Source organism: Ciconia boyciana, chromosome 17 (assembly GCF_034638445.1).
Source record: "Ciconia boyciana chromosome 17, ASM3463844v1, whole genome shotgun sequence".
NCBI lineage: Eukaryota > Metazoa > Chordata > Aves > Ciconiiformes > Ciconiidae > Ciconia > Ciconia boyciana.
In genome coordinates, this window is record NC_132950.1 from 684,532 (window position 1) to 966,372 (window position 281,841).

At 52.1% G+C, this 281,841-nt stretch overlaps 10 protein-coding genes across 16 annotated transcripts; 3 read left to right on the forward strand and 7 right to left on the reverse strand.

The window, feature by feature from the left end:
- Positions 1 to 26,855: 26,855 nt before the first annotated feature.
- Positions 26,856 to 29,809, reverse strand: SUPT4H1 (SPT4 homolog, DSIF elongation factor subunit). Its single transcript, XM_072882042.1, has 5 exons — positions 29,648 to 29,809; positions 29,200 to 29,306; positions 29,027 to 29,082; positions 28,773 to 28,826; positions 26,856 to 27,273 (listed from the first exon to the last, which is right to left on the reverse strand). Exons 1-5 carry the CDS (start codon positions 29,714 to 29,716, stop codon positions 27,206 to 27,208), a joined length of 354 nt encoding a protein of 117 aa, XP_072738143.1. The 5' UTR covers positions 29,717 to 29,809; the 3' UTR covers positions 26,856 to 27,205.
- Positions 29,810 to 33,110: 3,301 nt separating this feature from the next.
- Positions 33,111 to 92,626, reverse strand: RNF43 (ring finger protein 43). Of its 2 annotated transcripts, none has more exons than XM_072882040.1 (10): positions 91,863 to 92,626; positions 90,431 to 91,493; positions 49,457 to 49,579; positions 45,037 to 45,111; positions 43,587 to 43,718; positions 42,963 to 43,064; positions 42,144 to 42,299; positions 41,396 to 41,498; positions 39,419 to 40,948; positions 33,111 to 33,245 (listed from the first exon to the last, which is right to left on the reverse strand). In XM_072882040.1, the coding sequence occupies exons 2-10, from the start codon at positions 90,665 to 90,667 to the stop codon at positions 33,202 to 33,204; spliced, it is 2,502 nt and encodes an 833-aa protein (XP_072738141.1). In that variant the 5' UTR covers positions 90,668 to 91,493; positions 91,863 to 92,626; the 3' UTR covers positions 33,111 to 33,201. The 2 variants fall into 2 exon arrangements, with proteins under 2 accessions (XP_072738141.1, XP_072738142.1); XM_072882041.1 differs by having other exon boundaries at positions 90,431 to 91,537.
- Positions 92,627 to 95,652: 3,026 nt separating this feature from the next.
- HSF5 (heat shock transcription factor 5) lies at positions 95,653 to 122,572 on the reverse strand. Its single transcript, XM_072882501.1, has 6 exons — positions 121,972 to 122,572; positions 118,804 to 119,175; positions 110,855 to 110,952; positions 105,357 to 105,881; positions 100,136 to 100,298; positions 95,653 to 95,774 (listed from the first exon to the last, which is right to left on the reverse strand). Exons 1-6 carry the CDS (start codon positions 122,570 to 122,572, stop codon positions 95,707 to 95,709), a joined length of 1,827 nt encoding a protein of 608 aa, XP_072738602.1. The 3' UTR covers positions 95,653 to 95,706.
- Positions 122,573 to 129,532: 6,960 nt separating this feature from the next.
- Positions 129,533 to 188,029, reverse strand: MTMR4 (myotubularin related protein 4). Of its 4 annotated transcripts, XM_072882054.1 has the most exons (20): positions 187,936 to 188,029; positions 166,565 to 166,638; positions 155,957 to 156,046; positions 153,313 to 153,429; positions 152,548 to 152,630; positions 152,146 to 152,312; positions 150,624 to 150,720; positions 143,993 to 144,106; positions 137,950 to 138,146; positions 137,562 to 137,690; positions 137,141 to 137,252; positions 136,521 to 136,716; positions 135,844 to 136,029; positions 134,904 to 135,074; positions 134,627 to 134,781; positions 133,889 to 134,259; positions 133,014 to 133,306; positions 132,519 to 132,629; positions 132,116 to 132,204; positions 129,533 to 131,770 (listed from the first exon to the last, which is right to left on the reverse strand). In XM_072882054.1, exons 2-20 carry the CDS (start codon positions 166,565 to 166,567, stop codon positions 131,593 to 131,595), a joined length of 2,859 nt encoding a protein of 952 aa, XP_072738155.1. In that variant the 5' UTR covers positions 166,568 to 166,638; positions 187,936 to 188,029; the 3' UTR covers positions 129,533 to 131,592. The 4 variants fall into 4 exon arrangements, with proteins under 4 accessions (XP_072738155.1, XP_072738151.1, XP_072738152.1 ...); XM_072882050.1 differs by having other exon boundaries at positions 133,014 to 134,259; positions 187,936 to 188,028; XM_072882051.1 differs by lacking the exons at positions 166,565 to 166,638; positions 187,936 to 188,029 and adding an exon at positions 154,971 to 155,227 and having other exon boundaries at positions 133,014 to 134,259; positions 155,957 to 156,015.
- A 331-nt stretch (positions 188,030 to 188,360) lies between these two features.
- LOC140660984 (caspase-1-like) lies at positions 188,361 to 193,910 on the forward strand. The gene is made up of 11 exons (XM_072882510.1): positions 188,361 to 188,750; positions 189,024 to 189,177; positions 189,621 to 189,675; positions 190,163 to 190,435; positions 190,765 to 190,901; positions 191,155 to 191,331; positions 191,533 to 191,767; positions 191,897 to 192,049; positions 192,640 to 192,749; positions 193,089 to 193,194; positions 193,461 to 193,910. The coding sequence occupies exons 3-10, from the start codon at positions 189,669 to 189,671 to the stop codon at positions 193,179 to 193,181; spliced, it is 1,185 nt and encodes a 394-aa protein (XP_072738611.1). The 5' UTR covers positions 188,361 to 188,750; positions 189,024 to 189,177; positions 189,621 to 189,668; the 3' UTR covers positions 193,182 to 193,194; positions 193,461 to 193,910.
- Positions 193,911 to 194,405: 495 nt separating this feature from the next.
- ABHD11 (abhydrolase domain containing 11) lies at positions 194,406 to 197,173 on the reverse strand. 2 transcript variants are annotated; one of them, XM_072882478.1, is made up of 6 exons: positions 197,052 to 197,173; positions 196,567 to 196,702; positions 196,294 to 196,467; positions 195,689 to 195,859; positions 195,238 to 195,419; positions 194,406 to 194,935 (listed from the first exon to the last, which is right to left on the reverse strand). In XM_072882478.1, the coding sequence occupies exons 1-6, from the start codon at positions 197,141 to 197,143 to the stop codon at positions 194,797 to 194,799; spliced, it is 894 nt and encodes a 297-aa protein (XP_072738579.1). In that variant the 5' UTR covers positions 197,144 to 197,173; the 3' UTR covers positions 194,406 to 194,796. The 2 variants fall into 2 exon arrangements, with proteins under 2 accessions (XP_072738579.1, XP_072738578.1); XM_072882477.1 differs by having other exon boundaries at positions 196,294 to 196,471; positions 196,567 to 197,173.
- A 1,717-nt stretch (positions 197,174 to 198,890) lies between these two features.
- On the reverse strand, positions 198,891 to 199,535 carry CLDN3 (claudin 3). Its single transcript, XM_072882048.1, has one exon. The coding sequence runs from the start codon at positions 199,533 to 199,535 to the stop codon at positions 198,891 to 198,893; it is 645 nt and encodes a 214-aa protein (XP_072738149.1).
- A 7,272-nt stretch (positions 199,536 to 206,807) lies between these two features.
- LOC140660822 (claudin-4-like) lies at positions 206,808 to 207,437 on the forward strand. The gene has a single exon (XM_072882056.1). It carries the CDS (start codon positions 206,808 to 206,810, stop codon positions 207,435 to 207,437), a length of 630 nt encoding a protein of 209 aa, XP_072738157.1.
- A 3,083-nt stretch (positions 207,438 to 210,520) lies between these two features.
- On the forward strand, positions 210,521 to 211,165 carry LOC140660834 (claudin-4-like). Its single transcript, XM_072882096.1, has one exon. It carries the CDS (start codon positions 210,521 to 210,523, stop codon positions 211,163 to 211,165), a length of 645 nt encoding a protein of 214 aa, XP_072738197.1.
- Positions 211,166 to 211,761: 596 nt separating this feature from the next.
- On the reverse strand, positions 211,762 to 214,662 carry METTL27 (methyltransferase like 27). Of its 2 annotated transcripts, XR_012045486.1 has the most exons (6): positions 214,542 to 214,662; positions 214,333 to 214,461; positions 214,107 to 214,242; positions 213,941 to 214,033; positions 212,626 to 213,297; positions 211,762 to 212,516 (listed from the first exon to the last, which is right to left on the reverse strand). XR_012045486.1 is itself a non-coding variant. In XM_072882026.1 (5 exons), the coding sequence occupies exons 1-5, from the start codon at positions 214,647 to 214,649 to the stop codon at positions 213,059 to 213,061; spliced, it is 705 nt and encodes a 234-aa protein (XP_072738127.1). In that variant the 5' UTR covers positions 214,650 to 214,662; the 3' UTR covers positions 211,762 to 213,058. The 2 variants fall into 2 exon arrangements, 1 of the variants encoding a protein (XP_072738127.1); XM_072882026.1 differs by having other exon boundaries at positions 211,762 to 213,297.
- Between the last annotated feature and the right edge of the window lie 67,179 nt (positions 214,663 to 281,841).

Here is a 281,841-nt window from a genome sequence, read left to right on the forward strand (position 1 = left end):
GCCAGACGAGGAGGAGGAATTTAGCAGGTGGTCCCACGAGCGGGACGTCTCAGGTGGCCTTTGGAAACAGGCGGTCTCATGACTGATTTTAAAACATATACAATTTCAAGATGTCCCTGCGGTGACTTCCCCGTCTCCAGTAGATATGGGTCCAGCTGCCAGGTTTGCTTCACAAAAGCCATCTCTGAAAACCACCCCCCCCCTTTGCAGACACTTTGCAGACCTATTTCCTAGGTGAAACTACATCAGCTCTCCTGCTATCTTGGATATATTAAACCCACCACTTCTCCTTCGTTTGAAATCATTGTCACCGAGCCTCCACCATGTCAAAGCCCTTTAGCTGTTCGTTCCAGCTGACTTTGGTAATTAGTTTCCTTAACTTCTCAGTTGTCGCCACTTGGAAATGAAACGTGTCATTGCCAATCTATTTTCTCCTCTTCCATCAGTTTCAAGGGAACTGGCTCCCTCACAGAACTAAGTTATTTTCCATAGGCTGCTCTTCTGCAGTGCCCTCGCTGCATGTCAAAAGCAAGACAAAAATAGCATCACCTCCTGTTCGGTCAGTGAGCGAGAGCAAACCCCATCCACTGCTGCTGCCGGCACAGCGAGCACGCCTCGCACCACAGCAAGCATCATCCCAGCAGGGGTAAAAGGGCTATTTTTGTTAAAGGTACGGGAGAAGTAAGAGACGTGCCTGGGATGCAGTTGTGGCTATTCTGCCACTCCTTTGATAGGCAGTCTGTGTCCCACAGCACTTGTTCTGCTTCCTTCATTTTGTGCCAGGTTCCCGGTTTCAGACACAAACATCTCTGTTCTTCCGTTGACTTCATGGCGCTTCCCCACCAGCTCCTCGCCCTGTGCATTGCCAACTCCCGTTTCCATGAGTCAGCATTTTCTCCCACTGCCTGTCCCTCTTCCAGCCTACTACTTGCCCTTATTTATGCGATTTCCTCATTTATTTGATTGTTATCACCCCATGTAACAAATTCACGGAAGAAAAAATCCATCTGACGCTATTAACTTCAAAGATACTACCTCCAGCATGGGAAGTGCTGGAGCCACAAATTGCAAGATATTAAGAGAATATTCAAGGGAACATTCACTATATATTTGCTCTTTCTTACGCTTCCCCAGGCATCCTCTCCTGCACACCCTCTGACCACTGCCAGCTCTTCATATGCTCCTCACAGTGTGTTTAAAATGAGATATGCAGCTAAAATTGGAGTCTCACAAATTCGGGTCCTCTCTATCTTTAAAGCCTCTTATGAAAGCACCATCATCGTTCCCAGGAAAACAAACCCAGCTACTCCAGGAGGAGAAAAATCAGCTCGGTAGCCCTGACCGCCCTGGCTCGGCTGTCCTTTGATGAGCTCAGCTTCTCCAGTCTCCCCAACCAGGGAGAAATTAATGTTCCTGCAAAACTGAGACAAGGAGGAATGTGAGTGGAAAATAAACTCTCAGGGCAGAGGCAGAGCATCGGCACTCCAAAATCCAAGGCTGCAGCCGGGTCCAGCGTGCAATGTGGCACGATTTCTCACCTTTAAGAGCAAATCCAAAACACAAGAGGTTTTGCAAGCAGATGAGAGAAAATTACACCAAAATACTGCACCTCTGCTGGAAAGGCAGCTCTGAACCGCTCCTGACATACTGCGCACGCGTTTCTTCACTTTCACAATCAGACATAAAACAGGGCCGTCAGTTGAGAGGGACAGAGGACTTGGAGAAACCCTTTCCTTTCCCCCAAGGCCAGCCTGTCCCCGTGCCGCAGAGCCCAGCACAGAGACCCGCAGTAAGGAGTCCTCCCAGGGATGGACCCAGGGGGAACTCTTGCAGGGGAAAGATCCTGCTCAGGGTGCAGGTGCTCATCTGGCTGAACAACTGCTGGTATCATCAGTCCTCAATTTGCTCCTCGCCCTGCTCTCCAGTGTGGTACAGAGACCTGTAAGCCATACTCCTTCCAGCTGGCCGTTACCTGCCTAAAGCAGAAGCATGACAAGGCATGTGTGGCCCCGGACGGGCTTTCCACAGCTGTCACACCCAACCTCTCTCCATGTGAAACACAAATCATTTTGCAAACCCAGGATGTATGCAGCCAGAAACTGCAGCTGATGATTGCTGGGATATGATCCATCTTGGTTACCAGATAACCCGCAGCACGGGCTTGTGCAAAGCAAGCTCCTCAAGTACAACAACATCATCACCTTCCTGCCCTTGGGTCACTCTGTGACCCCCTGGGCACCCCTGTGTCCCTTGTAGGGTCTTTTCCCACCTACACACCTTGTGAGAAAGATGTCTGCGTTTCATGGGACAAGAAACACCTACAAAGCCTGTTCTACCAACTACCATCTTAACACTGATGTACAAGCTTCTCACTTGTCTCTTATCAGCTTTCAGAAAGATTTGGCCTAGCCCCACTCTGGTAAAGCAGGACTGTGCTCCATCCCCACCACAGTCAGGGGACACTAACAGCATCTCTGTTTCCTTGCACAGCTTGGAAATGTATGAAAGCCAGGCTATATACCATAAAACCTAGTTTGGTTGTAAAATTCAGGTGCCTGATGAGGAGCCAAGACAGCCAAGCTACCTTTTTCCCCCATTGCAGATTTTTCTGGGTGCTGCTGAGCAAGTCATTGCATCTGCAGAGAAGTAAGCTCAAGCAACAGTGTTTCCACTAGAAAAAAGCAAAACATAGAAGAAGTGGGAAGTAAATGTGTTAACATCTTCATTGCAAACACAGAAAGACTTCGCAACCTCTGCTTCTTGCATGCCCATGCACATTGCCAATCATTTGAGCTAAAACACGGGTAGTGGCTTCCTATAGAAATTTTTGGGGCCTTTTGTTGTTTAGCTCCAAGCAAAGGTCAGCCTGCAGCTCCCAGCACTGCAGGCTCAGGCCCAGTCAACCCCAAGGTCTTTGTGGAGCATCTGGACTCTTTTTGGATGCCACGTGTCAGATAATTCTATTTTGTAAGCGTGCAAAAAAAAAAAACCCTGGGGAAGAATGATAAAATTTAGCTCTTTCCAGGTTTGGTATTTTGGTGGCTGGAGCGGGGACGATTGTTCTCTGATATCTCATCTTTCTTGTAACAGAAACTCTAATCCAAAGAAACACTCCCTAGAAAGGCGTGAGACTTTGGTACTGACGAATGCGCTTGGCAACAAAGCGCCTGTTCACAGCGCGTGGCTCCGGGCTGTGTCAGGGCTTCACCCTGGCAAGGCACTGAGCTGCAGTCCAGTAGATGCCCCATCCATACAGAAGTGCCACTGCCCTATAACAGGATCATAGCTTGAAAAGCTACTAGCAGGTCTCCTTCCCACCTCAGAGCCTCAGCAACAGTATTTGTGGTCTCACATGTTTGCTTTTATTGAGCAGAGAGATGGATTACCTACCATGTTCCTACCACACCTACCATCACCTACCATGCTCTTCCACCTTGGAAGATACATCAGGGAGCTGGAGTGGCAGATTTTGTATGCACAGCTCGGTTTTTGCCCAGATGTCTGCTCCACAGTTCTCCCCAACCTGTTCCTGTTTTCCAAATTACTTGCAGTTTCCCAGGGGCCAAGAGCACCTTTTCTGCTTGGGTCACATTGGCTTAAAACCTGTTCTAGTTGCCCAGGCTCTAGCATGTTGGGAATGGCATTCCTTGCCCTTCTCAGTAAAGCAAGAACTCATTTGGGGCAATTATAGGATTTTGTCCTGGACTGAGAAGCCCCAAATCTCCAATGGCTTTAACAAATAGCTAAGAGATGGAGGGGGAAAAAATCATCCCCTTGCACCACTCACAAAAGCCAGAGGTGCTGTTCAGTGGCCAATATGGAAATGTGAACGGCAAGAGCAGCAGAAGACTAACAAACTGATGCCCAAAAGGGTATTTTCCTAGAACTGCTAAGCAGATGGCTGGGATGCAGAAAGCCTGCACTCAGCAGGAGGAGGGCAACAAGGCTGCCAACTGCATGTGCCATTTCTCTTCATGTTATTCCAGCAGGAAGGAAGACTACAGCCATAGGACATCCAAAGCAAGGAAGCAAAGATGTTGGTGAGTCCCCCCTGCCAAAAATTTACAGAGGGTGAAATGAGAAAGACGCTGAAGCGAAAGATCATAGTGCAGTAATGGCCAACACCAACGTGGTGTGACAGCCCTGTCCCAAAACCAGTTTGTCATCACCAGTCCAGAGGAGCCAAGGACACAGTGAAGATGCAATGGCTGGTGTCCCTTGTCCTCCATGTCCCACAGAAGTGACCTAGCCAAGCCATTTGGACATGTCTTTGTACAGAGAGTATGAATTTACTTAGAAAGATAGTTAAAATGAAAATTACCTTCTCCTTCATACAGTCTCACTTTGCCTTTTCTTCCATTTATTCCTACAAACAAAGTCGCACTGGTTCTTCATGGCAGGCAGCTATCTGAGGTTGGCCGTACATTCATAGTGCTTGCAGAAAACATTGCAAGTCATTTGCATGAGGCTGAGCATTGCCAAGACAAGAAAAATTAACTTACTCAGATTTTGAGCAAGATGGAGTATGGCCTTTTTCTAACTGGGATTGCAGGAAATGGTGTCTGTAAGAGCAAGAACGGGCTTCATTGCCCAGGAAGACCTTCTCACCCTACTGCCATCTTTTATTCTGCTGACCTGCCCTTTCTTGTCAAGGGTACAGCTCTACGCACCCTCAGACATTAAATGAATAGTTTTCCGTCTTTGCCAATGGAAAATTTGAAGCTCTTGAAATGCCACAAATTCCTGCAAAAGGCACTGAGCTTATTGTTAAATGCAGCTTGGCCTGAACACTTGACATGGAGGACCTTTACCAGCATTTTATAATTCCTATTGTCTCTGTGCTTTATGTTATTAAGCCTCACTGGGAGCAATAGGTTCTTTTGTGGATATTTGAATTCCTTCTGACTGGGGGGCTCCTTGGTTTAAGCATTTTCAGTCGGGTTTTATGGATTTATTGAATATTCTCAGCTCCATATGTCCTCAAGGGAAGCTGAGGCTTGGCTTTTAAGAAATTCATGAAGATCCAAAGCAACCTCTTGAGATTGAGAAGTAGTCATGACAGCCAACTCCGAGCACCCTAGCTGTGCTCCTTCCTTGTGTGGTTCATGGCATGCCACAACAGCTGCTGAGCTCATCCCTTCTGTAAGTGCAGCTGGGGAGGCTGGGGGGACGAGTAATCCTGGAAAGGAAGGATGCAGGGAATATGCAGAAAGTGAATTACTTTGGTCCTCTCGCCTCCTCCAATTTAGGGCACCAGGAGAGAGCCCTTCACTTCAGCAACCTGCTCCCAAACCGTCCCGAGTTTCCAGGGCCAAAGCAGATCCCACTGGAGCAGCATCCCATAAGAGATGCAGACAACGGAACTCTTGTGGGAAGTGCTCTAAAATCCATCTAACAGCATTATGGGAACTTTCCAATTTCCAGCCAGACTGTATCTGTGCCACTTTAACCCCATTCTCCCTACACAGACAACATTTTTCTCCTTCTCTGATATTCATTATTCTGATTGGGATCCTACACCTGCAGTGCCTAACGATTCTCAGCAGGAAAGTAATTTCTTATCTCCTGTGTCCACACAGAAATTTTGGAAAGCAAGACCAGAACGATTTCAAAGGCCCGGGATCAAGAATACGTTCATGAGAGCAAGCCCCCAAGTAGCATTAGTAACATGGTGGGACACACGTCTGTGCCATTACTCTGCAGAGGAGCTAGGAAACCCTGCAGTGCATTGCAGGATGCAAAGACGCACAGCGAACGGATGGGAAGACATGGGCATGAGTCACAAGGGAAATTCTCACCAGACCTATGGAGAACATTCTTCTCCACAAGAGTGCTGCAGCTTCGGGACAGGGTTAGAGAGGTGGTGGGATGCCAGCCCTTGGAGATATTCAACACTCGCCTGGACAGGTGCTGATCAGCCTCTTCCAGCTCTGGAGACAGCCCTGCTCGGGGCAAGGGCTGGACAGGAGGCTCCAGGTGTGTCCCCCAACCCAGCTCCCTAACTCCAGAGATCCCTTGCCAGTTCCCAGATGGGAGAAGGTCAACAGCTCTCCACCTTCAGCACTCAGGAGGGACGTGAGCAAGAAAGCTGAGGTTAACTTGACCTATGGATAGTCTTAACATTTGCCCACAGACTGTCCCTGAGGCAATGGCAGAGCAATAGTAGTGGAGGCTGGGACATACAGCAAGAGCTTTATCATAAAATCAACGTCTTTAATCAACTCTGTCAGCGATGAGCCCTCAGGAGGCTCTTCCCCGCACCAGGAGATTACTCCCTGGAGGCAGCTGTCCTGTTTGCGTAATGCAGCTCTGACATCCCAAGGACAAATGTCCTAAAGGAAGCCCAGCTCCGGCAGCAGGACACACGGCGTCCGTAGCGCTTGTCCCAGCCTGGCCAGGAAGAGCCATGCTTTTGGAGGGGAGCTATGTAAGCATTCCCTTGTCCCCAGCTGTAACACAGCACTTTGCTACCTAGGAGGTGGATTTGAGGATATGGCTTCCACAGCCCAGCAGCACCAGCACTTGCTCTGCCGGGGACAACAGTGCTGAGCTCTCTCCTGGGTCTGAACTGGAAGCCTTTCACATCACTAAAGCCACTTCCCTTCAGGAAGAAATGCTGGATTTTTTTCTTTTCCCCCAGGAAAAGACAAGTTAACCTTTCAACATCAATGTCAAGAATGGTACCGCCACGGTACCACCAGTACCACCACAGTAACATCACGGTACTACTGTGGCACCACCACAATACAGCGGAGTACCACCAGGTACCACATTGCTCTGATACCATCACAGCACCATCAGTACCATCACGTACCACCATGGTACTGCCCCGGTACACTGGTACTATGACGATACTACCATGGTGCTGCCACAACCCCATGGGAGTGGGAAGGGAAATATTAGTCACCCATCAAGCCAGGAGCCTCCAGGATCACGGGGAAACACTCAAAGCTGCCCAAGGACCAAGGGAAACTGGATGGCAGGTGCTCAGCAGTCACCGTCATAGAAACCAAGCAGGGTCCTTGCCCCCTCCACCACCACCCATGTGCACAGCTGGTGCATGGGGGACCCACTGCAGGGATCAGCTAGAGCTGGGTGCACAGCCCCCACCCCACAGGATGCTGTTTGGCTGCTGGAGCACCAACAAACACCCCTTTGAACCAGCCACCTGCCCCCCTGCCACTCCCAGCCTTCCCACCCCGGCTCCCCCACCAAGACACAGTGCCTACCCCCTCCCTTGCCAGCCAGCTCTCCCAAAGGGAGACAAGACAGTAGGTTTGGCACAACCGATTTGACTCTCGGGTTGGATAGAAAAGAGGGGTGGGAGCAGAAATCCTTCCCATTCTGCTCCCCCATTTTTTGGCTGGGGTGCTTCTGGAATGGCCAGAGACTGTGGTCATAGGCAGACCAAGGACTGCATGGTTCAATGTGGCCTTTCCCTAAGCATCATGATAAACAGCCCTTCCAAAAAGACCCGTAAGAAACTGTGCTTGAGCAAAACAATTTTCTCTCTTGGTGGGTTCCCAGCAGCGCCGTTTCTCCTGCAGGCCGGTCCAGCCTGCTCTCCAGCCGGGCTCAGCAGCACAGCACAGGCTTGGCTCAAAAACCTCCTGCTAAACCCCGATCAGCTCTGCTCAGCTCTTCTCCCCCGTGCTCAAGAAGAACAGGCCAAGAGCTGATTTCTCTCCTATTTTAAAAGCACCATGGAGCTACCCCAGACCCCAGGGGATCCCAGGAAGATGGCTGATTTACCCATTGGAAAGGAGGGCAAGCTGTCCTAAGCAGGACGAGCTGATGAATGGCCTGGATCGAGGAGGTGAGACTCTGAGGGAGCCTTTTGGACTGTTTTTGGAGAGATGCTGCAAGGGCCCGGGCATTGCATTGCCCCGAGGTGCCCCGGTGCTGTCTGCAGGGACAGGTTCCCCCAGGCCCTCCCGGGCTACCCTGAGCAGAGAGGGGATGCTCTAGAAGGGGGTGGCAGGGAATCATGTCCCTGCCGCTACCTGCAGAGCCATTGATGCTGCCGGAGCGAGGAGACGGCGCAGGGACGGCTCAGCCTTTGCTGGTGCAGGGGCTGTGTCCGCACCGGGTGGGCTCTGCCCAGCGCCGGCCCCATCAGGGCTCCGGTGAGACCCCGCGCCCGCTCCAGCGCAAGCCAGGGGAGAGGCAGCTGGAAATCCCTGCGGAAGGGCCGCGGAGGCAGCAGCTCCTTCTCTCGCATGCCGGTGCGTGGCAGCGGCTCTGGCAGCTCCCAGCCCCACGGGGAAGGTTTTGTGGGTGGCTCATCCCCAGCCAAGCGCAGCTGTTTCCCGTGCCCGTCTCGTACCAAGGCAACATCCTCCCGACGCCCCGACGCCTCTCCCCCAAAATGCGCTCCGCCGCACCCTGCCCGCCAGCAAACGCACCCCAGCAGCCGCCTTACCTGGGGGGGTCTGTCTGTCCGGTCGCGCCTGAGCCCGTCCATCGCTCGCAGCGGCCTAACGAGCTCCGGTGCCGAGCGAACCCGCTGCGGGTCGGGCGGGGGGCCGCGGAGCGTCCCCGGGGGCTCTTCCTGGGGCTGGGGTGCTCCGGCCCCCTCCGGCCCCGCGGACGGCTGGCAGCTCGCCCCGTCCCTGTCACCCCCCACGCCTTTACGCGTGTCCAGGTCCGGGCAGGCCGAGGCCGCGGAGACGGCATCGCCCGCTGCCGGGGCACCGCTCTGCCCCGCTGCCGGCTGCGGCGGGTCCGCGCCGGGCACCCCCCGCTCCGGCTCCTGCATGGCTGGGGCAGGGCGCTGGGCTCACCCGCTGTCGGCGAGGGCTCCCCGTGGCGCCGGGAGCCGGCACGGAAAACCCGAAGGCATCAGAGCCGCGGCGGCGGGAGCAGCCCGGGCCGCGCTCCCTCCCGGCGGGGACGGAGGCGGCGGCAGCAGCAGCATCCCTGCGCCGGGGGAGGCTCCATCCCCGCCTGGATCCGCCGGCTCGGCGGGCGGGCGGCTGCCGCCCCCCCCCCCCCGCACACCGTACAAAGGCTGCTGCCCGCAGCCCTCAGCCCCCCGCCGCCCCCGGCCCCATGCCCGCCGCCCGCCCGGACCGGGATGACGTAGCGGAGGGGCCGGGGGAGCCGCCAGCCCCTCACCGTGGCTTCGGGCAGCCCCCGGCGCAGACGCTGCCGAGTCATCAATATTAAGCCGGGCCGTGCACCCCGGGGGGGCCGCGCCGCGCCCCGGGCCGCCAATAGCGGCGGCTCCGCCGGTTTCCATGGCAACGGTGCGGGAACGGGGTTTGCTGCCTATTGATGAGGCCGGGGGGGGGGAGGCGGCCGGGCTGCCCCCCACAGCCCCCGCATCGCCCCAGCCCGCCGCACGCCGGGGTCGGGGTCCCTCAGAGCCCCGCGCCCCGCCCGGATGGGGCTCTGGCTCTGGGGACAGCACCGGCCCGCAGCACCCCGCGCCGGGGGAAGCAAGTCCGCTCCCGGGAAAGGCAGCGGGCTTCTCCCCTTCCCTCCCGCTCCGAGGGCCGCCGGGCAGACGAAGGGGCAGCTCGGCTCTGCCCCGGGGATGCTCGCACGCCTTCCCCCTGGGCGAGCCAAACCGCGGCCCCCCACGCCACGGCCCGGCGTGCTGGAAAACGTAGGCTGGGCCCTGCCTGCAGCGTGCCCAGGGTAGGGGCTGCGGTGGGCAAGAGGCAGAGGGTGGTGTGGGGGTGATGTGATCCAGGGAGACAGGATCCCGGCAGCATAATGCTATAGCAAAGCAGGGCACTGCCATCTCTGAGCGCACACATGCACAGAGCAGGCAGACGCGTGCTCCGTCTCTCTCTGCCTAGCTGCATCTTTAATGAAGATCACCTCATTCATCAGGCCGCACAGTGTTAGCAATGCTCAGGGGAAAGCCACCGGGCCACCCTAGGGGACATGTGTCTGTCCTTGTTCCCCAGCCCTGTTCAAAGCTTGACCCACTGCAGAGCAAGGTTTGATGATCCCAAAACCGAGAGGGGTGGCACAGACCTCATACCACTGCCAAGCAGCTGGGGACAGACCCTGCCTCCCCACGTCCTTGTGTGTGGCAACAACTCTCAGTCCCACTGCTGGTGCCTCCCTACTGCAGGGTGGGGACAGCATTTGGCATTTCACAGCGTCTTGCTCCCTTTGTGGTCATGGTTCTGGCACCAGGAGAGCCTGCTCCAGGCGAGGCACTGCACAGGGGGCCTTTGGTGTCTCTTTTGGACACCTCTTTGTGAGCACCTCCTTTGCAAGCTTCATCAGCACATCCAGATGTGTACTGTGCAGATATGTCAGCTCTTGAAACAGATACCATTGGCTACGTGTCATCTCTGCCTGAGCAGAGAGCGTGCAGGCAAATCACCACTTCATTATTCCTCACCGCTGACTGCAAAGGGCGTAGATGACCCACTTAGATGGAGTCCTGTGCTGTGGGGAGTTACCACCAGGTCTAAGTCTCACATCTCGCAGCATGCAGGAGCCTGCCATCCCACCCAAATCCCAGATCTGAGCTGTCCATTTTTAAGGAGCACATGTGGGGGGAAGCACCGAACTGGTGATGAGCAGCAAATGCAGCCAACAGACCAGAGGGAAGATTCCAGACAACTGATCCCACCTACCTGCATTTTCTGGTACTTGTGTACTTTCAAAACACCAGCTTCAGTGACCCCTTCCCCTCCAGGAACAGCTCAGGATGAGTCCCACCACCTCCCGCTGCTGGGATCGCCCCCTGTCCCTGACCGTGACTGTTTCCCCCCAGGAGACATCAGGCAGGATCTCCAGGTGCTGCACAAGCATGGAACAAGGCCCAGACACTGCACAGCTCGCTGACAAGACAGAACAAGCGGGTTTAATTAGCAGGAGGCAAGAGCCAGCAGTGGGAAGGGAAATGCACCACTGATAAGATCGCGTGGTTGCGAGCAGCGCGCACGTCGCTTACAGCGCAGCCTCCTTGGAAACCCTGCTCTGACACGTCTTGTTTTGCACTTCCACTGCCATGTGCTGCTCAGTCTCTGCTCATCTCATCTGGGACATGCTGCCACCATGGCCCCCTGGGCAGCTTTCTGCTTCTGCCGCTCACTGGTGCCAGACCCACATGGCTCCACAGCACTCCCAGGACCTGCTACCCTGGAGAAAGAGGGGCCAGGGACAACCACCTGGGCCAACCCAGGCTCAGTTTTGGATCTCCTGCAGCCTTCGCTGAAGGCACCGGTTAGGTGAGGTGAAGGCCCTGGATGGGATGTCCACACACACACCCCCACCAACCCTGGGGAGAGGATGTCTCCTGGGGCCCTGAGCTTGGGAAGCTGGAGATGATCTTTCACACCTTGCCAGCCTACACCTATTTAGCCAGCTGGATAAGTCATGGCTACCAGCCATCCTTAGAAAGGAGAGAAGAGAAATTCATCTGGGCTACTAAACACTCAGTGGCTCAGGAGCTCCCTGAGCTGCAAGTCAATGAATTCTTCATGAGAGCTGTGGGGATGGGGTGCTACAGGCATCCCTGATCCTCCAAGCCACCCAGGGATCTGCTGTGGGGCTGTGCTGCCTGTAGAGGAGATGGGCCAAAGCACTTCCTAGGAAGATCCTTGAAGCTTTCCCAGGACAGGGGAAACCACAGGCTCAGGAAAAAGAGGTGATGATATACAGCAACCAATGAAAAATGGGTGATACTGGAGAGCTCAAGATCAACATCTCAAGTCTGGGGAGATGAAAAAGGATCCCAGAAGAGACCTCCAGCAGCACCCACTGCTCTCCAAAGGCATCCAAGGAGCCAGGTCTGTGCCTGGTGGTGCAGGGACAGGGGTACAGTGCATGGTCCCCCAGGGCCTCCTGCCCTCTTCTGTTAGGGAGCAGCAAGGATTGGGCTGTTCCACAGTGGGCAACAAATGAGAAGCCAAATGTGACCCCAGCACACACAGGGGCCTCAAAAACCAGTTAGCCATCCCACAGCTTTTGAGCAGGACACTGATAACAGTGTCCCTTGGCAACCCCCGACAAGATAAGATGAACCAGGACCAGGGACCCCAGCCAGAAGCAAGACGAGGCAGAGCCATGACTACAGCCAAGGCTACAGCATACGTGTGGGGTCCATTCAGGATGCAGGGCCAGAGACAAGCTACCTGCAACGTGGATCAAGGGTCCATCCAGAATACATGGTTGGAGACAAGCTTCTTAAGATACAGATCCAGGGGCCATCTAGGAGACAAGACCAAACAGGGGCTTACCTACATCAAAGCTCAAACAAGGACTGAAGACCCAGGACTGAGCTTAAATAATGCTCTTGGCCCAGGGGCAGCAGGTCCACAGGGTGGGACCCCAGGCGAGGCTGCTCAGGGCAATTAAGAGCAATTAGTGCCTGCTGGGTCCTTTTGAGCTCCTCCTCTGGCTCTGGGGATGGCATTTGGCAGGGACCAGGAGGGTTCATGGGAGCTCCACTGCGGTCTCGGCTGGGGAAGGAAGCATGAGGATGAGCACCCGGGGACTTGCTTCCTTCCTCATGTGGGGATGGTGACATGTATCAGCGCTCACGGGCATCTCCAGATTGAGGTGCCAACGCATTTCCACCTTCTTTCCGTCAGATCCCTGGGGATGGCCCCAGCAAGATGGCCCCTCTTGCCTCTGTGCACGAGCTCATGCTGGTGACTGCAGGAACGTGCAGTGACACGAGTGGGCACCTGGTCTCCCAGCAGAGTCCTTCAGCTCCCGCTTCCCACTCCATGCAGCCACCCTGTGGCCAGGGGCTTGCTCTGACGCCTCCTTGCGCAGCTCCAAGGAGGAGATGCGAGTGGCCATGTTGCCCGCACTCGCTCTTCCCCCCTGATCCTGCCACCCCGAGCAGCACACAGCCGCTGGCGGGACTGTGCCATGGAGCAGCACGGGGACCGAACCCCGGTTAAAAATAACCTAGCAGAAAAGGGGATGTGATGGGCTGGCCCTGCCGGGGGTCATGGTGCAGCCCCAGACGTGGTGGCCCGGCACAGCGTGGCATGGAAATACCATTACATGCACTGGGACTGGTGCAGGAGAAACTGGCTCTTACCCCAGACACCGGCAGGGCCTGGCTGAGTGGCTGTCGGTGCCTATAGCCCTCCCCAGAGCTGCCCCAACAGCGCTGGGACAGGCACCCGCACCCTCCGCAGCACCCGGAGGGGCCTCAGCCCTGTCCCCTGCCCAGCTCCGGGCATTTCTGGGTCTGCAAAGCAGCAGGGGCCGGGGACCGTGCAGCCTGCCCGCTTCTGCGGCACCAAACAGGGGCCAAGGGTGAATGAGCCGGGGTCCTTCGGAGACCAGGAGCTCACCCCGCCACGGAGAGGACACGTTTCCTTGTGGAAACCTGCTAACATGCGTTCAGCATGGAGGGAGGGCACTAAAAAATGGAGCTGTATTTTTTAAAAAAAGAAAAAAGTAGCAGTTTCTGTTTTGCTGCTCTCAGCAAGAAACATGTTTCCAAACGTCTCTCCCGGCAGTGAACGCTGAGTGGCTGTAATATTCGTAACCACAAAAGTCCTCGATCAAAAACATTCGGTATTTATCCTTCCTAATTGAATATTCATTATTAGGAGGTAAACTTTCAAAACTTTTGCATGTTAAAAACATGGACTTGCTTTTCCTTTCCAGCACGCAGCAAAATGAAAGCTGCTCAGGGCGGTCTGCACTGGCTGCTTGGAGGGTTTTTTTAGCCCTTTTTCATTTTTACTGTTTAAAAACTTGCCTCCTTGTGACCATGACGACAGTTTTGATTTGATTTTTTTTTCCTTCCGCATCCCCTTTGAACAGTCACAAAACCAGGGAACGTGGGAAAGCTGGGACAGCGAAAAGAAGCAAAACACCCCAGTCCTTTCTGTCCAGCCTTGGGAGCGATCAAAGTGAAAGAAAAATACCCCAAACTCAATAAAATCCCCCCCAAACACTCCTGAGACCAGCACAAGAAGTTCTACAAAATGTGGAAACTTTCCATTAACATTTGGTCTCAAAAAAGGAAAAAAAATGTGTATTTTTAATATATTTTTTCTACTATTTTTAGATGCCCTCTCCCACAGGCAGGAGATGGGGAGACAAAGCCAAGGGTGAAGATGCCTGGGGGGGTTCAGGAGCTGATGTTTGGGGAACAGGGACCCTCTTCCTGCGTCCCTGGAAGCCTGGTTGGTTTTAGACCCCCCCCAGGAAGGACGGGCCAGGGGCGCGTGGCTGGAGGGAGACCGGGACCACAGGAAGGCCTCTTCGCTCCACATGGCCTTGTGACCATGGCCGGGGCTGCCGCAGGACGTGGCAGCTTTGCTGGTGAGCCTTGGGGGACTGAAGGTGAGAGCCCCATGTCGATGGGGTGAGATTTGTCAGCTCCTCTTGAGCTATTTCCACCACCCCCACCCATGGTCCCACCAAGGCACCCCAGGGCTTTGAACATGGTCTCCAGCAGCGTGCAAGCTCGTGGTGCCACCCACTGTAGGATAACCCTGCTGCCCGTGGCCCTGGGCACTACAAGTGCCTCTTCCCCGGTCTTGCATTTCCCAGGAATAGAATTAAAAAGTCCACAAGTCAATGCCGAAAGAGTTTTATTTATCAGCCCCTCGCCTCGCTGCACCCAGCAATCATTCGGCAGCACAAAGCCATCCAGGAGCCCCCGTCCACCTCCCGTGCCTCTCTCATTGCATGTGGCCGCCACCACCCAGCTCCTCCCAGGGCTTCGCCATGTGGAAAATAAAGATGGAGGGAAAAAAAATGGGAATTGGAGGCTTTGCTACCTACCTGGCCTCCCAGCGTGGTGCTCACTGCGACCCGACGGGCCCCTCCGCCATGCGTGTGGGGCACCGGGCCATGCGACCCCTCTTCCCCACGTGGCCGGTGCCCAGGCGCCAGAGGGACAGCAGGGACGAGCAGAGCATCCGCAGCCCAGGGAGGGTGGTGGTGCCCATGGGGCGAACGTCCGAGTGTGGGCACCCTCCTGTGAGCCGGGCACAGCCCGTCCTCCGCTCTCGGACCGCACGCAACTCGTGACGGGCACATGGGTCGTGGCGGTGCTCTCTTCTCCGTAGCCCACAGTACACTCATCCATAAAGTAGGAAACACTACACCCTGCAGTGCTGTTTAGTAGTGCTTTCTACTTTATGGGTGACTGCACTGTCTCTCAGTCGGTGTCCGGCGGTTGCTCTCCTCCGGCGAAGTGCTCGCTTCTGCCCGTGCGGGGCCACCTCCTGCACCCCACGTGGCCCGGCCATGGGGCCACCTTTGGCGTCAGCATGGCCAGGGATGCAAATTGCAGGGCTGGTCTTGCCCCGGGGACAGAAAGCCTCTGCCAGCATCACCTCCCGCCTCGGGGAGCCATGCTGGGCATGGGGGACATCCTCGTCCCCACAGGGGAGATCCTGCCTTGTGCTCCCTCGTCTCCCCTAAAACCCCATCCTGGGCACAGGGGACAGCCTCACCTTGTCCCCAAAGCAGGGAAGCCACCTAATATCCCATCCTGGTCATAGGGGACAGCTTTGACTTGTCCCCAAAGGAGGGACCCCACCTCAGACCCCATCCTGGTCATAGGAGTAAGCTTTCACTTTTTCCCCAAGGGGGGACTCCACGTAATACTCCACCCTGGTCATAGAAGACCACTTTGACTTGTCCCCAAAGCAGGGGACCCCACCTCAGACCCCATCCTGGTCACAGAGAACCCAATTGCCTTGTCCCTGCTGGTGGGGACCCCACCTCAAACACCATCATCCCCTCTCAGCCTTCATCCTGGGCACAGAGGGTGTGTTTGCTTTGCCCCCGTGGGGACACCCCCACCTCACACCCTATGCCATTCACAGAGGACCCCCTTGCCTTGTCCCCACGGGGGAGATCCCACCTTGAACTCCATCATTGCCCTTCAAACCCCATCCCAGTCTCAGAGGACCCCCTTGCCTGGATCCCAAGGGTGAGATCCCACCTCAAACTCCATCATTGTCCCTCAAATCCCACCTGCATCACAGAGGCCCCCCCTTGCCATGTCCCCACGAGGAGGCCCTGCCTCAATGGCACCCTGGTCACAGAGGACTCCTTTGCCTTGTCCCAGTGATGGGGAGCCCATGGCGAACTCCATCCACGTGACAGGGACTCCTTGCATTGCCTTGTCCCCATGGTGGAGACCTCACCTAAATGCCACTCTGGTCACAGAGGACTCTTTCGCCTTGTCCCCATGGTGGGGATCCTATGGCAAACCCCATCCTCATCACCCTTGAAATGTCCCCATGGGGGACCCCACCTCATCCCCCCATCCTTTACCGAAGACCCCCTTGCCCCGTCCCCCTGCCCCTGAGGCCACGGGAGCTCCGTGGCCTGGGGCTCCCCACCTCGCCCCATCTGCCAGCCCTTTCAATGCCCCCATTGCCCTTCAGGACATGTGGTGGGGGTCACCTGGAGGTCCCCGCACCTGAGGCCATGCAAACCCCAGCCGCAACAGCCTCACCTCACCTACTCCGACAGCCTCCGCATCCACCCGGTCCCGTCCCCACTGCCACTGAAAACCCCCTGGATGGCACTTCTGCTTCGGGCACTTCCTGCCTCCGCCCGCCCACCAGTGCGACGCCTCCTCTCGTCCCCCACCCCCCCGGGATGGGGGGGCACCCCCTTACCTGCCATCGGCCCCCGCACCCACTGCCCCCCTCGTGGCGGGATCGGGGCCGCAGCTGCCAGCACCCCAGGAGACCCCATGCTGCTCCTCGAGCGCCACGTGGGCACCTCAGATGGGTCCCCCCATTACCGGATCGGGGTGTGGGTGGCCCACGCTGGGTGCCGATGGCCCATGCCAGGTGCCGGTGACCCACGCCGGGTGCCAGTTGTGCATGCCAGATGCTGGTGGCCCACGCCGGGTGCCAGTGGTGCATGCGGGTGCCGGTGCGGTGGGGTGCTGCATGGGGTGATGGTGGTGGCTGGGGAGCAATGGGCCCCTGCGGGGAGCGGGGCCGCTTTTTAACCCCATCCTGACCACGTGGCCCCAACCACAGGAAGAGCCGTAGCTGCCGAGGAGATAACGGTGCACGGTCCCACCCAGCACCACCCCGCAGCCCGACCGCAGCTGGCCCAGCCGTGGGGCGAGGGGCGGCCACCGCCGAGCGCCGGAAGCACCGGGGGCCGTTGCAGAGCAGCCAGTTACGCTCTCCTGGGCTTCGCTGCTGAGAGCGACAAACATGTTTTTGCAAAAAAAAAAAAGAAAGAAAGAAAAAAAAAGGCTGTTTGCACAGGGTGACAGTAACCGAATCCCCCCCCCCCATCTCCAAGACTGCGTGGGGGCTGGGATGGCTGCACGGCTCCGCCATGTCCCCTCGCCCCATCCTGGTGTTGGGACCTGCACAGGAGCGCGACGTTCCTGACCATGGAGAGAGGTTATGGAGGGGCTGGCAGCCCATGGCGGGGGTCTGCAGGATTCAGGGTGCTGCCTGGTGGTAGGGGTGAAGCAGACGGGGATGCGGGTGCCAGCAGGCTGCGAGCCCTAAACCTGCTTTTTAGGAAACGTGTTGCCCAAGAGACCTCCTGGAACCTCTCACCCGCTCCGTGCTCTGCAACACCAGACTTCCCCCAGCCCTGGGCAGCTGTGATGGCTGACAAGGACATGAGGCCACCAGGAAGAAAACTGAAAGCCGCGTTTGCAGGGTTTGCATGCCTGGGTCGCAATGGCCGTCACTCCCTGATGGCACTGGGGCTGGAGCAGCCGCGGGACGTGGAGCAGGGGGAGTTTGCACAGCCAGCACCGTATTGCATGCCAGAAGGATGCCCTGCCCCAGTGCCAGGTGAAGCTGCCCATTAAACTAGATTAAAAGCTACAAGCTAAATCCCCAAAAGTGACTGTAAATGGGACCGCATCAGTCCGTGCAATGGTTTTCATGCGGCTCTGCAAAAGGCTCTTTTTTAGGCCAATGCGATTCACTCTCTACGTTGATAATGTGGACAGAGTAAAAAAAAAAACACGTTACTGGTGAGGTTTGCAGAAGGCAGGGGAAGAGCAAAGTCAAAAATAACTGAGCAGTGGCACACTCAGAAGTGATTTGACTTGAGCAGCACGTGCGCTGACAACGGCAGGTAGAAGGGTCTTTGGCGGAGAGGGAATTGGTCAGGAAACTCTTTCCAAACTGAGGTTGAACTGCTCAAAGAGTTTCACTGGAAAAAAACACAGAAATGGCTGGAGCGAGCCTGTCCACCTGCACAGCCAGCCCCGTCCCTGAGCCTCCAGCCCTGGCTCCCACCCTTTGCTGGCCCTGTGCCTGTCTCCATCCCTGGTGGTCACTGGGCTGGGGGACATCATGCTCCCCGTGCCGGTGAGCAATTCGACAGGGAAATCTAAGCAGCCATTGGTGATGTCTCCACAGGGCCCGTTCGGCAGCCGACGCAGCTCTGACCCGGGAAGGCATCCCTCTGCCTCACCAGAGGCATGTGGCGAGCAGCTCCCCACCGGCAGCAGAGGCCACCATGCGCACAGCTGGTCCCACGTGGAGCTGGGCTAGGTGCCTCCTGAGCTCCCTGAATTAGCCCTCCTGGGGACACCTGAAGTGTGTGAACACCATTCTGGGTGTGTGAACAGGTTGTTCCCAACCCAGAGACCCCCCTGGAGACGGCGCTGTCAGCCACCTTGGTGCCATGGGACGGTCCCCAGCAGTGGTGGGTGCCATCATGGGGAGTCAAAGTTGCACAGCGTACAGGCACCCATGCTCTTACAGCAGAGCCAAGGAGCCTTTTTGGGGCAGCCAGAGGGAGCTTTGGTCCCAGAGGCGCTGCTGAGGGACTTTCCCCTGTGCTCCGGGGTTGAGGCCACATTTCTTGCAGTGTGCCTCGCTCCGACAACAAGCTGGCCCCTGCTAAATACAGAGGGCTGGGAGGCAGGGGGTGAAGGTGAGAAGCCAGGCCCTCGTGAGAAAAGGTTCATCTAAGGCTAACCATGTTGCAAAGCAAGATGAAGATGTGTTTCCTAAAGGGGGTAGCTGGGAGAGACTGTGCCGGCGGGCAAGATGTCAGGGGGCGGGCGAAGCACATGGCCGGTGCCAGGGAATGCTGCGGGGACCACAGTGGGGAAGGAGCTGTGCCCTCCCAAAACGGGGCTCTCCAGCAGAGCACTGCCCACCGCCTGCCCGTGCTGCTGCCGGCACCCAGCCGAGTGCCGGTGTGCGAGGAGCCGTGTGGGAGGGCCGCGGGCGCCTTCCCGGCAGGGAAGTGGGGGGAGGCGACGCTTCCTCTTTCCCCAGCTGAGCACGGATGGGGGGCACATGACATTTTGGGTGTCCCGAGCTGCTTTTCTTCTGCCAGCAGCAGCCACTCGCTGCCTGCGCTGCCTCTCAGAAAGGAGGAAAGCAGCAGATCTGGTTCCTCGGGCTCAGACGAGGAGGTCTGAACGTCTCCAACTGATGATGAACTTACCACACATCCCCTGGCCATTGGTTAATTTTACTGACCAGCCAACGAGGCTGAGGGAATTTCTACCCCAGCCCTCGGCCCCGGGATCGCTGGTCCTGCTCTGCTCAGCACGCCCAGCTAAAATAGCTCCCAAAGGGCTGAGAGCACAGCGGCTTTTTGGTGTTGGGGGAGGCTGAAACAGCTGCTTTTCTCCCCCCCCCAGGGACCTCGTGAGAGCGTCCGGTCCCCAGCGCTCCCGAGGCTCCTCTCTGCACCCTGCCCACTTGCTTGGCATCACCCAGGGGCTTGCTGATGGACCCCAGGGTGCTGGGTGCTGCTGCTCCCTGGGGTGCAGCTCCCTGGACCCGCTGCAGCTCCCTAACCCAAACCGTCTCCCACCGTGGCACCAGTTCCCCGGCTCTGCCCTCCTCTGCCCTTGTCTTGAGGCACCCAGATGTGGGTCAGACACTGGCAGCATCCCCATGCACCCAGGGGTGCCACCCAGTTTTTGGTCTGTATTGAGCACCAAGGGTGCATCGCCGCCACCACCCCCCAGGTCCCAGGCTCCCCACTGCCCCGTGGGACACGGGCTGTTGCTTTTCCAGTAACTCTCCCAGTATCGGTGAGCACAGGGGAACGGGAGCTGGGGGCTCGGGGGGCAGCAGCGCCGCTGGTCCCGGCCCACAGGCAGGGGGAAGGGCCCTTGTTGGGCTGCGCAGCCCGGGTGCTGCGAAAGCGCTGATATTTCTTATCATGCCTTGCAGCAACTTCCCCTCCTCGCCTGCGGTCACGGCGCTCGCTGCACGCAGGGGAAGTGGCGGCCAGGACGGCTGCTTCAGCCCCGCGCTGTGTTTAAAGGAGACGAACTCCTGCCGGCGCCCTGGCCTGTGGACCCAGCTCTGTGCCGGGGGCAGGCAGCTGCCTGCTGCCCAGCCATGCCCACATGGCTCCCGTCCATCCAGCACCTCATGGGCCTGAGAGCTGTGCTGGAGGATGAGGAGGAAAGGCGTGGTCTCACCCACAGCCTCCCTGAGCCCCCTCCACTGCCCTGGGGCCAGTGGGAAAGGGGGTCTGCTAGCCACTGGGTCCACAGCCCCAGTGGCATGGCCAGCCAGTAGCATCTCCTGGCCATCATTCTGCCAGACCCCAACAGAACCATAGTGCCTCAGTTGTGTCCCTGTTAACACTGAAGCCTAATGACTGTGTTCCCAACACAAGCCACCATATCCCCTCTGAGAACGGGGACAGAGGCACAGGGATGGGCACAGCTCGCTCTGCCTTGCAGCGCAAGGGGTGGCCTCAAAAAAGACCCCTGGGACAGAGGGCTCTGACCTGGCGATGCTCCTGGAGAGCGCACCAGGAGCTGCTGCACCAAGGAGGGCTGCTGCTGCACCAAAAAAAATCAGGGGGGCCAAAACCAGCTCCTGAGAGCTCTTTGGATGGGCAGAGCATTGTTTGCCCACCACCCTGCCAGGCACAAGGAAGAACTGCAGCACCTGTGGCATGGCCGAGCATCCACCCAAAAGAGAGGGGCTGCCGTGCCCGCAGGGCTGGGCTCAGGCTGAGACCCATCTGGCTGAGCCACGTTTCACCACTGCGCAGCAGGATGCCGGCGCTGGGCAGGATGCTGGGGTGGGCTCCCCATGTGCTCCCAGCCTGACCCCGCTGCCCGCACCCTGCCTGTCCCCCTGGGAAGTGCCACTGCCGGCGGGGCCGGGGTTGGAGTGAGGCCGTTAAAAGTGAGTCAACTAGAAACTGCCGGGTGAAACAGGCGGCAGGCGGGAGGCAAATGAGAGCGCGAAGGGAAACCTCAAAAAGCCGAAGTGACGCGCTGGGGCGGGTGCGGGGGGACACACGGGTTAACGCGGGCGCCTCGCTTTGCCCATATATAGACAAATCGTGGCCCGTCTGCGCCAATGACGGGCGCGGGACCGTTGGGCTGGCGCCAGCGGGGCACAAAGTGCCCCGTCATTTTCCATGTCACCTGCTGCAACCGGCCTCGCAGGTGGGGGAAGGGGAGGCCACGGGTCTGGGGGCCCCGGCGCCCCCAGAGAGGCCCCCCCGGCACCCGGCGCCGCACTGCAGTGGCACAGATGGCCGCCTCCTGTTTTCCCCTTTCCTGCTTTAATCCAAGGGTTGCACAACCTCCCGGGGTGCTCTGCGCCAGGGTGGGCCTGCTTGGGCTAGAGGATGCTCCGGGACAGAGCCCAGCAGTGATACAGGGAAGGAGGGATGAGGGCTGCCCCGCCGGGCTGTGGACCTCCCAGGGCAGGATAGGCTCAGGAGATGCGGGGCTGAGCTTTGTGGTGATAATCCCTCCTTTCCCAGCAGTCCCTGGCCCCTCCAGGACAAGGCACGGGAAGAACTGAGCATCTCCGAGGTCTAGAGACCCTGAGGAGGGGGGACAGGCACCCAGGGCTGCCAGGAAGCATCTCCCCAAACCTGGCATTCATGGCACCTTTCCAGACTGGCTGGGCCAGGTGATGCTGGGAGAGCGGTATCAAAGCCCTTAGCCTGGCCAAGGGGCCAGATCCTGCGGCCACCAGGGCGTGCTGACACCCTGCCCTGTACCATGCACCTGGGCTGTTTGGGGACCCACCAGAGAAGGTGCAACGTCCTTGCCCAGCGTGTGTGCCAGGGCTCTGTTTGGGCATTCAACGGCTCTTCTGCAACTGCCTGTGCAGGAGGACTGTTCCCTCGGGGGGGAAAAAGCCCCTTCCAGCCCAGCGCCTGCTTTGGGCAGAGCCTGGGTGATGCACATCTGGCCAGGAGGAGGAAGGACAAGTGCCACCTGGGATGCAGCAGGAGGTCTGGGAGAGCTGGGGACTGGGTAGATACCGTCAGGTTCTCAAATCCCTCCTGTGACTTCAGCTGTGGTCTTGCTTTGCCATTTGCCCTAAGGAAACGTGCCCTCAGCACCCCCAGCAACCTCCACCATCACAGTAGGATCCCACTCTACCCCACCAACCCTTGGCATCTCCCCTTCCCGTGATGCAGAGCTACAGAGGCAGACCAGGGAGGTCAGAAGTCTCAGCCAAGAGGAGGTTTGGGACCCTTCAACCAGCTTCTTGTGTCCTCCTGGTCACCAAAACCCCAACTCTGTCAGCAGACCAGTGGGTTTAGAGATGTCCACCATGAAGCATCTTAGGGCCTCTTTGCAGACAGCACTGAGCTTGCAAGGGGTGGCAGTAGCATCTTCACAGATGCCCTTTGCAGGCCTGCTTCAGGAACCGATGGCCCACCAGCCTGTCTCTCCTTCACAAAGCAGAGCCTCCTCCTTCCACTGCAATTCCTGAGGAGCAAACACCCAGAGGACCATACATCAGAGCTCCCCATTTTCCCTGCAGATCCCCTCAGCAGGGAACACGTCCCAGTTCCTCACCCACCCACCTCCATCGCCAGTGCACCAGGAACCCCTTGGGATGGCACATGTGGCAGCCATGCCTCGTTTTTGCCACGCTTTGAAAGCTTTCGTAGCTGCCTGCACTTCCAAAACCTGTGCCTGTCCCCTCTGCAGCCCGTCCAAACGGCTGCTGCTGAAAGCTGGCCGTGGGCCCCCTCCTCTCCCCACCACATCAGACACACTCAGGTGCCTGGGTGGCTTCTGCCCATGGGCCCTGACACAGAGGTGATGGGCAGGATGGGCCACCTGTTAACAGCATGCACCACAGCTTTGCCGTCCTCGCTCCAGCAGTGTTTCACCCCGGCCCTGGGCAGGCAGCACGGGCACCAGGAGGACAACCTAGGTCATCTTCCCCTGCACCTCCACCCTGCCAAGGTCCCCTCAGCCAGTTTCCAAGGAAAACAGTTTTAAGCTGGGGTTTGTTTTGTTCCCCCCCACCCCCCCAGCACCTACTGCCAAGGGTCTCTGCACCCCTGCGGTAACCAGCCCCGCCGGGAACACAGGGACAGCTGAGAGGCACCTGGAAAAGTCCGAGTCCACACGCTGGAAGGCAGCGAGGCAGCAAGCGAAAGTGGATTTAGGGCGGAGCAGGCCTGGTGCTGCCGCAGCCAGCCCCGGGCAGCACCTCTGCCTGCTGGCCTTCGCACCAGCACAGAGGTGACAATGGGGGAGGATGCCACGGTGTGCGCAGAGCAGCCATGGGAGCAAAACTGGTGGGGTTCACCCCGCCTCAGCCATAGTCCCCCTTGGCCAGAGCCCAACGCACTCTAACACACGTCTCCCTTCATCTGAAGCCCAGCTTGCCCAAGCTACAAGACAAAGGCCAACGTGAGCCGCTTTCATCCCCGGGCGGTGGGGAGCGGTGTGCGTGGGCAGGTCCCCATCCCCAGGGCGGCACGTGGAGGGGCCTCTGTGCAAGTGGGGATGGCTTGGCCGGGCATTTCCCAGCACCGCCGGCAGCTGCTTCACGTAGAAACACCGTGTGCTCTGCGGTTTTGGAAAGTCACTTTTCTCACCCAGAGGGAGAGCCAGGGTATCAGTTCTCAAAACCCGCACGAAGAAATCCACTGGCTCGTGCTTCCTGCCTGTGCTGCCAGGGGCTGCCCCAGCTCCCCCCGCTGCCCGAGAGCTGCCAGGCTGCTTTGGATGCCAAACCTGCAGGATTTTCAGGCCTGGCTGAGAAATTTTAGCGTCATTTGGTGCAGGGGGAGGAGCCATCTTAAATTGACTCAGATCTACAGCTCCCTGCCCGGTTGACGCTTTCTCTCCCGATTACAGCCCGGGCTGCCGGTGCACATTTTTCCTCCAATTTCTTCAACGTGAGAGCTCCCTGCCCTACTTTTCTCAGCAAATAAAGCTCTGCATCCGTTTGCTTTTTGCTGCTACAAAACCCTGGCAGCTCCAGGGCTGGAGTCTAACTGAAATGCTCATTTCAGGTGCTTTGCAGAGGTCCAGCGCTCAATTCCGGCAGCCTGGGAGCAATGAATCACTTGGGCAGCGTGGGCTGGGAGATGCGGTGCACGTGTGGGCGAGCGAGCAAGCTCGCAGGGAAGAGGCTCACCGAGCCAGCCCAATTAGAGGCACCAGGTTCTTGAAAGCACTGCGAGCTGCTGCAGACAGAGGAGGTGCAGCTCTCTGAAGACCACCAGCATTCAGCCCGTTTGCCTCGCTGTTCTGGCTCTATTGCTCTTGCACTGCAGCCCCCATCAGTCTTAACTCTATATAACCTGGAGCAGTTGCACTTCCTCACACAGGGTGAGGTCCCTGTGGGGTTTACAAGCCCCCTCATCTTCCCCAAGAGGCACAGTGACAACGCACTCTGCTCCCTGGAGACAATTTCCCAAGCAAAGTTCCCAGCCCTGGGCAGTGACTGTGTTACTGCAAGACTGCAGCTACCCAGGAAGGGAGACGTGAACCACCGTGCCTGCAGACCCACACCCAGACCCTAGCCAAACAAGCCCACCCTGCCCGGGGTCCTGTGCAGAGCCCTCTTGTCACCTCCTCTGCACTGTGGGGCAGGGGACAAGCTGGCCTGGGTCTGGGGAAGGGGTCCTGATGTGCCTCCAGCATTGGAGCAGCTCCAGCATGGCCATCCCCATCCCTGGAGCCAGGGAAGGGGGACACAACCTGGGAAGCTAGTAGGGAGTGAAAGGCGCTGTGAAATACAGCAGAAAATGGGAGATGTGCCTCAGGTCTCTCTTGCTCAGGTCTATCTCCAGCAGCTTCACCCCAGCCCATCGCCAGGCTCCAGCCCCGCTCCACAAAGCCGTGCTGCCACCCCGTGGCACTCGAAGGGTGAGGCTTCGAGGGCTGGGCATGCCAGGGTGGTTGATCTCTACCATCCCCAACATCCTTCCAACCTGGTTGGAGCCAAAACCCCGCTCCCCAGACCCATCTCCCGCCAGCTGGAAAAAGAGCCGCCCATCTCATCCTCCTTGACCACTTTCATTCTGAACCTTGTCAGCTCTCATCAACCTCACACGGCTGCCCAGACAGTGCTGGCTGCAGCTTTCCTCGACCATTCTGCAGGGGATGAACGTGCGGCAGGGGATCCCAGCTCACCCTGTGCCTGTCACAGCATGGCCAGTCTGAAATTGCCCTCCAGGGCCCAGAGGTCCATGCCCAAAATGTCTAAACCTGAGCATCTTGCGGAGTCATGCCCTGGGCCACCGGGACAGTCGCACCTCTCTCCCACAGACCTGACCTGCTGGGCACTTCCAAGGTACATCTGCCCCGTCTCTGCAACCAAGCAAGCCTGGAGGATAATTATCAGGTAACTCAAGTGCTTTGGACATTCACCAGGGATGTGTGAAAATCCTGGTCAACTCCCTCCTCTGCTCGAGAACATGAACCTGCTGCTCCATCTTCCCAAGAGGAGGGGCTCTAACCACCAGGCCAGGGCCTGACGCACTCTCAGCTCTTCCCGCAAAAGGCGATCTGCACCTGGAGGCGTCTGCTGGAGCCCAGAGCCCACCACCAACTTGACTTGGTCCTGGTCTGCACTGAGCAAATACTCTTGACTTCAGCATCATGTCTGCAAGTCCCTAAGGGAAACGTGGTTTTAAGACATCTTTCTCCACAGTGTTTTGTCTCAACTAACGCTGTGGCCCCCACACAGCCCCCCTGTGCTCACAGCAGTCTTCTCCGGCCACACATCTGCTCCGAAACCCCACAGGAAGCCATGCTCTGGCTGACCTGTAGCACCTGGGACTCTTTCTCGGGGCCAGCTCTACAAACCAGAGCAGGACAGAGAGCAGGTCGCCTCCGCACTCCTGACAGTGTCACTCCCCAACAGCGATGCATTCCCTTTGCTGCAGCTGCTTTCATCCCAAATCAAATGCAGTTTTCAGGCTGTATTGGTTTTCCACTATTTGTTTACAAAAACCAAAAATTGAGCTTTCCAGCTACAGAATTATCTCAGGAAAAAAAAAAAAAAAGCTTATTTCACAATGCTACTGATCTAGGACTCTGCCCTTGGACAAGCCACCTTTGTGATCAGTGGCTGCTGCTGAACTGGAACAAAAATTAAGCAAGAGCCATGAGCTAAGGAGACCAAATCTCCAAAGGAGCCCATGCAATGCAGACACTATCCAAGCTGGCACTGGGAACAGCCACACCTCTACAAATATGAGGCTGGATGGGTGTTTGCACCCCTGCTTGTCCGTCCCTCCCCTCTGCAAGGCCCAGGGCTGCCTCCCAACCACTCCAGCAATGGGCTCATCTTGCTCTGCCTGCCCTGAAGGCCAGCAACGGCCACTTGAAGGTCCTTCAAGCCTGCTTCCTTGTCCCTTGTAGAGGACCCTGCAGGCCCAGGGCACCACGACCTCCAGATAACTACCTCTACATGAAATACTTAACATCATCTTACCTATTCCATCCAGCCATGAGCTGTAAGGCACAAATTGCTAGTCTGCTTGTTCCTACAGTGAAGGATGCCCCAATTCAGCCAGGATCTCCCTCTCGAGGCAGGAATGTGGTCCATGGCACAAGAAGTGATGGCAATCGTAGGCTCTGAACAGTCCGGCAGGCAGGGGGCTGAGCGCCAAACCCCTCACCACACCATCCGCTCCCTGCAGCAGGTGAAACTAGTGACGGAGTATACAGATGGACTCAACTCTGACGAGGCAGTATGTTTTATTGAAATATTTACACAGCTATATCCCAGCTCTCCTCTTTTCCACACCAACTGTAAAAAAGCTTGTGCATCACCACTGAACACCACTTTCCCAGACCTACTCACACACCCCCCTTGTCAAGGCTCAAAAAAATGTCTATGGTCTGTGTGGGCAGAGCGTGATATTGGAGTCCAGAGGTACTGAGCGAGAGGAGCCGAGCCAGCAAGCTCCCTCTGAGTCCAGGCTCGCTTTCCCACATGTTAAAGCTAAAAGGTTTCGGAGCAGTGCCCCGCGTGCCTGCTGCCTCTCTGAACGCAGCACCAGGGAATCCTCCAGGCAGCACAAGAGCCCCTTAGGTTTTTATAGCTGTGTCTCGGGACTTGTAAGCCACGCCACGGCTCTTCAGCTCTCGGACGATCCCTGCAGCAAGGAGACAAACACGTTTCAGTACTCTCTAGGGATGAGGAGCCCTGAAAAAATCTGGTTGCTCTGTCATGTAGCCTTCATTGCAGAGATCAAGAACTGGACAATCATCTTCTTGATTTCTTCCAATAGAGCTGTTCAGAGTGTTCCCTCTTCTAGTTTAAATGCCTAGATAGAGCTCCCAAACATCAACTCTTGTTTTGCCTTGGGAAAGAACCAGGTAGAGATTTTATTTAAATTATTTCCTACCTGAAAATGTCTGAATGTTATGACTGTACTGAACAGGTCAAGCTCTTAAGGGTACTTCTTAAATCTTTCAGTCACTTCTGTGACCTGCCTGCATGTCCCACCTTCTCAGTAACCCCTGAAGAACAGGGATAGCAGAAGAGCACCACGGGGTTCAGCACAGCTCTCATCAGCGCCACGCACCAAGGGACAGCCAAATGACAGCTTGCAAGGCCCACGAGTGCAGCCTGCTGGCTACCACACTCCCCAGTCCTCTCGCTCCTCCCCATGATGCAAGGATGGGGCGAGCAAGGCCAAAGGCAGCATCTCCCACCCATACTCCCTCCACCTGCTGCCCTGTGCACCCTGCCTGCAGCTGCATCGAGCTCACGCCATCATCTGCTGCACTCCGGTTATTTCGGATGTGCCCAAAGCTGTGCCAGCAGGTCTTGGCTTCAAGCCTCGTGATGTTCCAGCTCCTTCCCAATGCAGATGGTGGAACTCAGGTCAGAAATAAGGAGCCTGGGATTCCAGACAAAAGCACAGCTTTCACCCTGGGGATACGGGGTTGCAGGACTCCTGGGAAGGGGCACAGGTTAGGAGTCTGCTCTGGGGCTACGTACAGGGCAGGGGCTCTCAGCCAGACGGATGATGCAGGTTCTGCATTACAGAGATAAGGCCAACCATCTAAACCCTCCATTCCATTTATAAATGCACAAAACCCACCTTAACATAAGCCCTCAGTGCAGTATGATGATGGAAAGGGGTATCTGCTCACCAAGATTGCCATAACAGGACTCCATCCTGCAAAACTCTTTTATATGGACAAACCTCTGTTTCCCTGTAGCTGATTGGTTTGAAATGCGCCCTCTTTCTGGAGTCACCCTTTAATCACAGTTTATCCCTCTGACAGCCTGCCTGGTATCACAGGTTTTAGTCAGCAGCACCTTCAATATCAACTTCTGGCCCACATAGTGCTGAATGCCTGCAGGTAGAAATCCTGTCTGCAGAACCGAAACCACCCTCCCGTTCAGCATCTCCTTCTTGCAGTCACCTCACTAATCCCTTCACCCACACGACATGTGCTCTGTTCACAATACACAGTGTTCACTGAACCCCCCAATCCTGATTTCATCACACAGGTACAGTGCAATGCACCGCCCAGTTTGCCACCTCAGAGATGGCTACAGCCCCAACACCTAATGTGCAGAATAATCCCTCAGCTGCCATCCATGCAGGAGCCTCCCCTTAACACAAGCTGGCAGCGTTACCTTGGGGCAGGCGGCCGGTCACAGACACTGCGTAGACACCCGGCTTGAAGTTACCTGGGGGAAAGAAAACACCAAGTTACCCTGCACAGCAGCAGCCCGGCGGGCAAGCATCCCTGCCAGCCTCCACTGATGCCCCCTCACCGGGAGCAGAAAGCCCCTCCGCAGCCCGAACTGCAACTTCCACCACCCCAGGGAAGGGTTTGCTAGAGAAAAGGGATCTTCGGCTCTCAAACCAGCTGGGAAAAAAAACTCACTGATTCGCTGCCACTTGGAGACCCAGCTGTCCTCAGGGCTCATCATCGCGATGATCCTGCGGGAGGGATGGGAGTGAGGTTTCCCGGCCAGGTGACACCGCAGTGCCACCACGGCGTCCCCACGCACCCCGGGGAACGCGGCCGGCCCGGGCCCGGGCCCCGGCCCCACTCACCCGTCGAAGGAGGAGCTGGTGCAGTCGTAGACCATCTCCCGGTTGCCCTTCATCTGCAGGTAGGCATCGCAGTTGTCGCAGCCGTCGTACTCGAACTGGTCGATGGTCTGGGGGGGACGGAGGCGTCAGCGCGGGGCCGGAGGTGGGGGGGGGGGCAGCCGGGACCGGGGCGGCCGCAGGGGCTGGGGGAGGGAGGGGAGAGCCGGGCAAGGCCGGCGGGAGCCCGGGAGGCCTGCGCCGGGGGAAGGGCAGGAGCCCCGGGACGGCGGGGAAGGCCCGTCCGGGCGGGGAAGCGCCCAGAGGCCGAGGCAGGCCCGAGCCGGGCGGTAGGCGCGGGGGGGAGAGGGGCCCGGGCCGCGGCAGGGAGGCCCGGGCCGGGCGGGGGAAGGCCCGGGCCGCGGCAGGGAGGCCCGGGCCGGGCGGGGAGCGGGGCCGGGGCCGGTCGCACCTTGACGAGGGAGCAGAGCAGGCAGGCGCGGAGGTGCCGCAGGTCCTTGGGCACGGTCTCCAGCGCCATTCCGCCGCCGCCGCCGCCCGCGCTTCCGCCGCGCAGGCGCAGAGAGGGGCCGGGCCGGGCCTGGCGGCGGCGGCGGCGGCGGCGGCGGCTGGGCTCTGCCCGGGGGCCCGCAGGGTGCGCCCGGGGGAGGCGGCCGGGAGCCGGCGGGGGCGGGCAGCGCCGCCCGGGCGGGCCCCGTGGCTCCAGTCACGGGCAGAGCCGGCCCACGGGCCCGGGCCGGCCGCCGGGCCGCGGCCCCCTCACCGTCCCAGCCATTTCTTTCCTTTGGCGGCGCAGCCCCGATGGCTCGGTAGAATGAACAAAATCAGGCGAGCAGACCGGGTACGTGGATAAATATATTAGTAAATAAATATATTTCTGAGCACATCAGCATATTCACACATCTTTGTTTCTATCGGACATTAAATACACAGTTTTGCATATATATAAAACGTATTCTTCCTTTTTTGGGGGTCATAATTTATTCCCAAGCCCCAAGAGCCAGGACAGACTCAGCAAAAAAAACCAAACAAAACAAAAACCACCAACAACAAAAAAACCCCTATATTCACATTTCAAACGGATCTGAACATCATGAACGGGAGAGCAGAGGCTCTGTGCAGGCAGGGAGGAGGCCCAGCCAGCCCGGCCCACGGTACCGTCTGAGGGGTGGGAGGTCGGTGGTCCCCGGGGAAGGGCTGTGGCTTCGGTTTCGAACAGAGGGAGTTCAGGATGCTCTGGCTTCCATCAGTTTTCAGCTGGGAGTTTGGACGCAAGGAAGGAAAATGAGCTCTGCTTCATTGCAGTGATGCTGGAGGAGTTCGGTGACGGAGCCCAAGGGTACTGAGCACTGAAAAGCATCGCCCAGAAGCGAGAGGTGCAGGAACTGAGAGGAGCTGCTTCCCATTTTCTCAAATATTGCTTCTTCCCTTCCAGGCAGCCAAGGATGGTAGTCCATCTATTGAAGAGGATCTTAAAAACCACCTTCCCGGAGAGTTCCTCCCTCTCCTCCCACCTGAGTACCCACCGAGGCAGACCTGCACACTCATTCAGCTCAGCAAGCCCCGGGGAGAGGGCCCAGCATCTAGGATGGCCGTTTTCTAGATAAAAAGGAGCAGCAGCATAACATCAGGAAAGGAAAACACTTTAAAGCAGGCATTGCCCTGCACAGCCTGGTAATACTGCAGTAGGGAGTGGAAAGGGTGCGTTAGTGCTGACCACTTTCTCCAAGAAGCTTGGGGCTTGCCGCAGATTCAGAGCCCTCCTTTTTTTTAAGGATAAGGAGGGAAAGAGAGGAGGACTTTTAGACTACAAACTAGATGCTCGTTGCTTTGAGGCAGTGAAATGCATCCCTGGAGGCTCTCAGCCTTCTTGACTCCTACAGAAACCAGCGGGAGCACCCGGCGTCATGACCCTCCCCTCTGCAAAGTCATTTGAGCCCTCCAGGATGGTCAAGGATGTAGGGAGCTGGCTGAGACAAGCCATGGACCATGTGCACAAGAAGTTGAATGGGGGAATCTAGACCTGCTCCCGTTTTTTTTTCCTCTAGTTTAAGACTGACTTCCCTGCAAGGGAGAAAACATCTGCTTGCTCTGTAGCACAAGCAAGAAGAGCCTGGAAAGGTTAAAATATAATTCTGCTGGGTTCTTTGATGAAAGAAATTCAGCTCTTCTTTAGACTGAAAGGTCCTGCAGTGGCTCAGTCACAGGAGACACGAAATGAACACTAGCAAGGGAATAATGTTTTGTTTAAAACAGTGCTATTGGCTGACTTTTAATACCATCACTTGAATGTCAGTGGCTGATTAGCAGCTGGGACAAAGATGCCTTTTTCAAAGATTAAGGGCGGCAAACCCCATAAAAAGCTTTCCTCATTAACGAAGGAAGGCAGAGGCAGGATTATTCTGAACTGGGACTACATAACCAATGCGCTCTGTTGAACTGGAGGAGAAGCTGCTGCTTCAAAGGAAGACACAGAAAGCTTACTGAGCACTGAGCAGATGGGGGAAGTCTGTCCCTACACCAGGTTTCAAATTGTCAGGAGTTACCTTCGGCTCTAGTGTTGTATCCTCACCAATGCTTCATTAGCATTAACTCTGGAAACACTTGGTGCTATATAAATGTGCGCTTCACGTGAGAATCTGGCTAATTCTTTGGCCTCAATGATCATTTAGGGCAATGAACTCAAAAGTCTAATTCCCTACTGTATGAAAACTGTTTGGGTTCTATATGTTTTGAATTTGGCAGGTTTTATTTTACTTGAATGTCCCCAAATTATGGGATGCAGGAAAAAAGAGCTAGTGACATTCCAAAAAAACCCCCACAAATGAGAGGGGGAAAAAAAGTGATAAACCGAGAGCCTAGCAATTTCTCAAGTTTTCTCTCTCCATCATCAAAATGTTAGAAAAGGCAGAAGGGTATTTTGAAAAATTCCTTCACAGGATCATTTCAGGTGTCTCAGGCTGGGTAATGGATGGGGCTCTGCTCTGCATTTATTATGGATGCTTTTGCTGGGAATTTTTGCTGTGTCTTGGGGCAATGAGGGAGGAAGGAGAGAAGCAGGAGCCACATGAACTCAAGGATTTTCCATGACTGCTGTGATGGGGGCATCTCAGGTTTGAAATATGCTCAACAAATGAGTTGCTCTTAACAGGGCTGGCCATCACACCTATTTTGAGGGTAGGTGGATGAGTTAGAAGATGAGTGAGAGACTTGTTCACATTGCCAGATGAGAGGGTGGATTCTTTGCAATGGAAAGAGTCTGACCCAGCTCCTTCCCAGAAATGCTGACGTCCCTGTGTCTTCACCTCTCCTGCTGTGGCAAAATGCAGCAAATGGCCAAGATGGCGTCAGCTGAGGGACAATGAAGTGATCAAAAGTGGTGAGAGCTGTTGGTTTCCAATGAAGTCAGAAGAAGCACCTTGCAGGGCAGACCTGTGAGTGGTGAGATGGAGAAGAGCTTGTTCCTGTGTCTGAAATAAGAGTGGAAAAGTTAAATGAAGAAGTCTGGCTTTTGGCCTAAGTGACGAAATGAAGCCAGGAGCTACCAGGCCACAGAAAGTCATTCCTGCAGCTTTTGGTCTCGAAGGCTTGTTTATTTTTGAAGTGTTTAGCAAAACCTTCTGTGGCATGAAGATGCCAAAATAGCAGCTTGCACTCACTCTGCGAGCTCTCCAGCCGGTGACTCCCAAGACTGGTCTCAGAGCGAGCCAGCCCACGCAGACAGATGCCACAGGATAAAGATGGGCTGCCTGTGCCTTCAAAGGAGAAAGGGACCTGGAGAACAGCTCTGTGTTTGTGTGACCATCGCAATGTGGGAACATGTGAGGAGACCACAAGTGTCACATTGCTTATTTGCAGTCTGCATCTTGGCGTGGGCCGTGCAGGTCAGGGCTGGCTATTACACGTTGCCTGTGCAGAGAGCAAGATGTGAGCTCCTCCTCGGCTGGTACGCTGAACATCTTTGTCCGCTCCAGCTCTCCAGTAAGCAAACAGGTCAGTGTTTTACTAAACTGAGTGTTCATGGACATCCTGGACCTCCTCTTCAGATCCTGCATTCAAAGAAAAGGAAAAAGAAAAGTGTCAGCTACAACTAGCTGCACATTCCCGGACTCTGCAGCTGCTGGGGCCTTGACCCTGCAATACAGAGAACAGATGCTGCAGTGAAAGACACTAAGTTTCTCCCAGTATTTTGGAGGGACTTTTCTGGCCACCTCCCCAGTCAGTTTATTCCTCTAAGTTAAAGCACAGTAAAACATAAAGATAAGATGTCAAGCTACTCTTTAAATATTTCAGAAGATACAGGCTAAGGGCATGGTACACCCCCTGATTCACATCGCTACTAGATGTTTGCTTTTGAGGCTTTTTGATGTTTGCTCTTTGAGGAAAATCTGTACAGCCGTTTTAAAAATTATTAGCAACAGAACATAACACCAATTCATATTCACACTGTGCCACGGCAGCACCGTCCAGGGACAGGGGACAACAACAACAGAAACTCCAGACAACAAAAGCAGACTGCAAGTGATGTGTGCGTGCAAGAAAGGGATGGCACATGCATTTCACGGTGTTCAAGACGTTGCACAAATTGCTTCTGAGTCCCAAACAAACCAAACCCAACAAATGGTGGTTGGCCACAAATGCCAATCCCTCATGCCCAGCCAGCAAGGACTGCAGCTCATGCTCTTCACCAGCCCCTTCTGCCTGGTGAATTATTGACAGGCAAGTGCTGAGTAGTTTACTTTGAAACGTTCAACGTAAGGGCTGCCTAGAAATGGTGCACACTGAGTTACTGCTTCAGATAGTCCCTTTCTCGCTAAGTGACTGCGTGTTGACACACACATCACAGTCCCTTTCCCAGATGTCTCTCAAGTCTGCCCAGAGCTCTCACGCAGGGTCAGCATAGCCCAGTAAAGGCATACATGCATTATTTTTCACATTTCCCTTTTCCTGAATGTTCCTGAGATAAAAAGGAAACAAATGGCCATACAGATATTCATAGAAAGCAATTCAAAACAACTTTTCAAAACAGTCACAGCAAATTCTTGTTTGTTATAAATCACCAGCGGTAGGAACAGGACCTCTGAAAATTAAATATATGGGAAGAAAACAAACAAATGAGATTCTGCTTTGAAAATGTAGCTAATTGACATGGGAAAAATTAATGCACAGAGACAGCGTTACACATATATATAGGTGTGCAGGCATGGCCAAAGTACCAGAAGACAGAGTTTGAGCATATCTGGTATTTGTGATTTGTGTCACCAGTACATTGAATAAGCCATTGCCAACTGCTTCTCATGTACACCAGCTTATGTGCAATGCAAAAGAGACTGTACAGCTTTGATCACTCTGTGATCAGTCAGATGCCCTGAGTCTCAAATAGCATTATTAAAATATTTTCTGAAAACTATGCCTGTGTGAGTGTCCCCTGTTATACAAACAGAAAGGAAGGTTAAAAAGTCTTGAATTGGGAGAGGTGGTAGAGCCTCAGCTGCTGAACTGGCCATCGAGACCCACACAAGGCAAAGACCTGAAGGAGCACACCTTGGTGACACAACAGAAATCTTGTTCTTTGGGTATTAGGTTTTAACGGTGGTCTTTTTCTGCCCTCTAATCCCTTTCCCTCTCTCTAGTAAAGATCAAAGACATGACATGAAAGGGAATGGCTAAGAGGATGAGCAGGAGATGGAGGAGAGGGGGAGGATGCTGACAGCATGCTGCAGGAGGTGAGATTTCCCAGAGAGAGAAATCAAGAGATTTCATCAGCCTGTGCTGGGAGTAATCTGGCTGTTCTGGGATGAGATCCATGCATGCTGGGGTTGTTTAGGAAGCCATCTAGCTGTAATTCATTGCTAGTTGTCTGACTTCTCTTAAAAGGATCCATTCAGCATTGCTTGAGGATTGATTCTTCAGTGAAACAACTCCCAGGTATAGTCTCCCAGGCAAGAGCGGCAGGGATGTATCTTTATGCAAACCCCACCAAGAAAAGCTGGTGGAGGTGCTCAAGGAAGCAGCATAAACTCCAAGATCATGCAAGCATCTTTGGGATCATCTGCAGCGCCTTGGCGATGGCTGTGGGCAGCGTTATTCCCTGTGATGCCAGTGCATGGCACTGCCTGCACAAGTGGAGTCTCTCCAGGGGCTGTGGACCAAGATTCAGCCTCCCCTTGCAGCTGGGCGAGGTAAGCCCACACCTGGAGGGTGCTGCATCCCACAGGAGCACCGTCAGCTTCTGGAAACCCTGGTTTAGGGACTTCCTGAGCCAGAGAGTGTATTTGCATCTCTGCATTTGATAGCTCTTGATCTAGGCTCTCTCACCCATTTTACTTCTGGCACCTACATCCTCTGGGCAATGAGCACCAGTTTTGCTACACAGCGTGTGTTACCTTATTGGGTGTTTTAAAGCTTCTGGTTCCCATTTGATGCCACCACTTATTTTGTTATAAGCACCAGTGAGTGTCTCTTATCTGCCTTCTCCCCTGCTCTCCTGATTTCATATCCTCTCTTTCATATCTGCTAATCATCTTTTTCCCACATGAAAGTCTCTATATTCTTTCTGTTTTCTCAGAAAAACTTCATTGTTGTGATTGTACTCGATACCTTTCTGCACTTTTCCCAAGTCTGCTATATTCTTTTTTGAGAAGCGGTGATCAGTGGCAGATGCTAGCTGTGAAAGCACCACAGACTTACACAGCTGCATAATGGCACTTTCTGCTTGTCCCACATTTGTTGCCAGCTAGCTCCTAATAATAATTCGATTTTTACTTAGAAGCGGTTCTGCTCGTGTGTGGCATTTTGTGCTACTTACATGGGATTTCATCCACCACTCTATTGCGTGATAACTCAGCAATGGGAGATCCTTCTGTAATGCTTTGTGATCAGTTTTAAAGCTGACAATCCTGAAGGATTTTGTCTTTTATAAACTTTGCTGTCTCCTTATCCAGGATATTTATGAGCTTCCTGAAAGGTGCAGACAGTTGGAGAACTCTACTTTCCTCCTTCTCCAAGTAACTCCTCCATTAAGACTGATCTGCACTTTGTCTCCTATTTTTTAGCAAGTTATTTACCTATGAGAGCACCTTCCCTTTTATCCTTTGAGAGCTTCATTCCCCTAAAAGATCTGTGAGGCGTTATCTCTCTCTACAAAAGTTGTGTTGCCTCCTCCCCTGGTTTTCACATTTAGCCATGTGCCTACAAGTCAGACCCTGTATTTGAATTTTTAACAATTTGCTTGGCAGGAAAGTCAGGCTCATCGTTCTGTGGCTTCAGCTATTTCAAGCTGATATTGCCCTCAGCTCTTTCTTCTGGCTCTGGGCATGGGTAACAGATTGCAGTCCACGTTCATGATTTAGCAGTTTTGTGCTTGAGCCCCTGCACGATGTGCAGGGGAGTGATCTGTAGCCCTGGCAATTTGTTACTATCCACTTTATTGATGCATTTCAGAAACACTCAAACTGGTGATTTGATTTATGAGGGATCCTGTATCCCATGCTCTGAACGGAGATGTGGCAGGGTGAGAACCTCCTCAAGCACTTCCACTCTGATCACTAATGCAATAAATTCAGTTTGCTCTTCTGCTATGCAGTTACAGCCCTTGAACATCCCTCTTAGACCTGCATTACTCCCTGGACTTGCAGAGCCTCTGGCAGCCTTCTTCCTTCTGTCGGAGTTGAAAATGTTTCCATTAATAGCCTCTCTCTTTTTCACAAGTTGTTCATAGAAATCTTTCCTGGCCTGCCTCACTGTGGCTCTGCACTTAGCTTTGCATCCAACTCTTCTGATTTCTTTCTCTAGCCACACCTTCGCTTTGGAAGAACGGCTTCTTGCTTCTAATTGCCCTCTCTGCTCTGCTGCTTGGCCAGCCCTTTTCTGGGGCTTTAAATGATCCCTGTGCCCAAAAGCATCTTATTCTTTTGACTGCTTCTTTTAGTATTATTTGAAGAAGATTCTCATGTATGTGTAGGCTCCTCTTTTGCAGGCTGTGCTAATGCAGTGTATTATAACCCTAATACCATACTCTTCCTACTTAGGCACAATTGGGGGTTTTTGTGTTACTTGACATTGGACTTTACACTCTCCTTAAGGCATAGTGTCCCTCCCATGCCACCAGAAGAGACACACTCTTCTCCTCTCTGTAATTTCACCTGGGAATTACAGGGTCCCACTGTTTGGTTTTTTTAAACTGGGTTTCTGAAAAGTTTATGTCAAAACTTTGATTTAAAGCTGGGCTTTCTAATTCATCCACTTATATTTTTAGCCTTACAGCATTTATCTAGAGGCATATATGCATTCCTCCTTGATCTCCTTGTCTATTTTTTGTGTCCTTCTCACATGGGACTGTCTATTGAGATTGTTCTTTGCTCTTTTTACTTGTTCTCTATTGAGTTATGTCCAGTCCCTTTCTAAGATAAAGAACCAATGTGATTATAACTCAGAGGTTGTGTTACGTCAACCAGTGTGTTTTCAGCTTGATGGCTTTTCTGCATAAGCCCTGCATGAGCTCCCTTCAGCTGTCCTCAGTTCCTAATAAAGTTAAATCCTTCCTTTCTATGTATTTTCTCAGTCTTACAAGGAGATTCTGACTCTCTGGCTGGTCCTGAAAGCATCCACAGAAGCTACTGCAGTCAAATAGACATAGAGTCACACTGCTTTCAAACACATTGGTCCTTCTAGCTCCTCGTAAAGGGAGGTAAGAGGGAATGAAGGCTGTGCGTGCTTGGCAAAGCACGCTGGCACTGGCTCTGGGTGGGTGTCAGAGAGCCTTCCCCCGTCACGCCATCAGGAGGTGGGCACAGATCTGGGCTGCTGGGGTGGTCTACAGAGAGAGAGAGGCATTGCAGCACGGACCCTTGCAATGCCCTGGATGCTGCAGCACCCAGTGCCCCACGTTAGGTGCACAGACTCCTGCTCTGGTGGCTTGGGGAGTCCTCCCAGTTTCTTTTTGAAATGGGAGCTCAAAGCAACTCCTGAGCAGCCTGCCCTCATGCCAGGAGGGCTCTCTCCATGTGGAGGTCCCCTGCTGTGATCCTGGGAGGGCTGTGTCCTGGCGATATCGCTGCCCATCGCCTCCAGCTCAGGGGACATCAGCACTCAGAGCTACCTGCAAACCAGAGAGACATCTCTGCCCTGCTGCCTCCTTATCTCTCGAAACGGCAGCATCCCTCCGGGCCCTTTGAAGAACCTCCTGTATCACCTATCTGCAGTGTCAGGCACTTCTGTGCCTGGGAAAAAAATCTGTTCCTGGGAGTCTGGGAGCCCAGAGTGCCACAGGCAGCCAGCACCGTGCCCCGTCCAGCCTCTCCCCCTTCCCTGCTCCCTCCTCGGCAGGCGCTCCACCACCAGGAGCCTGGGTGTGGTGTAGGGCTGGATAGACGAGCATGGGGAGGAAGTTATTATCTCCGTGGCACAATGGGCACGGTGAGTCACAAGTTTAAGGCCAGCATTTTAACAGAAATTAGGCAGCTAGATCTGTATTTGGTACCTAAATCAAAACGATTTGCCTGAGGACATGCAATGAGTCAGTGGCAGTGCGAGGAAGGGAGCCAGGCTCTGCTCGGAGCCAGCACCTGCCCATGCTGACTCGCAGGTTGCTGTATTCAGAGGAGCCTGAGAGAGCAAGACCTGGGAGCTAAACTCAGTTAGGTTCTTTCAAACAGCCTCGTCTCAAACGCATTTTCCCTCTCTCGGCAAGAGATGTAGGCAAAGGGCCAAACTTTAATTACGTCTGATTTCCAAAAGACACTAAAAAGCAACTCCCACGCAACAGAGGCAGGTGAGAAATGAGGGATGCACAAATCCATAAACTCATTTAGTCTGTTCTCCTACTACCACCGGCCATGCACACTTCCTTCCTTATTGATTCCACTTAGCTGGGGTTGGCTAAAACAGCTAGAGCCCGATAAGCCTTAATGATAATGACTCTGCCACTAAGACATCCAGACTGATGTAAGGACACTGAGAAATGCAGTCCCACCCTTCCTTTGGGAGATATTCCAGCTGCTACAGATGTTTACTTAAAAATAGCCACCTTATTTCTCATTTGTATTATTTTAGGATGAGACTGCAGGGTTCGGTGCACTCGTTAACAGACTTGCTAATCCTTCAGGCCATCATCTCCAGACAGGTGAGCTCTCTCAGTGGCCCTGCAGGAAAGCCCACCTTCAGCAAACCACCCTCATTCACCTGCTTGCTGTGAGAAGAGGCAAACACCAGACTCACTTACCCTGACTACCCTGCTGAGACGGGCAGTGAAGGTGAAGACTCAGACTGTGTCTGGGGGTGCCCGTCCCTGAGAAATCGGCAGGAACCATGCGGTTTCCCTCCCGTCCTGACAACCCCTCCTCCTGCTTTTTCAGCTCTGAGCTGGACTGCGGCACTAAACACTTCCAGAGCGGCCGAGAGCCCGAGCCGCAGGGCGGGGGAGCGCTTGGGATCAGGGGCTGGACTTCAGGCGAGCAGCGGTCGCCAGCGGGATGGCCGTGAGGAACGTGAGCGTCGCAGGCTTTGGGCAAGGCTGAGTCCTCAGGCAGGAGAGAGGGGTCAGGCTCCAGGGGACACTTTCTTTTCCTTCGGTGATGACGGCTCTGTAAGCTGTGTCTCGGGGGCAGCGGGACGGGGGATGTGCCAGCTGCTCCCAATTGTCTGTTGGCATCTACACTGAAGTCCAACCTGTTTGGAGAAGCAGAGGGGGCATGAGGGGGCTCCCGGCCTTGCTGGGGACAGGCTGGCTGTCCTGCTGGAGCTGCCTCCTGTAGCACAGTGCTGCTTTCCAGAGGCTGCTGACAGTGATGGCTTTTCTCAGTCCTCTTTTGTGTCCGAGCGCTGTGGAAGCCAACCTTGGCCCCAGAGTACCGGGATTTGCGCTGCCCAGGCCCCTGCCCAGCCCGCCCGGGTGGACACTCCGCATCTCTTCTGTAGTGATGGTGCTGGTGGTGGTGGTAGTGGACGTGGCTGAGCACCTGGGGCTTGGCCGGAGCAGCACCCCCAGGCACCATCAGGTCCAAGGACCTGGGCCGCGTCTCCCTCGGCGGCCGCGACTGCTCCTGGCCGTTGTCTGTGGTGGGTCCCTCTGAGCTGCAGTACACGAAGGGGTCGTAGTCGCTGCTGAGGGAGCTGCGGAACGTGGAGCAGCTGCCGTGGATGCCCTGCAGACTGACGTCCGTGCAGTTCAACATGGAGTCACTGGAGGAACCGTGGCAGGGCCCCGAGCTGGAGTCGCTGCCCGGCCCGTCCGCCAAGTACCCGCTGTGCTCCGTGAGATAGCTCTCCCCAGAGCCGCTGCTGTTGTGCTGGTGCCCGTGGCCGACCCCCCGGCGCAGGGTGGGTGCACGGTGCTGCTTCTGCACCAGGGCTGCCTTGAGCCCCAGGCAGGGGGCCTGGGCCTGGAGAGAACAAGTCCTGTGGGGTGGCAGCGTCTGCCCGCACGCCGAGGGGTTGGGATGCTGCTGGCTCAGCAAGCCCGGGGCCAGGGGGGACGGGTGGCCGCAGGCGAGCAGAGAGGTGGCTGGCCTGTAGGGCATGTAGTGGATGGTGCCAAAATCCAGCTGGGAGAGCTCTGGAGAGTGGAAGAAGGGGTTGCCATGGGCTGGCTCTGGGGGAAAGCTCCTGAGGTTCCTCTGAGGATATGCGTGTGGGAGGTGGTAAAGGGCATGTCCCGGGTGCTGGCGGAAAAGGTGGAGTCGCCGTCCGGGCTCCATGTCCCGAGGGGCCAGCCTGGAGCCAGCAGCCGTGGCCTGGTCCGCCGAGTCTCTGGCTGTGGAGAGAGAAGGGAGCATCCAGCATATGTCCCACAGCCCAGCTGCAGTAGCCCCAGCACTGGCGAGCCTCCACTGCACTCCCACTACGGTCCCACGTCCCACCCATGCCCTGCAAGTCCTCACTGCCACCACCAAACCGCCCCTGCTGCCCCAACCCTCAGATCCCACCTCCCTTCCCCGCAGGTCCCAGGGCTGGAAACCCCTCCTCTTGGTGCAGGTCCCAGCCCAAGCCCAGCACCTCACTGTACACTGCGGGGCTCACAGGCACAGGGACAGGGACACCTCTCCTTGCACACACCGCCCTGTACACCCATGTGCACAGAGACACATGCTCCTGCTGATGCACCAACTGTATGCATCGCCCAAGGGTACATGGACCTTCTGGGCACAATCCCTGCACCCAACCCCGTCCCTGGCCAGGAAATGCTGCGTCTGAGCCCTACCAAGAATATTGAACATGCAAAGCGGACACGTGTGGTGTTGCTGCAGCCAGGGGTCAACACACTCCCGGTGAAACTCATGGGAGCATGAGATGATCCGCAGTTCCTAGAGAGAGGTGGAGAGAAGGAGTGTGAGCAAAGAGAACCATGTCCCAAGACCTGGATGGCTCCTTCTTGATGGAAAGATGTCTAATGGCGAGCAATCTGCAGCCCAGCTTTGCATGGAGGAGCCTGTGCAGCTCTGGTTCAGCTGCTGTACAGCTCTGGTTCTGGTTCAGCTGCTGCGCAGCTCTGGTTCAGCTCTGGTTCAGTTCTGGAGCAGCCTGGCAGCTCTGGTTCTGCTTGCTGCGTCCAGCTCTCGGGTGTGAACGTCCAGAGAGGTGCTAGCCCTTGGGAATGGTGGGGGTTCAGGCTGAGTGCTTTGGAGAAGCAAACCCCACTTTTGCCCCATTGTTTCAACATGGATGTATTATGGACATTTTACCCTACTGCGACAGCTGGAGAGCCGTCTTCAGGGAATCTGAATCTGCAGGCAAGTGACTTCAGCAGGGGCAGGGCTTTTTTGGCCAAGGGGCAGGCAGACTTCCATCGATGCCGGTCCTTTCCCAGCCCTCAGGAGCTGCTGAAGGAAACATCCCAAGGGCCTCCCACCCCTGCCTGCTCAGCTGCTCAGCTCCCACTGCAGCTCCCACCTGACTGTGGCCAGGAAGCTCAGAGCCACGGCTAACCAGCAGCCATGCCCACAGCCTACCTGGCCCTCGCTGAACTCCTCCAGGCAAATCGCACAGACCGGGGCTGAGCTGCAGCTGCTGGCTGAGTCCCACCGTGACGCCGGCCGGCACCTTGCCTGGTACTTGCGCGTGGCCAGCTGCCCGATGGCCTGCATGGTCTGCTGCTGCACGGAGTCCTGCCAGGGAGAAAGGGGCTTTAAGGAGAGGCTCAGCCTTACATTGCCATACTTTTCATTGCCCTTCCATTTTCAAAATGGGATTATCAGGAATTTGAGGGCGGTACTCATTTCCAGAGGTGACTTTTTGTCTAATGTGACTTAGCCAGAGTAGGCTTTGTCACCAGCAGGAGAGATCTGGCACTGGACATTCAAAATCACTCAGCAGTGCTGAATTTTTGAGCCCCAAAGGCTTGTCTTGGTATAGGACAAATGGGGTATTCTCAAACCTGGAAATACATCTGACTCTGCAAGATGATTATTTAATTTGTTAGTTTCTATTAAAAATACTAAATCTTCTACTCTCTACCAATACAGACAATACTGTTAAAATCAAGAGCTTGTGGGCCAGCTCTGCAGCTTTGCGTGCTGGGGCAAGCTCTGAAAGGTGCTGGGACTGCAGGCTGCAGTGCTGGTGGGGCAGCAGGAGGAGAGCATGGCCACCGCACGAGGGATGCTGCCAGCCCATCTCAGGATCATTCCGCTCATCCCTGGGCCGCTCCTGCCTCATGTGGCCACATCTTCAGTTCACACAGAGGCGCATTTCCCCTCCCAAACCGTGTCTGTTCCTGCCCTTCATGCATTTCTGTTTGCTTAGACACATCTGCTCCATGAGATTCCTACCTGAGTCCTGTTCAGCTGGCACTTTGTGCGGACAACAAAAATCAAAATGATGACGACCACAGTGCTGACCACCGTGAGAAGAATCCACACGTCGTAGTCTGGCTGTTGGATAAAACAGGAAAGAAATTACTCTTGTGTGGCAGGGGTGGGATTTAGAAGCTAGGCAGGGGAATCGTGATCTCTTCCTGACCATCAGCCTTTGAATACACGATCCTTGGCCAAGCTCTACCTCTTTGCTCTTTACAGGTAAAAGAAAAAGGGTTCAGTCTTTTCTGCACATTCCAGCAGGAATGGAATTTCTCTGTCTTGCAGCAGCTCAGCTCCCTAGAGGCCATGGTCTAAGGTAGCACAAGATGAGAAAATCAAGGCTTGGTCTCACCTGAAGAAACAGGGAATCCCCTTGCCTCACTCGTGATGTTTAAGCACAAGAAACTAAGCTGAAAGCGCTTTTGAGCCTTTATTTGCAGCATGTAATCTGAATGCTGCAGACAGGCAGCTCCTGCAAAGGGCTGACATCTCCATCCCCGGGGAGGAAAGCTCAGCATCTTTGGGAAAGTCCTATTCCATGGCACAGTAGCTTGGGAGGGAGGATACAGAAGGAAGTGGGAATGGTGTGTCTCTCACCCAAGCTGGTGGCTCCTTGACCTCTATCTTCACATGGGCCTCTCTGTTCTTGTTCACAACGCCCATGAGCAGCTCAGCATCGTGGCCCCTGATCAGAACCACAGGCTGACTCAGACCTCTAGGCTTTCTCAGCTGTAAAGAAACAAACACAGTGAGAGATAGTCCAGAACATCCTGAAACAAGGACTATCCCGGTCCCTCAGGCATGTCTGGTTCCTCCAGATGCTTCTTGTGCACACTTTAGAGACTGACTGCTCCCCCAAACTTGCACTATCCCTCTATGATGAAATCAGATGGAAGCTCCTCCTCTTTTACCAACTCTTCAGCACGGCTTGCTTCATTTCCTCCAATGGTGCCTCCTCGTGCACAACTGAACACTGCTCAGTGTCTCACAGGGCTCTTTCAAGCCCCTGTGCAAAAGTTCTTGGTCTCTCCTTTTCCACGTGGTGACTGCCAACAACACTGCCAAGTGCTGCCTTCACTACAGAAATGCTTCCTCTTCTCTTCCTGTGAGACCCATCTGTGCTCCCCCTCCTCCCCCTGTGATCTGCAGGACATTCTGTTTGTTTCTGATCATACCAGCCGTTTTCCACCACGGTCCAGGCAGCCTGGCACGGGCTGGCTCAGCAAGTGTCCGAGTCTGCCCTCTCCTCCAGACTGACCTGACTCAGGGTGGCCATCTGTCCCACTAACCACTTCCCATACCCTTACTGAGCAACCTCAGCATCACCTCATGGGCCTGCACTCGCTGCTGCATTTCTCTGGCATCAGAAATTAAGTTGTAAGTGCATGAAAGAACCACAAGGGATGGATCCAGCGAGCAGGAGTCAGCCCAGAGTTTTGATAAGCTCAGGCACCAGCTCCCCTATCTGTCCTCTTATCTAATGCTGGATGCTTTTCATTATCCCTTGATTATTTCGATGGGGAACCTATTCCTTTCCAGAGATGACAGCAGTGTTGGTGGAAGGGACCTCTGGAGGTCTCTAAACCAATGTTAAACTTGCAGCAGGAGTATCACTAACAGCGTAGCAGGGTGGCTGTGACTTTGGCTTGAAAACCTGAGAAATCATCTTTCCCGTAAGGTACACCAGGGCTGTATGTACTAGATGGGATCGGGTCATCTGTGACTTCCCAAGCGGAAGCGTCCAGCTCTGGGCACAAAAGCTCAACTGACCAGACAGTGTCCTTTAAGAGCGGCAAGGTGCTGTTTGCAAGCTGCTGGCCTGCTTGTGCTGTGTGGAGATCTGGACATGCCACGGAGTGAGCAAAAGAGAAAAGCACTGTCTGTGTGCATGGATGAGCTGGGTAAGAGCTGACGTTCAAAGCCAGCCTGCAGTATCCTCCTGGGACCTCCCACTGCGTGTTGGTAGCTGGTGGGCCCTGACCTGGGCACATTTTGGGATGGAACAGGGGCACTGTGGTTTAGCTGATAATATCAATGGGGTTTGTACCTGATCGGCAGCGCTTTCGTCATCGGTAATGTCAAAAAGGATCGCACGGGCTCCACGCTCCCCCGCCAGCTTTGCCTGTCCAAAAGAACAGAAGCTTCAGGGGACATTTTGTATTGTACATCTGTATTAACATCTACCATGTCGATATGTATCTTCCTCCCTGGCTCTTCACAGGAGAAGGAAGCACGTGCTGCTTAGATTGAGAAAATAGTTTACACCCTGGTTTCTGTACTTGTGTTGAGCTGCAGTGCCTGCTCTTGCTAGAACTCTGCAGTTCATGGACGGTTTCTCCCTATAGTTGTGGAGGCAAATTATATGGTGGGCTTGCAGTCACAGCAATCCATAAACCTAAACACCAAATTCCCCAGCTGGCTGTGCCATGTGCCCCTTTGCTTCAGAGCTGGATTTGCTGGGGAGTGATCTGCAGCCCCATTAGCCCTGCTGACTGCTACGCAACCCTCCCGTCCCAGGACAGCAGGAACCTCTGCAGGTCCCCACTTCTCACCGTGCCTGCACCAGCCGCGGGCCGTCTATGGGCCTGACTCCCATACACATTGCTCTCCCTCGTCCCCGACCCCACATTCATCAGGGAGAAGCTCAGGCGATGCCTGGGCTGCAGGTCTGGTCTAGGATTAGGAGTGGGATGGCTTTTCACAGCCCACTGCTTGCTGCAGTCCAAGAAGGACAGCTTTGAGACCCACCCAAATGAGTATACATGCCACCCCGGTGAGGTCAAAGCACACTGCCTGGAGGACCTTGCGGGGTCACCCACATCCTCCCACCAAGCCCTTCGAGCCCTCCAGGCAGGCAGAGGCAGCCTCTTGTGAAAGGGAGACGGGAACGTGAACAAAGTGCAGGGCTGGGCCGCTGTTACTCATGCGGAGCCCTTTGATCTGCGCGTCCCCGAGCGCCTGTGCAAACAGGGAGCTGCCAGAGCTGCTGCAGCAGTTTACCCACTGCATTGCCAAACCCCAGCTCAGGGGCCGGAGGTCAGTGCCGCCGCTTCCCAGCTGCAATATCAAACGCAGGGTGCCGGCTGAGCGAAGGGAAGGGGCATTCCTGGCACAGCAAGTAGTGGTGGAGCAGGTTCCGCTCCATCCCTCGCTCACAGGTGCTGGTCACCTCCATCCACCTCGTCGGGGAGAAGCTGGGTGCCAGAGGTGGGTGTCTGGGTCTGGGGACAGGGACGAGGATGTGAATGGAGGTGCAGACAGTCGGGAATATCATGGAGGCAGGGCTGAAGGCTCTGAGTTGCTGGTAGGATTTGACACTCTTGGGTTTGGTATACCAGATGGGGAAGCTGGAAAAGTGGAATCAGAGGCTTGGGGCAGGGAACAGAGACTGGGGTCCTGCCTGGGATCAAAGGAGCCTCAGCGTTTGCCAGCACTGAGGAAGAAACAGGACTTTCAGGTAGTGACTTCCACCCATTGGAGCCAGTCAAGCTTTGAACAATGAACAGCTCTACAAAGATTTTATCCTGCTAAAGACACCGACGATGGGGAAACAAAAAACTGAGACTGGACAAGTGACTCTTCCCAACATCTTTCTGACTCCTGTTGCAAAGCACACAACTTTTGTTCAAGCTATTCACAGCCTGCTTGCTGCAGTCACTTTCTGAGTGCTTACTGTCTTTGTGTCGGATTTCTTCAGCCACATGGCAAGGCTGACCTCCCTCTTTGAGGACTGAAACACTTTTGGTGCAAATATGTATTTACAGGATGATTTAGGAGGTTTCAGCAGTCTGTCAACCAGACTTGCAATCAATGGTTCACTCACCAAAAAAATTACAAATGAGGCATCAGAAAGAAAAATAAATCACTTCAAATTGATTCCAGAGGTATTTTCCATGCCTTCCTTTCCCCTTGCAGACCAAACACCTCCCCTACTGGTTTTAGCTTTGGATGCTGAAGCAGTGCTAGAATTTAAGAGAGGAGAAGCAGAAAAGTGCATCAGGTGGCTGGTGGCATTATCCTCATGCTGGGCTGGACAGGGTTGTCTGTGTGCACTGCTTGGCTGGGTGACAGCTAAAGCAGAGGTTATGATAACACTTTGCACATGGCTATTTTTATCATCATTGATACAGCGCTGCAATTCAACATGCAAAGGTTTACCACAAGAAACACATGCCAGGAAAACAAGGCTTCTGCTCCAGCAAGCACCAGCCACATCCCACAGCTACATCCCTGCTCTTGAGAAGCGTTGTCCAGGGATTTTGAAGAAGAGATCTGTATGATGTTGGAGGGAAGGAGCTTGGCAGAGGCTTCAGGAGGATGGAGAAGCAGCCAAACAGCAATTGCAGGGGGATGGAGGAACCAAGGTACAAGGCAGGGCCCGGGGATGTGGCCAGCTTAAGGAGCATCTGCCTGTATTTCATAGCTAAACTAGCCCTATCTGTGGGGAGAAGAGTTGTGAGCCTCCCTGGGTGAGATCTTGGAGCAGGAGTACCTGCAGGCAGGATGGCAACCGATGTCACGTTCAGCTGGATCTCAAAATCTGGTGTTGGATTTGGCTCTGGTAACAAAGCAATGATGACTAAAGGCCAGTGAACTGTCACTCTATGAAGTCATGAGCATGGCAATGAACTGAGGGGTTTATTTGCTTTGGGGGAGTTAGTGGTCCTGGAAAAGGGATCAAGGCTAGTGAGGATGACCATAGTGCAGCAGCACACCATGTCTTGTCCTTGTCCCTGTGCAGGCCTTCCTCAGCCGATCCCTGGACTCGGTGACACGCTGCTACTTCCAGTCCTGCGATCAGAGACTCAAAGATTAAGGAGAAAACTAGCAAAGCAGTTTTTAAACCTTTTAGGTTCTTAAGTGGAAGATGCGTCTTTGAAGCTGCTCCTTCCTCCTGTTCAAGATCCTCCACAGTAGCTGCACTGACCAAACCAGCCATTGCTGCCCCCACCCCCAGCATCCTCCCCTGTGAGATGTGTCAGCCTGGGACCACTATAACGCGATGGTCACGTCTGGATGGACACGGGAGAGTTGGAGAACGCAGCTGTGCTCCCTAGGCACCTGCAGAGCCCTTGCTCTCATCTCTATCATGAGGTGCACTGAAGCCCTTGGGCTCACTCTTTATCCCACCATCCTCATGCATCACTAACACCCACAGGTGGGACCAGGCCATTTTCCAGATGTGGGGTAACTGATAGCAGGCCGATAACTGCAGCACACTGCCTTGTGCTAACAGCTGGCATCAGCTCCAGAGCAGCAGCAAACCAAACTTAGGCTTCCACCCTGGTCCAGAAAGGGATAGGCATTGCTGCCTGGCTGCCCACGTGGCAAATGTGGTAGATGTGGTGGATGTGGTGGCAAATCCATCACAGCATCACATCCCTTTCCTTGCTTTTGTTGCCACAGCCTCTGCGAAAAAAACTGCTGTGCAGGAACAACTGCTTGGTACAAGTTTTGCCCACCCTCTTCAGCCGAGCTGCAGGGAGGACAGAAAAGGACCCTGTCCCCATCCCCAGCATATCACTACCAGCAGAAAGCAGACAACAGGGGCGGCATCACCTGAATGCAATCCAGATAAAGCCAAGAAGAGCTAAACAAGGTTTTTTTCATGTTTGTACAGTGCTTGTGGAAAATAACACAACATTTAGTACAGAGACAATAAAAGGATGCAGTGAACCACTGAAGAAAAGACCAATGTTAGCCTTATGCACGCAACTTTATCAGAGAGACAAAGATTTTAAGGCTTAAAATGACCCTCGCTCCTACCTGACTTCCTTATTACTGGAGAATTGTACCAGTGACCTCAGCTTTTGACACAGTAACTGCTGTTTCACTAAGGTACCTCTTTCACAGGAGACCTGATCTGAAGACCTCTGAGATCTCCCATCCCTTTGTAGGGCGGATGGTGGCCCACACTGTTAAAGAGTCACATCCCACCACTAGTTCGTCTGGTTTGCATTTGTCTGAATTGCTCAGCACTGATTCTTCATGTGCCTCATCCAGTGAAGTATTACAGTATCATTTTTAAAGACAGGACCACAGAAGATGTTTTCTGTGTCCATGTTTTCCCACAGGACAGAGGACACGGGGAAACACAAATCCCCCCAACAGGCTAGCAAGCAAGAGGAGGCTGCAAAACAGAAGGGGCACAAGGCTGCCAGGCAATAAAGCGTACAGGGTGCTGGGGAAAGGTCTGAGCTGTCCCAGAGCAGTCAGCTTAGGGAAAACTCCACACCTTTTACAAAGCCAGGCAGTCCAAAAAATGAGGAGGGATGGGTATTGGGGATGGCTGGCACAGTGTCTCTCCCAAAGGACCCCTTCTGCCAAGGACCCTGCTCTATCCTTGTCCTTTTCTCCACCTTCCAACAGCTCTTTCCTACCCTGCTGCCCCCTCCTGCTCTCACTCTTTCCTGCACCATGGCTTTCACTTCCCAGGTTGGTGCCATTGGGGGCATTTTTGCACCTACCTTGTTAGCCAGTGACAGGCAGGGGTTGGGATCCCGATCCGGCTGTTCAAGCTTGACAATGGTGATGAATCCCGATTCGGTGTGTTCATCCTCGCTGGTGTTGCACAGGGACAGTGGGTGGGACTGCACGACAAAAGCAAAGGGAAACTCAGATCTTGGGGCTCCGCACTGCAAAGGGTGGCTCAAGCCTACCACAAACTCTGTGCCACAAGAACCTGCCCAGAGGGTGTAGGACACCGCTGCGGTGGGCATCACCACCGCTGCTACATCCCATGGCCCTGTCTGAGTGTCAGTGAGGCTTTGATTGCCATAAGAAGCAAATCACTGTCAAACTTTTGGTCCACAAGGAAAATGTCCCAGAGAAAGGTGGAGTTTCTACCTTTCTGGTGGCTGTACTCAGGTCTGACTTTGTCCCAGTCACCGATATGCAAAGTGAGAGCAGCCTGTGAGACCACAGCCCTTGACTTGGGGGACAGAGCATCCCAACAGTGCAGGTCCTGGTGCTGCAAGGACTTCCAGCATCCTCAGGCCACAGGAGACTCTGCCTGCAGCCAGCTTGCTCCTGCCAGCCCTCTGGGCAAGGCAAAGGGATCACAGCAAAAGCAAACTTCTGGTGCCCTCAAAGATTCAGCAATTCTTGCTTCTCAGCCACCAAACTCAACAACTTTATGATAAATTTGCAGAGGAGAAGCCAAAGGAAGGAGTGAAAAACTGAAAGCAGGTAGAGAAGTACCAGGAATGAGAAGGGAGAAGAAAAGATCCCAGTAACCACATCCCCAGTGAGTCCTGGAAAAATGTTCATCAGCTTGAGCCAAACCACTGGCAGTGGGGAGCTGAGACGGGACAGGGTCGAGGCAGCGGGTCTGGGTACACACCTCTGCTGAGCATCCTACAGAAGGGGATACGGCGTGCCGCAGTGTGTTGCGGGGACACAAGCTGTGGGGCTCACTCCCGTCAGTGGCACTCGGTTTGGGTTTCGGTGGTCAAGTCCACTGGAGGTGAGCCTGTCCTGCTGCCGGGGCAGGGCTCGGATGGGCAGTGCCTGCTGCCCATGGCTGCACCTCATTCCTGTGCATTCACCGTCATGATGACATCCACTGAGTGCTGCTCTGATCCCTGCCTGAAAAGTGCGTAATTGCCTCTGATTTTCCAGTCTAGCGGTGGAGGGACAGTGGTCTCGTGCTGGATGGCGGGAGGTTGAAGGAAACTGCAATTCGGCTATTGGCTCCCTCTTGGGAGTCCCATCATCTTGCATGAGCCCCCCCAGCTCTTCCTTTAAAAGCCGTCTGGCTTCCTCCTCTGTGACTACATTGTGGTGTATGGAGCACACTGGTTATGGTACAGAAAAGCCTGTAAATACTAAGGTTGTTGGACAGCTTTTGTGACTGCGTCGGTGTGTGGAAGTGCGGGCAACAAGCAGGAAAGCTCAATGTTGTAAACCAGGAGGATTAGGGCAGGCTTTGTATCTGGTGTCCATCCAGAAGCATGCCCAGAAGGCTTGCCTACCCTGCAGGTAATCCTGCAACAGCATCCCAGTGCTGTGCAAAAAAGGCCGGTGTCTTGGCAGATTTTAAAACAGGGGGAGGAATTGTCAGAGCAGCCAAGGGACACCCCTCGCTCTCCATCCACACTAGGCCATGCCATGCCACCCCAGGGGCTGCGAGGCAGCGTTGCTCCCATCCTCAGGCTGCTGCGTACCCCAGCACGGACCCGGGGCACCCAGAGACCTGGGCTCACCCCTCGGCACGGGGCTGGCAGGAGCTGGGGAACAGGGCAGGCTGGGAAACAGCCAGATGATGTTTCCTCCTCCCTGCCAGCTGCTTATTGCAGAAATCCCGTTGTGGGGGAGAGGGAGAACAGGGCTCATTTCACCTAACTTCAGACATGCCGATGTCACCTTCTAATGTCTGAGCGGGTCGCAGGAACAGGTCCTTCAAGGGAGCGCGACTCACCCGAGCTGTTTTAAGTCACGTCCTTCAGGAGGAGATGCACCATGCCCATTTCTCTCTGCCGACAATAACGAGTGTCGGCGATTCACTCCGATGCAGCCATCTGTATGGAAGCCTTCAGAAGCCGAAGGAGACAAGCAGCACCTCCGCTCACCCAGAGATGCAAAATGTCCTCGTTGGCTCCCTGGGCACGGGGAGCGGAGAGCTCTGCCTGTCGGAGCCTCCGCGGCCGGAGAGCTTGGGGTGGACGGCGCCAAAACGGGCTGGGGCTGCTCCAGGTGCTGGGAGCTGCTCCAGGTGCAGATGGGAGCATCCTGCCCCGCATCTCCCCACCAGCCCGGCGCCCACCGCCCCGGGGGCCCAGAGGTGCCGGTCTTCGCCCCCGCAGCCTCGGCAAAGCCCCCGGGGCTGCAGCAGGAGCTGCCACCGCTTGGGGGGGCTCTTGGCCGGATCCTGCCCCTCCCCGCCGAGCCCGGGGGCCGGGCCCCGCCGCGGGGCCCCCGGGGGTGGGGGGGGCCGCTCCCGGCCGCTCCTCCCGGCCGCGGCCGCCGAGGTGCCCCCCGGAGCCCGGCTGGAGCCCGGCGGAGGGTCCTGCCGGAGACCGCAGCTCCGGTGTCCCCCGTCCCCGAGCAGCCCCCGTGCGGGCTGCCCGCCTGCGCCCACCCGGCCCCGCGGGCGTCGGGGCTTCCCGGGAGGGTGGTGGGCAGAGGTGGTCCCTGTGCCCGCCTGGCCGCAGCCGTTAGCAAAGAGCTGGCACGCTGCTGGCAGGCTCGGGGGCCGTTCTGCGCAGCCTGCGCCGTGAAACAACCCGGCACCGACTCCGAATGCACACGCACCCCGGCACTGCAAAATCCCTGCAAAATCCCAGTGCTACGTTTCGTTTCGTACCACTGAGTCTTGGCCTACAAAACAAGAACAGGTCTTACAAAGCCGTGAAAGCGAGTTTAAATGGTGAGGATTTAAAAAACAAACAAACAAACCCACAACCACAGACATCTGCAAATTGCCTAGATTTTGAGGTAGGTAACACCTACGGTCACAGGGGCATAAAGAAATCAAACCCCAGACTCTCACCTAACCTTCAGGAGCTCAGAGACTGAGGTGTAAGAGGTGGCACCACGAGTATGAGCTAAGACATAACCTGCTACCCTGTAAAATACTGCACAGGGTAGCTCGGCACTGAAGAACTGCTGCAGGCCTTTGACTGGCAGTCCCTCATCCATCTTTCTCGTGGGGTCTTCCTCTCTAATCCATAGTGATACTCGAAGAAAAATGTCAAAATGCTATATAATTTAGACTTCAGACTTCAAGACGCTAGAGACAGTGTAATTGTACCAAGCCAAGCACCATAAACTCTAGCAATTCAGGTTTCTGGGGAAGCAATCCGATCTGTTATGGGAGCGCTCAGGGAAGGCTCCCAAATAACCCCGTGCTTCACTCGAGCAACGGCAGGCGCTGCCCCCACCAAGACCAACTCGGCATTGAAGTGCCCGTGATCCCGCTGGCTTTACCAAGCAATGTCATTACTTTTATACTCTGTTTGCTTGACTGGGAGTTCTCCAGCTTTTGGTTAATATATCATTTTAATTATCGCAGAAAAACACAAAACAGGAAATGCAAAGAGCGTGTCTCGTGATACTTCTAATAATTCAGAGATAACCCTCCTGCTGGTGTTATCGAGCCTTCACCAGGTTGCTCCCGGAGCTCAGAGGAGCCCAGGCCGCTGGCGCTGGGGAAGAAGTCGCACCTCCCGGCGCTGCTTGGAGCTGTGTCCAGCCCTGGGTGGGAACGGCTTGGGGTGCTGTGACGTTCCTGGGGCAGTGACTCTACAGGGCGAGGGACAGTCCTGCGTGCTGAGCACAGAGCAGCCTCTCTGTGACGAGGATTGCTGGGCCTGATCGCAGCCTTAATGATAAACACTGGGAATAAGACCAATGAGCTAAGCTTCTGCAGCTCCAAATGAGCATCGGGAGCATATACAAAACGCTGGCAGCTCTTCTGGAGGGGGACCCAGTTGGTAAATCTGGAGAAGACCTGCTGATGAATGCACCAAAACTTCCCCTTTGATTTTCTATTAAGACTGGGCACTGTGGTCTTCTCCTCTTTCCCTCTGGGACACCCACCCTCCCTGGCCAAGCAAGGGTCCCTTGCCTCGGGCGTTCCTGCCAGGGCACAACTGCACCCACAAAGGGCATGGCAGGCAGCCGAGACAGCACCGGGAGAGCAACAGCCACGCAGGATCCCTGTCAGCCGAGACCCTTCCTCATGTGGGCAGCTGCCTATGGCAGCTGAGGCAGACTAGTGGGCCCCTCGTTATTCTGTGGCGAGTCCCTCATCAGACAGTAATCACTTCTGGAGGCTGAGTCCAGGTGCCTTTCTCAGCACTCTGTACAAGATGACCAGGGGACAGCTCGGGAGGATTCTTCTTTGTGCAAGGGACACATGCATCATCCACCCAAGCGACATGCTCCACTCGCCTCTGCTCCAGACCACCTCTTCCCTCTCTTCCTACCATCTTCTCCTCCCGCTTGGTGCTATACAGGCAACTCCTCAAGCAGCAGCAAAGCAGCAAGACCTGGCTCTTACTGTCTACATCCTACAACCACATTTCTTGGCACTTCCACTGCCCCTGACCCTTGCATTATGAGTATCATGGCTGCACACCGTGCTCACAGGACAAGAGTAGGCTCAAAAAATAATCTAAGGATGATGCGGAAAACCAACTATTATGAGATTCCTCAATGCACAGGACTCATGCCCCAAGAGGTGGCCCTGGCTGCAGTCAGGATCCCTCACTCCCTCTGAAACCAGACCCGTGCATACGTGGCTGCAGACGGGCTCACTGACAGCAGGAGCGAAGGGTTTCTGACGGCAGAGCATCTCCCACTCTGCTGGGCTGGGCACTTCTGTAGCACTGACTGCCACAAACAAGAAGCCATTTCTTCTTACAGAAAGCCTCTCTGATCTAGTAGACAAAGGACAGGCAAAATCCAGTCACTGGAGAGAGGAGGTATGTTCATATCCAAATATCCAAAATTAGGGAGGTCTCATGCACGTTGCCTAAATCCCACCACAGTCCGGAACCAGCACTCCCTGCTCCCAGGGGCTCCCGGTCAGCAGCAGGACCCCGATGAGCGTTACGCTGGATCCCACGGTGCTGCTCCAGCTGGGGCTTCCCTGTTCGAAGTCACGTCGATGCTCTGCCAGACCCTTCTCCCAGGATGATCCCTGCCTGGCTGTGCTGCTGGGATCCCACAGGTGGGGTTGGGATTAGCTAGTTCCCTGACAGGGTTTGGACCCGCTCTTGGGCGATTCAGCCCTGCCAGCTCTGCCCGGTACCCTGGCCCTGGCACTGCTTCTAAGACACTGTCAACCAGACCTGTGAACCCCCTGGCTTTGTCACTCCATCTCTCCCTGTCACCACATCCCTCCTGTCACCCCTTCACCAGGATGCAGAGCTCCTCTGCATCCCTATGTGCTTGCTACCACTTTTTTTGTTTTCCTGTTTCCTTACCCTATGGCATCTCCTTCTTTTCTACCTTTTCCATCCACACCACCGCTCCTAAAATACTGAATTTCTCTTTTCTACCCTATCCTTGCCATCTTTCCCACTTTATTCCGGCTAGACCCACTATCTTTACACCAACCTGTCCCTCCCACCGTGCCAGCACCACTCACAGGTTGTACCGAGCAGCCAGGAGCTCCCCTGCAGAAACGCAGGGGACGTGGAAAGGTCCCGGGGAAAGCCAGGCATAGAGACATGCTTGATTCTCACTTGGGGGCTTCATTTATAAAACAGTAGAAAAAAAAGATGACCCTGAGAGGTCATCTAGCCCACTTTGCTGCCCGAAGGCAGGATCAGCCAGACCTAAAACATTCCTCAGAGACACTCGCTCAACCTGTTTTCGAGACCTCCAAAAAGGGAGACTCCTCACCCACTCCAGGGCTGCCTGCTCCTCAATGCCAGAAAGTATTTTCTAACGCCTCATCTGAATCGGTTTTGCTGCAGTCTAAGCCTATTAATTCTCACTGAATCAACTATGCCCATGGAAAAGAGATTATTTGCCTTTTTTCCCCCCAAGAACCATTTAAACATTTCTGTTCACAAAAGAGGGACAAGGGCTGAAAAAGGACTCAGAGAAGCAAAGTCCCTTACAGCCTCAGTTTTCTCTGTAAGGGAACTCAGAGTACTTCATACCCTTCCTTCATGGGGGATGAGTCAAAAGGATTGATTTGATTTGAAGTGGCAGTAAAAATTTTATAACCAACCAGTAAGGTCGGCATGGAAAAGAGAGGAAGAGAACAGGACAAGACAGTGTTCACCAAAGGGCTCTAGAAAAATCACGGACTAAACTGGTGAACTGTTAACACCAACATATAACTCATCACTAAATTGACCACAATACCAGAAAAATTGCAGGTAGCAAATACCAAGCTGAATTTGAACAAGCTGAGAGTGATGCAGGGAGTGGGAGATCGATAATCCTGACTTCCCTGCCAAAAAAAAACGATTAAAAAACAGCATAATGAAGAAAAGGGAAGAACTAACAGCGCTTTGGAAAAGGAGAGCGATGCTTCACAGACCCCTGGGGTTCCTCGAAGCAGTCAGCAAGTGTGGGACTAAAGGTAGTTCAGTTAGTGCCGTACACTTGTATCTCCTCTTCTGTTCTCCTACAAGGTCAAGGCTATGGAAGATGACAGAATATCATGCAGTACGGCCCAGGGTCATCTCCAGAACTAAGAAGAGAAGAAAGCGGGTCAGCCTTTACAATGGAGTGAACTTACCAGGACAGTCCCTGAAGTAAACTGTGTCGTCCAAGTATTCACAAAGGGCTTGGAAAATGAGAGGAATGGTGAAGTGGCCGAGTTTTTCAGTAATACATAAATATTCAAGTTGGTAAATATTAAAACTGGCTGCAAAGGGATCTCATGATACTGAGTGACGGACTGATAAAAGGTGTTAAAAAACGCAAATATGAAAAAATATATCTAGCTATTTTACTCAGGGATGAGCTCTAGGTTAGCTGTTAATGAACAGGAAAGATCTTGGAGTCATTGCGGGGAGTTTTATGGAAACCGTTGTTGAATCACCCAAAGCAGTCAAAAGGCAAATAGACTGTTAGGCATTACTGTAAAAAATGAATTAAAAAAAGAAAATCTACTAGATAAAGCTGCAGCGTGTCAACATCTTGAATATTACAAGAAGTCCTGCTTACTCCATCTTAAACAGAGGGCACTATTTCTGTACAGGAAGAGATGAAGTGAGCAAGAATTCTTCAGCTTAGTACAGATGGGATACGTTAGAGCTACATAAAATCATTAAAAATATGGAGAATTCATGGAACAAAAGACCGCGAAGAGCTGTTAAATGCAAAGATGCGGACACCAGCCCCGGCTCAGCCTGCCGGCAGCCGGGGAGCTGCAGAGGAGCATCACTTAGTATTTGCCTGCTCCCTGCGCATTTTGGGGCTGCACAGGGGAACTGCAGACATGGGGGTTCTGCCCCGGGTCTGGTGCACCCATGTGGGCAGCACCACGGGCTGCACACTCACCTCCCTGCTGGAAGACTTTTGCTACAAATATTTGGGCTAGAAACCAAATATTAGAATAAAGCTGAGATTCATGATCAGTGCCAGAGAGCCGGGAGAGCTTCTTCCACCCCAGGGGCTCCTGCAGAACCTTAGCAGAGCCAGCTGCTGCCTTCGCTATGGGGGACAGCTGTGTGACTTCTGACTGCGACCCAGCACCAGTTCTCCGGCCCTCCCTCTCGCAGGCATGCCAGCAGCTTGAGTCCCACACAAGACTTTGAGGGAATACTCAAGCGTGCAGGGCCAGGAGAAGCATGCAAATGATTTTGTTCAGGACAGCAAGCCCTCCCACTGCTGCAGCTCATGCCAGGAGCATTCTGCATATGCTGTTGGTGCTGCAGTCTGCAGTGGATGGAAATGCCTTGTTGGAAAAGCTCCTTCGCCGCTGAACTACATGACAGAACAGAAGGAAGCCTGGCAGCAGTGAGGAGATAAGCAAGGAGCCTAAGGCATGGCGAACAGTGGCCTTTTGAGGGTACGCAGCATCTTGGGCATCGCCATGCCATGTCTGCCTGTCGTTCAGAGATGCTCACTCCCTGCTGACCTGCTTGCTTCACCCAGTTGTGCCGTGTCACTGTCACAGAGCATGAGCTCGTGAGGGCAGGATACGAACATTTCTATATTTGTGGATATCAACGTCTGGCTCAATACACCCTCTTCCCTGCTGGAAGTCTGTCAGTGAGGCTCTGAGCTAAATAAATTATATTCCTTCATAGGTTTATATTCCTTCATAGGCTTCAAAAGCGCAAGTGGAAGTGCTCTACTACCCTCTCCCTGTCTTTGCTGCTAACACTGACCTTGCTGTGAGAATTATGGGGCAAGATCCTCTGCTGTGGTCTATCAGGAGATGAAGACAGGGCTAGGATTGCCGCAGGAAGGAGCAGGGCAGATGTACCACCTCTAAAAGCCAGATGTACCACCTCTAAAAGCTAGATGTGCACCTGCACGGTGCCTCTCCCAGAAGTGTCAGAGCGCAGACACTGTCACAACTGCTGGCACCAGGGAAACCTCTGGGGACCTCTGCACGGCCGGGCTGGAACAGGGCACGCGCGCTTCCCTGGTCTTCTCAGTTAGAGGCCGCGTCACCGAAGCGCTGACGGCACTTAGCAGGCTCAGTCTGCAATGCGGGGCAGCGTTGTGCTCCCGTGGCACAGGGCAAGCCCAAGGAATGCTCCTGCCAGCTACGCTGCCCTGCTGGGACACCCCAGTCATCAGATCCTCCTCCCCCGGTCTCCCCCAGCGCTCATGCTGTGTGAACGTCTTTATTCCTGTATAAGAGAGGCTCTTCCCAGTTTATCTTAACCCCTCAGCTCTGTCAGCTCAACAGAAGCCCCTCTTACACCAAGATCACTCCACTATTCAAGGGGACTTGAATTGTGTAGTAGACACCTGTCACTCTACTCACAGAGCAGCAGGAATGAGGGAACACTACCAAAGGTACAGGAGATGCTGCCAGGAGGCTGGCATGCAGCTACAGTGGAGCTGAAAAGTGCTGTGGGATGCTGCTGGAAGGACATAGGAGAATGTGGAGGGATGAGGCAGGGAGATGAAGTGGATGTTAACCGTGAAGAAGACGGAAAAGGCTGGTTGGAAAAGGAAGAGAATGGCAGACTGTTTCAAGGGGCCCGAGGAAAAATGGCACCTTCCATGACTCCTGGGCATGAAGCTTAGCCATCAGGATATGGGGCTTTTTAATTTACCTGCATAAAGTTTCAAGAGTTGTTATAACAGCAAACACACCTTACCCACATGTGAGTCACAGACAAACATGTTCACTGATAACAAACGCATTATTCTTAGAGAGACTCAGACAACCATCCGAGTCCCCTGAAGGCGTGGCAAGAGGTGGGAGAGGAGACAAAGGATCTACAAGCTGCCAATGCAATACTCCTATGCTTGTTCCCTTCCACGTGCTCATGAGGTTCACTGTCTTTGGCCCGTCTCAAGGGTCAGCAGTGCCCAAGGGTTTGGTACAACAAATCAGTCCCTAATCAATAACTGCATCTCCTTCTCCTTTTCATTACAAAGCTGGTGAGCAACAAAGAGAAGAGCTGAACCCCAAGAGGGAAGTTTATTTGATTATCACATGTGCAGGATTAGATGGTTTAGGTGAGTCACTAAGTCTGGATCTTTTCCGTCTAATTGCACAAGCATGGCGATGGTGTTGGAGAAAACTCTCACTACACACCTCACTGTCCTACTGATGGCTCTGCTGAAGTTTGATCTCCTATGGACAGAGAGGTCCAACCCAGGGGAAGCAAGTGTCACTTCTTCCAGCACAGCCACCACGATGATAGTATGGGCCAACAAGGAAATTTTTGGCAACATTTCATCACGATGTCTGGTTAAACTCTCTCTCTCTGGCACACACATCCATTTTGGAATATCAAAGGCAAAGGGAGGTTCTCTGGTCAGCCCTGACTCACACCACTAAATGAAAGTAAAGGCAAGCTGGCCCAAGTCACGGGAGAACAGCTCATGGTCCTGCTGCCTCCAAGCACACTGAAAGCAGTCTGGATTCAAAACCGAATGAACAGCATCCAACCCACGTTGACCTGCTCACCTCATATACGTTAGAGAGCTCAACTTGCCCCCACTCTGGGGGACAATGCCACTGGCAATCTCCATACTTCAGGGTCCTCTTACACGATGACATTCTGCACTGTGCTGACAGTGGTTGGAGGTTAAAACTATTCCATAAAACTCATGCATGTCTTGCCCCTCAGCAACAGCTCAAAGCACTGGCAAAACCCAAGCTGTGCAGACAGCATGGCAGCCCAGTGGCATCCTTCCTACCACTCGAAGCACAAAGCTGTACTGTCACTTGGGACCAGCTTAGGGGTGGCACAGACATATAAGGTCTTCCCCAACTGATATGTCAAGCACCTTTATAAGGAGACAGCTCTGACCCTAAAAGCAACTCGGCAGTGATGGGCCAGATACAAAGACTCACCCAAACCCAGATCACTTTACTGCAGAGACTGGAGTATCATTTCCTCAACCAGCAAGTTCCTACAGTAGGTTTCAAAGTCAAAGCCTTGAAAGTAGATGCCAGAAAGAGCATTCTTGCTCTTCGAGAAAGGAGATAATAGATCTAGAAGAGCAAAGACTGACAAGGAAATTCTCCTTGGGGCAGATTATGCCATAATTTCTTCTGAAGCATCACACGTCTCCAGGAGGGCTGAACTCCTCCTGGAAGGAGACCATAGGGTTCTCCCAAGGTTGACGTGGATGGGGGAATCCTCTAGGATTCTTCTGAAGATGAAACTCAGCAGCAGTGCTGCCTCCACTGTTGCTTGGAGACTGCAGGGCCCTGACGTGGACCTGAACCACCATTGTGGCCATTTCTGGAGAAACCAGCAATGTTCCAGGGAAGCCTTACCTGGTCACGAGTGAAACATGGGCATTTGTCACGATTACACATGAACTCGTGAGCACCAGGGAAAAGCTGCAGGCAGGAGATGGGCATGGGGTGGAGGAGTCACCCCTGCTGAGCCTTCCCGGCTGGCGCTGCGCCCCAGGGGGAACACGGCCTGATCCCCTCCCCCTTGAATATCCCTGGGCTCCACCGCCTCAGCCAGGTGCAGAACAAAAGGAAACTAATGATTTAGTTATTGCTTCAGCGCCGAAGGTTTGAAGGTCAGCCATTCAGCGCGGCGCTCATTGTATGACCGAGTACTGCCTGCACTGCCTGCCCTGCCTGCAGACCTGCAGCTACAGTCGGCTCAGCAGGGGCCGGTACTGTACGGCTGGCTTCTGAGCGGGGAGATGAAAGGCTTTTTTCTAATGTAATAACTGACGGCCTCTTCAGTGCCGTTTGAACTGTTTACAGACCGAGTTAACGATTACAGGCAATGTGTACCTTGGCTGCTGCCCAAAATTCTTACCCGCCCGTCAGATATTATCAAAGAGCCCTTCACTGCTGGCCTGGAGTCCTTCCAAAGCACAGCGCCGAAATGCCGGCGTAGAGGAGGGGCCTTCGGCGCTCGATCACGAAACCCAAGCTAGAAAGTCACAGATCTGCTCTGGCGAGGTGTCCTGGGGACCGGCCGCCGAGTCGCGTAGAGACACAGGAACACCCGACAGGTTCCTAAAGCCCCTCGTGCCCCATGGGTCCATGCAGGGTGGGCTCTTCCCTGCAGGACATCACCTAGGGCTTTGCCTGTGCTGGCTTCCAGACTTTATTAGAGGACACCACACAGCCCACGAGCTCTGGCTGTCCAGGTTTCCCTCCCTGCATGAGGTCGCTGCCGTCCATACCTCGTTCTTTACACGTAGCCTGGGTGGTTGTGTTAATGCTGGTGGTTACACAGCTTAAAGCTTCTCCTGCCAAAAGTGTTTTCAACACCCTCATGCCTAAGAGTGTGGACAAGAACAAACCAGGTGGTGGGAGATAAGATAAAATCACTTCCATTGTTATTTGTAGCTGGAAAAATGCAGGTGTAGGTATAAGGTCTGGCTAGATTTGGGTTAGAAAACAAGCCCCAGCTCTCTGGGGCAAACTGCACCGAGTCTGGAAATCCCGTTGAAATGAAGGGATGAAATCAAAACTGGCAAGCTGCTCTAATTACAGCTGAGTAACACAGAGCCACATTCAAACAGCACCAAGGCTACAGAGCAAACTGCTTCCGAGGCAGGAAATACCGCAACTGCAGAGGACGGCCCCATCCTACTGATGGTCCTGCACCCACGGAAACCTGGGGAGGTTCAGCGAGAGCAGAAGCTGATCTCTGCGCCGTGCATTGCTCCTGGAAGTTGCCTCAGAGGCAACTTCCTAAACACAACTAGAAAAAAAATTTAAATCTCCATTTCAGATGGAAACATGCATCATGGACGATCAGTCCCCCTTACCACCAAACTTCAGGCGATAAAATGCTATTTAATACTGTTCACTAGACCGTCTGCAGACTGAGCTACCATGGCTTCAAGGTATCTGCAGACCACTGTTAAAAACCCTCTGCTTCAGTTCAGCCTGGAGTTTAAAAGTCCCAGCTACACCAGCAGCATGAACTGATGCATTCCATGCCTACCAGGAGGCTGCACCAGTGCTGGTATGCCATCATCCAAAAGCTCTTTGTAGAAAAGGCCAGATAATAAAAGTATGAAAATTTATGTTAAAATTTTGCTCCTGTGTTCCCAAAACGAGGCATTTTGTCCTGCACAAAAAATGCAAAAGCATCTCTCTCACAGGCTGACAAGAGATGGAGTTTCCAAGGGATGCTTTCCAGAGAAGGGCTAATGCCTTGACATGGTGCCAGTTGTGTGCTTGAAGTATGATGTATGTCAGCAGGTCCCAGGCATAAGGGCAAAGACTGAATAGCTAAAGGAATAAATTACTTGCTTTTTAATGACATACCATATCGGCTTCCCATTGTTTTATTGCTCAGGTGTAGTTTTTTTAAATAGGGATGAGAAAGTGGCTGGTGAAGGACACAAGTATCTCTCTTGTTGGATGTTGTAGTATTGCCAGGAGACAGAAATGTAGATGCAAATATATTTGCTGTGATTTGATTCAATAAAACTTGCTAGTACAGTGCAGTACACTACAAAAATTGGTTCCTCCTACGCTTACTTGCTAAGACATGAGTTCAGGCCCTCTGGGATCTGCAATTCCCTGGCTGCTATCGATGACATCACTGACATCTAAGGAGCTGCCGGAATGCCGAGAATGCAGCTCCGGGCTCCTGGGGATGCTGAGCTCATTGGCTGCTACAGGAGGCACGAAAGATGGGGTGTCTGGGTCGCAGTCCTGGCTCATTTACAGCCTTCCCCTTCCAATGTACATGCACATGCTCTTTTCAAGGCCACACAACACATGGTCACACAAGGTTGCACCAGTTTAAGCAGGAAAGTTGGAAGTGTTTGAAAATTTATTTCACCGATGTCTTCAGAAGCTGAGCAGAAACGAGAATTTCAGCACAGGCACACAGGGTCAGACCCAAAATTGACGTAACCCTGTGACCCGTCTCTCACAAGCCAGTAGAGATCACTCAAAGAGTGGTCTTCCACTTTTTATACCTTTCCAGCATTACTGGAGTTACTGATCTGGAGGACGTACCCAGAGCAGGGTGGTTAACAGCCTGAAGGATTTCACAAGCACACCTCGTTCCCTTTTTACCCATTTATACTTTCTTCCACAACATCCTCTGCAGATGAACTCCACAAAGAATTTCAGCTAAGTCAATAACTATTTTTTTTCTTACTTAAGATATTCTCACAGGACAATTCTAAGCTCAGTGCTCTCAGATGCACCTTCGACCATTACCATCCTTGCTGTGTGTAACCAAGCTTGCATCCTGGGGAGTCCAGTCACTGAGGGTATCATCACAGATGTTCAAAGAGCTGGGCTGGCATGCTGAAAGGAGCTTGAAGCAGATAAGCATAAAACTCTTCCCCTTAGTTTCATCCTGTTGGGAGCCTCTGAAGACTTCAGCATTCATCACCAAAGGGCATGTCTCCACGCGGAGGTTCTTAGGGACGAGGATGACACAGCTCTTGGCCCAGTACTCAAGAGGCTGAGGCCAAAAAGGTGACGAAATTTCTGTTTTCAGCCACCTCTGCTGCAGTGTTCAGAGCAGCACGGAGCTGCGAATACGCAGGATCAAGGACAAATGGGGCAGAAAGTGAAATAACTTCCCTGCTCAACAGAATGTGATCCAGTAGAAGATTACCTACCCGCTGTCTTTACTTGAGACCACACAATAATTTGACCAAACGTTATTTTAAAATGGTACAGACTGACTGAGCTCTAACAGCTTTTTTCACTCTGCAAAATGGGGAGGGAGCCATTCGCAGACCATTTGTTTGAGGCAGTGAAAGTAGGTTAGTTGCGACATCACCTCCACTGGAGGATCCAACGCTCGCCAACCCGCGTCTCCTCGAGAGGGGACAGAGATCCAAAAGGAGGATGAGTGCCAGGATAACGAGGACATCTGGAGTCACAGTAGTTAGGACTAAAAGAAGTTCAGAAAGGAGAAAAGCTCTCCTGCTCTCTCTCTCATCTCTGGTTACTGCAGATTAGGAGACACGAAGGACAGAGCTGCCAGCCTGACACCTGCCAATTCTGCTTTTTTTCTGCTTTTTTCTTAACAATGACGCTGGTCCCTGCCAGAGAAAGACCACTGGAAAAGAGGGTCTAGCACTGTCTAGAGCTCAGTGGTAAAACGACACTACATTGTATAAAATCAGCCATCTACACCTTGAGCCAGTTCATGCAGACTCTGGTTCCTAGGCTTGATTGCCTTTTCTCCTGGGTCTGAAGGGTGGAGGTGGTTGTTGCAATCATAGATTCTCCCTCTGTATCTGCTGCTTTTCATCTTGCTGTGCTCCCCCTCACCGAGGCAGGATGTCTGATCAAGGATTTATTACACAGGCATGCCGAAAGCACAGAGAACAGTTTTTTAATGTTGTATCTCATCCCTCCATGCCTTAGGACTCCATACTTCTGCCCTGATGGCCTCTGAAAATGGCAGGTCCCCGTCTCCCAGGGAAGGAGAGAGCTTGTTCTCACAGCTCCCATCGCCAGAGCCATGCCTGGTCCACGCGACGTGAATTTGCAGCTCTCTTTGCAGAAAGCAAACTCTCCATACAGCTGTGCCTTGCTGGCATTGGCGTTACCCCATGGAAACTGCTGAAGTGCCTGTTCACAACTGTCTGCAAACTCTGGAAGGGGCAATCCTTTGTTACAGCTCAGTTGCTTCTCCCCCTGCACGATTCAGTTGATTTTCCCACCAATACTCCCTAACGTTACACTGAACAACGTGCATTTACACTGCCCAGTACACCAAGCCCTTGGTTTCCTCATGCGATCTGCATCACTGTCACTGTGTAAGGACAAAAAGCCATTGTAGCCAAAACCTTAAAGCCTGCGGAGCACTGCTTCGATGGTTTCTGTTGTATTAGGAATCAGTGCAGCACTTGAGAGCACAGGGATAAATCATTAACAAGTCATTATTGTTCACAGGTATTTTTGGCAGGAAACCACTGAGGTCAACATGGACAAACTTCTGTGGGGCAGTGGGGGTGGCACTTTTCCTGGAGAAGCATTCAAATCCTCCTCTAATACCAAAAAATAGTCTGGAAGTGACCTTCCTTGCTGAATCTAATCGACATGAAGTGCCGCAGCCCTTCCTTCCCGCTCTTCTTGGCCTGAGCTTTCTTCTCATGTCTGTGATCAAGTCCTTATGTCCGCAAAGCGCCTGCCATTCTTCTGGCACACACGAAATGACAGTGCTGTTAATCACGAGCACCCCTCACAGCGTGCGCAGGCTGACAGCCCAAACAGTGTTTCTCCTTTACCAATCCTATAATCTCACAGCTCGCATCAATCACTTCTGCTACCGGGGGCTGGGGAGTTCCCAAAGGCTGCTTCTTCTCCTAGAGCTCTGTCCAAGGATGGCTTTTCTCATTCTTTGGAAACCTGCAAAGACGCCAATTCCGTGCAACTGTATCAATCATTCCTTCCATCCCCAGCAAAAATCATCATCTTACTGGGCAATACAATGCTCCTGCTCCTGCAGGGGCACATGTGTGTGTGGGGAGGAAGTATGAATCCATATGCCGTTTGCTCCCGTGGCCATCGCTGCTGGCAGACAGCTGAGCAACCATCGATAGCCCTCTCCATGGTTAATATTCTGGAGGCTGATCCGTCCTCACAGCTTCTAGCACTGTCAGACACTCCAGCTCCATGAAACTATTTATTCTCGTTGTCATTCAGTTTCCTGCTTCGGTGGCCAGCTGGCCACTGACCCCATTGCTATTTAGCTGTTGTAAATCAACTGCCAAAGGACACTTTCAGAGCATCATGATGTGGCAATCCCTCCGATTATGTGGATGTGGTCGTTTTAAAATTAAGTAAGCAAACAATTCTGACACAAACAGCTCAAAGGCTGTTGTGTGTTGTTCAGTGTGTGCTCCCGGCTAGGAGATACAACATCAAGATGGGGCTGCCTTTAAAGCCCTAAAAATCTCGTACAAAATGCTATGGAGTCAGCCCAGCTGCTCAGACGGTTGCGTGCCCAGCCAGTTCTGGATGGCTTGGTGGTGATTTTTTTGCTAAGGAAAAGTATTTTCAACTTTGACATTTAAAAACCACCTTTCGTAAGCACAAAAAAATTCCTTTCCAAACTCACCAGCTTCTGGACACATTCATGGAAGCCAAGAAAACCAGTCAGGTAACCGAGTCCAGCTCCTGAGGCCATGCTTCCATCTTTCTATAAAAAATATTGACGCCACCACCACAGACCCAGGCAGGGACATTTGTACTGCAAAGGGAAGCAACAGCTGCTTTACAAAAGCCTGAAGTATGGTCAGATAACTCAAAACAGTTTTTGTGCCCAGCCCGAGGTTGCCAGCCCCCCCACTGCATGTCCTGAGAGTGGAGGCTGTGCCTCCACCTGGAGGCCCTTCCTTCTCTTGACGTTCCTCAGCAACCTGCCCACCACCCTGCCCTGTGTTCATCCTGAAACCACAGCTGGGCTGTTTGAGCCTCAGCTTGTGCTGAGCTTTGAGAAATTTTTGCTTTAAGAGGCTGAAAACATACATGTAATGGCAGTCTGAAAGGGCAAAGAAATGAACAACAGTTACTGGCTTGATGGTAGGACTATGAGACCTGGGCTACGAATGAGGCTGTAATATGCACAGAAATAGTGGAAATAGGATTTGGAAGCATTAATATTTCCATCACTTAAGAGGAGACAGCAGGGACTCTCTCTGTGATAAAAAATAATAAAAGATTAATAAAGGATAAAAGTTCTCTATGTCCCACTATAAGCCATTGTAGCAGTGATGGCAGACGGGTAACTGCTCCAGGAGATGCTGATGGCAGCTGTGTTTCAGAACTGGTAGAGCCTGCACGCTGACCGCACGTGTGTCACACTCCTGAGGACAGGAATGACGTCTGTCTGTCCCAGCTGCAAGGCCAGCTGTGTGCCATGAGCATTCTCCAGTACCTCCACTGGCAGGGACAAACTGAAATCTCTTGGTCACCCGTGTCTATGTGCTGCAGTTCTGAAAACTGTGCACTGCAAAACCCATGGTATGGGTTTTCTTCAGGGAGAAAACTTCCTTCTTTCCCTACGTTGTCCCACAGCTCTTGAACCTGATGTTGATGAGACCTTCCCGGGCTCTCACAACATCCCACTTCTGCACCTCTGCACAGAAGAGAAGATTCATGACAGGGCTGCCATCAAGTAGGGCTCAACTAGACTGTTTTTTCCCTGGAATAATGACCAACAGTGTTCAAAGAAAATCCTTCTGAGTTTGACACAGTCCTATTGACTCTGAGGTACAGCCCAAGCTACCATCAACATTTCAAGGATCTTCATGTGATGGAGCACCCAACAGAGTCCAGTCACAGAAGCTGCAGGAGTAACAGTCTTCTCAGCCTACCAGAGCACATACCAGGGATCCCCCAACCCTTTCTTTCTAGGGACTGTTCCTTTTCTGGCATTTTGTCCAATTACTCCCACTCCTAGAGCTGCACCCAAGAGCTTCACTGACTCTGGAGAGCCCCCAAAATTCATCTGTTCCATCCCAGCAGGGCTGTGCCACTGGCTGCCGTCCCCTGCTTCCACGACTTCCAGGCTCCATTTCCCTGGTCCTTCAAAACCCCTTTCATACCCCAGGACTGGGGATGAACATCAAGTTGATTATAAAACAATTTCTTTTGTTGATAGAAAATTCTTTGCAGGGCGTGAACAGCAGGAGAAAGAAAGGACTCCTCTGAACTGCGAGCTGGCTGGAAACCCCCGGAGGGCAAGAATCTGATCCCTCGTCTTTGAGGAGCGCAGGCCTGTCTGTACAGGCTGCAGGAGCAGCCGGCCCAGGAGAGCTTTGTGTGTGCAACGCCGACAATAACACACATCAGCCCTCTCCCTGCCAGCGCAACGCGCGCGGTTCATTAACAGCCTGCAGTTTCTGCACCGTGCACATAAAATGGCTTCGTTCCTCCCGTTTGCACCCCTGGACAGACCCAGTCCTCGTCACCCCGTTAATCCCCTTCCGCAGAGGCAAACCTCCTCCCCAGCGTCTCCCAACCCACCTGCCCCGTGCAGCCTCCCCTGCCTCCCTCTCCGCCCCCGCATGCCCTTTGCCAGCCGGATCATCCACCCAAAAATAAATCCTCTCCCGCTGCACAAAACCTACCTGTGCATCCTCCCGGAGCTGCTCAGGAGGAAGAAATCCTCCATCCACTGACCATGAAACCTGGTCAGGGACACCCACCCACCTACTGAATATCAATACCCCACCAAATCACTGCTGCTTGCAGATGTATTCTGCAGATGCCACTGAATAATCCGTGACTGTCTAAATCGACGCTTATAAAAAGAAATCCTGAGGATCATAAAGTGCCACCATTTTGCAAACCGGGCAGAACATGTTCCTTAGGAGCAGGTAATTTGTTAATCAGTGCTGAGATTGAGAAGCCAAGCTTCACAGGTTTCATGTTTTTCAGCCCTATGAAGAAGCATCGTTCCTGTATTTTTCATAACAACTGCTGCGATTTGCAGACTTGGGCAGCCAGCCCTACCCTGGATCAGCCCCATCTTCTTCCCATGAAGACCAAAGTCCTTCAAAGTGGGACTGTACATTTCAGTAAAATAACAGATACAGACAAAAAAACATCAACGATGCAGAAATCTTTAAGAATGGGTTTGAAATTCCCCCTGAAGATCTCTACATCATGAGTAATGGCAACACCACTAGCCCACCAGCATCTCTTGACATAGCCATGCCATCCCGAGCAGTCCAGTTAGGGTCGGACCCGTTCCAGCACCGTTTGTGTCCTGCACCCAGGAAAACCCACGGGTGTGCTGGCTGCCCCTAAATGTGTTTTCTTTCTCCCTCTACTCCCACCACACAGCTTTGCTATCGGGTTTCACGGTCTCTCATGCAGTGCTACTAGCTAATATAATAACATATATACATAATATATAAACTAATAGCTGCATTCCAGCTGTTCTGCTGCTCACAATGTTCAGTACCAGCCTCTGAGCAAGGAGAAAGCAAAGCCAATGGACCTGGCACAGGGGGAAGGAGCTGAAACTCCCCATTTCTGGACCCCGGCATTGCAACTGAACCTGTGCTGAACGTCTGCAGTTCCCTTTACCGCCTCATCACCTGTGGCTTTCAGGTGGTAATGTGGTCCTCATCAAAGCTGGGCAAGAGTTACCACAGCTGCTCTCCGCTTATTTCTGGTGGCAGCCCCCCGGGTTGGGGCTCTGCTCGTCCCAGTACCCTCCAGCCCACCAAGGCACTACAGACAGCCCTGGGCGGGGATTTTCCTACAGGCCAGTTACAGCCTTTTCTGCCGTTCCCATCCTTTCTGCAAAGAACACTCTGTGCTCGTTCCAGCTCCCCTGCCGCAGCCCCCGTGGTCCTCTGGCAAAGGATGCCCTTTAAGTTCGCGTAGCTTCAAGCTACCCTGGGTCCTGCCGGAAAGCCAAGGTGGGAGGAGACCGCGATGGCCGTCCCGCTCTCCCCATCGCGCCAGGGCTGAAGAAATGCTCCTGCTTGTTTCTCGCCCTCCTGGCTTCAGCGTAAAGGCCCTCTGGTACCTCCATTGCCATCTCACACCAGCAGCCTTGACTTGCGGGCTGGTCCTCGCAGTCTGCCGCAGCTGGGCTAGCAGGAGGCGGAGGGGACTGGGCAGGGGGGAATGGAAGGGCTGGCAGTAAGGGAAGGTCTGCTCAAGGAAGCTCAGCTGAAGTCTGATTAGGAATGTGACGGGAGCTGAGAAGAAAGTGTAGGGTGTGGAAAAACAGGGAGGACAAAGATTGTTTTGGAGGAGAATAGGTCCAGAGCTCTGGGCAGTTTCATTAGAGGAATATTAAGTAAATGAGTCAGAGCTTGCGGTGCCTCAGGCTCGGGAAAGCTGCTGCTGGTGTGAAGGGATGGCAAGGGAAAATGAGGTTCGTGGCATGCTGTCTGCATATGAAATTCAACCATAACAAAACAAGAGGAAACATGTTGCCTGCCTAATACTTTTATTAACATTTGCAGAGATTAAGTACTGCAGACGTTCGATTGGTGCCTCCGTCTGTACCGGATTCAAGCTCTGCCTCTGCCTCGCTCTGGGCTAGCGACTTAAGTGAGTGTTTTCCGATTCACTGCACTTTCAGAAGGCAACGCAGAGCACTGGGCGCTCCCCTCTCGAGCAGCACCCACCCCACCACGCTGCTCTTTTAGATTCCAAAAGTAATTTTGTATGTCAGGCTTTATGCATTCGTAGCTGGAATCTGGATATAAAATTTGTCTCTTAATTCCTGCACCTAAATGGGATATTGCAGTGATATCCACCATGCAAGAATGCTATGTGTATCAATAAATGTATATCTTATGTCTATATATATATATATGTACGTGTGTGTGTATATATCTATATAGATATAAATATCTATATATATCTGTATATAAATATCTGTGTATATATATATAAATATCTATCTAGCAAACACAAAATCCAAGCCTGAAGTTAAGATGGGTAAAACAAAATGCCTACTTTTAAATGAGAATATTTATTAATTTCATGAGCTTCTGGGAAATTCAAGGTAAGGAAGTTAATCTAGAGGATACTGTAATAATAGAGATACGGGAATAATACAGTATGCTGTACTGATGTATCTTTAACCGTATGAAAGAGTTCCAAAGATCTGTAGGTTGAAATTCCATGCCTGGATGGAAAAAAAAAAATGTATCAAAGCTACCAATCGACCACCCATCCGAGGTGATGCCAGAGACCAGGAAAGGCTGAGGGAAGTTAGGAAGGTTACAGAAGTGGAAAAGCACAGTATTAATGGGTGACTTCAGTCATCGCCATACAGGCAGGGCAAATGTTGTATTGAGGTCTGACCAAAAGACAGCTTTAGGTATCTTTATCGACTTCCTTTTGGAGCAATTTGGAGAAACCTCCAAAGTAGATGCAATCCTGCATAGTACACAGGGTTTTTGGTTGAAGACAGATTATTTCTGTAATAGTGACCATTATATATTCAAATTGCCCTATTTCTAGGAAAGGAAAATATAAATAAATAAATAAAACAAAATCCTCAAACCATAAAAAATTCCAAGAATAAGGAAAGTAGTTGGAAAAACATTTTAGAAAACAAATGAGAAGGTAAAATGTTTCTGGGTGATACTGAAATTGTTTAGAGATCTCCTGCTAGGGGCTCAGAGTAAACCTACACCATCGAGCAAAGGACCCTAGCTGGACCTCAAAAGCCCAACAGTGAACAATAAAGGAAAGGAGAATACCAGAAGGAAAAGGCAACCCTTGAAAAGTGGAACTTGCATCCAAATGATGAGAGCAGAAAAGACTGTAATCCTGGCAAGCTAAGGAGACTGGTCAAAAGAGAAAAACATGCTAGGGGCTTACATACAAACAATAAAGCCTTTTTCAACACATCAGAAGCAGGAAGCCTATTAGTGAGTTTCTGTGGCTAACAAATAACATAGGGAATGAAAGATGCACTCAAAAAAATATTTGCAAAAAAAGCTAAATGAATTGTTTGCATCATGGTTCACTACAGAGGAAATCAGGAAGTTCCCATGCAGAGCGTTTCAGCTTGTTCATAAATTACTTGGGAAAGGGTAAATTAATGAGGTGACAAAATTTGCAGATGAAACAATATTTTTTTGAATTATCCAATCTCAAGCTGATTGTGAAGACTTGCATGAAGGATCTCAGGCTACTTGGCATACGGTTTAATGAGCGACAGGATGCCAATAGCTCCCACCTCCTCCCATGCTTCTGGCCACACATTCCCCGCTGCTTACCCAGTCCTTGACTTCTCCATGAGCTCATTTAGCTTATGAGAACATCAGAAAATGAACCTAGCAAATAAAGCTGAGCATTTTCTGCAGTTTTAATGAGTTGGACAGGTGTGAGAAAGGGTCTCACAAGGCTGAAGCCACAGCAAGCGAGGGATGAGTTATGACATGGAAAGTAGGGGTGGGGGAAAGCAGTAATTAGGGAATAAAGAGAGAAGAGCAAGTCCTCTTCCTTTCAGCAGCAAGGAGCCATCGGTTGGGATCAGCTGTACGTGTAACTGCAGCTTGAATGGCTATGCGATAAAATGACAGGTGAAATTCAGCATCAGTGAGTGCAAAGGGATGTGCCTGGGAAACAATAATTCTAACTGTAAGGACAAAATGATAGGCTTTAAAATAGCTAATTAAACTCTGAGAAGATCCTGGAATCATTCTGGAACATTTTCTGAAAAAATCACGCTATTTGTGTGCACTGTATATATTTTTTTTCTATACATATTTCTGCACTATCCAAAAAAGCAAATGAAGTTAGGAATGTATGGGAAAAGAGGACTGGGAAATACCGTCTGTGGTACACTTACAGCCAAACAGTCCATTCGGGAATGGTCACCCTATCTCAAAATAGAAAAATATAAAAAAGTACACAGGTAGCAAAAGTAGACAAGTAGCAACAAGGTGTGGAATGGCTTGTGTATAAGAAGGGTCTAGCATGCTCCACCCAGAAGAGGACAGTCTTGCAAAACTGTGAACATTGTAAATAATACAAATATAGAATAATTATTCACTATTCTTCATAATGCAAGGATGAAGGGGGCACCTCAAACTACTGTCAAGTAAAAGGTTTAAAGTAAACAAAAATAATGCTTTTCACAGGCCCAGAGTTACATTCCCTGATGAAAGATGATGTGGAGGTGGAAAAGATCCAGAAAGCCATGTGGGCAAGATCCATCCTGGCTAAGAATCCAAGTGTCCTGTCTGTCATTTCCAGCCTAGGTGCCCCCAAAGCCACGGACTGCTGGGATTTGGGAAGGCAAACCCACCTTGATCTTTTTCTCCTACTGGGCTTTTTCTCCTAACTTCAAGCATCTACCACGTATACCTATGTATGTAGCCCACGTACTGCTGAGCTGGTTGCCTCACCTGCCTTTAAAGACAAATCCAAAAAACCCTGTGCCCTTATAACACACGGTTCATTTGCCCTGCGATAGACGCCTACGCTGTATTAGATCGGTTGACCCCAAGAAGTCCCAGTCCTTTCCAGTGACTTTCCACAAAAGGAGTAAAACTCATCTGCACACAAGAGAACCTTTTGGAGGGACCTAGTCTAACAGTATGGACTAGATTCCCTGAAGAAATAAGCATCATCACAGATCTTATTTTTCACTTCTAGGTAAAGACACGTTTGACTTCATGTTCTCCAATAAATGTAAGAAAACTGTTCTTTTAAAACCAGCAAAGCAAGTCACTCTCCTACACAAAACTTCTTATCCTAAGGAGATGATGACAAAGCAAGCAGTTTATGAACCCATGGTAGGTACCCATGCTGCTCAGTGTGCTGATGGAAGAGGTTCAACTATCTCATAGGCTAATAAACAACACAGAAGAGCCTACACAGACTAAAACTCTGGACTCGGGCTTTCGTATTTCCTTTAAATCTGGCTCCAGGCTTTGGTGTCTGTCATGGTTTAGCCATCAAATAATTAAACCAGTCACACAGTTTAGCAAGGCTGGGGTTATCATTGGTATCTCTCTGGGAAGCCGTAGAAGAGGCAGCACAGTCGCTCTCCTGTTGTCCTCAGACTGGTTTAGCTCATTCTTGTTAACCTCCCTTTTCAGCACGTTTGCAAGGTCACTGGACACCTTGGAAGAGTGAAGATGCAATACAATAATCTGTATTTGGTTGGCTCCAGACAGTATTACACCTATATAAACACTGACTGAAAACTGTCCAAGTAAGGCTGAAACGGTATTACCAGGCAGTAAGAAGAAAGAGAAAAGGCATTATCAATTTGACTTTTGTTCAGTTATCCGAATTTACAACCTTGGTTTCTCATTTGATCCTGAACTTCCAGTCAATAACGGGCAAAAGTACATTGCACTCTTATGTTACTACAAGGTAGCCATCTCCTTGCTTCTTGATGAGATTGCATCGCAGTTATCTAGGTATTTTTTTATCAGTCAAGATCACTGCAGTGAGCTTTGAGGATGCAGAATAAAGCTGAATACTTGCTTAGCTCATTTTAAGAAAGCGTATCACATCTGGCTTCAAGAGACAAAATTGTTTCCTAGTTTATTTAATGCAGAACTTTAATTATTGCGTTTTAGTCATAAATTCCTTTATGGTTTGAATCTTATATATACTCAAACCTATTTATTTTTCTATGTTGCTCTGCAGCAAGTCAGAACAGTGGCAAACACTGAGTTTATAACACCTGGACTGAATTTTCGGAGGGCTAAATGTTTTGAGTGAAGGAACTTTGAAAACCTGAAAGAAACTCAATTCCCACCTCAGTGTTCGATGATGTCAAATTTCCAGGCATGTGGTAAGCATCTCTGTTTACAAGGGTTGTGTCTTCGGGGAGTGAGTTCAGAGAAATTAGTACTTTTTTTTCCATTTGATGCTCTGAGGAGCTTTTAATGAATTACCCGAGATGATAATACGATTAAGTGAGGGCTCTATGCACTGGTGTATGTGGGCTGTACACCGGTACCTTGTAATAAATGAACAGAAGAGCACAGGAAATCGGTCACTAGAGAAGGCAATTACTGAAATGAAGGGGAAATGCACTCAGAGATGCTTATCTTGTTAAAACATGGTGGAAAACAAAGCAAAACAAAACCATGAAACTAAGAGAAACCTAAGGATATCAGCTTACAGGTGCAGCCTGAGTGGAAGTGACAGATATATTTTCCCTGTAAGTACATCTGAAAGCTGAATTCCTGAATTTACTCTGAGCTCTGGCAAAACACAACTGAGTATCAAAATTTAAAGATGAAAGAAAATTTACTTTGAAACTCAAAGTTCTCCCGCTCTGCCAGTGCTCACAGATGTCTTCTGTGCAGAAATCAGCACTCAACCAATTCAAACAGGCTATCTTTTTTCCTTCTAGATGACATTTTTGTTTTAAAAACTGTACAATTTCTGTACTGCAAGTCTTCATCATTGTAGCAGTTACAGACAAAATGACACAGATTCCTTCAAAGCTGGGTGAACACATCACTCAGCTGGGCTTTGCATCCACTGAGCATAACAAAAAGAATAACTTCTACAAAAACATTTGATAAACACGGTATTTCAGTTAGTTCTTTACAGCAGTATTTCCCATTTCTCAACTGAAGAGAGAAAGGGAAATTTGGCAGAGATGCACTTTCTTAATGAATAATTCAGGTATGCGGAACAGCCAGCCTTCAAACACTCACATGGACAAGACTCTACACACTTAAGTATCCACAGGTGAGGCATAAGGTGCAGAATAAATCAGAATGGCATTCAATATGCATATACACCGTTCTGTTTTCTTCACCCTGCTCTAATCACTTCCGTTTAATCATCTAAATTGAACTGAAATGACATAATTTAAGAACTCCCTATTTAACTGGAAAAGTCAATCAAATGGAGAAACTTAGATTACTTTGTTCCAGCAATCTTGCTGTAGGTAACACAAAGTCCTGCACCACCATAAATAACATCAAAAACAAGGCTTGCCACCAGCTCTGATGTCTTGGCCACATGGGAACAATGGACATTTTAGTACGTCCAGATACAGTCACAGCCACCAATATAATACAAGAACGAAGAGCTCAGAAAATACTCAAAGGATGAGGGACTTGTACCCTTGAAAGCACCGACTGTGAAAACAACCAAAGGTCAATGAAAGGACAGTATCATGACGAAATAACAAATGAACATACACTGCCAGTGTGATATCATGGTCAAAAGGTCAAATGTGATCCTCTGAGTACAATGTAGACTGAGGAGACTGAAGATCACAGGAATCGCCATACTGGATCAAAGGAAATCCTTAACTTACACCCAAACTACGGACTAGTTTGCACGGCCAACAGGGAGCCAGACTGTCACTAACCACTCCAGACGATGTGATCCCTCCACCCGGGCACAGACAACCTACAATTCAACATAAAATCTTCCTAAATCTCCTTCAAACTTGTGCTAACGTAAACACATCCCCAAAAAATCCCAAAAGGTCTTAAGTGTCAGTCAGCAGCTTTCACCTGGGTTCTACAGGACTTTTCAAGTCCTAAATAAACTCTAGAGAAGCACAGAAATATTCACAAAACTTCTACAGTTCTTCAGCTCACCTACCTAAATCCATGTTCATACAAATGCTTAACCAGAGTTTATAAGCTATTAAAAATCTCTCAAAGTTCTTAACATGGTCAACAGAATTAAATAAACATAAGGAAGTTTGCCTTCATGGAAACATCAGGCTTCTCAATACTGGCATTCATCTTGTTTACTCAAAGCAGTATGTCCACCCATAAATACCACTAGTTTCATTTCGCCTTTTTTTCCCCTCACTTCATAAATCATGGCACAAGTGTCAGATTACTGCTGTGGAAGATGAAAAAAAGTTTACCATCATTCAGTAGTCTTCTCTGAGATGCACTTTGTCAATATGTATGCATTCAGTATGGTAAGCATGGATACGCTCTTCATTGTGGGCCTACAACTCACCCCAACCACAAAACTTCGGTGGAAGTGGAGAGAGCAGTTAATGTGGATTTGTACTATCCATCTCAAAACAGCCCAATTACTATCCCGTTATCTTCTTTTCTTCTTCAAATGACGACCCACATACACATTCAGAAGGTAACTCCCAAGCAGTAATTCCCTCTCTGTCTCTCCCCACAGGTAAGTGGGGAGGGGCTTCTCAAGCATTTTAGAAAAGTCTGCAAACCACAATCTGCCTAATTTGGCATCGTTCCTGGAAGTATCTGCAATGGTGTAGAGTTTAATGGAACTCTACATGCCAGCTCTGCAGATGTCAAGAATGGAGACATCCTCTGGAGAGGCTATTGTACAACTTGACCTTAGATGGAATTTTCTGATGGCCAGAGGCACGAACACTTAGGCAGTATCATAACATCTCCTGATACAATATGTTATGCAATTACCAGTATCACTGCACCTCTTTATCTCCCAGTTCACGATACAAATGAACAGAGGCCACCTGATGGGTTTGGTTCTGTGCAGACAGGAAGGAGATGGTCTGCTTGACATCAAATGTCTGAGGAGACATACCACTTTGTCCATGAAGGTCTGGCGTTTGCTGGGGGGAAAAGAAGGGCTATTTTCTGGCTCCAGTGAAACTTAGATATGACCTCAGGAAAGCATATAAGAAACCTTATCTGGGAAGGGGGAATAAAGACACTGGATGTTAGACATTTAGCAGTGGGCCTTTCTTGCCCTCTGGCAGAACTTCTTGCTATGAGGAAAGTCACATTTAAGCACATGGTTAGAATAATAAACAAGCTGCCACAGGCTCATGTTATTGCGCTGCCTGGATGGTGAGACCCTGCTTAATATCCCATGCTGGGATAGTGGTCAACACTCTTTTACCAAAGCTCCATACAGAATTTTAGGACCACGGGGTCAAAGAAAATTGGAAATCCCTCAGACTGACAGAAATAGTTGCTCAGGTATCTGCACTGATGTAATCTATATGTTACTGCTCATTAGTCCCAGTGAACAATCCAGAATCACTGAAACAGGTCTATGTAGGGACAAGAGAGATGAGTCAGGCTTCTTCTAATAACAACCATTATCTAGCACCAAAATCTCGTGGAGTTCAGAGGATGGACTGGAGCAAATGTCTTGACTTCTGTGCAAGTCAGTCTAGGAGGATGGGCAAGCTTCTCTGATAACTCTGGCTTCAGTATTCCCTCAGCCTGTCCCAGCCAGACTGAAGTCTGCAGGATCACCACTAATGCATCTTGCCTTATCTTGCAATAGGCTTTCAGGGGAAGAAGGATTAGATAGATATCAATTAATCCTTCAGACTACAGAACCAAGAACGCGTTTACCAGGAATCCAAGAAACAGGCTGGCCTGTACGCAATGGAGCCAGTACTTGTTGGCATCTGAGGAAAAGAAGTCAATTTTGCAAAACCTCTAGCTTCTGCAAACTGTCCCCTCAGATGTTATCCCTCATTTCTGATTTGTAATCTGTCAGCTAAAACAGCTTTCTACCACTGATATATATTCAGCATTCCCATTGCTGGGTTCGCACCAGGCACACTGGATTCCCTGACTCCATGGCTTCCGACAGAAAGGACGGGACCTCAGAATATCTTGTTTGACATTACCTGAACATGAGGACTTTAAGATGCAAATGGTATGGTTGGCAAGGGTTTGAAACTATTTCTGACTTAACACATCAACTGGTCTTCTTGGTGACCAAATACCTGATGTTCTCAGGTTACCGTGATTCACTCCCTAGGCAACGAGAGAGGTATATGTGCCAACAGACCTGTAAAAAATATATATTCTCTACTATGTAGAGAGGCTCTTATTTCAACCACAGGAATATCTGACTGTTATTGAGACACGGTTATTATAAAGAGGAGCTGACTTCCCAGAGCATGTGCTCTACCCAAACACTCTGGTAGGTATCAAAGATGCAGGCTCTGTTGCCTACAATATACACAACGCATTGGGAACGTGAGGAGGGGTGAATACATCCAGTGCTAGTAAGCAGTCTCCTGCCACAATGGTACCTTGTGATAGAGGTCCTTGAAAAGGTCAAGAAGCTGCAAAATTGAACAGTATACATCTCATTCATGCTCCCTAGCACTGACTGGGTGCTGTGGCGTTTGGCCCCAGCTGGGCTCCTAGTCTGTGCCAAAAAATGGGAGGAGAAGAAGAAGGACAGAAATGGCAGAAACAGGTGAAAGGAGTAAGACGCCTTGGTTATATCCTGAGATCTGGTGCACAGGAGCAGGATGTTGCAAGGTGCACTCGAAGATTTAGATACACAGAACTGACAATAGTTTTGTCACAGGTACTAGAATTCAGCATTGGCTAATGTTGTTGGAATTATATTCCTGATGAATGCACCTGATACTGGGGTCTTTCTGCCAGTACCAAAGATAGGATTCCTAAAGAACATAAGCAGCACGTGAGTTCTTCCGTGAGTTAAAGACATGGTGCATCCTACTAGCCTGCACCCTTGAAGTCTACACCCTTGAAGAAAGTCTTCCATAAAGACAGTTACCTCTTTAGGAAGACTAGACTTCTGAGGGCACACTGGATGTGCCAAGTCAGGAGTCACAAGAGACACAGCCAGTGTTGCCTACAGGACAATTCTTGCTATTCCTGAAGGCTACTTAGAGCTGGGACAATGTCATCCCACTATTAGGAGGAATATACTCAATTGAGCACTTAATCTAATCACAGATGGAGAGCATGCAGCAAGCAAATAAAATTCAATAAAACAATTCAATAAATATTACTTAGCCACCCTGCTAGAAGTTGGTTGCCCAAACTCTGAACTTTGCCAAAACTGGAATATCCAAGCTGGGGTAGCATAATTCAGAAGGATAATGGTTGTCCATTCTGCACTGAAAAGTGCAGATTACTCAGAAAAAAATTAAGAGGGTGTTTGGTCTTTTTTAAACAAGATCCTGAGAAATCTTAAAGTCATCTTGGTACACCTGCCAGACAGGAAGATAGGCTTTATTCCAAAGGGGCACAACAAATTTATGTGGGATGACCATCATGAAGAGGCCAAATGTAGCTATGAAGCTGTTAAAGATGAGAATTAGCAGTGAAGGTTTACGACCAAGAACTTCCACATCTCATCCTATGTTCATGAGATACAGCCAGCCTGGCCCTACCACATATGGGACTGTTTGCCTCTGTTGCCATTGGGGTTGAAGTTACTGTGCTACTTCTCAAGGAATACAGGATTTTCTCCTCCATTACTTACACATTTCAGGCTGTAAGTGAGCAGAGCATGGCTGGATACAAAGATGGACAAGTCAGAGAACGCACAGACTCACTTGAGCCATTCTGAGGAGCAGGCATTGCTCTGAAAAGTAAGAGCCTATAGCAATATTTGGGCTGATATTTCATTAGGTGAGTAATACTGCATTAAAGAACAGACAAAGGCAGGGGGCATACATGACTAAATTACAGTGGTTACTATCCCATCAATAGAGCACAGTTCACGGGATCATGCAGATTGAGGGTGACGAGGGATAAGAATGGAAGATATGAAGGGCAAAAGTGTCAAGGGCATCAAATGCTGGTTAACAGCACCAGTTGAGGGCTATGTGTTGAGGGGATTTGCAACAATGGATCCCAAGGAACTGTGTGGTGCCTTCTAAGTGAATGAATAGCTGAGCTCCAAGTCACTAATGGATGGTGAAGGATGTACTTATCGCAGGTACAGAGACTTGCCCAAACAGAGCAGAGGCGGACTGGAAGCCTGGTGCTGAAGGTGGTGGGCCTAACAGCTGAAAAGGCGCTCCGTAGAAGATGAGAATACAAGAACAGCAGTATGGATTCGGACCAAAGGTCCATCTAGCCCATAATCTTTGCTTTGACAGTTGCCAACAGTGGATTTCTGAAGGAGAAGTAAGAACAGGACAAGCATGTAGGGCTTCTCCCCAGAACACTCTCCAAGCCTCCAGCAAGCTGCATTTTATAGACTTCCTGAGGCAAAACTGGTACGGGTTATTTAATAGCCGTTGATGGAGTCTTCTCCCATTTGTTAGTTCCAGTTGTTTTTTGAACCTCTGTAAACTTTTAGCATCCAGAGCAGTTCCTGCAGCAAGGAACTGTACAGGTTAATTGTACAGTGTAAGAAGAGCACTTCTTTTGGTCCTTTTGAACCTGGCTACTACTGGTTGCTTCATGCGATGTCCCGTTGTTTTTATATTGAAAGAGGCTAACAGTCAATCCCTATTCATGACTCTGTAGAGCTTTTCATATCACCATTTAGCTTCCACTTTGCCAGCCAGAAGAGTATCAGTCCAGTTAGTTGTTCCTTGAATGAAACACATCTTATCCTTTTTCTTATCCCTCTGTTCTTCTCCAAACCTCTTCCAATGCTGCTACATCTTTTTTAGAGGTGTGGAGAACGGAACTTCACACAGTATTCAACATGTGGATGTATCCTGGATTTCTACAGGAGCTCAAAGATATTCTCTGTTTTATTCTCTCTTTTTTTCATTCCTAATGTTCTCTTTGTCTTCATGACAACCACCAAGCACTAAGCTGACACTTGCATGGAACAATCTATTGTAATCACAAGATACAGTTTCTAAGTGGTAATGGACAAATCAGAGCCCAGCACCTTAATGTAAAGAAAAGACTGATTTTCCACGTGCATCTCCTGGCACTATGTAGTCTCATAAGGTTCTTCTGCGATGCTTCTTAGCTGATCCTTCTCCATTACTTCACATTAGTTAATGTATTGGAAAGCTCTAAAACATTACCAAGCACTCAGTTTCCATGTGCTTATTGAACATACAGGACAGCATGGCTACCAGCACATGCACCTGCAGAACTATAGTCATCAGCTTCTTCCACGGTGAAGATCTGCCAGTTATTCCTACCATCTGCTTCTTATCTTCCAATAAGGATTTATCCAGGAGCCTCCTTCTTATTCCATGTCTTAGTTTCCTTAAAAGCCTTTGCTGAGGGACTTGGGCATTTTGGAAATTCAGCTGGACCTACCCAACTGATTGACTCCTTCAGTCCACTTATTACACTCTGCATTGTAGTTTCTACCAACTTACTCCGTACAGATTTTACAGCATACTGGTCTGGGCTTTCGTGGATGACTTGAAGCCCGTAGAAAAACTGGTATCACATCAGCCACCTTCCAGTGATTTTAAACAAGAGTTCATATACGTAGTTAATAGTTCAGCGATTTCATCCTCCAAAGCTCTTGGGTGAATACCATCTGATCCCAGCGACTGATAATGTTGATTTTGTCTATCTACATCACCATCTCACCTACAGACATTTCAGCTTGAGACAGATAAAAGCACAAAAAGAATTGCATTCCTTTTTCTGCTATTGGTTTAGCTGCCCTAAGTGCATCTTTTATATTTAAATTTTGTATAGGTCCTACAGATTGTCAGGCAAGCTTTCTGGCTTCTGATGTGACTGAAAGGAATCTATTATTAGTTACTTTATCATTTGCAAGCTATTTCTGGTTTCCTCTTTTCAATGTGTTTTTAGCTTGTTCCTCTTTTTCTCATTTTACTGAAATTTTTACTTTTTCAGGATGCTTTCATATACTTTCTTACCCTTATGTCTAGGTATGCCCATATCCTTTTATAATTTTTCAAGTATTTCTTGAGAAGTACATTTGCTCTTAATTCCTACTGTAGTGCCCTTAAATACCTTCATGCCAACTGCAAGGATGTAACTCTTAGTTGCCCTCTCAACTTTTTTTTAACGAGCTTATTTGATTTCACGTAACTGACCTTTCTGAATTAAAACACAACTGTGGACAACTTTTTGGCCTCTCTCTCATCATCTTTGCAGGAACAAAATACATTATTGTCACTGTTACAGAGCAGCTTTTCAAAAGCAAGATTTTGAAGGAGGTCCTGGAAAAGGCCAAGGCCAGCATTGTTTCTCCCCTTCTTGGTCCCGTCTAGCAGCTCCCTGAAGTGTAATGGATGTAGTTGAAGCTTCCCATAATCTCTGCACTTCCTGCCCCTTGATCTCCCTCAGTCCACAGAAGTTATCGGCCAGTTGAAGGCTCTGCAATGTCATGTGGACCCAAGATGTTCCATCGGGTGTCTTCAGCAAGAGAAAGCTATCGCTGGTTTTCTCAGGGAAGAAAAGTCTTTGTTTTACCGCGAAAGCAACCATGAAAGAGGCAGTCAGCAATGGAGCATGAAGACACAGGCTGGCACCAACTCAGGCCACAACTAGGTGCTACTGTCAGAAACGGCACGTGGTGATTTCTCAGCCAAGAACCTACACAAATTATTTTGATGATCTTTTCAAACATAGGGCTTTATAGGACCTGTACAATCCCGTTGTACAAGTACACGGGATTAGTCTATCACCCAAACAAATCAGGTATCTGCATCCTTCATGGAGGTATGTACTTTGTACAAAGTTTACAAACAACAGCTTTTTGTACAGCCGTCTTCCTCTTTAGAGATGAAACAGATGTAAAGGAGGTAACAGAAAGACCAAATGATCACAGAAAAGAATGGAGGAGGGCAAAGTGTTGGAGGCAAATAGTGCCAGGCAACAGCCTAAACCATTTTGTGCACCAGCAGTGACCAAGAAGACCACATATAGAAAAATAACAAGAATAAACATTGTGCTGAGAAAATGTAAGGGGCAAAGATAAAAGAAAGAAACTTTGGCGAGTAGATGAGTAGAAAAAAATAGCTGAGGGGAACGATATCACCTGGGACGTCTTGAAGCTTACATGAATGAGACCAGATGAAAGAGAGGGTGATGGGGAGGACAGAGACAGGAGTTTTGTGGCCCTAGGGAAATGTTTAGACAAAAATCTCTGGCATTCACATTCAGGGACACAAGTGCACCCACAGCACCCACACGTGCACCACACATGTGCACCCACAATATTAATATTTTACCCAAGATCCTGCACAAAATTAAACTAATGGAAGAACCAATGTTCTCCTTTCACTACCTAGGATATCCCCTCAAGTTGTCTCTTCTGTTCTACCATGGAGCAACCTCCCCAAACCCTTTGTCAGCCACGGTCTTCACTGCACCTGCTCTGCTCGATTATTGGGCTTTTTGGCCTTTGTAAGGAAAACTGCTTCACGTCCGTAATAGGACTGGAGTGCTATTCATTTTTCATATCTGGATCCAATTCAATCCCAATGTCTTTCTCTCCAAGCTTCTGCAGTGTATGTATCCCTTCTACAGCGATACACCAGCAGCCTTGAGCAAATCCACCTAGCTGAACAAAGACCCCATAGAACAACAGCTGCTGAAGTGCTTTAGAAGTAGGAAGTCTACATTCTATTCTTTCATGTAATTTTGAACTAGAATTCGTATAGCATTTGTCAAAACAACAGCAAATTTAATCCCCAAACTGCTTTACTTACATTTGAAATGAACACATATCATAAATGAGTTTGGTACAAAAACTTTTAATCTGTTTCATAGAGTTTATGGCCAGAGGAATTAATTCAGCTATGTAGTCAGAGTTTCTGTATATGACAAACCATTACATTTCTGACACTATCCTGATACTGAGCACAGTAATACGCATTAGATTAACCCATTTGATCACTGGAGACCAAATTACTGAGACAGAGAACAAAAGAGAGATCAAAGGGCCACTAATGCCCTTAACTAGCCCCTTTAGGGTTAGGGAAGTGACGAGGTGAGAATACATCCGTTGATCTAGGCAGATGATTCATGTCTCAAGCTGCAGAGGAAGAGGATACACACCCAAACTTTCTGATAATTTGAACGGGGTGGCTGCAAGGGGGAGAAGAGTCTTCCACTTAAACCTGGCAATCTGTTCCATCCTGTGCACAGGAGTAACCCATACAACCTAAGCGTATTTGAAACAACATTCTCTCTACTACCTTTGAACACTGACCCATATGTTTTAGCGCCTTGTTTCGAGGCGAGGCCAATCCCTGATCCTCCTAAAAAAAAGGTGAAAAGGTCCCAAGACAGCTCTTGGCCAACTCCCGCCTGACCCGTGCTGGCAGCAAGCCCGAAGCTCTGAAGCATGAGATGTGATTACGATTCCTTAATGCAGACTGAAATTGCTATGGGCAAATGAAAAGCAGCACAATGCTTCCTGTTCTTTACAGCCGGTTGAAATAAGGGAAAAATAAACAGGTATTAAAAATAAATAAATAAATCACAGAAGTCAAAGACAGAAGAGACCACCATGACCATCCACGCCATTTATGCCTACTTTATACCCTGTCCTCCTGTCTATACCTAATCTCAAGACCTAGAATGGAGGGAAGCCCAAAAGGGTGATAAAATATGAATGTGCATTGCTCGAGTGTGATATACACTCCTGTACTGAGGTTCGGCTTACAACTCTGCTTTGTTTATAAACCAAAATTTCATATATTTGACTCTTGGCAACCCCTGCAACACAGATTTTTATGATACTGAAGACAGACAGACCTGAAGATCAAACTACACTGCACATTTTCCATTGCACTTCTTACTTTTTTTCCGTTTAGGTTAAAACTTGCTTGTTTTCAGACTAAGTAAGACTTCTGGGAAAAGTCCACAGAAAGCTTTTAGGCATGTTTGAGAGCTCTATGCATGGAAAAATACAGAGATATAATACATTAAAATGCATGTAAATTTTTGTCCAAAATAAAGTCTAATACAATAGAGTTCTCTTTGATCATACGAAGTTTGTGACGTTTGTATTACTTTGATAATTCTGAAAGTTTTCATTTAAAAATAATGAATTCACTTGCAACTCAGAATAGCCTTCCATAATCTGTATGAAATGCCTACCAAACCTTTAGTTTTATGGAGGCACAGAACAAAAAGTAGTTTCTCTAATGGTTCAGAACCATTTCACCCACAAATCCAGCCTGGCTACAGCCAACAGGAACGACTGAGGCCCGTTTCCCTTCTCCTGTAATCTCACCCCTCTGCCAGCTTATCTTTGGGAAATGTCCACTTGCTCCTTGGATATATTCCAGGATGGGTGTGCATGGCCAGAAGTCCTCTGTTGACTGTCACTCACTCCAGCCGTGTTGATTTAGCCTTCTGACCATGTATCTTTGCTCTGCTGCAAAGATACTCCTATTTATGCCTGCCCCATGTAATTACTTGGGCCTCCAGATCTGTTATCTTTTAAGTACTGAAAATCTTCAATTCAGGATGGGTCTACACCTACATGTGTCATAAATAATTCTACTGGGACAACGACCAGCACCAGATGGTGCACTGGGGATCTGGAAGATCCAGTTTAAAGTTCTTCAAACTCCTTCTTAAACAGAGAACAGTTTCCCACCACACATTTTCTGGGTCAGGAAAGGAGAAGACACACCATGCAAAGCTCCAACTCAGCCTCTGCATATGCTCAAGAGAGGGATGGAAGTTCAGAAACAGCCTCTAAGCTGAGCTTTTTCTAGCAGCTAACTCTAGCTGAGACTCCCTACTCTGCATCTGGATTTTAATGGCTCACCTTTCAGATACACTTAAATCCTATACTAATACTAATACCATACTAATCTGCACTGCAGGTTATACTATATACTATGCCAATCCTATACTAATACTGTATGTCTGATTTTTAGAAGATCTGTTTTGCCCAAATGGTTTCTTGAACACTACCAATGTATTTGTATCGGGTTACTACTGCCTTCTTGATTCAATGCTTTCTATGTTTCCTGAGACTGCTTTTACTTTCCTGAGTAGTATCTATGTCACATCTAAAGATATTTTTTTTAAGCTGTAGGAGCCGTTCGTCTCACTGTTTCACTCTAGTGCAATTTCCCGTTTTAAAGGTTAGTGTCAGAGTTCCACTTGGTACTTAGGCAACAAATTTTATTATGCTGCAGTCAATACAAGTGACTCAATTATTGCTAGCTTTTGAGTCAGTTCTTGCACATTACTTAACACTAAGTCAAGAATATCTTTCTGTGTACTCTAGTACTAGCTGTTCCAAGAGGCAGAAATTGCTTCTTTGAACTTACTCTTATTGTGCTATCTGACCAGTTTATTCACAGGTAATTTAAGTCCCCATTATCATTTGGTTAGACTTTCCCACTTCTTTGATCTCTGTCAATATTATGCACTCAACATCCTTTTGTTGATCCAGGAGCTAGTAGTATAGAAGACTTACTAATATATTTACTTTCTTATGGGTTGGGAGCGTAACCCTCTATAAGCAGTTAAGTAGGTGATTATAATTCTCCAATAGCACTATGCATTGCAACATTGGAAACACTCTCCCTTTCCAGGATTATCATGTTGGGTTCATTGTAGCAATTTCAAGGGTTAATTATCATTGCTGTTATGAACACGCACCATGCTTCTTTTCCGAATATATCTATGTTTGGTTTTCAGCTTCTGAATTATACACAACACCTAAAAAATGATGATTCAGGATCGTCCTCTAATTCTCACTCATTCCACCCTAAATAGAAGATTGACTTTAAAAAGAATGTTTTTTAAATAATTTGTTTATTTGGTGGGAGAGGAAAGAGGATAATCCTTGCTTTTGGGGTTCAGAGCCTTTAGGGAGCTTGTTCTGTGTTCTCAAGGTTTTTTCTTGCAGTCATAAGTTTAAATAATGCGCTCAGCGGGTAAATGAAAGTTGACTTTCTCCTACAATCACCTAACTGTGTAACTGCTAAGATTATATGGAAATGAAACACAGTATTGTGAGACTTGCGATAAAATAATGCCTGTTGGGAAAACTGATGATATACTTCTGCCTGCTAAATAAGATGAATGTTCCACTGTTCTACATACCTACATGGGTTTTACGTGTAGGCATGTAAGGTGATTGGTGATTGATGATTGCTTTGCCTTCTCTACAGTAAATACAGTAGTTTGAGTTTATCTCTTTTTAAATATCCTTGTTTGGGACTTTTCAGAAGAAGTCCAGGCTACTGCAGTAAGCTCAACAGAGATCTAAACTTCCAGCCATTTGGAAACTGCAAACTAGTTCACAACACTACTTCTCCTGTGTTAGGCAATAGTTAATGCTCAGAGCATGTGCTCTCTGAACAAGCTTGAGCTCGGAACAAGCTTGAAGATGATTTCTGTAAGAAGTCTAAGGTGTTGGTTTTTTGACCTATAAAGTCTTAAGCGGCTCTGCCTACTTGAGAAATTCCTCTCCCTTTGCATCATAGTGCATCGTGCAGAGTGCCAGAGGTAACACTGCCTGGGTTAAACTGAAAGGGGCAGATGGCAGGCAGGTGCCAGGCAGCTGCCTGGCATCCACCCACTCACCCACCACTGTTCAGTGACCTGCAAAACTGAAAATACAGAGATTTCCCAGAAGAACTGGTCACAGGGACAAGAGGTGTGAGGAAGAATTCGGCATTGGGGTTATTTTATTATAGGTAAAGGAGATATTTTTAAATTAGCTTCTAAGAATGTAACACACTATGATCAAAGTCCGTTTCTGTAGGTGATCCTAGAGAATATGGCAGGGAGAAATGAAACCAAGAAAGTGTTCTGGTAGCAGTACATTTGGTGAGGCTTCATCACTTACGTGCAGGATTTTCTATATTAAATTAAGGATGTATTTCTAAAAATCTATTGACCAGAACACTATGAAGATAATTATAAGTTAAAGAGAACTTTACTTGAATATAGGGCTAGCTCTGCACCACTTATCCTCAAGCAATCTTCTTATACCACTGAACTAAGAGAGCATTGCTTTGAAAACAGGACTGGGCCATCCACTCTTCTCTTCCAAGCTCGGCTCTGCAGTTTGTGTTCTCCTGCTATGGGCATGAGGGCTGACTGCATCTTACAGGGTATGACATAACCAAGAAGACCTATCCAAAAATGGTGTAAAAAATAGACTTCTTAACTCATTAACTGTAAAGATAATCATGTTATGTACCTAAATTACATATAAAGAACCAATTGTGCAGGTATGTGTGAACAGGCTTAAGTTTATTTAAATACGAGTTCCAATGACATCAAAGTTAAGCACGTGACCTAACGTTTTTGCAAGATTGGGATGTTGACAACGCATGTAAAATGAGATGTCCCAATAAAGCCTAATTCAGGTGTATTTAATATCCAACTATCTGAATGCAAACTAAAAATAGTTCCTCCCATTAATTTCTTACTTATTTTGTACCTTAACAGTTATGGCTCCGTTTCCCATTTTGTCTTTCCAGAGGCAGGAACCCACTGCAGGATCAAGACCCAAACAACTTTAAACGGCATTTTATATTCTGAGTTTCGATATGTAGTGGCAGAATTAGAAACTACACCGTAAGATATACACGAGAGGTCATAGGTACACTTGACTAAGCTTTCCCAGAGCATGGTGCCTGGCACCGGGCAAACATCCTGCTGCAGAAGGCACAGCCTGACCCCCCGATCCCAACATTGCCACCTGAAACCAGACCCGGATGATTTTCTGCACTGGATTCAGTGGGATACGGAATAGGAATGATCACCTGCGCACACATAGTGGTGGAATCAAGGCCTAAAAACATACACAGTGCAGGTCAGTATCTGTGTACACAAACTCAACAGATTAGATTAGTGTTTCCCCAACCCTCTCCATTTTGAGGATGATTTTTAAAGGATGAAGTCCATTTGTAAATCTAACACTATTCACGGCTTAGTATTCAAAACGTCTCATTTGTGCCGCTGTGACGGCAGGCGATACGAAAATCCCACTTTGTATCACTGCACTTGGTTAAAAACATCCACACATCACACAAGAGGGGTTATCATCCACTCATTTCGAAAAGGTCCACACTCTATACTTTGTGCTCAGTTGCAACACCACTGTAGTTTTTGTAAGGAATAAATATTGACTTTCCTGGACATTGCCTCACGACAGAACAGGACCTTGAGTACATTTGTCTAAGATATTTTTTAGCCTGGTAATATAATTTTATAGCATAGCTTTCGTTCTGAGTAGTTCAAAAGGCGTGGAAAACAGGCTTTATAAATGTCACAAATTGCCCATTTTCATTTTCAGACAGGTGACCATGTTCTAAAGCTGGCTCAACTGTATTTCTTTTCTTATAAGACTATACAAAATTTATTACTATAATTTAAATTTCCAAGCTACAAATTTAATTAAGATTACAACATACCACATTTGGAAAGTCAAGACTGGAAAAAGCCATGCAAAAATTAAGATTTAATATTAATGCAGGCTATTTTGCAATTTTTTGTTTTCAAGAATAATGCACATGACTGCCGAGCAAATTACCAACAGAAACCGGAGAGTACACACCATGCCTCAAGAAACTGAGCAAAAAACTTAAGCACATGCAGGAGATTGGTCTGTTCACCGAATAGCTCAGCTCTGTCTCTTAGCAGCATCTGCACCTCATGGCAAGATGTTCAGATGCTCTCTCCTTAGTAAAGGCCACAAACCAGCATTAATTTCACTTATAAAAATACCTGGTGGTGACACCACAGGAACCGCTGTATGGGTAAAATTCAACTTTCAGGTACAGGCAATACAAAAGACAACAACTAGCCGGGTCAGTAATTCTGGTGGGCAAAGGCTGGATGTGTATTTTAGCTGTAACAGAACCCCAGCTATCAGCAGAAGTGTGTAGAAAACCTTATAGATTTCACACAAAAAAAAAAAAAAATCATGTTTTCTGTCAGATGTTTAGCGTCCCAACATGTGACTCGACACACTCAGCTTTATAACATCAATTAAGATACACAATAATCTTCATGGGATCAACCAACCTCATGCAAAATTCAACATTAACACAAGCACAGCTACAGATCATGACCAAATGAAGACTCAACCCGACCCCTTCTGCCTCAAAACAGCGTGCAGGGCTGGAGAGCAGGAACACAAAGGAACAAAACACACAGGTGGACAGCTCACATAAAAAATGCCTCATTGCTTCGGTTATAAATCTGCAGTCAGGAAATAAAATCAAATGCAGCAAGGAGAGAAAAGGGGGGAAAGCATAGGAGTGGGAAGGTAAGGCAGATGGAGCTGGATAAAATAAAGCTGCTCTTACCTGGAGCAGTTTTCCTTCAGCTGGAGTCACCTCAGCAACGTTTGCAAACTCCCCTTCCAGTATGATTGGCTCCACTTTCAGGGGGATCACCCTAATGATGGCTTTCTGCGCCGCCGACCTCTCCGACTCGACCGCCGCCGCCAGCACCAGCCCTGTGTGGCCAAGTCCTGCCTGCAGGGTCGCCATGAGCAGCCAAGGCCAGAGGACAGCCAGCTGCAGCTGGGGGCCAGCACTCATGCTACCAGCTGCAGCAGCGGGCTCCGGCCACACATACCGCTCAGGAACGCGTCCTCACCCTGCGGCGGGCTCCAGCCGTCGGCAAAGCTCGTCGGGTTTCCGAGCGTGCGGTCCCAGCGACAGGGAGGCGGGAGGAAGAGCAGAGAGGGGCTCAGTCAGCGCCAGCACTGCTTACTGGACAACTTCTCCGGTTCTCACCATCACCGTTTCTCTTCCTTGGTGCCACGTGCTCAAAGGCCGCTGGGAGCTCAAAGGCATATTTTAAACAAACAAACTAAAAAAAATACCCTAAATTATGAGTCCCTCCTCCAGCAGATAAATCCGGAAAGATCAGTGAAACAGGTTGCAAGCAAGAAATCAGTTCAGATATACAGTAACACCAAGGAGCATTAGGAACTCGTCAGTCTCACAGAGATGAGGCACGGGGAGATCTCCCCGTGGACGTGGTGTCCTTGTGTCTCCTGCCCAAGAGTTAGGAAGATCCACAGGTTCAAAACATCCATCTCAAGTACCCTTGAGAGACACCTCACCTTCTTGCCAGCATTTCCCACAACGTAAGCTCAAGCTCTTTACCTTTAACGTTATCTGCAATTATCGGTATCCTTCTCAGAAATTATGCAGGAGGTATTTCTTGAATTTATGGTGAAAAGAAAGTTTGCTTCTGTACCGTTCTCTTCCAAATCGAGTTGATCCCTTCCATCCTTCTCGTGCCAGAAGTGCCTCATTCAACTTTGGAGATCGACTTTATTTTTCTCCTAGCAATCCATGTTCAGAGTCTGAGTCCGGGTGCAGTTCTCGAGGATAATTAGTAAAGCACGGAGCTTCTCTTCATATTTTCAGGTTCCCAGGAAATAAAAAGGCCCCAAAACACTTTAAAAGTTTAGATACAAAACAAACAGGTATCAAGCAAAAGGTTAGAGCATATCTGATTTCTCTCGCACTATTTCTGTGCACGCCTGAGTTCCGGTATGACCACTTCCAAGCACACATTAAGAAGATCCCGACTAAAGGCCCCACAAAATAAAATATAAAGTTCCATGGTCTGCCCAAAGGTCACATGAAACATATCGAGGAGCCTTCATAACTGGGAGAATTTAGACAGAAGATATTTTCAGTTAAAACCAAAGTTACAGTGGTCACACAGCTATGAAGAGAAAAAGTGATTTAAAAAAAAAAAGAAAAAAGATCTGCAAACCTGTTAGGCGGTGTGCCTGCTGGAGTCCACAGGGGCCGGGATGGATGGAAATGTTGCTGTAAATCCTAGGCAAAAGTTATTTCCAGTAGCTTAAGAAAACCGTGTGGGTCTGATGCTGTTTGGTTTGGGTCTTTTAAAAAAAAAAAATTAAAAATTTTGTATTTATAATAAAAAAATATTAAAAAAAAATAGAAAGAAATCTCTCTCGCACACATGCAGCAGGCAGGTAGGTGCGAGTGGAGCTCCGCAGCCCGAAAGAGAATCCAGCAAGATCAAAGGGAGAAAATTACTGCAGACAGAAAGCTCCTGGGGCAGGCATGGCTGAAAGTGAAGTGTCCGCATGTAATCTACAGACCTGAGAAAAAACCCAGAAACACTTCGGAAAAACTCCTCGAAAATACCAAAGTCTCTCCTCTCGCTACAGCAAACGCAATTATCGGCTCCAAACGCAGGGAGCACGAAGGAAGACGAAACCTGGAACATCAGCGGCGACCCGGCAGCGAAGCCCGGCAGGCTGCCTGACCATTATCGGGGAGGGAAACCACTCCAGCAGGCGCAGGGGCTGCCAGCCGCCGGACAGCCCCGAGAGCTTCTGCGGAAAAGCCTTTCTTCCAGAAAAACTCAGGATCGACACTTCGGCTCGACCCCCGGCGCAGGCGGGCTGCGGCTGGCCGTGTCCTCCCCCGGGACGGCCGGCGCTCTCCTACCTGCTGACACAAAGTGAGGGTGGAGCAGCCGGAGCCGCCGCCCCCCCCGGGGCCGGGACCGCGGGCTCCCCCTCCCGCCCCGCCGCCCGCCTGCAGCGCGGCCCGGCGGCGGCTGCCGGTGCCCGGGCCTGGCGCGGGTGGCGGGGCACAGCGGCATGGCACCGGGCGCCCAGGGGGCCCGACCCGGCGCCCGGCCGGGCGCCCGCTCCCGGCGGAGGGCGGGCAGCCGGCGTCCGGGCCGCTCCCCGCGCCGGAGCGCCCCGACTGCGGCAGCCTTGCGCCTCCGGCCCCGGGAAGGGCTCCGGCCGTTTCAGGCGCTGCCTTTCTTCGGCTCCCGCTAATTTAGATTCAGTAGCCCTTTTCGAGTTGCTGCTGCGAGGAGGTTTCAGGTCAGGCTGATGTCAGAGGTCTGGAATTCAACTGTTATTCTCCTCTGACATCACTGAGAGGTGAATAATACTATAGGTCAGACCTATAACCTCAAAGTAAGGTTGCAACTGGAAATCTGTAAATCGGCATGTGATGGAGTGGCGCTTCAAGAGGACACTCAGAAATTAAAGCAAAAACAACGCACGGTGCGCAGAAAGCGTACGATCCAGCCAGCCGTTCTGGGAGTCGTTCGCTATCGCTCCTGGTGCTCGTGGAAAAGCGCATTCAGGAAAGCGAACAGAGCGATGAGGGGGGGGTTGTTACACACGCTGCCAAACTAACCCCTGGAGTCACTCCACAGAAATTAGTAAATTACGCTAACGAAGAATTGGTCCACTTTTTTTTAAACTTGTCCAAGTGGCAATGGTTATTTGTTGATAGAAGTGTCAGCAAGAACTACTGAAACACGAAGCATTGTTTTCAACTATGATACTCTATCATTTGTAATTTAAAACACAGAGAAAATATAAATGCAACACCCATTTCGGTTTAAAAGCTTAATTTATTACAGATTACTGCAACCATGCTGCCTAAGCAGGGGTATAAAAGAACATCCTCGAGGTAAACCAAATCCCACTCTGTTCCCATTAACAAGAATATTGTTAAAAACCTTTTGTTACAGAAGTTACTTATTATTATTTACTGACCAAACTACATCCACGTTAAGGTGCTGAAATGCTAGACATTCCATCTAGAGTTACCTGAGACTTGTGAGGCCTTGTGCAATATTATACTGACTTCCTAAAGCAGCGAGTGCCCTTTCTCCTGCGCTCTCTCACAGTACGTCAGTGAGTTGGTTAAGGATAGAGTTTACATGCACGTGTATCCTGAAAGTGCAGTACTGCAGGAGATCCAGCTCCATAACCCTTTAAAATTAGCATATTAAAAAATTTTAAAACTAAGATTTCATCATTTGTCTTTAGAATCATAGAGCGTTAAGACACTAAGCCTCCCCTAACTTATATCTCCGAAAGTATCAAATCTTTTGGTGGTAAACAGGAGCAAGCAAGGTAAGCTAAGAAGTTCCCTTTGTATTTTATTTGAATTAAAGAGGTAGCAGCTCCAGTTTGATAAGGCTGAATTCCTGTGATCTCCATCTCCTCACACCCTGACACCAGGAAGGCTAGCCCGATGCTCTCAAACCCTGTTACTATTAATGGCACAAACTACCACAGGATGTACAGACCGACCACTATTTCCATGGTGTATTATCCAACGGCCTCAAGCCGTGTCAGCTGGGGAGCACAAAACCAAACTCCGGTGACAAAGCTGCAGCAATGTTATCAAACATTTTTTCCTTTTAACTACCTGAACACTCTCATCCATTTAGAAATGCCTTCCACATTGTTTCATTTGAGGAGGAGGATTTGAAAGTAAGCACCTAGCCTTTCACTATTCACGCCAACTAGAATTGCACTGCACGTATGTAATATATGATGAAGGATAACAAATCCGAGGACAATCAGTATGGTAACACTCCCACTCGCCCTACCTAAAAGCATCCTCAGATTGCATTTGTCTAGTTTGGACTGCTGGTGAATAATTAAAGGTTTCGCCTCCGTTCACCCTGCCGCTCAGTGTTCATGTCAGACATCCTGACTGTGGCTAGAAGCTACACAAAGCTCTGGAGCGCTAACTGAGGGGGGGATCCTGATAAATTCTCTCTGCTCCTTTCCTGTGCATTTTGCTCAGGGCTGGCTCTAATCAATTATAAGAGAAGTATGAACATGCATGAAGCAATTAAATTTATGTTTTAAGTGCTCTTCCACATGTGCTTCCCTAATGACACAAATATAGAATATGCCCCCTTTATCCTACATAAATACAAATGCATAGCTATTAAAAACTTAAGTTCTACTAGCAATATAAATACAATTATATCTTAAAAGTTAAAAATTTACTTTGAAGACCTATTTAAAACAAAGTACTAAAACAACAAATAACTTATCATTACAGATACCATGAGAATCAAAAGAAAATTATTAAAACAGAAGAATTCCCCATTAATGAAAAAGATCAGCAGCTGTCATATGTAATGGATACCCACCAGAAAGGATACACTTGCTGCTGAAACAGAGCATTGCTTTAGGAAGGAAGAGCATTTCCTGGTTAATCACTCAGAAAATTAGCTCATCTTTCCTATAGCTGCTCTCCTGAAATCCCTGACCCATTCAGGCCTAGCATCTTGTGACTTTCCTACCCTTTTGTTTCATACACAATTCCCAGTAAAAGGCCACAGTATGACTTCAAGCAAAGACAGCGAGAGCACCAAACACCACCTATGCCGAGTATACTGTAGCTTCCAACAAAGTTAAATAAAAAGATCCCAAATACAGCACTAAAAACAATTTGCTTCCCAGTAAGAAAGTTTTGAGAAAGTTTTTAAGGCTTCAAGTTTACAAAAAGTTCAGACTTTCCATATCTAAAGAATACAAGCAGCTAAGTAATTACTTCATATTAAATACTCTGACCACTAGATGCTTTATAACTTGACAGGTAGAAAACATAATGGAAGACGTGTAAAAAATGGAGCGACTAATATCCTACACAGTTAAAAAGAAAGCAAAAAAACAGAGGTGTTTTTTTTAAAAAAAAAACAGTCTAAATGATCCAAAGTGCCTGTTGTGTGCAAAGCACTGCCGCTGGAGTCTGACAAGGGAACCCAGCTGGCAGCTGCTGCACATTTTCACATACTTGTCACCCACTTCTCACTCTCTTGTTTCTTCCTGGGGAAAGTACCCCCGCTTGCAAGCCACGTCTACCCGCAGATGGAGATCTAGGAAGAAAAGGGAATGCTGAGTAAGTATCAGTCCTTGTCTATGTTTCACTTGGCAGCATACATAGCAATTGTACTTCTAGCAGGTACTATAAAATATGGCCTGAAAGGCAGGCTGTAACTTGAGAATTTGAGGCCTACTGTTTAAAGAATAGGAATTATTCTAATTTTGCAAAATGTTAAATATAAAATAACAACAAAACAAATCACAGGAAAAGCGCTCCCATTCTTCAAGATATATTATTTATATGTGCACTCACTACCATGGATACCAACTGCCAAATGTTCATTACTATAAAACCCTGGCAGGGTCTACAGAAAGGCCTGTTCTGCTTGTGACATATACCTTCATTTATCCATAAAAGGCACAATTGCCTCAAAGTACGCCATAGCTGGTGCCAAGATCCTAGAGAAAACTCGTGGTATCACAGAGAGGGCAAACAAGAGACTCCTCTTTTGGAAATCACTTTGATCCACAGCAAAATGGAGATACTTCCAACGTGTGGCCAAACCTTGCAGGTCAAGAAAGTGAACAAGTACCCTGATAAAGTCACAACAGCACTACCACTGCAAACGTCACCCGTGTGAACTTTAAACTCTAAACAGACACATTCACATCTTAGGAAAAGTACTCCAGCCCTTGCTCTTTTTCTGTACTACAAATTCAGGCCTAAGAGGCTCCAGTTCTGCACTGTCTGACATTCGCCTCCTGCCAAAGCAGGCTCTGTTGGGAACAAATCTTGAAAATGCATAGGGATGGAGAAATGAGGGGGCTAGTAACAATGCAACTCTGAATTATGTGAAGTTAGGAGACAGCATCTAACATCCACTCATCCAAAACAGCAGACTGCCAGGACAGGTAATTTGAAAGTCCTTCCCTGAATATATAATGAAATAAAGGTAATGGCAACTGAGCTGGAGCAAGAAGCTGCAGTTCAAAGTCCTGAGAACAACTTCACTTTGGGCTTCAGACAGGAGATGTTGAAGAGCTCAGGGCCAGGCCTGTCCCCACATTAACTCTTAACACCTTTGTAGGAGATCTCACTGTGACCTATTAGGAACACTAATGAACTCAATGAAATTATTTTTGACTGGAAGGTGTAGGAAATAGTTCAAGTGAACATATGATAGCTTGGGAGACCTTGCCTGAATGAAGATTTGCCCTTAGCAATTGCACCCATAAATCTATTCACCTTGCAGTGAATGAAAGGGAATGCATAGTGACACAACTGTAGGGGCATAGGAGCGGGTGGTAAATGCCTAGGGCACCTTGTGGCGTGATAATGATGGGTTCATGCAAGTCAGTAGCATCTCAGTATTATGTTTGTGTTCTTGTAGCAAAAAAAATTAGAGGAAGTTGCCAGATTATTTGAAGGACTAGACGACACAAAAAATATATGGCCAGCCATTGAGAAAGAAAGCTTTTTCCTTAATGTATCGGTATCAGCTTAAATGCTTAAATCCAGAAGTTACAAATTCCACCTGCTCCGCTCCGAGATCCCTATTTCCAGAAAGAAGGGCTGCAAACAAAAATTTCTCCGATTGGAATCTGGCCTTCTTATGTACTTTTTTAGAAGAGGAACCACAAACCACAGAATTAGGTCCAGTACAGCTATATTCACTAGCTGAGTGTACCTGTGGAGTACAATGCAGAGGAGATGGGGAAGGATACGTGGAGAAGTTACAGAGGTCCTATCAATCATTCATGAAGTCCGAAAGGACTCCTGTTGCAAGTGTGGATGCTCCCAACATAAGCAGACAGATTTATTCCAAAAATCCCATTTTATAGATGAGCTCAACTAGAAAGTAGTGGAGAAAGAAGATGCATCATTGGGACCTTCAAATCTATGTCCTAAGAAAGAGCCTGGGGCTGAAAAAAGCCGTCCCTGAAAGGTGAACTATCCCTCACACCTCAATGTGATAAACATCCCAGGAACTAGAGAGCCATACCCAGTGTCTCTCAAGAGAAAGAGTGGGAAGGGAACAGATGACACAGCCTATACTCATTTGCAATGATGTATCGTGGTGTTGAATTAAGTTCTGCACCCTCTGTTGCAGCCTCTGACTCCTGGGAGGACTCACAAATAGTTCTTCTCCTCCTACCAAGGAAAACAGTGTCCCTCTGTCAAATTGTCAGGTACAGAGACAACTAGTGCATGAGGAGGAAAGATATGGTTAAAGCAAACACTTGCATTCACAACAAAGAGGAGGGTTCTTCACCCACTGTGTAATTAACCTATGTTAATGACATTAACTTACAAAAAACCCAGTGGATGCTAAATGTTTGCATGGCTTCAAAAAGTGACTAGAAAAATTAATTGAAGAAAAGTTTACTGAGACCTTTTCTACTTAACAGTACAAAAATGCCAAAGATACTGTTGGAGACGGGACAATGGGCTAGAGAGACCTTTCATCTTGACCCTGGTTGGCAGGACGTTCTCACAACTGGTAAACTAGAATTTAGCTGAGAAAGTTGAATAAGTATATTGTTTTTCATCTGAAGAAAACAGATAACCTATTTCAGTGATTTATGGTGCTGCACAGATGGGCTGGCAGCTATGGAGGGAAATCCTGGGGACTGCATTTTAGTAAGACAACAGCTGTCTCTCTTGCTACAGGATAGCTGCAAAAGGCAAAGAAATCTGGTCTAGTTCTTCAAAGGAAAGCAATGCCTTTTCCACAGGGAGGGTTTGATTCTTGGCTCCTTTGTACAGATTATCACCTTGGTTTCAGCCCAGGGCTGCTCCCAGTCACAGAAGTGACTTTTCCTTCCATCTTCATTGCAGTGGCCTTTGGTACCACATTATGTTGGCTCTTGCTGTGTGATATCTAGAACTTGGTGTCACCACATAATAAAGAAAAGTGAATCATGTCAGCAGCCTACTGAAACAGATGGAAAAAAAGCCTGCTCTATAGCAGGACACGTAACAAAGTGCGGGCTCAGAAAACTTGCAAATGAGTGCCCAAAGGAGAAGAGGAAGGCAGACAGGATTCAATCACTTTCAGAGGATAAGCTGTGAAGAAACACCTGGAAATTTTCATGATACAATATTTTGGCACAGGAAGATTAAGGAAGAAGTTGTTTCCAAAGACCCACAGAGGAAAGGAGGTACTGACAGAAAAACGTAGTCAGAGCAATAGAAGTCAGCTTATATTTAAACCTGTTTGCTTCCGGCTCACAGTTGAAACACAGGAGATGGGCTATGCCAGCTTCGAGGCTTGTACCACGTGCCCAATTTATTTTGGGCCAGCTTGAGCCTGCTCATGTTTGGCTCAGGTCTGCTGCCTGTCTCTACCCTTTACAAGTACACCAAGACTAAAAGGTACCACAGTGGAAACGTAGACCTGGATGACTATCACATTTCCCAGAGAGCAGACTCTATGCTAATTGTTACTAATTAGCATTAGCGTAACCGTGTTTCATCTCTATGGAACAATCCCATGGAAACGCTTTCCAAAATGTTCCTGTACATAACTTTACCACTGGCATATTAAGCAAATGTTTTGCTTTAGATATGAAAGCTGAGAAGTTTGCTAATTATCCATGATACCAGGAAGTAATTGAATAAGAACTCTCAATTCTGTGTTTTAAACAAAAGCCTGTCTCTTTCAAGATGGCATCCAACCTTTTTTCTCATCTTCCTGACAAAAATACTTTATTACTTACTTAAATGTTTGAAACTGATGGACGTTATGAGCTGAATTATTAACTAGCATCACTATCTGGAATCTAGAAACTACCCTTTGAAGTGAGCAATAGCTCTTCAAACTCTACAACCAGCTCTTTGATGAACAGCTGTAAGGGAAACAGCTTCTTGCGAGACTTGCAGGCTGCACTAACTCTTCTTCTAGAACAGATCTGAAGTACTCTCTGTGTCCTCTTATGACTCTCTAATCTGTGGACATTTAGGTTTTTCCTTTAGTTACTAGATTTGTGAATTGTTTGGCCTCAGATATTCTGCTGCTTGTTTTTCTCATGTATTTCAGCATGCACATCAGCAGACTGGTACAAAATTTAGTGATCTGAGACAAAAGGTTTGGACTTCTACACTAACTTCATCAGTTTGGTGGCTTTTTTCCCTGTTATTTCAGTACTCACCTCATTACTCAGTGTTTCCTTCATAGCACTGTCACCCTCCAGCAAACATATCTATGGACTTCATCTCAGTATTGTGACATCCAGGTTTCTGACACAACTCCCAGAGCTTCAGGTTTTATTTACTGATATGATTTACACCCTTTTCCACATAAGTGTACTTACACTGCAGACAATAACTAAACTATTCTGATCTCCCCTTTCTGTAATAGTTTCAGAGTAGCTGTCTCAGAAATCTCTAAAAAAATTGAGAATCTCTTCTTACCAGGGGACTTGCCATCGTGTGAACTGTGTCTCCTTTTCCTGCATCCAGGTTTTACAGATGAATCTGTCTCTTCTACAGATTTGTTCACAGGCTCAGCTCCTGAAATGAATTGTCTCTCTTCTGTCTCTGACGTACTAGATTCACATTTAACACTAGTATTTGCCTTAAAACAAACAAACAAACAAACAAACAAATAAAACCAAAGATCACTCAATATTTTCTTGTAATCACTTTAGGGACAAAATAATAACTATTCTTCTCCACTCCAAAAGAACATCTCGCAAGTGTTGAACACCGCCTAGATGGTTTACATAATAAGTGTTTTTAACTCAGAATTAAGGTTGCCAAATTGAAACTCAAGCTCTTACAAAATGTCATACTAAGCAAAACATGAAATCACAAAACTAAAATATACAAAGTTAGGGTACATGTCCTCACAGTCTGAGCTTTGCCCTCAGTTATCAAACTAGCTACAAGAAATAAGCTAGAAGAAATCCAGGTGCACTCACTGTTACCAACACGTGTATTAGTAATGACAGATCTAGCTCAAACAACTTGACAGAGCTGTGTGATGCAAAACTACACATGCGAGCCGCACATTTTTGGTTGGAAATCTTACCCCACCCCACCCAATTGTTAAGACATTAAATTATAATGTGTTGCTTGCTTTTTGGAGCCCTCTGCTGCTGCTCCATATGTATTTTGCAGGCAACCATTTACTGAACTGGTGTATTTCCATGATCATGTGGCAAAAATCTGTAGGTTAAAAAAAAAAAAAAAAAGGCACCAAACAACCAAGTTATGTTTCTATTCCACTGAGGAAGTAAAGGCCCAAAGTTAAGCACTTGGAGTTTACCTTTAGACAGAAAGACATTCTCACTATCACCTGTTCTAGAATATTAATCTCTTCTGCAAATATCCTATCAATCAATACCCTAAAGATGAATGATTGTTCAGAGCCTGCAACATTTCCTTCTAGTAAGGTAAAAAAAGCTTTTGAAAACTGGTATGTGTGAGTTTACAGAAGACAAAAGGTCGTCACACTTGGTAATAAGTTATTAGTAATTCCAAAAATCACACTCTCCACCTTGAGTCTGTTGTTACTCAATGTTAAACATATAAAAGGCAATGTGTATGCATATTAACAGAAATACATATAAAATCTTTGACAAAGTTGTATAATAATATTCAAAAAGGCCTGTGTGAATACAGTAACTGCATACTCCAGGGAGAGCTAGTTCCCCCAACACGCCTCCTGCACCTGCTAGATACCTACTTTACTGTAGTATTTGTTCTTTGAAATGTGCTGTCTGTATGTATTGCATTAGCACTTTTAACAAGGCTGTGTGAAAACCATTTGGCTAGCAATGCCTTTTGTCTAAACTGAACCACAGCTCCTTCCTAGGCATAAAAACAAAGAGAAGGAAGGAGGACTGTAGTTCACTACCTTCACTAGCTAGAATCCAAATTTCGTGAGTGATGATCTAAACCTCTCCATTCCTGGTGACATTTACATAACAAGTTCTAGAAAAATGGGTAAGGAGCCTGCACCAACTAGTGAGAGAAGGGAATATTTCTCAAATATCCCTGACTTGGATACTCCACTGGACAAATGTTCTTGAAACAATTCTACAAATTTCATTCTTTAAAAAAAAGAGAAAAATAGATACACTATGAACTGAAGAGCAATATCAGATAGGGGATGTAGAAATCAAACTGCATTGTTTGATAAACAAACAAACAAATGCATATTGGCATAACCATTCTTAAGAAATTATTACTAGCCTACAGGCTGGAAGAAGTCTAGAAACTCTGACTAGCAGTTCTTCTAAAAAGGACCTGGGGATGCTGCAGTGCCCAGTAAGGCTAACAACACCGTGGGCTGCCCGGGTATGAGCATGGCCAGCAAACGGAGGGAATTTCATTTCCCCCTCACCGCTGAACCTGTACTTGCAATGCTGTGTCCAATTTTAAGCCTTACAGTTGTGTGTGTGGAAACTGAAGAGCGATGATACTGCATAGTACCCCTTTCAGATTCCTTTTTATCACTGTGTTTATAGGATCTTACGCACCAACTCTCTAGTAATGTAATATAAAAAAGGCAGTAATAAGATTTTCATCCTAATAGCATCAGCCTAGCCCACACAAATCTGGTTCCCAAGTTATCTCTTTTTTTTATTGTTTGGTTTTTTAAGTGAACGTGCTTCTGACCATGGATTTACCACATCTGTGGACAGACTCTTCACTCAGGCCTGTAGTTTCAGAGTCCCAAACGTTGTCTGGCGGAGAATCAGACAAAGCTACCAAAGCTGACGGATGTGAATGTTTTGCCTTTTCACTTCAATTATTGAAAAATGCCAAATCTGCTGCATCTCACTGGTTACGTGACTTATGAGACAGCGACTGGACTATACCTATACCCAGCTGGAACCACGATGAGAAGCTAAGGTACTAAAATTAACAGCTCACATGAATAGGGTTTGCTGGATTAACCTTCACCAAAGAAAGCAACAGTTTCAACCTTCAGATAGGTATACTGCCAAGGAGACTGAACAAAATAGGAGACATTCCTCTTGACCAAGCATTACAGAAATGTTGTATTTCCACTTTAAGAAGAAAATAAAATATTTCTTATGAGTAGGAGTGGAATAAAATATGCCCATTAAAGGTCAAAACCTGTAAAAGTCTAGAACAGGAATTCACTGAGGCTAAGAGGACAACGCTGGATCTGAACTATTGAACGTAGTAACTCTTTTCATGTAAAGAATTGCTCTTTAATTTGCTATCTTTTAGGAAATCAGGAAAGCAGAATAAAGCAGGTTTTTACTAAACAGTTCTATGAGGAGGACAGTTCAAGGCTCAATATCTGTCACAAGAGCAAATGCTAGGAAATACTGTGAAAGAAACAGAGAACAAACCAGCAAACATCTTTGTGCCACTGTAAAAATGGGTCGTTTTCCCACAACTTCAATGCTTTCTTCATTTCAAAAAAGGCTGTAGTAGAAACGGATGAAGTTGAGAACAAACCCAAAGCTAACCAGAGGTGCAGAGCAGCTGCCACGCAGAGGAAACTACAGCAGGACTGTACAGTCGGGGAAAAAGACTACTGAGGAGGCTGTGATATGAGATCTGTAAAATCACAAGTGACATGCAGTAAGCAGCCAGGATGACAGTTGAATATCTCTTCTGAGACAGAAACCAGGAAGCATCACATGAAACTAGCCACAGCCATGCTCAAAAGGAACAAAAGGAAGCTCTTTGTGCAACAGATCATGAGCAAAGTATCTCTTTGGTCAAAGGATACTGTATGCTAAAACTGACATGGTTTCAAGGGCTGACTTCAGTCCACAGAAGAGAAACTAAGATTAAGTATACAGTATCATTCCAAGTCCTCAAGTTGAAAGTAGTTGGAAAGTATAAGGAGGAATGCCCTGTTCTATTTGCATGCCTTGTTCTTGCTCTTCCCTATGTATCAGATTACAGCTATTGTCCTGAGACTGGGCAAGACGGACCTTTGATCTGACCCAGCAGAGCTGTTTTGATGTTCTTGTATTAACACCGGAGGAATTTGCTCCTCCTGGGCTGCTACACAGCAGAATAAAACTGTCCTCTGTGCACAGCCACTATTCTGCTGTAGGCTTGCTCTGAAATACATGGCACTGACAGCTACTGAAAGCCTCAGAAGGCTTCCAGATTCAGGGACAAGGAAGACAGCAAACTGTAGGAGCCTGATGGGACTACAAGCACAGACGACGCCTCTGGAGCGTTCTGCACCTGCCATGATCCCAGGCTCTGGAAACACCATGAGCCAAGAGGCAGCTGGGGGGTTAAGTTAACCTTGCCTCTCTTGAGCTATGGAAGAGGAGACTGGTAAGGGAAAGAATATTTCTAACAAAAGGGGGGAATCCATCAAACAAAAGGCCTGATCGTTCCTGAATTCCTCTTCAACACAGGGTAAGCCCCAGTTATTTAACCAGTTAACGTCCAGATAAACAGACCAGGACCAACACTGGGATTCTCACCAGTTACACAAGCAACAGGGCCCCAAAATCAAAATCCCTCTCCCCCCAACAACTCCGTGGTTCACACACTTCATCCCTCAGTTCTTAACAAGGGAGTTTGGACCACAAACTCCAAAGGCCTTCAACAATGCTAAAAACGCACTTCAAAAGTTGTCAAAACTGACAATGTTTAAAGTGCGGTCAACACTTAAGATAACGAGTACTCATTAAGGAGTACTGCCAACTCTGTAGGCACTAGCACAAGGACATGCTCTCCTCTACACAGCACTGAGCAGAACAGTCTGGTCTAGGCTTGAGCTTTGCAGAGCCTTAATCAGAATAGACATCTCTTTCTGTAAAGATACCCAAGAGGAAGATGACTAAGAACAATCAAGTTTGCACCAGCTGAGGATTTCCAAGCTATCAACTTTACTGAAGGCATCAAGATACCTATAGCACAATAGAATGCTAGCTTCAACAGATATACAAAAATGAAATTTTGGGTGCCTACATGCAAGGTAGGTCTCAAGCAGCAGAAACAGATGCAGTCAATCTCTTGCTTTTACTTTGTTTTCAAAACAAAAAAAAGTAGAGCATGCCTTTGCTGCCTTAACAGACTAACATCTAGAATGCCCCTCACTGCACGAGACCTACGATTCTGCATACAGGGAAGACCAGAGACAGGTAAACCAAAGTACAATTACAACTTGTCAGACACCACAAAGTATAAATAAATGCAGATGCTTTATACCATTCAAATGTCAATAAATTATACTTTCCACAGAAAAAAGAAACTTAATAACTGATTGTTTATCAGAAACAATCTAACCATTTAAATTTTAAAAAAATCGTTGCCTTCAGTGGCAATTCTCAAAATACTTTTTTATTTAAGTATGCTATAACCTAAAAAAGCTTCCACTTCATCCCCATGAATACACCTGCACTACATATTTCTCCCATGCAAATGAGCAACCTAACTTGGCCAACACAGGCTAACGCATCTCATGCTCATTAATGTGCGATACCTTTTCATCCCCTCTTCTTTTTTAAATCTTGCTTTACCAAGCAAACCTGTCACTGTCCATTAAAAGCTTAATTAAAGAAGCCTTTAGTTCTTAAGCAGGCAAGAATATTAAAAAGCTATCAGTCCATACCCTAGCATTACTATCTAATATAGTTATCTCAAAAAAGCTGTTGTTTTACCTCCCTTTACCCCTTACCTGCTCTGGATTGAATGGTCCTTCCTGAACAAACATTACAGAGGACTGAGTTGGGCAGTGGTCTGGTTGTTCTCTCACTTTTTCATGTGCTTCCTGTGTGGTGATAGATTCTTGCACTATTTCAGCAGCAGCACTTTCTACAGACACAGTGGTATGGGTAGCACAAAGAAATTCAGAAGGCTGTGATGGAGAACAAGTTACTCCTTGATCTGCTCCCATCACAAATGATGTATCTGAAGCTACAGGAGTAAGAGATTCCAGTTGGCTTTCCTCAGTTGAGGAAGGTGTATCACTATTCTCACTATTAACCAGCAGTGGTTGACCTCTGTTAGACTGAGGGGTTGAACACTGGCTCTCCACAGGTTCCACTTTCACTATTTCAGCTTCGGGTGATGAATGCATCTCATCAACAATCTGAAACACAGCTTCAAGATTTACTTCTGTCTTCTTGTCTTCATCAGATGTATTACAAGGCCAGTTAGAGGGCAGAAATTCAGCTGCGTAAGGTGACTGCACTGGAGGACTCTGGAAGAAACAAAATACAGTGAACTTTTATATCAAAAAATTACAGTGGCAGGACGTGTATTGGTTCTGTAAGGCTTCTGAAGCGAACCTGAACAATCAACTGAAGTGTTCATTTACCCAAAAGCTTGAAAGATTGTCTGTTATTTTCAGTTAAAACAGCAGGTTTAGTTAAAAAAAAAAGGCTACTACTTTGTCCTGGTTTTCATTAACCACCTTACTCTTGGCACGCTTGCTTTCTTCTATTCACTGTCTATCCTGGAGAGAACGGAAGGTTACTTACCAGTACCTCTGTACTGCTTCAGATGCATTGCCTGCATACTCTGTGCACTGCAGGTACAAGTACACCTGAGTATTCAAACCAGAGACTTCCAGTCCCAGTAGGACCTGTGCGGTACATTAGAACCACTCCCCTCACGTGCCACATGTGTGATAGAAAATGATAGAGCAAATCTACCTGCCTTCAGTTCTTCTAAAACTCAAGCATACCTGTTGTGTCTAAAAACAGCACAAACCACAAGATTTTTAAGCAAGAGAAAAAGGCATGTATGCTGTAAATGTGCATATGGACAACACAACTTGAGGAACTCACAGTTACTTACCAATAACATCTTTTTCCTCTTCAAGTGATTGTCCATATACGCATCCACACAAGGGGTGATTCCCAGGGATGCACCAGTCACATAATGAATGGGAGTTCAGACACCTATGAAAACAAATACTGTAGAACTGCCCTGTCTGTCACAGCCTCACCTCCGGACACTCCTGTCTCGACACAGTGTCCCACAAATGCATGACTCCAAGTCTATATAAATCTGTATAAAAGCCCTATAGATCTTCAGGTCAGAAACACTTCTTGGAGAACCTGTAGAGGCTGCCTTTGCCATCACAGAGCAGGTCTGAACGCTTCTAAAATATTTCACTGTAATGACACTGCAAGATGACAGGACACAGTCAGCAATCGAATGATAATTTTTTTAGTAGAATTCATATAAATCAAAGAACATTTAAAACAGAAAGAAGACAATGAAGAGTTTTTCAAAAGCAGCAAGTCCTACCCAAGTGAAATGATAAATCACATTTTAACAGCCAGTGTCTATACTGCTGTTTCTTCTGGAGATGACTCAGAGTTAAAGGACACTGGAAGGGTAATTTCTTCTGACAAATACGAGTCATATAATGAGGTTGAACAGAAACTCAGGTATATTTAAAATACAGTCTTATTTTGGAAGAGATCTAGTATGAAGGATTAGTCCTTAGTGCCTGATTATCCTCAGACCTTCTAGCTGAGGTAATGGTTAATAAAAAGCTACTTCCATAGATTAATAAATCGGAGAACAGGAAGCCACAGGATCACCTACTAGGAAAGCCATATCAGATCAAATGCCAGTGAAGGATTTGGTCTCTCAGCAGCATGAACATCAGAAGTCCCTGAAGGAAATACCACAAAGAGATGAGATCCCTTCCTCTGGCTGTATGAAGTCAAGTCCTGTTGTGGATTCATGTAGATGTGCCAGTCTGCAGATAGCCATAAACTTTGGAGGGGGAGGGGGAAAGAGGGGAAGATAAAACCTGGAATTTGAGAAATTTAGGTTAAGTTCAGCAAAGTCTTTTCATTAAAGGCAAGCCACCTTTATCTTTTTATGATACAGGTTTAAACATAGTTCCTTTCATTTAATATTTTTTTCAGTTGTATTTTTTTAAATATTAACAGAGTGTTTCACTTTTGTTGCATTGCTTGTTTATTGTCTTAAGCAGCCAAGATTTTAAGTAAGATCTGGGTTACAAAGTCAACTGTCCAGGGAGGAGATCATCCCTGCCAAAAACAAACCAACCAACCAACCAACCAACCCACACTGCAACTTCTTCTGCCTCTTCTTAGGGGACCTCAGCTTGAAGCTGTTACAACACATATCGTCTTCTTGGATGCGCTATAGGATCTCGTACACATTTCCAATAGGAGAAAGTGCCCCCACAAAGGTACAATTTAAATCCTTTGAGCTCAAGAGGAAAAATGGTCTAATTCAGCGAAAGTGGTGAAAGGGAAGATGGGCATTTCACTTAAGATTAGCATAGTGTACACAGGAAGTAAAGCACAACCACACCTTTGCAGGGACTGCTAGGACTAAACCAATCGTGCTTGAGTGCTTCGGCAATCATTCAGAAGTAGTTCAGGTTCAATTTCATTTTGAAATAACATGGCTGATTATCATTCCTATTACAAATAAAAGCAAACCACTTAGGACTGCTTTTAAGGTCAGGAAAGTTTTTCTTCTTTTTTCTCCCACATTTATTTCTTCCATTTCCAGTTACCTCTTGCTTCAGTTCCACAAGGAAATACTGACAGCTTAATAACAATGCTAATTACAACAACCAAATAGCAGGGCTGCTAGTAAAAAAAAAAAAGGAAAAAAAAAAATCACTAAAATCCAAGATGCAGCCTCGGTTCACACCTATGATAAAGCAGCAGGAAAATACTGCGCTAATGGTTGTGAGATGCCAGAACTGCTGTTGCAGAAGACAGCAGGAGTTTTCTCTCACAGGACTCATTCCTCTCCAAGGATACCAATTCATCACACTGATCTACACCCCACTTCAGGAGAACCCAAACAAAAAAGAGTATGAAGCTGTTCCTGAGCTCCCAGTTTTGTAACCAGTTGTGATGAGAGTGTAATAGAATCTCTGAGATATGTAATACAAACCTCTGAAACCTTGATTTCAGAAACCTGACAAGAGATATACCTACTATGTCTGGGTATAACCATCTATATCCCCTTGCTGTTCCATGCGCTAATTCTCTGTAGCTTCTTCTGGAGAGCAAACTGCAGGCCGATGGACATTTACTTAGTGGCCTTGTCTGCCCATGTTCCAGGCAGGGTCACCTAGCAGTTTCAGCAGGTCAGGTGTGTACTGTACAAGCCCAGCAGCTGGCCTCCAAGCCCTGAGAAACTGTACCTGTCTTAATCTCTGCTGAATGTAAAGTAATGCTCTCTGCAAGACTGGGTAAAGACTAGCACAAGGTTTGTCTAACAGTGCCTGTTTTTTCCTTCTGAGACCACAAAGCACTGTCTGGATCCAACAGAAACAGGGCTGATAATCAGCTTGCTGACTGCCAGTGTGCTCATATGGCTTGCCGTCTTCTGGACTGGTCCAGCAGTTTTGTATAGATTTTGTCAGTATTATCTTGTAGGCCACAGCGTGATCAAACAGCCTAAAATGCCCTGCAAACCACCCTTCGACAGCATTGCACTGGATTCCTGCAACTGGTGGAAGATATAGAGTGGAACAATACAATGCAAAAGTGCTATTTTTTGTGAAGAATGATAAAAATGCTTAGCCAGCCAGGGTTGGTGAATTTTACTGCTTTTGAGGATTTGTGCCAGTGGTTACTGACGATCAATACACAAGCAGGGCAGGATGATCAATACTGTAGCTGGCTGCATCCCTCAGCAGAAGTTTGGGGAAGTATCTACCCCAGAGCACACAAAAGGTAAAGCGACTGTTCCCCAAAGCTCAGTGAGAACCACAGGCAAACCGCTGTCTTCTGTACCATCTGCACAGCCCCTGTCACCATGTTCCAGGAGAAATGATCTATGCTACACTAAGACTCAGAAATCTCAGGAAGTCCTGTTGATCCATTCGGTACAATACTTGTGTTATCCTGCTCAGAGACAGCCAGTTACTGACCTGGTAGAACTGATTTATGCCACTGCTTGCTTTTGCTGCTTTTACCTTCCAGCAATCTCTGCCCAGATGCACCAGCAGCTGTTGACTGGGAGTTCACTGGTTAGAGTTATATTATCAAAGCACCCACTAGTAAGCGGCCTACATCTCTTTTGACTCCGCACGCTGCCCGTGGACTAGCTTCTCCAAACAACTGATTTTTACTAGACTCTTTGGACACTGTATTTATGTGATCTTTCAGTCTAGCCACAACAACACCCTTGACGACTCCTTTGGAATGAGTTGCTATCCCAAACATTGATCTCAGCCTTCTGAGATACAAACTTATTTGACTGTGACTTCCCATCACTGGGACTGATCTTCATGTCCTGGATTAAAAAGAAGCTCATGATGAAAGTGAGAGGACAAAGATGCACTGTGTGAAAAATAATTATTAGTGTACCAATGGCATGATTGGTCGGTGGCTATTTATATCCTCACACCAACTTGTTATCCGGGCCATAACCTGGCCATCTTGGATAAGCTTATATAAAAAAAAATCATGAATAAAAGACAAAGGTTGATATTGGCAAGACAGGGAACTGGACGATCAAGCTTGGGTAGGTCAACCCTTTTTCAACATACATAAGCATAACTTGCTTTGCTTGTCCTCTGTGAGAGAAAAAAAAAAAATTATGCATTATGCTGTAATAGAAAAGGAAGCCCTTGCATTTTTACTTCAGATCTTCTGATATTTGATAAGCCAGGCCCTCCAAATTAGGTGCAGTTTCCACTGAAATTATATAAAGCATTTACAGTCAGTACTGTAGTTATCTTTAATAAGACATCTCTGAGGTGGGGCCAATTCCAAAAGTCACCTTAGTTTTTCTCATTCATCAAATGAAACTCAGGACTGCAGAAAGCTGTCTGGGACAAAAAAGTGGAGCTGTTTCCCAGTATTTTCATAATATTAAAGAATCTGATTTTGTCCAGGCAAGGACATTCTTCAAAGATAAACGTAGACTTGTTAACTAAAACAAATTCTAGTGAAGTCAAGCAAAAAGCTTATACAGAAAAAAACACTCCACTGATGAGGACACCCACTATGCTGCTACCCTGAAACCTAACTTGAATTACAAAACTACCCATTTAATGTTCAGTGGTTCTTTGAAATAGGTATTTGTAAACCACATTACTTTCACTTTCTCAAGCAGATCAATTTTCAAATTTATATCCTTCCAGAAGTCCATACACCTATAGTTCTTTCGTACAGTCTCCTCCGCTTTCACCTGATTTCAGTATGCTACACTCACCTGGAAAAAGCTGCAGTGGGTGTACGTCGAAGCTGTAGGACTAGCACAGCCAGTCAGAGGATCTATGTGGGCAGGTGGTGAACAACACTGCAGTGCAGCTGCAAGAATTCAAACACAGCTATCAGACTCCAGAATTTGTGTTTGGTATGCAGAACTCTATTGCTTACTTTGATTAAACATTTCAATAATCACACAGTAAACTAAATTCCAGAAATGTATTATTAGCTCCCAGGTGATTTTAAGACTGATTTCTTCATCTTAAAAATATTTATTCTAATATATGTGTACATATATTAAATATATATATTGTAAAATTGATATACACACACATAGAAACTTCATAATCACAGTCTTTCGTATCTTAATATCACCTTTTTGATTTGGCTGCTTGACTTTCTCATCACAACATACCACAGAAAGTGGATTCATGTAGGAAGAGCCTAGATGTTCATACACACACACACTCTGAAATTAAACAGTGATTTCATTATAAAAAGCAGCTCTGTAGATGAGGCAGTATTCAGCAGGTATTATTTTCTGGTGACACCCAGAGATAATTTAAAAGTAAAGGCATTATTTGCAGGACAGATAATCTTTAAAATCTGCAATCATTCTGAGAGAGAGAGAAATCCTTGATGAAATCAAATTCAGTCCAATGTTCATAGTAAGTAAATGTAATAAGTATAGCTTGAGATGGCAAACAGATCAGATAATTTATTTGCAATGCTTGACACTTACGGGGGATTTCACATGAGACAGTTGCTATGATAACCAATTTTTTTTTTTTAGTATCTACACCTATTGAGCTTTTTAATATGATGCTGCTGAATTTTTGTGCAGTTTGGAGCAACAAACATAGGAGCTAAACAACACAGAGAGAGCTAGTGGACATCCTTCTAAAGAAGCTTGAGATATGTGTATGACTCATGTTACTTCAAAAGCTAATTCTGAGCAACTTTGTGATGAAATCTGGACATCTTTCAGAAGAATATTCTATGACCTGTGAACATATTACAATTCTGGATGTTGCCAAAAACCTAAATGATATTTTCACTCACTGGAAACTCCGAAGTATGTTTACAAATCCCAGAAAACCACCAAAGAAAACTTTTGAAGGGCTATTGTAAAAACAGTCCAAGAGAGCAATGACAAAAGAGAAATTTCTTGTAACCCGCTAGAGTGATTCTCTACACTTTACAAATAACCTATTTTCTAAGAAAATAAAAGGAAGGACCTGAAGGAAAAAAGTGCTTGTGAAATAGTAGGTAAGTGTAAAACATTAAGTCCAGACCATATGCTATAAAAAGTTACAAGTAAAATATAAATGACAGTACTCTTACAGTCAGTAGAGCTTATAGCAAAAGCAACTCATTAATCAAACAAATTGTTATGTTTGTAAATCAAAGTGAAGAGAACAAAAATAACTGTGTAGAAGACTAAACTGATGACTGATTCTGAATGGTTCTGAAATGCACAACGTTGCATAAAAAGCATGGTTTACACTCACAAGAACTTTTTTTTGGCCAGCTCATAGGCTATGGCAGGGACTGATCTAATAGCAAGAACAACTGCATCTGTGGAAATATCATGGGAGACACAAACGTAGTCTTAACGGTAGTCAGTCAAGAAGCAAATCCAACATAAGATGGAGGCCAACTTTAGATAGGTACCACTCATCACCCATAGTCACAAAACAACTTTTTAAATAACACTGAAGAAAGCATTTACTGATGGGCAGTGTTATCAAAGGCGAAGGTGTCGATTCATTTATAATACTTCAAGGCTTCAAATTGAATAAGATTCAACAAACATACCTGCTTCACTCACATGCTTTTGTCCTACCCTGTTAATTGGAGAAAAGACATTTTGAAGCTCTTTTGTCCAAGGTGTAGTTATCCTAGTCATACCCTGAAGAAATTACCAGCTAAAGCACATTCTGTCACCGGCTGTTATGAAATAACTGACAGTGAACACAGATCTCATTTGAATACTAAGGAGACAAGGATGAATGGCATCTTACCGAATAAATGAATATTTACTGAATAAATTAAGAAGAAGATACAGCTCCCTCCATCAAACAAGATGGATCTGCCTCAAAATAGATTTGGTTTCTGCCAAAAAAAAGAGATGTATTTCTGCCCATACATCTGCCCATCCCCAATATCTTTGGATATCCAAAGAGGCTGCAAAGAACTCAGGCAAATAAATCAATACTTTTAAAGGAAGTTATTCAGAAGTACATTAACAAAAACTTTATAAGCAAATACAAGCTATAAATCTGACATGTGAATAAGAAAAATTAGAAGGAAATACAAGGGAATAGAAAATCGGTTGACACTGGATAATATACAAATGGGGAGGAGTCAACAAGACTTCTTTTTGTTTAACAGAAGTCACCCTTCATTGCCCTTTTGAAAGACCTCCAGTAGGTAAACAAATATGGATAACTGTGATCTTGCTGATTTGATATTTAGATTTCCAAAAAGCTTTTAACAAAGTCATAATCAGAAACTCTTACGAAAACTGAGCAACAACAGCATAAGAGGGAAGGCTGTACGTTTAAAAAATAAGCTGTTTTAAAGACACAACACAGAAGATAGGAATAAATAGGCACTTTTCACAGGTAAGTGAGGTCACCAGTGGAGGTCCCCAAGGACCTGCGCTGGAATTCATGCTGCTCATCATTTTACTAAAGTACTTTAAAAACTGAGTGCGTGAGCAGCGAGGTGATGCTTGCTGATAATACCAGGTTACTCATGTCAGAAAAGAGCAGTCAGCTATGAAGATGTGGAAAAAAACCCCCACCATATGAGTTTCCCAAAGCCACCACCCACCAGATAAAGCTCTGCACTCGGGAAAAATAAACTAGTTTCACACAGAAAATGATGGGTTCTTAGTTGTCAATCAATAATCAGGAACTAGATCTTGGTATTACAGTAGATAGTTTCATGAAGCTATCAGCTTGACACTGAGCAGCTGTCAAAAAGACCTTCAAAATCACAAATGTAACAATCAGATTGTTAGGAAATAATAGAAAAGCGAACAGAGAATGAAATAGGAACATTATTACTCCACTGTATAAATCCGTGATTCACCCATACCTTGACCACCGTGTATATTTTCGGACTCTACATCTCAGTAAGAAAATAACAGAACAGGTTACAGGGAAGGCAACATGGAGGATGTACAGAACACTTTCCTGAAGGAACAGCTAAGTGAGGCAGGACTCTCCATTCTAGAGAAAATGCAACTGAAGGAACTAAGATAGCAGTATTTAAAACCATGATCGGTGCAGTGAGAGGGATATGGATATAGACACATTCACACAAAAACCAAATGGAGATTTAATGAATATACAGTAGGGTCAAAAGAGACAAGAAAAGGTGGCTCTTTACACAAAATGCAATTAAGCTGTGAAATGAAGTCCTTGTCACAGATGTTGCATATGCCACAAGTCTACATTGGCTGGGAGAAATAGACAAGTTCATGGAAGTGAAATCCACCGAGGGCTATTAAATACAACTCGTGTTATGGTTTATTAATTCCCAGAGCCCACACTGTTGGAGTATTTTGGAAAAGCATCAGTCCATGCTTGCTCTACTCCTGCACTCCTCCTTGGGATTACTGTCAGAGGAAATTATGAGCTATAGGTACATTTGGTCTGATCAAGGCGAGCATTCTTGTCTCCAAAGCAGAGAACTATTCATTAGAGAATTATTGAGGCATTCATTAAATCCTGCTTTCTCAACACTGGAAAAATTGCATGAATTGTATAAAAATAAGCACATGAAACTTAGCTGGAGGGATGACAATATTAACGTCACATTCTTATATACATCTTCCTCCTCTTGAGACAATATTATTTTGTGGGCTCTCAATGTTTCAGTAGAGAACAACAAATCAATTGTAATCTTTCCTGAAGACATGAAGGCTACAGCTCTACCAGTAAACTAAATGCATCCAGATCCATTATCTGGCACAGAGTCTGTTAATACTATTAAAATCTCTTACACTTCCAAGTCAAAACAGCCACATCCAAACAGCCTGTTGGGAATGGTTCTGAGCCCACGCCAACCACTGAACTAAGCACAGCCCTTTTGGGGGAGAGTGCTAACCAGGCTAATGATCTAACGATAGAGCTGAGCAAGACACCCAGGCACTTTCCTGGCAAAGTCTAATACAGTAGCATAGACACAGACAGCTATGCTTGAGCTCAGCCACAGTTTTATCAAAGATGTATCTTGCCAAATGTATCTGGAAGTTAGAACCTAAATGTAAATAAGATCTAAGTACATCAAAAAAGCTCCATGCTTACAGTTTGATGTGCACACATCTGTACTGCATGCTTTTTACAGGTTCCAACACTACACGCAAGCTCAGGAAAGCTGAAAGCCCAAAAATAAATGCAAATCCAGCATGATCAGCAGCAGATCTTTTCCGATCTTGAACAACCATCATAATTTCTCCAAAGATCTGTTGGAAATTGAAGGAACGCATGTATCTCCTCTATGCATTGAAGACAGCAACAGACATTAATAAGCATTATTATCAGCTCAGCTGGGCCAAGGGGCACGAGACTGACACTCTCCAGCATCTTCCATTCCACGCAAGCACGCACTACATGGGAGATACCAAGGAAGAACCTTAAGACCATCCTTTCATTGTGAACTTATCATGTCAGGCCCAAAAGTTATGCCTAAGAGAAGCTAGTTACTCATCAGACAACTGGGTCAACAGTACTCAAAGCTGTGCAGGAAATTCGGGAATGCAGCTGTGCCTGTTCCTGCCAGATCAATTAATACATCGGAATGGGCCTGAATACAAAAACTACGCAAGCTCTGATCCTTTACCAACCAAAAGACTGATGAAAATGAAGATGATACCCAAGGTCTCCTCAATAAGGGAAAATGGGAAAGACAATGTTGTTTGAATGTAGACATTTAGGTGGGATTAATTGCCTTACTGCTACATAGACTCAGATGTCTAGCAGTTGTCCACTCTCTGCACAGTCAATGAACAAATAGGCTCATCAGAAAGAAATTAATTGTCTTCCAAAGGCATATGTCTAAGAAAGTTGGAATGACTCAGCCTCTGGGAGGTGCCTGTTTCTCTCTACCGGCTATATATGTAATCTAGATGACAAGCCCAGGCACGTACAACTAACTATTATACATTCAGATGAATCTTAGGCAAGATGAATCCTACAACTAGTTTTACAAGTGCGTTACTAATGCATCTAGCCTGCTTTTCTCAAAGGAAAATATGGTGCTATTCATGCTGTGTTAAAACAGATGTTTTCAGCTGCTTATTTATTTTAAGAATCCCCTTTGGACCGTGTGAATTTTAAGCCTTACATACAAAGAAAATTATTTATCTTAACAGAGGGTGTATCATTCAGAATAACATGACTACTCCTAAGCTACCACTCACCAGAAAGGTTATCATATGTAAAGGAACCCTACAGCCCCAGATGTATTTGAAAGGCATGACTGCACTTGCAGTGTCAGGTGGCACCAATAACTAACATTTCTCACATAGTCTCCTTGACTGATTTTTCGTTATTAGGACACTCTCTGATAATAAAGCTTCACTGCGTTTCTTTGATGCTATCCTACTACTATCAAAGGTTTTGCAGATAGTTGAAAGCAAACAGAACTAAATCCTTAAAATAATTATGGTCTAATGCTAGCGGGAAAAAAAGATCCAGATGAGCATCTTTTATTTTACTGCCCTTTCAACAAGAATCATAATGAAAAACCAGGGAAATCTTTTTGTTGCTGAAGTTAACAAACAAGTTTGAATATACATAAAAATAAATCTTTTCATAAAGTTCTACTTTGATTTAATTTAATGGGACTTCAAAAGTGAAATGAGAAGAGTCAAGAATAAGATTGAACATACATTCTTTAGTCCCCTCACTTATGAAATGCATATTTTAAGATTAACTATCACTTTCCAAATAAGCTAATCTTGGTGCTGTGCTTTCAAGATGAAGGAAAGCAGACTTTTTCATGTGGACATATGAAGAAATACGCTTTCAGCATTCTGTATGTTATAATACACAGAAGAAAGGATAGTGGAGAGATTAAGAGATACACAGGAACAGAAGTAAAAACACTGAGACAGTCCTAAGTGACAGTGAAAATTGAAAGATTTATAATACTCTCTAGTGAAATGTCAAACATCTTCTCAGAAGTACTAATTAATTCATTGGAGTTTTCAAAAGCCTCAGATTCCATAAGTTTCTCTACTTTAGTTTGAATTACACCTTAATTTTTGTACCTTTCAAAATCTGGTATGCTTTCATCATGCTCTCCCCTGCCACCTCCCGCCCCGGAAATTCTACCTGTACAACACAGCCATTTTATTCTTTAAACTTTTATAACTCCAGTGAGAGAGACTAGCATCATCCAGTCATAGAGCTCTACATATTCATGTCTAAATCTACACTAGTCTCCCTCAACTCCTCTACAGTCAGTACTGCAAAATAGGCGCTTCCAGGACATGAGTAATCTCCCCTCAAGACAAACTCTAAACCGAGCTCTATGAATCGCACCCTAGAGATGCCCATTTCCTTCCCTTGACTATAGAAGAGGTCTGGGGAACAAGTTGAGATACAGACATCTAAAATTCAGTATGATTAATTTCAGCCTATGCTCTGTAATGGACAGAAACATGAAGTGGGGACCACCTCCCACCTGAAGCAGGTATTCTGGATGGGGCTTTGAGCAACCTGGTCTAGTGGAAGGTGTCCCTGCCCATGTCAGGAGGATTGGACTGGATCATCTTTGAAGGTCCTTTCCAACCCAAACCATTCTATGGTTCTGTGATTCTCAGGACACCCTGCTCCTGGGAGGAGACTTAATAGTTTGCAGCTGGTAATGCAGGCTCTAGCCACCACAGTAATCTTTGCAAATAGCACAGGGCAAGGAGCATATGGCAGAAGTTGCCCGTGTCTTAAACATTTAAGAGTGTCCACAAGAAATTCCTAGCTCCTCAGAATCCTTCCTTGACCAAAATGATGTTACGGAAACTAGTGATTATTGTCTGAAACATTCTCAGCAGAGGTCTCAGAAGGCACGCACAAAAGACGTGAAGATTTCACCGTGTACTTGGAGAAAGACAGCAGGCACCACATGTAGGATTTCTAAACAGGGATATCTATCTTAGTGAAGGTGCAGCTGCCAAGGGAGGAACACGCAGAGTTCCTGTAGTTTGTTCAAGGAAAGAGTCACTATGTTCTGAGTTTCAGAAGTTTTAGAGAAATTTTAAAAAAAACAAACATACCACCACCCCCCAAAAAATAACCTATCACGTGATTTTTCCAATTCAAGGTAAGGGCAAGGAAAAGAACAATAATTTGCTTCAACTTATCTTCTGAAGAACAAAAACACTTAAGTGAGACTGAAAATTTTAGCAGAAACATTTTAGAAACATAAAAAAAAAGACAACATTAAGAAGCTAAGCAAGAAAAAAAATTACTATATGAAAATAGTATGAGCAGAATGAAATATTCTACCCAACACTTTTGACTGATCTTCAACTTTAAAAACTCAACCTGGGAAAACATGAGACCAAGGACTCGTATATTACTTTTCAACAAGTTCTCAGTGCTTTAGTATCATCATCCTAGTTTTGCTTAATTAAAAAACAAAAGAAAGTTAGCCTAACACTGACTAGTTGTGGAGAAATGTTTTTCTCCTTGCCCTTTAACCTCAACAGAGAGGCTATCTGGAAAATCACCAGGGGACACTCAAAATCTGGAGGAAGGACAGTAATACCAAACAGAAAATCTTTTTGCTTTAAAGGCCTCTCTTCCTTTTAGACTTTACACTTTTTATGTAATTCTCACTTGAGACATACATATGACAGAGCATTGTAGAAAAACATTTTAAAGTATCACTTTTAAATATCTTTTTGAAAAGCAAGTGCAGAAATTATTTTCATACCTGTTGGATGGTAGGCTTGTGAGTACTGCATTGAAGATGCGTAGCTGCTGTATTGTGGAAGGGAAGTGGTAATGGTTTGAGACCCTTGCTGAAGCGGCAGAAGAGAGGCAACAGGCCGGAGTGTGTATGTGACCTCTGTTGGAAACCTTTGGAGTACCGGAAAGGCAACCCCTTTATCTGGAAAAGCTGAGGAAGCCCCATGCCCTGGAAGCAACCCAAGAGAGCCCTGCCATGTTCTGGAAGGGACTGGAGTCCGATCTAAACTTTTTGTCGGTAAAGTGCCGTGGTTCTGGGATGAGGTCGACATGTAGGAATAAGGAAAGAAATTGTCTCGATGATAAGGTTGAGGAAACTGTCCTACAGTCAGCAGTCCTGCAGTGGGTACAAAATAAAGTGAAACAAGTGTTAAGGAAAGGAGTTTTCACAGGCAATGAAAGGCAATATGAGGAGCCAAGGCTCTACAACATTATTTGGGAACACTACCTTTGCTCTGATATACTTAACCCAGAAACAGACTGTATTCTTACACCTGAACATGCAGTAACTGCTGCAGTGGCATATTAGTGCAGTGCCAACACACAGCTGCCTATGTAGCATTCAATCTCCTTAAACTTGCAGTAACAAGTTATCAGTATTTAGAAATGTGCTATAAATCAAAATGCGTAGTAACTTACTAAACCAAACAAAAGTAATTTAGAAAGTACTGTGTGTTAAATCAGACAATATGTTAAGGAAAAAAAAAAGGGAAATCATAAACACTCCAATGCTGAAAGCTCATAGCCAGCTAAGGGAAGGGCGATGTCAAAATCCTCCAAGTGACTTTGAAAGTACTTTATGACAAGTCATTTAATTTGTCAAGAAAAAAAATTCAAAGCCAACTTTTTTCCAGTCAGCTCAACTAGTTCAGTTTAGACTAAAATATCCCAAATTTTGCCATTTAGTTATTTCCTAGTATTCCTTTTATTCTTCTCTCAGTTTCCTCTCTTAGTCATTCATTATTTCATGGAATGGTATTTGCTCTTCTACCGCAACAGCTCAAGGTTGTGGTGACTTTGTTGAAATGCTGACAGTAACACTGAGAACGCCTATGCTCATCGAACTCCTAAAAGAACCACTGCATTTGTGACTTTTCCACAGCATTGTATATAGCCATGCTAATTGAAAGTTCCAGGATGGTTGACGTTGATAGGGTTTATGTAGAAGCCAAGCTTTCTCAGACCTGTAGTTCCCAGTTCTCACTCTAAAGGACTTTTTAAAAAAATAGCCTCACATTTACCTCTTTCACTCCCCTGGTGGGAACTAATTCAAGAAGTGGGTAACATACAGTCGTTATTCCTCAAGTTCATATTAAGTCATTAAGAATCACTAAATAAATACAACCTGGCCCTGAAAATTTACTAAGAGTTAATGTATAGGACCGTTCATCTCCTGTTCAGTATTGTTACCATATATAAACAGAGAATGAATAGAGGTATGAGAATTCCTTTGTTTATATTTTACCTTTCATTATCTAGTTTTAATACATAAACAAGACACCACAGAATGCCAAGTTACGAAGCACCAGTTGCTTTACAGGAATTGCTCCTGGATGTTTAACCCAGAGTTACGTGCTGCAAGACATTTGGAACAGACTGACGATTTGCAAACAAAAATATCTTTTATCTATCAAATTACCTCACATTTACAGCAAAGACATGCCCCTGAATAGTCAGTACAGCGTGCACAGTAAATTGTCAGCCTGTCAGAACTCGACTGCATATAAAACCCGACGTCTTCCTTGTTTTTTCTGTCTTTCTAGAAACTGAGACTCCTAGCACAAAAGCTCTCTAAAACTGCACCCATAAAAACAGAGGTCAAAAAATTAAAAGGCTCAGTCTTTCTTAGCATTTACTCTAACAATGGTCTGCATTACATCAGTCAGACCAGATTTCGTTGAAGAAGTCTGTAATGACTCATCTTAGTCTTAACAATGTTAACACCAAATCTTTAACTTAAAAGCTTCCTAGCCTCAGTATTGAAGTAAGCTCCTTCCCTTCTCAAATGCTTCATTTTGTTTTCTTGGTGTTACAGGTGTAGTTCTACACACATCATAGAAACCACATGAATTAGATGACAATTCCTACTCTGAAACAGTAACCAAGAATAAGTATCATGATAGCCTACTCTGTTCTAAATGCAGGTTGGTACTGCAGGAAGCAGTGCCACCAACTGCTTCTCCCCTTCTCCTGGTCGCAGTCCTGCCACTTCTCCCGCGCCGAGCCTTACAGCCCTGCACCCACGTGGTGCACCACCCTGGCCCGAGAGCCAGCCGCAAAAAGACTGCTCAAGTCTTCTCCTCAGACCGTTGTGCTGAGCCAACACAGCTGCTGTATCAGCTGCAAGGAAGATGATGGTTGACACGCAACCAAGGGAATGGGAAGCAGAACTGCTCTTCTAGTAGCAGCCCACAGTTCGATCAGACTAAGAGCAGTACAAAACAAGATATTCACACCTTCCTTACACAGCATCAACTACAATGCTCTCAAGCTTATATGGAATTTGTGGAATAATCCTCTGAGAGCTCAGATTTGTCTTGGAAAACTCAGATCCTCTCAAGGAGAGTTAGAAAGAAAGAAAACACGTTCTAGGGCTTTTCCACAATATTATTTTCTATTTAGCTCTCACCTAGTCATTCAATCCTCTTTAAAAACTATCTAGCTTGTAATTCTTTTTCAGGAGACAACTGACAGAAATCTTACCACCAGGTCTTTTCTCCTTTGCACAAAACTGACAGGATGCTCTAATTGTCACTTCACATGGCCCATCGTTTCACACAGATTTAATGAGAGCTTATTAAGCATCCCTACCGACAGGCAAGGAGGAGTAACGTTCATCTGGTAGAGCTGTGTCAGCTCCACAGAGATCAGGCAAGGGTGTTCTTAGTGCAGTACACACCAGGGACTGTATTGTAGTCTACAGGCAGACTGAAACACATGAATCATGTGACCCATGCTTACTGGCAGATCTACCTGCATGAAGAACAACCGTTTTCCTACACCGGGTGAACTGAGTGGCCACCAGCAAGGACAGGTAACCCTCCTCCCTCAGGGGAGTGCAGATTTTCAAGCCTCATGCCACCCAGCGCTTGTCAAACCCACCATGGCCCCCGCATGGCCCACCCCGCCTCACCAGGCCTGTTGGCCTCGCCGAGCGTCGAGGGCGGCAGCAGCGGGTCCCCGTGCAGCGACGTGCCAAGCAGCCGCTGGAAGCGGTTGGGCGGGCGGCTGGTCACCTCCAGGCCGGCTGCCATCTTCGCCTTGTTGGCGCTCGTCAGGCGCTTCAGGTGGACGAGGAGGTCAGGGCGGTCACGGCGAAAGTGGGGGCTGTGGAAGTGGTGCAGGGGCCCAGCAGAGCTGCCGCCATCGCCATCGCCACCCCCCAGGCCCAGCGCAGGCCCGGGCCCCACCACGCTGCCCACCGGCCCCATCACCACCTTGCGGAAGCCGTAAAGGTTAAGCTGTCGGATGAAGCTGGTGAAGTTCCTGGTCTTGAAGACGTCGGCGGCTCCCGCCACCCCATCGCCGGCCGGCCCCGCGGTGCAGGCCGGCCCCGCGGTGCAGGCCGGCCCCGCGCCCAGCAGCTCGCACTCGAAGAGCGGCTGGTCGATGAGCAGCCCCTCGCCGCGGGCGTCCCAGCGGATGGAGCGGAAGCTCGGGCTGTTCACCAGCCGCCACAGCTTGGCCGGGAAGTTGTTGGGATTGATGAGGGCGGGCAGCCGCGGCTCCTCCATGGCAGCGGGGGCGGACAGACGCAGTGGCCGCTCGCGCTCCAACGGCCGCCGCGCGAGGGCCGCCCCGCCCCCAGCGCCGGGGCCGGCCCGCGCACCGCCCGGCACGTGCCCGGCTCACGACGCGCTGCCCGCCGCCGCCGCCGCGCTCGGCCCCGCCGCGCCGGTGCCGGCGCCCCCATCCCCTAAGCCCCATCGTCCCCTCAGCGCCGGTGCCACCCCAGCCCCGCCATCCCCCTCAGCCCGGCCAGTCCCCTCAGCCCCGCCATCCCCCTTAGCCCCCGCTATCCCGCTCAGCACCTACAGTCCCCTCAGCCCCGCCATCCCCCTCAGCCCGGCCAGTCCCCTCAGCACCCACAGTCCCCTCAGCCCTGCCAGTCCCCTCAGCCCGGCCAGTCCCCTCAGCACCCACAGTCCCCTCAGCCCCGCCATCCCCCTCAGCCCGGCCAGTCCCCTCAGCACCCACAGTCCCCTCAGCCCTGCCAGTCCCCTCAGCCCGGCCAGTCCCCTCAGCACCCACAGTCCCCTCAGCCCCGCCATCCCCCTCAGCCCGGCCAGTCCCCTCAGCACCCACAGTCCCCTCAGCCCCGCCATCCCCCTCAGCCCGGCCAGTCCCCTCAGCACCCACAGTCCCCTCAGCCCTGCCAGTCCCCTCAGCCCGGCCAGTCCCCTCAGCACCCACAGTCCCCTGAGCCCTGCCACCAGTCCCCTCAGCCCGGCCAGTCCCCTCAGCCCCGCCATCCCCCTCAGCCCGGCCAGTCCCCTCAGCACCCACAGTCCCCTCAGCCCTACCACCAGTCCCCTCAGCCCGGCCAGTCCCCTCAGCACCTACAGTCCCCTCAGCCCGGCCAGTCCCCTCAGCACCCACAGTCCCTGAGCCCTGCCACCAGTCCCCTCAGCCCCGCCATCCCCCTCAGCCCGGCCAGTCCCCTCAGCACCCACAGTCCCCTCAGCCCCGCCATCCCCCTCAGCCCCCGCTATCCCCCTCAGCACCTACAGTCCCCTCAGCCTCCGCCATCCCCCTCAGCCCCGCCATCCCCCTCAGCTCCTCCAGTTTCCTTTAGTCCCGCCATCCCGCTTAGCCCCCACAGCCCCCTCGTCCATCGCCTCAGCGCCGCCGTCCCGCAGCCCCCACTGTCCCTTCAGCCCCACCGTCCCCTCTCAGCCCCTCTCAGCCCCACCGTCCCCTCAGCCCCGCCGTCCCCGCAGCGGCCCCCAGTCCCCCTCAGCCCCGCCGTCCTTTCAGCGGCTCCCCGGTCCCTTCAGCCCCGCCGGCCCCCCTCAGCCCCGGTGCCACCGGCGGCTCACGTCGGTCCCGTGAGGCAGCGGGCGGCGGAGACCCGGGGGTGAAACCTGCTGCCCGGAACGGCCCCGCCGCCAGCCCGGAGGCGTCCCCGGGGGAGGCTGGAGGTCCCCGAACCGAAGCGTGGGCGGCCGCCCTGCCACCAGCCCGGGCCCGTGGAAAGAGGCTGGGCACGCGGTGGAGTGGGGAACGCGTGTCCGCATGAGGCACCTGCGGATGGAGGAGGACTGCGCTGGAGGGGGCTGCGGCCAGGGCTGTTCCCGGCGGTGGGTCTGGGGTGAAACGATAGGAGATGAAGAGCGGGGCTGAAGGATTAAATTAAATCCGCGGAGTAATACTCTTGAGAGGAGGGTGGTGAACGAGGTGATGACTTCTGCTGATCATCCTCACTTCCTCAGGACAAGAGCACCGCGAAGGACTGCAGAGCTACCTCCCGCTGTACTGGACATCGGGGAAATGCAGTGCCGATAATCCTAACTTTATGTACACGGTGATGACCACTCATGAAACAAATGATGAAGTTAGAGCGGGCATTTGAAAAGGTCAGCTTAAAGTGGGCAGTTCACAAAAGGGAAAAGGAGTTTAGAAGGGAGTGGAAGAGGAGAACAGAACAAATCAGGAATTGTCACATTTGCCCTAAAAACCCCAAATGTGTGCAGTTCTGATCTCCCCCACTCCAACAGGCTGGGTGGAGTTAAAATGGGATAGAGAAAATCAGCAGCAAGGATATGAGCTAGCTTCAACAGAAGGAAATACTGAAGAAGAAATCTTCAGAGAGGGTTTTATTATATAAAGAGGGAGGTAGTAAAAGCATAGGTAGTATAAAGGAGGTGAGCATGACTAACGGACAATGTCAAATAGAAGAAACCAAATCAAGTATTTAATCACAGGGAAACTGGGGAACTAATTGCCATGGGATGTTTTGGGTACCAAAATGTTACTTGGGGGGGGGAGGGGGGTGTGGAGATTAGCTATCTTCACAAAGAATATAGCTCTTAAAGGTGGCAGCTTTGCCACTGCTAGCCCTCGAGCTGGGCACTGGTGGAAGCTCAGAGTTCATACCTGAGGTGTACTAGCACATGTCTGCCCTCTTAAACTCTTCTCAGGGTTCTGCTATTAGCTATGCCAGGAGGAGACTACAGGGACTTTTTTTTTTTCCCCTAGCCTAGCATAACCTTCTTACACTTTTAGAACAAGAATCTGCTATGAACCAAAAGGGGAAGAAGAGCAAGGGGCTGGGAAAGGAAGAGTGTGGTAATCTCTCTCTGCTTGCATCCTACCCCTGGGTCACCAGCAGTGACAGAAGAAAATTATATTCCCCTGTTTTGGCTGCCCTCAGAGCAAGAAAGCAGCGAGAAGATTGAGCACCTGCATATTTCATGGCCTTAAATACATTATCTTAGAGTTACCATAAGATTTCTTAGCAAGAAGGTACAAAACCAAACTCCTCCTTTAACTGAAATATCCTTATTGCTTTGGTTTACAGCACAGCCCCAAACCACTAAGGCAAGTGAAAGTGCAGTAAGTTTCAGAAAGGGGACAGAATTGAATAAACTGATGGGAAACTGTTCCTATTTGTAAACTGAAAGCAAAATCACTCCACTCTTCCACATAGCTGAAGTGAGGAAAAAAGATGTTAGACTGAGTAGCTTAAATATTTTGAGTGTGGTTGCTAACAGAGTTCCCCACTTCAAATTAAAGCTGACAGGTAAAACAGGAAACAGGACAAGGAAAAATGATGATAAGGAAAGATTAGAAGATATTCTTTTTGCCTCTTTTTCAGCAGACCATCTGATTATTTCTCTCGGTCTCTGCCTGTCTTTGACAGATTTAACACATTTATCATTACTCTGAGTCAGTAGCAACAGCAGGAAGGAGCAGAAATGTTGTCCTCAAAGCTAAAATCCTGCACGATAGAAGGATGCTGCTTTACCCAAGGAATTAACTCTAGTGAACTCATGCTGCTGTCTTCCCAAGAGGTTTGGCATTTTTATTTCCTCAGTAATAATTTATTCCCTTAAGAATTATGTAATGGTTGCTCAGTGTAAACAGCCAAAACTTAAGTAAAGCATACTGAACACAAACCTGAAAAAAATCAAGAAAAAAGTCCACTTCACAAAAACCATTTTCTCAGCATTCCTGAGATTGTCTTTTGCATTACTTCAATTAAATGATTTAAGGTTTCTCCTCTCTTCCTGTGCAGCTGGAGTGCAAGACGACTACGACTACCTGATGGCAGGATAGGTGAGTTTTTTATTATATCATCCATAACTCAGGTCAGAGCCAGCAATATGTAGTCCATAACTGAATGAGTCCCTAAAACTAAGGAGTCCCTAAAATTGAAGCCCAGAAACATAGGTCCCTTTCAAGTGTTTCCTTCAGTACTTTGAAGCTGAGCCCGTAGCTGCAGAACAGATGACTTTTTAAAGACAGAATGATGTTTGTCATCAGCATCAGAGTGCTGCATGCTCCCAGCGAAGCCCTGGCTTGCACCTTTCAGCACCTCACTACTCACGCCAGGCGACACGAGACATGATCTTACAGCAGGTGTGGCAGGAGGTACAGCATGAAGGAAACAGCTTCATGGCTCTCTGGCAGCTACTGTGCCACATGGATGGGAGCGCGCTTGACTCGCCAAGCCAGCCTGATGATGAGAAGAGAGATAACGGTCCCTATAGCTCAGCTCCCTTGGTAGATTGGCCTCTGAACTGTTCATGCCTTAGACGTAATGCAGGGGCTCCCCAGAACAACTTATTCTGGGAAACACTAGAAGTTTCCTCTCACTTGGAACAGATCAATAATAATGAAATGGTTTTTAGCAAGAAATGTTGTAGCTCAGTTGGACTTGTTGTAGCTGTTGGACTGCACAGGATTTACAGGTGACATTGTCAGCTGACAACAGTGCCCAGCCTTTTCAGCCAGCCTTAACTGCTGCTTTCTCTCTATGTCTCTTTACATGCATGCTTTTATCTCCCCTCCAGCCTTCACTCAACACCTGCCTTGTCACCCTTCCAGCCCCACACTGACCTACAGCATTCCCTCTTTCTTCCCCAAACGACAGTGCTCTGGCTCTGAAGAGACAGGCAGGCGAGGAGTGCAATCCACCTGGCAGCACAGGTTCTCTCCTCCCCATGGCGCGAGTTTCCTTCACACGCAGCTGTGGGTCTGGTAGCACTACTGCTGCCTCTGCAATTCAATCACTAATTGGGAACTGCAGTGCTATGCAGGAATTCTGGCTTTGTGGACCCTGTTGAATCTGTTCCTCTTCAGATGCTCACCTGTTACAAGTCTGTGATGCTGCATGCCTCCCTTCTTTCAATACCACTGAAGTAAACTATTTTAGCAAATAGTTTACTTACCTGCATTCCAAAGGAAGACGCTCTGCACAGTGTATATCCCGAATCTGTTAAGCCACAGATGTCAGTCTTTATTGCTGACACGGCTGTGCCAAATGCTTTCCTTTGGCAAGTGCCTTTGCAGCCATTAAAAAAAACCCAACAAACCACCACCACAAAAATTTTATCTTTCTGCAAATCTAAATGAAAAGCAATCTGCATTTTTCTGACCACAAGTGAAGATACATTGTTCTTTGCCACTATATCAAATTTTCTAGCTTGTTTTTGAACAATACTACTACTTTATTAGAAGGTGACAGGGAGCCCTTTACAGTCTACAGTCACAAAAGAGCAGCGGCAGTTGCAACGAGGAATACTTTGTCCCAGGACATACAAAGCTTGTAAATACCCCCCCAACCAAGACTCACCCTTAGGCCGCTGTCATCTCACCAGAGCACTCCACTTACCATGGGCCAGCCCAGCAGGTTCACGCAGCACCTGGATTTTCAACGCAGAGTTTGACACAGGGACTCAGAACTGACTGGGTGTTCAGTAAGAAGGAATTGCATACAAACACATCATTAAAAACTACACTTGCGTGGGAGAGTAAAGTTGCGTGACTGGCCTAAACTTTTGAGGGACTGGAGTTGTGTGATGCTTTGGGCAACTTTTTTTTTTTAATTATTTTAAGCATACCGGAGACTGCGTGCAGCATCTTTTATCTAAGGACAATTTGGCATATATATTAGTTTTAACTTAGGAGATACAGCGATACCCATGGTACCATAAATAAATGGCAGTGCCCGAAGTTCACTTTCACAGAAGCCTAACGTTTTGGGAGAAATGTACTACTATTTCTCTCTCACACTGAAAACTGAATGGACGGAAACACATCAAACGCACCCTCACAAGCCTGCATCCTTCTTGTCCGTGTCTCTCACTTTGAACTGTTTCCTGCTCAACCCTCGCAGGGTTCACAAGAAGGCCACAAATCATGTTCCTCTCTTCTGCTTTCATAACCAAGGCTTAACATGTCTCTTCACGTCCCCTGCAGTTTTAGCATTATCTATTAATGGCTTAGCAGATGAATACTACCAACCATCGCAAGCTTGACCTGGCTTCTCACTACACCTAAATCTATGTTTATGTTCTTCAGTGGCTGATGAGATATTATAGTACATCATAAGCAGTTCCGGTTGTTAATTTGCTTAGAATTCATGGCAGTTAGTGCACTGATAGGGGAAGGCTTTGATCTCACTGTGCCAGGTTTAGACACATTTCAGCGCACATATAGATTACCTCAGGGTGAACATGTTGGCAAATTATGGCTTTATATTCTTTAAGTGATAATGCTGTTTTGTGCTCAATAATCATGAGCATTAAGTGCCCTTTGCTGGCGTGGCCAGCCTGACAGTGCAACAGTCATGAGTGTCTCCAGCAAAATGCCTAGATTCAGCTTTGAATGCACAGGGGGAAATTCTGCTGAAGCATTGTCCCCGCTGGTGGTGAGAAGCCAAAGCAGCCAGCCTTCCACTGCCTATGAAGATGACGTTGGAACTGTTAAGACCAGAGCCTGGAAGTTAATCAGTAGACTGTCCTTTCTTGTAAAAACATCATTCATGATTAATATTCAGCAACATTGCCTCCAAAGATGACCTTCTTTTGTGTGACTGTTCCAGGAGCAATGGTTAATTTTTAAATGTGACAAGCTATCTCGCTCCTAACATTCCTAATACAATAAAGTGTTTAGGTACTACCTGTCTGACACGAACACTGACCTGAACTATGGGAGTAGTTTACCAGGGATCTGCTCAATTTTAAGATCCCTGGATGCTTTAAATTGAGGACAGGCTTTCTGAAAGATTCTCTCCAGCTCCACCAAACACTCTAATTTACCTGCATCACCCTTGGCACACCGGGCTGACTGAGCACAACAGTCCCCATCCGTCATCCTGCACAGAGGAACACATCCATACAGCCTACCAGGCAAAAAGTGGTATAAGCATGTTAGCGAAGAGCTAGTGAATCCTGCCTCACAGCTCTTTGGGAAAGAAAAATCCCTCACCGAGTCGTTATGGGAGAGGCTGGAAGGGGCTGGTATCCTGGGGAGCCGCAGGTTTGTTCAGAGGAGAGCAGAGGGCCTCTGAGGAGAAGACCCCAGCATAGTTTGCTTTGTGTCCTACCCTTGATTCTCATTTGTGAGAAGGGATATTAAATTCCTAACATACCTTAAATCAAGGGAAAAGGTAGCAAGTAACAGCAGCCTGGGAAACACTCTGCAAGACAAATTCACCACAGACTAAAGAATGGGGCCAACACAGCAGCACTAATATAGAGATTTTATTTCGACTGTATTGAGTTGTACAGCACATTTTGTTTGTCACAATGCTATTGAACTGATTTTAGAGTTTTTGGCCAGCACATTGTGACGCTGAAACTCACAAGAGCTAAAAGCAGTTTGGACTAATGGCCTGAACGGAAGGGCCAGGAGTACCTAGTTTCTGGCTTCCTTATTGCTTGCAGTCATTCCAACATGTGCAAAACAGGAGCAAATCCAGTTTCTTCTGCCAGCCCAACGGTCACTCTTCCATGTCTGGCAATGACTGCAAGGTACAAGGCAGGGGAGAATCTGAAGCAAGGTGCCTTCTCTTCCCAAAGCCATATTGGTTGTTCCCAGTATGGAAAAGAGGCAGAGTCCAAGTAAGTACAGGGTCTTCAGATGATGCTAGCTTTGCTTGCACTATTGGGATTTACAAAACCAGAGGCTGACATATCAAAGTGCAGGAAAGGGTCATTATTCCATTCCCTCCGATGGAGATGACAAACCATTAGCAAAAAATCTAGGAGATCACAACAGTGTCAAGCACTTTGCCTTGTTAGTAGGCCAAATGTCCTCAACAGGTCCTCCCCCACACACACATACCAAGTCTCAGCTCATGAGGTGCAGAATATATTGGACATTTTCATTTAGCTGGAAAGAAAACCTGCATTTCTGCAAAATGCCCCACTTTCAAGCTCTTCTTCCTCCTTAATATCCACAGATTTCTTAGAAAGGAGGCAGGATGGATACTCTCCAAGGGACTAAAAGCCCACCTGAAGCCCACTTTCTTTCTAAACCCAGTTCCTTTCCCTTAGAATCAGTTGGGATTCCTGCTCTCTAGTTTAAAGAAGAAGTAGAGAGGCAATTACAAGTTGGCAACTCTGAACTTTGACCACTGTACAGGAGACAAAAAAGAAGTCAAATTCAGGAGGCATTTTAGGTAGCGCTGGGGCAAGTCAGAGAGATTGCTTCCACCACTGAAGAGAAGCCACACGTCATGTTTATCACTGTAGCTTGGCTGTACATCCTAAAGTGAAAAGCACAGACCGTAGTGTCTACGTCAGCCAGTGTCCTTCCCCACCCCCGTTTTGGTATCGATGCTTCATTCTCCCTTCTTCGGGTTACATTAAGTGCACAGAAATATATAGCAGCATTTGGACTGAAACCCTCACATACACCAGACAGCACATTCCAGGAGGTAAAACAACACGTTATGGCCTATACCCTCAAGGTATCAAGTTTTCAGGATAAAGAGCAGTAGGAAGTGGAGAGCAGAGGGCAGAAAAGGGGAGGAGGAGCAACACAGGAACACGAGTTCTGTTTCCATGCCAGGAGAGGATCAGGGTGCCATTCCTGTGTTAGCACCAGGCTGTGACACGACCGCAGACAAAGCAGACGGGCAGAGCAGAAGTGAAAAAGCCAATCTCCCATCTCCCCGCAGTGTTGGGGGGCAGGGGCAAAGTCAAGTGCATTCACCAATCCTAGCGGAGCGTGAAAACGGGCAAAATCTGCTTGGCCCATTTTCAGCCAGAATGAATTTCTCTTCAACGCACAAGAGAAAATCAGTTAGTGATGGCTAATGAGTCTTGTTCACCAAGCTGATCGCAAATCACACTCATGGAAAGAGAATCTACAGAACTGCTCCAGGTTGAGGCCCTTCCAAAGCACACAGTCCCACCTGGAGTCTGCCCTCTTCCTTCTTGCACAGCAGCCTGCCTTTGTAGGGGGGGGTTGGTTCTAAACATGCCTTTCTATTGCTTTGGGGGTACTTTGCACAGGCAATATCTGTGAAAACATTGCTTTCCAGCCCACAAAAGAAAGAGGTTGCAATCCCCTCTTTAGCCCTAGGTTGTCAGACTACAACGTATGGGCCCACCAGTACCAGAGTGGGGACACACACTGTACTCTCTAATCTGAGCTCCTCTGCTCCACACTGATAGTAAGACTGCTGAAGACAGTGTATTCAAGCTTGGTGTTCAAGTGTTCACAATTACAGTGGAGGCAGAGTCACCCTTCAAACCCATGAGAGAAAAGGCTGGGCTTAGACAGGTCCCTTGTCTGGCATTCAGCTGGAAGCTGTGGCGATGGGTTTCTTCAGATGTTGGCTCATGAGCTCCCTGGCACGAGACACCTGGATGTGGTCATAACAGGAGTTACAAACGAGGACAGGGTCGTACAACTGCTGATCAGGGATGGGCAACTTCAGATGGCAGCAACCAGCACAAAACACGTTCCCACAGTTCCTGTCAAGGAGCAAGAAAACCAGTGACAAGAGAGCTGGGAACACCATGGCAAAAGTTCAGCAAGCACAAAGGATCAGTTCAGGGGCGAAGTACCAGCCTTACTTATGACTTGTCAACGTGTTTCTTAAAGTATATACTGTGGTCTCCAGGGCAAGCTAACTGGCTAGCACTAAAAAGGGACTAATGGGCATCTGCAGGGAATTTATGAGGCCTAGCAAATAAAGGAAAGACCTAAAACTTTCTCCTGGGAGCTGGAGGGAACAAACATCGCAGACAAGCATTTTGTGAGGTTCACAAGAAACAGGCTGAGAAGAAGAGTGGAACTACAGCGATAATATTGTTTACCTGCAGTGATGCCTCCGTTTGGCCAGCCAGAATTCACAATCGCAGTTAAAACAATGCGAGGCCATGTGGTCTGGAACCCACCGCGTGACCTAGGGCAAACACCAGTCCTCATCAGCTTTCAGTTTGGTCAGAACTGACCAAACAGACCAGGTCAGAACTCACACAGACCAGGTCTCAGGACCCCGGCACAGGCTTTGGGCCACAACAGGCTAGCCCAGAGCGAGCCCATCCCACAGGTCCCCTTCTACCAGACACCGCGGCAGCAGAGGATGCAGAGGATATGTTAAAGGACAAGGGTGGCTGCTCTCTGCCTTGCTTCCAGCCCACTCTCTGCTGCTGTAACCACCAAAGTTAACTGCCAGGAAAGAAACATTCTCTCCTGCTGCTGTAACAGGACACATACCTCAGTCTCCTTCTTATCAACAGGCTCCCAGCTCGCTTCTGACAAACAGTCTTCACTATGATCGGAACAGAAATCCTCAGTGTCGCTGCCGTCTGATTCCTTCAGACATGTCTGCAGAAAAAACAAAGTCACAAATCCCCTCAGCTGCCTCAGTCGCAGAGTCACGGGCATTCCCTGCTCCAGCCACACTCAGTGCTTGTGAGGGGCATGTGGGTGGCTCCACAGCTCCCCATACAAGAGGTAAAGCATCCATGACCATGTAGGAGCCATTGCTTGGCCCTCAAGAAGCAGAGATACCTCTGGGTGGCATGAGGACACAGCACGTGGACAGGAGAGGAACAGGGCTGAGGAAACATAGGAACAATCTTAACCACCCGCTCCAAAAGTAAGAGTGAGAACTGTGGGCTGGAGAGGGCAGCGTGACAGGGGGTGCAGGGACTACTGCTGGCCAGGAGCCATGCTGCCCGAGTTGGGGTGTTAGAGGCAGTTACTTACAAAGTCATCCTCGTAGTCCATCGGAGGCTCGGCCGGAGGGGCGCAGAAGTGGCGGATGTCCAGGCGCAGCTGCAGCTCTCGCACCTGCCTGCGCAGCTGCTCCACCTCCTGCTTGTAGCTGGCCTCGATCTGCCGCAGCCTGTGCTGAATCACATCCGTGGGGAAGGGGAGCCCGTCATCGTCCAGGTAGAGAGGAGGCACAGGAGAAGGGCATTTTGGCGGCACGTGCTTGGGACCAGATGCTTGTTTCAGGTGGCAGGGTAGCCATGAACGGCTGGGCTTCCCTGCGGTGCCTGCAAAATGCGTGCTGATGTGGCCAGAGCAGACTGAGGGTTTTGCACCTTCTCTGGCAGGCCACTGGCCACTGAGGCACAGGCCTGGTGCCCGCAGAGGTTTGCTGCTCAACCTCTTGCTACAGCAGCCATAGGAGAGGAGGTGTCTGGGTGCAGGGTCCCCATTGGGGACTGATGTCACCATTCCTTGAAAACTGTCCCAGTTGGACCCCAGGAAGGAGAACTCGCTGCTTTGGCTCTGGGAAATGGGCTTGCGCCATTGCTCTAGCGGGACTCTCCCCAGCTGGCCAGGCTCCTCGCAGGGCACACTCCTTCCAGCATCGCCTTTGCCGTTGTCTTCATCCGGGCAGGGGATGCCAGGGGCAGGGCCTGGGATGTCCTGACAAGGGGCATTTGATGCCAGGGACTCCTGGCTGGGAATGTCTGGACAGGTGGTGTTTCTCTTGGGGCAGTCTCCTCCATTGGACACCATGTCAGTAGCCTTCAAAGGTTCCTGGGGACCGGTTTCTAACTGCTTTCCAGAACTGGTGGAAACCCTGTCAACATTTTCCCGTCCAGAAGGATTTGGAGCTGGACACATACCATCCAGTTCCTCTGTGTCTGTTCCATTTCCCTTTTCTGCCTCCAGGGAGACACTGCTTGCTGGCACAGAAGCCCAGCTGCTCAGTTGCTTGCTATGCTCTTTGTGCTCAGCACGGCTACTACAAGCGCTGCTGGCTTGCAGGGGAGCATTTTCCTCTTGCTCCTCCACCTGCCGTGTCTCCCCTGCAGCCACCGCACTGCCTTCGCCCAAGTGCAGCTCGGCTCCCTCAGCAGTGGCATGCCGGGCTTCCAGGCCCACCCGGACTTCCTGACAGTGGTTATTCAGGTTTGGATCACTAGACGTGCGGGTCAGCGGGCTGCTGGAGTCGCAGGCTGAGAGCAGGTCATCCATAGATCTTGTCTTTGGTAATCTAGAACCCAAAAGCAAAGCAAATCTCACAACAAAACTGAAACTTCCCTCATTTCAGTCAAAACTGAGACGAGGGAAGGGAAATGTTCCTAATTACAGATCATAGGGTGGGTGGGGAGGGGCGGTGCAGCAGCATGAGCTGAAATGCACAACACTATAGTGTGGCCTCCACAGTCTGCCTGCCTTTTTAGGTGCAGCAGGGAGCTGTACACATTCTTCTCCAAGCGGCTGGGACAATGCTACAGAGCTCTTGCTCTCCACAGGAGAGATGAGAACAACAGGTAAAACAGAGGAACTACAATGAGCAAGGAGGGAAAGAAGGCCTGGTGGGTAGGAGGCAACCTGGGACTGGGTATCTAGGCTCTTACCTGTCCAAACATCTGCCACTGAACTCCTGGCTCTGAGATCCAGGGGGCAGGTAAATGTCCATATCATCCTGTCCCAGGGGATGCGGCGAGGAAGCTGGGAGATACACCGCTGTCCAGACGTGCAGCGCTCGCACGTGGCACACTGGATGCAGCACCTGCAACAACCACTTACGATCAGAGATGAACGCAAAAGAAAACCCCTCCAACCTCTCCCCACACAGTCCCTGGTGCCTGGCAGGCGGAGAGCCTGGAAAGCTGGGCCAGGGGCTCTACTGACCTGCTCGGACCCTGGCATATAGAGAAGATTGTGGAAGTTCTTATTGCCAGCCCGCAGGAGGGACCACACAGAGCAGGTACGCTTGTAGATGTTGTGCATCTCTCGCTCGCAGGGGCTGTTCCCAAGGAAGGTCCCATAGAGGCAGGAATATGTGTGCTGCACTAGCTTCACCTGCAGCATCAGAAGGGGAACAATTGTCACGGCCATTGGGAAACGGCGTCTCCTGTCTAAAGGGGAAACACCGTCCACTCCTCTGGGATGGCACATGCGCTTCCTACCCAGCCGGTCACCCTACTGCTGTCCTCTCTGCCACACAGGGCAGGACAGAGGGGACAGCAACAGGAATCACTTAGATTAAAGTGAAAGCAACAGTCAACTGATACCATACCCATCCCTCTAAGACCCTAACCCGTATTATTTGGTAAGACAGAGATTAATAGCTATCGTTTCCCTAATTTATTTTTAAAAAATGTTTCAAGACTCATATTGCTCCCAGACATGCAAATCAGGCTTTTAATCAAAACAGTCCTGCTGATGGCATCTGAATTCACTGGGCTACAAAGAGACCCGGAGAAGAAGTGATTCAAAGAAACCAGAGAATATAAGACCTTTATCACGATGCAATCTGCTAGGTACTTCGAGCCTGCAGTACCCACTGGGAGGAGGAGGAGGAGCTGCAAGCAGCTAAACAGAGGCCGGCAGAAGCATCACACATACAGAACCAGGTCAAAATACCACAACTGAAGGGCAGGGCTGGACCCACACAGTGAAGGTATGTCAGGAATGCCAGCAGAGAGCCCAAGCACTACTCAAGACACTTTCCCATTTTTAAATAATTCAATTTTTGTTTTCTTTAACACTGTAAAATATCATGGCCTTCCCTCTGCCTCTGCTCGCATCTGGCAAGGGATAAAGAGATGTTTGCATGCATATTTCTTACCAAAAAAGCTTCGTTAAATTCAAAGAGGCAAGGAAATTGCTTCAGAAGCTGATGAACAGCATCCAGCCACTGGAGAAAAACTGGGCACTGCTCATTCTGATCTTCTACCTTCTCCTGATGACCACAGCGATCACCAAACTTGTGACCAAAATCCAGCCAATCTGATTCAACAAGCACCTGGAAGCCCTGTGAATAAAAGAAAAAAAAAAACCTAACTGCAGACACTTTGCTGTAGGCATGTAGCAGGACAAGGCAAGCCCCATCTGCCAGCAATGTCAGGCAAATTCAGGACTTCTGAAGGGCTGGAAAGCAGGCTGCACCAGTGCTTGGTTTGGGAGCAAAGCTACCTGAATGTCAGAGGTTTCCAAACACAAACTAACAGCTGTTATTTCTACACAATAAACAGCTTGGAGAATATGCACAATTAAAGTAAGGAAGCAGCTGAACCTTGAACACAAGAAGTTATTTACCACAGTACTTCAGCAAGCTGGGCAGAGGAGTGAGGTACAGTTCACCGAAAACAGGCAGGAAGAGAACATGGAAAAACCCAACACCCACAACAGTAGCTCTGAAATGCCACTAAGCTTATTGCCAAATGCGATCCTGCTCCTTTCTCCAGAGACCGAGACAAAAGCTGCCTTAACAGACACAAAACAGCAGCATAGCACAACTCATACCTCCATGGTCCTGTAGTAAGGGTCCAGAAGAATCTTTGCCAGTGCTACAATCTGCGGAGTCCTGTCCCAGCCGTCTGAGCAATGAACCAGCACTGGACGCCCTTCTCTGTCAACCGCACTGGAGACCAGCACTGCTGCCTTCAGCATGACAGAAAGGTGCTGCAGCCACTTGGTACTCTCCAGGGCTGAAAGCCAGCTAGAAAGTGTGCAAAAAGCAAGAAAATCGTTGCTTAGCTCTCCAGTGGAAAAAAAAAAAATTTAAGCGAGGTCTTTTTGGAGTCCTTAATGAAAATCAGTCTTTTCTAAAACATGTTCAAGAGGAGCCAGCCAGCCTGGGAATAAGTGCAAAGAATCCAACTCCTAATTTCAATTTTTCCCAGACACAGCTACATTTTAGAAACCCTCAGAGGACACACACAACCAAGTGACACTGAGGCAGTGCTGCAATCCCTTCTGGATTACCAGGGATCAAAATAAGCAGCATTCAAGCACTGTGAGCACTTTCCTATCTCTCCATTTTCTGAAGTAGAAACCTGGGATAGGAAAAAGGAAAAGGGAGGGAAACCCCCCAGGACATTGACAGATATGGCGTCAAACTCGGCTAGAGAACAGTGACTTACTTGCTGGGGTCTGGCACCTGACTGCAGACAGCACGCAGATACTGGAAACTGTTCCGGATGGAGTGGATGTTGGCCATGCCCATGAACACGACTTCACAGTTTGGGTAATACTCTGAACACAACAGAGACAGAAACATTCAGAGAGAGCTGCTGCCAATGCAGCAACTGCCTCCACACACTTAGTTTAGCTGTCCCCTCACAGCACCATTTCTGATCTCCAGGTAGGCAGTTTTTCTACAAAAGCCTTGTGGGCCAGCAGCAATATATCTGGAATACTGGACTTTGCATGAGCAAGAAGGGGAATATGCTCCCAGAGGCTGAGTACCAAAACACTGACCTGACCCCCAGCTGCACTCTAGGACCCACTCAACAAAGCAGGTCCAAGAGGAAGATGTTCTGGGATGTGCTTAGCCCTCTGTACCTTCACATTCGCAGCCGCCTCCCTTTGCTCTGTTGGCCACAGCCGCAGTGTAGGACCTGGCATCAAGAATCAGCAGCTTCTGAGGAGTTCCTGCATTCTCCACGCCTGAACACGCGGTCAGAGACGAGTCTGCAAAGACAGCATAGACTAAGTTCCGGCACCTCCCTCCTACGACAGGGCTCCAGTGCCACCCAACACTGGCCGTGCACAAGCCCAGAGACCCGTCCCACACACCGCAGTCAAGGCATGACAGGGCCCAGATTATCCATCTGGATATCGGGTTTAAACCTTGCCTTGTAACAGCCCGGTTAGCAGCAACATTTAGGTGTAGGAAGCACTAAATAATTCATACATATAGGAGAGAGTGGAAGGGAGCGAGCTGTCTCACCGAAGTCGGCATCGCAGGCCTCGCTGCCGTCGCTGCTCCCGTTGTGTGGCATGCCACCAGATACCTTTACTCCAGGGTTCAAGGCACAGGCTTTGGCAATAGATGTCACAAGATACTCGTCATCAGCATTTCGCCAGCCCCACCAGCTGATTTCAGGCTGGCTGCAGCGTGCAATCACCGCCCCATTGCGCACATGTCTGCAAAGGAAGTGAAAGCCTAATGAAGCCCCCCGGAAAGGTGAGGAACAACCCCAGCAAACTTCACCTACATACAGTCAGCACCTGTCCAGTGCTCCTCACTGCTTTATCTACTGCATTTACTCTTGCATTCAAGCATTGAAACAGGGCAGGGCATTTCAAATAACCATTATTCATAACAAAAGCAGTGACACGGAGGCTGTCACTCGCATCACAGCGGTGAGGAACAGAAGATGGCTGTGAGTAGCACAGGAGCGGCTAATGGAGCTGGAACAGCTGGCAAAACGAGATTGCAGAGGAGCAGGTCACTGCAGTGCTTGCAGGAGTGGCTGTTGCGAACAGCCGGTGCCAGCGGATGGATGGTGGCAGCACCAGGGTCAGCTGCAGCTCACAGGGCCTCACGTCAAGGATCAACGGCTGTGCCCTGGGACTCCACTACCACCAAAACGAAGAGTTTCTGCAGCAAGGGGGAAGCTGCCAGTTGTTCTAGCCATTACTCTACTGAACTATTTTTATATTTTTATTTACAATAATATATAAATAGATATTATCTATAAATATATAAAACATATATATTATTGTACATAGATATGTAAATATTTATATATTAAACCAGAGAGGAGAACTGTAAATAATTATGGTTGTACTTTGGGAAAGTAATAGTTATTTACTTTAATACTGTTCTGTTCTCCCATTCTCTTCCTTTTTTTTTTTTTCTCCTCCCTTAAAGTATGTACCAGTTGTTAAACCATTTCATTTATCACTTGTAAGTTAGAAAGATTAGCTCACTCAGCATCAAACTGGTTAGTTTCTGGGTGGAGGCCTGAGCTGGTGTTTATCAACAACCCCTAAAAATGTGAACCCTACCCTGGCTGTTGCTTATTGACACCTGTCAGAAGGCCTGAAGTAGGAAGTGTTCATTTTTCACATGAGCACACTAGTCAAGTCATTCACAAACGGCCTGGAAAGGGAATGGACGATTAGGTGACAAAGTTGCTGGTGATACAGAATTATCCAGGAGAGCATATGGCTGTCTGGAGAAAGTTGCAAAGGATCTCGTGATACTGGGTGATAAAAATAGAGTATGAAATTTAGTGTTAATAAATGAGAAGTATTTACAGATGATCAAAACATAACCCCAGCTATGACACGGAGCAGTTCCGTACAAATCAGTGGCCAAATCTCAAAGACTTTGAAGTCACTGTGGAGCTCTCAAAAAGCCTCAGCTCAATGCTCAAGAGAAGCAAAAAGGTTAAGAATGTGCTAGCAGTTATTTGGAAAAGAGTAAGACAGAAAATATTATGGCATCACATCTTACGCATCTTCAAAATGACACAAATTTCTCACTAATCCATCTCAAAAAGGGTAATGTAGTACTCAAACCTCCAGAGAAGGGTGGCAAGGACAATCAGAGGTTCGCTATAGGAACAACTTCAGTAGGAAACAACTCCCCACCTTGAGAGTAGGACGAGAATGAATGAGAGGCATAAAAGGTCAGGAAAGATATTAAGACTAATCTTCCAAACTCACTTTTTATTTTTCCCTGACAGAAACACAAACAAGCACTGGAGTGGTCATGCCATACATTTAAGGAAAACAAGAAGTATTTTTTGGACAACAAACAAAACAGACAGCAGACTCACTGCCACAGTGCAATGTGGAAGTATAAATTGGTTCCAAAATACATTAAAGTCATGGAAGGTAGGTCCACCAAATGACCACGAAACATAATCACACATTCTCCTGAATATCTGCTGTCGGAAATCCAAGATACCAGCTGCTCCAAAGACGCACCAGGAAAGAGTACCTGCATACCTATTCCATTTGTTACGCTTCCCCGAGATGCTACTCCTGGTGCCCAGCCCTTCTTGGAGACAGGATAATAAACTGGACAGCCCTGCATCTCAGTTCTTCACAACAGTGCTTGCCCCTCCCTATCCCACCACCCCTCATGCAGCACACCTCTCTGAAGATGAGCTGGAGTAAGAACAAAGATGTAGATAAAGCACCTGACAAACCACATCCAAGTATTATTCTTTCGTTTGTAGGTCAACACCTCTGAAAAAGCTGCATTGGTGGCAAAGTACAGGACGTAACACTCTAGATCCTAAAGTGCACTAGCACAAGCCTCAACCCATCACACAAAGACTGTTTAGCTGCCAGTGAGGGCTCTTAGAAGCACTCTTGAAGGCATCTCTTTCTCATGCCGCCCTCTGATGAGGGGCTCTGCTGTTCCACAGAGGATGACAGTGCCTGTTCATGTTATTTGCTGTAAGGCAACACACCAAGAAAATGCATCGAGGCTTTGAACTCCTCCTAACAGTGGTGCACATTATCTCACCAGCAGCTATTGCAGTTTGCAGGAATGATTTTGCTTCTCAAAGACAAGGTCCCCTTATTCTCCTGAGACAACTTATCAATAAACACAGAAAATGTATTATCGTTAATGACGTCTCATAGATAATGCTGATGAAGACTTTAAACTGAAGACTTCCACGTGTTCAGCTAAGTCAAAATACTGTGAGGTCCTTTTTCTTTCAGTGCCCTCCTCTGCTGCTGTTATGTTTTGCAAGGTGACTTACAGAGCAGTCACTCCCAGGAGATCTATTCCTGTCTTCAGGATCACTCAAGGATGGTTAATGCAGACAGCGGCAAAGGCTTTGTTTATACTAGTAAAAGAAACAGAGCCAAGGTGTGGACTTAAGCACCGGCCTGTGATCATCCAAGCTTGTTTGTTAGCACACCCACAGTTTTTGGCCTGTGCTGATCAGCACTTTCCCAGCCTGAGCACGTTTTTGGGAAATGCAGGTGCTGTGCCAGTGACTGCTCCAAACAGGCTGTTTGGATGTGACAGCACTGTTTTGGGGTGCAGAGGGGAGAAAAAGAGTTTAGCTGTGTAGGCCACTGGAAGTCAGTGGTAGCCTACGTAATGCAATACTCAAAACATTGCCAAAGAGTCATATTAAATTCAGGAAATTTCTTGGTAGCACAAACTTCTCAGCACTGCAGACACTGGGAAGGGATGGCCTTGAGGTAGCCGGTTTCAAGAGACATAATGACGTGCCAATAAACACAAGAAAATATGGTCAGCATCGATGAGCATTAAGTCATCAGCAAGCAGAAAGCGTAGCAGGTACCAGTGGATGACCCAAAACCACAACTGAGCTTGCAATGAGCTTCCCAGGTCAGGGGAGCAGCCATAGCTTGACTCTCCATTCCCTTGCTAATCTCCCCAGCACAAGCATATAAAGCATTTCAGGTCTTTTCTTACTGAGAATTTTTGTGGAGGTTTTCCTCAAATTAAAAAGCTCCTTTCTTGAAACTAGAATGGCAGAAGGTTCCATAGTGTTTTAACTTATGTGGACAAAATTATTTCTTAGGGATTCTCAGTTTAGACTTAATGACTTGAGACCCTTTCAGAATCCAAAGCTGGAGTACAAGGTGCCTTTGTAGTTTATCAGTTGAGCTTTTACTCCCAGATGCATTCAGAGCACAAGGCTAGAGCACATCTGATGCTGTTAGTACATGCCATTTAACCCATAACAATCATCCAGAAAGCATCAACTAATATCTCTCCAGCCCCCTCTCTGTTATTTTCTGGCCATAAGAGTGCTCATCCACAATGCAAATTCAAGCAGCTTAGCTTAACACATAAGAAAGAGCTGAGAGAGGGTTTACAGAGCTGTCACCTAAAGGTTCCCAACTGAGATGCACATATGCAAGTGCTTTCATTTCCCGAGTCTCTGGGTTAAGCTCCTGGCTCACTCTGGTATGATCTGAAAGCCTGAGACAGAGAGCTCAGCCATGGGGCTGCAGCAATGTCCACCGTTTGCCCGCTGCTTCCCTGACAGCCACTGCAGCATGAACGCAGGCAAAGGTGATGCTGAGCGTCTGAGGAACTCCCTTGCTAACATAGTCCCAAGGTCTTCTGAAGGTGGCTGTGTAGACAGACAGTAATAACGAGGAGCGGCTGGCATACAATGACCATCTGCCTCTGTAGTCAGCTAAATAATTAATTGCATCCTTTGCGTTGTTTTAAAAGTGAATTGTGCCTGGAGGCTCCTGCATCTCTACTGTGCATCTCCACTGAGGACTCAGAGATGGAGACCTGAATTTCTGCTTTGCTTAACAGCTAAATTATAAGAAAACTGATAATGTGGTACCTTTGGCGTCACATTTTACAGATCTGACTGTGACCTAATGAATTCAGCCTTGTTCTCCAAAAGCTCTGAAGTCTACCAAACAGTCCTGTGGTTAGCAAGTCCCTGGGAGGCATGCACCTGACCCACCTCTCCACTCTCTCCTAAACTATGAGTGATGAGGAGAAGCCGAGTGGGAGGCTTGTCATTTCTTCCCTTCCCCTTCCATGCAGCACAAGGCACTCCAGAAACAGCCACGGCCCTCATGGACTCTCCTGGCCAGAAGACTTCAATCTTGAGGGCAACGGCTAAAGAGTGCATGAAAATGAGATACACATATGGGCAAGCGCTTGTCCCATCTTGTAACATCACTTGTCAGCATCTTCTAATCTGATCCCAGGCTGCAAAGGGTTGCAGCTCAGCTTGTAAATTACTGGGTACCATTACAGCAAAGCAAGGAACAAAATAATTGTTAGAGTAGCAAAAAGACATGGCTTTGCCCTTGGGTGGGGAGGCACATTGGGACAGTCTCCAGCGCCAGGCCATTTTTAGCAAAAGTAATCACAAATACAATTAACTTCTTAGCTGACTTGGCTACAAAGAGGGAAAGGCTCCATACGATAAGCAGCGCTTATTATTACTCTGCTGTAGAATTTAGTTCTTCTAGAAGAAGTAATACACTGTGTTTTGCCACCATCTAACAGCAAACCGTGTAACATGAAGATGTAGAATTAAGGGACGTGTAAATTGACTGGTTTTGTTTCCTGGCTTTTGTACCTCCCAGGGTTGTCCTTTGTTGCACAACTCTGGTATTTTCAAAGCTTTTATATTTGGATTTACTAATTGCTAACACAGAGTCTGAGGCTAGAAACCATAATGTATGTTAAAACATGCACACTGACTGGGTGCACCTATTCAACCAGTCTCCTAGCAGATATTTTTGATGAGAAACTCCCCCTACCCTGAAAAGCCCTGCTTTATTTGCTGCCTAGCCTCCTGCATCCCCACATATAGATTATTTTTGGAAGGCTGACCAGGGAATAGGTAGTCTATATTTACCAGCTATCGAATCAACAAAGTTCAGCCACATGCAAACATTTCATTATGTTACCTAGATGTTGTCAAACTCTCAGAACTCGGCCAAAACAGAAGTGATTTGCACTTGGGTATTAAAAGGCGTGTCCAGGCCTGAATACCTAGCTGAGAACAGGGCCATACAGTGGGCTTATTTTGGGCAAGATTTCTTTTCAAAGTAGCAGCTAGGCATGTACCAATCTGTGAAAAAGTTTTGAAACTCAAAGGAAGAGAACCTTAATTTGACAAAGTGTTCTTGCTGCAACTCCCATAGGAGGAAAGTCACCCACGTCTTCAGATCTAACTGAAAGCAGGGAAGAAGCAACAGTTACTGGAACGTTGTTTCTCCCTTCTGGAGAACACCCTGCCTTACCATCGCAGACTGAGTGCCCAGAGAGGCTGACATGTGTGCTGGGAGGAGGAGGAGTCCTGAGAGCAGCATGTTTTCAAGTGGGAGGCAAAAGGAATACGCACTATGAGGACCAGGATGCAGCTATCGCTATCACGCCTTGCTCCACAGCCCTGTAACGCGTGCTCTGCTAACCTGGCTTCACAGCACCCTGCACAACATTACAAGGAAGAGGGCAGCTGTTGTGGGTTGGGGGGAAAGCACTGCTTTGGTTTTGTGTTTACCTGTACACCACCACAGGGATCCTTTTCCACGATCTAAACGAAGCCACATTCTCTAGCTCCTTATCGGTGATCCAGACAGGGACCAGCAGCTTCTGGGGATAACTGGAACAAAGCCTGGAAAAAAGAAAGCAGGAAGGAAAGATGAGGACTCGGTAATCCAAAATCTGCACCAGAGAAGCTGTGCAGAGAGAGGCAGGAGCAGCTCACATCTCTTCAAACTCAGCATGCAGGACTTTGGCTCCTCCTCTTCAAAACTGTCTCAGTACAGTCTCAACATGGGAAAAGTGACCCAAAAAATGCTGTCAGGAATGAGTTGAGAGAAGACAACCTCCTTTCACCTCAGGCCTCACCTCCAGGCCCATACTAAGCACCCCAGTACTTCCCAAGGATGCCTTTGGAACATCCTCTGGATTTAAAAATTCGTGAGGGCTTAGGAGAACAATTTACGCGGGGTTTTGGTTTTCTTGCAGCACTTGCAAACCCAGAAACACACACAGCTTCTGGTAAATGATGATCCGCCACTTTCTGCCTTGCAGAAAACAGGTCACCACTGATAAGCTTTACACATTTCTCTGCAAGGAAGGCATAACTCTGCCCAGAAGGATGGCAATGGTGGTTTGGTGTATGCTATAATAAAATGACAGGAGGGAGATCTAAAAGAATATCTTGTTTGGTGGGGTGCCAGAAATCAGATTCCTAATACACATCTGAACACATGCCAGCAGCGAGAGGAATGTGATGGGCAAGTCCCTACCAATCCGGTCCCCTGGGGAAGAAACTCACAGCGTCCACAGCTAATAGCAGGGGGCACCCAGCTCTTCAACAAGCAGAGCTGCAGCACCAGAGGAGCCCCACATCTGAATGAACCTGAAGTGTAAAGCAGCTCAGCTGAAATGGAAATTCGGTTGGGGGGGGGTGGGGAAGATGAGAAAAGGCAACAAGATTGCAAATGCTTAAGTCCCAGGAAAAATATTAAAAACCCAACTGCAGGTACGTTATCAGCAGGGCAAGAGGGGAGCCAAGGGAAGGAGGGGGACAGCCAAAGAGTGCTGGGGGGAAGGGGAGAGAGCAATACAAGTAGAATGAAGCATGTGTAAAAATCCAGGAGCGCAGGGGCTTCCTGGTTACTGCAGCTACTATCCTGCCCCTGCTGCTCGCAGCGTACGCTGCATGCAGGGCAGGCAGGTCAGGTCGCAGGCTTCAGAGACAAAGCTCTGCCTGGACACTGGACCAGCTGAGCTCCAGCAGCCCAGGCAGACAAAGCCGTACATGGCAAGGAACATCAAAGAGCAGCTCTAGCTCTAGGCTATAACCCACATCATTTAGAAGGAATGTTTCAGGGCAGATGGGAAGCAAACTGAGGGGGGTGAAACTATCCAGCTGGTAAGCTCCAGAGGGTGGCCTGGTGCTGCCCTGAGTCCAGGCTATCACAGCTGATGGCAATAGGCATGATACAGCGCTTAGCATTAGTTAGTTTGTGATGATGTTAGCAAGGAACTGCCTGCCATATTAGAAGATGGCACTTCACAGTGTCCAGACAGTTTCTCAGAAAGCCCCAGGCAGAAAGCAAGGTTGGTCTATGGGATAAAAACAACAGGGTGAGGAAGAGGAATCCAGGAAGCAAAATTAAAGCCGTCAGGTAAGAAGCTGAAGACCAGGATGTCTGTGGTAGGATGTCTAGGCTCGGACATCTCTGAAATGCCTCAGATTCTATGTGTAAAGTTGGTCAGGAAATTAGAGAAGCATTGAAGTGTGACTGAGAATAAAGGTATGTGGGAAGAGGGTTAGCACCTATTAAGATCTGGAGGAACTTTTGGAGTAGCTGAGTCTATACAAGAATGGGCTTCATTGAAACGAAAACAGAATCAGTTCCCTGGCACTTCAGACTAAGCATTACAGGAGATGTCTTAAACTAAAAATTGAGGAGATTCAATACAGGAGAGGTTCAGGAGCACATCTTCTAAGAGTTAAGTCACTAAAACTCTGTAGCCTTAGGAAAACAATAAGACAGAATTCAATAAAATTCAAGTAGGAAACAGGACAGCCTCAAGAAGTTAAGCCAAATTTAAGCAGGGCACATAAAAACAGGCAATGAGGTCAAGACAAACAGACCTGTGCTTCTAGGCTAGAATCCCAAAAGTAAAGTAGAGGAACTGAAAAGCCAGGAGAAATGAGTATGTTGGCTTAACAGCATCTTATAAACTTGATAAAAGGAAGATTATTAGTGACACCCTAAATTTCAGAGTACAAGCTTTGTAGGAAGATGGGAGCTAGTGAACAAAGTGTGGTGTGTTCCAGGAAAATGTGAAGGTAAAAGTGTGAGGCTAAGAGTTACCAGCATCAACAAGCAATGCAGAATGTGCATGGACTCAAATCCCAAGCCTAAAGAGAAACAGGATAGCACTGAGACTACACTACCAACCACTGGAGCGACAGTAACAGCATCCACGAGAGGCTGGAAGAGATTCAGAAAAGCTGCAAGGGCAGAAATTGCCATGGGAGCCTTGTGTTGCTTCCACATAAAACGCATAAGCATCACGATAATGCATGAGACAAAGGCGACATTTTTAGGTGTGATCAGCTGCTTCTTGGTTCTACCAGCCAAATAGTACAAAAGTACCTAACTCTTCCTTTGGTCCTAAGCTGCTCCAAAATAGAATAACTGAAAAATCACTTTGTTACAGTATTCATCACGCAGTAGAATTCAACAATATTTTTAGAGGGGACAAGCCTCCCACAGCAGTAACAATCAGTTTCAGAAAAAGGCGGGGGGAAGCTTACAGATGATGTGATGGTTATTTAAACATGCTATTCAATGGTAATGTAAAATGCATCAAAAAGATCAGAAAGAGCTGGCAGAGTTAAACAGTGAACAAAAGAAGGATTTTAGAAATAAAAGGACATCCTTCAAAGAGGGGAAGTGTTTCCAAAGGATGTGAGAGGAGCCAAATGTGCACCTGAATTAAAAAACAGTAAAAATGAGACACATCGTGCAGTTTTTGAGACATGACCTGTTAAGATTAAAACTTTGAAGACCTTTTTCAAACATCCTGGAGGCATTAGCCTGCTACCAAAGTTGAAGGTCTGATAGATCAGCAAGATCACAGCAGAAAATCAAAACTATTTGCGTTGGAGTTCAGCAGAAAAGCCCACAGAGAAGTTGCCAGACCTAACCCTGTTTTACAAGGGACAAGGCACAAGAAGATATTAATGTGGAAACTTCTACAGGGGAAGTTTTAGACCAATCTGCTAGGAACAAGGAGTAACTAATCACCAGGACTAGATAATGCTCAACATTTCTACAGCAACCCAGATGCACGCCAGGTGAATGATTAACTAAGATGTGTAAGCTATTGCTTACATTGGCTTGGGTGCCAGAGGAATGAAAGGTGGCAAACACGATATCAATTTTGTAAAAAGGTCTCTGGGGCGAACGTGGGAAACCACGGGAGTCTGACTTCTGTACAAAGCAACTGTCACAGTTGGTGCAAGGGTAAATACGGTGCACTTGGGAAGAGTCAACACAGCTTTTGTGGAGGGAGGTTGCACCTCACGTATGTAGAGTTTGCTGGAAACATCACTGAATGAGCAGATACAGCTTGTGTGGCTGACAATCGCTTTGGATTTTCAGAAGGGGGTTTTTTGAAATTTTTGTGTGTGGTTTGTTTTTTAACAGGTGGCTCACCAAAGACTTGAAGGAAGCTCCTCTTATGAAACAGTAACTTTGAAAAGACAAAAAATAGTACAGAACTGCAATAGTCATTTTTCACAACAAAGGGAGTGCTAAGAGGAACCATGCTTGCCCCTGTGTTGTGCAATATACTCACGTGTCATATGGAAGAGAGGCCAACAGCAAAGCAACGTGGGTCACAGAGGAGTGGCCTGAAACAACCACACTGGCCCAGAACACAGGATGAGACATTTTTGAAACCGTGAGGTTTGATCCCAGAAGAAGGTGACTGTAACAAACGCATAAATTTGCACAAGCCACACCTATGGACAAGGACTGACGAAGCGTCTTCTTACCACAAAGGTAACAGCCAGTCCAGCGAGAAACATCTTCCTTCACAGAATGCAAAAACCACACGCTTTATTGCTAACGGTCCTTGCAGACTTATTATCTACACATTCATATGGCAAATACAAGCAATTATCACTTTTCCAATAAAAATGAAGGATAGTATTAAAATTTGTAGAGAACTGTAACAAAATAAGACAAAATATGAATTAAGAGCACTTGCAGAAACGAGTAGGAAACATCAGCTGTCTAAACGAGTAAGACAGAACTCCAGACAGCTTCTTCCTCATAAAGTCAAAAATAAATAAAACCACAATTGTAAAAAGATCAAAGCTGGAAAGGAGCATCAACACTGAAGGAAAGGTGAATTTTTTTTCCTTTTTGAAGGAACTACGCGTGCACCGAACCCAGCAGCATTAAGGCCGATATGAAACAACTCTTATCTCAGACAGCATGGGTGCACCAGATGGGGAATGCCAGAATGTGTCCATTTTTCTGGGTGTATAGATCACTGAAGATGTGAGCGCCGCAGAGAGATCATGTCATAATTTTATTATCATTGTATGCTGAAATAGTATACTTTTATCAAGACCGAAGGAGCGGTTATTATATGCTTGTATTGCTCTACTTTTATGATGGCTGTCGCCAGGAAGAAGATAATAGTTTCCAGATAAGGACATCTCAGAACAGACTTGAAAGACAACGAACAATGCCATTACCTTGGAGTATCCTGTCTCTAACAACACTGTTTTGCCAATGCTGGGAAATAAAAGATAAAAGGACTATAAACAGTTAAAAAGTAACTTGATTCCTGTGAATAGAGGCAGGTGGTAATGATCAAAAGCCAAGGCAGGATTTAAAGACACACTCCCCGAAGCAGCAAGAGAGAACTGGTTTCTGAGTTGCACAAGCAAATTACACCACCTTTAAGATCTCGGGATGTCTGCAGGAAGCTGCGACCTGCCAGGATCCCCAGGTAGGAACTCAGCAGATGGAGGAAAGCAAAACCAGGCCTGCATCCAGCTTGCCGAGGTTTTTTTCAAGTTCTTTCTTCCCTGGTTTGGTTGAAAATAAAACATCTGTTTTTAGAGAAGTTGGCTAATTGCTGTGTATTACTGGCCAGGAAGCAAACCACAGATGGTCAGTCTAAGTTAAACTTTCTGAAATAGTCAGAGGGAACCACATCCCAAAATCTAGCAGCAGGAGAATGCCTGACTGCTCTCAAAGACACACAGAGACTCTACCTAGTGCAGGGACCTACAGATTGTGCACTTCAAAACTGACCAGTTCAGGAAAACGATTTTTTATTTGACATCCTTGGAGAAACTGCGTAAATGCCATCAAAGTCATGTTAACAGTCCAAAAGCAACGATGTGGTCAGTATGGCCAAGGAGAAACAGTAAATCAGACCTGAAAACTAGTGCTTGCTGCCTGGATTCCTGAGGAAGAGGGAAGGGGAAGGGAACAGGCAGCAAACTGCAAAACTCGACCAGGATTTCCCCAGGCCAGCGTGCCTGAGGCTTCTCATGGTCTCCACAAGAAACTGGTGACCTGGAACTGTCCAATATACAGATGATGGGGATGCCTTTACTGGCTGAGACATAGAGAAGAGACTGAGAGATCCCAGTCGTTTCAAGAAAAGGATTATAGGGAATGCAGAAATGAATACGTCTGTCAAAGCTTAATAAAATCCTGTTGGCTTAGCTTAATGCCACCTGCTGCAAAGAATGCAGAAGCGCTTCTCCAAGAGCTCCTGTGCTCTTCTCCAGGAGCAGACAACAGGCTGGAATCAGTGATGTGCAGGTGGGAAAGACCTAGAGATCTCCACTCCAACCACCTGCTCACAGGGGACCACTTCCAACACTAGATCATCTGAGACTTGAAAGGCTGTAATGATGGAGAACCCCCACCTCTGGGGATCTGCCCCAGCACTGCACCACACTCCTGGGGAATGACTTTTTTCCTCTTGTGTCCAGTCTGGACCTCCCAAGCTGCACCTTGTGGCTGTTGCCTCTTGTTCAGTTATCTGCCACTGTCAGAAGAGCTTCATTCCACCACCTTTGTAACTGCCTTTCCAGCAGCTGTAGGCTGTCAGCAGATCACCCTTTACCTTCTTCTGCACCAGACTGAACAAGCCTCACTCATTCCCCAGACTTCTGAGCATCCTGAGAGTCCTCTGCTGGCTTGCCCCCAGTTTCTCAGAGCTGAATAGCTACCCGACTTTATGAAAACTTTGTATTTTTCATTTCAAACAGCACGAGCATTTTAGAGAGAACGACTGACCAGAAAGGCAACCCTACGATGGACAGTTCCTCCAAGACTCTAGAATGTCTTCAAGAATGAATTATGGCCACCACATTAGAAACTACCTGAGTCAGCATTTACAATTGCTGCTAGCTCTGATGTTTGGGCTGTATTCCTTCTTCAATTCCACAATGTGAGAGGCAGAAAGGAAAGGGGATCTGGCTCATATGCTGATCTGCCTGAGGCTTATCAAGGCCAGGAAGGAGGATTAGCTGGAGTCTGACTCATCCACTGCTCTGCACGGGAATTGCAAAGGGAAGAAGGTAAGGAAAAAGGAGAGTGGGGAGAGCATGGTGGTGAAACACTCACTTGTAATTGTTGTTGATGTCAGAGACGCGCCAGACGTTCTGCAAGTCAAAGCCCATCCTCACCAGCTCCATCTCAAATCGGTATCTCACATGGTCTCCTGGAAGAGCAGAGCACAGGGTATTTACGGACAGCTAAGCAGAGCTGATGAAATCTAAACATGCTAGTGGCAGCTCCATAGCAACTATCATAGGCTAGAGAGAAACTACAGGACAGCTGGATGGCAGGGATCTTGCTTCAGAAGCCAAAAAGATTCGTCCCTCACGGGGGTTCCTCTGCTTATTTTGTCAAGTCAGATCACCTCTCAGTCTCAGGGCACAGAATGGCATGGAAATAACCTTCCCACATCAATGTGGAGTGTGGGGAGTTAATTTAACCCACTTTTGCCCTTCTGAGAGAGATGGCTTCCAAAGTGGATGTCAGGAACCGCATGGCAGAGGAGTACTGAGCACCCACCCCAGGCAGTTCCTTCTTCCAGACTGCTCTCTCAGAGGCTGACTCAGGGTTTGCTCTCTTATGTTTTAGCCTCGCCTTACAAATCCTGGATATCTTTGTTGCTCGAGTGTCAAATGTTGTTAATGAATAAATACTGCAAAGCTCTTCATTCATATCCTGCAGCAACAATTTCCACAGGTAAGTTTATTTATACTAGAGAATAATACTTTCTTTAAAGGAGAGACAGCAAATATCTCCTAATTGCTGGTGTTTGGGACAAGGTAAACTACGTGTTCTTACCTTTTCCCTACCAGGTTCTTTTGGTATCTCTTTCAGCTATACTATTCAACCCCATCCCTCCATCCCAACCTGCGTATGGACATTTCATTCAGGCTACTGCTTCTCTTCTTTAATACCAGCACATTTTTAAGTCTAAAGCCAGGTTTGTCACTCATTTTAATCCCCTTTTATTGATGCTGAAGCTGTTTAAAGACAAAGCAACTGCAAGTGAACTTTGTGTTCCCAGAGAAGGGAAACTCCCGATCCACACGAGGGCACCATCACAGCTCTGGTTTTCTCTTTATTGATTCAAAGATTTTATTTGTGCCTGTGTAAGAATGAGCCAGACATCTCCACAGACTTGATCACCAGAATGTTGTGGCATTTCTAGGTGTTGGAGAAGAGATGCAGACGGACTCATATTAATTATGCTGCCTCAAAGCTGATGATGTTTACCATCCAGGGACAAGACTGCTTGAGCTCTCTATCATCATGATGAGACTACTAAAGTTTGGGATGTTTTCTTCATTCATAAGGAGAAAGGGAGAGGCAGTTTATGTGTTGCTGGCTCAGAATGCCCTTTGTTGTGCTTATTACTATTATTCCTTTTACTGTGCTTGTTATCCAGCTGCATCTGGACATCAGCTGGATCTATAGACCAGGTATGGGGTGCCCCTCGGCAAGACAAACTTGGGCTACAGCTACAGCAGAACATAAGACACAGCCAGACATCAGTTTATGAACCACAGTTCAAATTGCATTGCTGTGCTTCTGGACAGAAGAGCAGGAAGGGGACAGGCCAGGAGCTTACCTGGACGGCAGAGATGTGCGTGTTGATCCTCCTCATCAACACAGACTCCCAAGCACCATGCATGGTAGGCAAACGCAAAGAGGTCCTCAGGCTTAGCAGGGCGGGCAATGGCTCGAGTTAGCCTCTTTAACCACTCCTGGCACTGCTTAAAGGTGGAAAAATGGCACCTGCGAACCCAAATGCAAATCATCCTCAGTGGGTACGGTCATCCAACTGAGATGCACAGACAAGGAGCTCTGCTCCACTTAACCAGGAAAAGAAACAAAGCAGCAAGTCTTAGAAAAACTGAGTAACCTTGGCCATAAACAGCTCTATTCCAATGGTAGCCCAGAGGGAGACACCAGAGCTGATCACGGCAACGGGCCTGCAGTGCCACCTACAATATAGCAATAAAATGGATACCTGATCACTTTGGAGTCCTTGCAGACGATGTGGAGCTGGAACATATCCCGACACTCCACACTTTCCATCATCCTCAAAGGCACCTGCAAGGGACAGATGTAGGACATGACAAGACGTACCACATAACACAGCAGACGTAGCAGCCTTGCCTGTAGGCCCATCACACACAGTCATGGCTCTCACAATCATGAGCTTCCAGTTCAAACTACAGACCCACTCTGAGGTTTATGAAGCTTCATGACCCAGCACAGAGCCTCCTTCAGCAATTAGTATTCCGGTTTCTACTCTGTCCCTGGGTAGTCTCCCACCTGGGGCCAGTTACTGACTAAATCACATCCAGACAAGCAGAGGTAACTGAGCCAAACAAAAGCTGTAATAAAAGATGGCAAGTCAAGACAGTGAGAGAAAGCCTCAGGCTCCCACTGTCCGACTCTGTTGCTGGTCTCCAGGTAGGAGAAGTCTCATTAAAACTGGCCTGCAAGAGACCTTAACAGTCTTAAAATCACCATGTTTAATGCTTGAATTTAAAAAGAACAGCAAGGGAAAGACCTAATTATTATCCAACAGAGAACCCCATCTACACGCCAAAACACAACAGCAAAAGAGCAACTGCGCAACCAGCATTAACAAGAGACAGCATCAGGCTTGGCATCCTTCAAGAAGCACAGCTCCCATGCCACAGACCACAGAAATGGCTTATGGCCCCCCTGAAATACTGCGAGAGATTATGGTTCAGGCAGCAGGAACAGGCAGATCCAGACTTACATTGATCACAGAATCCTTGAATTTGATATGAAGCCGGTAGTTGGAGATGGCAATCACAGCATCGTTTGCATGGCCAAGATACTCCACTCCCTCGCCCTGCAACACAGTGAATGGGACCTGGAAGGGAGACATCACTAATTCAAGACACATGCAGAGTACTTTCTGCACCGTAAATGCCAAGGGCCATTCTTCCTACTGCCTCCGCAGTGCATGTCCTGCAGGAAGTCATTCACAGCAATGTGCTCTTCATGCACTGAGAGCACGCAACAGTACGAAACAGCACTGGTACCCACTGCCCAGCCCCACGTGATGGATCTCCTTCCAAGGATGCCTCAGGAGCCACTGAGCACCTCCTGATGCCTGATGGATAATTACTTGCAGAGGAGAGGTGTGACCACAAATGCTATGTACACCAACCGTGGGCATCTGGCAGTGAGGGTGTTGCATGGGGGCAGAGGGCTATATGGTCCCTGGTTTTCGGAGAGGGTAAACGCAGCTCTGGCACAAGTGGCATGATAAAGGACACAACCTCAGGCACAGCTCAGACATGAGTTGGGGAGTGCTCTGCACAGCTCCAGGCAGAGCCTGATACAATCAGAGTCCTCTGCCCCAGGGCAGAATGTCGCATACATGATCTTGCTGCATCATTTAAATGAAGGGGGCTCTTAGGAGCACTAAGAGACTCACTGGTACCAATCCAGGTAAGTAAATGAATCAAAGTTTTGCCCAATTTCTGCTAACAAGGCTCTGAGGGAATCTCTGTGTATAGTTATTTGTATGACTGAGGAAACTTCATTAAAGTTACCTGTATTAGAATTTTTTTTTTTTTAAAATCCAGATAATCAAGTGTCTGTCTTTTTCCCTATCCGCCCAGACATGCCATAGCTATTTTTAAAACAGGGGATCCTGGCAGGTGGCCAAGTTTGACTTTTCTTTTCTTGTATTAAAAAAAAAAAAAAAAGGCAGCGGAACAGCCTAAAATTCACCAGGTCCCTTTCTCCTTAGCTAAGTAGACTCCTCATTGTTCCCTGAATGCCACCTACACCAGGTGATGCTGGTAACCAATTATGCAAAAAATGTCAGGAAGATTTATGTTTCAGCCAGAGCCCTTTATTTGCCAGACAGAGCATCTGATGAAACAATTCATTACGCTGTAATTAGTACAAGTCAGACCACCTTGTCTTTATTCCCAAGTTGTTTCTATGGCTTGTTTCTATGGCTCATATGCTGCCTAAAAATTGAATTTCCTGGATTTCAGACTTCACATGCAAGTGACAATTGTACTAACAACTTCTCCCTTCTTAAGTGACCTGTACAAAAATAAAAACCTTAGACTGGAATCTGTCTGAATACTCTTTAAAAATGTTAATTATTTGACATTAAGAGAATATACTCTCTTTATTTCTGCAGTTTATTTATGCACGCTTGCCAGAGCTGTTTTTAGTTGGCATGTGTTTCTTCTGCTTACGTGGCTCTTTCACACAGCAACAGAAGGAAGACAGATTAGAATTGGGATGGTAAAACTGCAAGAAAACTGACAGAGGGAAATCCTGGAATAAACTGACAGGTGCCTGAATACAGCTTGTTATCAAGCTGATGGTGTCTTTTTAGACTTCACTTTACATTAAGAAAATAACAATTTACTGAAGGCAAATTACCCTTTGGGAAGGGTGAACTTTACGGTCCTCCGCGCAGAAGACTAAAGCAGAATCTGCTCTTCTCCAGGTAGTCTCAGCTCAGAGTCATCTCAGCGGCTTCACCTCCCGAAGGCTTGCAGACCTGCAGCCTTGACCCCGTGCACCTCCTCAGCCCGCGTTTGCTCCTTCAAGTCAATCCTCCTGTTGCCACGTTTCTGTCCTTGCTTTTAGCAGCACCGTTTACCAAGACGATGCCAATCACAGAGCAAATTCAAGTACTGCAGCAGCAGTGAGAACACACAATGCGAGCCTGGCTTCAGCCATAGGAGGAAGATGATGAGCACTGGGACAAGGTGGCAGTGGACTATGTTAAAGGAAGCAACAAACACCAGGAGGCTTTGGCTCCCACTGTTCAGAATACCACCCTTGCTGCACAGCAGCAACAATACCCAGGTCTCTTTCAAGGGCCTTTTGCAGCAGGAGGCTGGCACCATATGGAGGTTTCTCTTTCCAACAGCTCTGCGGCAGGAAAATGCCAGGAACAACGTATATTAGGGCCAGATCAGTCATTGCAATTGCATGCTATGGCTACACAGAGCACAGACTAGCCCTGATATTTGACCCGTCCCAGAGAGCATCTACCTGCTGCAGAGGGCTACACAGGCAGTGTCACAATTGCTCACTGTCAGCACAGGCAGAGGACAGGGGATACCCAGGATGGCTCTGTATTGCATCATGCTCCAGCTGTATTTCCAAGTGGCAGATGCAATGCTGTACGAATCGCAGCATCTTGGCAGGGCTGGGAAGGCAGGGCCAGGGCGTACAGAACTGCCGTCAGCAGCCTCCACACACACAGAGGGACCTGCCGGTCCAAATGTGACCTACAGCACCGGCTAGCCCACGGCCTCCAGAACACATCTTGGGCTGGAGAACTGCTCTCAGGTTTCACACTACCAGAGTTGAGACTGCTGCATCCCAAAGCTGTTTCTGTTTTCTTACTTCCTTACCTGCAATGACTCTTCCTCCTTTACAAGCTCTTTCGGGGGGAACAAGTCCTTGGCCTGGATATACTCCAAACTGGGAGGGCCTTCCTCACCCTGCATTGAAAACAAAACACACATTGAGACAGGCCCCAGCCAGCATGTGTTACAAAAAGGCAAAAATGGAGGCTTGTGGATACTCTTGGCACCCCGATACATTGGGGATCCCCTGGACCTGTGCATAGAAACACCTGTTCTGCCTCTGGACTGTACTCTCTGCATTGCAGGACCCCAGCAGTTCCTCCAGCTATTGAAGAATACCCACAGCACTGAAAGACTGAAACAGGTCTCCAAGTTCTGTCTCTTCCAACCATGTGGTATCTGGAAAGCCATGCAGAAACACCTCAGCCATGCACAGGATCTTGGACTGATGTTACAGTAATTTCTCATGTCAAAGGTTACCCCACTACCTTCACTATGGCACCACAGCAGAAACACCATAACACAGAGGGTTTCCACCTACAGCTTCAATGTACTCTTCCTCCTCTTACATTCATAAGGACTGCTTTGTTTGGGAGTTTTTGTTTTCACTCTTAGCCCAAAGAAATCTGGGAAGAGCCTGAAGCTTTTCAAGGAGAATATACAAGTGTGAAACATAACCCTGTAACAACTGCATCTAAGTGCACCCAATTCACTACATGCGTTACTGACTGGTGACAGCACCCAAGCAGGGCATTTGTCCTCAGGACAGCTGAATGTGTCTAACCTGCTCAGGCAGACACCCTGGAAAGCCCATAGAGGCCTCAGAGAAGTGGTCTGAGAGGACACACGGAGCCTGGACACGCTATCCTTGGAAAAGTGGAGAGAGTGTCTCAGTTTGGGACATGTGAATCTTCAGTCACTCGTGAAATCTCGGTCTTCATTTTCACCAACCCTCACCCCACACTCTGTCAAACCACCGGCTTGCTGTACGAATGAGCAGCATCCAGACACTCAGGTGAGGACACTCACCCACTTGGAGCCCAGGACAGTGTTAATTCCACAGGTATTCGGTGTGGGAATGTTTTCTTCGGAATGCCTCTTGCTTTCTAACTATAGCTCCTCTAGGCTCTAGCATTTATTAGGAAATACTCTGTTCTATAAGCATTAAATAATATTTTAAAATTAAATATCTTTCTGGTTAAGTCATCTTAGCCTGAACCCCAAATTTCAATCTGAAGAAATGAGAACCTGACCCTCTTGGCTCAGTTATATTTAAAATGATGCTGAATCCCCTTATGTTGCTGACAGCCACTCAAGCCTTGGCACCCACAGGTACAGCCCGTCCTGAAGTGCTCCCTGGACTTCAGACCAGGGCAGCCAGACCCTGCGCAGCCCACCTTCCCGGGTCCAGAGCTACCCATGCACACGCTGCCTGTAGCTAGCATAAAACTTGGCATCAACCTCAATTGCAGGCAAAGGCACTGCCCCTCCTCACCTACTCACCTGCGTGAGGCTGCCAGGGACACACAGGGCACAACACCTGCCAGTTACTGGAGACCAGGGGGCCTCGGGGGCCTCTCCTGCCAGTGGGTTGCTCCGACGCTGAGGTGCTAACCCAGGAGAGCATGAAGGAAAGGTGCGTGCCTGTGTGCTGGTGCAGCAGCCAGGGAGCAGAGATACCCTCCTCTCCCATCACCACTTTGCAGCTCACAAAGAAATCCCAGTGAGCAGCAGGAACTGGAACAGGGCAGTCCAAGCTCTCCACCAGCCCAGGTGTCCTTGAGTCCCTCCTCACCTGCAGCACAGGACGGGCGGGAGGCTGACCATCTCCTGCCAGAGCCCCGTCCCAGGGCATCAGCAGGGTGGGGTGATCAGGACCCTGCTCTCTTCACAAGCCAGCCATCTCCTAAAGCCCTCAAAGCCCATTTAGCCACAAGTCCTTCTGGTGGCCGCCTTCTGCAGGAAGGGGCATCAGATCTCCTCTCAGCAAGAAAACTCCTTTCCCCGAAGGTATAAGAGATGGAGAGCCCAGGATCCCCTCCGACTGCAATGCCCTCCTGGCAGCGTCAGCACAAGAGGGGGTCTCGCACATGCCTGCCTTGCATGCTGCAGCCATGGCGGGAGCACAGAGCTCCCCTGGGGTCGGCTGCTCTCACCCAGTAATTTTCCAGCTCCAGGCAAGGACTGGCTGGAGCCTGCATGGCATGGCACGCTTGCCGGGGCCTTCCGGCCGACTCAACCTGCGGTGCCGGGCGCTGCTGTGCCCTTGGGCCCAGGCAGGGCAGCCGCACAGCAGCGCTGGGGGGCCACGGCATCCTCAGGCAGCACGTGGGAGGGAGGAGAAGGGGATCCCCCTTTGCAGGGGGGCTGCAAGCCATGCCGGGCAGATCCAGGGCAGGAGGATCTGCACATAGCCCGGCCTCAAGGACAGGCCTGATCTAGGGCAGCCAGCTCAGCATGGGAGCTGGAGAGAGAAGCTGGCTTACAGCCCTGCTTGCATGGAGGAGAGGAAAGGGGGGGGAAAAAAAAAAAAGCAGCACTTACAAAGCAGTTGAGCATGGAGCAGGAGACACGGCCTGGCAGACTCATGTTCATTTCCCGAGGCGGCAGCTGGGCCAGGCACGCGCAAGCAGCATCTCCTTCCTCCGGCCCTCTGCTGCTGCCGGCAGCGGCTCCGAAACCGTGGCGCCGGGATTGCCACAGCCTCCCCGCTCTGCCGCGAAGGGCAGGAGCATCCCTGCCGCCGGCGGCCGGAGCAGGTGCCCGCCGCCACCGCCACCGCTCGCTGCCGCTGACAATGGAGGGAGGGAGGGCGGAGGACGGCCAGACTCCACCTACCTCCAAAGGCCGCCGAGCACGGCTCTGCCATCTAAGTGTCTCCCTGACAGGCGAGACAGAAAATGGAGAGACCGACGGAGGGATCACCCCTCCTATCCCCCTCCAGTCCCCATACGCAGAGCCAGCACCCCGCCGACGGGCGGATGCCAGCGACACGTCCCCTTCCTTGCCGAGCTGCCGGCGAGCGGAGCAGCTTGCTGGGAGATGCAGTCCTGGCCCATGGCACTCCTCCGCGCCAGCACCTGCCTCCTGCCGCACTGATGGCGTGTGCGGGAGCGCGGGGAACAATAGTAGCGAGGCGGCTTTGCGCCCTGGCACCGAGCCCTCCGCCCCGGCTGATGCTTTCGGATGCTTAGCTAGGAGCCTCCTGCTGCAAACCTTTGCCTGCGATCGTCCCGCCAGCCCGGCACCTGCCCGCGGTCCTCTCTGCCCGGTGAGGGAGGGGAGGACAAAGGGGCTGCCCTGCTGCTTCCTTACTGCTGAATACTCCCGAGCCTTTAAGTTCTCCTTCCCAGGAGCTCCCGTGCGTGTAGGGAGTAGCTGGATGTCTCTGGCTCCCACCAGCACCCGTGTGCCAGAGCTTGGTCCCTGGTGAGGACGAGGCTCCCCAGGGCCACCACTCCTGTCGCTGAGCACCTGGATGGTTAGCTCCCGCGGGAAGTTTCACCAGCTCCGGTTTAGCAATGGTTGCTGACATTGGGGAAATGCCTCGGGTGCAGGAAATGCTGTGGGTTGAACACCCAGCTCCCTGTCCCAGTCCCCCAGGAGCTGACTTTCACTACCTGTTCTTCGTCAAGTCCACAAGCAAACAGCAAGCTGCCAGGTCACAGCCCACGCCAGAAGCCACAGGACAACAGCCTCCTGGGCTATGCCATCTCCATTTCTATCACTAGCTGCCACTCAGCCCCTCCACCTCCCACCACTGAGCCAGAGTAAGAATCTCATTCTTAAAATCCAAAATTAAAACCAGGCCCTTCATTAATCCTCCAAGGCCCAGGCCCAACTATTTTGCTCAAATCATACCAGCTTTTTTTGCTCCTGGACCATCAAAACAGAGCACAGCCTGTAGCCATTAAGCTCCTCTTAGATGTGGCTGCCCCAAAGCCACCACAGACAGCTCTACCTAGCAATACCGACAGCATCTCAAAAGGGTTTTCTCAAGTCAGATAAAAGATTTGGGCATTTCTCTGCAAAATCTTTAAGGGTTACGTTATTTTGAGCTGCCAAACCAAGGGACAGCTTTGCAACGCCCAGACCTGTTGCCCTGTCACTGCAAGGCAGCAGTGCCCAGGCAAAAAGCCATTCAAATGAACTCCCTTGCTGAGAAATCAAACACACAGACTACCCCACAGGCCACAGTCATGTGGGCTTCACTAGTCAGGGTAAAAGCCCTAGAAGAAAATGTGACCACGCCTGGAGATAAGCCATGAAATCCCATTACCACCTCAGCTCTGTCCCGCTCCACTTACATGGTGCATGGTGGGCAAATGTCGGGCATTGCCCAGCCTCGGAGGCACCCGACTCCATCTGGCACCCACAAACCAAAACACATTTGCATTACACACAAAGCCAACGCATAATGAGAACAGAGGGATACGGACAAGGTTGCGGATTTGTCTTGGCCAAATCTGAGCATCAGGAGAGGTGCCCGGCTCCTTGCAGGTTCTCCTCTGGGGTGAATGCCAGAGCTCTGCTGAGAAACCAGAGCAGCAAAAGGTGGGAGGAACCTTTTATACCAGAAAGAAAGTGTAGCTATAAAAACTGTAAAACCAATATTTTTTTTTTCCTGACATGTATCAGGAGAAAAACAACAAAGCATGTTTGTCAATAACAGCTGAAGCACAGAAATCTCTTAAGTAGAGTCAGAACATATGTCGCTATTTAACTTAAATGCATACAACACATGGCCAGTGTTTATAACATACAAAAACATGGACAAGGCAGGTAAGGTCTGCTCCGACCCACGGCGAGACTTTTAGGACCAGCGCTCAGTTCAGGGCCTGGCACAGGGACTGTTTCCAGCTCGAGTTGCAGAAGGACATTTGTAACCCTAAGCTGCAGCTGCGCAGAGTTAAAAGGTTGCTCATCAGATCATTACTTTGAATTTCCAACCTGAGCTGACCTGTACAGCCACAAATGGATCTCCTCCTGCTTTCACTGAAATATTTTTGCACTTTTAGCATCAGAAAAAGACTCACACATGGCTTAGAAACTTCTGCCCAAGAGCTGAGCGTGGTGCAGAGAAGTAGACCTTGCCCTGAAGTTCAGCAGTGCCTCAGAGGCTTACAGAGTTTCAGGAGGAACCAGATTCAAACTCCACCGCTTTCACCTCTTCCTCCAACAGTTCACAAAATACCTGCTCTCATTTCCATCTAATCAACCGGACAAGGACAGGAGCGGTGGCAGTGAGACCACCAGGTGCCGGGCAGCCTGGGTGGCCAGGCACCGGAACACTGAGTGCTCGCAGCCTTGTTTAGCTGGCTTGGTTAGCTAGAGGGATTTCCTAAATGCCACCTCAGATGCCGCCCTGGCTGAACAGCTGATATTCACTCTGTTATCACTAACCACCACCAGACTGAACAAGGAAGACAAGGTTATTTTCACATAACTAGGCTCCTCTGAGTGTCATACATATGCACATTCATGCAGGGGGAGAGAAACCTCCCTCATTTTCTCCCAACCACAACAATGCTAAAGGTTTCCTGTACTCTGAGGAAGACAGGAGCTGAATATAACATGGGCAGCATGTTCTTAAGGCCAGCTGGCAGTAATTAACCCTTTTTCCTCCCACTAGCAATGCATGCTGTTCCTGCTGCAACTGGCTCTCTCCTGTGCTGCTCCTCCCACCCCTCCATACGTCTCTCCTTGCACACCGCAGGTAAACAGCTTGCAAGCTCTCTTTAAGGTCCCAAAAGGGATTTGGAGGCTCTGAGATAGCACAGTGCTTGGCAAAGATAGGACTGGCACTCAAGGGGCCATCCTGCAGCCTCCAAGGGAGATAATACTCCCTACGGAGACATGCCTGCATGCACCAGGAGCCCAGCCTGCAGCACAGGGGTTCACAGAGGTGAGCTGCCATCTGGTCCCACATGCCCAGGGAATCCGTACTGGGAGCACAGGACAGCCACTGAGATGCTGCCATCTCCCTCGTGGCCTGGAGCCAGTCAACACCCTGAACTGCATCTTTTTGTCAACAGCTAGCCCAGCTTTCTGCAAGATAGGGAAAGGGTGGTTCAAAGAGCAGCTAACACCCACCTGCCACATCACCCGATTCCTCTTTGTGGGTCTGCAGCTCCATCTCTCCCCTTCAGAAATGATAATCCACCCAAGCAAAGATCTGCAAGTGCCTCAAAGAGACACACAGATGTACTGGAGGAGCCCAAACTCCTTGTGAAATACAGGTGCCGGCAGGGTCTATCACTCACAGAAAGGTGGAAGCAAGCAGCCAGATGGAGAGAAGAAGAAAACTGGTCCTGTCCACTGCAGGGAGCTGCCACCACCAGCGCACTGGACTCAGACTTCTGAGTACAGGTATACCCTTCCCAACCCTGCCATACCTTTATCCTCCATTTCTTTTTGGCACCACAAATAAGATTACTGTAAATACTCTTTCATTAGGCAGAGGGCACCACTTCCATCCCTTCTACATATTAAGGGTGGGCTTTTCATCACCACAGCATGGTGCATCACCCTGCAGATGGAGAGGAGGGAAAGCAAGGGGCTATGGCCACGGATGGCAGAGATCTGAATCTGCAGCCCTGTCCCTGGTAGCACATCCATTGCACAGACTGCCCTAATCTGCCTCCAGCTGGAGGAAAAAACACAGGAAAATTGGCAGGAGGAGGTGACTGTCCTGGGCAGGTAGTCCCAGGACATCAGAAGCAAACCGACAGGAGCCAGGGCAGCTCTGCCCAACAGCCTGGGGCTCCAGCAGTCACCGAGCCTTTGCCAGCTGCTGCGGGCTGCGATGCTCCCAGCAGCAGAGGTGTTATCAGGGTACTCTAGTTTATATCTGTCCAGGTCTGAATATTTTCAATGAAGATCAAGGTAGGAACTGGTTCTCTAGATCTTTTTACAGGTAAGGAGGGGAAGGGAGAGACTTGTATCATTTATCTTATCCTAAAAGTTAAAATTTATCCTCTTTCTGCTTAGCAGATACCTACATCAGGGTCAGGGTGAGATGAACTGCACTCAGACACATATTTCGACTTCTCTCCACTGCCTAGGCAGGGGATCTACATAAGCTGATGCAGAGAGCTGACTAGCTGTGGCCACAAGAACTTCTTGTTCTGCCTTGTCTACTTTCGTTGCACAAAGGGCATCTTTGTTTCAGGTCCCTCTACAAAAATAGTTCATTTCCTCAAAGCCTAAGGAGGTCCTTGGGTGAACTGAAAAGCTGCTGAGCCACTGAGGTGGCCTCCCAGAAAAAAAAAACCCTAAACTTGTGTGAAGGGAAGTTATTTTATACCCTGTAAATCAGGACTGGGATGGCAAGTGCCAACTTTTCATCTTTACAGGATGACAGAAGAGGTTATAGATCTGTAATATTGTATTTAATATTTGTTCAGAAAGCTGCCCAGAGGTGAGCACATAACAGAAATATGAAGAAAGAAGCCTTTGAGAAGAGGGACGAAAGGACAGAAGTCAAGGGCTACCAACTCCGTATGCCAGCAAGAGGGGACAAGGGACGGCTAACCTGCAAAACCCAACCTAGACTAACAGTCATGGTTCCCTCCAAAGGGTATGAACCTTCACGGACGTCCAGATGTCTACAGTCCCAGTATCCCCAGCAATAAGAAGAGGGAATGCTGCCGTGGGAGTTGTACAGCGTGCAGTAAGAGCTGAGCCGTGAGCTCCTGGCAGAGCAGCACAGCAGCTTGCACTAACTTACCCACCAGGTTAGTTTTAAGTAATGTATTAAGGTACTGAGTGCTCATTAGGACTTCCATTAGCTAGAGTTAAGGATTAAACCACCACTAGTGCTGTCTTCAAGGTCATTTTCATCAGCAGCTATTCTTTGGGGGAGAAATGAGAAGAGTCTTACAATCAAAGCAAACAAAGCTCTTGACCAACACTAGACCAAGCATTCGTAGCAGCAGAAAGGGGAGAGCAGCTGGTGATCCACATTTGGGGTGCTGCTGAGTGAGGTAGAAGCTTTTGGGCATGCTAACCAGAGGGCATTGGTGCTGTGCCCTCTGACTGCAGAGATCACAGGTAATTAGCTAAGCACTCAGCATACCTGCAGGGAACAGGGTTTCCAACTGACCCACCCAGCAGCTGGCTGAAGAAGTCCAGCCCTGAAGTGCCCGTGGGTCAGCAGACAACCCTGCGGACTATCCATTAACCAGCAACCAACCTTCATCCCTCCCTGCAGACCTGCATTTAACCCAGAAGTCACAACCCTCCAGAGAGGTCACAAGAGGACTCAAAGGAGGTTGTTAAGAGTTTACATCAGCTCTCTACCTCAACCACTGACAGAAGCTCAGGTAAGTAGGTGGAGGCAAGTGCTTATTTCTACAGCTCACAATTATAAGTTGCTTTCTCTCTCTTGCCATGGGAGACAAAAAGCCTATACTCTTCCTAAAACAGTGGGTGACGGGGGTGGAGTTTTTTGTTGTTGGTTTTTTTTTCCCCAAAAGGAAAAACTAACTTAAAAACAAAATCAAAGGAACATTTTAATAAAATATGAAAAACCCATAAATCCTTTTCAGAAGGTCCTTTGAAACTGTGAAGTCATCTTCAGATATTCGTAAGGAGCAGAAGACTCTCTTGTCTAGAAGAAACCAAACCATCTGTGGTTACAACTAAGGGCAGGCCAGGGTCAGGTCAGGATAAGTATCTGTCAAGACACAGGAAAGGAGCACAGTGAAAAGCAAAAGCTTCCATGTTTTATTAAGTCCAAAGTTCCAGTCTACACACCCCAAAAAGAGTACAGGTCTGGAGAGGGATGACAAAAATTAAATACAGCTTCTCTACAGAGAAGATTTTAAAAGACTTGAGCTCTTCATATGTCTAAGGGTAATGTGACAGAGTCCCACAAAATCCCAAAGGGCATGGAGATGCTCACAGGCAGCACCGCGTTTCACAGTTACTCCCAATACAAGACCTGGGGACCATGAACCAAAACAGCATGGAGCAGGTTCAAAAACAAAGCAAGAGGGGCTACTCCGCACAACTTGGCAGCACAGCTCTTTGCTGCAACTGCAAATCTTTACTTAGTTTTGAAAAGCAGCTAGATGAATTCACGGAAGAAAAATAGACCAAGGGCTCATAGAACATTAATTGTTTCTGGATTACCAAGTTGCTGAGCTGCAGATCCTGACAGGTGAGGGCATACACCAGAGAACTGCTCCCCCCAGGCTCTCCCTGCAGCATTCACCAGTGGCCCCCTGTCAACGGGGTATCTGACTAGCCAGGCCTTCGATGGACCCAGCCTGGCCTTTTCCGTGTTACCTGGAGGGACTTTTGATGCATTTTCCATGTGTTTCACTTTTTTTTTTCCATTCATAACTGGATACATCTGCATCAGTCTCATCTCAATTCCATACAGAGAAGTTGTTGGGAAACAACTGTTTCCCAAAAGTTGTTGGAAGCTGTTGTATACTTCCAGTCTGACACCAAGGTAATCTCAACTTGAAGTATAAGACACTTTATCAGGTTACAAAAAGGGCATACTTTCATCTCTCCACCCCAGAGCAAGCTTCTCAACCTGAAGCGTGGCAAGAAGCTCCTCCAACAGAAAGCAGAAGAGATCCTGAAGCTAAACCAGGGAGGATGAGGATAGGGCCTTCACCAAAAATGCTGTGTGTGTGACTACTAGAGCTGACAGTTCAATTAATGTAGAGAGCACATTTCCTTTTCTATTCTGGTTGTTCATAGATTACATGGGGGACAATCCCATAGGAGACATCACTATTTCCTCAAGCAGTCTGCCAGATTTTTTTTTTTTTTTTAACTTGTTTAACCTAAATTTTCATGTCCTCAATTTGAATTTCCAGCCCTTTGACTGTTTCTGCCATTCTTCTCTGCACTCCTTCCAACATAATAATACGCTTCTGGCAGCAGCGAGCACGAAGCTGATGATAATACCGTGTTACTGCAGCAACGCTGAGGCTCCCTGCCCACCCACAGCCCAATATGCAGATTACCATGTGGCCTTCGAACCCCATTCAAACTACCGCCCTAATGACACTTCCAGCATCTTTCAACATTCCTGGTCTCCAGCTTTCTTCCTCTCATCAGATTGTGCGTATTTTGGTTTATTTCTTGCTGGAGGCATTAGAGCACTTTATCCGAGTTTATCAGCAATCTGGCTGTTTTGGCTGTGTTTCAGTCTCTCCAGATTCTTTTATACCATATTTTTCTGTGACTAATTATTGTGAAATTTCTGCTACTTTGGTGGCACCAGAGCACATAATTAACATGGTGTTAAATCTTCACTGAGACATGACAGAGGAACAGAATGAGAAACCCCAGCATTAAGTTTTAAAGTAAAAATAAATCAGTAAGCCACAAAAACTGGATGACTATGTCAGTAGTCCAAGGAGGCAGAAGGGGATTCCAGTCTTATTTACTTTTTTCCCCAGTATATTCCAATAACAAGTTTAGGGGTAAACTTATCCTACCAACAGCATCTTGGCCACAGTAATAAAAGCTCTCTATATTATATTATTATATAAAATACACAATACTATAGCACTCTTTCCCATTGTTGTATTTATTCTCATACATTTAGCAGCAGTACAAGATTTGGACACACAAAGAATGAACAAAACCACCCACAGAGGACAGAGACAGACTAGAATATATACTCACCATCCTCAGACACTGTCCAAAATCTCCTGGTTCAATCACAGCTCACTCTCTTCTTGTTCTTCCACTAGTCTCACCTGCAGCAAAGAAGACACAACCCAGAGCAGTTTAGATCAACAGTAATGATACTTCAGTATGAACACAGAGGGGGGGGGAAAAAAAAGCCCAAGAGCCCAGCACCCTGTACCTATCATTGCCACCCTCTATTTAGTGCCCTCGTCAAGAGCTGTTGGAAATCAGATTCAGCATGACAGGGGAGACACCAAATCCTTTTGGTCAGTCACTACACACAGCATGCAGGACTTGTTACCCATCAGCACACACTGGCCAGTACCCCAGAGGTACAAAACACACACCTTGGGGCAGCACTGGAGGGAGCTGAAGGAAGAAAGACTTGGTCATTATGGTTCAAGGGCCTGGGGAGGATCCTTCTTCACACAAAACTTGGGTGCTTGGAGAAGACGGCTGGTGGTTTGGGGGAAAATTGCCTCTAAAATCAAATCTTGGCTGCCTAGGAGGTAGGGCAGGATGCAAGAGCTCAAAGTGCCACACACAAACTAGCAGCCCTTCTGCCAGCTTCCCCGTGAGCAGTGGGACTGGTCACAGGAGGCGTTTCGTAAGGGGGTAAGCAAAACTTGAGCAAGATCCTGCTCTGAGAAGATCCTTTCCAGTGGCACCAGATGGTCCCACAGGTGATCCTGGGATTTCCACAGAGGAAAAAACCCAATATGGGATCATTTGATCACCAACGTATCTCTCATCTGTCCAAATCCTGCCCTCCGTTCTGCTCCTTCAGCCCTACAGAGGGGACTGAATGACACACAAAGATTGCAGCTGGAAGCAGGTTGAGAGCCCTGTGCCACTCACCCCACTGTGCAGCCCCTTCACTGTGTGCACAAGTAGCGTGGAAATCTACATGCATATGTCCCAACAGTTTTTTAAAATAACAGTGTTTTAAGTGGGAATGTTCAGTATTTAAGCCTAGCCTGAAGATGGCTTAGAGCTCATCAACCAAACCACATTTCTGCCAGTTGCCAGCACCGTACACCATGCCAAAGCTCCAGGAATTCTCAATGTCTTTGGTAAGTTTTGCTGCCATTTGATGTAAAGGTTTTCCTCCTTAGATGAAATACAAGCATTAACACGTGTGGAATTGGAGAGCGTCTAAACATCTTGTGCAACATATCCCGGCTGAGAATTACTTCTCCTTCTGCTGTCAAGGAATCGGGTCGGCTCCAGAAGAGTTTCTGAATACCTACTCAAGGCTTTCCTTCCACTCAGGGATTTCTTTCCCAGACCAGAATTAAGTGAGGTTTGACATCCACACATCAGAAGGCCAAGCTGAATGCCAGCACTAAGGAGTCATTTTTGAAATGTAATCTTCATCACAAGCAAGCAGCATGCAAGTCCTTCAGCACTGCTGCGTGAAGTGGGAGGGAGCTGCAGCAGTGCCGTCAGGAGAAAGGAAAGGGAGTTCAGAAAGGTCTCAAAACTTGTGCACTATATTAACTTACATTTAAAAGCAGATCAGCAAGTTTCAGGAAAGTATGAGAAAACCCACAATGGGAATCAACTTTTTTTCTAGGAAAACAGATAAAGCCAAATACTGCAATATCTCCCTTCAAACCCAGATCCAGCCTGTCTCTTTTCAACTATAAAAACCTTTTCCCCACTATTTAGCAAAGTGACCACACATATCAGACCTCTACTAGATTTTTTTTTTCTCTACGTGTAGCTTACCATGCCACCAGGAAGAGTCACTGCCAACGGGTGACTTACAAATTAGGTCAAAAGCAGAATTAGCAAGGGAAGTAACATGTTAAATATGCTTTGTTCACTAATCTGAAGATAACCTGAATTATTGATACCACTAAATGCCACACGAGTACTTTTCCTGCAGTACACTTTGTATCAATTTACTAAATCATTGCTAATGCCTACTTCAGTTTCTCACTTCCTCCCTTGTAAGAGAAGTCGGTAATCACTAGAAACTGCGATTCTCTTTGGCTACGTCATGTTTGAGGATGTTTCTCCTCGCTCCCATCCCCCAAGCTATTCTTGAAAGCCAGTTGCCCAAGAGGAAGGCAGTTCACTGCAGCCGGGACTCCCACAGCTGCATTAGCTCAGCCCACAGGAATGCCGCCGCTCCTCCGCCCCCGAGGGCTTCCTCCTCCTGGCCGGAGCAGGGATGAAGCTGAAGGGGCTCCTGAGGATTTATGGGGCAATGGAAGCCAGGAGATACCAAAAAAAACCAGGTTCTGCTTGTACCACCAAGGAAAGCCTTGGGCCTCCAAGCACTACCCAAATTACACCCGGCCCAGTCCATCCATCTGCAGGAAACTTCACTCGTGCACTTGTGCAGCTCCACGTGCTCCTCTGCTGGCATCCCAAACGCATCCCCCTGCTTCAGGGCTGGCTGTGGTCCTCCTCCTTTCAAAGGCTGCCATGTTCGACTGGCTCCTGGCTCTGCCGCTGTGGCCAAGCAGCCTCCAGCCCTCAGGAGGGAGGATGGCAGCTGCCCAACACCTCTCTGGGCTGGCACCTACCACCTCTCCTTTGGAAGTCACACACGCGGTTTTGCAGCCACACAAGTAGCAGTTTCCCATGCAGGAGGTTGGATTCCCCCAAAATCCAGGTCAGAAGCTCCCCTAAAATCTCAGTCACAGGGGACAAGCTGGACCCAGCTGCCTGCTATGCCCAGCCAAGGCAGAGGCTGACACTGCTGAATTAAATGAAGAAGGAACCATAAACAAGGGAGAAAGACATGGGATGAAGCTGGAGAGAAGAGAAAAGAGCACGATGCCTTTCACACACGAATGGAAACCACAGCCCAGAGCCTCACGCTGTTCTGCTGCTGTGCAATCATGGGCAGAGCACAGGGCTCGCACCCCACGGCCAGGGGCCGGGCAAAGCCGTCAGCCTGCTGCCCTCCCCATTGCTTGGCTGGAGGGAGGCACAGTGCCGGTCCTGCTGACAAGGCCAGCAGGGTGATGCTGCCTGACACACCTGGATTAGGAGAAGTAGAGAAAATAACTCACTTCACTTGAGCATTTTTATAGCCTGTTTCCTACCCTGGAACTATTAATCTCCGAGCCAAACCCTCAGATAATAAGGAAGTGTCAGAGTTGAGAACACTCGTAAAAATCTTAATTTGCTCTCCCTATAGCCCTCTTGCCCATGTGACTCACGCGTGCTATTGGACGCTTTGTTACGCAACCATGTTATTTCCTCCAGGGATCTTTGCCTCTCCCAGTGTGAAAGAGAGTGGCAGGGACTGAAGCAGCAGCTGTCTTGAAACCTCTGCCCCTGTTTGCTGCAGATGTCAGAAGAGATGCGGGGGCTGTGAGAAGAGAGCCTGGACAGAAGGACTGAGCTCTGCCTGCAGAGCTGGACCCGTTGTCCTCCTCCGGGATGCTCAGCCACCACCCGAGCCAGACGTTTTACAGACAATCAGTGACTATTCTCCATTTTCTGGATTGCAGCTCTGGACTCAAACACCCAGGTTGCCACCCAGCTGCAAGCCAAGTCAAGGTGCGATATAAACTGTGCGTGCACTGGAAAACCCAACTCTCCAAGCAAACAATTAGGCTGTCAAAAAATCAGAAGAAACATTTACTCTCTCTCTGCCTCTCCACATCTCATGGAGGTGCCATGGAAGCATACTGCTGCTTCGTCAGTGTGTATTTACAGGAGCCTCACAGAAAAGCTTGTGAAAACCTTAATAGCCCTGCCTTCAGCACAGCTTGACTAACGACAGCGAGCCAGGCTTAGGAAACACTGAATAAAAAGGAACAGCATGGCCGCTCCCTGCAATCACCTGCTGTTGGCACGCTGCGGGGAGCAGAGGTCTTTTGGGAGGGAGGAAGGATGCCTGTTGGGGCACGCAGGGGTATTTCAGACGTGCACATGGAGCTTTGGAAAGGTGGGAAACACAGCAAGCGCCGATTACGGCTTCCAGCCTCGTTAGCGCTGCTGCGATGCAGTTTTCGGTGCACACCCCAGGCGAGGTGGGTGGCCCCTCTGGCAGCTCCACGCTTCCCGCTACAAGACTCGTTTTTAATTGCTTATAAAACTTCGCCAATTGTTTGCAGTTGGAGCGAAGCTCTCTGCTCTCAGCGCCTGACCCAGGCAGAGATTTTGTTTTAATTTCAGCTAAAATGGTAGAGTTAGTCCTGATGTACTTAATGGGGAAAAAATAAGTCCCAATATTAAACAGGGAACGTTAGAAGAAACAACCAGGAACCCTATTAGCCTTATTTTGATTCCAAACGAAACAAAACAGCCATCTCAAGCCTCTCAACTAATTAGGGGCTAAAAATATAATTGTCAGACCACAGTTACGTGCAAAGCAGAATGTATGGGACAGTCTTTGTTATTTTAAGCAAAATTACAGGTCCAAGGGCTGTTTCTAATGAAGGCCGCTAACAGCTGGTCTTCAACAACAAAGAACTTCACTGATTAATAACTATTAAAAGGAAAAGATTGGGCTACCAGAGCTTAGGAATGTCACAGTAATACCAGATGATGATGACAAGTTGCCAAAATATTCAGATTGCTCTGCAACGCTAAGTGATCATAATTTGACTGCATGCAGGTATAACCAGAGGCCAGGTATGAATTCAGAGACCCAGAATTACCCACAAGATGACGGGCTGTTGGAAAACAGCAGGTCGTGTACCTTAGAGGACCCCACAGTCACCTCCGTGTGAGCTGCTGGACAAGGAGCAGGCAAAAAGTCTACTGCAATAATTTATATAAGTAGTAAACAGCAGAGGCAGCAAATTGATGGCATTTCTGTCCCCAGCGCTGCTGGGGCCATGGCTACAACTGCCTCCAGGTGGCCAGAACTCAGACAGCAAGTTTGAAGCAGAAAATCAAAACCCATCTAGCAATCCAAAGCAAAACAAGCTCACATATGCAGCTTAAAAAAAATAAAAATAAAGAGAAGACTTGTTCAATATGTTTAAGTATTTATGCAAAGTATAGTCAGCTCTGGGCAACTCTGCTGACAAGGATGTAACTCAATCCAATTACTGGTAGATGAAGTTTCAGAATTGGATAAACTCCATCAAGCTTATGAAAAAAGCTGTTCTTTTTACTGCTTAGAGTACTTAAAACGGATCAGATACTTTTTTTTTGTCCAGGTCTGAATACATGAATCCCCACAGGCCTCTGAGTAAGCAGAGCTGCCCCTGATGCCCTCGGCACATCCCACCTCCGGCTGCTCTTCACGAGGAGATCAATGACTCGGGATTACAGACCGCATCTCAGGTTCAAAGTCAACCTACCTGCGAGATGTGGGCAGGGTAAGAGATGTTCTCCCAGGGGAGGAGGGTACCTGCCATGGCACTGCAGTGCTGCACATGCATTACCTGTCCCGAGTACCAGGGGACAGTCTCAGACCAACAAGGAGCAAGACACGGACATCATCTTGCTCAGCCCACAGCACAGAACCACATACTGCCCGAGAGCTGAATCACCCTGGCTTAATCACAGCCACCATGGCAGCTGGGAGAGGGTAACAGCTTGCAAACCCTTCCTGGCCGTCCAATCTAGGAGTCAGTTCATTATTAAAATGCCCTGAAAGTGTTTTCCTTATATTTAAAAACAACCAAGACCTCTTTGAAGACTGATTAGGCTCCTCTTGCATTTGAAGTAGGAACATCTAGGTTTCAAACACGGGATTGCACCTGAGAGATCAGACCAGGACACATAAAGCAGCTTTTTGCAGGACTGCAGAGAGACCAGGGAAAGCTGCTGTAGCCAGAAACACTCCCAACTACATGGCATCATCCTACAGGAGAAATTCACCTTTCAGTCCTCAAAAACATACCCAGATTTGGCTAGTGCTTTGCTCGTCTTCATGCACATTCTCAGAACAAGTTTATACAGCTGTACAGTGAAGATGTCAGAGGCCATTCTCCGAGCCAGCACCATTACTGGTCACGGAGTCACGCAGGTAATATCGGGACAGATTATCCAGCCCTGCTTGACTGATAGCTAGGCATCAAGGGAGAGAGAAACAGTATATGCATGTGCCAGCTGCAAAGGAGGGTAGTTGAATGTGTGTGCATGGATAAGATTACACAGCGCAGAGCAACAGGAGGGCAGAAACTAGAGCCACATTGGGAGAGCAAATCCCTAAGAAAGTGCTGAAGGAGTGACAGAAGAAGGGAGAAAATAAGCAGAGCGAGTTTAGGGAAGGGATTTCGGGAGCACAACTGCCATGGAGTCAAACCTCCCGAATGGTGAAGGGGGTGAGAATAATTTGGAGATTTTGCCAAGCTCAAGGTTTTTGCACCAGCAGTTCTAGTACAGCAGGTAAGGCAGGTTGAGGAGGTGAGGGACTTCAGTCTGAATGGGCTACGTACAAGGGACTTACCATGAAAGTGAGAAAAAAAAATATCAATCACAGGAGGTGAGTTGGAGCAGAAGTGAGCTTTCCCTTTAACAAGGGAGAAACTACACAGCACAGGGAAGGATTCAGAGGCAGATGAGAAACTGAGAATAAGGGGGAAGGGGAATGGTGCAACAGGGAGGAACGGACAGCACGGGGTCAGAGGCAAGAGGACAAACCAGAGGAGAACTTGTGCCTGGTGCAGGGAAAGGAGAAGAGTGCCATGAGAAATGCAGAGAGGCAGGAGGGGACATTGACACAGTATTTTGTCTTTTTCCCTCCAAAGAAACAAGGTCCTCTGCAGTAAAAAGGAAGGGGAAAGAAGACTGGAGAAGTCAGAGGTGTGCCCGAAGCAGCCACGGACCTAATGCCTGACAAAAGCAAAGCTCTTGTTTAGCTAAGACCAGAGCAGATCCAACACAAGCCTTGAGCCCCCAACACTGCAAGCAGGCCTGGCCCCGGAGTGCTGCAACAGATGCACTACTGCCAAAAGTGGGAACGAACATGAGAAGTTTTGGAAAAGTAAATACATGAGAGGAGAGATGGGCTGGAGATAGCAGAGCTTGGGAAGAGCAACGCAGATCCCAAGGGCAGAGACGCTCGTGGCAACAGGGGTCTCTGCTCAAGCTGAGCTGGGGTGAGGACCCTGGGACAGGAGCAGCACCGGGGCACAGGCAGTTTTGGGGTTTGTGCTGGTGAATGGTGTAGAAGTGAGGACTGCTGAGGGTGGAAGAAACAGTGAGAGTGGTAGTCATGGAGGCAAGGATGCAGTAATGTAGAAGAGGGTGTGGAGAGAGCTGGAAGGGGAAATGGGCAAACAAGGCTAGAGCTCAGGGGAGGAAAATACCACCAGAATTTGTAAAATGCCTAACTTGACAGGCTGGGCCAGAGATGCACATGTAGTGAAGACCTGCCACCCCTGTCTGTGCTTCAGGCCCAGCGAATATCTTAGCCTGGGGAAACTATCGAAGCAGCCTAATGACAACTTGTTTTGCAGAAGAGTGAAGAAACAGGGGAGGGGAGATCCTTATGGTGCATCCAAGCTGCAGGACCACTTCTCCAGCACCATTTTGTCTGTCCCATCCTTTCCTCTGCCACACCTCACTCAGCCAGGAGTCAGGAGAGAGGGATACACAGAGGAGCCAGACAATAGTTTATACCATGTGTGAGATGGTGGTGCACAGGCAGACAGACTCTTATAGACTCTAGCTCAGAGGACAGCCCCAGCAAGAAGGGCCCAGAAGTGCCACCCAGATGTCATCAAGGTGTGCAGGATTATGACGGAAGAGAATAGAGCCCAGCACTTTGCCAGACCCCTAACGAGCACTGCTATCCATCACTGCAGTGACTTTAAGCATAATTAATTCCAGCAGCCTGCCTGCCTGCCAGCTGACTCCACTCTTTAAATTAATGACAGTGAAATCAGAGTTTCAAGGGGAAACCAGTAACTGCGAAGGAAGCCCCACATACCGCAGAGCGAGGACCGTTAGCATGCATTACTCAAGACCATCTCCTTTCCCTTACCAAGGCTGTGGCAGCGAAATACCTCGCTCTGCAGGCGAAGCAGCCAAAGGGCTGGGGGCAGCCGGTGGCACCAGGTGGCAGCAGCACACCAGGGATGCTTCCCTGCCAGGTCAGCCTCTGCCTCCTCCTTCATCTTCCTAACGAACTGGCAGAGAACAGGGACTGGCAAAGGCTCTGCACAATGCCACATGCGCTGCCATCGCTGCACTGATTCATTTCCCATCACAGCCAGCGAGAAGCTGAGACACCAGCAGAGAGCGAGACAGGCCCCTCATTCATTTCAATGGCACATGGAAGATCCAGGGACCTAAAGAGCCCCCACTGCCCCTATGCCATCCCCACCCTCCAGGCCTTTCATCCCAAGCCGGCAGAGAAGGCATTCTAAGCCAAGGCTCCAAGCTAACTTCATAACCACTGGCCTAACAGAGACAGGAAGCACAGCTTTGGCAAGCATTTCTAAAGCCCCCTGTAACTCCAGCCCGTTGTTCTCCAGTTTTGTTTGCTTTTCTTTAAAAAAGCAGTTGGGACATTTCGACTCACAATTAAGCCTTTATTCAAGTACAAACAATTGTCTGGTCCCTACTCAAAGCAGTGCAGATGGACCCATCCCAGCTGCAGTCCAAGCTCCTGCCTGCTCCTGGTCCTCTGCCTGTAGCCCTGGAGAGACACGTGAGTGCTGGGCTCCCTCTCGCTCTGCTGCCGGGAGCCCCGTTACCTCTCTCCATACCGCGCCGTGCGCAGATTTTAACTCAATCTCAGGAAGGAAGCAGCAACAGCTTCAAGGAAACGGTGCCTGTGCTACTGAGGTCACATTCCAAGTCCCTAGGCTGGAGAAGCGCTGTCTAAACTGGTCTCTGCGCAAACACTCATTTCTTCTTACGCATCAGGAGAATTTGCCTTTTAATTCCTGTCAACTTGTGGAGTCTGACAGCCGCAGTTTTCTTTGAAAGGCAGTCTTTGTGACTGCAGAAAAAAGCCTGAAATATGTGACCCAAATGCACCAGAAGGCTCAGAAATCAAAAGATAAAGTCCTGAAGTGTGCCACTGCCCCTCTCCACCCCACCTCAACTTTCCCCAGCCAAGCTCACAGGTCTTTGGAGCACCCAGCTGCAATACACTCATACTCACCATCTGGGTACTTTAAAATAATTTCAGCTGCACAGCAGCAACACAACTTCAGCCCAGTTGCTATTACAAATAGAACTTCTATTATTATTTTATACAGGTGTGTAAACATACTCATTCAGTATTATTTTAGAAGTCCTAAGGTTTCTAAGGCATCTGCCAGCAGACAGAGGACAGGACTGACAGGGGAACCATACCCCTTGCTAAAGGCAGCTGGAGGCCAGGCAGGATACCTTTGGCATCCAAACTGGTGCTAGACTAAACTGGTACCTGCCTGCAAGCATCTGAATCCCCTCAGGATTCAATAGAAATAGTGTCTGAAATAAAAAAATATTGCTGTTATTCCAGGTTATCATATGCCCTGTAACAGTCCTGCAACACTGCTGGCTTTAACAGCCCTGAGATGGCCACACTTCCAGCTCCAGCTGTCTCCCCTCAGCACTGAAACCCCCGGGGCTGTTCTGCATGTGCTGCTGACCAGAGGCACAGCCCAGACCAGAACCCATGCACCATCATTCACAAACAAAATTTCTAAGAAAGCCTGTTTTCTCCAAGGGTAATTTTCCTCCATAGGAAGAAAAATGAACCATTTTTTAGTTACCTGCATAAACATGTATATGAAAAAGCTACAACTGAAACTAGAGCAGGCCTGAGAGGACAACAGAGCATCCAGATTTCTTCTCTTGACTCACCCAAAGCAAGTCACCCAAACCAAGCCCAGTTTCCCTGGCAGCCTCCCCGCAACCAGCTGCACTGATGAGAAGAGGAGGATCCTGAGCCAGGGTCTGCAGCGCTGACAGCGACGTCCAACCACTTGAAATGTGGCTGGGAACACACATCTCTGCTGAACGCTCCTCCCTGCTCCTGGTGGAAACCCAGTTCCTCTCTGAAACTTGCAATAATTTCACCATTATCAAATTAAGTACACAACTCCACCTTCCACAGGAAGAACACTAAAACAGAGCGATGAACATCTGCTCGGGGTTTCTACCATCAAGCTACAGGAAGACAGATGACCACAAGATGAGAAGAAAAACCCTTGAGAGTTGTTATTAATAAGTTAAGACCTCACTTAAGACCTCACTTTCTATTACATATTCTTGAAATCTCTCGCTTTTTGCTGAGCACAGTCATCCAACAGTCAAACCTGCCAGCTCCTGCAGAAGCGCTGTGTTTGCGGGCAGCTTCTCTGGCTGGTACGTTACGACAACAGCCTGGATGTCCTCCTTCCCTGTGCCACTGCAGAGAGGAGCCCTCTCAGGGCTTCATGTTGTCACTGCTGCTCTTCCCAACCAGGCATATACAGCAATGAACTCAGAAACCTGCACCTCATGAGGCTTTTTCTGGGGGTGGTATCACACTGCTCCCTCCCAATACCAAGCAATACCTAACCTGGCCTTTAACAATTCCCCCTTCCCACCCCAAGCCCCCGAAATCTCTGATTTAAGAAGGTTAAACTGGAGCCTCTGGTCTTTAATTTCTAGATTACTTGGAGCCTTCAAAAATGTTTTGCACTTTAGCAGTGGAAAATCATGTGAAGGGACTGCCTTGCACACTGACCTGCTTTCATTAATAAACCCACCTCAAAGGAGGGCAGGACAGCAAGTTCAGGTGAGCTTAATTGCTACCACCTCTGCTCTCTACTATGAGCTTAACTGTTTCTAAAACCAGTACTGTCCATGACAGCCTCTCAAAAGGCACTCTTAGAAAGGGAAATCCCCAGCCAGTCAATAAAAGGAAAGAGAAGGCAATTCGATATATATAGCAAGTCCCCTGCTTATCTAGCAGTAAGAGCTCCACAAATTCACACGCACTGTCCCTTCCCCGCTGCCAGCTTCCACCAGGACAGGGTATGAAGATGGCCACATGACAAGCTTGGTACTGAAAGGAGCCTGAGGATTCATACTCATCTGCTGCAATTCATACAGGTTTTTTTAGTGCTAGGAACAGAGCCTGGGATTTCTTCCCTTTAATAACTGACTGTATTAAAACTCATTAAGGATCAAATTCCTGCCTCTAAAAGGTTAGGATAAAAATGAAATGCATCAGACTTACTATATCTAAACACAAAGACAAATCTCAGGAGGCAAGGGGATTTTTATCATCTTTGCTCAAATATGAGATAGTCACCTTCCTCCCAGCAGCGCATCATTGACACGCACAGATGAAATCACATGGCTGCTGAAACCAGCGGCAGATCTATTGGCAATTTCAGCTGAAGCCAGGTTTTCCCCAGCACTGCGTATTCATTTCAGCACACACTCTGCAACGCAAGCCAGCACCCAGGGCTGCAACACAACAGCTCTGGGTGCTGGCAGTAATGGAGAACAGGCAGAGTGGAAAGCTGCATCTTTGAAAGAAGTTGGAGTCGCAGCACTTGAGGAGGCATCCCGCTTCCCATCTTCTGTTGCTCCAGTAACAACCCTTTGCTCTGTGATTTTTGGGGGATAGGAGGAAGCAGGAGCAGCAGCACAGCAATCCGCAGCACAAGTGCAGTGGGATTCCACCCGCTGGGCTCCCTGCTCCCCAGGAAACTCCAACAGATGAACCGGCTGCTCGTTCGAGCTTCGATTTTGACTGCTTCATCATTAGTAAAACATGCTGAAAATGTGACTTCCTCTGCTACAAGACCTATTGAACCTTTTCTGAAAGGTCTAAGTAACTTCCTGTTGTATTTCAATAAAAGAAGGCAAGCCCACAGATGGAACAGTGGGTCTCATACTTCTGGAAATTGCTCTAGTAGAAACATCTATAGAAGAAGGAAAGATGCAGTAGAAGGGAGAGAAAGGGAGGGAGGTAGGGAGGGGATTTCACTTTTCATCAAGCCTGTGTGTTATTATAAAACAAAACCGTCTACAGGATGAAAACACTTTTCCTTCCTCTTTTGCCTCATTTAGCAATGGCAATGAAAGCTCTGCACAGTTTCCTAATGAGACAGTTAGAAGATCTGCACAGAACTTCTGCATTCAACAGTTTTATATTAAAAAATAACCTCCATTTACTCTCCTTGCTGAACAAACCAGGCTCTGCCTAGGATAATCTTATCCAGCATCCAAAGGTGCTTGACTACCCTCTTTCCGATGGAAATGCAGAGAGCAGGCAGTAGAAAGGTATCCGTCTGCCCGCTGGCATGCCAGAAGGGGTGACACTCCCCAGACAGCAGCGCTAGCAGACTGAATATATTAACTTTTAAAATTACAGAAAGGGGAAAGAGCAAAGAACAGAGTAGGTAAGAAAGGATCTCGTGCCAGTCCAAGGAAGTGCAAAGGACAGGAGGGAGGGGTATGAGTCGCTTGCTGGCACGTACCAGCCCTGGCATCTACTCCCCCTGTGGATCTGCATCCAGTTCGTGCTGGCTGCCTGCCGGTAACGTGGCATTCCCTCCAGCAGCTGCCTGCAATATGTCTCCAGGCTGCCCTATAATGAGCACAGTACCTTGGATGCTAGAAGCTACCGGCTGTCCTAACGGGAATGGTCAGTGGTGTGAGTCAGCCACAGGCACAAGAAAGGACATTACCAATTCTTCAGACAAAAGCACGCCTGTTCATTCATTTCTTCTGATCATTTATTTGTCTTAAAGTAGAGAAGAGCAGGGCCTGCAAGTAAGCCCCTGCACTAAGTCCATCAAATCTCAGCCTGAGGCAACTCCATTAATTATCACTTCCTGCACCAAGTCTCATCCCTCACCTTCAGCAAGCAGAAAAGCTCCTCTCCAACACGGTTCTTCATGCTAACCAACCCCCTGTGCTACAAAAAGAAAGCATCTGCTCTTCTAGGGTTGGCACCCTGATAATTCACAGTATCACAACATTACACAGGAATACAGAGTGAACATCATCGCTTAATGTTTAAGGCAAAGGTTAATTTTGCCCAGATCACCTCTCTGAAAGACACTGCCTCCCCAAAGCTCCCACTCGGTATTCTCACCAGACACTGCAGACGCCCACTTGAAGGATCACAACTGCCAGGCTGAAGAACAGAAATGAAGCTGTCACAGCCGTCAGGCCAACATCAGCAGAAGAATCAGAGCAAAGCTGCTCCAGCAACAACTATGCTTAAGGTACCGTTTCCACTCCAGGCAGAGAAGCACTTGACACTGCCCTATAAGATGGTGCAATCTGGCAAAGCTACAGGGAGAGTCTGGGACTTGCTCTTAGGTCCCCTCAGGGATTTCTGCATGTACCTCCAATACCTGGGAGTCTCCCACCACAGCCCCTTCCCTCACCACAAGGCTTCTAACAAAAAGATTGTGTATTCTTGCTGCTAGGTGCCCTTTAGTTACAACTGCCACTAGGATGACGCACTACAGGTTCAAAACCCCCTGCAAAATAGGGACTTCACGGCTTAAACAAGCACTTCTCCTTTGAAATCAAGGTACTTTCTCTTCCCATAGGCAGCTAAATCCAAACATGAAACCCCAGCGTACATCAATAACAGGCAGAGCCCAATATACTTTTCACCTGCCCAAGTTAGAGGCAAACAAGGCCCTGAGCAGGGCAGCAATGTGGGAGCTGGAGCAGGAATGGAAAGGATACACAGCACTGGATTATCCCGGGGATGATAAAACTCCCTAAATCTAGTAATAAAATTACTTTATAAAGGCACTGTACCACATGAGCTCTAGTACCAATCCAAGCCTAGCAGCATCAGAGCTGGCATCAGTACCAAAATTCACAATCATTTGGTTAACAGACTCAGCTAGGCTGCAACTTCTTTGCAAAGACCCACCCCTGACCTCAGCTCTGTCCCTCTCCCTGGACACGGTGTTATTCCCTCTTCCTGCAAAAGGGAAAGAGGCAGCATGCAGACCCCCCCAGCACCTTGTGAAAACCAGGTCCACAGACAGAGGAGTTGCCTTGCTGCAAGCAAGATGAGATTTCTCTTTGCCCAGACACCCTCTCTCTATACCCACATCTACTTGCTGGGTTTGCATACATATCCATGGCCTCGGGATATCATCAGGTCGCTGGAGAAGCTGTGCAGAAACAGGGAGCACTGGGAGCTTTCCATTCCTAGAGTAGTTGCCTCTTGTCAGCTGCTTGTAAAGGGCGTGGATATGAAAAACGCAAGCCGGTAGCTCCACTGACAGAGAAATATTAAACACTGGCACTTTCTAGAAACAGAAGATCTCCTGTCTATACCAGGTAGGTCATTAACAGCCTTGTGCAGGTGAGAGAGATGCTTGCAGAGGACTGAGAAGAACCGGGCACATTGTCTAGAAGCACAAACGATTCAAATACACAGAATGAAAAGCTGATAACCCAGAAAGAGGAGACAAAGTTAATTGCCCTGCAGGGATCCCAGCCATTACGCTGTCTAACCCATTGGGACTGTAGGGAAATGGCTGCCCAGCAGCACGGCAGACACAGAGGCAGGCAGATACTCATCACACCAGAACTCAGCAGCAGTTCCCCAAGTCACGAGGATCTCAGCTTTAAAAAAAAAAGGCAGCATTGAACTATAGCATCAAAGGAAATAACTCCCATATACAGAGGACATGAAAGTATCAGGCTGTGACAAACCCTGAAGTCACACTACTCATCACATTGGAGGAGCATTGGAGAGGGAACGAGGGGCTGACAAGAGCCCAGACATACCCAAGGGTACAGGAAAGTTGACAACAGGACTCCAAAACAAGAACTGTACTTCAGCACAGCCAGAGGGAAAATTTAACACCCCAGGTCACTGGTAACAGAGTGGACACAGCATCCTCAGCAGTACATAAAGCATCTTAAAAAAAAATCTCTGATGCTTTCAGAGGAGCTCACCATATCCCACTTCGCTGTGCATCTTCCCACCAACCCCCCCCAAACACGTTACACCTGTACTTTCCGCATCCAAACACAGCCTTCTGCCCCACCACACACACAGACTGCTCCATTTCACATCTGACTTCAGCTTCCCCAAGCCTTGTGCCTGAAGAGACTGACTTCCACCTACCCAAGTCTGACCTTCAGGGCAGCACAGGCTTTTTAGTTTGCACCCAGATACCATGGGCTTGGTCCAAGGATTTCAGCAGGATTAGAACATTTTATAGCCTTTGGGAAATTCAGTCTACCCTTAGAGAAGGAAGGCAGAAGTGCCTTTGGCACTGGGGCAGCTGCAGCCCTGACCTGGTGGGAGGCAGGAAGGGGGCTGTGCAGTCTGGCCCAAAAGCAGAATCAAGCACAAGCCCAAACAATGCTGACTGGGGTGAGAGCAATGACTCCAGGGCTCCTTCTGTCCTCCTAAACCTACCCCTGAAGACCCCAGGTCACGAGGAGCCCATTGGGTGATGATGCCACCACATGATACCAGCAGGCAAGCAGTGCTGCAGGAAGCATGGGCACCAACCCCAGCTCTGGGCTGGCAGCTAGCCATGCTCTCCCCAAGTACCCTTGGTGGTATGTTCTCAAAACTGGGTGTAGGTACCTCATAAACCAGATACTAAACAGGGCAACGGCTTCTCTCCTTCACATTAAAATAGTGAGACAGAGTTCCACCTGGCTCTGTCATGCTGTGCGCTGGTGGTACCGAGTGCTATGTGCCAGTCATGCTCCAGCAATAAAGTGCACTTCTGCCAATGACTTTGAAAGATTTTTTTAAAAAAATTTTATTGTGAATCCAGGCAGTACAGTTGAAATAAGAGAGACAACTTAATAGATTTATGCTGGATTGCCACAAGGCACTCATCCACTCGGAGGAAGCCGGCTACTTCAACAAGTTTCTAGAATAAAACAAAACAACAAAATGCTCTGAAGCTTCCAGAAGGAACAATGCAGACTGCACCACTCGCGCAGAACAGTCCTCAGTTTCAACAGAGGCCATCAGAGAAAGACTGGCAGAGCCTAAGCAATTGAGCTGGCTGTAAAGGAGAAATGCTTTGAGGGTCCTTACCATAAAGCTGTCACTCACAAGCAGTACCATGTCCAAGCACGTTCTGCCAGAGCGAGCAATTCCACAATTTCATTTTGCAATGAAGAACTGGTCAGGTTGGAAAAGGAATGATGACTCTGCTTTCCAGCCATTGCTGCCTGAGCCATGAAATGGAAGAAAGCTGAGCTCTAGAGAATACCCTGCTGTGAATGCGGGCTTAAGTTCAGATACAAGACTTTGCCCCCAAGCAGATAAGTTGTGAGCCCTGTCTACCTATGTCTCTGCTGCCAGGACAGACTTCTCCAAAGAGGGGTGGAGCTGACAGCGGTTAGCAGCCTCAGCAAAAGTCACCAGATTTGGCTTCTTGCTAGGTCTCAGACAGAGGTGCCCAGTATATAGCCTGTACTTTGCTAGCAGAACAGTCCCATCCACTTTATTCCTAGCTAACTCCATTACCAAGGCTGAGGTAAATCTCAGTCCTCATCACCATCCCTCCTGTGAACACCATGCAATGGTATTCCATTCCATATCCCATTAATACTCCCGATCCTCCACAGTGCGATCAGATCCGCACCCCTGCAAGTGATAACATATTTCTTTCCCCCAGGAAAATAAATATTGGCAAAAGCAAAATTCTATTGTGCATGCCCAGGACAGCTGACCTTCACGGGGTTTATAGTGCATGAGATCAGCTGTATCAAACACGCTGTTGAGCAAACACTCCACCTAGAAGATAAGCAATACAATCCATGAGGGAAGGAAGATTGGTATTGCTCTAAACCAGAGACTAAAAGGAATAAGGCACCTACAAATGCACACAACATAAAAGGAAGCCTCTGAGGCCAGTAACTTGATACGTGTTGAAACAGAATATACAGACATGTAACCCTCCTCTCTTGCGATAGGCCCTGGGCAGGCTTCTCCCTCTTGAAGAAGAAATTCGAGGGCATCAACTGAGAAAGAGCAACAAAGTCAAAATAATAAGTAACAACAAAGTCGTTACCACTGCTAAGAGCAGGAACCATCTGTTTAGTTTTGTTGTTGCTATGTCCCATTGTTATCTCCCCTAGGAAAGGCAAGACACTGCTTTCAAATCTACTGTACACAGATCACTCAGGTCTGCAGAAAGATGCTACAAAACAAATCCCATGCAGAACTATTCCCACGATTTGATCCCCATCCCCAGCGAAGTGCAGCAGCCCTGGAGAAGGGGAAGAAGCTCTTCCAGCTCAGAGGCAAACCCAGATACATCAGAGTGAATGGAGGCTCCACGCCAAAACCTCAGCATGAGGAAAGCTGAGCACAAACACAGCGGGAGAGCTGTCGGGGAGCTGTGTTGGAAGGAGTCTTGATAGACCCTCAACTGCCACATGCGTCAAACCCTCTCAGCAGCCGTAAGACTGACCAAACCAGAGATAAATGAAGCAAAGCTGGAGGGAAATAGATGGTAGGTAAGGGGGATGTGTGGGCATGGCCCAAAAAAGACTCCAAGAGCTCAGGCTTAGTGAGAAGGGCTCCCTGGTACCAGTACATCCTCTCTGGCAGGAAAACAGGCTCATTTCAAATGGGATTCAACCACTGAATGTGTTTCAGTTTCATTTCAGCTCACATTCCCTGTTAAAAGAGCTGATTTTCTTGCACAGGCAAGGAACCAGGCACCACCCCGGTGTACACAGCAGCACAGTGCATTACTGCTGCCAGAGCCTTTCAAATCAATCACAACGTCTAAAGCTCTGGCTGCAAAGCTGAAGCACCTCACACCAGGGCAGTTTCCTTCCTCGGAAAAATTCATCATCTCCGATGGAAAGTATGCCCGATTTCCTTGGATTTGGTTCTGGGCTGCGAGGTGCAGATGCAGTTGTACTTGTGGCAAAGGCAGAGAGCAAGACAGCAACCAAAAAACATGTGCTTGAAAGTAGGCCTGAACAGGCATTTACTATTTATAAGCTAATCATCTGATCCCTCCTAAGGGAAATCCTATCCTTTCGGGCTGTTGAGAGCGCGCGTAACTGCACAGTCTCCGCAGGACTGCTAGGGAGGAACAGAAGGGAGCAATTATATCAGTGAGGAGTGCACTCAAAGTGCCCGGACAAAATTCCTCCCTGCTCCGTAACAGCACAGGCATCCTCCTGGAGAGCAAGCCAGGGATTACGAGCAGGGATTAATCCGTTATGCTAATTTGCTAAGAGCAAAGTAATTTTTTAAATAGCTCTCATCTCCATTCATCGTTATCTAAAAAGGGCTCTGATCTAGTTCTGCAAATGTTGATGTTTTCCTGCAAGCAGTGATAGAGGAGTCTCATGATAAGAGCCGGCATCGAAATCCAGAAACGCCAACAAGCAGAAAACTGTGTCTGGATGGAGCTACCTTGGAGGGTGGGCAAGCAAGGATGGAAGAGAAAGGTATGAACTTTCATAATTGCTTGCTAGTTATTAAGTCCTGGGGGAACATTCCTGTCCTGGGAAGTTAAGCGTGATAGTATACAGCACTGTTTTTTTTTTTCTCCTGTTCACCTTTCTCCCCAATAAAAATAATCTGGGTTAGATTATACTGCTTGATTTTCTTGTAAAACAGTGCTCAGTCACTTCCAACACAACTGCACATGCTCTTTCAATGCAACACCACACACACCCCAAGAAACAATCTCATTTTCTCTCTAGCCTCTTTATTTTTTTCACTTACCAACTTATAACTGAGAACAACTCTCTCCCTCAGATGACAGTAGCCTCTAACGACGAGCTGACAACACAGAATAGGAGTGGAAGTAGCTCTGTCTCAAAAAGCACAGATTAAAAGCAGTGTCTTCGAGAAGGAGGCCCAGCTCCCAGAGCAATCCTCACAAACAGGGCAGACAAGAGCCATCCAGGTCTAGTGCCTGCCTTCAGGTGAGCAAAGGTCAGCAAGATGCAGGAGGGGGAATCGCTGCACACATCATCCCCTTCGCTCCCACCAGAGCCGGGACAAGGGCGACTTTGAAAAGCCCCAATGAACAAAAAACAAAAGCAAGCCAGTGCATATTTGGCAGATCGAGATAACAATAAAAGCTGGCACAGCAGCATTCTCCAAAGCCTCCCTATCATGGTAAGATCTAGCCCTAAAGCTTCCCTCGATTTTGGTTTGGTTTCTGGGGTTTTTTTTGTTTGTTTGTTTTTTCCTTTTAGCTTGCTACAGATGAATCTGACAGCTAACTGACACTGTCAGCAAGACAGAAGGGCTGGAAGGACATTGCCACAAAACTAACAGCAATGATACATCTGAGGAAATTTCCCTGTTCAGGCTCTTTCTGAAAAATCAAATAACTGTCACTGCCAGTGTAAACAGATTTCTGCGAACACAGCAAAGGAAAGGGGAAACCAGATGTTCCTAGAAATTAATAACTATAAGTAAAACTTTTAAATTTATTTTCCAGTCTTCATCTCAGTTTGTTTACTTAGATATTCATCTTCCAGCGAACACACTGAAAGACATTATGGCCACCTTACAAACTCCCAAGCAGAGCAGACCACAGAACTTCCCAGGCTGTTAGCTGAGCTGCAATACTTGCCATTGCTTTTATTAAAAAAAGTATTGAGGCTTGATGTAAAAGTTGCCAGCAAATACAAAGTCATCACTGACTTTGGGACATTTGTTCTCACGCTTGATTCTCTATCACTTAAAAATATATGCTTTAGTTTCTATGCACACACTCGTATATGACCACCAGCCATACTGAATTCCCACAGTCCAACTTCTGTCCTCCACAACTACAAACAGACTGACCAAATCTTCTCGTTGAATTAAGCAGATGGAGCTCTTGTCACCGCATGGCAGCTTTTTTCACCTTTAATCCCACCTTTGTACATCGTCTCTGAACTCTGCCCAGCTCTCTACCAGCATTCGCACCACACATGGGCACCAAACCTGGGCGCAGAAGCGTTTGCACCAGTGAGAGCTGAGCTAACGCACCCTCTCCTCCTTCTCCACAGCCACAGTGAGGTATCAAAGATCACCTCCTCCTGCCTGGCTCCAGCCCTGCTGTGTTCAACGTAGTCATGAACCCACGCAAAACTACTGCTCGCTAGGACAGGCCTCACTCCTTCCTCCCTTGCTTCTCTGTTGGTGTAACAGACTACTCCCGAGCGGTTTGCTTTCTCTAGTAATAGATGTGTAGCCTCACCAGAAGTACACTGCCAAACTAACCAGACCACTGTATCGGATCCTAATCTCTTATTTTCCGCTCAGGACTCCAAGTTGCTTGTGTGCTCCATCAGCTTTTAGCTGCAAACTCTCTTCAGGTCATTGACAAAATCAGCGGTAGGATTCTTATGAGACCGTTAACATAATGTCCCCAGTAATGTTCTGGGAGCCACCAATTTAACATGGGTAATTTTGAGCTCAGCCCCCTTCAGTTAATTCAGCAGAAAAACCCAAAGGCATTGTATCAAATGCTTTAGGGAAACCTATGTTTACAACACATAGTTGTTTCGAGGTTTTTTTAAATAAACGCCAAACCTGCAACAACACTGTGTCTCCACCAAACCACCAAACTTCAGCCACCAGCAGTTTCAAACCAGCACAGAAAGCTTCACCGGCTTCTACCCAACAAGGAGGGTAGGCACCTTCTCCAAAAAACAGCAATGGGTGATCTCACGCGGGGGACACCGGACAAACCCCACCAGGTGGGACGCAGGCGAGAGGAGCCTCTGGCAGGATAACCAGCTCCGTGCCGTTACCACGGTCGGCGTGGCACAAGGATCTCCCAGCCGCGAGGTGCTTCCAGGTGGGATCTCCGCGGCCCGCACGGCCCCTGCCCGGCTGGGAGGCAGGGACGGCCCTTGGCAGGAGGGCAGCCCAGGCGCTCCTCTCCCGGGGCCGGGGGAAGCAGGCTGGGCCCGCAGCCTCCGCCCCGCAGCCGAGGTCTCCCGCCGGCGGGCACGGCTCGCCCAGCCTGGGGACCGCCCGCTGCGGGATCGGGCAAGGGCTGCCGCTCCCAGTACGGCGGGGCGGAGGCCTCGCAGAGCCGCCGGACCAAGCGGCAGAGCCGGCAGCGGACAGGCTGCCTCCGCCCCGGGCCTGACCCGGCGGAAGCCCCGCGTCTCGTTCCTTCCTAACGTGAACCAGCCTCTACCCCTCGGCGGCACCTCGGGGCCGCCCCCCGCGGTCACCGGCCACCCCGCGCCGCAGCGGGCAGCAGCGCAGGCCGGCCTAGACCCGCCCGCCCGGCCCACCGGGACCGGGCCGCGGGCCCGCCACCGTCGCCTCAGCGCTGCCGCCTCCGGGCCGGCAGCCGCCCCTCACAGACAGGCCCCGGGGACGCCTCGCTCACCGAGCGGCGAGGAGGAGGAGTGGGGCTGGCCGGGCGGCGGGGAGAAGCCTGAGGAGCGCCGCGGGGCCCGGGCAGGGCCGGGCCGGGCCGGGGGCAGGGGCCACGCTCGGAGCCCAGGGGGGCGGCGACGGCGGCAGGAGGGGAGGGGGGAACCGGCGGGGGTCTCACCTGGCTCCGTCCGCGCCGCTCCCGCCTCTGCCGCGTGCAGCTCCCCGCCCTGCGCCCCCCACAGACCCGCGCGGCCCAGCCAATCAGCGCCCGGCGCCGCCGGCACCGCCGGCCAATGAACAGAGTGAACGCGTCCCCGCCCAGCGCCACCGGCCGCCAGAGCACGCCCTTCTCCTCGCCCGCAAGCCTATCCCGTGACCCGGCGCGGCGCGCGGGGCTGGGCGGGACCCGGCGCCCGACGCCCAATGAGAAATCACAGCGCGTCCCGTTGCAGCCAATCCGCGGCCAGTCAACCCTTCCCCTCAGAAAAGGGCGGGCGGTCACCGGGGCGTCGCGGGGGGGCGAAAATAAGCGGGGGGACAGTACTGGGGCGGGGGGGCAGTACCGGGGGGGGCGGGCGCCCCCTCACGTGACCGCCCGGTAACCGGGCCCCCTTCATCCCCCCGCCTGCCCGCAGCCCCCACGGCCCGCCGCTCCTGCGCCCGCAGGCGGCGGGGAACCGGCCGCGGTGGGGCCCGTGGGAGGAAGGCGGCCCGAGGGGGCGGCCGGGGGCCTGGGGGCAGAGGCACCACCCAAACAGCCCCCCGGGGGTACGTGCCCCAGACCGCCCTCATCCGCAGGCAGCAGCCACCCACCGAGGGCCGTGGGGTGGGCAGGCACCAGGGGAGCCCGGGCCCCTCACCGGCAGCCCTGCCTCCCACGGGCAGTGTCCTGGCCAGGGCAGGGCGGCGCTGGGGTCTTATCACAGGATTGGGGCACCTCGGAGCTGTGGTGTGGCAGGCCTCCCCAACCGGCCTGAGGAAGCCTTTGGGATGGTAAAAAGATGTTAAGGCCTCCCTGTTTTGTTGCCCTGCTCAGCCTTCAGCAGCTGCTGCGCTCCGCAGCCGGACGCTGCTTGCCTCTACCTCCCAAAGGGCTGGATGTCCCCCTTCCCCATGGCTCATCCCTGGGTTTCCCCATTGTTGGTGTTACTTCTGCCATTCCCACCCAGGTCTCACCCTACACTCAATGTGCCCTGCAAAACAGCCCTGCTAATATAGCTATGGGGCAACCTCAGGCTTTCTTAGAGTCCAGACTTTACGTTTCAGGCAGGCTCCCCTTCCCCCCAGCGCCTGCGGGATGCAGACGGGGGCTGGTGAACCCATGGGTGGATGAGGATGCTGCTGCCTGAGACAGCGTCTCCCTGCCAGCGCCTGGACAGACACTGCGAGGAAGGGATGAGCCGAGCCTAGCCCCAGACAGGTTTGGAGAGTTTGGGAGTGTGGGGATGAAGGGAATGTTGGTCCTTGGAAGAGGATGGCCACCTCTGCCTGGCCCTGGGGCTGCGAGCTGCGAGCTGCGAGCGGAGCTGCCCCGTGCCTGGCTCTGAGAGGTGCAGGAGGGCTGGGAGCCTCCTCCTCGCCCCGCGGGTGCTGGGTGTTGTGGCGCTGGGGCCAGTAACATGCATGCATGATGCCTCAGTATCACGGGGATGTGCCGAGCACGGCCAGGAGGAAATCCAGCCGTGGCTACAAAGGGCGCAGGGGCTCTGGCCCCACATCCGGTGGGCTTGCAGGCATGTGCTGGGCTATAAGTGACCGTAGGGGCTTGGGCGGGGTATGGCAACAGCCCAGGAGTGGGGAGACAGGAAGTGAGGCTGTGACTTACTTTTTTTGTGAACATTTACTTTCGTTTCCCCCCCGCAGCAGAAATAGACTTCATAGCTCCTTCCGCAGGCCGGGGACTGAGGGGTGATGGCAGGTGAGTACAACCAGCGGTGCAGGTGAGTACGACCAGCGGTGCTGGGGCTCCGTAGTGGGGTAGTGGTCTTGCCCGTGTCCTGCTCGGGTCCTGCTCACCCTGGCCGGCCCAATGCCCAGGGAGACAGCGCAGCATGCAGGCTGGAGCTCAGGACACTGCATCCCTGAGCAGCTGGGGCCCTGCTCCTTGCAAATCCGTCCCCTGGGGCACTTTCTGTGGGTATGTGAGAAAAGGGGGAGGGGGGCGATGGCAGGGGGAGCTCCCGGGGTGGGCAATGAAGGAGAGAGCAGCACCCCGGGTGAGCAATGGGGGAGGGGGAGCACTCAGGGTGGATGGTGGGGGAGGGATCAGCAGCTGGGGGGGGGGCAATGGGGAAGCGGGCAGCACCCAGTGGAGGCAACAGGGAAGGGGGAGCACCCGAAGCAGGCAGTGGGGCAGCAGTAGCCGTGGCATGGGAGCTCCGGGCACTGACAGGGCTGTCCTGCAGACACGCTGCTCCTGAATGTGCGGACAGCCTTTGTGGAGCGTGTGAGCAAGCCAGTGATCTCTGGGCTGCTGGACGAGCTGCTGGCCCGAGGGGTGCTGAGCCTCGAGGAGGTGGACGAGGTGCAAGATAGATACACAGTGCGTGCCGACAAGGCCCGCTGCCTCATTGACTGTGTCCGCCTGAAGGGTGCCAGGGCCAGCCAGATCTTCATTGACAGCCTCAGGAAGCGTGATGGAACCTTGGCGGAGCAGCTGGGTCTGACCGCTGAGTCAGGTGAGCGGTGCGGGGCCGTGGTCTGCCCCCGGCCATGCTGGGGCTCCCAGCGCCTCCGGTGGGGTGCTGGAGTGGGTCCTGGCCCTGGCGAGTGTCTGAAGCCTGAAGGCAAGAGGTAGTTGGGCATCCCCGATGTGACTGCTCTGTGGCACTGAGTCCCCCTTGCCATGCAGCGACGACAGGGCTCTCAGGGGTGGCTGTCCCCCGTGGGGCTGAACAGGGACCTCCCAAGGGGCAGAGACCAGCTCCGCTCGTCTGTCCGTGCCCTGCAATAGTCCCCTCTTGCTGCAGGCGCTTTGCACTGTAACTGTGGGGCTTTCTGCTTGCAGGGTCCCCTGGTGCGCAGCTGGCCTCCCCCAACACTGAGGCCTCCCCTGGGCCCCCCGTCAGCATCCAGGGACAGCAGTGGATCCAGCAGTGCTCCCTAAGCGAGTACCAGCGCATCAGGGACACAGAGGGAGACCAGGTGCTGTGGGCAGAGGAGATGAGAGGAGGGCTGGAATGTGGCCCCAGCCACCCTGCCGGAGCGGACAGGGGCTTGCCGAGGGGAGCCAGGGTCTTCGCTGACCCAGGAGCAGTGCAGGAGATGTGGGGAGATGCCCCAGGGACAGGGAGATGTAGTTGCTGCACCCATGGGCCTTCTCTGGTATTAGCTGCCTCCCAAGAAAAGCCCCCTGCACCCACCCACCACTGAGCGCTGCCTCCCTCCATCCTTACAGATCTATCCCATCCGTCTGCCGCGGGAGATGCGAACCCGTAGGGCCCTGCTCATCTGCAACATTGAGTTTGAGCATCTGAGCCGGAGGGATGGGGCTGAAGTGGATGTGGAGGGGATGACGAAGCTGCTGGAAGGGCTGGGCTACGTGGTGGACGTCCATTACAACTTAACTTCCCAGGTAAAGGACTGCACAAAGCAGCTGCCACTGGCCCCGGGAGTGGCGCAGAGATCCCCCGTGCGTGTGTTGGTGATGGGGGGCTCAGGCACCAAAGGGACACCTCTGTCCCCAATGGCAATGGCTCCTGCCCACAGCTGGTGGCTGGGTCTCCACGCAGCTGGTCACAGGTAGCTGATGTTCTTTCCTTGTGCTGGTTTTTAGGGGATGGCTACGGTCATGAAGGATTTTGCGGATCGCAAAGAGCACTGGACCTCTGACAGCACTTTCCTGGTCTTCATGTCCCATGGGGTCAGGGCTGGGCTCTGCGGGACCAAGAGCAGAGGCGAGACCACAGACATCCTTTCCCTCGACACCATCTACAAGAAATTCAACAACAAGTACTGCCAGGCGTTGCTGGGCAAACCCAAAGTGATCATTATCCAGTCCTGCCGTGGAGGTGAGTCCCCGCTACGAGGTGCCTGCGAGGTGAGCGACCCAGCCAGGCTCTCCCAGGGCACTTGAGCCCCGAGCACAAGGTGGGGACGGGACACCCCATCATCACTGATGGCTGGCCCTGCCTTCCTAGGCAACGTAGGGTCCGTAATGGTGAGCGACTCCGCAGACCCTGCCATGCCCACTCTCAGCTTGGCTCGCACGGTCCCTGCAGGGCTGGAAGATGACGCAATTTGTGAAGTCCATCTGGAGAGTGATTTTGCCACTTTACATTCCTCCACACCTGGTAAGCAGTTCCTGGAGACAGTTGCCCTGCCTGAGGGCAGGCGAGGGTGACAGGACTCCCATTCCTGATGCCATGGGTCTCCTCCACACCTCCTCCTCCTTGGGGTGGGTTGCCGGGGATCCCCCCCATCCGGTGACCGCTTGGACATTGCTCCAACAGCTTCTGTAGAAGGCAGTGTCCTCCGATGCCAGGGTACAAGGCTGCTCCAGGACACCCGCAGATCCCTCTTAGCAGCACCAGGGCCAGAGCTTTGTGCCCCTGCCTGGCTGCCTTCCCTTGCCCTGGCTCCAGCCCTCCCCACCAGCTCTGCCTTTATCTCACCACAGTGGCTGGCCAGGGGAAATTGTCTTCTCCTGCTGGGTCACAGATGGTTCCAGGCCGTGCCAGCCTGGAGAGGCTTGAAGAAAATATTCATGTCACTTCTGTCTTCCCTGGGATGCCCTGCCCTTTTCCCATGCTGTGGGTTGGATGGGCCAAATATAATGATCTTAGAGAAGGTGCCCCAGTCTCCTGCTCTGGCACCCAGCATTCATCACTGTTGCAGTGAGGGACACCAGTGAAATCACACTTGGCATCTTCTGTCTCCCCAGATACTGTCTCCTGGAGAAGCTCAGTAACAGGCTCCCTTTTCATCCAGCGCCTGATAGAGCAGTTTCGAAACCACGCCTGTAACAGTGACTTACAGGAGATCTTCCGAAAGGTGAGGCTTTGTAGTTAACTGCAGGTGTGCCAGCAGATGCAGCCATGCCAATGGTCAGAAATACTGCTCGGAGCAGAGCTCGGGCCAGGGCAGGCCATTTCTCAGCAGGCTCTTCGGGAGCAGGCTCTGTCAAAAGCTTTGGCCTGGAAAGTCAGCTGGATCTCTGGAGGCAGCAGCACCCTGCCACGTGGTGGGCACGCGAGAGCCTGGCGTGTTGGCGCAACCCGTGGCATCCCTTGTGGGATCCACATGCCTGGGGATGCCTCCTGACTCCCTGCACCCTTCCCATGCTGGGAACGGAGCTGCTGTCATTTCTCCCCGCTGTCTCTCTCACCCCAGGTCCAATATTCCTTTAGAAAATTCTCTCGGCAGTTGCCATCACAAGAACGGACTACGATGCTCAGGAAGTTCTACCTCTTCCCAGGCCACTGATCTCCTGCCCACGGTGAGTCTCTTCACCTTGCACCTCTGCAGCAGCCTTTTGTCTGTGCCCCAAACGCCGTACCTGGCCAGCAAGGAGGAGCGGGGAGAAATTTCCCACCGCTCCTGGGCTCAGACAGGATATCCAAAGGACTTGTGCTGGTAGCTGGGGCCAGGCAGTGGCCTGACTCCGTCCCCATCTCCCAGCTGGCCATAGGAGCGATGGGTGCTCGAGGAACTTGTTTCCATAGCCCATGTCTCAGGAGCTTCTCGGTCTAATGTTCTTCACAGGTGACAAAATAACACTCGGGCAACAAAAGTGTTTGAATTTGGGGGTAACAAAGCAGAAAGCTCAAGCTCAAGGCGAATGCAGCCCTGCTCCAGAGAGATGCACTTCTTCAGAAAAGGAAAGGACGAGGAAAAGCCAAGAACAGCTCTGCAGAAACACAGTGAATCTCCCAACCAGCTACTTGTGCCCCTTCTGCTAGGCAATTACAGAACTGGAATAAAATAGCCCTTGGTCTCCTGTCCTCCCTTCCTTTTGCAGCCTCCAAACAACCCCAAACTGAGCAAACTCTTCCCAGGGAGCAGCAGAGACACCTGGCTCTGGAGCACCAAACACAAAGCTGGTTAGTGTCTCTCTGAACTGTCCCCAGACAGAGCCTATCCCCAGTTGTGACAGGGACAATGTGTCACCCCCAGAGCCGCTTCTGCCTCGTCTCTGGCTTTACCCATCGTCTAATAAAGGGATTTTTACAGCAGACGGCACCACTCTGCCTTTAGCCCGCAGTGGGTGGATGGTCATTACAGCCGGCAGTAGCTGCTGTTAGGTTGCCTTCTCGGGGGACGCTGAGTAGGCAGGAGGTGAGAAATTGGAGGGAGCTCAAGGAGGAGGGGACGCCTGCCTTTGGGGCAGGCTGGGCAGACGCGCTCCAGGGGGATTTCCGTGCCTCTGCCTTGCAGGCTTGCAGCATCTCCTTAACTCAGGAGGCAGCTTCCCCCACTCCCTGATCCTCCCACTGCCCCTGAGGTGGAGGAAGGACACAATTCCCCCTGGGAGCCAAGAAAGATCCTCAAACCTATGTCTTACGTGCACTGTTCCCACGGCTCGGCACGTCACTGGCCCAGCCCAGTTGCCACCTCCCACCAACATCCCCGCTGGTAAGCAAGAGCCCCTTGCTGTGCCCACCACCACCCTCCCTGTCCTCCACAGCCACATCCAAACCATTTTCTGCCTTGGCATGGATTCAGCTTTATTGCACATTCTGCAAAGTTACAGCCAGATCCACAACCAGGTGGTCTGGCAGGAGGAAAACGAATGGGATCTCCTGCCCCCTCCCAGCATCTGAGACACTCCAGCGCAGGCAGGACAGGCTGTGCAGGAAGGGCAGTGTCCTGGGCCCATGCCACCCCATGTCCCTGCGAGGTCGCAGGAGGGCTCAGTGGGATGGAAGCGCCTCTCTGCTCCGGCTACAGGTGACCCGGGGTGGGAGAAGGCCTTGCAGGCAGGATCGGACTGCAAAGTGGGCAGCCGGTCCAGGCCAAGCCCCTTCTCACAGAGCCCCACGTCACTGCCCGGAGCTCCTCAGGTCCCACACGGTGCTTGCAGAAACCCTGGTCCCCAGCGCTATGGTGGTGGCAGGAAATTGAGGACAGCAGTGATGAATTCTTCAAATTTATCCTGATGGACTATGTGGCCTGCACCTTTGATGTGCTGGACATCCGCCTTGGGAAAGAGGCGCTGGATCTCCGGGTAGTCTTTGGAGCTGCAGGACAAGGGAACACGCCATGGGAAGCATGGTCAGAGGTCCACCCAGGTGCCTTCCCTCCCCCTGCCCAGGCAGGGGGGGATCCCAGGTCTGACCATGTCCCCTTCCCTGCTGGGAAAGCCTGGGGCTGCCCCCAGGTTCCCCTTCACTCTCCAGCGCATTGGTGTCACCAGCTGCTGGAGGCACAGAGCTTGCTCCAGGACCTTCCCCATCTCGGGGGCTTCCTCCCACCCTGGACAGCCGCAGAAGAGCACAAGGGGTCAAACCACAGACTTCGAACTGCTTCTCTCCAGTCCCACCTGATATAGGGCGAGTTGGATCCTCCCAAGAAGAGTGCAGGGCCAGGATACGGCTTGTGGAAGACAGGGAAGTTCATGATATCTGCCAAGTGGTGGGAAATAGCCTCCAGGTTTACCCGCCAGACGTAGCGGCCCTCTACCTCCACCAGGTTGGTGAGGAGGAACTGTCTCAGCTGCGGGAGCTGCCACAGAAGGGGATCGTACACTCTTCAGTTAGAGCAACAGGCCTTCAAGATGTCCTGGCACCCTCCATCCTCCCCTTCACCCCCTTCTGCCTGTCTCCCATGCTGTCACGTCCCCCATCACCCCTGCAGGCCCGGTGAGATGTCCTCCAGCGGCGAGTGAGCCGGGGTGGAAAGAGTCCCGCTGGCACTGTGGCCCTAAAGCCCTGTGCTCCGGTCCCAGGACAGGCTGGAAGCAGAAACCCCATCCAAGGAGCGGGATTTCCTACCTGGACCACTGGACGCAGCTGATCATCAGCGAGCTGGCGGGCTGCAGAGTGGGGCAGGCCATCCGGGATCTTCACTGACTTCATGGCAGAGACGTAGGCAGAGAATTCGGAGACGGGTGCGGTTGAGACGGGACTAATGTCCACAGAGATGAGGCGCTCCACGAGGTCTGGCTGGGGACACAAGCAGGGCAGATGGGTACCAGCTGAGATCTCCCCAGCACAGGGCTCTGCTCCCAGTCAGACTCCCTGGAGGCTTTTAGCTCCCTCCTGCCTCAGCAGAGAGCTCCATGTGCCCTTCCCCAAGTCCCTGTGTCTTGGCATGGGAGATCTCCAAGCCCCCTTGCAAATCAGTGCCGGAGGGACAGGGCAGAGCATGGGCTGGCGGACAGGGACTTGCTCCTGCTCCCACAGCCCGGCTTACAGCTCTGAGCGGGACAGCAGCCCCGACCGTGATGGAGAAGAGCCACCCCCTGCGGGGCTGTGGGCAAGGCTGGCACCAGTGAACAGCTCCCACAAGTGCCACCCCCCTTCCTACAGCCTCCCGCTCCAGGAGCCCCCCCGAGCCCGCTCCCCCCACCAGCCCCGGGAGCCCTGCGCCTGCCGACCCGCTGCAAGGCCAGCATCATGGCCGTCTTGCCCCCCATGCTGTGTCCCAGGAGGATGCACTTGGTGATGCCCAGGCGGGCCAGGAGGTGCTGCACATCCAGGCTCATCGCTTCGTAGGTCATCAGCGGGCTGTGGGGGCTGCCACCGTGGTTCCGGGCGTCCAGCGTCAGCACCTGCCTGGGCAGGGGCACCGTGTCACCCCAGGCCCGGGAACCACCCGCCCGTGACCCCCTCCTTGGGGCGCTGCGGCCGCCCCCCACCCGGGGCCTCACCTTGCCGCTGCCGCGACGCACCAGCGCCTTGGCCACCGTCTGGAAGTTGCCGCGGCTGCCGAAGAGCCCGTGGAGCAGCACCAGGGGCGGCCGGTCCCCGCGGCCCCCCACCTCCACGTGGGCCAGCGGCACCGCTCTGCCGGGAGAGGGTCGTCGGGGGCCTGGCCGGGGGCAGGGGCGTTGGGGCGGGGCCAGTCCGGGGGGCGGGGCCAAGGGCTGCCCCGCCGGCAAGGAGGAGGTCGGGGTGGCGGTGGGGCGAGGGGCTGGGGGCGGGGCCACGGCCAGGGGGCGGGACGAGGCAAGCACGGGCCGTGCGGGGGCGGGGCCGGCGAGACGCGAGCCCAGCCCCCGGGGGGCGGGGGGGCTACCATGGCACGGGGGAGGGGTTAGCGCCGCGGGGGCGGGGCCCAACCCCGGTAACGGCCCCGCCCCTGCTCTCGGGACCCCTCCCGCCGCCCCCACCCCGCGCGCGGCCGGGCCCTTACGTCACCACGGAGCGGGCGGTGGCGGGCGGCGAGCGGGGGCGCAGCCGCCCTGGCGGGGCGGGGGGGCGGGCGCGTGGCAGCCAGCGGAGCATGATGGCGGCGGCGGCGGCGGCGGCGGCGCGTGGGCCGTGACGCAGTGCGGCGGGCGGCCCCGCCCCGCCCCGCCCCGACGGCGGCGGCGGGCGCCCCCTGGCGGCGGGAGGGCGATCCTCCCAATTCTGGGCGTCGCGTTCTGCCTGCGCGTGCCGGGCTGGCGGCCGGCGGCAGCGCCTGCCTGCGCCTGCCTGTCGGCGGGGAGACGGAGCCGGGTCCCCCTCCGCCACCCCCGGGCCCCCGGCCGGTGCCGGGCAGGGCCCCGGGCCGGGCAGAGCCGGGCAGGACCGCCCTGCCGATGCGCTGCCGATCCTTATCGCCGCTGCCTGCGGCGAGCGGGCAGCCAGGCGTGCCGGGGAGCGGGGCGAGGTGGGGCCCGGGGGAACTGGAGCCGGGCAGATCACCTGCCTGCGAGCAGGGCAGCGGGGGCTCCGCAGGGACAAAGCGCTGGGGCCCAGGCAGGCTCCGCCTGCCTGCTCCTGCCTGCAGGTGCAGCCAAGGCCGAGGCCAACAAAACCTCCCGCTCCCGCCTGCCCGTGGGCAGCGTTTTCCCGAAAGCTGCTCCCGGCCCCTGAGCGGGCAGCGGGACAGGCAGCCCCAGGGCAGGTCGCAGGCAGCCCCAGGGCAGATCGCAGGCAGCCCCAGGGCAGGTCGCAGGCAGCCCCAGGGCAGATCGCAGGCAGCCCCAGGGCAGGTCGCAGGCAGCCCCAGGGCAGGTCGCAGGCAGCCCCAGGGCAGATCGCAGGCAGCCCCAGGGCAGGTCGCAGGCAGCCGGGGAGCTTGCTGGGCCCCGCTGCCTGCTCGGCCCCGGGCAGCGCGGGATCTGGCCGTGCACCTGCAGCGGCTCCTTCCCCCTTTGTCCCTGCCCGCTGGAGCGTGGCGGGGAAGGCGGCTGCCGTGCCGGGCCGTGCCGGGCCGTGCTGTGCCGTGCCGGACCGGGCCGGGCCGGGCCGGGCCGGACCGAGGCGGTGGGAGCGGTTGTGCAAGGCGGCCTCGCCCCAGCCGCTGCCCGGGGGGGAGCGCCCCGTGTTCCCCTCCGCGGAGCCAGACTTTGACCGGGCAGGCAGGGAGTGCCGCGGCCGCATTGCAGCGGCTGCTCCGCTGCCTCCCACCCCGCCAGCTGCCGGAGCGCTGCCCCGAACGGGCGGGGGGGCGACCGGCCCTCCCCGGGCAGGGACCCCCGGGGGGAGGGAAGAGGGAAGAGGGGCTGCGGGGTGAGACCCCCGTCCCCAAATGCGGTGACGCCGGGGTGCTGCCGTAGCGGAGGGTGTGGCGTGGCTACCTGTGGGGGCTGTAGCCCTGGCCCCCCTCCCCGTACCCGGTGGGATCCTGCCCCCCCCCCCCGCTCCAAGGATACTCGGGCTACCAAAACAGGACACATTTATTGACAAATGATGTAACCGGTACAGACCACGCGTAACAGGGACAGACGGTGCCCGGCCAGCGGCGATGGTGGTGGGGGGACACCGGGGGGGGCACCGTCCCCATCCCCGTCCCCGTCCTGTCCCATGGGCGCGGGCAGGGGCACGCCGGGCGCCGCTTCTCCCGCCGACCCGAAACCGCCTCTTGTTTAACCGAAACTGTCTCTATTTACACAGCCCGGCCCTGACCCTGCGGCCGTCCCCGTCCCCTCCTTCGCGCCCCCCCCGCGCTGGTGCCGCCGTCCCCGGTTCCCGTGGAGGGTGATGAGGGTCCCGGGGTGGGGATGGGATGTCGGGGGGTGCCAGGGGGTACCGGGGGGGGGGCTCAGACATAGTTCCTCTTGTCGTAGCTGGTGACGGCGGAGCGCGGGGCAGAGTAGGCCACCTTGCCGGTGGGGTACCTGTCGTCTTTGGGGGGGCAGGAGCAGCAGAGCAGGGCCCCCCCCAGCAGCAGGAGGGCGGAGGCCGCCCAGCCCACGTAGAGCGAGGTGCCCAGCTCCCGCTTCTGCGCGTCGAGCACCAGCGGGTTGTAGAAATCCCGGATGATGGTGTTGGCCGACCAGGAGACGGGGATGAGGGTCATGACGCCGGAGAGGAGGAAGATGACGCCGGAGACGATGGTGATCTTGGCTTTGGTGCTCTCATCCTCCACGCAGCGGGTGCACTGGGCGCCCACGATGGCCACCAGTAAACCCAGGACAGCCAAGACGATGGCCACCACCAGGAGGGCGCGGGCGGCTTGCAGGTCCTGCGGCAGGGCCAGCATGGAGTCGTAGACCTTGCACTGCATCTGCCCCGTGCTCTGCACCACGCAGTTCATCCACAGCCCTTCCCAGATGATCTGGGCCGTCACGATGTTGTTGCCGATGAAGGCCGTCACCCTCCACATGGGCAACGCACAACAGATGATGCTGCACAACCAACCCAGCACCGACAAGGCCACCCCACCGATCTCCAACCCCATCGACATGGTGGCTGGTTCGCTGCCGCGCTCCAGGCGATGGCGGAGAAGAACCCACGGACCGAAACCGTCACCGTCACCTGTCGCCGCTTGCAGCCCTTGGGGGATCGGCTTACACCTGGGTGCACCTGTGCTTATAAGGGCTGGCGGGGCCAGCTCAAGCGCCCGCCCGGGGTGGGGTTTCGCTGCTGGACGCTCCTCCGTCACCGTCACCCGCGTCCCACACCCTCCCCTTTGTTTGCAGAGATGGCGCCGGGTTACCGGAGAAGGGTGGGAGGGGGAGAGACGCCACCTGCCACGGCCATCCCCTTGGTTTCGGGGCGATGGGTACCGGGAAGCATGGCCACCATGCTCATTCGGACCCACTGAATCCCCTTGGGCACCTGGAAATCCCTCGGCTTCACCATTCCCCCCGGAGGTGCCAGTGGGTCAGGGTTTGGTTTATTTCTGGAGCGTCTTATCAGTGCTCACGTTTAACTGGGGTTCGGCGAATGCCGGGCACCTTTGCATCGCTGTGCAAAGTGCAGCCGCTTTGTTGTGCTGTGATGCTTGTTGCTCCGGCACCCAGGGGACACATGGGTGCTCCCTGCTTGGCAGGGTGGGAGCAGGAGGGGCTGGGTAGGGGGGATCCCTGCTCGGCCTCCTCCTGCTCCCACCCTGCCAGGCGGGGAGTGCCAGCAGGGATACCCCAACCGGATTATAAATATCTTTACTCATTCTGCTAAAAATATTTTGGCCTTGAAGGAAGCAGATAATGCACGTAACTGCCCCAGCAGCGTCACCCCATGAACCCGAGCGGGCAGGCAGTGAAGGGAAAAAAAACAAGGCAGGTGCAGGCAGGCTGCCGGCAGTCACGCTCAGACCGGGCAGCGGCAGCCCCATGGCTGTGGGGTGCATGTGTATCCCCCATCAACCCTCCCCCCAACCTTGCATGCCAGTGGCCATGCTGGCATTTCCAGCCCCCCCCCAGGAATGTGGCTGCTGGCCCCCGCCGGACACGGGCTTGCTCCTGCCTGTTCCCTGCCTGTGCCGAAATCTCCCCTACAACTTATTAACTACTCAAGAGCGCAGCGGGATCTGGCAGCCGGCGCTGCAGAGGGAGCCCTCCCTGCTCAGGCACCCGAGGTCTGCGATGGGGGGAGCTCCACGTCTGCCTGGCTGTACCCCGCAGCACCCTGACACCCCATAGCCGGGGGGGGGTGGCTTCGGATGCCCCACAGCGCCCCGAAACCCCATATCTGGCTGGGTCAGCTTCTGCTGCCCTGCAGCACCCTGAACTCCCATAGCCAGTGGGGCCAGCCTCTGCCACCCCACAGCACCCCAACACCCCATATCTGGCTGGGCCAGCTGTTGTCACCCCGTGTCACCCCAGCACCCCGTATCCATCCGGGTTGGCCTCCAGCCCCTTGCAGCACCCTGTATCTGACCGTCACCACCCTGTGACACTCCGATACCCTCTATCCAGTCAGGGTAGCCTCTGCCAACCCATGGCATCCCAAAAATACCCTGTATCTGGCCAGGTGGGCTTCTGCCACCCCACTGTACCCTGATCACTGCCCCAAGGGCACCCCAAGCCCCCCACAGCCAGCCAGGGTTAGTGGCTGTGAGGGTACCCAGGGTGACCCCCTATGTGCTGCTGAGGGGGAGCCCATGCAAGCAGCACCCCAGGGCTTTGTGCCCTGGTCGCTGGGGGGTGCTGGGGGCCCTCGCCCTCGGGGGCACCTTGGGGTGCCCACGATGCCAGTGCTGCCGGCAGGTGATGGTGGGTACAGGACCATGCCTGCCGGGGTGCTGCTGGCATTACACTGCCACCCCCAAACAGAGCAGGGTCCAGGCTGGCCGAGGGCCCCCCAGGTCCGCAGGCAGGGGTGCTGGCAGCACACTCATCAGGCAGGGCTGTGCCAGCGGTCCCGGGGTGCGGGTGCGCATAGGCGCACAGATGCACACACACCTACACATCCACACACACCCTCTGCCGGCAGGGACACCCGGACACGCAGCTGCACACGCAGACAGACAGACACAAGTACACAGACACAGGTGAACAGGCACATGACGGCGGTACGGGTGCACACACGCACACCCCACACACCCTCTTCCGGCAGGGACACCCAGACACGCAGCTGCACACGCAGACAAACAGACAGACAGACACAAGTACACAGACACAGGTGAACAGGCACATGACGGCGGTACGGGTGCACACACGCACACCCCATGGCGCACACATGCCTGCAGATACACCGGCACGTGCACCCACAGCTGCAGAGACACACAGGGCTGCAGGGGCTGTGGGGCAGGGGGGTACCCCAGGCAGGGCTGTGGGGCAGGGGTAGGGGCAGGGTTATGCCACAGGCAGGGGTGTGGGGCAATGGGGATACTCCATGCAGGGGCATGGGGCAGGGGGGGGTACCCCAAGCAGGTGTGTGGGGCAATGGGGATACCCCAGGCAGGGGTGTGGGGTAGGGGGGAATACCCCTGCGTAGGGATGTGGGGCAGGGAAAGGGGGGGATACCCCAGGCGGGTGTATGGGGCAGTGGGGATACCCCTGGGGTAGGGGCTACTGGGGCAGGGATGGGGTGGGACGGGGCGGGCGAAGCACCGCAGCCCCTGACCCTGCAATCAGAGCCCCACGCGCCACGTCCCCACTTCATCATCCCAAATTGTCCAAAGTACAGGCTGCGTGTGGGGCCGTGCCGGCCTGGGGCAGCCGCCGCCGCCTGACTCACGATGGAGGAAGGGGCAAATCACCGGGGTTTCGGGGTGCTGGCCGCTGCGGCATGCTTCAGGATGCATTCTTGTGGCGAGCAAACCGGCTTGCTGGTGTTTACCGAAAACAGCCGAGCGGGGCCAGCATCCCTGCAGGGGTCCTGGGAGCATCCCCATCCCTCCTGCTGCTGCGTCCCCCACCCTGGTGAAGCCCCTCTGCTCTGTCCCCGCATCTGGGAAGGGATGGGGAGTATCACCCGCAGCAGGTCCTCCGGGATGGGGACAAGGCGGGGTGGCCGCGTGGAGCCACCGGTGACATGGTGACCCTGAACGAAGGTCAGACCCAAAGGTCATGGGAGCATCGCCGGTTTGGTGACCCACGCTGCAGGAAGGACACCTGCGCTGGCGGGGGGGGCACCCACCGCAGGCATCCCCCCGTCCCCACCAGGTACCCAGCACCCCGGGGGTGAGCAGGAGGTGACAGCAGAAACTGCCTCAGGTGCCACAGGGCCGCGTCCCGCTCACGTGCGGCCGGCAGCCGGCACAGGGTTTGGGGTGTTCCCTCTCCCCTGCGGTCTCGGGAGTGACGGCGCGTTCCCCCCCCGGGGGAGCTGGGCCGGGGCGGTAAATGCTGCCTCGGCTGCTTATATTTCAGGCGTGGGGCTGCTGGCTCTGCCCCGGCCAGGGCACACAGGCAGCCCATTGTTGAAGCCCCTTCGGCGGCGGCGGAGAGCAGGTAAGGCGGCTCCGAGCATCAATGGTAGCTCTGTCTGCCGGCGGGGCGGGGATGAAGCTGCCGGCAGCGCCGGCGCCCGGCCGGCACACGGGGAGCTGGGGATGGCGGGGGGCACGGTCCCGTGGGACCTGGCAGGGGGCTGGCAGCTCGCCCGGGGGATGCCGGGTCGCCCAAAATCTCAGCATGGCCGGGGCATCCCCACCCCGACGGCTTCAGATCGGCTTCCCCGGGGCTTTCCGCTTCCCGGGGGACATTCCGCTTCCTCCAAGCATTGCCCGTGGGGGGACCCTCCATTGCACCGCCCGCATCCCCCTTCCTGAGCCGTGGCTGTCATCTCCCCCATCCCTTCGACAACCACCTCAGTAGCACTTGAGCATATTTTCCCCGTTCAGCACCACTTGTTGCTCAGCAGATTGGGCAGGGCTTTTATTTTCGGAGCGACTTCAAGCCTAAGGTGCCGTTTCTTGCAGCAGCTCTTGCTGCACGGCGGCTGCGTCCCCCCGGGGACCCCGCAGCTCCCTGCGCACAGCTCCTCTCCTGCTGAGCTGATAAGACTTTGCTTTCCCATAGCGGAAAACAACCTGACTCTGCATATTTGAGCCGGTTGGGGGGGGTTTATGTTGGGCAAGGACTTTTTTTGGGAACATTCAGTCTCCGGCCTGCCAGTAACTAATCCCCGGTCACCGGCAGGGAGAGGCTGCCCAGCTCCGCGCCGGCTGAGCGGGAGGGCTGGCAGCCGTGCATCGCTTGGTGGATGTGAAGCCGGAGATCCCGGCAGATCACCACTTGCTGGCAAGTCTCGCCCGCCTTTTCAGGACCTTGAGGTAGCCGGGGCGGCGAGTTCATGCACGGGCGCAGGGGGATGAGGGGCGCTGGGCTCAGCAGCGCTGGGTGTGTGCGTGAGGTGGGAATGTCACCCGTGTCCCAGGTGGGGATGTCCCCGAGCCCTTTGGTGGAGGGTTCATGGCCTGAGCCCTCTCCCCGTGGGGTGTCCTCTGCCCTGTGCAAGGTCAGGGCGGCGCAGCCTCCTCCGTGCACCTGGCAGTGGCTGGCATCGCGGTGACACCGGGTTCAATGCCGCCTCCCCGCCCGGGGATGGCCTCGCTGCCCGGCTGTGGGGCTGTGGCACGTCCCCATCCTGATGAAGCAGGGATGATCGGCAGAGGGTGTTTCCTGAGCCACAAAGGGCTGGTGGCCGATGTGCCGGGACAGGAGCTCTGCCTTCACCGACCCCGTTGGTGTGCTGTCAGGGCAGGGACGGGACCTCAGGTCCCCCCGTCCTGGAAATCCCAATGGATTTGGGGCAGGGCACCCACACCCAGCTGGGTGCTGGGGCAGGTGCTGGGTGGTGAAGGCTCGGGATGGGGCGAGCACCCCATTTTGGCGTGGAGGAGCTCCCTGCTGAGCAGGTGGGCTGTGGTCCCATCACAGCATGTCCCTGCGCCATGTCCCTTTACTGGTGGCAGAGGGACAAAGCCGGGGCTGAGGTCCTGTGGGATGCACCTGGCTGTGGGCAACTGGGATGGGGCTGTGGGGCTGGCGTCCATGTGGTGATGGCCCCGAATGGCACGTGCCGAGGTGCTCGGCAGTGCCGCAGTCCCACCCGTGCTGCACCAGCATCCTCTGGCTGAGCGCGCGTTGGGGACAGGGTGCCGTCCCAAGGGTCAGCGTTGCTCCTCCGCTCGCTGCTGAGCCCGTGTCCATATGTCCTGCTGGCCAGCAGTGCCGGGGACATGGGGCTGGCTGTGTGGGCTGTCAGTGCACTGCTGAGGGACGTGGGGAAGGGCACAAGGGCTGTTTCTGAGTGGCAGCTGCCAGTTTGAATATATGTCACGTTCCAGCTTTAATTACAGTAATTGGCTGTCGGAGGGCCGTGCTGGCGCCTGCTCTGGCTCCAAGGGGGAGCGTGAGCGGCTCGGGCGTTTGATGCTTCATGCATGGAGGAGTCCCTGTCCCCACCTTGCCATTTGTCCCCAGCTGGAGGCATGTCCTCATGTGCCTGTGGGGACACGGCCCATGCAAGGTGCGCACACACGTGGGCGCGTGCCTCTCTCCAGCCCCAAATAATTTGGTGGTTACAGCAGCTGGCTGGGACGTGAAAGCCACGCTCAGCCTCAGGCAGAGTCCGGCCCCGACGGAGATGCTCTGGAGCCCCACAGATTAAAGGGAGCCCTTGACCACGAGGCTCCGGCCCTGGGGTGGGCACACTGCTACGCGAGCAATGTGGGCACTCCAACAGGACAGACAGATGGACAGACGGAGCATCCCAGCGTGGCTGGGCACCTGGGTGGCTCCTCTGGCATAGGTCAGGCAGGCAGGACCCTGTCTTGTCCCCGTGGGTCAGGGTCTGCAGCAGGACCCGAATCCCCGAGTGCCTGGGCTCTGCCCTGCCTGCTCCTGCCGCGCCGGGCACTGGCATCCCCAGCCCAGGTGCCGCGGGCATCCTCATGGCTCATCCCACCGGGTCAGGGCGCGCTGCCCGGGGACGTCCTGGTGTGGGCAGCGACAGCTCTATAGCCCGTCGCGCCAAAAGATTAGCACAAGTGATTGGATCGTATTGGTAACCCCAGTGTCTGAAAAAACTAAGATTATCTCAGGCCCTGTTATCTTTTCCAGAGGCCTGGGATTAAGCTGGGGTGGGGGAACAGTGCAGTGTCCGTCTGTCTGTCCTTGCGGTCTGTCTGGCCTTGTGCTGCGCCTGCGCGGATGCTGGAGGGACTATGGAGGGAGCGGGGACAGGATGTGTGCGGGGGGCTTGTGGATTAAAGGAGGGGAGGTCAAGCAGCACCCAAAGCATCGGCATCAGCATCGGCATCGGCATTGGTATCGGCACAGCCTGGCCAGCGGGTACGGCCAGTTGTGCCAAAAAGCTGCCAGCGCGACGTGGCCCTGCTGGCCCCGCTGCCCTGCCTGCGCCTGGCACCCTGGTCCCCACGGGGGCAGCGGCGGCACTGGGACACCTCGAGGCCACCTCAGCCCCCCACAGCCCCGACCCACCGAACCTGCCCGGCAGCGCAGGCAGCACAGGCAGCAGGACGTCGGCAGGGCTGGGACCGAGGGCTGCTGTGTGAATGCTGGCTTGGCAGTGGAGCACAAGGTGGGGTGGGTTTTGGGGTCTGCCCCACCCTCGCCCCGGGCAGCACTGTCTCTCCTCCACAGGGAGCCGGCAGCCGCTCCAACCGGTTTGTGGGTCTGGGCGGTGACACCTCCCGCCCCAGGCCTAATGGAAGGCTGGGAAGAGCTGGTACGGACGCCAAGGAACAAACAAGAGCCGCTTGTGTCCCGCTGGGCATGGAGCCCGGCAGCAGGGCAGGGACAGCGTGCTGCTCCCCTGGTACAGGGCCGCAGGGGGCCAGAGGCTGGACTGCTGCCGGAACAGCTGCCCCACGAGCTGGGGGGGAACTGAGGCATGAAACCATGGAGGGACCCCATCAGGGTGATGGAGCAGGAGGTGCTGGCATCGACGGCAGAGACATCCTGATGCCTGGGCACCGACTCTTCCCTTTCAGCATCCCAGGCTGAGCCCCGGAGGCTGCCCTTGGCATCTCCTGCCTGCCCACAGGCAGCAGTGGGACACACTCCCGCGCCTGGGTGGCCTGGGTCCCCTGTGTCCTCCTCCGTGGGAGCAGCCGGGATATTAAGTGTCATCGCTGCAGGGAGAAATGCAAGTGGAGGAATCCCGGGAAACTGGTTTTACCCCTCCGTCCGGTGCCGGTGCCGGCGGCAGGACGGCGGCGGCCGGTGCTCCTCCCTCAGCAAAGGCATATAACGCCTGCCATGGTCCCGGCAGCCGGCACTGCGCTGCGGGAGGCGGGCAGGGGTGCAGGCAGCGAGCGATGGCCTCCATGGGGCTGCAGGTGCTGGGCATTGCCCTCTCCGTCATCGGCTGGTTGGCCTCCATCCTCTGCTGTGCGTTGCCCATGTGGCGGGAGACGGCCTTCATGGGCAGCAACATCGTGGTGGTCCAGATCATCTGGGAAGGGCTGTGGATGAACTGCGTGGTGCAGAGCACGGGGCAGATGCAGTGCAAGGTCTACGACTCCATGCTGGCCCTGCCGCAGGACCTGCAAGCCGCCCGCGCCATGGTGGTGGTGGCCATCATCTTGGCCATCCTGGGCACTCTGCTCGCTGTCGCTGGCGGCAAATGCACCAACTGCGTGGAGGATGACACCGCCAAAGCCAAGGTCATGATCCTCTCCGGCGTCATTTTCATCGTCGCCGGCGTCCTCATGCTCATCCCCGTCTCCTGGTCGGCCAACACCATCATCCGGGACTTCTACAACCCGTTGGTCACCGAATCCCAGAAGCGGGACCTGGGGTCGTCCCTCTACGTGGGCTGGGCGGCCTCCGCGCTCCTGCTGCTGGGGGGGGGGATCCTCTGCTGCACCTGCCCCCCCCGGGGCGAGAAGCCCTACTCCGCCAAGTTCACGGCCGCTCGCTCGCTGCCAGCAAGCAACTACGTCTAGGAGCTGCTGCACCTGCCTGGACCCCCCCAGCCTCACCGGGGAGCCAGGACCTCCTGGGGTGCCCCTGGCCCGTGGAACCCCCCTGTCCGGGCTGGGGGCTGGCTGGGCGCCGGAGCGGGGAGGGCCGGGTGCCAGGGCGGTGCGAGGGAGGGCAGACAGAGCTGCCTTTGTTCACCAGGGGATTGAAGCTGGTTCTTTAATCTCAGTTGAGACGGGGAACAGGGAGATCCTGTCCTGCCTGCCCCCCCGGCAGGGGTCCCGCTCCCCCTGGAGCACCCAGCCATGGCATCTTCTCTGAGACACCACCCGCTTCCCTCCTGCCCGGAGCATCTCCTGGCTCCCGGTATCGGGGTGTGCCACGCGGTGACACAGCTCCCAGCGCTCCCGGGGCCCCGTCCCACGGGTGGCACAGGGCTCTCGCCCTGTAAAACCCCCCCAGGATGCGTCCCTTGAGGGTGGGCGGCGGCGCCGGTGGGGACAGCAAACCTGTCCCATGCGGTCATGGGGACGCGGTCATGGGGACGCAGTCATGGGGATGTGGTGGCTCTGCAAATCCCAGCAGGGTCTCGAGGGGTGGCAGGGGCTCTCGCCTGCCTGTACCCTGAATTTTGACTGTGACCTACTTTCGGGGCTCGGAGTGGCTGTACAGACGTGCGATTTCTCGTGGCAGCTCCCCGGGGCGGGGGCATCATTATCCTGAGAGTGGGAAGGCAGCGGCCAGGCTGGGAAAACCGGTTGGGGAGGCTGCAGCAAAGCGGGGCTGTGCACCCGCACGGAGGGGGTGACTCCCGGACCCGACCCCGTCCCGTGGGGTGCACCCAGCCCCATGGACCCCCTCGGCATCCCCTGAGCAGGGTCCCCGGGCCGGGGGCAGGAGGGGGTGGCTCGCAGTGCCCCCCTGGCTGTGCTGCCGTCCGTCCCCACGTCGCAGCCCTCCCACATTAAATGGCAGCTGCTCAGACCCTGCTGTGCTTCGTTTTCTTTACCCTCTCCAACACCCGCCTCAGTGGTGGGACAGCCCGGTGCTCCTGTGCCGCAGACCCCCGTTCCCCTGAGGTCCCCCAGATCTGTTCTCCAGAGCCTCCCGTGATCCCAGCTGCCCCCTGACCCCCGCTCCAGCCCTGGCATCACCCACCACTCCCCTCCCCGGGCCACCCTGGGCCCCTGCTCCCCAGGGGGTGACAACGGTTGCCTCCGTGGCACGATGCCTCGGCGGCACCAGACGCAGCATGGGGGCTGCCCCGCCCTGCCCAGGCACAATCTTCCCACCTGAGCAGGAAGAATGTGACAGGCGCTGGCGAGGGTGGGTCGGGGCGTGCTGGCCCCAGGGTCACCCAACAGCCCCGGCTGGGAGCACCCCAGGGCCGGCGTGGGCAACACTGGGTGTTTTGCCTATCTCGCTTCCGGCATGGCGAGCTGCACCAGGGTGCAGCCGGCACTACACCAGCTTGGGAACGTCCTTCCCTTGTGCCTCGGGGCGCGTGGGGACGACAGGTGATGCTGGCTGCCTGGCAAACGTGAGGCTGTGGGTGTCTCATCTGGGCATGGGGGCTTGAGGGCTCCCAGCTCCCCCATCCCTTTGTTGGGAGTGGGAATGTTGGAAAACGCTCCCGCGGCCCCATGGTGCTGGTGGCCGGGTGGAAATGTGAGTGCGATGTACCGGTGGGCATCCCTGCCAGGATCTGTGGGGCCACCGCTCGTCCCCTCTGTGGGCAGTCTTGCGCCCTGTTTTGGGTCCAGGTTCCACTGGCTGGGAAAGGGTCCCTGGGATGGCTTCCCATCGTCCTGGCTCCTTGACCTCCTGTGAGGCTGGTCTCCCTTTCTCTGGGAGAGATGGACTTTATTTTTGGCCCCAAGGGGCTTCTGTGGACCAGGGGAGGCAAAGTCCCAGTACCTGGCATCCATCAGGATGCCAAGGGATGAAGGGTGCTGGGGAAGGAGTAGGGACGCAATGGGGGAGGATGGGCCGGAGAAACCGAAACCGGGACCAGATAAACCATGGCAAAACCTTCTGCAAGTGCCGCAGGGTGTGCCGGGCACAGCCGATACTCTGCTGTCGCTCAGGGCTCATAAAAACTCAGCTGGTCCCAGCTGCCAAGTGGGGGTGCAAGCACCCATAGGTGCACTCTGCCCCATGGCGGTACGGGGTTCCTGCTCTGCATGGGGCTGAGCAGCGATTTGGGCTGAGCCCAGGGCCACAGCGGCCATGTGTGACAGTGGTGGAGCCGTCGGTGTATCCGGCATGTGCCCTTGTACCGGCCACCCCCTTACAGGGGTGATGCTTGCAGTCACCCCAGGCTCCGTAGCCCCTCGCCAGGGTTTGCCCTCTCGGTGCTGCTCCTGGTGCGAAGGGAGAGCGGGTATCGCTGAAAGTGCTGAGCCCCGCAGCCGGGATTGGAGGCAGACCTGAGCTCTGACCCATTTCCAGCACCCCAGAGAGGAAATCCCGGGTCCAAAGGGCACGGCAGCGCGGCTGCCATGGGCAAAGCAAAACCTGCCCTTGAACGGGGAGCAGATGGTGCCGCGGTGAGGGTGGGGGCTGCCTCACCTGCCCGTGCTCCCCTGGCGCGATGCTCGTGGCCAGAGAGGGCAAGGAGGCTGAAGCACCAGCAATGGAGGAGGACATGGGGTGGGCGCTGTGGGGTGGCTGCCACGGCAGGACGTGGGGTGAGCGTGGGGGGGGTGTCTGTGCTTTGGAGCATGCTGGGATGGGCACAGCGAGCCCCTCGTCCTGCTCCCCAAAAGCTGTCCCCTCCCTAACACTTGCCATGTGCATGGCCCAGCTGGGATGGGGCGATGGCAGAGGACTGCCCTGTGCCGTGGGGACATTGTAGAGGCTAACATGACACATGGGGGGTCCTGCACCTCGGCCTCCTCGGGACCTGGGTGCTCAGTGCCACACGTGTCCCCATGTTGACCTGCAGCAATGCCCCATGCCACACATGTCCCCATGCTGGTCTGCAGCCGTTCCCACCCAGATGGGGAACAGGACACACCCAGCATGAAGTCCTTGCTCCGCAGAAAGCCCCCTGGCTCGGGGCCGTGTCCATGATGGCTGTGCCCTGTCCCCGCAGGTGCTGTCGATGGCGACGATGACGATGCAGCTGAGTGGGCTGATGCTGGCTGTGCTGGGCTGGCTGGGCTCCATCCTCACCTGTGCGCTGCCCATGTGGAAGGTGACAGCCTTCATCGGCTCCAACATCGTGGTGGCCCAGGTCTTCTGGGAAGGGCTGTGGATGAACTGCGTGTACGAAAGCACGGGGCAGATGCAGTGCAAAGTCTACGACTCCCTGCTGGAGCTCACCTCCGACCTGCAAGCGGCTCGTGCCTTGGTGGTCACCTCCATCTTCGTGGCCTTCTTTGCCTTCCTCACCGCCATCTCGGGTGCGGACTGCACCCGCTGCGTGGATGACAAGAGCACCAAGACCAGGATCTCCATTGTGGCAGGTGCCATCTTCGTCCTGGCCAGCATCATGCTGCTCATCCCCGTCTCCTGGTCTGCTAACAGCATTGTCAGCAACTTCTACAACCCCATGGTGCCCGAGGCCCTCAAGAGAGAGCTGGGGGCTGCCCTCTACATCGGCTGGGCCTCCAGTGCCCTCCAGCTTTTTGGTGGGGGCATCCTGTGCTGCTCGGGACCCCCGTCCCAGCAGGACCCTTACCCCAAGAAGTACAGAGCGGTGAAAACCTGCAGCCCGATGGGCTACCCTATGAAAGACTACGTGTGACCCACCACGCCCGGGTGCCAGCCCAAGGGAGAGCACCACCGTCCCCATCCTGCCTCCACGTGCCACCCCCCTGCCCACGCGCTGCCTCCTCCTGCCCATCCCCACGCTGGCTGCACCCCCGGCACGGTCCTCCCACGTGTGCCCTTCCCCGGTGCGCTGGGGCTGCGCTCGCATGGACTATAAACATCTTGGTGCCACCGAAGCTGCCTCGGCTCATTGCAAAGCGGCGCGGTGGGGGGAGGATAGCGACGTGTCCTATGGGTGTTACGCCCTGCCAGCCTTCTGCCAGCTCGGGGGCTGCTGCCCCAGCGCCTGGCATGTCCCCATGTCCCCATGAGGATGCAGCAGTAGCCAGCCAGGGTGGTCCCTGCACATCCCCCAGCAGGGAAACTGAGGCAGGGTGCTGAGAGCCAAGAGGGGCATGGGGGGACAGCAGGCTCCCAGAGCTCGGTCCTTTGAGCCCCCACGGTCTGGGAGGGGACCCCAGAGAATGGTCAAATCCCCCCTCCCCGGCTCCTGGCTGCCCTCCCCTGCCCACCCCAGAGGGTCGCAGCCCCACTGCTCCAGGAACAACGCATGGCAGGCAGGCAGCGGAGGCACGGGGTTTATTCAACAGCCAAGTGCAGGGATGGGGACAGCCATGACCCCCAGCTGCCCAGGGAACGATGCTGGGGACAAATGAGGGAGAGGGGAGCAGGGCAGATAGATACCCACGATGGGCGCAGGGACCCCAAGACCTGGGGGGGGCAATGTGGAGGGGTGACAAGGGCCACGGGGAGGGCTAGTGTGGGAGATGTGGGATACCCCAGGTGGGGGACGGGGACAGACACAGCCACCGCCTCCCGCCAGGGAAGAGCTCCTGAGGGGAAGGAAGCAACCTGTTCCCCAGGGCCACAGAACAGGATGAGCAGGAACAGGTCTGGGGGAAGATAAAAGGAAAAAAGGAAATATCCCAGCAAGAGATTTGGGTAAAAAATTTCCCAAGGGAGCAGTGGAGGAGGAAGAGTGGAGGCAGTGTGGCAAGGGGCTTGGGGAACAGGCTGGGCAGGCAATGCCGGACGGCTCCTGGGTGGGGAGTGGCCACGGGCTCCTGAAGTCCCTTCCAGCTTCATTTCCCACCCAGACCATTAACTACAAAGCTGTAGGAAAATGAGAGACTTAACAGCTGTTGCGCGATGAAAGGCCGATGTGGTGCTTGGATGGGTCCTCTGGCTGGGTGTCATGTTGGCACAGCTGCTCCTGGTTTGGATGTGGGGGTCTCCTGCACCTCAGGGTGCAGCTGGGTTAACTCCTGGGGAGGACGAGGATGGGGGACCGCAGGATGTGGCAATGGGGTCTTTACCATGGGGGTCTGGGGTGGGGAAGACAAAAATGGATCTAGATTTTGACCATGGCCACTTGGGAGGGCTCCTGGGGAGGATAAGGAGGGGGAACCATAGGATGTGGCGATGGGGACCCACCTCCAACAGCCCCCAGGTAAAGATCATGGGGGTCTGGGGTGAGGAAAAGGAAGAAGGATCCAGATTCTGACCATGAGGGCTGAGAGGTGGGCATGGTGGGGAGAAGACATCCTGGACAGGAGATGGCTCTGAACAGCCAGGTGGGTCTGCAAGACGTCATGGTGACGACAGAAGTGTCGGGGACAGTACCCAAATGTCAGAGCTACAGCTGGTTCCCAGGAGACTCCGGTGAAACCAGGAGACCCTCCCCACACTGAGGAGCAGCCAGGGTCCCCAGGGCCCAGGCCTCGGGGGGAAGGAGCCAGGGAAGGGAACGGGGATGCTCCCCAAGAATGCTGTCACCTCCCAGCAGCCGCCCTGCTCCGGGAGGGGGTCGCTGGGCTGGGTTTTACAAGGGGCCAAGTGGTTACCCCCCCCAGAGCCGAGTCGGCTCTCAGCCCTCCTGGAGCGGGGGCACGGGGCATTTCCGATAGACGTAGACCACCCCGGAGATGTAGCCAGTGCCCTGGGTGCTCTCCTCCTCGGAGGTGGCCCTCTCCCAGCGCTCCACCTCCTGGGCCAGCACCTTCTGCCAGGCTCCCTGCCTCTCCAGCCTCTCCAGCGCTGCCTCCAGCTCCGCCTTGTACCGCAGGTTCGAGGGGTTGCTCCTCGTCGTCAGGCAGAGGAAGCCTCCTGCCAGGAGAGGGGACGGGTGACGCCGACGTCGGGTGTCCCCCGCTGGGGACGGCATCCCCTCGGAAAGGAGGGGGGCAAGTGAGACCCTGCTGGGCGTCATCCAGCGGGCAGGCAGGCCAGGAGGCCATGGGCAGGGGACGGGCAGGCCAGCGGGCAGGGGACAGGCAGGCCATGGGCAGGGGACGGGCAGGCCAGCGGGCAGGGGACGGGCAGGCCATGGGCAGGGGACGGGCAGGCCAGCGGGCAGGGGACTGGCAGGCCAGCGGGCAGGGGACGGGCAGGCCATGGGCAGGGGACGGGCAGGCCAGCGGGCAGGGGACGGGCAGGCCATGGGCAGGGGACTGGCAGGCCAGCGGGCAGGGGACGGGCAGGCCATGGGCAGGGGACGGGCAGGCCGTCACAACTGAGCACAGGCTGCCACGCATCAGCAGTGCCACCGCCGCCGCCCCCTGCCCGAGCCCGCCGGCAGGCAGGGCCAGGGACCCGGGTGCCGTTGCACGTCCCTGCCTGTACCTGGCAGCAGGGACAAGTGCCACGGGGCCAGCACCCAGCCGGGGACCCACGTCCGCCGGGACCCGCTGTCCCCGTCCTGCCACCCCGGGGGCCCCAGGGGGAGGGGACGGCGGGGGACGCCCCTCACCCGGCTTGGTGACCCGCAGCAGCTCCGGCACGGCCGCGCTCGGCACCTGCCCCTCGCCCAGGGCCCCCACCAGCGTCACGGCGTCGTAGTGCTCTGCGGGGACACGCGTGGCATCACCGGGGGGGACCCTCCGGGGCAGCATCGCCCCCCGGTGCCGGCCCGTTACCTGCGGGCGCGGGCAGGGGCTCCCGGCCCAGGACGCACGGCCGCAGCTGCCGGTAGAGGCCGGTGCTCCGCGCCTGCTCCAGCATCCCCGCGCTGCCGTCCACGCCGTGCAGGCAGCGGAAGCCGCGGCGGTGGAGCTGCGGGGACAGACGGGGACAGACGGACAGACGGCACCGTTAGCTCCGCTCCCCGCCCCGCCCCGCCCCGTCCCCCGTCCCGCCCGGTACCTCCCGTGCTACGAGCCCGGTGCCGCAGGCCACGTCGAGCAGCCGCGCTCCGGCGGGCGGCGCGGGGAAGGCGAAGGCGAGCGAAGCGGCGGCCAGGTGCGGTGCCCGGTACTCCAGCGCCGCCACATCCTGCGGGGACACGGCGGTCAGCGGCACCGGGGAGCGGAGCGGAACGGCCCCGGTCCCCCCGGCCCCCCCGGCGCCGGAACCTGCTCGTAGCGGGCGGCCCAGCCGTCGTACAGCCGCAGGCGCTCGGGCAGCGCCGCCCCGCCGTGCACCGCCGCCACCCGCTCCCGCACCCCCGCCGGCAGCCGCATCCCCCGCCGCGCCGCGCCGCGGCCCCGCCCCGGCCCCGCCCCGTAGCGCCCCATTGGCTCCGCGGCCCCGCCCCGGACACAACCCCAGCGCCCCATTGGCTCCGCGGCCCCGCCCCGGACACGGCCCCCAGCGTCCCGTTGGCCGCCGGCCCCGCGCCGGCCCCGCCTCCGTCCCGCTCCGTTACGGGGAAAGGGCGGTCTGGGCGCGACCAAGTGCGCCGGGGGCGGGGGGGAAGGACCAAGTGGGCCGGGTGTGACCAAGTGCCCCAAGAGGCCACGGAATGTCCCGAAGGGGTGGCACCAAGTGCCCCGGGAGGGTGACCAAGTGTGCCGCGGGGGTGACACCAAGTGTTCTGGTGGGGTGACCAAGTATCCAGGGATGGTGACATCAAGTGCCCCGGGGGGGTGACACCAAGTGGCCTGCGTGGGCTGGAACCAAGTGCCCCAGGGCCACCGCTCTCTCCCTGCAGTGTCCTCCGGCCCCGTCCCGCCCCGCTGCTGCTGAAGATCTGCTGCTCTGTCACTTGTAGGGGTCAGTCCTCCCTCGCATGTCCCAGGAACCGTGACTGCTCCCTGGACAGGTCGCCTCCTGCCCGGCCCCTCGTCCCAGCCCCACACGGCCCTGACGCTGCGCTCAGGATGTCACCTCCATGTCTGCACCCGCATCTTCTCCTGCCGCTCAGACCCATCACCCAATGGTGACCGTGCTCCTCTGCCACCACCTGAACCCATCCTGTCCCACCACCTGCAAAGGTGACATCCCAATGCTGAGGGGCTCTCCCAGCCCCCGGGGAAGAGGGCACCCACCCAAGGCAGGTCCTTCATGTCCTGACGTGCCCACATCGCCAGCTGCCCAACCACTCCCATGGGGCGGTCATTCTGCCCATGGACAAGGTGCGTAGCAGCAGGCAGAGCCTGGGGACAGGGACTGGAGCGTGGCTGTGAAGGAGGTAGAACGTCTTGGCTATATCAAGTTTACTCACGGGAAGCAGGACAAGAAATGTCACTGAGTGCCAGCACGATGCACAAGGAGGTGGTAAGATGCCTTCTCCCTTGATATAGGTGCCCAGCATTTGTCATGTACATTATCCAGCTGATTAACGAGAGACGTTCGTTAGCTCTTGGGGAGAAAGGGCCCCAGCTGGAGGTGCTCTCCATGGGAGGTCACACGCTCGTTGCTTGGTGAGTGTCTGCTGCGTTGGGAGTGAGGCTTGGCTTCTGCTAGACCAGCCTGTGGTGTTCATAGTGGAGGATGTGGGACAAGGTCTGGCTTGTGGGACCACCCTCAACTGTTGTGACCCGTCACTTGGCTTCTGGCTTTTTCCAGGAGCAAAGCAGACAAATCCAGCCGCTAATTAATGACGGAAAGAAAATGAGGGTGCTCTGAAGGAGCCGGTGGCTGCCCCGAGGCCGTGCTGGTGGCCCTCGTCACCTCCTGCTCGGCAGCTTGGCAGCTTGCTGGTGCTTCTCCCTTGTCCCCGCGTCCCCCTGGCCACCACCGCGGTCGCGGCCGCTTCACCTCGGGATCCGGGAGGCCCGTGGGGACCTGCCCCCGGTCACGCGTGGGGGCTGGCTCTGCCCCTCGGCCGGGCAGTGCTGGCCGGGGGCCTCGAGAGGGAGCCCTCCGCCCGCGCTCGGCCACCGCCGGCCTGGCACGGCCCCGTCCCGCCGGGACCCCCGGCACCCCGGCGGGCTCAGCCCCGGCCGCCGCGCTGGCTCCCGGCGAGCAGCAGCCCGGTGTCACCGGCGGTGACACCCTCGGAGCGTCCCTCGGGGGCGGCAGGGGGGACGCGTGGGGCCGGGGCGGGCAGCGAGGGGTCAGACCCACGGCAGGAGGGCTCTTCCCACCCACGCCGAGGACACACGGACGGCTCCTGGGCGGGGTCCGCGGGGGGCTGCGGCCCGGCGACAGCTCCTGCCACCGCACGCAGCGTTTTGTCCCCTCTGCAGCTGCCGGCACGGGTCCAACCCTGCCCCCGAGCTCTGCACCTCCTTCCCTGGCACTGCGGCGAGCACCTGACAGCTTTGTGGCCGGGCCTCTAATAACGGCCTTCACGCTCCCAACGTGGTTTCCACCACTAATTAGAGCCTGACCTTCATTTACAAGATAAACCGGAGGCAGGGTACGCTGCCAGCATCCCCGCCCCCGCTCCGCTGCCCTCGCTCAGCCCCTCCAGGCTGCAGCGGGGTCGTGCCTTCCCTGAGCCTTGGCCCACACCGATCCAGTCCCAAATTAGCCAGCGCTTTTCCAAACATCGCCTTCCCAGGACTGGCTCGCTCCGCTGTGTCGCGCACAGCTGTGCAAACAGCTTCGCTCCGCGCCCCGCGTCACGGCAGCTTTGGGCTGGCTTGGACCCAGTGCTGGCCGGCCAGGGTTTGGACTGGACCCGGTGGCAACATCGGAGGACCCAAGCTGTCCCCTGAGGCTGCATGGCAGGACGGTGGGGACCACCGCAAGGGGTGGCAGCAGGTTACGGCAGGTTGGAGCTTCCCTGTGCCCGATGCCAGTGCTGAGGCTGGACTTTGCCCCAGCACGTGGCCTGGCATTGGAGGGCTCCCACTGGGGCACGTGCTGTCCTGCTGCCGTGGTGCAGTTCCTTGGGGTGCTGTCCTTGTCCCCTGCCTGGGGACAGGGGGTCTGGCTGTGCCCTGGCTGTGCTGGCTGCATCGGGTGCATCGCCCTGTCCTGCTGGGACCCTGGAGCTGGGGCTGGGCCAGCTCAGTGCAACGGCTGTGGTGGGGTGTCCCCATCACCCTTCAACGGGGAGGCTGGGGGGATGCGCGTCCCCGAGGCAGGGGCTCGTCTGGCCACCTGGAGCACGCAGACCTCTGGCATGACCTCTCCTGCCCTCCCTCACCAAGAGGGAGGTGCAGGGGTGGAAGGGCGGCTTAGATGGGTCCTTTGCCCTTGAATCCGCCACTGAGCTGGGACAGGTGATGGGAAGGACCAGGTCTGAGCTGGACTTGGATCCTCTGTGGGGCCAGGCTGCAGTTTGCCAGTTCTAGCAATGTCATCTGCTCCTAACCTGCCTGCAGGTCCCACATCTGAGCCGGTCCCAGACACCTGGGTAATGTGCGTGGTGGCAGTTGATGCACCGGGCAGGTGGGCTTGCATTTCCAAAGACCAGTACAGGGCATCCCTGGCATTGCCTTGGCCCTCAGGGTGGGACTAAGGCTGTTGCCTGGACAAACTGATGCTAGAGGGAAGTCCCTAAGCCTCTCCATCAGGGTGGAGCTGTGGGATGCCTGGTGCCATGGCTGCACATACCCCAGAGGCTTGCTGGGTTGCCCACGTGGCTGTGCATGAGCCCAGTGGCATCAATTAGTGATGGACAGGTGGTCCCCAGCAAAAGCACAGAGGAAGGTGTGTGCAGGAGGCTTGTGCTTTTGTGGGCACCCTGACAGGTCCAGGTGCTTTGAGATGATATCCACCAGCGCTCAGCTGAGAGCTTGAGGCTGGTGGGACCCGCATGGTGGTTTGGGCCCTGTGTGCCCTGCTCCTGCTCCGAGCGGCTCCTGCCAGCATCGGCTGCTGGGAGCTCACAGGAGCCACAGGCATGCCAGCCTGAGCCCAGCCGCTCCCCGGCCAGGGCTGCCTTGGCACCCACATCCATCTCCAGTTTATGGAGCAGTCCGACCTCTCCAGCTCGTACTTTGCCAGCCCTCCCAGGTGCCTCCCCTCTGCTTCCCCCACACCAGCACCAGAGCCTGGTGCATCACCCTGCCCCAGAGGTGCTCTGCCCCACACAGCCCCGTGGGACAAGGGCTCTGCAGGTCCTGTGTACCACGATGGCCAAAAGACCCCCCCAGAGCAGCGTGGTGCTGCCTTCATCAGCAGCTGAGAGTCCAGCTTCTCCACGTAGCCTTCACACATGATGAACAGGCAGGAAGGATGCTCTGCAGGGGCCAGGGCACACTGTATGGGCTGCGTGGGCTGCGTGGGCTCTATGGGTGGCTCCGTGCTGCGCGGGGGTTTGCACATGCTTCTCTGGTCCCAAATACTCGCACTCACGGGTGGTCAGAGCCTGGCACTTGGGTGTTTTCCAGCCCCTAGGTCCAGCCGTGGGGTGGACGTGTTCCCTGGGGTTGGGCAGGAGGACAGATGCTCGATGGCACCAGCTGGGGACTTGGCAGCTTCTGGCCCAGGGTACTCCAGTGACAGTCACCATGGTCTCAGTGACTGTCACCAAAGGGTGTCAGGGTCATGGGCTGCATGTTTCATCTCCGTACCCCCTCCCTTCTCCAGGTCCTCCTTGGTGGTGCGGGGAGGATGCCAGAGCCAGTGAATATCCTCAGGGCACCCCAAGGCCGGCACAGCTCTGGGAAGGGACCCTGATGGTACTCTGAGCTCTCTGCTCCACATCCCATGGGGCACTTGAGTCCCACCGATGCAGGACTTGCCCTGCTGAAGTGGGGTGCTCTGCGGCTCGTCCCATGGTGCAGAGTTGTGCCATGAGCAGGGCAGGGCAGGAAAACCCCATGGGGTGCCAGCCAGGCGGGGCCTGGAGAGCCCCTGCGGGGAGGCAGAGGCAGGAGAGCGCATCTCGCTGTGGCCGAGGAGGCGGCGGACAAGAGGACGGATGGGGTGGCTGGTGGGGTGTCACACATCAGCACTGCCGTGGGCTGGGACGGCTCCGCGCTTGCACGCTTGGAGGACGCAGCGTTTTCCTTTCCCAGTGTCCAAACATGGCCGGAATCCATCAGTCCCTGAACTGTCCAGTCCTTCCCTAAAACCCAGCCCTCTGGTGTCCAGGGACAAGCGGATTTTGCCCCCTAACACACACCACTCAGCACCACAAGTCCCCCTCCGGATCACTGGGCTCCCGCCCAACTTCTCAGTTCGTAAATCCAAGCATTGCTGTGATTGATGGCAGCCAGGGCTTCTGTCACTAAACCATCCGCACCGGCCCCTAACGCCCGCATGGCTTATGACCAGGTAGCAAGAAGAGGCTGAGATATAAATCAGTGCGGCACGATGCAGAGCTGGCTGGAGATCAGACTGGCGGAGCAGGCAGGCAGACTGGGGGAGCAGCTCACATAGCTGATTCATGACTGCTCGCATGGCTGGGAAGGGTTGTCCTCCCGCCAGCAAGCCACGCTTCCCACACCACACGCAGCCCCCGGGGACCTGATATGGTCCCCGGCTGTGGCCTGCCACCCTGCAGGGCTCTGACCACAGCTGCTCCCCAGGGCCCACGCGCAGCAGGACTTCCACACCATGCCAAGCACATCCCCTGGCCGCAGTGCTCTCACATCAACCCCAGCCTCTGTACATGTTTCACCTGCACCCCATCCTACCTGCACCCACAAGACCTGGTGATTGCGCCCTTTCTGCACCCCCAATGCGCAGTGCTCCCACCCCTCCTGCACCCCAGGGCATGGTGCTCCTTCCCACCCCTTCTGCACCCCCAATGCATGGTGCTCCTGTTCCTCCTGCACCCCAGTGCCCAGTGCTCCAAGCCCCCTGCACCCCCAGGGCACAGCAGTCCCACATCCGAACATCGTGGGGGCATGGTGCTCCCACACTGGTGACATTCCCATTTGCCACTGTCCCCAAACACCAACAGCTCTGCTCGCAACGTGCCCCCTTTCTGCAGCTCTCGCCTGAGCACGCGCTGAGGAGGAGCTCAACCTCCTCCTCACCACTGAGCAGCCCTACACAGACCATGTCCTTGCCATGGCTCTCACTCCCATGCCCACCCCATGTTTCCAGCTGCACTTTCCCCCTTCCCCCTTGCTCCCTCTCGTTGTCCCCATTGCCATCCGCTCTCTTCCCCTGACCAGGGACTTCCACCTCCCACCCTGGCCAGGTCCAACACACCTTGAGAGCCTGCTCCCTCAGCTCAGCTCCCACCCATACAACCCCTGCCTGCTCTGTCACACACCATCACGTCCTGTACCCGTTTCCCCTCCCTCGCAGCCCTTCCCACAGGCAGGCACGCCACGCCGCCACCTCCCTGCTCCCACGCCCACAGGCAGTGCCATCGCATGGTGAACACCTCGGCAGACCTCAGCCCCGTGACTCAGTGTCCCCCGTGGGACAGCACACTCATGACTCGGCGTCCGTCCCCAGGCACACCGCAGGAGCTCCCCTTTCCTGCCCCGAGACGCAGTGTGACTCATTGATCACATCCCCGTGTAAATCCCAGAGCGTGTCCCTGGGACTTCAGGTAGGGCTGCGGACCACATCCCCAAGGCTGGGTGCAAATCCCCCCGACCACCTCCCCTGCTGTCAGCCTGGCTGCCCAGATTGCACCCGTGAGACTCAGCCCGACTCCAAGATCTCATCCCTGTGACTCCCAGGTCAAGTCCCCTCTGGTTTGCCTGTGTGTCCTGGGAAGTGACTGCCACCTCCTGGGAAGCATCAGGGACAGGTTGGGTGAGATCCAGGGGGCGGAAGCTGGAGTCAATAAAGTTCAGCTCAAGGTGCAAACTTTCACTGGAGCAGGAATTAATGAGTGGATTAGCGGCCATAAATAAACAAAGGATTTCTTGTGACTTGTAAAAGATGACTCAGTGCTTTCGGTAAGGCTGGGTGTAGTCCAAGCAGACAGCGTGGTGAGCCCTGGGTAGTCTGGACCTTATCTGTTGAGGTCCATCTTGACGATCCTAAAGCACTTCTGGACATTTGGTGAGGTCAAACCATCTCAGCTCTGTCTACCCCGGGACTTAGGTGGCATTTGGGTATCTGAATCTTAAAAAGCAATTTGTAGTTCCCTCCACCAGCACCCAACTGTACAGATATTCAGGAAGGAGGATGGTCTGCTGCACCCAATTGCCCCTATTTATTTTATCCTCAGGCTCTTGCATTATTTCCTGGAGCCCAGGCCTTCCTTTCGCAGGGGCGTCTGTGAATCCCAGCTCTGCTGTGAGCCCAGCAGCTTGCCTTTGGTAGGAAGGATGGAGGATCCCTCAGTTGCTTCACCCCTGCCCATCCTGCCCAAATGAGAATTGTGGGGTTCCCTTGGGGAGTGGAGCCAAACAGGTCAAACCATTATTTTTTTCTTGAACTGAGCTGATCCTGAGCTGAGCTTTGCCAATTCCAACTGGAACCTAATCACCAGACATGGACCTTGTAACACATTCAGGGAAAGCATGCACAGAAGATAGAGAAATAAGTGGCTTTGGGTCTGGGTTGACCAGCAGAGAGCAATGGGCTGAGAAGGTGACAATGGTCTGGGTGATGGTGACCATGGACTGAGAGTTCATCCATCCTAGAGCTCGATGACACGTTCTCTTGTAGTTGAAACGTTATCAACCAAGCACTCCTGGCTGTTGAGTCTTGCCCTCCCTTTGCCGGAGGATTTCAGCTCTGGAGGATTTTGCCGGAGGATTGCATCTTCGGATTTCCTGGCTTGAGCTGCCTATCTGAATGCTCTCCAACCCACGTTGATCCAAATGACCTGGTTAGGCAGTCTAGTGGCGGGTCTATCCTAACTCACAGTTGCAGCTGGAAGAGGATGTGCAATTAATGTCTTGGAAAAGGAAGGAGGGAGAACAGCAAAATGAAGACTACAGACTGAGAACTGCTACGTAATAACTCCCGGGAAGCATGTGTGAGGGAGGGTACCGCAGGGCAGCTGCCTGGTCCTTCAGAAACGGCTTTAAGGGAGTAAGTTCAGAGAGAGGCTAGGAATCTGGCAACATGGAAATCTCTGCAATTATCTCAAGAACAAGGAGGGGCCCAGACAGCGGAAACGACATTAAATCATTAGAAACAGGGTAACATGAGTGCATGGGCAGATGCAGCATGACCTGGTGGAGATGGCTGATATAGTCAGCCATCTCAAGGGTCACTCAGGCCATTTCAAGGGTCTACAGGGAAGGTGAAGGTGGTCCCTGGTGGTCCCAGTGGTCCGGGGAGGTGTGACCACAGCTGGCTCTGGGATGGCTGGTTGGTTACTTTCCTTTTCTGCTCTGGCGTTGGGTGGGGAGTGCAGCCGATGTCCTCCTGGCAGGGCTGAGAGCTCAGCCTAGGGTGGGTTGGAGTCTGGATAAAGGGTGTTTGGATAAACCCCGTATTTTCAAAAGCCTGATGATGGGCTTTTGTCTTACGGCACTTCGAACACTGGCTGAAGAAATCTCGTCTGTGGATTATCTTTGAGGACAAGTAAAGTAGGAGCTCACGTGAGTTCAAAGGGTGGGTTCAGCTCAAGTTCATGGAAGAAAAATCCACCAGGGATTATCACATAAAAAGGCTCAGCTCTGGCTCGGGAGGTCCATGAACTGCCAGCTGCTGTAAGCTGGGAAAGTATTTGAGGATGTGTCACCCTGTGTGGGTCCTGAGTTTCTGCTGTTCACTTCTGCTGCTGGCGATGTACAGGGGTGCACGGTGCCTTGGGGCACTGCACCCACCTTTCAGCGCAGGGGGAACGCAGCGAACCTCCTTCTGCAGCAAGTGAAAAGGCAGGTGGAAAAGGCACATGTGTGCAGGAAGTGCCTTTGATGCTGCTTCACGCTGGTCAGCAGGGAGCATGATTCACCTGGGACTATTATAACCTGTGTGCAAATGTGGTTCCCAAAGAGCAATCCTCAATGCCCTTGAATGCAGACCGTGCATGCTCTGCTGGTAGGACCAGGATTTGGGGATCGAGATGGCAGCAGGGAAGTACCAGTGTCAGAGGAGACTTCTGTGCCCAAAGCCCTAGGAGAGTCTCTCCAGGTTTACCCTATCTCTGCTTTTGAGGGTTGGTCTCTTGCAGCCCACTTGACATCATGTGCTTGGCCAAGCCAGAGACAGCCTTCCTCTTGCAGACTGAGCCATAATCTTGTCTGCTCTCCGCTGGAGCTGTCCTGCCATGAGGCTGAGGCAGGGTGGTCACCCCTTGGTGCCACAGCCGGGTGACCTTCACCAGGTCCGGTCTGCAAGCAGTGAGTCTCCGGCTAGCACGGCAGGCCTTGGAGGAGGATGTCTGGTCTGGGGTTCACCACGGGGTGTCCGGGATGGACAGCAGAGCTTAATGTGCGTTGGCTCTGGGACAGAGATGATGGCAGAGCTGGGTGGAAGAGACCTCAGGATGCCCCTAGTCCAACCTCTACTACTGCCAACACCAGAGACCAGCCCGATGCCCGTTCCTGTGCTGGGGGTCAGTGGGCTGTGAGCAGCGGTGTCCTGGCTGGGACAGGAGGAAGCACAAGGGCTCTGCAGCTCCTGCTCTGGACCTCTTTCCTATGGTTCCCATGGGCTGCAGAGGAGCCTGGTCCCTTCCTGGGCTGTGGGTCAGCAGATAAACCAGGTGTTGGGGATGTGAGGGGGTGTCTGAACCTGCCCCAAGGTGGGAAGGTGGCTGGGCTCTGTGTGCTTGCTTGCAGCTAGCTGGAGAGCAATGCTTCATCTCTGGGTGGACGGAGCTCAGTGCTTCACCTCAGGACACCCCGCACATGCTGGCTGCTCACCACCAGTTCCCAAAGTGCTGGCCATACATGGGGGTCCTCGCCGTGACCCACCGCTCTCCTGTCAGGCACGCAGATACACACGCAGCCCCGGATGCTTGCAAGCTGCGTGCAGCACAGATGCTCTGGGTGATGCCAGATCGTCTATGTTTCTTGGCCCCTGGTTCCTTGGCCATCTCGCCAGGTATGTAACTATCCCAGCTATTTCCTGCTGTACTGCAAAAAAAAAAATTAAATAATACAACCCTTCCCCCTGTTTGATATAAATACACATTGCAGCTGCCCAGCCCCCTGGCTGGACAAGCAGCATTGCAGACGGATTGCGTCTCGCGGCAGCACAGCCAGCACCCCCGTGCCCTGCTTGTTCCCTTTGGCAAGGGGAGCAGAAGGGGCTGCCACGGTCATGGCCTGGACCCAGCTCCCATCACAGCTGGAGTGATTTATGGTCTGCTTTCCTCCTCCTGACAAGCACATCCTGGGACAGTGTGCTTCTGCACCGAGTGGAGAGAGGGGAGCTTGCGGCCGTCTGGGGCCGACGGTGCCATGTGGAGCTGCCCCGTCCCCTTGCAGGGGCTCGTGGGCAGAGAGGGGCAGCCTCCCACCAATCCTGGGAGCCTGGGGAGTCAGGGGTGATGAGAGATCCCCATCCTCAATGTATTTTCGCAGGGAATAGTTTATGTTTTCTGTCCTGTGATAAGAGAGTGCCAGGGGTCCAATGCCTCAGGATTACACCCCATAGTCCCAAATTTGCAGCCCCCTTGCTGGCCTGTCCCCAGGCTGGTGTGAGGGGTGCTTCCCAGCCCAGAAACCTGCCCAGGCAGGGAAACCCACCAGCTCTCTGCAGGGGTCTGCCACTGCCAGGATGGGGGTGACAGGCTGTGCAAGGGTGCACATTGCTCCAGGACCTTTGCTACGTGGGTGCTGTGCTGGGATGTGGGACTGGTGGTCACGCAGCTGAACGGTGTTGTAAGTGCATAAAAACGCCGTTGATGTACAGCTCAGGGCAATGCATCCACAGCAGATGCTCTGCTCCTCTCAGAGCAAAGTCAGTGAGTGGATTTGCTGTCCCTGGCCTTGTCCCTGATTGCCCTCTGCAAGGGTGACTGGTATTGGTGGGGGAATGGGTTAGCGATGGGACACAGCAGCGGGACTGTGGTGGAGAGCGAGACCTGGAGACCTGATGGCCATCGGGGCTGCTGGTATTTTGAGCTCTCTGATGGGGCTGTGCATGGGCGCAGCCTGTTTACCCATGGCCCTGTCAGACATCCGTCCCGACTTGAGGCAACAGGAAGGCCGAGACAGGCTCGAGCTCAGGACTGCGTCCCTGGGCACTTCGAGGCTGAGGTCAGGGTGGAAGACAGGGTGTCTCCTCCGTGTGCCTCCAGCTCCCACCCCACCAGCCCCCAAATGTTCACCCCCTTGCTCCTGCTTGCTCCTTGCTGACAGGGGGTCTCAGCACCCTGGCTCTCCCCGGCTTGGCCCTCAGCCTCCTGCTTGTGCAGAAGGTGGAGCAGTGATTTTTACAGTTACAGGGTGCAACCTGGAAGAAGGAATTGCCTTGGGTCACCCCCCGTGGCCAGAACTGTGAAGCACCAGGGATGTGTCTTTGTCAGGGCTCAGACTCCCTGACTGCAGCTGGTTTTGCAAAGAAATCCCAGCTGTTAATTAAATAAGTGAGGTCCCGGGTGCCATTTGCAGACCTGCCATGAGGGGCAGTGCTAGGAGAGCGTTCCTCCCCAGGGTTCCTGCAGGCACCCTGCCCAGCTCTGCCCTGGCTGCCCACCTCCACCAGGTCTGTGCCTCCAAAGCGTGGTGGGGCATTAGGACTGGTGCTGGCCCCATGGCATCTCAGACCCCTCTTTTCCCCACCCTGTGGGGGCCAGGGGACATAGCCCCCAGAGTGGGGTGGGATGCTCTCCTGGCCACCAGGCTGGCAGTGCTCTCCAGAGGTTGGATACCATAAGGAACCTCACAAAAGCATCCCTGTGTGCCACCAGCCCCATCTGACTGTGTGGACATGACCCTCTGCCCTGGCTCCTGCCGAGGGCGAACTCTTGGGCAGTGCCTGGCAGGCAGCGGACGGTGCCCGGGGCCATGTGCGTGTGGTAGGTCTTTTGTTATTTTGTCTGCTCTTTTCCCGGGCTGAGAGCAAGCAAGCCATGGTTTGAATTCCAGTTTCACTGTAATTATTCTGTTATCTCTCCGCCAGGGTCTGGTTTCACTCATGCTTTGGGTTGCTGTCTGCCGTGAATGGATGTCTCCGTTAGCAAGGGTTGTTCCAAAGCTTTCCCTGTCTCTGCCCTTTTCCACTTCCTGCGCTGCCCTCGCAGACCTCTGCGCTCCTGAAGCCCTGAGCCTGAAGCCCCTGCAGTGCGGGCAGGGCAAAGGCTCCCGGGAAGCATGGCACCTGCAAACCTGGACCTACTAAGAGGGCGAGTGCTCCCACCAGCCACCCGTCCCCTCAGCAGGATACAGGTCCGTTTTGGCCAGGAGGCTGGCGGGGCGACGTAGCAGCACCATGGGGCGAGGAGGAGGAGGGGAGCAGCAGGGAAGGGGCGCCAGTGGCTGCACCGTTCCCTGCCCCTCACAGTCTGGTAGCCTCGGCTTGCTGGGGTGCAGCAGGAGGACCAGAGCTGATGGGCAGTGGTTGCAACACAAAGAATCATCAGAGTTCCAGAATTTTTCCTGATGGAAATTTTTTTTCCCCATGAGGGTGGTCAAACACAGGAACGAGGGCTCAGAGAGGTGGTGGGATGTCCGCTCTTGGAGATGTTCAGGACTTGACTGGACATGACCCCAGCCAACCTGATCACATTGGACTTGCTGTGCTGGGGGGAGCAGGGCTGGACCAGGCACCTCCACAAGTCCCCTCCAACCTCAGCTACTCTGTAATTTTCTGATAGCGCACCGGGATGCTTGCCCAGTGAGGTGATGGTTGTGCCAGAGGGTCTGAAGGCACTGAGAGATGGCACCAACTGGTGGCTGTCAAAGAAGGGACAAACCATGAAGGAGGTTTTCAGAAAAGGGGTGGAGAAGATGCAGGATGGGCGATGCTCCCCGAGTGTGCCCCGGGACCCTGACCTCATTACTGAGCCCCGGGCTGTTCATTACAGGCTCTGTTTAAAGCTGATTTTCCAGCACTCTTGTCTGGGTTGTGACCCTCCTCCTGCCTCCAGCACCCGGCCCGATGCCAGGATGGTCCCAACCTGCCAGCACCGCTCTGCTGATGGAGCTGCAGGTCCTCCCCAGGTACCAGAGCAGGTCATGACGGGCTGCTCCCAGACCCAGTGCCTGGGAGCGCAAACCTGCGCTCTGAGGATAATCCTGCTTCCCCATCACAGTGCGAACCTGTCTGTCCTCACTGCCCTCTCCAGGTTTCAGGACCACTTTCCACAGTTCAGTTTCCCAGACCCTTCACAGGATGTCCCGCATGGACCAGCTGTGGGATCCCAGGGTCAAGGGCTTTGCCTCGCTGCTCTCACATCTCTCTGTGCAACAGCAGTACAGCACCTCTGGCCCTGGTGTCCCTGGGGCTCAGGAGTGGACCCTGCACACCCTCCTAGTGTGGCTGGTGGCCACGTAAACCAGGACACATCTCTGTGGCCCCTGGCAGTTTCCAGGCATTGCTCCATAGGCTGGGCCAGAGCTGGTGTGACACTGCTCGGGACACTGAGATCCGTGTGGGTGCTAATCTTTGGGGCCATCAGACCAGGCACCGAACCAAAATCCAGCTCTAATTAGCCCAGTAATTCTTCCTGACAAAACAATTAAGTTTCTCAGGCAAGAGATGTTCTTTGCAAACGGTCCGTGCCAGATGCTTTTGCTTTTTTTATCTGTGGTATTTAAGGATCTTTTCCTAATACTCACTCATTATTTTATGAGGCACAGGCCGGTTCTGCCTGCCCTTTTGAAGCTTAGTATCACACTCATGTTCGTTTGTTGTCTCAGGGCTTCCCTAGCTCTATGTGAGGGGTTTTTTTTTTTAAATTATTTTAAATAAACATTCTTGATTTGTAAAGGGCTGGGCCCTGCGAGACAGGGCAGGGAGCGGGACCAGCTCCAGCCCTCCCAAGCCTGCTGAGGCTGCGTGTACTGCAGCAGGACTGAGGTCAAAGCTGGAAAAACTTGCAAGACCACATCGCAGAGAAGGCCCCTGGCCAGCAGGAGCCTGGCTTGCAGGCTGGCTTGTCAAGGGGATGGCAGCATGTGGAAAACACGAGCTGGGGACGGCTGCAGTCGGTGTGTATGGGCTAGCAGTGCCCACAGTCTTTTCTCTCTCCATCCTCGCCCACCTCTGGAAACCATAAGGTGGAGGTGCTGCTGATGGGCTGATGGTCCTCTGTTTCCTTACCTGGGAGTTTTATGACCCCAGTCTGTTCCTCATCTTCCCGACATTGACTTTTAGTGGCTTCAATCTGCCCTTTGGAGCTGCCCGTCCTTTTTTTTCCCAGCCTGGGTGCCTGGTGAGGCTGCACTAAGATGTGTTAGCATCTTGATGAGCTGCTAATCCGAGTGCTGCCAACACCTTTGCTTCTCAGAGCCCTTCTCCCAGTGGTGTTTGCACCATCCCCACACACACCCCTTTCCTACCCGTCTCAGTGCTGCTATTCCTGATCCCGGGAAAGGGAGGGTGCAGCTCTGGGGAATGGCACCCCAGGCGGGTGCAGCCCTGGTACCTCTGCGGAACGGCACCCCAGGAAGGGATGCAAAGGCTTGCATCTGTTGGAAGCAGTGTGTTAGCAGAGCAAAAGAGGGCATCTGGATGGGATGTGGGGTAGGGTGAGACCAGCTGGGTTTTGGGGTGAATCTCTGCTGTCTGTGGGGTGTCTGGGCATTAGTGCTGGATATGCCCTCGTCTTCCTCATGATGTCTCTGAGGTTTCGCCCAGTGGCTCCGGCACTGCTGGCTGCTCGTTGCAGAGGATCTGGGTTGGGGTGGGTGCTGTTTGACCAACGATGTCCCAAGTGTTACCTTGCTTGGATTTTGCTGGAGCCAGAAGGGGTGTGGGGCGGGCGGGGAGGGGAAGGAACGGGGCTGTGGGCTGGGAGGATGCTGAGGGAGGGTGCAGCCAGCATGCAAGGTGTGGACTCAACACAAGCATCCCAATGTAGCAGCCCCACAGCAGGTCCCAGGCCTCTCACGCCACCAATGCATTCCCCCGGTCAGGAGGGAAACAGCTCTGGGGGAAGGGGTGGTGGCATCCCTCCTCGATGTATATCCATCACTCTTAGTCTAGGGGCTGTGCCGGAGGGAAAGAAAACCCAAGCGTCCACGTCCGTGGCAGGTGTTCCTGTGGCTCGGGATGACCTTTCCCAGTGGGCTCTGTCCCAGGGATTCAGTCACTCCATAAATCTCCCTTCCTCCGCGGCGCAGACCACGGAGAGGCAGCCCTGACTCAAGGCTGGGAGTGTCCAGCTGCGGACACTTATCTCAGCGGAGGAGCTGTGTGTGGGGATGCCAGCATTTCCAGGCGAGAGACAATCGTGCTTTATTTCCCTGCCACATAGGAAAAATAATAAACATTCCTTGGGTTTGTTTTCAGGCTGCTTTGTGGAATAAATCTCAGACTGTTGTTGTCTCCCCGGGCTCCCTGGGTCCGCAGAACTGCCTGTTCTCACTCCATGAGTCACCAACGCCTGCGCTGCTGCTGACAGCACCTCCGAAACCCTGCGCAGTGGCCCAGGGTCTGGTCCATGTCAGATGTGCCGTGGACACCCAGAGCAGAGCTGCACCACAGCCATGGGGAGCTCAGGTGGGCACCAGCGTCCGTTGGGATCGATGAGCCCCCCCGGACATCTCTGCCAGCTACCAGCAGCAGCATGGACAGCCCTTGCCACCTTGTCCTCTGGACCTGGGTCTTCCTTCCAGGGTCCCGAGTCTGACAGCATGACACGCTGCAGATCTTCAAGGTGAAGGGTCTGTCCTGTGGGACAAGGGCTCTCCTGGAGGAGACCAGCATTGTGCTGGAGCCAACGGCCTTTCCCATCCCCTCTGCCTGGGTGGGAAGGAGATCCAAGGGATGTCCAAGCCTCTGTCCTTCCACCCGTGGGAACATCTGTCAGCAGTGCCCATTTTGGTGTGGTGGGATCTGGCCCTCTTCCACATGGTGCAGAAAGCCTGGCCTGATGTAGACCCTCATGCTGGAGATGTGGCTCCATAGGGGAGGAGGTGACCATACCCCTGTCCTGGCTGATCCCCATGGAAGCATCCGGACACCACAGGAGGTGCGTTGAGAGGGAATGGTCCATGCAACATGCTTGGAGCCAGGTTCATACCACTGCTGATGGACCAGTCACGTGCTGCTGGGTAACGTGGGGGTGGGAGACAGCAGGCAGTGCTGGATGGGCACCTCCTGGAGCAGCGGTTCTTGGTGTGACCAACAAACAAGCACTACCCACATCATCTCCAATGCCTAGCAAAGTGTGCCCAGTGCCCAACCGCATGTGGAGACCTCATAAACTTGGCATCCAAACCTTGCCAACTTTCCTCCTGCAAGTGATCCCACCACCTGGGAGATCAAGGAGGCCCGAGAGCTTGGTGTGGATCATATGTGTGAGCGGGGGGAGCCTGGTGGGCACAGGACCTTGGGTCAGCTGCTGCTGCATGGTCCCTGCTGTGAGTGACCCGTGCTGATGAGCTGAGCCCTTTGGCACAGGTTTGGGGCACCTGGGTGTCAGAACATGTCCCACGAGGTGGGAGAGGGTAGAGGAGTCTCGAGGAGGTCAGCGTGTGCATGTGGCTGGATGGCTGACCTCAGCCGCAGCATCGCTACACGTGTCCCAAAAATAGCCAGTTTTAGAAACATGAAGTCTCCTCATGCTATTGCCCAACACATGATACAAATATAGTGGCAGCAGTCAGTCTAGTGAAACTATCGCCAGAAATAGTGTGAGTAACGGCAAACAAACAGGCTCTTAGGAACGAAGGCGGCTGCGAGGGACGCGGTCCCCGAGGCTGCCAATAACATGGCAAAGGACTAGTCTGAACTCAGGGTGTTTGCAAAGCTGTCCGTGGCGAATAATGGGAAAAAAAACACCAGAGGTAAAGTATTTTACTGCCTCACAAGGATGGAAAAATGGGATGAGGAATGAATGAAGCACTCTTGCCAGGAGGGGTTGTTCAAGCACTGAACAGTTGATAAAAAGGCTTGATGAGCACTGTGACCCCGGGCACACAGTGGCTGCGGGGAGATGCACCGACTCGACCCAGGGCAGGAGAGGAACAGACACTGTCACTGATAGCTCTGGCATCTGCATGCAGTCCCGCGGACAGCCAAGCTTCTTTAATTAGAGACGCGGTCGTTTAGGGGAAACATGATTGCAGCTTACAGGAAAGGCTTGCAGAGAGAAAGAGCTCTTTCCCTGGAGATGCCTGGTAGAGGCTTAACGGATGTCTTGTGCAGCCAGCAACATAACTTCTCGAGAGTTTCTAAAAATCACAGATAAGAGATGGTCATTACAGAAAGCTCTGGACACTGTCAGGGTAACGAGCGAGTGGGCTCTGCTCTGCTAATGACAGGCTAATTGCTGGGCTCAGGCGCGGGGGATCTGTAGGCACAGGAGAGCGGTGTGGCTGCACTCCCCTTGGACGTCAGTGAACAGAATGTTTATTTGGACATCTGAAAGGTCAATTTGCTAAAATGCGAAACAATCGCTGGCGTGACCGGCTGGGACTGTAAATTTAGAGTGGGAGGTGTTAGCAAAAACTGGGACTCATTCAAGGACATCCCAACAGTGCCCCAAAAGCCGTGATTTCATGGACCAAAATAATTCTCCCAGGGAAGAAGCTGTCAGAGGCGGTTTGGACGTGTAAGCGTGGTGGCCCGCAGCCGGAGGGGGAGGACCACTCTGCCCTGAGTGATGCAGCAGGTGGGAACCAGGCAGGAGCCTGGCCGGCGTCTGGGGTAGAGTGAAGCTGAACGAAGGCCGAAGTGTTTACTCTGTTTCGCTGCCTCAGAGAGGGCAGCGTGCCTTTCCTTGTTCTTCATCCTCTTTCTTCTGCTTCGACCGTGCATTTTGGTGGGGTGACTCATGCTGAGCAGCCAGAGTCAGATGATGGGAAGGCTGGTGGTGTGGAGCAGAGTGGCCATCGGACAAGAAAAGAGACCTTGATGGCATCTCCTGGGACTGCAGGATGACGGCAGCTGGTGAAGACCTCGGAAAGGGTCTACCCTTAGGCCCAGCAGAGCAATCAGCCTCTGGGCTGGGCTGCTCTGTCCCACCAGAGAGGTATGATCAGACAAGGAGAGCCATGGCTCAAGCTCTTGTCCACCTTGGGAAGGGCTCTGGCAGGCTGGCTGTGGGCAGACACAGGGGCTGTCACTCTCACCGGTTGTTATTGAGCACCAAAACGCTGCAATTCAGGTTCTCAAGATCCCTGAAAATTAGACACGGCTCTGCTGCAGCCCAGGAGAAGGTTGTGGGTACGGCAATGAAATGCCCAGGGTTAGCATTTCAAGTAGAGTCCCTCTGGTCCATGGGATGCTCCCATCTGTCCTGCCACCTCTTGTGCAGAGCAGGCAGGAGACATCTCCTCCTGCATGGAGAAGGCTTCCTGCCAAGAGCCTGGGATGTGTTGAAAACCAAGGTCCAACCCATGGCCTGGGGAAGCTGGAGCACTCCAGGGAGGATGGGGAAAATGGAGGGCTGCAGCAATGTAAAGAACTGCTGGTTAAAGTGTGCAGGTGGTAGAAGGGGAAGCCAAAGAAATCAACAAGCTGTCACTGGCTAATGGCAGTGAGAAGACTTCGAAAATACACATTTAGGATGACCAAACCAAGCCAGCCCCCAATCCCAGCCCTGCACAAAACAAATGGAGTCAAATTGTAACAAGCAAAACCATAAGTGTTCAACAGATGACTCCAGCCTGTTCTTGGGTCAAAGCATAGAGACACATTCAATCCTGGGGAGGTTAAGAAATTAACATCTGTAATGGAGGAGGCTGTGCAACTGCAGATCAACAGGCCTGGTTAACTTACACCCTCGAGCCGGGAATGAGCTGCTGGAAGAGTCCCTGAAATGCTGACACTGACACTGAACAAGTCTTGGAAAGACAGGACAATACCGAAGGCTTGGAGACCTGCCAGGAGCCAGGGCTTGATGGCCCAGGGAGGGGGACGTGCAACCAGGCGTGGTGTCCACTCATCATGGACCTCTGGTCCCATGGGTTGGGAAATGAACTGCAGGATGTGAGGCTCGGTTTATCCCGCTCACTCAGAGAAGCCTGGGAGGTGACGTGATCATTTTTATAGGTACTTGCACATAAAGATGTTTCCTGGTGGGGGAGGCTTTCGGGAGTGCTGACAAACGCATGCTACGGTCCACTGGCTGGAAACCTAATTTAGACAAATTCAGCCTTGAAACAAGCTGCAGTTTCCCACTCCTCGAGTGTCGCCAGGCACCAGAGGAGATTTTTGGATGCTGGGAGGATTCACTGTTGCCTGGAGCTTTGGCGCTGCGGCACAATGTCTTCCTGCAAGCCAGGCTTTGGGCCAGCTTGTAGGAAAAATTCTCCAGGTAACCCTTGCTGACAAGGATCAAATCATGGTGTTCATCCCGTTCCTTCAGGGCCCTTGTGGGGAACTGGCTGGCGGGTGCACAGCTTCTTGTTAAAGGAAGGTTTCTGATCAATCTCAGGGCTCTAGGCAGCACCAGGGTGGAAGACATGGAGACAGTATTGTGGTTGAACTGGAGGATCAGGGACCATGTTGCAGCTCCCAGGGCTGGGAGGACACCTACTGTGACCCAGGTCCATGAGAGGATGGGACACAGGTTGTCACCTCTCCGCTGTCATGGTTCACATGCACGGCAGTGCAGGCACGTGAGTTAAAGGGTGCCAGCTCTGGTACCTGAGTTGGGAACTGGAAGAGGATGGGAGGCCACAGGCTGTAGAGGAGAGGGAGACATGGTGTCTGCTCACAAGCCACAGCACTGTCACATCACTGAGAGCCACTGCAGGCTGTCCAACAGGACCAGCAAGACCATGCATGGAGGAGATTCCCATAGCAGGAGCAAGTGCCTTCCTCCCTGGTGAGGACAGGCTGCCGAGAGGGGACAGAGCAGTTTTAACAGGGGGAAAAGGGCTTTACCCTTTGGTAGGGGGTATCCAGCTAAGCAAAGGGTCAGAGTGCTCACAGGAGAGTGCGTCTGGGTCCAAGTCCAGCAGCAAAGAGCTGGTCGGGACACAGGCCACCCACAGAGGCCCATGAATCAAGGATGGTGGTGGACATTGGAAATTATATAGCAGACGGACAAGACAGTGCAGAGGAATGGAGGATGCTATGGGATAGAGATACAAGCCACCAAACACGGTAATACAGACAAGCAGCAGACAATGCTGGGGACAAGGGTACAGCCGGTGGTGCTGACACCCACCCGTGTGTCTGCAAAAGGAGCTCGCTTAGCCTGAGAAATGGTCTCCCATCTGCCTGTCATCACCCAGCAGAAGTGCCCAGAAGATGGCATGGGCAGGATCAGGCACTGGGTGCGGCTCTTTTCCCAGAACATCCACCGAGATGCTCGGGTGCTTGCTGCCCTGTTGCCCATCTGCCTGGGGGCATCCTTGCTGTCCCACCCCTGCCTGCTCCCTCCTCCTCTGCCCCATCCTACAGCCTGACCTCCAAAAAGCAAGGGAGGATTTGCTGACTCTGTGCATTGCTGTGGCTGGGGCAGAATTTACCTCCACCCTGCAGGTGCCCCTTCCTCCAGGAGCTCTGGGGAAGGGGAGGGCTCTGGCTGGTCTCTCAAGAGCTTGTTTCAGTGCCAGAATAATATCGGGCATTTTGGCTGGTGCCATTTGCACAGCTCATGCTTTGGCCAGTCCCCAGAGCTGCCCAGTGCTTTATTTCTGTGGCACTCGTTCAAGGGCAGGAGGGAGCGACGAAAATAGATGCTGAGAGAAGAAGCAGATGAGAAACCACATCCTGAAGGGAAGGGGAGGTGGTTAGAGCAGTGCACCTGAGCCCTGTAGGGCACTGTTTACGGGAAGCTCACAGCACTGGATTGCTAGCTGGCACCGAATCGCCCCAGCACTGGGGCGATGGGACCCATTCCCAGTCTCCCTTGGGGATGGGACCAGATGAGCCTCGACTGCCAGTGGATGGTACCAGCTGCTTTGAAGCTCTGCCCAGCTCCTGGGAAGATGTCCTGGCAGCATGGGAAGGCCTGGGAGTGGGACTGTGACTCTGCAGAGGTGTCTCCCTCCAGCCGAACTAGGTGGTGGTCCCAGGGGACATGTGTTAGGGAAGGTCTCCTTTCCGCCAGCACTGCCCAGGGCCGTGAAAGGGCTCCCATGGTGCTGGGGTGGTGGTAGCATCCATGCCAGCTCGCCTGTGCGGACACAGCCTCCCGCCGCGCCTGTGTCCCCGGCTGAGCGGGCTGTGCCACCCCCGACCTGCCGCTCAGCCTGGGACGGTACCTGGGGTGGTCTCGGTGACCACCCCGCTGAGACATCCCCGTGCAGCTCCCTGGGGCTTGGGCCAGGTGGTTTCCACCGCTGGGCGCCCTGCCCAGCCGGGTTGCTCTCGGCTCCGTCCCCTTGTCCTTCCTGGGGAGCCAGCTCCACAGCTCCCATCCATCCCCTTCCAGCTGCGGGGAGAGGTGTCCACTGCCCGCTCTGTCTCACTGTCTGGGAATTTCTCCTGAGACTTTGCCTGCATTTTGCTGTCCTTATTTGCACCTCTTTAGGCTCATTTATACCCTTGCATCGTCTCCTCTCCTCCTTGGTGCATCTCCTTCCCTCTGCCAGCTGCCCTCAAGGCCCCTCTTGCTCCTGGACCTCTTTTGGTGGCCCTGGGGCCATTGTCCAGCACCAGTGAGAAGGACCATCACCTCTCCCTGCTGAGCCCCATCTCCACAGCCAGTCCCTGAACCCACAGAGCTGCCTCCACCCCCAGCCAGTTCCTCTCTGTCCTGCTGCAAGCTGGCCGCCGGGTCCCCCACACTAGTAGCTCATGCCTGGCCTGGCCCTGCTCGCAGCCCCTGGTTTTGAGGCTACTTTTTGCTTTTCATCTGTTTCTGAGCTAAGGCTGGAGCCAGCTGGGTACCTGCACTTTCAGGCTAGGTGCAGCCTGCACGTGTTTGCCTGTTTCTCATCCCTCCCTGCAGCTCCGGGGTAATGCAGCGCATCTGGATTCCTTGCATCCAGACCCCATCTGATGTGCCACATCTGGATTCCTTGCATACAATCCCTGTCTAACAGGCTGTGTCTGGCTTCCCAGCATGTGATTCCTAGATAACAAGTCACTCCTGGATTTCCTACATGTGATTCTTGGATAATATGGCACATCTGGATTCCTTACATTCAATTCCTGGACAATATGGCACATATGCTCTCTGGCCAAGGCTGGGGCTGGAACAGGACTTTCTCTTTACAGTTTAAAGGACTTTTTTTTTTTTTTTTTGGAGAAAATGAAGCTTTGACCTGAATTGCTGGCTGCCTCACAAAATCTCCCTTCTACCTCGGCTTTGGCTGCTCTTGGCTGGGAGCCTGGCTTGAAAACAAAGATCCTATCTCCCCCCACCCCCTGGGCTTTGGGATTGCTGGCGGTGGACACACCACCCCTCGCCAATCACTGCTTACAATAATATTTTTCTCTAGGATTGAGCTTGGAATAACTTTGTTTTGACATAATCTGAACTAATGTCTCCCCGGCAATGACAGTAAACACTCGACAATAAGTCGCAGCGCAGCCCTGAAGCTCTGCAGAAGGGGTTCCAGCGGCCAGACACGAGGGAGAGGGTACAGGGCACAGCTACAGGGAAGGACCTGGTGATGGCAGGGTGCACCATAGCCCCAGGGTCTGCTTTGCACCCTTTCCCCTCCAGCCACATCCCTCACTCGCTCCGCAGAGGGTGATGGAAAATGCAGCACGGGGCCATTGCTAATCAGTTCCTCAGGCATGAGGAGTTATTGTGTCTGCGGTGGTGGCAGCTCCAATTTAAACACTGTCACTGCACTATTAATGGTCCTGGCGCTCGCTGACTTGAGAGCTCAGCCTGGGACCTAGGAGCAATAATGTTTGTGCAGCCCAGAAAGAGCCACTGAGCTTCAGTTCATGTCTTGTGCCGGCCGTGCCCTGCTTTCTCCCAGTGCTGTCCCCATAAGCTCAGGGTGTGCTCAGGGTGCCTTGTGCTGGCACTGGCTGATATTGCCATTGCACACCACATCAAGGCATGATTCCTTCCCATCCCATCCCTCCCAGGGGAGGACCCCAGGGGGTCTCACCTTCATGAGGTCAAATACCACCCAATGAAACAGCTGCAAAAAGGCTTTGCAGCCACACAGCATCCCTTGGAGACCAGCTCATTGCTGGACCCATCGGTCAAGCATCGGGGGAGATGGTTGTGATGGGAGAAAGACAAGGGGCAGGGGCTGGGTCCTGTGGGGACTTACTTAGCAGATAAGGACAGGAGCTCCAGAGAGGTTCCTGTAGAAACGACACATGGGCAAGAAGTAGTGGGGACAGGTTCCTTGCCAGGATCCTCCTCCTGTCCCCATGTTAGCCAGCCCCCGAGGGCACGCTCTGCCCTGTGATCCCTTTTGAGTGGCACCCGCTATCGAGCCATGCATCGAGCAGTAGCTGGACCTGGACCTGGTGTTAGCCCTGGGGCTGCACACGGAGCAGTGGAGAGAGCTGCCCATGTGCCTCTGAGCTGTCCGCGTGCCCCAGAGCCTCCAGCTCCTCGGGACCAGGCAGTGTCCCACTGGTGCTGGCCCTTTCCCGGGTCTCTTCCCCCACCGTGCTGATGCTGTGATCCTGTGAGCCCATCTCCCATGGGATCTCTCTGGTAGCACTGGTCCCAAACTGACAGCTCTCTTAAGCCCATTCTGATTTGTTTTATGAACCAGCAAAGTCTGTCCAAAGGCTAAAGCCACTAAACAGGTCTGTTTCCCTCCCTTGCTTGGAGAGCTCTGTTTCCCTGCTGCTTCCCATCCAACCCACCTGCACCTCCTTGTCTGATCACACATCGAGACAGTGCAGGGTGAAAACCAGTCCTGATAGCAAACAGCTTCCTGCTGGTTCACCTCCCCTTTTCAGCTCCCATTTTTGGTATCATTAAGACACTGACAGCACTTTAAAACAGCGTCCTTAAAGCGGCAGAGGTCTGTGCATTGCAGGTGAGCGAGCTGTGCCTGTGCACGGGTTCTCTCCACAAAGGCAGCGTTGGCTATGGGCAGTGCAGACCTGTTTCTGTCCCCGTGGTCAGTGCCTGGCTGTGGCACTGCTGCCTGCACGTGAGGACCAAGGGGGTAACCCTCCCTCATCCCTCTTTTTTGTCAGCTAGACATCTCTCACTGTGGGCCTGATCCTCACAGCAGTGAACAGTGGCTCTGAGCTTCAAAGCAGTGCAGTGACTTTAAATCCCAGGGCTAAGGACACCTGAGAGTAGGTGACATCACGTAGACCCATCACTGCCTCAGCAGTGTTTGAGCTCTGCAGGGAAAGGCAGAGCTGCAGACAGGAGGTCCATCAGGGCAAGCAGGACTTCAGGCTGTTGAAGACAGCTTTCCTAGACAACTGCAGCCCCACCCCTGCCTCTTGCTGGGGACCACGGGGATTTCCACAGCACAGGAACTGGAGTGTCATCCCTGCCTGGGAATTCAGCACTGCAGCAGGGAGTTTGGAGACCAGTTCTGAACATCTCCTGAGGGATGTGAACTGCCTTCAGCATCCTCCTCCAATGGGCTTCTTGGGTACAGCTAGAGCTGCGGCTCCTCTGGTTATTCTGGAATCCTCTGGTTATTCTGGAAGACCACAGGTTGCCCTAATTTCTTTTTTTTTGGATGGGTGAAACCACGTGCTTGATATTGGGGCAGGGAAAAGGAGCTGTGGAACAATATCTGGGAGACTTCTGAATGTCAATGGAGCGAGCCCTGGAAGACTGGAAGATGGATGGATGTGTCTGATGTGACTGGTGCCAAGGACAGTAAGAAAAGTCTGCCCTGGGCTGCATACTTCATGCAAAGAAAGCAAAGAAGAGTTCCTTGGGGAGGACGAAAAAGGGACAGAAAGCACATTTAATAGCTGCAGAACCATTAGCTGACCACCTCCAAGTGGTCAGGGCAGAGGTCGGGGAGTTAAGGAGCAATGTCCCTGCTTTGCAGAAAGGAGGTCTTCACTGATGAAGCTGCACCAAATGGCTTGTCTGACTGCATGTTTCGGAGAGGAGGAACAGAGGGGACAGGCAGGAGGTGACAGTCTGGCCACAGAGCAGGTGCTGAGGTACCTCTCCTCAAGGGGATGGTGGGCTCCCAGAAAAGCCTGGGACCTATCTGGGTGGCCTTATTCATCCCTGTCTCCTTTTCTTTCCTCTTTGTCATGTTCCAGGAATCCTTTCATCCGCATGTTTGTTTTTCTTTCCCTCTCCTTGCAGATGCTCAGTAATTCTTTGAACATATCAGACGGGTTTGTGTATCCCTGTATCTGAGTTGTTCTGTGGATTCCTCCTCAGAGGAAAACAGGCACCTCTGGAGCATGTTGCACACTGGTCTGAGGTCATGTCTAACGGCAGCCTGGCAAACCCTTGCTGGAGCGCTTGCTCCGAGCAGAGGGCAGGCGGCGAGCTTGAGGGGAGAGTGACGCTGCATATGGGAGCGCTTTCCAAGGTGAGGAGAGATGGCGGGCACTGATGGGAATAAACACTGCGGTGCAGAAAGGATTAGGCAGCAGTGGTCTGTGAGTGCAAAAGTCTGGGGCTATGATGGAACCATGGACAAGCCTGGCATCTCCTTTGGAAAAGTGAATTTGCAGATCTCCTTTCCCTGGATGCTTCGTGGAGCATCAGATGGTGGCTGTGGGACGCGGTCTTTTCTGCAGGCACATCTCCCCTCTCAGGCCAGCCTGGCCTGGGAGTGTCAGGACCCTCTCTGCCCACGGGTGAGTGCCAGGACACCAAGTCCTGAAGGTCCCTCTTACTTGGTGTCTTGACCACGTTGGATGTTCCCCTTCAATGTCTGAATGAAGAGGTGCCCCCAAGTGAGAGTCCGGTCCCTTGGAAAGCCACGGGCACATGAGCTTTCCAAACACTGTCCTTCACATGCCCCAAACCAGCCACTCCACGTGTTGTGGGTCCTGTGTCATGCCCCACTTCTTCATTTGCTTGGGTCCTCAAGTACCGTGGTACCTGAGCAACTCAGGGACCAGGGTCCTGGGGATGCGAAGCCAAGGAGTTCAGAACATGATGCACAAGACAAACCATCAGCAGTTGGGAGAGCGATGCCGCTGAATGAATGCCACGTGATTCAGCGACAGCTGCTGCCCGCACGCTCCTACTGCCCTTCAATGTGAGGCCTTAGGATGTCCACGAGCAGCAGAGTGGATGTAGGTCGGCAGCGTGATGAGCTGGGCAGCTCGCAGGGGGTGATGGGGATACGGGGAAGCACTTGGAGGATATTGCTGTGGATGGTAAGTCAGTAACCCCCTACTCTGGTATGGCTAAACCTTGCTGTATCTGAGCCAGTCCCTTGCTAAACTGCTGTTAGTGCCCCCAAAATGCTGCCTGCTTCCCAAGAAAGCTTATGGCCATACATGTTGGATGAATTTGGAGGCAAGGAAATCGAGAGCAAACTGATGTGCAGACAGCTGCTAAATCCTCGAGTCCTGCTGGGATGTGATAAAACGGGTGAGACAGCGATGTGCACAAACGTTTCAGGAAAACTGTGGGTGATGTAGCCAAACCCAGCACCAGTGCAGTCCCTCAGCTCTGCACCCCCAGGCACAGATGGGTTCAAACCACTGAGTTTGGCTGTGCGGGCTCCTGCGGGCCGTGGCTGAGCTCACCAGTGGGGTTTGGGGAGGGGAACAGGGTCCATCTCGGCACAGGCAGGGATCCCCGTGCAGGTGCTGCCAGCCCTGCCTGCCTGGGAGCTGCCTCATGGGATCCTCCATGGTTGGGGTTGCCTCCCTTGGAGCAGCCTTGAGCGCTTCGCAGGCAGGACCTGACATCTGGACAGGCAAAGCAGATCCCCATATCTTAATGGTAAAGGCATTACAGGCGGGCAGGGGTCAGGCAGATCCTTTTCAAGTGGCCAGTCCTGGCCTACTGCGGCAGAGGGAGTCTTCCTTGGGACCCCCAGGGCAGCCTCGCTGTATTGCACAAGAGCTTGGCCAGTGCAACCCAGTCCTTCTCTCACACCCTGTCCCACCCTCCCTCCTTCCCACACCCCGGTTCAGCTCCCAACCCACAAGGGACTTTCCTTGCAGGTTGGTCCTGCGTCTCCCATCACCTGCAGAGGGCAGGGACCCATCCTGCACATGCACACCCAGCACCGTGTGGATGGAGGACGTGGTCACTGTTAAACATGAGAGTGACTCTTAGGTCCTGCCAAGGAGTCTCTGGTGAAGCAGGGAGGACTCGAGGCTGTGCAGCCATGTGCTGGGGCTGGAAGGGGTGTCAGAGGAGGGGGAGCATCAGCAAGTGCAGAGAGATGGGTGGCTGGGCAAGGTCCTGGAGGGCAACGGCAGCTGTGGTCACAGGATTTCTGGACAAGCCCCACAGGAACGACTTCAGAGGGGCCCACGGACAGACCTTGGGGGACATCTCCAGACTTTTGCATCTCTAGGTCTGAGAGCTGCAGTGAGGAAGCAAAGGGAGCCTCATTGCAATCCTGGCAAATGCTGGTGCAAGACAAGTTTTGGATAAATATTTACTCTGAAGATTTCCATCTTCAAGGACTTCCATATTCTTGGTGACAAAATATAGAGGTCCTCCTGCCTGTCAGGCTGAGCAGACATCACTGTCATAAATAGGTGACCAAGAGGAGGATAAGGACAGAGCTACTGGCCCTGTTACTCCCCATCACTCCCAGGGATGGGACGTGCTTGTTGGGGCTGACCAGAGGCAGCCAGGAGCAGCTCTGCAGCCACCTCCTTCGCCTGGCCACACGACAGCATGGGCAGAGCAGAAACCACTGCAGCAACCGGGGTCTCCCTCGGCACCCACGAAGCCCTTCTGCAGGCTGCGGCTGCCTCCCCTGCCTCCCTGAAGGAACAGTGCGAGTGCAGCATCCAGGACCCTGCCTCTGCCCAAGTGCAAAGGAGGCCTGAGGACATGGATGGGGAGGAGGGAGCGGAGGGAAGGCAGCACAGAGGAACAATTGAAAAGAGGAAAAAGGAAATCCTCCTGGAGCTGTGAAAGTGTTTTCCCAGACTGTCTGGCCGCTACGATGACCTCATTCTCCGAGGTGATGTTAATTGGGCTGAGAGACTGGAGAACAGGACGTCCAGCCCTGCCAGCCCCACCGCCACGGTCACCTGCGCAGCCCCTCGTGCCCAGCAGCTCTCCCTAAAAACCTCACCCAGGCTGCCCCGCACAGGGACTTCGAATCCCCGGGCTCCTGCCAGTGGTTGTTAACGAGGGTTAACAAGTCACAGATTTCCATGAGTTCATCTCAACTGTTTATCCTGGAAAATCCCCTTTGCAAAACCAGTGATGCATGCGCAGATCTGGAGGGAGGGGGGAGCATCCAAGCGCTGCGCAGGCAGAGAGCCTGTCTCCGAGGTCTCCGCTCATCCCGAGGGTGCGAGTGCCTCCCATGATAGCAAAGCTCGAGGGACCACGCACAGAGGAGCAGGAGCCAGCAGCTGGAGTTCGGGCTGCTGGGCTGGATGGGAGAAGCAGGATGGTTCGTTACCGGTGATAAGGAGCTTGTGGGGTGGATGTCCTGTTCCATGCACAAGGTTTCCAAGGGGATGTCTCCTGGTCGGTCAATATTTTAACTGAGATAATGGAGGTCTGAGTAACTGATCCCCTCCCGGATCATCTACTCTGTAAAGATGTGGACACCAACGAAAGCTTTTTCCACATTCTTCCCTGGAGGACTTTTATGGGGAGGGAGAGAAACCAGCAGAGCTTGTCTCCTCCCACATGTTTGCCCGTTTTAAAAAAATCCTTAAAGGTACCTCCTAAGGCCACTAGCTGTCTGTCAAATTTGCCTGAATTTGCTTCACACATTAGGAAGGTATGAGGAACAGACACATGATTGCATAAGGCTTGCTTCCTTGCAAAATCAAAACACGAAGTAAGTACTCGGGAGCTCTTTTATTTAGCAGAGAAATTAATATAATGAGACCCAAAGGCTGGGAGTTAAAGCTAGACCTGCTCAAATGTGGACTAGCACATATTTCAACACTGACGATGACTGGAACTAATTGCAGAGGGCAGCAGTTGAATTCTCCTCAATATTGTCACATGCAAGCTGGCTGCCTTTCTGGCAGAGGATCTTAAGCCAAAAGATAGTTCCTGATCTCAATGGTCACAGGGCAACATTGTCAGGTCTCTGACGTTCAAGTGATATTTATGGCCTCATGGCCATAAATTCGGTGCATCTGAAAGACCGTGAGCACAGCAACACTGCCCTGCTGCTGACTCCCACTCAGTGATGCTCATCAGCCACCCGGTTGCTTCCAGGCAGTCGAGCAACCACATCAGTGGCCATCTCACATCTTCTGTGCTCTCTTTCCCTCCCCAGGCAAAATGTGGGTATTTTTAAGGTGTGAAAAGGCTATTCCTGTTAGAGAGGGCACAGTCAGAGCCAAGCCCCAGAATGTGGGCTGGAAGTAGGAGAGCAGTGAATCCATAGACCTGGACCTAGTGCTGAGAGACCATGTCCCCAGTTGGATGAGCTCTTCCGTTATTGCTAAGCTGCAGGCACCACAGGAGAAGCCACAATATTTGCTAACCACAGTCTTTACCTCTGTGCTTGAGTTGCTCAGGCCAGGCCACCAGACAGGGACCAAGCCTCCATGGTGATTAGTTTTCTCTAGGAACTTGCAGTCGCTCCTCTGGGGTCCATGGGCAGCGAGAGCCTGGTCAGGGTCTCATGGGGCTGGACCCTCCCCACTGCACAAGGCTGCTGGAAGCTCCTGTCTGCAGACACGAGGGCTCAGGATGAGAGAGGAAACCGAAACCGCAGACCAAACCCACAATTATGAGCGTCACTCAGCAGGGAAAGGAGGCTGCCCCGTGGTTGCACCATGTATGCTTTTCTCTGGCCACCCTGAAACGATGATGGGCAGGAGCCAGGACAGCATGAGCTGCCAGAGCAGCAGCTTTTGGGGGACCAGTGGGCTCAAGCAGCATCTGCAGCAACCCACAGAGGGGACTGTGCAGGGTGTGAGTGGCTCTCTGCTCCCAGGACCTGAATGAATGCAGACGGGCAGCCTTCATCTCCGTGCCCTTCAGTTTCCTCTTCTTTTACTTTTCTGCTATCCACTCACCTGAGATCAGCCTTGTACCTTCTCTGAGCGTCCCTAATCACAAAGACGTTAGTGCTTTTCTGTGCTTTACTTTCTGCTTAGGTGCAAATGTGCTGCAAGCACCTGCCCTCAGGTCATGATGGCTTGTTTCATGGTCATCCCATCCAACCACCTCAGTCATTCATCTTCCCACACGGAGACCATAAGACATGACTGTAAGTACAAAGTGTGTGAAACAGTTTTTTTTCACTGTTTGTCTTCCAAGAGTTAAAGAAGCTTCTTTTTACCATCAGTGTTGTGGATAAACACCCTCTAAAATGCCAGATGCTATGTATCTGTAGCTTTTGTTAAAGATAAGAGAGGGTTCCCCATGGTATTGGAGACTCCGTTCCCACCCCCACTGGGCGCCTTTATAATGGTTGCAGTACCATATTTGTCTATTCCAAACTGCAAAATTTCTTAATATCTTCTCCAATGTTGGCATATTGCTATGGGATCTTAAATGCAGTAATAAGCAGGGACTGACAGTGGCATTTTTTGTGGTGAAGCCTCATCAACTTTTCCTCCAGGACAGATAACAGCAAGCAAAGCCAACAAGTCCTCTTGGGAGACTCTCTGCCAGACATGAGCCATGTCTAGATTGCAGCTTTGGATTAGAGATCTGGCTTGCTGAAAGCAAGCTATGATACCGCTGACAGCACTTGCAACTGCCCCTGACATCCACGGGAGTGGAGCTGGAGGGGATACTCGTGTCACATCCATGCAGAGTGATTGCACTTGACGGGCAACCAGAAGTTGATCTGTGGAGTGTGTCATTCATCTGTCTCCATTTTGGTTTCCATGGGAGATACCCGTGTCAGCCAAAGTGGTCACAGCTCTCATCCAATCAATCCTAATTTTTCAAATAGTTGGGAGATACCTAGTTAGCCAGACACTTCGCTGTCCAGACCTTCATTCTTCACTGTTAGCTCTCACCTCCTGTGTGTCACTTTGCAGCCCCCCCCGTAGGACATATTGGAAAGTTTTGCACACAAATGAGTGCAATGAAGACAAGATTTTAAGACAGATGCCATCTGGTCCCAGTGCCCCCAGTACTTGTTTTTATTGCAAGATCTCTTAACCATTTCTGTGACAATCTTTAGGTTTTGTTTTTTGAATATCTTCTTTTACTGCAGACAACACTGTTTTCATCCTCAAATTATTCTCTGGAACTGGGTAGTGTCTTCCAAACCTGGAAAGTTGGCATCTGCTCCTGCTGACCTTCAAGATATCTTTTCTTTCATTGGTAGTGGAAAGTGCTTTGTCCACAGGACTGGATTCTGCTACAAGAGTTTTATTTTTTGGACATTTGTCTTAGTTCTATCATGAACATTTCAAGTTGTATGACTTTCACATACTTTTTATTTCCTACTAGTTTTGCTGTTATTCCCTTTGGAAATGGCTTTAGGTTGAGACTTCAAGCCCCCTTTTTTTTTCAGGATACCGCTGATTTTTCTTATGGGATGACTTTAGCTGATGAGTTATGATTTTATCTCCATTTTTCAAACTACTTGGGAAGCAGCTGATGTTAATTGTTGAGTCTTAGTGATGTCATGGGATTGCATTTGGAACAGAGCTTTCATTATGCTCTGTCTCAACTTAAATTGCAGATTCTAATAGTCAAATCTTGCTGTCTTTTTTGCTGTCCAAATTTGTTTGAAAAGTCTCCTGCAATACCGATGAGTCCATCTCTTCCTTAAGGATGTCACTGAAAGCATTGTTATTAGGCATGAGAATATTGACCTCTGCATCTGGTTTTGTGTTGTTTTGAGACATAACTTGAGATCCAGATTCTTTGCTAATAAAATCATCATCTCAGGCAGAATTTAGAGCTGGCATATTTTGTCCTAGTACTTATGTTTTAATTTTCTCTATTTCTGAATAAACAAACCAGACCTGAATATGGTATTTCTTCTTTTTCCTTTTTTTTTTTAGTTTGTTTTTTAGTCTGTTTGAGCCAATAACTTTACATGGGTCCAGCCCATGCTGTTACTCACCTCTCTTGCCTAATCTAGATCTGAACTAATTGAGAACAGCCTTGCTTTCCCCTGATGAGCTACTGATGCTTCATTAATGATGCGTTCTACTCCAGCACTGGGACAACACTCCCTCTCTCCCCTTCCCTTGCCAGCTTGTTGGTGGGCAGCGGTGGGTCCTCCCTGGCTGGAGAAGGGCTGGTGCTCACCAGATGCTCTGGAGGTGGTCCAGCTGCTGCAGCAGGCAGCACAGACTCCACCATGTGCACAAGCAAGAGCCTCCCTGGGCTGGTAGGTTGGTAGAAATGGGCCAAACTGGCATGGAGAAACCATGTGGATCAAGCCCCTTTGCTCTAAAGCAGACAGCCATGCCTTGGAGAGGTGGGGGGAACGTCTTTTTCAGGTGACCGTGCTCTGCTCTGCTGTGCTCACCAGAGCTGAGCACTGGTGGTGGGGAGCAGGGTGCTGGTGGACTGGCTGTACCGAGCTGTCCTCTGGGCCAGTGCTTGGTGGTGCCTGGTAGGGAAATGCATGGGGGCACCACAGGCACTTGGCTCATCTGCTCAAGAGCCAGAACAGGCTGATCTGGGCTTGCTCAGCAGCAAGGCCAGGAGAGAGGATAGATTTCAGCTCTGGATCAGTGCCCCATTTCAATGTAACTGGCACTTTTGCCTGTTTTACGCAGAAGTGATGCTCATGGCACTGACAAGAGCTGATAGACCCAGCCTCCAGCCCCCAGGAGGGCACCCAAGTATCAGCTGTTCTGGGAGCTGCATCATCCCCTGGTGGAAGCTGGTATGGGAAGACCCTGACTGGCCGGGTGTCTTGGACAGGGGGAAAGGCAGGTTGCCTAAAGAAGGATGATGGAGTAGGAGGGTTGTCCTGGGGCTCTCCACTGGGCTGCTAGTGGAGTTGTTGGGCAGGAATGGACCTGTGACATGTTTTCCTTGTGCTGGTGGCCCCACTGACCCATGTGCCGCCTCACCATGGGGTGACCATCTCCAGGAGATGCTCCAAAGCCTGCCTGAGATCTTCCTGGCACCTCGCTTGGGACCACTCAGGAATCCCAGGCAAAGGACACAGGCTGCACGGGAGGAGGACCCCAAAGTGCATAGGGATGGCTGATGCTAACATCCAGGTCCAACAAGACAAGCTGCGCTGCTCTGGCTGACCCATGGGCAACTAGCTGTGCCTTGTTGCCTGCCTATGCAGTCTGCTCATGTCCCTTGTTCCTGTCCATCCATCCTGTCTGTTCCTCCAGGAGACACCCTGGGCAGTGAGGGGGTGCTGGCAGAGCAGCCCATTCACCCTGGATGGGGCGGCTGGCATGGCAGCCGTAACGGCATCCTGCCCCAGCCCTGCTGCTCAGCCAGTGTCTGCAGCCCAGCCCTTGCGTGCCGTCCCAGTGCCGGGGACAAGGGATGAGATCCCCTGGGGATGGGGCAGGGGAGTGAGTGGGGACAGCAGTGTGCCCTGGAGTGGCTCTAGTGGGCTGCAGTGGCACCCCTGTTGCCCCAAGCCTGGTCTGCCTCCCAGCAGAGCGGCAACACGCAGCCCTGCCCTCACTGCTGTGCACTCTGTGGGCAGCTGCCTGGACCTGCCTGAGCAGCTCCAGATGTGCCGGCGGCCAGTGAGCCAGCTGTGCGCTGCTGCCGAGAGTCCTCAGACCGGCTGTGTCTGAGGGATGCTGCCAGCATGCCCCTCCCCGACACAGCAGGGGGCTGGGGGCACAGCCCCTGGGGACCCTCTTGACCCCCCAAGCACTGCCTGTCCACGGGGAGCTCCTCTGCACGGATGTGGGATGGGCTGCACCTCCCTCCAGATGTTTGCGTGGCCCTTGACCCCCTGTTCCCTTGCAGCAGGGCCTGTCTGGGTCACACGAGGGGCTGGGGCTGGGCAGACTCCGAGAACGCCGGCTGTTTTGGTTGCCGGAGCGGAGATGCGAGGTGATGCAGTGCAGCAGCAGGCACGTCCTGGCAGGCAGCGGCGGCCCGAGCAGCCCCCGTCTGGCAGCAGGTAGCTGGACCCCCAGGGCGCCATGGGGAGGACACCCCTCCGAGACGTGCTGTAGGGAAATGCAAGGTGCTGGGACACGGCAGGAGAAAACCAGCCCGTGGTCTGAGCAATGCATGGGAGCATGGAGAGCAGAGGGGGAGAAGCCCAGCTGCCAGGGCCAGGCAGGGCACGGCAGCAGCATGGGGCTGATCTCTGCACTGGCCCCCGGCTCCCTGACCCACGGCTTCAGCACCAGCCAGAGTCATCCTGCTGGGAAGGCCCTGGGGCAAGTGCCAGCAGGTTCCCACCTTGGCTGCGGTCTCACTGCAGTGCCCTGTGGGTCTCAGACCACCATCCCACCCCAGCCCTGCTCTGCTTGGACCACACAAGCTGTATTCAAGCCCTGGTGTCCCATCTGCCCATGTCTAGGATGGCAGGGGAAACTGAGGCACACAGCACCACCGTGATGGTGCCAGACCATCCCTTTGCCTGCAGAGTGAGGGGCTGAGCACACCCAACTACTGGTGGACCAGTTGGCGATGGGCAGCACAGTGCTGGGCTGGGGATGATCTTGGGGGCACGTTCAGAGGAGCCCAGGAGGAAGCCTTGGACTCTGGTGTCCTAGACAGCCCAGGGACCACTCCAAAGCTCCAGGCAAAGCCCCTTGCAGCTCCAAAACACCGGGGTCCTGTGAGCAGGGAGGGAGGACAGAACAAATGTGCAGGTGGTGCTCAAGCAGAACATGACTGCTCTGCTCTGGTATCTTCATGTCTCTCACGCACAGGCTGCTCAGGGGACCCAAGTGCTGGTGCTGTCCTGGCTCCCCGAGCAAGGCGGGTGCATCTAAGCCAGCCCAGGCTGCAGGGACCCCTTCCCTGCTTGGTGAGGACACCACGGTCCCTCCCGGCCAGGGCCAGGCAGGCTTGTGCCTATTCCCATCCTTTACCCCGTGGTGCTTTGACTCCCCTAGGCCAGACCCCTTGTGCCCCTCAACATCCCTCCGCTGCTGCTGACCCTGGGATCCCAGCTGTGACCACGGCTCTCCTTGGGCAGCCCAGAGCCAGCCCTGCGTCCCCACCTTCCACGCCCTTTATCAAGTTCCTGCAGCCTTCCCGCCTTCCTGCCTGGGCCCTCCGCCAGGTCGGACCGGCACAGAGAATGTGGCAGGCTGCCCGCAGCCCACCTGTCCGCTCTGCCTGGGCACCGCCGGCTCCTGGCCGCTCACCATTTCAGCATGCAACCTGCTGTCCACCCTGGCTTCTTTGGCAGTGTGCAAGCCCACGGGGGATGGATGCCCCAGGCACGAGGGGGTCCAGGCATCCGGGCAGTGCACAGCCATGCTTAGGCAACACAGGAAATGCCTCCAACAGCTTCTCCCAGAGGCATGATAAAGCGCCAGAGCAATCCCTGTGCTTGATGCAATGCTGTGGCAGTGCTGCCGGGGACTGCTTTCGGCACAGGGGTCCAGCCAGCACTGCCAGTGCCTGCTGCCCCTCGCAGGTGCATGGGGGTGCAAAGCCGGCCTTGCGTGGGTGTTTCTGGCAGCAGGGGACACCTTGCACAGACCCAGCCTCTCTTCCTCCTCGCTTGTGCCCCACGGGCACCTCCGAACAGCATTGATGGGCTTGGCACACTCTGAGCCCCAATAAGCAGTGCCAGGACAGGTATGTGCCAATGTCCTGGAGGCCAAACGGTCCTGTGCCCCCACTGCAGACCCCTTGGCCTTTCTTCCTCCTTCCTGAGGCTCTTCTCCTTCCCCAGGTGGCCCTGCAGCCTGTGTCCAAGCCCTCCCCACCCTGCTCCAGCCCTTTCCTTTGCACTGGGGCTGTTCATCCACCCTGCAGACACGTGACAGGCAGAACCATGACCTTGACCCTCTCAACAAGCTTTTGGTGGTTTTGGGGCAGCAGGGCTGGGCAATAGGATGAAGAGGCCATTATCTGCATGAGGGGACCTTGGGAGACAGCAGCCTTGGAGACATGACTGGAAGAGGATGGGTCTTTCCAGGCTTTCTGCCTTCCCACGGCCCCTTGGATGGCTGAAGTGCCTATCTAGGGCTGTGCAGGAAGCTCTCCCTGCCAAGGAGTTGCCCCGACTATCAGGAGTTGTTTCTGGATGAGAAATTGTACAGCAGTGGCTGCCAGGCTGGATGGGATGGGCAGTGTCCAGAGGAAGTGGAGATGGGATGGGGTGGGGTGGGGTGGGATGGGATGGGATGAGGTGAGATGGGATGGGATGCACTGTCAGGCCATCTCCAGCCCCCTAAGATGCCCCTGGCAGCAAGCAGAGGTTGGGCTGAGGCAGGAGCTGGTGCTAAAGGACACATTCCTGATGCTGAAGAGGGATGTGGGGAACAAGTAGCTGGAAAGCTGGAGAATACTGTGTCAAGGTACTGCGGGATGTGTCTGGACCCAGCTGCCTGGGAATGGGGCAGCACAGAGTTTGGATCCCTGGCCACTGCCACATTGGTGCTGCAAGGCAGTACCTGGAGAGCTGCTGCCACCCTTGGGCTTCTGCTCATGGTCACAGAAAATCCCAGTGATAGAACCAGAGAGAGACCTTGCAGTGACTCCCACCAAACTGTTGTCAGATGGAGAGAGTCACGAGTAAGTCTGAGGACCCAGGTGCTCAGTTGTAACAAGTCATGCAAAATAAACAGTTTTCAATGAAACAGTTTTCAGTAACTTTTTCCCAACCGCTGATCAAAAACCAAAGTAGCCTTGAAAAATGTACAAGACGTATGGTGAGAAACTAAACCTGGAGCCTCACAGGTCACTTTTTCCATGAGGTGTGCCTCTAAACAGGCATGGCCCTGGGTAAGATGTGGTCTGTGCTGGCTGGATTCCCTGCACGTGGCCCTGTCCTGGATTTTCCTCATGGCTCTGGTGCTCCCATGGCTGCAGAGGACTCAGCCCACCCAGTGCTGTCTCCCTCCTCCAAACACCCCTTGGTGCTGGGGGCTGCCCCGCAGCCTTGCGCCCAGGGTCCTCGCTCTGCTGGGACAGTGCGGAGCCACCCAGCCTGTGCTGTGCTCAGAGGGGTCCTGTGCTGCTTGCCGGGGGCTGAGCCTCTCAACCAGGCACAGTGCCTGTTGCAAGCCCCAGGCAGCTGTGTTAGCACAGGAGGCTCCCATCCAGCCGCAAAGCGCTTGCTCAAACCTCAGGTTACTCCAGGTCTCTTGCCTGCAAGGAGCTGGGAGAGGTGGCCAAGCTCTGGGGTCTACGTCTGTGCCACAAGCTGGGAGGCAGAGGCCAGCAGCAATGGCCTCCTTGTTTCTCAACTCCACCGTCCTCTGCCACCCACTAACCCTGCTTTGCAGCCTACAGCACCAGCAGGACACAGGGGACACCGCAGCAAGGTGCCCCTGTGTCTCCAACAGCACCAGGGCATGGGGGGGGATCTCCCCGGGCCACGACCTCCCTGTTAAGGACAAGGTGTCCCTCCGGAAGGTGCATGTCTTGAAATCCCCGTCCCAGTGCCTTGGCAGCCTTGGCTTTGCTGTTATTTGTGTCTGGGCCCCTTATCTTGCTGCCCCACCTAGCGTGGTGCTGGCCCTGGTGTCCCCGGTGCCAAGGCCATGGGCTAATCACAGCCCTGTGCCCAGCCCAGCACCGGGGCGCAGGGGGGACAATTGGAGGAAGCTGTGTCCCTCGGCAAACCCTGAGATTTCTTCTGGAAGTGACAACTGCCAGGAGAGCTGGCAGGGGATAATGCTGCATGTGGGGACTGGCATGGTCCCAACCAGCACAGCAGGAGCTGTGCCCTCCCCTGCCCCACGCGCAGCCCCCTGCCCAGACCCCACACCTGCCAGGGGTTCAGACGCGGTGGGCAGGTGGGCACACACGCTGCAGGGTGCACATGCACGCAGCTGGCGAGCACCCCACGCTTGCTGTGGGGCTCCCACAAACCTGCATGCACGGGCTTCACGTGGTGATGGCAGAGCCAGACGTGCACTTGTGCACCCACGTACCTGCTTGCACACACCTGGCCGCAGCAGGACTGCGCAAACACATGAACACTCACAAGAAGATGGGGGCCGTGCTTGTTAGCACAGACAGGAGCCATGCACATGTCTCAGGGCACAGGCGCAAACCAGGGCTGTGCACGGGAGCACCCAGGCAAACATGCTCCAACGGGCCCACGTCCACACGCACGCGTGTGCGCAGAGAAGGAGGTGCAGCAGTGTGTGCACGTGTGCATGTGTGTGCTTACACACAAAGGTATGGATGCCTTCCTGTCACACTGCCCAGGCAGGACCCAGTGTGTTTGCCCCTGCGTGGAAGCCCCCAGCCCAGCAGCCGTATGCTCTACCTGCACACAGTGCGGTGCTCAGTGGAGGCGTCACGGTGACGGCCCTCAACACCTTCTGCATGGGCTCGGGTCTGGAGAGCCCCCAAATCCCCGCCCAGGCTCTTTCCCACCCAGCAGTCCCCTCTGCTGCCTCTGAAGCCCAGGTGCTGCAGGGTCGCTGGCTCATGCTGGCTCATCCCATGGCGGGGGCTGCCTGCTCGGTGGTGCACGGCGTGCTGGAGCGCAGCTGGCCATGCCTGTGCTGTGCTGTCCAGCCGTTCAGCTCTGGAGGACAAGCTCCTTAAAAGGCTGGAGACGTGCAGGCGGCTGATGTTTTCCCAGGGAGCCAGGAGTTCCTGGAAGTTGCCTCCCGGTGCCAGAGAGCGAGTCCTGGAGAGCTGCGTGGGTGAGCCTTCCTGAAAGGATTCGCCCGTGCCAGACCTTGCCCCGCCACGGGCTGTCCTGGCAGGGCCGGCTGCTCTCCCCGCACGCCCCCCGCTCGCTCCCGTGGGCAAGCACCACGATCTCTGCCGCAGGCTCGCCTCCCAAAGGAAACCGACCTTGTGCCCAGGCTTTGCCGTGGCAGACGTGTGGCCAAGAACTGCCGTCATTGCTGTCCCCGTCCCTGTCCCCAGCCTCGTGCCTCTGCTGGCCCTGTTCCCCGGCTCGGGCAGGCTCGGGTACCTGCCAGCCAGGACATCCTGCGGCTGATAATGCCTCTTAGCTCGTAGCCCTGTAGCTCCTTCTCATGCCCTGCGCCCTCTTGGGCTCCCAGCAGCAAGGTGGGTCCTCACAACCTTCCTTCTGAGTGGGATAAGGCAGGTGTCTCTTTCTGTTTTAGTCTCCCCATGATGTGGGAGCAGTCCAGCTTGTCTCGGCCCCACCATGTGCTTGGGATGCCCAGCATGCATCCTCCAGGAGCCCATCCCATGCACGAGAGACACCTCCAGTCCCACACGGACACTTGAAAGGTGCCTATTCCCCACCTGAGACATCCCTTGGCAGTGGCCAAGGTCTTGTTTCCTTGGAAGATCTGATGAAACCCCAGCCATCGTGTCCCTCCAGCGAGCCGAGGCCATGCAGTACTTCTGTCCCCTCCTCTGAGTGGTCCAGATCCACCCCCCACCAGCATCAGCAACCAGTCCAGCACGTGGCTGGACAGGAGATAGTCATGAGACAGTGGGCAGCGTCCAGGACCTCGGGGAACTGTATGGAGGCCTGTGCACAGCTCCACCGTGGGTCTGTGCTTCCCAGGAGAGGGAGAGGACAAGGGCACATGGTGGACAAGCAGCAGCACAGAGGTGGCAGATCCCATCCCTCAGGATCCCATCTCCTTGATCCCAGGATCCCAGCCTCGGTGATCCCAGGATCCTTTTGACCCTTTGATCCTCTTGGCTGTGCCACCTCACCTTGCTGACTTAGGGTTGGCATCTGCAGCCTGGCTTTGCCTCAAGGGCTTCCACCAGACAAAGTCACCTCTTAAGGCACAGCTCCCATGGATGGCTCTAAGCGCAAAACCTTCTTGCAGCACCACACCATGCCCGTTTTCTTTTACTCCGGTTCTCAATGTCACCCATTTGCTGCTCTCCTGAAGCCTCCTGACTCACCGTATTCCTTGCTGTGCCTCCTGTTCTTCAGGGATGCTGACGACCTGGCCCCAAAAATGCATTGTAAGGAGCTCTGCTAACTGCTGTGCCTGACCCTCCAACACACTCTGTCCTCTCCCTTATAGCCCAAATGATCCCGTGTCACCCTCCTTCTCCTCCAGCCTTCCTTGTAATTACCTCTTGTCTAAAAAAAACCAAACCCAAAAATGAGCTTTATTTTTTTTTAAAGATGCCAAGTCAATCTGGTACAGTCTATCCCTGATAAACAGCCCTCCCTCGGGGCCTCTTGGGATCAGAAATAGCGCAGGGGCTGGACCTGCTTGGAGCAAACATTCCTCCCTGCACACGCATGTCTGCTTCCCCTGCCCGGTCGTCCCCCAGCAGCCGCGGGGCCTCGGGGACCAGTGCCACGACCGCTTCCTGCAGGTCTCGGCAGCCCCCGGGGAGGGGGATCCATCCACCTCCAGGCAGTTGCACATCCCCCCCGGGGCATCCCCCCCGCCAGCCTTCCCTGCGGCACAGCTTGGCTGAGCTCGCCATTTCTGCAGGGAAAAATATTTATTTATTAAAGCGTGCCACTGAGTCATGATAATCCCCGAGGGGCAGCCGGTAAAGCCCCGCTGATCCACGCTGCGCTGACTTGGCGGCCGCTCTCGGATGGTATGTGCTGCTGATCCCCCAGCCACCTCCCGGGGAATGGTCACTGCTGGAGTCGAGTGGACCTGAGATGGTCCCGTTCGCTCCCAGGGGAGCAAAGCATGGCCGCTCGGGTGCCCCCGACCGCTGGCCCACAGGGCTCTCTGCTCCATGGAGAGATGCAGGGTCCTTCCCAGAGCCCAGGAACCTCCTCTGCCCTCGGTGCTGGGCCAGTTCCCTTGCTGGGACCGCTTGCAGGGCACCAGGACCTACCCCGTGCTCCCAAGAGGGCTTGCCTGTTTCCAGCCCTCGCCGTGCTGTTGGGTGAAAAGCTGTTTGTTTCACACAACAGATGTTGCTCTCTCTGGCCTTGTCCTGCTGGTCCTTCCAAAGGTTTTCTGTGATCTCTGTCCCCTTTACCTCGTGAGGGTTTCAGCACCCACAGCTGACCATGGTGAGGTGCCCCTTCCCAGCTCCCTGCTGGGACGCTGGCTCCTGCCCACCCTGCTGTACCTGGGGACTTCCCTCCCTGTCACTCCCCAGGGACATATTTTTGTCCTCTTCTTCAACAGGGGCTGCTTAATGCAATCAGTCTCTTAGAAGATTGCAAACGTGACTCTGTGAATAAAGACACGGAGCCCCCATATACTGCCCATCACAACACCTTTGTGGACATCATAGAGTGTCCCCTGTAGCTCAGTGGCTCCTGATGCTGTCTGCTTTCTTCTCTGTAATAATTTTTGTGACTATTCTCTGACCTTTCATCCAGCCAGCCTCCCCTGTGATGGGTGTGGGCTGAGCACAGCCCTCGGTGGGGGCACACCAGGACACTCACAGCCTTCCCACTTCTTCTCCAGCTCCCCTGTGTCACTGCTTTGGGGAGCGTGACCACAAATTACCTGCCAGACCCCAAGCTGCCCCCTGGGAGGGAGCCCCCCATCCCTGGGAATGGGGGTCAGGACCCTCAGTCTGCGGATACAGGGCCAGAGCCCCTGGTCCGTGCTCTGCTCCTGCCAGAGTGGCTTCACACGCGGCTAGAAACACACTGCTTCTCACAGGGCACAGTGGTTGCTCTCTCCTACCGCAGCCTGTGCCATCTGCAGACAATATTAATCATGTTTTTCATCCATTAATCACTTATAACATTAATCATGTTGTCTTCATGTTAAATAGCAGAGGACTGGGACTGCAGGAACTCACTCGCAAGTGATGGGCCTCATCTCAGCTGCTTCTGAGAGCTGACAGCCAGCCAGCGTTGAATTACATTTCACGTATGCCATGTGGCTTTCATATTGTTTAGTCTCTAATCGAAATCTGGGGCCGGATTGAATTACCTGTCCCACAACAGTGCACTGTGTTGACATAACTACCGCCTCTAGAATTACATCGCAGAGCCCTCGCGTTCGCTGGAGGCGATCCCTCACCCGTAATTGCACAGCAGCTGCTAGGCTGTCAGCCGTCCACGCATGTATCATGAAACACGGTCTCTTTGCCTGGTCTGTGGCTGCCCATGACCTGAGTCAGGCTGGCAGGAGTGTGACTGTGGAGAAACAGCTGTATGAAACATGGTCCTCAGCCTGCGTGCAGAGCACCTGGATCTCCTGGCAGGAAAGGTCTAGCCTTTGAAAACATCCCCTTGGGGTGGTTCTCCCAGAAACCCCCAAGGTTTAGTGGGGGGGGGGGGGGGCTCTGGAGGCATCGAATCCAGTCTCTGACTCACAGCAGGACCATCCCCAACATGAGGTCAGGGTGGCTGCGGCTTTGTCTACCTGAGGCTTGAAAGCCTCCAAGGATGGAGATTGCCCACCTCTTTTGCTTGTCCCCACGCTGGAATCCTCCCAAGAGTTGATATTGCATCTCAGGCACAGGAATAAATACCCCAAATCTTGGCCACAGAATCCATGGTCTCTGCTTTTCTACCAAAAGCAGAGAAATCTTTCTCCTGTGGTGCAAAGTACTTTTGGTCAGGGATCCAGTCCCTGTTTCATTGCCACAACAACATATGTACTTCATGCCTTCCGTCAGAAGCATTTATGTGCATAACTGACACTTAGCACAGCTTTTCCCCACCTTTTACCCAAAGTTTGTCTCTGAACCTGCCTGGGGAGGACTGTCATTCCTTCAGCAGACAGACACAGGGGCAGCTTTCTCCTATCAGGTCCCTACACTTCTCCCCAGGGACTGAGCCCCTCACCATTGCTCCAAGCTCCTGGAGCTGCTGGAGCCTGGTAGCAACACAGTGCTCGTGGCAGCTGGGTCTGGGTAGAGCAGCAAGTCTGGTTTCCCCCCCAAAATCTGACATTTGGAGATTTGGGTTTGTTTGGACGTAGAATGAACCCAAGGCACAGAGCTTCTCCAGTCAACAGATTTTTTTGGGGGGTGGGGGGCTTGGATCCGAAGCTGACTGCCCTGACGCCCAGGCCCAGGGAATTCCTGGGAATGCTGACTTCACGCTACTCCTCTTGCTGCTCTGTCCTCCAGCCAAAGCCCAGGCCAGCCATGGGAGCTGAGCTTCTCATGGAGCGGTGAGTGGAGACCTGGGGCTTGCAGACTCTCTAGGCTCTTGGGTTGCTGCCCATGCCCCAGGCAGCTGCTCAGGAGCAGGGGGAGGAGGAGGATTGCCAGGCAGCAGGTCTGGCAGTTTCTTGGCAGAGTTCAACTGCAATCAAACCGTCTCCACAAAACATCACGATGAGCCAGCACATTCCAATGGAGAAATGTCTTGTCTAAATGTTTCTGACCAACTCTCGTGCGGCGGCTTTCTCACTTTTCCTTCTGGCTGTGTTTCTGAAGGAAAAAACTCTTCAAACACCCAACCCTGGCTAGGGATGCTGTAGGTGTGACTGTGCCGTCTCAGCCCAGGTCCAGACCCTCCACCTGGGGTCTGATGAGCCTCAGGAGAATCCCACCAGTGCTGGGCTGCCTGAGGAGCCCTAAATGGACACAAGAGGAGCATGGTGTGTGTGCCTTGTGGGTCAAGGAGCCCTTGCAGTGGAGGGTGGCATGGACTAAAGCCTGAGAAGCCCCGAGGCTGGGCTCAGTGTGTGTGTGCATATGACCCAGGAGAGCTGAGGTGATGCCCAGCAGCAGAGACCCAGCCTTGAGACATGTTGGATGTGTGGAGGACAAGACATCCTGTCCACAGCAAGATGAGCTCCAGCGCTCGGTGCCGGGGTCTTCTCTGGTGGAGGGTGTAGACCTGCTCCCAACCTCCCACTGCAGAGTCAGCTCCTCTGCATCCACATCAGAGGGACGTGGGATTTCCTCCTCTGCTGAGAGCTTCTAATGGTCCTCAAGCTCCTGCTGCTTCTTCAGAGATGTCCCTCACCCCTGTTGTCACTCCTGGCATGGGCAGCAGAGCAGGGCAGGGTGCCCTGATGCCTGGAGGCTGTTGGAGGCAGGTGTCCCTCACCCCAAGGACTGATGATCCCTGCCACACCAACTACACTGGGGAGCAGGAGATCTCCCAGGACTCTCTGAGGGCACGTCCCAGCCCCAGCCTTTGGCATTGCCATTGTGGGGAGCTGGACAGGATAGGAGGAGACGTTGTGCCCATGTGGAGGGCAGGTCCACCATCAGTGTAGGGCTGGCTGGAAGTGCGCACGCTTCCAGGGGAGACGAGGCGCGCGGGGACGCAGTGTGTGCTCACAGGGAGCGCCGTCGGGCAGCACGTGCCTGGCGGGGTGTGCGCGCACATGTGTCGACGTGCGTCTCTGGCGGCGGGTGTTGTTGTGCTGGTCTGTGCGGGGAGGGCGTGCGCGCCAGCCAACATGTGGTTTGTGTTTAGAGTGTGTGTCTGGTGGTGTTTTGTAAATGAGGTGCACTCGGCGATGTGTGTGTTCACTCTGGCACGCCGCGGCCAGTTGTGCAGCATTCCCTGGCCTGCTGCACGCTGTTTGTATAACGGGGCATGTGTTTAGCAACGCGGGGATGCTCGTGCATGCGCGCACCGCCCGTGTGTGTGCACGCCTTCGCGTGGAAAAGCGCGCCTGCTGCGCGGCCAGCCTGCCGCGGGATCCATTTTCATTTCAGAGATGCGTTTGGGGCTGAAAACCATTTTCCCCGTGTGGCTGCCATTCCTAGGAGAGCAGTCCCTGCTCCCTCCCTCCGCCAAGCTGACCCCGACCGGGATGTGTGAAGGGGGGATGCACTCCCCCGCCGCCCCCCACCGTGCTGCACTCCCCAGGGAGCTGATGAAGTGCAATGTTTTGCGGGCCGGTGGCCCGGGCTGAGCCCAGCAGACAGCCTCTCCCTCCGCAGCACCCTTTCCGCACGCGAGACCCGAGCGAAAACACCTGGAGCCAATTCCCAGCCCCGTCAAGCCAGCAGAAAAAGGAGGCGTCCGAGGCCTCGCTTCGTAAATGCGCGGTCACTGGGCTGTTCGCTTCCCCCCAGGAGGAAGGAAGGGCGGTCTGGTGGGCTGGCTGGACGGTCCAGGGATGCTTGGAGCGAGATGAAGGGCGGTGAGGCGACGCGCAGGGCATCTCCGCGCCGCGCCTCGGGATGCATGGGTCTTGGACAGAAACGGCCAGTCTGGGAATTGAGCGGCCGGCTTGCGGCTGGCTTTATAGTGCTTTGGAGAGGAGGAAATGCTGTCTCCGTGGCGGTGAAGCTGCTTTCCAGTGCTGGCGAAAGTTCAGCCATCCCGAGCCCGGGCGGGGAGAGAGGCTGAGGGAAGGCAGGGGGAGAGGGCAGGAGAGGAGGCAGAGATGCACCTGAACAACCCTGGAAAAAGCCCCCCACCTCTCCTGTGTGCTGCAGAGAGGCAGTGGGGCCAAAAGCTCCCCGCTCCCCAGGTTTGGGGCACGGTAAGCAAGTCCTGAGGTATCAGCACTGATGGTGCGGCATGGGGACCACCAGCTTCTCCGGGGCCAGGACAGGTTGACTCATGGGGACTCAGCAGGGGCTTGGCACCTGGTGTAGACAAGGAGGGGTGACTCGTCAGCAGGAGCAAACCCTGCTCTGGCAGGAGCAAATAGGGGATTCACCAGCTCCTTGTGGCTGGTTCAGGAGGGGGAACGAGGCTGTTGCACAAATGTTCCGTGCTTCCCAACAAGATCCAGGTGGCATTGAGCTGTCCTCCTCCTGGCTCGGACAGTGGGCAGGCTGCCAGAGGGCAAACCTGGCAGATGGTGGACAATCCATCCCCGTACAGCTCAGCAAGGCCAGGGACAGGTGTCGGAGGAGAACAGAAACTGCCCGAGGAGCCGATGGCTGCACTTGTGTAACATCGTGAGCAATGGCAAAAGCAGCAGAATGTAGGAAGGATGCTGATGCAGAGCAGCTTCAGAAACAGTGAAGGATGGAGAGAGAGTTTGGCAATCAACATCCGACTTTTATTCCCAGTTAAATAACAGAGCACATCGTATGAGAGAAAGTCATTAAGTGTCAAGAGCCAGATTTCAGAGGAGCTCAGTGCCAGGTTTCCCAGCACTCGGCACCACAGCCGGGGCCAGGCTTTCTGAAAAGCCAGCTCCCATTTGGAGCCACCACAGCAGCCAGGCTTGCAATGGGGCTGGCTGGGGCTCCCGGGGGACGTGTCTGGATGGGCTCACTGGGGAGCCAAGTGCTTGACCTGCCCAGCTCTTCTCCAAAATGCCTGACCAGTGCCTGGTGCCAATGGAGTACTCCCCAGCACCGACCATGCAATGTGTCCCCAATGGGTGGGCGAGAGGAATCATGTCACCTGGTGGGCTGGGATGGTTTCAGACCCTTGTCGGACTGGCTGAGGCTTTTCAAGCAGGAGACTGACAAATTGTGGGTTGTTAGCTTCCTGTGGGAATTTCTAAGTGAATAATCATTGTGAACATCATGAAAAGCATTTTAATAGTCAGAGAATACCATCTGGATGTTCACAAACAAAGGCGATATAAATCCACGACTGACAGTGCACTGAACTCACTGCTTTTATAAGTAAAAGTATTTCCAAATTGTTTCCCAAATTATTTAAGCAAGTCTTTCCTCTAATGAAATTCAGAAAAGATCCTAACATAGGCAAACAGTACAGACTGAGCACAACAGAAACTTTATATAGAGCGATCAAAGTTTGGGTCGGATGTAATCAAATGACATCCCCTGCGTACGAATGCAGTCCATGTTCAGAGATAAGAGGAATCCCAAACACTTCTGCAATGGGAGGAATAAATCTGGAGGTGCCAAAAGGGAACTGGGGGAGAGAGTGGGGAATAACTCAAACCAGTTTTTGTGGGTGCGAAGGCCTTGCATGACGGTGGCAAGCACTGCGGGGCTCCTTTGAGGGCGTACCAGGAGGGATGTGCTGGGTCTGGTTGCAGCTGCCTCCGAGGTCCTCGCAGCGGGGGACCCTGGGAGGGGTGGGAGGGGAGGGGTGCTGTAGATAAGAAGAGGAGAAGCTAGCCAGGCACAAGCCTGCTTTGCAGGGAGGAGAGAGGTGCTAACAGCACGGCTGGGTGTTGGCTCCAAGGTGATGTGCCACGATGGAGAGGAGATGGAGAGGAGAGCTCTCAGGAGGAGACGATGGCAGGCATGGGCATGGGGTTGTCTCCAGCAGCAGGGATCAGGCTTTGGGTCAGAGGTGCACAAACCAGCACAAGTTGGGCTGGATGGGGGGGCTGCAGGACTCCCAGCTTGTCCTGGGTGGTGACTGCTGCTTTCTGTGACATGCTGTGACATGTCATGCTGTGACGTGCTGTGACACTGTGACATGCTGGGTGGCTGCTGCTTTCCTGGACAAAATCCCTGGAAATCAGGCAGCAGCACAGATCCTGACCTCTGTGTCCTTACGTCCTGGAGCGCACCTCTCGACAGCCCAAAGCGGCCGCTGAGCCAAGGGCTTTGTTCAGCGCGGGCCTCTGCGGAGAAGGAGCTGGGAATGGAAGCGGCGATCTGGAGCCAGTGGAGGCCACACTGACAGCAGAGCAACCTCAGACGTGTTGGAGGCAGAAACTGGCCAAACCAGGCTGCAAGCTGGCCACCAGTGTGCTAGGACGGCCACTGGAGAGGTGAATTCGCTGGCAGCACCTAGACAGCTGTGGCTAGCAGCATCGCTTTCTGACTGATTGTAGCCCGAGGACAACTGTGCCTCTGTCACTCTTGGACCCCTGGCCAGACTTTAGGATCCTGGCAGATGATACAGAAACATCTGCTCTTGCTGGCTCTTGCCGATCCAGCTCTTGCAGCAATGGTTGAGGGTCCTCCAGCCAGCAAGGGCTGGGGAAAGCTTTGGGCTGTGGATGAGGGGTCCAAAAACACTTGTACCATGGCATTTGCCTGCAGATGTACCCCTGCAAACACGGGACAAATCTGTCCCGTACTAGCTACTATAAAGAAAATTAACTCTATCCCAGCCGAAACCAGCACACCCTCCATGCAGGAAGACCATGTCTCTCTGCTCGCTGGAGAAGCCTTGGCTAGAAAGCGGGCAGTCCCCAACCCCACCAAGGCACCCCAGCACTCCACCTCCTCCGCATCACCTCGGAGCAGAGGACGCTCCGCTGTCCAAGGGGGCAATGAACCCCAGTTCCTGGATTTCATCTGAATTCACCTTGTCCTGTGGTGCTGGGCAGTCTTCTGAGTGAAAAAATGTCATGTTTACTTGTCACTGTTTCAGGCCAAGTTCTGAATAGGAATGGGCACAAGGTTTGGAAGCAAAAAAAGTTCCTCACAGAAAGAAACGGGAAATAAAATCTGATCTCTCCACCATGATGGGATACCTGCTCGTGACAGGACACCTACTGACAGCTGGACACCCGCTCCGCCAGACCCTCTTTGCTGGGATCAGCCTTTTCTCCTTGCCCCAGACGCACCACTCATTTCCAACGCGAGCTCGGCCGAGAGAGCATGGCTCAGGGCAGGAACACACGAGGAGGACGCGGCGTGGGGTTGCTCGGTCGTGCTGCCTCTTGGCTTCCCGTCCCCCCCACCTCCCCACCTTGTGCCTGGGTTTGCTGCCTCCATGGGGCTTGGAGGTGGCTCCGAGAGCTTTGTGGGTTTCCAGCGCCGTGCCTTGAGTTTCTCCTTGGAAACATTAATGGTACATGCCTTCTGTTCAGCCCATGGGCTCCAGCACAGTCTCAGCGTTGGACTGAGACCACGCTCGGTCTCTTTGGATGCATCGGAAAGATTCCAGACACAGGAATAAAGTGTTTGCCCAGACACACTGCTGAGGGCAAGCTGCCCCACACCAGACCAGCTGCCAGCTCGGGGGGTGCCATGTCCCTGAGTGGCCCCCAGAGCATGGCTTCTGTAGGTCCCAGCAATGAGACCAACGACTGGACCACTCCTGCCTGGATAAACGGGACAAGTGGTGTCACCAGTGATGGGGGATCAGACGGGCTGCCCGTTTCCTTGCAGTCACTTTGCTAACATGCCCCTAAACCTTGTCCCAGCCAGAAAAAGCATTAGTCACCATTACAAAGTCAGGATGAGCAGACAGAAATAACAAGCGCATTTGTCTAGAGCATGTCCATGCCAGGCAAAATATTGTGGCCAGGACCATTCTGCGCTTGTTCTGGGGAAGGGGCAGAGGAACCTGCTCGGCTGAAGTGGAGGGCAGGGCTTGTGGTACATCGCCCCAACACCTGGCCAGCTGTGTGGGGCACTGGTGACCTCCGGAGCTGGCCCTGCCCAGGACCTTCATGGGTCTGCAGAGATGGACTGAGCTGGCACAGGGGCTGGTGAAGTGGTTTGGCTCCTGGGAGTGCAGTGAGATGTAGAAGGACTTGGGGAGGCAATGCTGTGTGACCTCCTGGCTGTCAGAGGCTCTCTGGGCTAGCTCATGGCCAACCATGAGCTGGTGGACATTTCGGAGGGGACTGCAGCTTGGGACCTCCTCCATGACACATCAGCCTGGTCCACGATACCAACAGCATCTCCCTGCACCGGTGCAGGGGGCAGGAGGGCAGCAGGCTGGCTGCGAGGAACCAGGCAGCCCACCCCGCCGGGAGACAGCTGCCCCTCTAACATGGCCCGTCCACCCACTTCAGCATCACCACAGAGGAGCAGAGACTCTGGGAGCAGGACAAGCCAGGACGTGGATACTGGCCAATGAGGGGAGAGGATGAAGGGAAATCTGAAGTCGGTGTGCGAAAAAGGAGAGCAGCGAGGATGCAGCCGGGCACTGGTGATGGGGTGGCTGCAGACAGTATTGCAGCAATGTGCTGGCATGGAGCGGGGGCCAGTCTGAAGTCAAACATAGGGAACATTTCTACCAGACGGGACAATTACACACTGGAGCTGCTTGCCAGTGAGGCCCCATCACGAGTGGAACAGATCCCATAAGATACTTCTAAGTTTAGAGTAAAGGAGCCCTCTCCAATAGGGGAGGATGCAAGACTGGAGAGCTAAATCCCGCACGTCGCCGCCAAACCGCACTCCCCGGAGAAGCACACATGAACCGCTCTTGCAACACTCGAGTTACGGCTGAGACACACATTCCAGCCGAAACCCCTATTTTCAGTTGTTTATACATCGCTCAAAAAATATCCTTTTGGACTGAATTTGTTCATGCTTGATCTCAGCCCAAAAAACCAAAGAATTATTTGGGGATGGTTTGAACAAAATCCGTTCAGCTGTTTCTGTGTTATGTAAGCAGAATAAATATGTTTTCCTCTTTTCAAACATTTTTCTCATCCTTGCTAGCTGTCAGATAACTCAAAATCAGCTTCATGATTTGGAAGTGTTGTACTTAGCCCATGTCTGGCTCTCAATGAGGGATCAACCTGCTCATCAGCCGAACAAGACCTCCTCAGGGAGTGAGGAAACCAGCAAGGACTACAGCTCTTATGTGTGGTGCTGGACATCCTTAAAGGTGGTCTCCAGGGGCAGGGGAGCACAGCCAGGCACCTTCTGAGAGTGCTCAGCAAGAAGGGGTTGGCCAGTGCCAGCTAAGGGTGAAATAAATAGATATTGAACAAGGATGTGGAGAAGAGCAGTAGGCGTTTGTGCAAAGGGGAGGTAAGCACTGTGCTGTTGCACAGACCACGCGGTAAGAGGAGGGCTCTTGGGCCAGTGGTCTAACAGGGGCTGTGCATGTCTCGCTGCCCACCTACCAGATCCATGAGAGCTCACAGTATGCTCTGTAGCTGCTCCCTGCTTTTTTTGTGCTGTGCCCATGCTCGTTGGTTGTGGATTGTGTTTGCAGGAGAGGAGAAGTGAGGGAGAAGAGCTCACAAACTTGGAGAGATTCTTTCACCCCAGGATCGTGCGCAGATGCAGAGAGGTAATTGGTGATGGGCATTGCAGAAGGAAGCCCAGTCCTTGGTGAGGTGAATGAGAGAGATGTCGGGAAGGCTTTGTGCCAGCATCTTTGGGGTGTTGGCACAGAGCTGTTGGAGGTGAATACAGAAATATCCTTGAAATTCAAGACTGGAGAAGACTGTCGTCCAAGTTTTAGGAGTTCACACCAAGCCAGTGTAGAGGTGATGCCTTGACCCAGCAGATCTGTGTGCTCGTCGGACTTACTCTTGGATGAAGGGATGAAGAGGCAACGTCCACCCCCATGGTGTGCTCCACAGGACTGAGGATCTCCAAGACACCTCGGTGCTCGCCTCTTCCTGGTTTGAAGAGGAGTTAAATACCTGAACGCCTGGCAGTGGCTGGGATGTCATTCCTGATCCAGCACCTACAGAAACCAAGGGAAGTCCATCCAAATGCTGATTCTTAACTATGAGGCATTTGTTCAAGGAATGACATTCAAGTAACTACAGACAAAATGCTATAGCAACGAAACTGAGCTGCCAGTAACAGAGACTCCAACACAGTGTCAATGTTTTGTGGAGAAACCATGGGAAAAATGAGAAGGATCATTCTAAGCCGGAGATGGGGAATTTTCAAGAGAATCAGGAAGCTGATAAAAATGCCCTAAGCACAAAAGGAATTAAATTAAAGTCCTTCAGCTGAATGTAGAGGCTGCTTCAGCATCTGTACAAGCCACTAAGGGCTCACAAAATTTGAGTGAAGAAAGAGGGCAGGAACAAGAATCACTTTAAGTCTGTCAGGAGGGAAAAAGCTGTGAAACCATGAGCAGGCGAAGGGAAAAGAAGATTTTGGTGGAAATCCAGAAACATCTTGACTTTGATTGAAGTCCCCAACCCAGGGACTAGAGGAGCAGGGAAAGGTACCAGTAGTCAAGGGGAGACCTCAGTGCCTTCAAGGGGAGACCACAAGCCTCCTGGAGCTAGTGTGAGCCCTAGATGCCTCCTTGGAGCAGAGGCATCACTTGGACCCACAGGAGGGTCTGATCCCCTCTGAAAACTTCCAGCACCTCTAGGCAGGCTGCACTGGTGAGAAACCAGTGTCTCCAGGGTCCTGGGGCAGAAGGCATGATTTAACTCGAGAGGGAGTGTTGAACACTTGCCAGGACTGAAATTAAATCATAGCCAGAGCTAGGTGAAATCTGCCTCTGCCTCCTTCCTCATTCCACTGGAGGATCCTGTCAATGGCTTCAGCAGTAGAAAAGGATATGTGAACACCCCTAGATTTGCTTTAGGGCAGCAGAGGCATCTGGAAACCCAACAATTTCCTTTTGACAGTTCAACTTAACTTGGGTGACTTTGCACTGAAGAGGATAAAGAGTGCTTCCATGATCCGTCCTATGAGCAGGGAGAAATACGTTCTTAGCCCATCCCAGATGTTTGCAAAGCAGACATATATCTTAGTCCTGAGCTAGCAGAAGAAAAGTGCTGGAACAAAATGATACATTAAAAAAGAAAGCGCCAGATCCACATGGTAGAGCTGAGAGTGCTCAGGGAGACGAAGAATGTAGCAGCTGCTCCTTCAACTGAAGCAGGCAATTTAACATTAAAGCTACTGCTTTCCAGAAGTCTGGAGTGAGGCAGATGTATTGGTCTGCAAAAACGGCAGCAGCAATGATCCTGGGAATAGTCCAGCAGCTCTTTGTTCAGGAAAACGTGCTGGAAGGAAGCAATCATTGAGGTTCAGATAAAGCCAGTCAGAGGGACCTTGAGGTCCCTCTGTCTTGTTGACAAGCTGGATGGATGGGACAATAGGAACATCATGAAGTTCAACAGAGACAAATACTGTGTCCAGCATCTGAGATGGAGCAATCCCATGTGTCGGGACAGGCTGGGGACCAACCAGCTTGAGTGCATTAGCTCTGCAGCAAAGGACATGGGGACTGGGTGAACAAGCTGACCATGAATCAGCAGTGTGTTTTTCCAGTGATGAAAGCCAACTGGTGTGCTGTGTTAGCAAGAGCATAGCCAACATGTGGAGGGAGCTGGGGTCATTCAGCCTGGAGAAGAGAGGTTGAAAGGGGGATCTGATTGCAACTTCCTCTGCCTAAAGGGGAGCTGTAGAGAAGACAGAGCCGGACTCTTCTCAGAGGTGTGTTCCCTCTGATAAGGGGAAAATGGGCAACAAGAAGAAGTTGCAAGCAAGGAAGGTACCACTGGACACAAGAAAAAATGTGTTGTGCAGCCCTGGCACAGGGGACAGATCAGGTTGCTCACGGACAAGGTCCTGAGCAAATGGATTTGGCTTTGGTGTTAACCCTGCTCTGAGCATGACTGGACTAAAGACTTCATATGTTTCTCTCAAATGAAGTTATTCTCTGATCCTATGGTTTTCTGATAGAAGATGATCAAGGAAAATCACATTTCTCAGCCTATAATGCAGCCTTGAACAGGTTGTCAGAGCCATGAATGGAGAAAGACTGCTCTTTGTTCCCTACACTATAGGGTGTGATTGTGCCTGCACAGGAGAACACCTGTAACTGCTGTGAGACTCTGTAGAAGTGTCTCTGTGTTGGGTGAGGCCAGGGAGCAAGTGGTCTGCTCCCTCGGCAGCAAGATGGGCTGGGAGGAGCACTAGAGCCCCTAACTCTAGGATGTCTGGAGTGTCTTCTCCTTTTTAAGTTTCCCCAGCCTGCAGCCTGGAGACAGAGCTTCCGAAGATGCTCCAGCCTTGGAAGAAGAAGGAAAGAGATGGTCATCATGCTTGCTCTGCTCAGTGCTTGTTCAATTTATGGACAGAGGCTCTGAGAGCGAGCTCTGGCATTGCCAGAGGAGAGCTTGGGACCTCTTGGCAGAACAGAACAAACTCTCCACTGAGAGACACCTTCAGGCCTCTTCCTCCATGCTCAAATTTCTCTACTTCTTGAACAAGGTTGCCACCCCATCACCTTTCCATTGCAGCCCTGGAGAGGAGCAGATGCCACCCTGAGCACCCATCACAGCATCTGAGCTGCTGGTTGCACTAGCGACATCCTCACTCCCCTTCAGAGACCAGGAGGGCACAAAATCCTTGCAGACATCTTACATGTTGACTGCTGCTGGCCTTATCTCCAGGATCAAGACCATATTTTTCTCCTCATTCCAGGAAGGATGAGTTTTAAGAGGCCCAGAATTGGAAACAGCTCCCTTCTCTTCCCATGCTTCCCACACATTTTTTCATGTGGGGAGTTGTTTACTGCAGTTACGCAAGCAGAGGAAGAGGGCTAGGGTGAGAGTGGAGTCCTGGCCGCCGGGCACAGCGTGGCTTCTGCTGCCCTGCACGCCCTCCCCGGCCCCTGCATCCCACGCGTCGCGATGCTGCGTCACACTGGAGATGCATGGGTGAGCAGGGGGAGAAGGAAATGTCCTGCTTCACTGGTCGGAGGTGGCAGTCCTCTGGGACTGGACAGGACTGGATCCCAAGGTGAAAGTCTGGGATGTGTCCTGGACTCTGTGGAGTGGACACCCAGAGGTGGCTGAGCTCCCCAGCTCCTTTCCTTGGATGCCGGTTGCAAGCCAGTGACAGCCACCATGCCAGGACAACACGATGTCCCTGTTCCCCTGTGAGAGTCCCACACTGAGAGCAGTGAAAGACCGGGGAAGGTGGAGGGGACACCACAACCCTCCTATGTGTGGTGGCCAGGTGAAGGGCTGTGCTGTGGGGCTGGGCATGGGCAGTGGAAAGGGGTCAGGGATGTGGTCACAGGGGTGGTGGCACACTCTGGGGGTGTCACCTCCTTTACACAGAGTCCCCTGCCCATGCTTTGGGGTGGATGGGGCAGCGAGAGGCACGAGGAGGAGTCACAGACCGCCGCTGCCACGTGGGAATACGGCATCCATGTGCCCCGCTCCCCACATCCCTGGGGCACCGGAGGAGGAGAGGGACAGCCCGCTGTGGGGTGGAGCAGAGAGCCCTGCCATGGAGCTATGGGGCGGCAGATCTGGAGCAGGGCTTGGGGCACATGGGAAGAGGCTGGGCTGTGGATCAGGGGCCTTGCTGCCCCGTTGGGGCTGCACAAGGCAGCACCTCAGGCATAGCCGTGCATTCACATCCCCACGGGGTCAGCCAGCGCAAACTCTTGCTGCCGGCAAGTGGAAGGGGCAGTGGAGTGACAGCCAGGGAAAACTGGCCTGGTTTTAGAGGTAGGGAAGGTGGCTGTGGTGAAAGCTGCCTGAGCACGTGGCTGGTCTTGGCACAGGAAGAAACAGATGTTAACTGGCCATGAATAATCTCTTGTGGAAAAGGAAGTCCATAATCCTCCGGTGTCTTGGAGTTTTTCCTTGGGGAAAATGTTCAGGTGAGAGGAGGTGGCACTTGTGAAGGTTGCTGAGCGGTGAGGTGGTGTGGGGCTCAGGACCACCCCAGTCCTATGTTCCCATGAGCATGGGACTGTACTGGACGTGATCAAAGGGCACGCTGACCCCTGCTCCAACCGTGGAGTTGGCCTTGAAGTATCCAGAGGTGGCCTCCCTGATGATGACGAGGACCTGCCCCGGTGTGCTGGCCATACTCCTCCTCATGCAGGCCAGCCTGTGGCTGTCTCACTTGCAAGAGGAGCGCAGTGCTGGCCGTATTTGGGGCTGCAACTTGGCTTTTCTCTTTACAGATCTGCTGCGTGGGTGTCTCTGCCTGTCCCCTGCCCCACTCCAGAGGGTCGCACAGTGTCCCAGCTGTGGAGGGGACATCATCCCTTCCAACACCCTATCCACCGCAGCTTTGAGGAGCTCCACAGGCAGAGCTCTCTGCCATGTCCTGCCCCCCAAACTGTTTCCGTCCACACATCCATTCCTGGTGTGGCTTGTGCAGGAGGGGTCCAGCTCTCCCACCAGAACCCCAGCATCATTCCCCCTGCCCGCATCCTGCCCAAGCAGTCTTGTTTCCATGCTCACAGGCTGCATTCAACCTTCCTGGGGGTGGTGGGTCTTCACTTTGAGAAGGTGTTCAAAGTCCAGCTTCTGGAGGATGTCTCAGCCTGAAGCACCCCCTCCTGCCATGGGCCAGGTTTCTCCAAGGTCCTGATCAGCACAATGGTCACCAGCTCCATGTGTTGGTCCAGGGAAGGTCCTGGGGTACCATCCCAATCTCCAGAGCTGGATGTTGTTTGCCTGACATCCACCTGGAGCTGGCAGATGAGCTAGGGTGGACATGGAGGGGAGGGATGGGCCAAGCCCCTCGGGTGCTCTTTGCCTGTGATTTTCTGGCTTTATGGGCTACATCTGCAGGGCCGGCATCTCCTCATAGAGCTGGAAGCAGCTGCTCGCAGATGGCTGGGCTAGGCTGACCCTGTGCTTCGGGTGGGCTGCTGGTCACACAGGTGCTGACAGTCTGCGGTGTCTCGGTGGGCTGTGATACGGCTGCTCCCTCACTCCCAGGACAGGCTACGCTTGGGCACAGAGAGGAGGTGTCCTTGCAGCAGAACCAAAGCCCCATGACTAGCAACCTGTGAGATCTGACGAACCTCTGCTCCCAGCGGAACTGGGGTCTCGGAACAGCCTCCCCCAGTTCCCTCACACACACATCCTCTCTCCACCTGCAGCGTGGCCAGGGAAGGGGTAGGATCTGCCTGCTGCAATGCGATGCTCTTCTCCCTTCCACCATCCTGCACTTGCCACGGTGCCTCTCCACCTCGGCCCCCTCCAGCCAGCTCCGCTCGCCGGTGCGGGACCTGCAGGGTGGGCAGCACCCGCGGAGCGCCTGTGTTCTTGCAGGGGGGGTTGATCTGCCTCTGCTCCTCGTTCAGAGGAGAGAGCAGAGTGTATCAGGGCAGGACTTTGTGCACAGCCTCGCGAGGACCATCTCAGACCCAGCAAGCTTCACTGTGGTGGGCAACGTTCCCAGCTTGGTGCTCAGGGCTCGCCATCAGCCCGGGGGCTTCAGGCTTCATAAAGGGTTGAAGGAGGCAGACAGGGATGTTGGTGGTGAAAAGACCCCCGCAGTGGGGTAATGTTGATGGATCAGATGAAGCAAAGGGCAGTGGGCTGATGACTCCATGACCATGCCTGTGGGTCTTGGTCCCCTGAACCCTGCAGGGACCAGAAGACAGGGTGACCCTAACCAATGGGTCTCATGTCCTCAGTCCTGTACTGGGGAGGCAAGCAGAGCTTGGAGGATGACTGAGAAAAGGCCAGAGCTTTTGGCAGCCCTTCTGCAGCCAGAACAATGGCTGACATCATCTTTTATTTAAGAGGGAGAAGGAAAAAAAATTGCGACCAGAAGGACCGCGGCCCTGTAGCCCTGGGAGAGACAGAGTTTATTTTTCCTGCCTGCTGGTTCCTCTCGCGCTCCCCCCCACCCCCCGGCCCTGGCCGTGGCACAGCACATTCCTTTGCTGTGATCTCCTCCCTCCCATGCAACAGCCCATTCCTCCTGCGCTGGCTGCTCCCTTCGCTGCAACCACGTTGTAGCACTGCTCTGCCACCCTGGCATGGCCGGGGTGGAGGGGATGGCGACCACCTCTCCTCAGAGCCTGTGCACAGCTGGAAGCTCTCTGCTTTCCACCATCTCTGGAGCTCAGGCTTGGCCATGGTGCATATGGCCATGCACTGTCTTGCTGGTGGTCTGGGTCCAGCTCCACCCCATGCACAGGTCCTGGTGCTGGCCTCTCCATCCCTGGAGAGCTGGGTGTCCTGGAGTGGTGGGTTGGGCCTCACAACCTGTGTGGTTCCCTCTGCTGTTGTGGCCCATGGTGCTTGCCTCTGTGGCAGGTGCATTGGACCGGGGGGGGCCCAGCAGCATGGGCCAAACTTCCAGGTGGGGATTCCTATACACCCCAGCCTGATGGGGCCAGGGGAGCATGGGGTGCCAAGCATGGCTCGCTGTCTTCCCACCCTGGGTGGAGCAAGACCAGCCTGGGCTTGGGGTCATCTGTTTGGATCCCAAACAGGCAAGAGCACAGGAAGGTGCCTGCCAAGTCTTGTGAGCAGCGGGGAGATGAGCTAACGCTTTGCAGGGCTGAGTTCACGGGGCTGTCAGCAGCTCCCAGAACAGGGGCCACCCCAGGCAGGGCAGGTCACCCGAGAGGGTCTGGTCAGACATGGGTGCTGCAGCAGATCACCCCGGGGTCGTGCTCTCTTCCCAGCCAGCGCTGGTGTGGGGTTGCTAAGGCTGGGCTGTGGGTGCTGGGGCACCCGTGCCAGACCAGTGCATCCTGTGCATACAGCACACCCGGACCTCGCACTCCTGCTGGCCTCGCTGGGTTTTGTTGGTAATACACTGCCGTGTCCCTGTCCCCTCCTGACACACAGTTGTGAGCCCAGACACAGGCCTGGCTGCTTGTCTTTTATCATTTTCCCAGTGCTATCAGATGAAATGGGATGTTACCTTTCCCAGGACATGGCCCTGTGCTCACCCCAAAACCCCTTCCCAGGACTTTGCCCTATACCCAACCACAGAGGCGACCAGCAATGTCCCCATGCAGCCCACAGGGATGTCCGAGAGGTGGGAAAGTCCCTTTCTCCTGTTTTTTTCACCTGTACCAGCTCTGCATCGCTCCTGCTCATGCTGGGGGATGCATAGGAGAGAGGTGGGGGGCTCTGGTGCAGGGTTATGGGGGGCATTGCAGGGCTCTGGGTCTGGGCAAGGCTGTGGGGTCTGGGCTTGAATGGGGCCACGTGTGCTCCATCTCCTGCCAGGCTGGGCTAAACCAGGGTTAACCAGCGGGGCGGCTGGGAGCTGCCACATGCCAGGAATGTTTCCAGGCTGGGGAAGGGCTGGACATGAATCACCCGCTCCCTCCGCCAGATGCTGTGTGCAGGCTGGGCCGTGCCGCGGCAGGTCCTGCAGCTAGCCTGGGGACCCCTGTGCTGTGGGGGACCCCATCAGCATCACCCACCCAGGTGGCTCCAGCCCAGTTTTGTGGTTCCTGAGGAGTCCCAGCTGGATCTGGGATCCAGCACCCACGTCTCTGCTTCTGGCACTGCTTGTCAGGGAAGCCCGTGTGTGGACCTACGTTGAGCCATGGGACATACTCCTCCCACGCTGCTTCAGCTCTTTGTCTCCACCACTTGTGCCTATACTCCTGCGTCTGTATTTTCAAGAGCTGTAAATCAGTCTCTGGAGACCTCCCACTTTTGCTGGTTGGTACCGTGACCCTGCTCAGCCCAGTGCTGGCTCTCCTGCTGCTCGTCTTGCTGCCTGCCCCCGTGCCCATCAGCATGGGGGATGCTCTCCCTTCACCTCTGACCGACACCAGCCCAGTCCTGCTGTGACCCCAGGGAATCCCAGCAGCTCAGGAGACAGGGACCTGCAGCCTTCCCACAGCCAACAGGCTCCTGGGGAGCCAGTGCTTTGGAAAGGTTTTGCACTTTTTGCACCCTGGGGTGCTCCTGTCCACACCCAGCACTGCTGGCCTCCTGCGCTGGCTGCCCAGCAAGGTGGGTGGCTGGTCCCACTACAGGCTTCAAAGATGCCCATACCCCTTGGTGCATCCCATATCCAAACCAGTGCTGTAGCTTCAAGAAGGCAGGCAGTCCCATGCCTGCTGAAGTCCAACTGACGGTGTGGGGAGAGCCAGACTCTCCCCACAACCTCTGTCCTGGGCCCTGAGCAGCATCCAGTGGTGCAGACAGGGCTTCTCCTCCCCGTGCCCCCTTGCCTCCCCCGAGGCTGCAGGAGCAGGCAGAGCTTGCTTTGCAGCAGGGACATGGTGCCTGCCCATCTCTGGCAGGCAGGGACATTGGTTGGCATTAGCTGATGGCCCCGGAGCAGCTGGCTGCAGACTCCAGCTGGTGGCACGGGCTTCAGCTGGGCCACGTAAACTCCGTCCATCATTTGTATTTTGAAGTATGTGTACCAACAGGGATCTGGAGAAATGCCACTGTCTGGTGCACACCAGCTGTGTTTCAGCAGCGTGGCTCTGGGGAGGAGGTTGGACCTGGTGCCTTGGAGAAGTCTCGCTTAGAGACAGACCCTCTCATCTTATGCTCTCCACATGTGATGGGCAAGGGGACAGTGGTTGTTTGCCCCTTCACCTGGTGTCATTGCAAAGCTCTGGGTGGCATAATGGCCTGGAAGGACACAGAGGGATGACTGTGGCTCCTTTTCCCGGCTGAACAGGAGAAACTGGGCGGTGGGTTTCATGGCTGCCTGAAGGGTGCATGAGGATGCTGCAGCCACCTCTGTCAGCCTCAGGTGGGGTGAGGCACCTGCAGCTGAGGACCCAGGCTGGGTAAAGAGAATAAATGCAGTGTTCCTGAGGAACCTGCCCTCTCTGCTGCAGCCTGAGCCCTCCCCAAATGCTTCATACTACCTGTACACACCAGGAGGTTTTGCAGGAGCAGGGGGTGCTGGCCAGTGTGGGAGTCCATGAGCTTTTGCCCTTGAGAGCCTTCAGGGAGCTAATCTGCCAGGATGATTCATGCTCCCTGTGGTTTGGAAGTGGTAGCAATGCAGGTCGGAAAATTTCACACTTGGCCCTGCATGCCCCTCGTCCACGTGTTTCGCTCCCCACCTTCCCGAGGCAGGGAGAGGGGTCTCTCCTCCCCGTGGGCAGGTCAGGGTCTCATGCTGCACGCACCAGTTCGCTGGCATCAGCCCAGAGGTGATGCCCCTTCTCCCCCCTCCCCTACCATTTCCATGTGGCCTCCTGGGTTTATCCTGGAGATAAACTTGCAGATCCTTCAGAGCAACAACGGGAGGGGATTAGGGACAAGAATGAGGCTACCTTGGACTTCTTGGCAACCAGAAATCCCCTGGCATGGTCCCTGCAGCTCCTGGTGCACAGATGTCTCTAATTCACCTGCTCACCATGCACAGCAAGGCAGCGAGGGGGTCTGAGCACAAGACCAGCCTCGGGGACATCTGCAAGGCAGTGGCTGAAAAAAGGGAGCAGGAAAAACTTGGGGAAGAAGGGCTGCTGCTGCCCAGCGCCAGGCTCCTCTCCTTGCCAGCATGCTGAACCGCTTAGGGCTAATGTCATGCTAACTCCTTTAATTCAGAACATCTCCGTTTTCATTTGGAAAAAAAAAGATTTCCATGTTCGCTTCAGCCTTGCTGAAGCTAGCTGGAAACGCTCTCCCTGCGGACGGTCCTGGGGAGAGGGTCCCTGCCCGGGGATGCAGAGATGCTTCCCGTTAGACGTGGTGTCACTTCCTTCGCTGCAACAAGAGCAAAACCGTGCCATGTTGCTGCAGCAAGATGCATGTTCAAAGCATTGTGCAAACACAACAATCGGCCCTATTTACTGCGCCTGGTGACCTCGCTCCAAGGTTTCTGGCAAAAGATGTAATCTCTAGGACAGTATTTTTCCCTTGCTTTCCTAACACTTTCCAAACGAGCTCATCTGAAAGCATTGACTCAAGGCTTTCAAGAAGCTGTGCTGAGCATAAAGACACGTGTCCAGAGACTGGTGCCTGTGGACTCGCTGGCTCATCGGCTCAAGAAATAAACAATAAATGAAGCAGACCTCTAAACATCTGGCAGAAAGTAGGAGCATGTTCCACACTCTGGGTATCTGAAGGATAAATGGGGCCGGACGGAGTCACAGCTCCTTTCTTGTCCGCGTTGTGAACGGAGCAAGCGTGATATTTAACGGGCTTCAGTGATGCTGTGACTACAGCATCTTGGCACTTCTCTTTCACTGGCTTCTAGGGGAATAGCAATACGTGTGTGAAAAACATGCTGCTGGGGCACAACATCCCAGGTCCAAATGGCAGCAGAGACGGGGAAGGAGAAGCTCTGGGGACAAGCTGAGCTCTTACCCACAAACATGATCTGCAAGGCATGCTGTGCTGGGAGATGAAGAGAAGCTGTGAGTCTTGGAGAGCTACAGCCACCTGGAGAAGATAGAAACCAGGCAGAAAGTAGCCTTGCAAGCAAGTTGGCTTGCTTGCCTTGTGCTATTGCTGGGGGAGACTTTCCTAGAGGTGGGTATAAAATATGTGGGCCTGACCAGGAGCAAGTAAGGGAAGCTATAGTGAGCTTCTCAGTGCTCAGCCCCATAGCTAAGTCCTGCACCTTCCTTATTTTCACGGGTCTGGCCGAAGCAAAAGTAAAATATAAAAAAATCAGGACCTTGAGGATCATGTGGCCAAGGAGCAGGACTTGGAGTCTGGCATGGAAATACATAAGCCAGTGGGTCTGGTGATCCCTGCCTCAGAGTTAAGTGCATGAATGGTCCCACTGATTTCACTTAGGGAGGAGTGTGCACTTAAGTGCTTTGCTGGATGAAGGCCTAGGAGATGGGAGGGCTGAACTCCAAGTGGAGCTGGGCAGGAAAGATCCTACGCACTTTGCCGCAATGGTTGGGAATTCCAGCCTGGACACAGACAAGCAGGGCAGGCAGAGTGTGGAAGTCATGCCTCGGAGCCCCAAGCAGGGCAGGAGCTGGAGCCAGCATCTCAGACAGCCCAGCTGGTGGTTTCCAGCATGTCTGGGCTGGGGTGGGGAGCTCTGGAGTGCTGTGCTGTCCCCCAGGAGGCACAAATATGGTCAGGCAGGTCAGGCATTTCTCCACCCTGAGAAATTTCTCCTTCCAGAAGCTCCAGCAAAACTGACGTAACAAGCTGGGCATGGGTGAATTTTCTGAAAATACATAGGTAAGCATGGCAGAGTGATGCAGAAACTGTGCCTACCTGCAGAAGAGCAGAGACAGTCCTATTGAGGACAGCATGAGGAGGAATGAGAAAGTATGACTCAGGAGAGCCACAGTTAGCCAGGGCGCTGGGGGAAAGCCCCCAGCAAGGAAACTGATGGCCAGATGATCTTCACGTAGGGCTATGGTTAGGTCCCCAGCTCTGTGAGTGCCTGTACTGTGCAGCTGGGAGGCTGTGGCTGCCCTTGGCCTTTGGCTGTGGCACTGACCCATGCCCAGCAGTGGACATCTCCAGGTGACCATGGTCTTGAGGTGGCCCTGGGAGCTGAGCAAGTAGTAGGAGGAGGCACCACTGGCCTGGGGAAGGGACGATGTGGGTTGGGCGAGGGTGAAACGAGATGATCTGGTGTTTGCTGAAGTGGGGCCAGGCCATCCTCAGGTGCTTTAGAGGTCACCCCATCCCTGCGCCCAGAGTGCTTCTCGGAGCTTCAGGAGATGCACCTGGAGCAACACCCCTTGCTTATAATCCCAGTTCTGGGGCAGGGGTCTCACATCCCTCCCACAAGCACAGGGGAACAAGGACAGCCTCTGCTGAGAGCCTGCTGTGGCAAGAGTGCCAGCCCCTTCCCCTTGCCCCCCTACCCAGATCCCACCAGACCTCCAGCTGCCCCAAGGCCTTGGACCCTGGCTGTTTGCCACACAGCACCACCGTGCCAGGCAGGAGGTACCATGGGTGGCTCAGCCCTGTGCCTGCATCTCCCTGGTGGTTTTGGAAGCATGGCACCATGCAGTCCTCCTCCTGAACCACATCTCTGCTCATGTGGGCCAGGAGAGGCCAACCCGCTGCCACCGCCAAGGCTGGGGTCCGGCAGGACATGCAGCATGCCCGTTTGTTGGGCTCTGCCCAGCAGCATCAGAGTCTTGGAGAGCTCCGTGGTGCGTGCTCCTGGTGGGGGCGGCCAGGGTTGTCCCTGCTGAAGTGCAGCGAGTGCCCAAGACCATGGAGAGCTCCTCCACGAGAGGTCCACGAGCTCGAGACCTCTTCAGGAGGGACATTGCCCATGGGGACCTGGACAACAGCTCCACTGACCCATCCACCGGTGCCTTGGTGGGTGCTGGGGCGGCTGCTCCCCTGACATTCAAATGGCCAAGGGATGCTTGTGCATACGGGGCGGGAGGGAACGGCTTCCTTGCAGCTGGGACTTGGCAGAGGTGCAATCTCATGCATGGTGGTGATACTCAGATATCATCTCTGGTGATTTATAGCTGGAGCACACAAGCACTGGTTTGGGAAGATCCTCATAAATAGCTCCAGCATGACAGAGGGCCTGCTGGATAATGGAGAATCGAGGGATCATCCCTCTCCACAGCTCTGGGCAGGGTCTGGTGGTTAATCCTGCTGTGACAGCTGAGAGGTGCACACAGCTCTTGCTCCAACTCTTCCCTTCAGGAGTCAGGTCCCTTGGGCCCCCCCACACCAGGCAGGAAGCCATGGGCCACCCCATGCTGTGACAGGCAGGACAACATCGTGCCATGCCAGGAGGCAGACCACATGCCACCGTGCCATGGCAGGGTGACACTGCTGTGCCAGGCAGTGGGCCATCGGTCATGCCCCAGCACACCGAGCTCTGGTGGTTGTGCTGTGCTGTGTTGCATTTCTCATGCTGCTCTGCTCACGTGCTGCCACATATCCCCCCTCTTTCCAGCCCCCTCTTGTGTCCCACATAGATTTTGCAGCGTTGGCGTGGAGCAATTTTTGTCTGGAGGCTCTGCCACCTGCTAGCAAAACTTGTTGGAGTGTGGGCTTTCCCTCTAGAGCCAGTCATTGCGTTTGCCCTCTTATGTCCTTCTTGACAGCTTTCTGCTCCCAAGCTCACCTCCTGCTCCCTCCTGCTGCTGGGGAGGGCTCATCCTTTGCAGGACTTGCACAGGACCGTGGGAGGTCTCCCTGACCAGCTCCCCACCAACCTCCCTGCACGTTCACTGCTGAGCCACCTCCGCAGGCTGGTTCTGTCCCTGCACACCCTGGCCAGGACCCATCCAGGTGTTCACAGCCTTGACATGGGCACTGGACCTTCACCCAAGTTCCCATTCATGCTGATGAGCCCCAGAGAGATGCTACCACAGCTAAACCAGAGCAAAAAAGGGAAACCGAGGTCCCACAGTAACAGAGCAACCTGCAGCCTTCCCTGCAGCCCCTCGCAGCAGCACTGCTCATCCTTTGGCACAGCACTCCTCCTAGGTGTCCCCCATTCCCAGCATGGACCTGGGGCTGGTGGCCACTGTCTGGGCTCTGGTGTGAGGAAGAGGAAGCATGGGAAGGGGGCACATGGCAGATCTCCTCTCTGAGAAGGGGTATCCAGTGCCTGCTGGGCAGGTGCCCAGGCAGCTGGACCAGGCTTGATGGCATCGGCTCTGGTGCTTGAGGAGGAACAGATGGGATCCATTAGCAGAGATTATTTAGATATCTCCAAAGAGCTCCGTCACAACCCATTAAACTTAGACAAGCAGACATAATGAGGGCTTAACGTGTCCGTCTCAGCAACATGCTTGGCACAGCTCGGCACTGGTGGAGCTGCTCAAGGACAGTGGTGTGCACGAAGAGCCCCTTTGGACCCCAGGGTCTCGGCACGTCTGGACAGCAGTGAGCGGCCAGCCCCAGCCCTGGAGTGCATGTCTTGTCCAGTCCCCCGACGTGCACCTCCACTCCCTTGCAGCTCGGGTGCTTGGCAGCCCTCAGGATGGGGGAACGGTGGCTCTGGATGTGCTTTCCTGACACAGCCTCCACCTTTCCTCCCCTCTGGCATCACCCTTCTGCAGAGAAATGGGAGGACACTGCTGCCCCAGTGCTCTGGCACTGGCCTTGCTCTTGGCCCCATACTGGGCTAATACATGCAGGATGTGCATGATCCCTGTGCTGCACCTGGGAGCTGCCAGCTGCCCTGATAGCTCAGCCCCTGGCTCGCCCAGGCTGGCTTTCAGAAACACAGTGGCTGGACAGGATCCCTCCACCATCCGCCACGGCTCATGAGACCCCTCCCCATCACCTCCCCGACAAGCTCAGATGCCTCTGACTGATGGGCGGAGGATGCTGAAGCCAGGAAAGGCAGCTGCCTTGGGCATCTCGCCACGCAGTGCCATTTCGCAACGCCTCTAGACCAGCGGGGTGGCTGGAGCCTGCCCCGCTCCTGCCGGGCTTCCCAGCAGAGCCGGGACGGTGCCACAGCACGCCAAGCCCTTGCAGCCCCGGTGCTGCCCAGCTGCATCCTTGCCAGGTCCCTGCTGCCACTGTCCCTGTTGACTAATTTTTGCTAAATTAAAAGGGGCTAATAAAAAGGGACTAATTTTTGCTACTCTTTGCTTTCTTACAGCATGTCCTGCGCTCTAGGAATGCTGTAATTCAGAGGGAGGTCTCCCATGGCAGAGGGGGCTCATTGCCCTCTTTAGTGGAGGGTTTGGAGACCAGGCTGTCCCAGGAGATGGAAGGAGGGCAGGACATTCCCCGGGGAACTCTGCAGACGAGTGGATGTGTCTTCATTAACAGCTGCCCTGCACTGGATCTTAGAGCAGCCTTTAATCTAACAGCAGTTAGCAAACATTAGAGGGAAAAGGCTGGGAGGGCTTGGATGGAGATCCACTACGCCACCAGGACAATTTCCAATGGGCGATGTATCCCTTGAACCAGGATGCTGCAGGACCTGGTGCATGTTCAGTCCATCCTCCCGGCCATCCTACTCCCAGGGGTGCAGCAGAAAGTCCTAGGCTACCCTGACCCATTAGGACCACAGATCACATCTCCCAGGTGTCGCAGGGAGTCACCTCCGCAGCGTCCTGCCGGGTTCTTCCCATATACGGTGTCTGCAAAGCCTGGGGGAGCTGTGTCCCACCAGCACGTGCCTTCTGCTGGCTTTCCCCGTGGGGTTTGTGAGGCTCCCCAAGTTTCAGCTGCGGTGGTTTTGTAACCAGATCATCTGTTTCTCAGCCTCTGTGGGTGACGGCTGCAGTTTCGAGGCAGTTCTCCAGGAATTTAGCAACATTGAATGGGATCTGGATGGGATGGCTCAGGTATCTGAAGGTATGTCAAGCCTCCACTCAAGCATTTGACAGTGTTTTCCATGACCTCATTAGGCTGAGGATCGTTAGCCTGGTCTCTGCAGAAACTTGAGCTCCTAACAGGGAATTATGGTTCATTATTTGTCGCCAGCACAGTAGGTATGTCATGTCTAGCGAGTGCAGCTTTTATACACGCCATTACATGACTGGGCGTCGTAGTCTCTAATAATGCTATTTCTGGATTGCAGTAATGATAATTGAGAACTAGTGTGTCATTAATTATACAAACAACTTGATGCCAGGGCTGGATTGTGTCTCTAATTTCTGGAACTACTGTCCTCATTTGTTTTGTTTGACAGCTTCTAGCATTTGATGTCTTGCATTATTTGATGTTCTATTCTACAGTCACAGTGAACCCAGGCCAGTGGGTCCCCGGACATGCCTGTCCTTCTCGAGGCTCATCCTGCTTCCAAGTGGAGACAGCCTGGGACCTCTGCAAGAACTCCTGCTTGTAAGTGCTCTCCTCCCACGCTGCCGTACACGTGCTGCCAGGACATGCAGCGTTAACAGGCTGGATTTTCGCCTCGTGCATGGTCTCTGCTGCAACAAGGCATCTCTGCCCATGCCAGGGAATGTGTCCTCCTCCATTTTTACAGTCCCCTTCTCCCCTGCTTCTCGTTACAGCTCTGAAGAGAGGGTCAACCAGCACAGACACTTTCCCAGGTTTCTATCTTAGCCTGAAAGGACAATCTGTGCCCTCCAGCTAGTTTAAGTAGCCCAAATCTCAAAGTTCCCAGTGTGGCTCCAGGTGGAGAGGGTGGGAAGGATGGCTGTGCCGCTGTGCACAGAGCCATGGCTTTCTTGCAGGGATGCACCCCAGAACCGTGCTGGGAGCCTGTCCCCAGTGAGTGACATTGTCCATTTTTTTACATTTTCCAATGAGAATGAGCTGAATTTGGTTTGGGATTGTCCAGCTGGTTCAGAAACCATTACTGGCTTGGACTGGTGCATGGGTGGGAGACTAAGCAATGCCACATGTATGAACACTGGGGCAGCAGGCATGGTTTGTGTGGGCAGCTCAGGCAGCTCCTGGGGTGGCCGAGGCTTAACCTTTCTTTAACCACTTTTTCTCATATGTTATTTCTTTAACCTGGAGTATTTTCCTGTTTTAAGTCCCTCCCAGAGCTTTTCAGGACTCCGGTTCTGTTCTTCTGGCATTTTTCCCTGTAGTATAATACGATCCCTGTGAATTCCACTGCCTTCA

What these genes read in the sequence shown, in the direction of transcription:
- SUPT4H1 (XM_072882042.1), bottom strand. Translation starts at nt 29,716, where the DNA reads ATGGCGCTGGAGACCGTGCCCAAGGACCTGCGGCACCTCCGCGCCTGC. An exon ending in ACCAGCTCCTCCTTCGACGG is followed by an intron (nt 29,083 to 29,199) that starts GTGAGTGGGGCC and finishes TCCCTCCCGCAG; the next exon opens with GATCATCGCGATGATGAGCC. An exon ending in CTCCAAGTGGCAGCGAATCA is followed by an intron (nt 28,827 to 29,026) that starts GTGAGTTTTTTT and finishes TCTTTCCCCCAG; the next exon opens with GTAACTTCAAGCCGGGTGTC.
- RNF43 (XM_072882040.1), bottom strand. Translation starts at nt 90,667, where the DNA reads ATGAGTGCTGGCCCCCAGCTGCAGCTGGCTGTCCTCTGGCCTTGGCTG. An exon ending in TCAAGGAGCCACCAGCTTGG is followed by an intron (nt 43,065 to 43,586) that starts GTGAGAGACACA and finishes TTTATCCAACAG; the next exon opens with CCAGACTACGACGTGTGGAT. An exon ending in GTCTCAGCAGGGTAGTCAGG is followed by an intron (nt 33,246 to 39,418) that starts GTAAGTGAGTCT and finishes CTTTGAATGCAG; the next exon opens with GATCTGAAGAGGAGGTCCAG.
- HSF5 (XM_072882501.1), bottom strand. Translation starts at nt 122,572, where the DNA reads ATGGAGGAGCCGCGGCTGCCCGCCCTCATCAATCCCAACAACTTCCCG. An exon ending in CGGCGAGGCCAACAGGCCTG is followed by an intron (nt 119,176 to 121,971) that starts GTGAGGCGGGGT and finishes TACCCACTGCAG; the next exon opens with GACTGCTGACTGTAGGACAG. An exon ending in CCCACTGCAGCTTTTTCCAG is followed by an intron (nt 105,882 to 110,854) that starts GTGAGTGTAGCA and finishes TGTTTCTTCCAG; the next exon opens with AGTCCTCCAGTGCAGTCACC.
- MTMR4 (XM_072882050.1), bottom strand. An exon ending in AGGCGGCTGCGAATGTGAAG is followed by an intron (nt 137,253 to 137,561) that starts GTACAGAGGGCT and finishes TGTTGTGTTCAG; the next exon opens with AGTATTACCCAAACTGTGAA. An exon ending in CAGGTGCCAGACCCCAGCAA is followed by an intron (nt 136,717 to 137,140) that starts GTAAGTCACTGT and finishes CACACTTTCTAG; the next exon opens with CTGGCTTTCAGCCCTGGAGA.
- LOC140660984 (XM_072882510.1), top strand. An exon ending in GGGACACAGAGGGAGACCAG is followed by an intron (nt 190,902 to 191,154) that starts GTGCTGTGGGCA and finishes CCATCCTTACAG; the next exon opens with ATCTATCCCATCCGTCTGCC. An exon ending in TACAGGAGATCTTCCGAAAG is followed by an intron (nt 192,750 to 193,088) that starts GTGAGGCTTTGT and finishes CTCTCACCCCAG; the next exon opens with GTCCAATATTCCTTTAGAAA.
- ABHD11 (XM_072882477.1), bottom strand. Translation starts at nt 196,937, where the DNA reads ATGGTAGCCCCCCCGCCCCCCGGGGGCTGGGCTCGCGTCTCGCCGGCC. An exon ending in AGCTGCGTCCAGTGGTCCAG is followed by an intron (nt 195,420 to 195,688) that starts GTAGGAAATCCC and finishes CTTCTGTGGCAG; the next exon opens with CTCCCGCAGCTGAGACAGTT. An exon ending in TCCAACTCGCCCTATATCAG is followed by an intron (nt 194,936 to 195,237) that starts GTGGGACTGGAG and finishes CTTGTCCTGCAG; the next exon opens with CTCCAAAGACTACCCGGAGA.
- CLDN3 (XM_072882048.1), bottom strand. Translation starts at nt 199,535, where the DNA reads ATGTCGATGGGGTTGGAGATCGGTGGGGTGGCCTTGTCGGTGCTGGGT.
- LOC140660822 (XM_072882056.1), top strand. Translation starts at nt 206,808, where the DNA reads ATGGCCTCCATGGGGCTGCAGGTGCTGGGCATTGCCCTCTCCGTCATC.
- LOC140660834 (XM_072882096.1), top strand. Translation starts at nt 210,521, where the DNA reads ATGGCGACGATGACGATGCAGCTGAGTGGGCTGATGCTGGCTGTGCTG.
- METTL27 (XM_072882026.1), bottom strand. Translation starts at nt 214,649, where the DNA reads ATGCGGCTGCCGGCGGGGGTGCGGGAGCGGGTGGCGGCGGTGCACGGC. An exon ending in GGGCCGCCCGCTACGAGCAG is followed by an intron (nt 214,462 to 214,541) that starts GTTCCGGCGCCG and finishes GTGTCCCCGCAG; the next exon opens with GATGTGGCGGCGCTGGAGTA. An exon ending in GCCCCTGCCCGCGCCCGCAG is followed by an intron (nt 214,034 to 214,106) that starts GTAACGGGCCGG and finishes GTGTCCCCGCAG; the next exon opens with AGCACTACGACGCCGTGACG.